The sequence below is a fragment of the Notechis scutatus genome, chromosome 5 (assembly GCF_049901735.1).
Source record: "Notechis scutatus isolate UNSWTSFEM ecotype Mainland chromosome 5, rNotScu1.2, whole genome shotgun sequence".
NCBI classification, from domain to species: domain Eukaryota; kingdom Metazoa; phylum Chordata; class Lepidosauria; order Squamata; family Elapidae; genus Notechis; species Notechis scutatus.
The window spans coordinates 31,904,998-32,137,820 of record NC_142013.1 but is presented as its reverse complement, the minus strand read 5'-3'; the positions used below and the strand labels follow the sequence as shown (position 1 = coordinate 32,137,820).

General features: G+C 35.2%; 6 protein-coding genes, 2 long non-coding RNA genes and 1 pseudogene across 16 annotated transcripts in view; 6 read left to right on the top strand and 3 right to left on the bottom strand.

Moving 5' to 3' along the window:
• Positions 1-3,098: 3,098 nt before the first annotated feature.
• Positions 3,099-10,430, bottom strand: PCNP (PEST proteolytic signal containing nuclear protein). Its single transcript, XM_087966487.1, has 5 exons — positions 10,361-10,430; positions 7,654-7,874; positions 5,951-6,025; positions 5,184-5,239; positions 3,099-4,797 (listed from the first exon to the last, which is right to left on the bottom strand). The coding sequence occupies exons 1-5, from the start codon at positions 10,413-10,415 to the stop codon at positions 4,671-4,673; spliced, it is 534 nt and encodes a 177-aa protein (XP_087822613.1). The 5' UTR covers positions 10,416-10,430; the 3' UTR covers positions 3,099-4,670.
• An 11,270-nt stretch (positions 10,431-21,700) lies between these two features.
• Positions 21,701-25,764, bottom strand: TRMT10C (tRNA methyltransferase 10C, mitochondrial RNase P subunit). 2 transcript variants are annotated; one of them, XM_026663943.2, is made up of 2 exons: positions 25,530-25,764; positions 21,701-23,597 (listed from the first exon to the last, which is right to left on the bottom strand). In XM_026663943.2, exon 2 carries the CDS (start codon positions 23,551-23,553, stop codon positions 22,306-22,308), a length of 1,248 nt encoding a protein of 415 aa, XP_026519728.1. In that variant the 5' UTR covers positions 23,554-23,597; positions 25,530-25,764; the 3' UTR covers positions 21,701-22,305. The 2 variants fall into 2 exon arrangements, with proteins under 2 accessions (XP_026519728.1, XP_087822612.1); XM_087966486.1 differs by lacking the exon at positions 25,530-25,764 and having other exon boundaries at positions 21,701-23,634.
• Positions 25,631-28,152, top strand: TXNL4B (thioredoxin like 4B). The gene is made up of 3 exons (XM_026663944.2): positions 25,631-25,924; positions 26,525-26,676; positions 27,702-28,152. Exons 1-3 carry the CDS (start codon positions 25,793-25,795, stop codon positions 27,865-27,867), a joined length of 450 nt encoding a protein of 149 aa, XP_026519729.1. The 5' UTR covers positions 25,631-25,792; the 3' UTR covers positions 27,868-28,152.
• A 4,269-nt stretch (positions 28,153-32,421) lies between these two features.
• LOC113409735 (putative protein ARB2BP) lies at positions 32,422-36,033 on the bottom strand (annotated as a pseudogene).
• Positions 36,034-36,728: 695 nt separating this feature from the next.
• SENP7 (SUMO specific peptidase 7) lies at positions 36,729-78,478 on the top strand. 5 transcript variants are annotated; one of them, XM_087966482.1, is made up of 25 exons: positions 36,729-36,786; positions 41,975-42,021; positions 42,324-42,431; positions 44,553-44,632; positions 50,530-50,727; positions 51,841-52,038; positions 56,198-56,301; positions 57,564-57,733; positions 58,799-59,147; positions 59,597-59,760; positions 62,775-62,912; positions 64,606-64,639; positions 65,218-65,397; positions 66,152-66,210; positions 66,289-66,405; positions 66,941-67,074; positions 68,546-68,662; positions 69,069-69,188; positions 70,006-70,098; positions 70,639-70,856; positions 71,841-71,890; positions 74,161-74,201; positions 74,617-74,685; positions 77,337-77,487; positions 78,200-78,478. In XM_087966482.1, exons 2-25 carry the CDS (start codon positions 41,983-41,985, stop codon positions 78,335-78,337), a joined length of 3,069 nt encoding a protein of 1,022 aa, XP_087822608.1. In that variant the 5' UTR covers positions 36,729-36,786; positions 41,975-41,982; the 3' UTR covers positions 78,338-78,478. The 5 variants fall into 5 exon arrangements, with proteins under 5 accessions (XP_087822608.1, XP_026519722.2, XP_087822611.1 ...); XM_026663937.2 differs by having other exon boundaries at positions 66,152-66,405; XM_087966481.1 differs by lacking the exon at positions 36,729-36,786 and adding an exon at positions 37,133-37,155 and having other exon boundaries at positions 66,152-66,405.
• Positions 78,479-81,016: 2,538 nt separating this feature from the next.
• LOC148130436 (uncharacterized) lies at positions 81,017-83,701 on the top strand. Its single transcript, XR_015749795.1, has 2 exons — positions 81,017-81,379; positions 82,287-83,701. It is a non-coding gene; the product is annotated as an uncharacterized LOC148130436 (long non-coding RNA).
• A 2,433-nt stretch (positions 83,702-86,134) lies between these two features.
• Positions 86,135-161,142, top strand: IMPG2 (interphotoreceptor matrix proteoglycan 2). 4 transcript variants are annotated; one of them, XM_087966479.1, is made up of 19 exons: positions 86,135-86,528; positions 88,067-88,306; positions 95,279-95,445; positions 101,326-101,357; positions 108,313-108,362; positions 108,714-108,796; positions 110,436-110,597; positions 112,851-112,909; positions 117,138-117,155; positions 117,784-118,022; positions 119,799-119,863; positions 120,992-121,292; positions 122,366-123,324; positions 124,811-125,030; positions 125,911-126,121; positions 126,885-127,073; positions 127,818-128,016; positions 128,268-128,356; positions 160,757-161,142. In XM_087966479.1, the coding sequence occupies exons 1-18, from the start codon at positions 86,450-86,452 to the stop codon at positions 128,349-128,351; spliced, it is 3,357 nt and encodes a 1,118-aa protein (XP_087822605.1). In that variant the 5' UTR covers positions 86,135-86,449; the 3' UTR covers positions 128,352-128,356; positions 160,757-161,142. The 4 variants fall into 4 exon arrangements, with proteins under 4 accessions (XP_087822605.1, XP_087822604.1, XP_087822606.1 ...); XM_087966478.1 differs by lacking the exon at positions 160,757-161,142 and adding an exon at positions 133,165-133,495; XM_087966480.1 differs by lacking the exon at positions 128,268-128,356.
• Positions 161,143-161,153: 11 nt separating this feature from the next.
• Positions 161,154-163,559, top strand: LOC148130435 (uncharacterized). The gene is made up of 2 exons (XR_015749794.1): positions 161,154-163,336; positions 163,397-163,559. It is a non-coding gene; the product is annotated as an uncharacterized LOC148130435 (long non-coding RNA).
• Positions 163,560-212,699: 49,140 nt separating this feature from the next.
• The window catches only part of ABI3BP (ABI family member 3 binding protein), a 173,107-nt gene continuing 152,983 nt past the window's right edge, over positions 212,700-232,823 (top strand). Inside the window, exon 1 of the mRNA XM_087966474.1 lies at positions 212,700-212,890. Within this exon, the coding sequence (XP_087822600.1) occupies positions 212,812-212,890 (79 nt within the window). The 5' untranslated portion in view covers positions 212,700-212,811. The remainder of the gene's footprint in view (positions 212,891-232,823) is intronic.

Below are 232,823 nucleotides of genomic sequence, written 5' to 3'. Positions count from 1 at the left end.
CTTTTGAAATTTGAAGCACCATTGGGCCAAATTAGGTAACATCATCAGTGCTAGTTTCCCTTATCGGAATCTTGCCTTAATTTATTTGCTTTATGAAAATTTGGGAACTGGTCACAGAGTTTCCATACTGAGGTTTCTTATTAAAGAGAAATATGTTTAGACAGTCTGTATGATATGAAAGAAGAGGCCACTTTATTTTGGGAATATTGTGGAAAAGATCAAATGATTGAGGCTTACAAAAAACATAGTTTTCAGTTGAAATTGACATATATGGCAATAGAAGCCTTGAACAAAGGAACCTATAGCTTCAAGAAGCAAGTATCAGAATTACTTTATTCCCAACTCACTATGTATGGTGAAGCAGATGTAAGACTTTATACTTATTAACATGGGTTACACAACTACGCTGAACTATACTGGATTAGACATGCCACTTCAGCTGGAACTTGTAAAAGAATCTTAACCTTTTATTCATACAAGAAATGTACTATAGGGAAACCATCTCCAACAACTGGAGAATCTGCAATTTAAACATTTGTACTGATGCTATATTACTACATGTATCAAGATTTCATTTCAGGAAAAAGAACAGGGTTATATTGTCTTTGTTGTTTATGCAAGTCATGATATGGCATTGCTGGTTCTAAGGTTCAATACTACTGAAGATTTCTGGGGAAAAGAAAGTTACAATAAAGTTGTACATAAATATTGGGTGTCTACTTGGTCTTGATAGTGTGATTTCTAAGATCAGCTGATGGCAGCCCTCAGTACTGAGGGAATCCTTCAAGGCAATAACTTTGGTTCAGATTTGGATAAATCAGACCAAATCTGTTACTGATATGCCATGTTAGACAGCAGTGAAAACCATTAAAGAGGCTAGGTGATTGATAATTAAGATTAATAATTAGGATTAAACATCAAAATGTGAAATCCTCAGATTTAGGATAACAGCACATAGTAGTGTCATCATAACTGCTATCTTTGTGGTTTGACGTGTTAGAAAATGCTTTTAACACATATTTTTCAAAATATAAACCCAAAAATTTTACTATAGTGACCTCTACATATTGAATAATTGAAGGCTGATTGATAAAGGTTCACAGGAGACCATTCTCTATAAACCTGTAAAGTATGCTATGTTGAATTTTTCTTGCAGAGAAATTGATTGAATGAATCTGAAATACAAATCAAATGAACCGATTTCTGGGCTCTTTGAATTCAAAGAGGTAATATTTTTGAGGATGAACTGAGCTTCAAATGGAGAAATTTATAATTAAATGTAAGTACAGGATCCTAATGGAGCTACAGTTTTATTAGTGAGGACGAAAGGGATGGTTTTCTACATAATAGTAGTAGTACAAAGAACCTCATAAGCTCAACACTGTAGCTTTCTTAATTATCAGTGATCAGCTGCAAAGGAGAAATGTTGAAGCTTTACTCCCATTAGGAGGTCTATGGCATAAGGTTTGCAGAGGGAATTTTTGGTACCGAAGGAGGGAAACCAGTTGCCTAATCTAGAGCTGCACCATATCCATAAGTCAAATTTAAACAATGACCGCTGATATGGCCACCACTACCGTGCTCTCTCTAAATTTAACTCCAAATTCAATCAGCATGTCCTGAAAAACATGATCTCTATGTGACAATATTTTAATGGGAACAGAGACCTAACAGGAACGAAAACAAACCATATCCTAGTCTATCAATTACATTTTAAACAGGAGATATAGAATACAGAGTAAGCACATCCAGAAATACGAGAAAATTTTGTTGATCTAAGAAAATCCATTTGACTGTTTGTTCATTCATTGTTCCATGCACCAACAACATACAATGGGGAATGTCTCATTCAATCATTTATCAGTCAGGTTATTATTTCTCCCAGTTTCCATAAACAAAACTTTCCATAAAGGAAACTTTATTCTTTTTCCACCGGAGCAAGAATAAAATGAAAGTGTCACGCTGTTGTGATCAGACATTACTACAGAAAAGGGAGACCCAGAAAGACCCTATTTTGAGATGCCTCTCTAAAACCATCTTGATTGTGAAAAGCATCGGTCAACATTTCAGGCAACCCTTCATATGACCAAATGAAAATGCAACAGGCCGCTTAACTACAAATCTACAACTACAAATGGGGTACAGGTAGTCCTCAACGTATGATTACAATTGAACCCAAAATTTATGTTGCTAACTGAAACTTTTATTAAATGAGTTTTAACCCATTTTATAACCTTTCTTGTCACAACTGTTAAGTGAACCACTGCAGTTGTTAATTTAGTAACATGGTTGTTAAGTTAATCTGGTTTCCCCATAGACTTTGCTTGTCAGAAGGTTGCCAAAGGGGATCACATGACTTTGGGACACAGCAACAGTCATAAATATGAACCAGTTGCTGAGCATTTGAATTTTGATGATGTGACTACACGGTTATCAGAAGACCCTTTTTTCAGCACCACTATAACTTTGAGAAGTCACTAAATGAACTTTTGTAAGTTGAGGACTACCTGTATCAGAATGCCATCAGATTTACTTCCGCTTAGGGTAAACTGGATGTATAAACTGATCTGTTTTTCTGTTTGTATAACATTCTAAAATTTATATTAACTCTTTCATAAATCAATAAATGTAAAACTTCGGGGGTGAGGGAACAGAGCTCAATGTTAGCAGGAATCTGTGCTGGGCAAGTGACTCAGGAGGGACCCTCCCTGGTGTCTGGGGCTGTAAATGGTTCAAAGAAGGGGAAAACATATTTTAAAATTTGCAATATTCTGTTTATGCTATCTTACAATAAAGAAGAATTAGCTCATCTGGCTGTACATGCTCATGCCTGGGCTGCCTCACAAGGCTGACATAAGTACACTTATTCAATCATTTCCATCTTCTTGCTGATGTTGTCTTTAAATAAGTTAGAAAATAAGTGAATGGAGAAAATGTCTTCCCAGTTTTTGTATTAGTTCCTTTTATGACCCAGCTTGTTAACAATATTGGTAATTAGCTACTTTAAAAAATAAAGAGGGATAAGAAAAATGCGGCAAAATTGAAGACCACAGCCTAGGAAAGTCTTTCCTAATCAAAGAATATGGAAAAGACTTCTTTGTAGAATGAAACTTCCTTTATTCATAGTTCTTTCTGTCATTTTGAAAGCTGCATCCATTATATTTTGCCATTACTGGTGGTTTTCCAGAACAATGCTTCTTATTTTCTATGTCTATTTAATAGCTACATCACTGCATTCAAGCTGGTGACATCTTAGAAGGATGCTTTTAATTTCCTATGACTAAACAAAAATACAAACAGGAAGTTGGAAATATTCAAGCATAAGTATTGCCATTTCCCCAGTCCATGGCTTTAATGAAACAGTGACTATACTGAAGCTTTATTCTAAGCAAAGACCTCCAATCCAACTGAAGCTCTGGCTCCAGATGTTGACCTACATACATATTCTGCAAAGGGACAGCCTTGGACGACGCTATGCCAAGCAGGATCAAGCTAAGCAAATCTTAAAAGTTATATATCATCCAGAAATATGGTTCTCTTTTTTATTTAAGAAATTAAAAAGTTCTTTAAAAAATGAAGGAAATGATATTTCCTTGAAGAAATGAAGTCTGAACAAGAAAAGCTAAAAAAGGGGGGGGGGGGGTTGCATCTGCTTAAATGTGGGGATTTGCATCTGCTTCAATGTGAATGCAAAATAAACCCCCAAAACAAACAACAACAAAAACCAAATCACGATTCCTTGTCTTCACAGTAAATATGAGTTCACTTCTGGTACCAAAGTTCTATCATAATATACCATCAAAACATGGAAGAAAATTTCTGCTTGCTAGTAAGCAATTGCTAATTTAAATATGTGTAATTCCTATTCCTATAGGATTTTAAAAAAAGACCTTGGTATTTAAAACACAATAAAGCATAGTCTCCTTTGGAAAATTCCTTTTTCTTTGATAGCCTATTAATCAATCTACTCAAACTGACAAACACTGACAAGCACTGGTCAAGGCTCAAGAGATGAAAAGTTAAAAAATATTGATTTACCTTTGTTATGAATGTTTGTTATACTTTCCTATTATGTATATACATGCAAACCCATTTCTTAAGTGGAAACAGGCTAAAGGGATTACACAATGTTCGAGAACAGGATTATACTACTAGTCTACCACAGTCAAAAATCTTAGATTGAAATGTAGTAAAATTATTTTGCAATAGTTTATTTTACAGAATTATGTGGATTAAAACAGTCTAGCAAGACTTGGATGTACTCTATAAAAGTAGCCTAAAGGAATAAACAACGAAAATCTATCACAGAACAGAATCTGGATTTTTTTTTAATACAGCAGCATTTAACTTAAAACTGATTAAAGACAGAGTGATTTTTCTATCTTCATATAAGAATAATTGTAAAAAGAAAATTCCTTTAAAAATGTACCACTTCCAATGCCTTTATTTTCCATAACCTTGTGAAATTAAATGCATGAAGCTACAAAATTAGCAATTGGTTTGAAATTTGTATACAAAACATAAGTTACCTCTACTTTTAAACTCATTTTTGTACCACTACAAACTTTTAAAAGTGGCACCCAAAATAGCTGTATACCGTTCTAAAAAAGGGCACTATTCCTTTAATATTGTACTCTCCCATTTCCCAACACCCAGATCAAAATAGACAACTAGTCATCCTGTTCACGAACATTTCCAAGGTGAGATTTCATATTACGTTCCCATAACTTCTGGTTGTCAGAAAACCCGTGTTTTCCTTTGTTGAAAGAATTTGGTCCTGCTGAAGTTGGAGTATCCCTGTAAATGAACAAAAGTAATTGGGTTACCTTTACTAATGTAGTACTTTAGATAAAAATATTTCAAGAGGCTAATATTAGAAAGTGAGAATGCCATATTTATATGCAGTTGGCAGCAGTAACTTTATAATCCTCAAATCCAAAACTATTATATTTGGACACACTTTCTTATGGCAGAAGGTAAACACACACAAAAATGTTCAATTGCTGAAAGCTAGAAAGGATAAATCACAAACATGGTATGTATAAATTCCAATTTATAGTCCCTGACTTATTTGAAAATAACTCTAGAAGAGCTACTTAGGGTTTAGCTTCAACACATAGCCAATAAACTAATATAATGAATATTGTTCTAGCATTTTCCAACAATGTTACTTTGAATGTTACCTTCCAATGTTCTTCATACGCATTTTAGCTTCTGGAGGCATCTCTTCAGGCTCACTCTAAGTGAAAAGACAACATAAGCATAATTATTTAGTTTATATTTTAGATTGTTTTTGAAGGGCCTATTTGTTATTTTATGCTGATCTTGAATGTCAGCCGCCAGCATATAATCAATGATACATTTTGTTCCATTCAAACTTAATAATTTGTTAAAAATGTCATCCAACCTAAAATTTGTGGTTTAAAATCTTGTATTAACATTAGAAAGACACAATACAGCTCTTGTAGCTAAGGCAGCATACTGCCCCTAACCTACACAATCATTGACATTTAGAGCTATGTGGCAATTCATACTGAAATGCAAATAGATGCTTTGCACTGCTAAAGCTGCACTTCTTTAAAAGCCTTTAAACCAGACATATTTTCCTTAGGATCGATTGGCAACTATGTGATCATGGATAAAGGCATAGTTTTTTTTGTTTGTTTACTATATTCTTACAATTAAATGTGTACATGACTCAACTATCAACTACTGCAAGTAGTTCCCAAATTTTTAAAAAACTTCCAAAAAATATAATACAATAGTAAAAACAAGGAACATAAGATCACAAAACATACTCAAGAATAAGAAACAGACCCACACTACCCAGAAGGCCTCTTCAATCACCCTCTAGATTTTCAAGGTCTCCAAAACAAACAGCAAATATAATATTTAACAGGCTATAAATCTGTACTACATTCACATTCCTCCATATTTCTCAGTTACTTACGTCTTCATCTTCATTGAATACTGCTGCTACAGAGAGTGTTTTAGGAGCTAAAGTTGGAGCAGGTTCTTTAGGTTTCTGAAAGGCAGAATTTTATTGATGCAAAAAATCAATAGAATAGAAATTAGTAATTAAAAGCATGCTACAAACTTTAAGTAAACTAAGTTACTAAACACAAACTCACATTTTACTAGAGCTCTACATTTCCCTACCCCATAGTACATGGGAAATTATTTCCTAAACAAGACAGTTCAATTTATATACAACTAAAACTCTCATTCCTGTAATTTTTAACAGGGCGAAAGAGTGCATCATAGGACAACAATTTTTGAACCAAGATTTACCTCAAACGGACTAACTTAGTGTGTGCAACATCAGGGACCCATGACTCCCACAGGACTGAAATTTGGCAAACCTTATGAAACAGTTTATGGTATAAATATTATAAAAGAGTTTTCTGATATAATGCAAATGTCATAAAACATTTCCTATACTGATGTTTGAAAGTGCTATTTTTAAAGACAAATATATATCTAAATGTATCCCAACTAGTAAAGGCAGTACATGATAAGTTTTGTCACTGTTGAAGGGATTGAGGAATCTGGTATGGAAATATCTCTCAAAAGATTTGATGGGCCGTGAATTGTCTCCACTGCACTAAATTCAGCTACTGAAAGAACATAAATAAGAACATATGACTCTATATACTTTATCAAAAACAAATATATTTTTAATTATTTTTCCTGATTTGCTGCAGCACCAAGGTCTATATATGATGTTTTTCTACTACTATACATCACCAGAATGTGGCTATTGGAGCTTGACTATGGCACCTTTATTGCTCTCTGAGACAGATTCCTCCTCTGCTTACTTTACTGTTAATTTGGTGACTTGGTCAAGTAACTTTTCCAATGTTTACTTTAAAAAAAAACTTTATAAAGTTTAAATGGTTTTGAACTTCTGTAAATATTTTTATTGACAATGTATGTAAGCAAATGAATACTTATGCATTGATTATACTTCTAATCCACACAATAACTCAAATAACTTTTGGTAAGCTTTCCTAGAAAAGATGACTGCCACTAAAGTGAAAAGTATTTGATTTCTACAAGGTTTTTGTAATTATAAAAAACAATAAAGATAATAGGACAGCCTCTTGAGTAAGGCTCATTTGCTTTTTTTTCTTCCAGTCAGCACTGTCTTCTAGCGAATGCTTAGGCATTTTTTTGCTACTGCTTTCATCTGACTATGAGTGTGTGACTGGCAAAAGGTTATTTAGCTGACTTCATGCTTAAGACAGCACTAGAACTCATGGCCTCCTAGTTTCTAGCCTGGTGCCTTAACCAATATACCACACTGGCTCTCTAAGCTACTACTTTATATTCTTATAAATGAATTTATATATCTTTAATTAAAGCTAAAGTATTAAAAATTAGTATTTATTTTTGTCATTATATAATATTGCTAAGTTATGCACTCACTACAATACTACAGCAAACACTAGAATAAAAATTATCAAATTATCATTCCTAATTCCATGTTTCATAAATCTTACAATTGTTCATAAAAATGAAAATAAAAATCATTTATAATACACATAACTGAATTAAGATTAAATCAACTTTAAGACTACTTTTAAGGTCAAAATAATATTGATCCACTGAAATACTAAACATTACAAATTCAAAACATTTCTAACAACTTACATTTGCTCCAAGTTTGATGGATATTGCAGGTGGTTTTTTTGAAAGCTGTGAGCCAATGGCAAACCCAAACTTGGACATTTTGGCAGGAGCAGGCTTTGTTGAGAAGTCTTCAGCATCTTCATCAGCTGCACGTTTTTCCACACTACGACTCGAACTTTCCCCTCCATTACTGGAAGAAACAGTCTTAGTTTTCACAGGTTTTTCTGCCTCTTCTTCAGGTCCTGGTGAAGTCGAAACAACTTACCAAGATGAGCTATTTTTACTGAGTGGACTGATGGGAGCAGCAACCTCATAAAGCACTGTTATTCAGAGGCGACTTTTGCACTTACAGTGTCAGCACCTCCACAACTGTTTATACAGAGCACACTGTAAGGACATAGACATATAGTGAAGGGAGCTCCTATCACTTGGCTAATGCAGAAAAAAAAATTAATTATATATGTAAATGTATTTTAAAAATCATGCATCTGCATGACATCCCTACAAAAATTGTGTTATTTCAAATCAAGACAGAATAAACCCATGGAAATAACTGAAATATATAACTTTTAAAATATAAATTTATGCTGTCTTGAATTACAGAATGATAAAAAGATAATAAAACTGAAAATTCTAACATTTAAACCACAAATATTTATGCCACAATATAATTATTAGAACTAGAAATTGTCACAAAGTTTACGGTTGACTTATTGCCACAAAAAACAAAGTTTGTGTTGGCTAGGTGAAATTTAGTAATGGGAGATGTTATTTAGCTAGGTTTTAAACATTGTAGTTGTTGGCTGGAGTTTAGATGATTTCCCAAAAACTAAGCAAAGCTGGACTAGATACTGTTGGCATGGAAAGGCACTGGCAAATTCTAGAGACTATACAAGAAGCTGAAATAACCTTCTGAAGTAAAGAAATAACAAATTATGTTGATAATTTGGCAAGAAAACAATATGGATATGTATGTAAAGGCATTACGAACCAAGACCAACATGACAATGCATCTCCTTTTTATCAACCAAGAATTTGCCCAAGATTTGCATGCACTCCAAATAAAGTAATCATTTTGTTCATCTGGATAACTGCTGTTGGTAAGTTTTGATTTTTTTTACATTCCTTAAAATATTCCAGTGCATTCAGAAAGTATTCAGACCCCCTTCCCTTTTATCAATTTGTTATGCTGTAGCTGGATTCTACAGTTGTTGAAATTCCTTTTTTTCCTTATAATCTTAATGACAAAGTGAAAGCAAAATTTTAGAAATGTGTGTAAATTTATTTAAAAAAGAACTGCATTGGCATAAATATTCAGACCTTTCACCCAATACTTTGTTAAAGCACCTTTGGCAGCAATTTCAGCCTCAAGTCTTTTTGGGTAGGACTCAACAAACTTTGCACATCTGGATTGGGGGATTTTCTGCTATTATTCTTTGCAAATCCTCTCAAGCTCAGTCAGGTTGGACCATCAATGGACAGCCATTTTCAGGTCCCTCCAGAGATGTTCAATAGGATTCAAAGGGTTCTTTCTGGTTGGGCCACTTTAAGACATTCACAGAGTTGTCCCTAAGTCACTTCTGTGTTGTCTTGGCTATGTGCTTAGAATGGTTGTTGTGTTGGAAAGTGAATCTTTGGCCTAATCTGAGGTCCTGAGCTCAGTGGCACTTAGCATGAATCTAATTGATTCATCTCTGCATCCCTTAGTGCTACTACAGAATTACAGGATTGAAACAGATCAGTGAAAATGAAACATTATAACATTACATAATCATATGCTCCAATATAATTTTTCTCTAGAATGTTATTTACATGTAGATAATGTATGTTATCTACATATAACGTAAGGCTAGCAAACGTGTTTCTTTGCAGATCAGGCATAGTTTTATGGATGTTGTAGGTCAACACAACTTGAATCACTAAATTCAAAAAGGTTGTTCCTGAAGGAAACAAATCATTATCAATCATGCATCAGATGTGTGTGTCGGGTATTTTCCCCGTCATTATAGTTGTTCTTTTAAAGTTGTAGCAACATTTAGGCAGAATCTCATCTGCCATCATCAGGCTTCATTAGGAAGATGAAGACAGCAGATGAGATTTTGCCGAAACGTTGCTACAACATACAGTCTAATATTTATATGTTATGAGACTAATGCCCAGATAAGCATCCACTGAGTTCCTGGGGAGCTATTTTATGGACCTTTTACCTCATAACAACTATAAAAGAATGCTGATCACATTCACAGACTTGTGTTTATTGCTAGAGCGAGTAACTTGCAGTGACTGCATTCTGTAGTTGCTGAAAAGAGCAATATCCACGCCAAGCTTCACCTGCAACCCTCTTGTACGAGAGTGACGGTCAGATATTCTTCCGATCGCGCAATACAGGAAAGGAGCTACTTAATCTACAAAGGTGTCAGCTAGCCTGTCTACAAGGGGTCTGGGCGAACCCACAGAAAACACTGCGGGGCTCTGACGTGGAAAAGATCCTCACAAACTGCCCGGAGCTTTTTCCACGAGCTTCTTCGTCCGAAGCCGAGGAAGCCGAGGAACGGACATTACGAGAGCCAGGCTTCGCACGGACTCTTGAGAAAGGAAAAAAAAAGAGGTCCACGGACGACTACCCCTCGACCTCCAGGCCTAAGATAATTTTCATGTCTTAAATTAAAACCTTGGATGGAGAGGGGGGGGAACGGTTGCGGAAGAGGAATGAGCGCAGTATGTTTACCTCCGTCAAGCTGCGGCCGCTTCAGCTTCACATCGCCTCCTTTCTCGTCCGCCATTTTTTCTCCTCCTCCCTGCCCCGCCGCTACTGCGCCGTGAGTATGCGCAGTAAATAAGTCCTCCCACGATCTATCCGGGAAAGTCAAGAGGGGGCAAAAAGGAGCTTGTTTTCCTAATACTGAGCTGGTTGTTAGGGCTTTCCCCGCTTCTGCTACTTTTCTTTGGGAAACCCGCTGTTTTTGGTTGTAAAGGTGGCCGTTAAAGAGCTGCGGCAAACATTTGATTTGCTCGACGGCCCTTTTGATTGGACACGACATCACCGTGTAGTTTCTGTCTCAAGCACATAACAGACAAACCGGTTAGGTTCAAGAAATGTATTATTTGTAATTATCGTCGAAAAAAAATCTGTTTCATAATACAAGAAATTATCGGAAAGGAAGTGTGGTACTACAAACCTGATATTGCTGATCAAACTATATCCCTGTTTGTGCGCACACACACACACACAAAATCCAAGACCCATGACTCCCATGGAATTGAAACTTGGCAAATGTTATAAAACATGACATACACATTATAAAACATTTTGACATAAAAATTAATAAAATATTTCCTGTGATCAACTCCTGATGTTTGACTATGCTACATGGGCTATTTAAAAAAACGATATCTCAACATATTTTTCTGGTGAAGACAAGACATTAAAAGTTCTGTCATTGTTGAATCTGGTAAGGCAAAGATGACCAATCATGGGTTGAGTGTAAAATATCAATTTGTAAACTTGAAGTATGAATTACTGGATTGTAGCACAAAGTCAGCAGCTAAAACTATTTTATTTCAGCAAACAATATATCTGGTCAAAAACCTGGTGTTAGGGTTTTGGAATTAACCCCTAGAAGAGTATTGCAGCAGTAGTCAAGCCAGGCAACCAAAGGAGAGCGGAAGGGCCCCAGAGTATACACACACTGAACACAAACACTGTTTGTAGTTTAAATAGTTTTTAATCCAGTTAGAGTTTAAGCATTGTCATTCAGTCCATTAAGTCATTCACAGTATTTCCATCCAGTAAGACTCACTAGTATAGTCCAAGTTAAGAGTCTTGCAATATCTTTATCAGCCGATAAAGATATCTTCTCCTCCTCCGGTTTCACTCTCCAGAGAAACAAACGCTGGATATTCAGTAGAATTACGCAGTAAATCAGCAAACAGTAGCAAACAATAACAGTTCAGTCACAGGCACTCACAGTCAGTAATCACAGTTAGTCGCACACAGTAAGTCGCAGCAACACACAGTTACATTTACAGTAGCACACAGTTACAGCCAGCTTTCCAGCTTCTAATGCTTCCTTATATTGTAACTTCTAACCGCACCCTTAATCGGCTAATTGCCTGCTGCATTGTGCTTAAAGTGATAAGCACTTAAACCATGATATCTAAGTTTTATATATTTATTCACCCAAACCATATTTGGTATCAATGTTATACCTAACATACTCCCTTTTGGGTGAAATAAATATATAATACCTTTACAATCTAATCCCATATTTTTCACAACTCTCCTGGTGCTTACTGGCACCTTGGGCTTTAGTAAAATTATCAGCTAAATTGTCCTCCGACATACAGTACTCTAGCTGAATCATCTTACTTCTTACAGATTGTCTCACGTTTAGGTATCTTAGATCTGTATGCTTGCTCCTTGTTTTTACTCCAATATTTGTGGCCATTTGAATTGCTGCCTGATTATCTTCATGTATAATTATAGGATAATCTACAGTTATACCTATATCAATTAACATTTGTTTATACATTATTAATTCTGTACATAACAATGATAAACAGGAGAATTCTGCCTCCATAGTAGACAAACTTATATGCTGTTGTCTTATTGACTTCCAGCCTATTAATGTCTTACCCAGCATTATGGCTGTTCCTGAAGTCGACTTTCTAGTGTCTCTTTCTGATGCAAAACTAGCATCTGCATAAGCACTCAAAATTAAATCACCCTTTGGTTCTAAATACAATGAATAATTCATTGTCTTTTTAAGATATCTTAATATCCTCTTAGCTGCAATCCAGTGTCTTTCACATGGTGCAGAATTGAATCTAGCCAACTGATTCACGCAGTACGATATATCTGGCCTAGACCAATTACTAATATAACTCAAACTACCAATTAAAGATTGATAAATCACCTTATCAAACTCAGGGCTTTGTACATCAGTGTTGCTAAACTCCTGACTCATTGGAGTCTTAGCCGCTTACAAAGCTCCATTTTGTAATCTTTTAACAATTTGCTTATCTTATCTTCCTGAGATATCTTAAAACCTTTCCGTGTTTTCTTTATATTCAAACCGAGATACTTCTTTATCTCCCTAATTGCTTGATCTTTATTCTCTTTCCTAATGATGCTATTATTTTATTTGCTTCATCATTAGTTTCAGTCATCAATGCAATATCATCTGTGAATAGTAATAATAATGATACTTTCCCATTTGTCTCCCTCTTAAACAGACATGGATCGGCTAAACCAGCTTTAAATCCTATATTGTCTAGTTCCTTTACAATATACTGGTTCCATTCATAGCCTGATTGTTTTAGACCATAGAGACTTTTCTTTAACAACCAACAATCATTATTATCCTTATTTTCACTTTTAATACCAACAGGTTTTTTCATATAAATAATATGTTTTAATGGGGCGTGCAAGTAAGCAGTTTCCACATCTAGATGGTTAACTATATAGTTTTTACTAGCTGCCCACACTAAAGCTGCTCTCAAGGTTGCTGCCTTAAGACTAGGTGCAAACACCTCATCGTAGTCATTAGCATTCTGCCTAAAACCTTGGGCTACTAACCTTGCCTTATGGATTAAATTACCATCCTTATCTGTTTTTACCTTAAATATCCATTTGCAGCCAATGGATTTCTTTCCTACAGGTAATTTGGCATTCTCATACACCTTCATATCATTTAATGAATTCAGTTCCTTATTCATTGCTGCATACCATTTTTCTTTTTCCTTATTAGGATACTTTTTAATTTCTTCTACAGAATTAGGAACTTCATTAATCTGGCACACTGTGTTAGCCTGGTACCTATCAGGCGGTCTAGATATACGTGTAGTTCTTCTGGGAATTACTGGGCTTACAGGAGGACTTTGTTGAACTACTACCTGTTCATCTTCCTCATCCTGTTCAGCTATTGAATCTGTTTCTTCCTTTATGGGCACTATTTCATCCTGTATTTGTCTCTTTACTTTATTTTTAAAGTTACAGGGATAACTAATGGGATTTCTATAGGATTCAATAATTACATCTTTATTGGCATCCTGTTCTAATTTCTCCCATCCTTCATGTTCTAGAAATTGGGCACTAGCACTACATAACACTTTAGATGTGCCTTTCTCCCAAAATCTATATGCCCTATGGTTTGCCTGATAACCAACGAAGAAAAATCTTTTAGCTCTATGTTGCCCTTTTTTTCTGAGTTGTGCAGGAATATGCACCCATGCTGGTGCACCAAATGTGTGCAGGTAACTTAGGTCAGGTTTCCTGCCATGCCATCTGGTAAATGGTATTTCACCTGTTGTTGTATTAACAACGTTGTTCAATATGTTATTAGCACACATTGTAGCCTCCCCACAAAGAATCAGGTAACCCAGAATCATTTAACATTGTTCTAACCATTGCCTGTAGTGTTTGGCCTCTTCTTTCAATAAAAGCGTTATGTTCTGGCCTGTATGGAGCAGACTTCTTATGCTCTATTCCAGCTACCTTAAGTCTGTTCTGGAATTTGTTATTAATAAATTCCGTGCCATTATCTGTCACCAGGGTTATCAATTGTCGCTTAGACTTTCTTTCAGCAAACCTAAGCCAATTGAAAAAATGTTGATATGTTTCAGTTTTGCTTTTCATTAAATAGCAAAACCCATATCTAGAATAATGGTCCATAATGCTCAGTATAAATCTAGCACCCCCATACTGGGTTTCTTTGGACCTATTATGTCTGCAAATACTACTTCTAAAGGTTCTTTTGTTTTGAAACCATTTAGCCTATTTGCAGGCAATACTTTGCTCTTATCTTCACAGCAAACATTACAACGCAAATATTTATCACAAGGTTTCAACCTTATTCCTTCAGATAACTCAACTGTACGTTTTAGCATTTTAAAATTTACATGCCCCAAACGCCTATGCAATAAATGGATACATTCTTCATGAGGCTTTATATTATTAAATACAGTTTGTGCCTCCCCTTTCTTACTATTATCTAATACATATAATGTTCCATTTAAAGCTGCAGTTACCCTTTTGTTATCTTTTTCAATTATGCAATTATTATCTTTAAAAGTAATTACATAACCTAATTTATCTAATACCCTTACTGAAAGCAAATTAAACTTTAGTTGCGGTACATACAACATTTTTATATCCTGGTTTATGTACGGACAACGTGCAAAACCTTGACCTTTCGCTTTCAGGTTCCAGCCATTGGCAAGAGATATATGTTGAGAACTTGTAGACATTTTTATAAATTTTGTCTTATCTCTTGTGATGCAGTGGGATGCACCACTGTCAACCACCCATAAATTATTCTTCACATCAGAGTTGCTAAACGTGGCTAGTTCAAATGCTTTCTTTGGCTTTTTTACATTCTGGCTTTTTCTCTTTTTGCAGAATCTTGCCAATGTCCTCTGCCTCCACAATTAAAACACTTTTTAATTGTGTATGCCGTTGAAGATAAATTCTTCTTTCAGGTGCTTTACTTTGCTTTGCTGGTTTCTTTCAAGCTTTGAAGATAATTTCTCTTCTTTCTTATCTTCTCTCAGCTCGTCACGCTCACGCCTTCTTCTGGCTTCTTCTAGTAGCCTGCCTGTAATCTCGGTTAATGAGAGGCTTTCTTTTGGCAATACTTCTAACGAAGTCACATAGTCATCATAGCTTTGATCTAATGAAGATAATATTATGTAGACTTGTTGCAGTTCATTAAATATAAGCTCTTTTTCTTGCAATTCTTGAAAAATGCTCTTCATACAGTTTAAATGAACTAACATATCTCCATTCCTCTGAAGATGCTGCTCGAAAAGCTTCCGTGTAAGATTTATATGTGCTCCTACACTGTCCCGAACATAAATCTTCCTGAGGTTCTCCCAGCATTTTGCAGCATTTTCTTCTCCACGAATATGGACAAGCTGCTGATCACAGAGAGTCAGTCCTATGATGCATAAAGCTTGCTCATTCTTCAGTTTAAAGTCTTGTAACTTTTCTTTATCATCATCATCAGCAGGATCCCAGCTACTCACATCTGGTGGGTTTGCTATAATGTCCCACAAACCTTCTCTGCGTAGAAGTAAACTACATTTCATTGACCATGAAACATAGTTTGTTCCATCCAGCCTGGATATCATGGACAGTTGTGACAAATTTACTTGTGCCATTACTCTTCAGATATTTTGACTATTTTAAACTAATTAAAACAGTTTGTTTTTACAGTAATGTGCAACTCACACCAACTCTCTCTGCTATATCCTGGTTAGTTAGACTATGCTGCTGGGCCCATAACCAATGTTAAGGTTTGGGGATTAACCCCTAGAAGAGTATTGCAGCAGTAGTCAAGCCAGGCAACCAAAGGAGAGCGGAAGGGCCCCAGAGTATACACACACTGAACACAAACACTGTTTGTAGTTTAAATAGTTTTTAATCCAGTTAGAGTTTAAGCATTGTCATTCAGTCCATTAAGTCATTCACAGTATTTCCATCCAGTAAGACTCACTAGTATAGTCCAAGTTAAGAGTCCTTGCAATATCTTTATCAGCCGATAAAGATATCTTCTCCTCCTCCGGTTTCACTCTCCAGAGAAACAAACGCTGGATATTCAGTAGAATTACGCAGTAAATCAGCAAACAGTAGCAAACAATAACAGTTCAGTCACAGGCACTCACAGTCAGTAATCACAGTTAGTCGCACACAGTAAGTCGCAGCAACACACAGTTACATTTACAGTAGCACACAGTTACAGCCAGCTTTCCAGCTTCTAATGCTTCCTTATATTGTAACTTCTAACCGCACCCTTAATCGGCTAATTGCCTGCTGCATTGTGCTTAAAGTGATAAGCACTTAAACCATGATATCTAAGTTTTATATATTTATTCACCCAAACCATATTTGGTATCAATGTTATACCTAACACCTGGCATAGGCACAGCTTCCATCAATGTCATAGAAAGCTATGATTCTGTGTGGCAAAGCTTTAGTTTGACTTGAGCTCCACTGTATACCAGTAGTTGACAGTTCATTTAGTGACTGTTGAAAGTTACCACAAAAAAGTGGCATGACCGTTTTTCACATTTATGGCCATTACAGTGTGGGAAGCCCTCTCCCTGAAGAATGAAATATTTTGAGGAATATTAAAAAGGCAAGATATTATATTTCCCTAAAGGACAAGTGGACAAACATGCTCTTAAAGACAGAAAGCAGACTTAGACTTTTTTAGTAGCCCCCAGAAGATATTTTGTGCCCTTAAGAAAGATTGGGCCAGCTTATTCAGAAACCAGCCCCAAGCAGAAACTGAGGAGGCTAGCTTTTAAAAATGCAGATTTGGTAATCAATTCAAAAAGACTGGGTCAAGACAGAAACTCAGAAAAGCAACAAGCAAAAGGTTGACAAAATTAGCTCAAACACCTAAGATTTGCATTTCCTGTTTTGCTTATAGAGCCAGCTATGACCCTTGTGTCTGACAACACTTAATAGAATATTAAAGGACATGTTCTTGCATTGAAACAGGAAGTTCAAAAACAAAGCCCAAAGAAAGTATAACCCCCCTCAACTCCATTTTATCAGCTGTTCAGAAACATATGTGGTTCTGCTTCATCAATAAACCATCTTTCAAATCAGCCTCTTATTATTAATTAAACTTAACTGCCTATCTCCCTCATAGAGGGGCTCTGGGTGGGATAAAAGCAGTAACATTCCAAGACAATTCAATTATAGGTCACTTATTTTAAAATGTATCAGGCTCATTCTACTTCAGGTTGACTCTTGGTTAAGTGATGAACATGTTCATGAAATTAATTTGTCACTGAATTCTATATTTTTTAACTTTCCATTTTCACCTCAGTCCCTGTATTTCTCAATAAATTCCTACATGACCCAGCTTTTTTTGTGATTAGCCCAGGCCAGGTACATATTACTACAATAAGGCCAATAAAGGAATAAAATGTTAAGCACATCAGAATACTAGATATTCAATTTTCAAACTGTTCTGCAGAATTCTAGGGTTGTGTGAGGAAATTGATGGGATTCTGTGGAAAGCAAACAGGATAAAAGTGTTCAGCCAAATGCAGCCACACACATATTTTTTTCAAAGATAACAACAGAAAGAGTGGGACATGCCACCCAACATTTACAAGTCCTGTCCCCCAGGAAGTAATTTAAACTCATCACAACTCATTGCTTTGCCTCTTGATCAAGGATACTAGGTGGTTTTTTTTTAATTAGCAGGTTTTGTAACTTGAAGTGTGACATACATACACACCCAACAGTTGCCAAGCAGTGCTAAAACTCAGCAGAGGTACCATGTAAGCATGTTAGGACAGACAGAACAAGACAAAGAGGATCTGACTTCTCTTAAATGTGTTCACTAATATAATGATATATTACTAAAATATTATGCCAACAGCAGAACATTTTTAAAGACAAGAACTTTGCATGGAAAATTATTTTGTGCATGAAACAAATGTATTTTAGCTCAAAAGTTCAACTGAACCATTCTGAACAGTGACAGTTCAGCCAACTGGTTGCAACTCTCAGGAGAGACAAACTCAGAGGTATCACATGGAATAATGGGGCAAAGCTGGTGGGATTTTTTTTCCCCACTCCATTTTCTCTGCATGATTTATGCATCATTCACCATCGGATCTTCCTAGTTCTGTATAAAAAAATATAAGCACTATTAGAAAATAGGCCCAATACAATTATCCTTAAGTAAACTAGACACATAGACACAAAGAACAAATAGGTGATAAATATGGAAAATCAGTGTGTACAACTTGGATTTCTAACTTTTTAAGATTCTGTATTCCATGTAATGTGAACAATTTAGCCAAACAATATACATAATACTGTAAATTTGTTTGTATTACACATGAATAAAAGTTAATATTTATAGCATTGGCATATGATCTTAGCAACAGCCATTAAAAAGCTAAAACAAACATATTCCTGCTTGTCAATGTATTTTCACTGGATTAAAGGAATCAATTTTCCACACTATCAGCACCTTTCTTCCAAATAAGTGCTGCCACTGCCACTGCACTTGAAACATGGCACATTCTACCAGCCTCCTGATCTTTCTTCTGATATTCTTCACATTTTCCTTTCCCTTAGCTGCAATGGGGCCCTGTGGTGATCTGTAAATATGAACATATGTTGGATCAAATATAGATAATCCCAAACTGGTGGTTTTGTGTAAAGAAGGGGCGTTGGTAGACTGTGAATGCCCCTTCTAAACACGCTGCAAGAGTCCATCACTGGATATGACTCCACCCTCTGATGTCATCAAGCTGAGTCTGCCACTATAAAAAGCTAGCCTCTGCTGAGAGCCCCAGTTTTTCTGGCAAAGAAGTTTCCAGAGTGTCTCTGGAAAACAAAAACAAAACAGTGAGAATAACCCGCCCCTCAAAGGAGACTAGACGGCACAGGGTGGGGCTGGGTTGTCTTGCAGTGTGTTTAGAAAGGGTGTTCACTGGTAAGTCTACCAACGCCCCTTCTCCACCATGCTGCTTCGAGAGTGCAGCACTGGACATACCAAAGCCTAAATGGCCCAGGGAGGGCCTCTGTCTGGCCCCATCAATCCGACACTGGAAGCATCCTCTGAAGTACCCTTCGTCCAAATGCTGCTTCTGCAGAGGCAAAGGAATCCAGCCAATAGTGCTGGATAAATGGAGAAGGTGAATTCCAGGTAGCTGCCTTACAAATCTCGATAGGTGCCTGGGTAGCCCAGGCCGCCAAAGTCACTGCACTCCAAGTAGAGTGTGCTGTCAGTTTCTTGGGAACTGGCAGGCCCAAGGTCTCCCCAGTAAGGGATAGAGGAAAATCGGGGGGCTTAGAGATCTCCCCCTGCATAGGGGTTTTTCCCTGGGCGAAACCCAGCCATGGTGGGGGTGAAGGACGTCTCTGCCCTGGGCCTATGTCCCCCTTGGAGCAAAAATCCCTGAGGATTGTAAACACAAGTATCCCAATTAACTGGCCTGAAGCAAGGCCCAGACCTGATCAGGTCTTGGGGAAGGGAGATGTCATGCCCTTGTTAGAGTGAGACTCTGAGGGACATGAGGAACAGCCGACAGGGAGTGGAGGTGTGGCTCCAGAGGTTGTGGAGGCTGGGGAAAGGCAGAGGCCGGCTGGGCAGTCAGAGGAAGAACCACATCCATCCCCTCTTCATCATAGGACATGCAGGGAGGAGCGGAGAAGGAAACAATTTTGCTTATGAGAGAGGAAGCGGCCATGATCCCCCTCATTGGTTGCAGCTGGGGAAAATAGTATATAAAAGAGATGGTTAAAACACAGCGTTGCCAGAAGCAAAGTGTGTGTTATTTTGGGCTGAAGTTATCTTGGTTGGCGTCCTTCCAACAGACTGTGCCTTGTTATCTCCTTGAAGTTGGTAATTACTTATCCTGTTCTGTTGTGGAAATTGCTTCATTGTAGTTTTAGTTTATTTCACCCATCTGCTCATTAAGTTCAGACTGTTTTGCTTTCTTTTGAAGACTATTTTTGAATATATTTTATCTCCAACTGAGAATTATTGAACAGTGGAGCCAAGTTGGAGGCATTAAAGGATATTTATTTACGTTTTGGACTTTGTTACGTTTGTGTTACACTTCGGGTCATCAGAGAGGCCTCATCAGGCCTCTCTGGGGACCATGCCTGAAGATGACTTGCTAAACTACCTTCTGATGCACCTAATATGGGGACCTAATCTGTATAGGCCTGAGGCTCCCCTGAGAAAGGCCCTGTTCCTTTAATTGTTGGGAGTTTTTGGCAAACTGTTTTTCTAGTGCAGCATGCCTCCTCCTTTCAGCTCTAAGTTCTGATTTTGAAGTTTTCTAGGGGCCAAACCTTTGGCCCTGATCTTCGTTGCTGCCTCCCTATTGGCTGAAAGGACTCTTGAGAGGCCTTCTTGATACCTCAGAGCCTAGAGTGGCCTCCATGTTTGATGTTCCAGGTTGGGCCCAGTCGCTCTCCATTTCTCTAGGAAGAACACTGGAGGTGCTGTCAGCTCCTCACAAGGGGTATCTTCCGAGATGTGGGCCAGACAGATCAGATCCCTGCTTTGAGGCCTCAATAAAATGGCGCCCAAAAGAACTCAATAAAATGGCTGCCAGCCACAAGGCTGGAGGTTTTCTGAAGAAACCTGGTTAGGCGGCCTAAAGTCCTGGTACCTCACTCTAAGGAGTATTTTATTGTCTTTGTCTGGCTAATTAGCTGAGAAGGCTGTGGTAACACTGCATCTGAACAGGGGAAGGCCTTGCGCTAGGCCCCAAACACCAGCTGGGAGGCATGATCGATATTGGGACTAGCTCTGCTGGGGGGCTGTGTGGGAGGCCAGCCGTTTTACTTATAGTCTGAGGGCTAAAAATTAGCGTGCGGGAAGACATGCGCCACAGAAAACCACGTAGGTCTTCCAGTCCAAATGCTCTTAAATGAGCTCGCCCCAAGGAAATGGTGTGGGAGGCTCCACGGCTCTCTCCCAGGCTGCACTTATGATTTGTCAGCGCCTTGCTGGGACAGCTGATTGGCGCAGGAGAGCAGACCTCTGCTCTCCCTGCAGATGCAGGGAGCCCCGAGAGCTGTGCTGATGGTATATTTTCTCTTTTTAATGTTTTTGATCGATGATTAGTAGAACGTTGCTGTAAGCAAGCCGTAAAGACTTCCAGAGACACTAGCTCTTAATGTCAAAGAGCTGAGTCAAAAAGCTGGGGCTCTCAGCAGAGGCTGGCTTTTTATAGTGGCAGACTCAGCTCGATGACATCAGAGGGTGGAGTCATATCCAGTGCTGGACTCTCGAAGCAGCGTGGTGGAGAATGGTCCACTCGTTGAATGTTTTGCATTTCTCCCTTTTGCACAGACCCTTTTTATCTCTGGTCAATACAGAAACATCAAAGGAAGCTTAACTTTTGCAGATGGGAAGCTTGGATGGAATATTCACAATCTTACTATATATGAAACATTGTTAATATTTTTGCACTGTATATTTGATGTGTTTAAAACAGTGGCAAATCACCTTTTCCTTTTAGATCATTTGATCAAAAGACAAGGTATATAAAATTATAAAATAATTAGATCAAAAACAACATTTAAAACATGTTTTAGTAAGTAGCCCTTTATATTTAACAAATACAACTTTTTAAATAATACCTTAACAACTGAAACAATTGAGTATTATTCAACTTTTTTCCTGTAAAATAAAAAGATAAGACACACAATTCAATTTTTTTTAATAGTTACATTCCTCACATAGTATTAATTCTGCATACAATCAGAACATTTACAGTAATTTGAACTCCTTGTTGTTTAGCAAAATTCACAGTAACTACAAATTCCACTGTATCAAAATTAGGAAACTATGTTTACATAACTTTGTTGTATGAGGCAATGCAATGGGAAGCAGAGAAAAAGCATATACCATACTACATTGGGGTTAGTGACAGACATGCATTAACAATTACTGTTATTGTCTTTAACCTGTTTTTCAGCCCCATTGTTTATTATAGAACCTTTCTCAGCAGTCAGAAGTGATGCTTCCTATATATTTACAGAGTTTTCCTGTGGTAAAACTATATGTTTTATCATTATTGGATTCTTTAGTTTGTAGAAGTTGAAAGCTTTCTGAGGACAAATGTTATTTTACATGAAATTTATACCAGTCATAGTTATAGTTAGTAGTGTTTTACACACTACTCTTCCCACAATCCATTCCACAAACGTTTCTTGGAGAGCTCCTCTACCAATAGCTTTTTTTTGAAGTTTTGCTGAGAGATTTTTTTATTCTTTTGCCTATGAATAAAATGTTGCAAAGATGGATCTAAAAAACCTTCGTGCTTTCTTTTTGGAACAAACTCTAAAGCTTCCTTCCAATTTCCAGTATTTTTCAGAGTTATTAAGATCATTATCATTTGATCCAAAGTAAGAACTTTGGCTCCAGTTTTCCAATGAAAGTATCTTTCTAGAGGAAGTTGTGCTGTTGCCAACTTCAAACGCTTCGCACGAGCAAGAGAGACTCCCTTCCTTATTGACTTATCAACTAGGCATCCAATTATATAGATTTTATTATGGTCAAATGTTTCCATTACATTGGGAGAATCAGCAGTTAAGTAGACAATCTGATCTCTTGGAAATAATTCAACATAAGACTTTTCTGTCACTGACACAAACAAATTGTCCCATGTATCTCCATAACGCTTGAGGAATTCTTTGTGGTACGGACCATCTTCTTTCAAATTACAGTAATGTAAATGGAATGGTTCTACAGCTTTACGATTGAGTCCTTCACATTCCATCATCTGATTCACTGTATTCTGCATCTCTCTCTCTGACATATCATTGAAATCCATGTCAAATACCAGAGGCTGACCAAAACTCATAGCCTGAGCAGCTTTCCAATTGTAGACAACATCCATTGAGGACTCCCAGATGGCCCGAAACAATCTATTTTTTGGTATTAGCTCTTCGTTGTCTATTGTTTTCCTAAGTGCATCCCTTTCTTCCTGTTGTTTTTTCTTTTTTTCTTTTTCGGCATTCTTTTTCATTTCTTTTGAAGCCAAAAAGGCCAAATATCTATTTCTTGAAGAAACAGAAGGATATTCAATCAATCTCTTTAACTGTTCTTCAGTAATATTTTCTGGAGCAGCTTTACCTAAACGCCTAGACATGTCAATGTATTCCTTAATAGCTGCTATATTAGGCTCTTCCTCAGGCGATGCTTTTTCAAATGCTTCTTTTTCCAAGCCAGAAAGCACAACCAATTTCCATTCATCTAGATCTATGTTCTCATCAACATTTTTTGAAATATTTTTGTTCAAATAAATCATCCTCAATGTTCCACAAGTACTGATTTTTCTGGGCATTGTTAAAAATAACCCATATTTTGTTATTTTCGGTGCAATCAATTTGAAGGCAGGTCTAATCAAATTCAATAAATGCATGTTGAAAAAGATCAGAATTGAGAGTTGTGATGTCCAATAGATACCTGCAGTCACACATATACAGAAAAGAAAAGCTAGTTTAGAAAAACAAACCTGAAATTGTTTTTCATCATAATTATAACCATCAGTAATACCAACCAATTTTATTTATTACAGTTTTATTCTACCCAATTCTTATGATTCTGAATAGATTGCAAAATAGTGAAGTGACACATAAGTGCTGAAAATAAAAGTATTAAGATCAGAGAGAGATAGAAGACATTTTAAACTGAAAAAAGTAGCCTTTTTGTGATTTCAATCATATTTTTTAGAAGTTCAGGTTCCTACTGACCAAGGCAGTAATGCAAAATAGACAGTAGTCAAGCCTACTGTTTATATTCAGGAGTCATGGAATACTGGAATTTCTGGTTATCTATCTTTTTAAGGAAAAAGACAGACATAAACGATGCAAAAGAGAGTAAGAAATAGTATAGCAAGTTTAAAAGCAGTTAAAGTAGAAAAGTGAAAAATAAAATTCACAATTGATTTAATTGAATATGATACAGTGAGGGTAATAAAAGACACAAGGGCAAGGAGATATTTTGAATGTGAGACATCGTTTTTAACTGTTAAGTACATGTAAGGAAAATTATATGGAAGCTGTTAGAAACAAAGGCAAAAGAACTATGTTAAAGAAGGGTATGGACAGAAGGGTATGGAGTTACACTAAAAAGTAGTACCGTATTAAAAAGATGCTTAGTAGAATGAAAGTAAAAGAAACTGTCAATAAAAAAGGAAATATAAGAATGACTACTGCAAAACTATGGAAACAGTAGTTTTGATCTATATGTATCTTAAGATATATATGGAGTTTGCTTATGGGATGGCCGCATGAGTTGTTTAATATATAGGTTTGTTGCAAGAAATTAATATTGAAATAAACTATGTAAATATATGCTTCAGGCAACTTTGCTGTATGGCAGTATAAGCTGAGAATGTCAGGAAAAATAAAAAAGTAAAGTGAATGAAGAATGAATGGAGGTACTTGTACTATAAAACACAGAGATACAGGTACGGTAAAATGTACTTTACAAAATTATATTAACTTTTATTTTTTAAATATTTGGTCACTTGATATATTTGTATAGTAACACACCTCTGAAGTTCTAGAGAAGATAAACAGCTTTAAGAAACGTAAAACTAGTTCCTGCTTGATTTCAGTTAAAGCATTAATATCTCAGACTCTCACATCTTAATCTAGGCATTTATTTTGCTAAGGGAAGATATACAGTGTATAATTGGGTATCATCACCATAAGGATGATATCACATTCTATGGCAATAGATGAGCTGTAGGGGCCAGTAGTGGAATCTTTTCCCCAATCCCCAACTGAAATCAATCCTGGAGAAAGAAGCCAAAGCAGCACAACATCATGCAGCCCTCCCCCAATCCGAGTCAATCCAGAATAAGGGCAAAAATGTTGTTCTCCACAATTCTCTTGGCAATAGTATCTATTTGCTACCTCTTTCCTCTGTGTTTTCACTATTTCTTAGTCTAATCTACCACGCAGATATTTCTGGTGATTTCTAATCTAAATGCTAAAGCTTCACTGCTATAGTTTTCCGAGATCAGCTAAGGCTGGCTAGCTGGGTGACATAAGAAAAAATCACATTGATTTCAGTGGAACTTCCTTCTGATAGACAAACACAACTTTCACTGTAAATATGCCTAATTAGCATCAGAAATAATACAATGCGTTTCTTCATTCATTCTTCTTTTTCTATTTCATCCAGGGACAAACGCAGCAACATTACAACAGCCATCACCTCCTTCCCACATTTAAAATGAATACCATCTATTGAAGAATATTGATTTTGCAAAACCAAATCTATTATAGGAGAGAGTCCATTTTCTTAGGTGATGAAATGGACTGAATTTATGAAGCTTCACGTTGTTTTAATGAACAGTCTTACTTTGTTAGTATCTCGCATACTTACCAACACGCACACCTAAGCATGCCTGGCCGGAATGAGTCCGTCCCTAAACATTTCCCGTCGGAAACCCTAGAACTAAGACTCTGTCGGATGGTTCCGTCAGCGAAAGCAAGCTCTGTAGCGGTAGTTGCCATTGATTGGAGAAGGTCCTTGTCATTCACTGGGCCTCGTTGAAAATTTCCTCTTCCCCCCCTCCTCCAGAAAAAACAAGTTTACGCGCGTGCGTGTTTGCTATCGCGAGGCTCTATCCTGTCTTGTCAGGCGGCATGAGTTTCTTGCTGCCTCAGTTAAACAGCAAAAAGGAAGTGGATGAAGCGATTAAGATTGTGGCGGAGAAAGTCCTGGTTCTTCGCTTTGGTAGAGATGAAGATAATGTCTGCCTGCAATTGGATAACATTGTAAGCCGGCATTTGTTTTTTATTTATTTGCAGTCCCCGAATCTACGCGGCGTACGTCGCAAATCGTCTGCTGATCCTAAACTAAAGGAGAATATTTTGTAGCTCAGTTATAGCTCAGTAGCTCTTGCATAATTTTTCATTAACTAAACACGACTAGATTAGCGCTCATGATTTTACCTACTTTGGGAAATGAAACGTCTGCAAGAAAATAACCAAGGTCGGAGAGCATCAAGCACCCCGAATCTATATTTTCATTTGGTGCCAAAGGAGGTCAGATAGATTTCCTGAACTGGCATATTTCATAGTGAACAAAACTGTCACCTATACATCTGATGCTAGCAGAATCTGCAGCAAGGCCTCTCTTAATAATTTAAATGGACGGATTGTTTAATAGTATTCTTGTTATCCTTGCTATCCAAGCTACAATTATTGCTAGTATTTTGAAAAGTACGTGTAATTATAATCCAACTTTTATGTCTTTTCAATCACGAAGGATATCAGTATATTGAGGTTTAAATTATTGTTTTATTGCTATTATTAAAAGCTTTAACTCCTTTCTTCATGTATCCAGTATATCACATAAATTTGGTTTCTTGACAGCTTGCAAAAACATCTCATGATTTGAGTAAAATGGCTGCAATTTATTTAGTGGACGTGAGCAAGGTTCCAGTGTACACCCAGTATTTTGATATTAGTTATATTCCATCAACTGTCTTCTTTTTCAATGGGCAACACATAAAAGTGGATTATGGGTAAGTTGGTTTGCATGTAGCCTACGTGTGATCAATGCTTGTTGGTATTAATTTTATTATTCTGTGACTTAGTCTGTTTATTTTGCAAAGCCATTATATAGTTTGATTTTGGCTTGAATTACTGTGATTTAATTAGGTCACAGAATATGCCAAGGCAAAATCAAACAAAAATGCAGGAAACCAGGAAGTATTTTCTGACATACTTTTTGCCTATTAATTTGGATAGGTAGGATTTGTATGCAGAATGTGCAAGGAATGAGTTGAGTTGAATGTTACAGAGAAGGGTTGGCATGATTTATATCACAAGGTGTATGGGGATGGGAAGTTGGTGAAATGGCTAAATGTTCATTAAGAGTTGCCAAAATTTAATATTTTTAACCTGTATCATATAGTGATTGTGATAGCTTCGGTTTAGTTAGAAACATACAGTTCAACCAGAGGAGTCTAAACTTTTGCATGCAATTGTATTCAGCAAACTATGGCATAAGACAGTGCATTAATTCAAACATTCACATAATGTTTATTATATTGATGAATGGTATCAATCCACAAAAGTTAATCCTGAAGACTTTGTGGATTTTAGATTCCCAAGTTGGATTTTTGAAAATGGAGTCCTATTACAAATGATAAAACATATTACCAAGCATAATGAATCTGTATCTAAATAGTTCTATCATAAAATACAGTTGTGGTTAATTTTATATTGTGAAGCACATCTTGTAAATCAGCTTTATATCAGAAATAGGTATTACTTTGTCATTGATTGTTAGCCATAATGTCTAAATTGAAACCCCTGGTCATAGGTCCTGAAGCTATAAGTTTCATTACCCATTTATGATTATTCTTGAGAAATACACTAGACTGGATAAACTTAATTTGATCTTGCAAGGTTATATAAAATGCTAACAAATATATTTGTGAAAATGAGGAGCTTGGTAGATTCAGATTTTGAACTACTTGTATATTTGAATTTCAACTTTAACATTGTTTAAAATTGGCTTTATATTATTATTTTTCCTAAACAGATCTCCAGATCATACCAAATTTGTGGGAAGTTTCAAAACAAAACAAGACTTCATAGATTTGATTGAAGTGATCTATCGTGGAGCGATGCGTGGAAAACTCATTGTACGAAGCCCAATTGATCCAAAAAATATTCCCAAGTATGAACTTCTCTACAAGGACATTTAAATGCCCTTTCTGGAAATAAATGAAAGTTGGAATGGGCACATCCTAAAACTGATTATGCCATGGCTTATTTGAACACGTGTCCCAACTAAGCCAGCAAAAAGTATTCTTAATCTTTGCATGATCATATTGGTCAACATCAAAACAGACAGATTTTCTGTCATTATTTTCCTTAAAGTTTTGTATGTCAACAATTGCTGACTTTCTATTGTTATTAGCTTATAGCCTACATCTTACTCTTAAATTATTAAATAAAGGAATCTGCTCTAAAGCAAACAAGTAAATAAATGCCTTGGACTATAAACAAAAATAGAAACTTTTTCACACAAGATAGAAAGACAAAACCAAATAAATCATTTTGTAGCTTAACATGAAATAAGTTACAATTAAATAACGACTTAGCATGCGTGAACCTAGCCATAGAAATCACTTAAGAGTTTGTTTTCCCTTTCCTTTTTGACCTAGAGATAGTGAGAAAAAATGCTGTAAATATTTTTGCCTTTATCCTGCCTGTCCTGTTAAGCTTTAGCTCTAAAACCATTCTATCAGACAGAATTTGGAGCCCATGTGAGAGATGTAGTGATAAAATCTTTGACTTTTAAAGATAAAATAATGCCATGGATGCAGCTACCAGTAGATAGCCTGCCTCCTGTCCACCTCTAAACTTACTACCTGAGTTCTTTGGGGGAAGCTGTTTAATGTCTGTTTTCATGGTTTTAAACAGAGTTATAGGATGGTTGAGGGAGGAATAGCAGAATTGTTCCATAAAGTAGGAGCAGTGATTCTAGTTGTGAGGAATGGAACTGATGGCAAGATAAGAGAAGAATTTTAAATGGATAATTTAATATTTTCTGTTAGGTGCAGGTCATTTTAGAGAAAAAATAAAACTATGATTTGATTATGGTGGATAAAATTGAAACCTGGCTAGGGGAATAGATGAACTCTATCTTCTCTTTCTATTGTGAAGTGGGTTCCAGAATATTGGGAGAACAGATTATAGCTATGGTTCCTAAAAATAGGTTATTTTTACCAGGATGCCTGGAGAGAATAGATTTTTATTCCTCTTTCCTTTTCTTCAGAACTCCAGGATAAGGTAAGAATTTTATTTGTGTATGGTCCTCTGAGTAATAGATTTCATAAAATAGTATGACTGATTATGGAGTTTCTAGTTTATCTATTTGTGCAATTCCATTTTAAAATATCAATAAGAAATAGCGCACAGATCTTTTATACATAGACATATACTATAGAAACCTATAGCTCTAGAATCAATCCCCAAAAGCTACCTGAAAAACCATGCTGTTACTATCTTCCAAGGTTGCCAGAAGAAGGAACATATTCAGCTCAGTAGACAAACTATTCCATAAGTGGAGAGCTGCGGTTGAGAATACATGATATAAGGCCACACTTCTGCCACAACGATTGATAGGTCAGGATTCTTTGTAGACTGTGGTCATCTAAATAACACAGAGTATATTTGGAAAAGACAAGTGTCTTAAATACTCAGGTCACATAGGGCTTTAAAGCTGCTATGTTCACTGGGAAATGGACTCCAACCAGTACAACTATTATATTCCAGATAAGTTGCAACTGGTTTATCAGACAAAGGCCCTCCTGGTCACTCTATGTGTAGAAGCTGATTGTTCAAAAAGATCCCAGGTTTCAGATTTGCATTATAGAGAGCACAACCCAGTAAAGAGTCAAGGATGATAGAATCCTGGAATCAGAAGGATTATGATTTAACAACCATTCTGTAATACAGAATGAAGTTTGAGTGTGTTTTTCCTTGACAGCCTTCAGGCACCAACATGGGAACTTTACAGTATCTTCCACTGAGCCTGTGGCAAATCTGTATAACTGGATATTATTATATTGGTGAAACTTTACCCTTAAGCAACAAGTTATCTGTCCAAGATATTTCATGTAGATTCAAATCTTGGTGCCAAATCCTACAATACATTTCTGGTGCTATTTGATGCATTCCAGGAATTCATAGCTGCCAAAACAAATATAATGCTATCCTATTTATTCCAGTGCTGAGTCACATTGCTGTTTTCATGCTGGGTCTGATCTTTTGCTCAAAGCACAAGGATGGTCGCCATTAGAGTTTTTGTGTTTTACAGTTGCTTATGAAGGTGATTTTGTCAATCACCCTTGGAGTAGGGAACTCTTCAGAGTGAAAGACAGGATCACTCCTGAACAGCTCTCTAGTTCTCTTCAAAATTAGTTTATAGTATACAGATAAGGTAGATAATTAGAACACAGATGATTCATAAACTACTAAGGTACAGCAATCTGGTACTATGTTGCAACTATATGTACAACAAATATGCATTTTTATTCTGTGCATAAGGCACACCCAGCTTCTATCCAACAAAATTTTCCCAGGTAGTTACAGCTGTTTCAAATTTGCTCTAAGAAACTATGACTTACTGTGATATTTTTAATGGGATCTTTGCAAAAAGCCTTTGCAGTTGAGAAAACTCAAATTCTAGAGTCAGTTACGTAATTTGTAAGTTTAATATTGGATAAATTTGTGGTTTTGGGGGAATATGGGAAAGCTGCTTGGAATGGTACAGTTCACTGCCTATTTAGATTCTTGCCCAATGTGTTCACTGTGGCCTATCTGACATAATACTCAATTGAGAAAGGACAGAATGCCTTGTTTTAGACCTTAATAAATCTAATGTATCTCTTAAATTGTAGGTTAGCCTCCTGTATTTGGGAAAAGGTATAAAGAAGTTGTGGCTAACCAATTTCAAGAAAGATTATCTAGATATATTTCAAACTAATTTGAAGACAGCCTTAGTCTAATAGATGATTTATCAGTCATTTCTGTAAGACTAACAGACTGTTAGTTCTAAAGTTTGGTGCTAGACATTGAAGAAGTGTTAGTGGTACCCAAACCTTTTTCTCTATTTCAGTCACAAGAAGGGGCAATGTTTTGAAATGTATATCCATAGGGGATAATAAAGTAAGCTTGATGCAGGATAATAAAATGAAATTAAAATCAGACAAAGTGGAGGTGTTTATTTTGAAGGATCATGATCTAGATTCTAGAGGACTGGGCTATATTCTTCAGAAAAAAATAATAGTTTGAGAACCCTCCTAGATCCTGGTCACATCCTGTTTTCTCAGGTTAAAGCTTGGACCAATAGTGCTTTTTATCAACCAAAAGAACAGCTCCATCTGTTCCTTAAAAAATAAAATCACATTGTAGTGTATTATGTGGTAACTTTCAGACTACACTAGTTCAATGTATTCTATATCGGATTGCTTAATAGCAGGGCTGTCAAACTTCCAGCCTGTGGGCCAGATGCGTCACACACTGGCCATGTCCATGCCTGGTTTAGCAAAGGAGGGGGCGGATTTCCGATACATCACGTGACGCTGTGACAAGATGAGTTTGACACCCCTGCTTTATAGTAACTAGCTTAGAAACTTCTGCATGTTCAAAATGCAGAAGATTGTTCAAGGATTATTTGGAGGGTAGCATTTTGTCTGTTACTCTGGGAATTGGCTACACTGTCTGCCAGTTCCTAGAGGACATATAACGTGCTGATTGTTATCAGTAATCATAAATCATCTAGATTCAAGTTGTCTGAGTATATGCATGATTCTCACTTCTAAGATTACCAGATAGTCCATTTTTCAATATATCAGTCACCTGGTGATGATTTGGGATTCTTTCTATTCTGTCATCTCTAGGTTGTAGAATGCATTTTCTGTTGATATTCAGTCTACATTTTTTACTGTCCTGCAAAAACGCCTTAAGGTCCTATCTTTTCAATCTGGATTTTCATACTTTTTAGAAAGTTGAAATTTTAATATGAGATTTATGTTTATTTTAATCTGTTACTTTATTTTAATGTTAGTTCATGACTGAAATTGTAATTTAAATCAACCTGAACCATTTAAAAAGAACCGTATTCAAGTAAAGTGGAACTGAAAATGTAGATAATAAACTAGAGAAAAGGTATTTTTAAAAGTACAACTTTTTAAAAAAATTAGTCTTATTATTAGCTGTAAATAAGATTGATCTAATATATGTGACACTCTCAAATAAATACAATTTTAAACAGTAATTTTTGTGAAATGTTCACCATTTCTTTGCGTATTTGAATATATACTATAAATGTACTCCAAGGTTTAAAACATTCAGAATTATGCTAATGTGAAGTAGAAATAATTGACTAATATTTCAAACAAGATTTTAAACCTATTTCTAATATGTTTATCCTATTTACATTTTCATTGTTTTACTAATGGTTCAGATTAAATGACAGTTTTAAACAAGTTTTGTCAAAGAATTTATTTGTAAGACATTGAAAGAAAAAAACTCACTAAATTACAAATTTGTATGAAATATCCTTTCAACAACTAAAATAAAGCCTGACCATGGAATTCAAAATTGCACCTTACATAATATCAGCTTTAGCCAAAGGGAAAGAAAAGAAATAATATATTAAATAAAATAATTTACTTTAAGAGTGTGCCTAGGCATTTGCATCAAACACAATTTTTTTTTATGACAGAGGAAACTATGAAAAACATTTCTTAATTTTTTTTCATGGAATTTTTGCTCCTTGTTGCAACAGGTGATCAACTGAAATTGTCTTTAGTACCTTTCAGTGCATTCTTTAGATACTTGAAGATGGACTGCAGGCTAGAGGATGGAGCCATATTGTACTTTTCAGATCTGGTGGAGACTATAGGACAATCCATTTTCACAAGGTAGCCTACTGACTTATCTATAGGCTTACTATTTAATACCCACTCTTGACAGTGCTTCCAAATCCATGTTTGTGCCTCGGAATTGCCTTGTGTCTGATGCTTCATATAATGCTTAGAGTCAATAAGTGCAACAGCATACACTTTATTCATCACTTCCAAAGTTCTTTGCATGAGTAAGTTGATAAAAATCAATCCCTCATAGCCATGGGCAATAAAGGCCACATTTGTAGATGAAGTTTTTGAAATGAAGTGATCCCAAACATAGGTTGTATGTTCTTTGTGGTTACTACTGTTTCTTTTCGGGACTGCCCATGATAAATTTAGAGGGCAAATAGCATCATTCTCTAAAAGGCTTAAATATTCTGGTTCTATTTTCAAATCTACAAAATTGTCATAAGGATTTAAAACAATCACTCCCCAAGAGTACTTTAGAGCTGTTGTAATGAAAGGTATTTGAGATCCATGTTGAATCTCTGTGCCCACTGGCCTGCACAAAATGTCCTCTGATCTTGAAGGACAAGTAAAGTTGACCTATTTGTCAATGCATTCTTACTCATGAAAAAGAAACTACAAATTTTACTGTCTGCCATGCATGTTGGGATGTAAATCTTCTGCAGACTGCAAACTTTTTTAAGGAGCTCAAAAACATACTGAGTTATTAACTGTCCAAGAATTTGGTTTGTGATTATATGAATTCTGATAAATTAAAAACATTAGTATCTACATGCTTAGGCTCACCATTTTTGTTAAAGTCGTATTTAAGTTTTTCTGGGCACTCTGAATTATTTATTAGTTTCCTGAAGCTCACATCTTCACTATAAATACAGAAATTGTGTTAAGACCTATTTTACTACTTAACAGTTTTCAAGTTTCTCTAACATTTTTATAAAAAACTTACTTTTATTAAAAACACAATATTGTTTTTCATATATTGTCATAAAGCAGTGAAATTGTATTAGAATTATAAGCTCTAGGAATATGATTATGAAACATCTGAAAAGTGATACTTCAATCTTATTGACCCAAGGGGAGGAGTTAAGCAAGCAATTGTCTTTCATCTTCCACTGAAATCAGCATGACTCAGAAATACATATAATATCTTTGGCTAGACCTGCCGTTTATTTCTGCCCTTTTACTTCAAGAAACTCAATGCAGAGATACTTTCAGTTGGCCAGACCAAAATGCATTAGTTTCAGATGTCACATCAGATATTACTAGTGTTATCACACTGAAGATGTTACCTTGTGGGTAATGAAATGCCTACAAGAAAATAATCAAGCAAGGAGAGAATAATAAAATATCTAACTCTAAATTAAATCAAAAACAACATATAAACAATGTACATACTAAACAATCCAAGAAACACTAAAATTATATAACAAAGTAACATTTTAAATTTAAATACAAACCTTAAAAGTATGCAAAATAGAATATCCAATACCATCCAATATTTCTATAATCATAACAAATCTGATTATCAAATCCTAAAACTGTAGCATTAATTTTTATCTTTCTTAAGCAAGAAGTTATTATTGCTTTTGATATTAATTCAGTATTTTTAACTGTTTAGACAAATTATTATAGCATCATTTACACACGATAGGCTGCAACAATTATCACACTATGCCCAAATGATGTAAAACTATATTATGAATTAAATGTATGTAAATATAGATGGGAGATCTTTTTCAGGATGCCTGAATATAATTTGGCATGTTATTAATTTCTCATTGGCCCCTCACATGCTCTCTACTCATCACTTTATTAATATTTCACTGGAGTTTGCTTAACTACATGCATAGATGGGCTCAGGAAACATAGACTGTCTGCAGAATCAGAATGTAAAAAGATACATTGTACCAGCTAGCAATATTTCTTCAGAGTATATAAATAGCTATTATTATTTAAGGTTAGAAAATACGTTGTAGAAAATACATATATTCTGCTCCAAGACATACACAATCTGCATAAACTTGAATGTATGTGCAAATCATACTTACACCCATCTTGCTTGAATAATGCAAAGACCTCTGGATACTTTTCGTCTACTATGTTTCAGGAACTTCTTTAAATAGACCCAGGCAAAGTGATGAGTTGTGAAACTCTGTTGTTTTCCAATATTAGTTTGGCTGTAGTGACAGAAGCTATTATAGTTTTTTTACATTGGTGTTCTTTTTTAAAATCAAAATACATTTGTTAAATCTGTATATGCTTACACTTGAAAATAGTGTTACATTGAAGTACTGTAGATTTAAAACTTGTTAAAATTGTTGTATTGAGACAATTATTTTTATCTGCCTCATATTTAAAATATAATAATTATGGTGTAAATTTTTGTACCACTCCTTTGTGAACTCAACTATTGTATTTGTCAGCTTTGTTAAAATACAAACATGTACTTTAATAATTCATAAAAATGTAAACTCTTGCCTACATTTATCTATTATTTTTAATGTATTTTATGTAGATGTCTGTGGAGATTCTCAGTCATCCATGTCATGGTTGTCCCAAAGGTGCTTTTTCAAGAAGCAACAGGACTTTCTTGTTTTTCTTTGAAGATGTTTGGCTTCTGATCGAAGAAGCTTCTTCAGCTCTGATTGGATGGTAGGAAATGAAAGGATTTATATTCCTTGCAGATAGCTGGTCATTTGCATTCTTGGATGAGAAGCGAAATGTCTTTGAAGAAAAATACCTTTGGAACAACCTGGATGACTAAGAATCTCCACAGACATTTAGCTTTGGAATGAACACCCTTAAATGGTGCGGGAGTATGAACGGATTTCCAGAAAAATTGCAGACTATAGGAATTATTTGTGCTTCAGTTTGAGATGGAGACAACACAGATTCATCGCCAACAGCCTGCACCTGCGTTCAACAGTGCTTCTTTAAAAACATCTTTGGTATATTTTACATAGAGCATTTCATGGGTACTTCTGAATTAAGGGCTATAAATCTATGTCTCTAAAACATGTATCTAAACCAGGGGTCCCCAAACTTGGCAACTTTTAAGATTTGTAGTTGGCTGGAGAATTCTGGGAGTTGAAGTCCAGAAATATTAAAGTTGCCAAGTTTGGAGACCTCTGATCTAAACACATCTATCTAGGAAAGATATGGATATTATTTCAAGAATGCACATGCACAATTTAGATTTATTATAATTGCTAAGAAAATTATACCTTCCAGGACAAAGAAAGGCAGTGGGGAAAAAAAATCAGAGCCAGCCATAAGAGACTGCACAACTAGCTGAAAAGTGCAACCAAATCACTTCAGTGATAATAATAATTAAATCTGGAAAAATAACTTACAATAGTGGGATTTTAAAAGTTTGAGGAAAGTCGAGCGCTTTTATGGGTTAATTTATTTTATAATTGCTTTGGCTCACAAAGGGAAGAATGCAAACCCAAAAAGGTCGTCTTCCATTTACAGGTTTTCCATTTCTAATTTATTTCTTATATTTTTCCTTCCTGTTTTCCTTTTTCCTGTTAGCAATGATAGATACTGGGTTGAACGTGATAATTAATATTCTCAAAGGAAGAGCAATAGCTAATTCTTAGGCTCAACTATTTTGTAAGAGTAACTCAATATTTGAACTACAATTCTATACACATCTATCTCTAAAGTCTAGTGCACTAAAAATAATTTACTCGCAAGTTGACAAGCCCCTCACGACCCATTTACTAAACACCTCTTCTCCAAATTCACAACATACAAAATCACTTGGTTTTTAGACCGGCATTGCTGAGGAGTTTATTTTCCACTCCATAGCTCATGTGGGCTTTTCCAACTATTTTCCAGCTATTTTTCTAACTTCCTTTGTATGCCAGAATTGAGTTCCAGTTTTGACGAAGTGCAAAACGACGCCTTCTTTTGGAAGGCTCACATATACTTAGATGGCAGAGAGCGAGCGCGTATCCTAAGCGCTCTGAAACAAAAAAAACATCTCTGCAGCAACTCTGGCCGCAGATACCCCAGGACCCATCTGGACGAAGCCCGACTGGCCAGCAGCCTCTAGCGACGGCTTTCAAATTCTCGCCTAAGATTTTCACAGCAACATTGTTCCGAAGGGCGGTGCCTCTACCGGAAGTGGCTGCGAAATGCTACGCGAGGCGGCGCAATAATCTGCTGGTGGCGATCCGAATCAACAAAGGCGATCGCAGCTGGAGGGGTAGCGGGGCTTCATCGGATCAGGTGAGAGGAAAAAGAAACCTCGACAGGCTGGTCGATCGTAGTTAGAGCTGTTTCAGGGTTTGTTTTGCCTGGAACAAGAATCGCCTTCCTTCGGGAGGAAGGTGGATTCTGCGGGGGGAGCCTGGGAGGAAGCTCTGCGGAGGGCTTTAAAGCCTTTGGCAGAGCAATATGGTACGCCCTTAAATGGCGAGGTGGGCAGGCTAATAATGCCTGTCCCTTGGTGAACAGAGGATAACTACAGTGCGGTTACTGCCGTGTTTTGATGAGCATTAATCCGGTACTGTTCCTTCCGGATCCCACAGTTCAGATGTTTGTGCAATTTCTATATTCAGAAAGAAACGCACATCCCGAGGTTTTATTACATTATAGGTATACGTTGCTGCCGTTAGTCTTGTCCTGTTCGTTTCCTTAGGTGATTCAGGCTTTTTTATAAGGGACTTCATGTAAGTTGCTGCAGTGAAACGCAGAATTTTTAACAGGTTCTTTACTCTGTTAACAGTTGGCGTGAGTTAGACATTGTGTTTTTGATGCGTGGATATTATTATCCCCCAGCTGGCACTAGATAAAAGGGTAGACCAAAATACTGACGTTGGGCCATGGGTCATGAAATGCAGGAACTATACACTCTGGTGGTTCTGTGCAAGTTTCACATTGAGTTAAGTAGCAACTGCATGCATTTTAATGCCTGTAGAGATGCAAATATTGTGTATAGCAGATATTCATTTGTTATATGTTAAATGGTCCTCTAGCAATACTTAAGGATGGTAATTGTATTCACCAATATTAATCTTGTGTCTCAAGATTGCTTCTGTTATATGTAAGTGAATACTGTTGACAATTAAAGGAGGATATAAATCTGTATGAGTGGTTCTTTTTGGAATCATACATTTAATAAATATATTTAAATATATTTAGGGAGGCTTTCTCAGGCTCATGGCTTCTGATGACATCTGACATTTCACCTGTCATAATTTAAGCTGTTTAAGCAACTGTTTGCTCCAGTTATTCATCAGTTATAAAATATGATCTTAAGAATTAAACCATATGTCAGGAGTGATGTACTGTGTATGTGTACACATACATTACATATACATACACACGCACATATATACTAAATATATATACTATATTTTCCTACAATGTGACGACAATTGCATCTCACTTTAAACTATTTATCAACTGCTGGCCTTAGACCCTAGGTTTGTACATTATGTGTATGATTAGGTTTAGCATAACACAGAGACAGAAAATAAAGCAGTAATTCAGGCTGAATCCTCTCTTGATTCAGTTTAAAAGTATGATTTGTAAAAGTTTATTACCTTAATCATAGTTCTGTTATTCAAACCAATCGAAGAAAAGGGAAATCTCAACTTTCTTTTACACACACAAACATCCTGAGATATGCAAGGAATGAAATAAGGACATTGAGTAGTTGAAATGTTCAACACTTTCCCCATCTAATGCAAGATAGCTCTATAAATATTTTTAAATAAAATATTAGCTTATTAAATCAAATCAACAAACAATTTGCATGTATGTATAAGCTAAAGGTAAAAGGAGAGCTTAATTACTCTTTTCTTTTTCTTCAAATTGGATTCCATCTCAGCTTTAGTTCTGTCATGTATTCAGACATAGCATATTAATTAAATCTGCTAAGCTTAAAGCATGAAGTGCTCCAAAATCTCCTGGTAGATGGCTGTGTTGACCCTGGACTTAATGAAGCACAGTGGACCAACACCATCAGATGACATGGCTCCCCAGATCAATACAAGACTGTGGAAACTTCACACTGGAGTTCAAGCATCTTGCAGTATGTGCCTCTCCATTCTTCCTCCAGACTCTGGGTCCTTGGTTTCCAAATGAGATGCAAAAGTTGCTCTCATCAGAAACGAGGACTTTGGACCACTGAGCAACAGACCAGGTCTGTTTTTCTTTAGCCCAGGTAAGACGCTTCTGACATTGTTTGTTGTTCAGGAGCAGCTTGACAAGAGGAATATGACATTTGAAGCCCATGTCCAGGATCCGTCTGTGTGTGGTGGCTCTTGATGCACTGACTCCAGCCTCAGACCACTCCTTGTGAAAGTCCCCAACACTTTTGAATGGCCTTTTCCTGACAATCCTCTCCAGGCTGCGGTCATCCCTGCTGCTTGTGCACCTTTTTCTTCCACACTTTTCCCTTCCACATAACTTTCTATTAATGTGCTTTGATACAGCACTTTGGGAACATCCAACTTCTTTTGCAATTACCTTTTGAGGCTTTCCTTTCTTATGGAGGGTGTCAATGATGGTTTTCTGCACAACTGTCAGGTCAGCAGTCTTTCCCATGATTGTGATTCCTACTGAACCAGACTGAGAGACCATTTAAGGGCTCAGGAACCCTTTTCAGGTGTTATGGCTTCATTAGCTGATTAGAGTGGGACACTTTGAGCCTAGAATATTGAACCTGTTCACAATATTCTAATTTTCTGAGATTGTGGATTTGGGGTTTTCATGAGCTGTGAGCCATAATCATCTCAATTATGACACATCACAGCTTGAACTATCTTGCTTTGCATGTAATGAATCTATCTCATATATTAGTTTCACCTTTTAAGTTGCATTACTGAAATAAATGAACTTTTGCATGATATTCTAATTTTTCGAGTTTCACCTGTACATCGATAGAACAGAATCATAGGGCTGAAGGGACCTCATAAATCTTCTAGTCCAATGCTCTGCTCATGGCAGGAGCCTCATACTATCCCTGTCAAATGATTGTCCGGTCTATTTTTGTAAACCCAGTGATGGAGCACCCACAACACTGGGAGGCAAGGAATTCCATTGATTAATTGTTCTTGCTATCAGAAAATTTCTTCTTCTAAGTTGGATCTCTCTAATAACTTCCACCCATTACTTCTTCTCCTGCCCTTTGGTGCTGAGGAGAGAAAATCAACCGTCTTTTTTCTGGGACAGCCCCTCAAGTACTAGAAGACAGATATTCTGTCTTTTTAATTCTTCTGTCCTGTCCCAGTTCACATAAGTACCACTTGAGAGGATTTTAATATGTTTATTTCACAACTAACTTCTGTATAACATTGTCCAAAACCCCATGTCAATTTCCCACAATTGGTAGCAACCTCGGTGACTGGACATCTTCCTACAAGGACAAAGGAGTTTACCAATATAGTGTGGCCAATGGAGGCAACAATGAGGTGGTTGGCTGGTCACAAAGTAGCAAGGCTCAAGCATGAAGCAAAGGATGGCAAATTGACAACAAGCAAATCAAAAAGGTTGCCAACAGTTTGGCTTCACTGGTTCTGAAGGACAATGCAGCAAAGAGCAGGTCTACCCAAGAAAGTCCAAGTCGAAACATGAGTTTCAGGAACAAGGTCAAGGCAATGAAGTTTTCTTTGAATTAAATGCATGAACCATGGCACAGGAAGAAAGCACTGAGATATGAAGCAAAGGAGAAAGGCAAGAAGCTGAAGACGTGACACTGAAAAAAACAAAATAATTGTTTCTGACAACCATCCAACCTCCTCTACCTGCTTAAATCAACCCAACTGGTTCTTCTCATTAGAAGGTGTAAGGCTGCCTCCTCGTGAGTAGTTTCGTGAGTTCTGCTGTGCTTCTTGGTGTTCAGCTCTTATCGTGGATCGGGCGGGGCGGCAGTTTTCTCATCAGAGTCAACTTGAGCCTTATCAGCTGGTCTTGTCAAAGATCACTCTTCCAAGCTGATTGGTGACAGTCATGCACCTCCATTTCCGGCTTGCATGGGCGTCTGCTTGTCCAATCAGTCATTCACCCCATTTGATGTTCCCAGGAATGCCTCCCTTTCAGCACTGAGGTCCAAAACCACCTGATGCCCCACATCACCCTTCCTGATGATGCCCTACCTGGCTCATCCTTCTCATCAGAGTTGTTATCTGGCAGAGCCACCACACTTTCTCTTTGATAGGTTGGACATTCCTAACTCATATGATATAGCCTCCAGATCTTTTATCATCTTTGTTGCTGTTGTCTGCATACTTTTAAGGTTTCAACACCATTTTTTGTGTAGTGGTAATTAGAACTACATGTAGTATTTTAAGTATGGTCTCACTAGTGTGGTTGGTATATCTATCACTTCAGATGATCTTACTATGACTTATCGTGATTTTGATGCTATATACAAGTCACTCCTAACTACTACTAATTAATGTTCATTTTATCTGTGATTAAAAACTGTAAACAGTGCATGTCACTTCTTGGCACATAAAGTCATGGTCACTGAGTAACACAAGTATCACTCATTTAGTTGTCTTCTTTCTGAAAAGTCATTTGGATGACCATTTTTGTAGAATTTGTAAATAATTTTGTTTTAATTTCCAGCTTTAAAAAGTTATAAAAATATCTTATCAGAAGCAAATTTGAAGTCACAAGTTTAAAAACTGTAAAAAGCAGGTAAAATACATGATTTACAACAAATGAGTCTGAACCAGTAAAATAGCAGAAATAAGATTGATTAAAAATACAGTATCTATGGCAAGGTTAGAATCAGTTTGGTGAAATGAATAAGATATCGGGCTAGAAACTAGGAAACCCTGAGTTTTCTGGACATGGAGCCAGCTGGGTGACTTTGAGCCAGTCACTGTGTTTCAGCTATAGGAAGAGGCAATGGCATACTAGTTCTTGGAAAACCTTGCCAAAAAAACCTGCATTATCCAGGCAAAGAATCAGACACAATTGAATGGGGGGGAAAAAATAGCAAGGTTAGAGTGAGTGTTAAAATGTTCATAATATGAGACCTAGGAGAATAAAAATGCCTTTGCTTGGCATGGCATCAGAAATGTCATGCTGTAATTCACATTTGCCTTACAAGGGACAATGTAGCAGATTTAGATTGTTGGTGTTATGGCAAGTGATGATCTGAACTGGGAAACACAAGGAGAACCATTGAAGAAATTTGCTTATCAGTGCAACTTAAATAAGTATCTCTACATTATTTTTTGACACCCTTATGATCTGCAGTTACCGAGGAGCTATAAACTGTTTTAGAAAAAAAAGTAATCATTAGAGAAGGCTAGTTATTCACAAGAGATACACATCCTTTAACATAAGGGAAATAGACAATGCCTCTTAACGTTAGTGTGTGAATCTTAATTAGTTCTTTTTGGAAGTGCTAATTATGACATACATAAAGGTATTGTTTTCTGTCTATCTTATGCAGCTGTAACTATGGAAGAATCTGGAAAATCATCTTCATATCCACAAAATGTAAGTTTTCATTGAGTTTGGCAATATGATACATCACTTAGGATGGAAAATAAATGCACATAAAATAAATAAAAATCAGTGAATTATTTACTGCATTATAATGCAAGGAGAATCGTAATGTCACTGATTAAGGCAAATTAAAATTATATATATAATGAATATTCTGAAATGTGTATTGACTTTGTAAATGTTATATTACTCTATATTTAATGTTTTACAGCAAGTTTGTCCTTTAATCTTTTTTCTTCTTGTGCTGTTACATATTCTTTCAATCTACAACTGAATGCAATTTTTTTTATCAGTATCGAATACCAAAGAAAGGATCAAACACACAGCCAGATGATGAGCATATTCAATCTCCATTGTCAAGATTTGAAGTAATTAACCAATGGCAAAATCCATTTCAAGGGGTAAATAATAGCCTTTTCCTTTTCCACTGTTTTGGATAATTTAAGAACTACTCTTGGATAAGTTTATTAGCCATATTCTTAAAATTAGATATTCTATAATGACTTAAAAGGTATAATTGTATAACTGTATGAGTGCAATATTTGGTATTCAAGAACAGATCAGTTATTCAAGAGAATAACTTGAGGTGCTTATTGTCAGATAAACCTGGAACTTAAATTCATGGTTTTAGAACTGACCTTAACTTCATAGTTCTAGAACAGCATATCCAAGTAAATGCCCTTCAATCCTCATGTGAGGTTCTTATCTAATGGACCACATGGTCTCACAAATGAGGACTGCCAGAATTGCTTTTGCTAAACAGTGTGGTACTGTGGTGTGGTATCAGTGGTGGGATTCAAATTTTTTTACTACTGATCCTGTGGGCGTGGTGTGGCTTGGTGGGCATGGCAAGGAAAGGATACTGTAAAATCTACATTCCCACCCCACTCCAGGGGAAGGATACTGTAAAATATCCATTCTCTCCCCATTCTTGGGGGGAAGCTTACTTCAAAATCCCATTCCCTCCCCACCCCACTAACCTGGTTTTCCGTTCTCCTGTGCAGCACAACAAAAAAAGACCCAGCTGATCAGCTGGGACTTGGGAGGCAGAGAATAGACAGGGGCTGGGCCAGTCAGATGTGGTATTTGCCGATTTTCTGAACTACTCAAAATTTCTGCTACCGGTTCTCCAGAACTGGTCAGAACCTGCTGAATACCACCTCTGTGTGGTACACTTTATAACTGCATTGCTTGTGATGCAAATTCCAGTTCCAATTATTGTCATTAAGCAAGGACTACCTGTACTTATTAAACTCACCATTTGTCCATTCAACTGATAATCAAGAAAGTTAAGAAAATCCTGAATCCCAATGCAGACAAAACATAGGTCCTATTCCATTGAATGGTGTACCATTCTTGGAAAGATTAAATAAAACGTTAACGTGTCCTTTCCTCTTCACTGAAGTAGGGTACAACCTATAGGTGAAATGCACTGAATGTCAGCAAGTCCATCTGACAACATCAATGCTTCTCCATGCCCCACAGTAGGACTCTCAAGTAATCTATTTTGATCATACCTGTATGCATTTAACTTCTGTTGCACATAGTTTTTCATTAGGTCTGAACATCAGCATTATATTAAGATTGATTTAGAGGGAATTCTGCTGAGAGTGACAGGTGTATCTGTTTTGGTTTTGATTGATTGTGATACCTTAAGCACTCTGGTAGAAGGGGAATGGCTATATTTAATCTGAATTTGACAACTTTGTCTACTTATAGTCCCTAAGAATTAGTAACTTGCCAGTTTTATTATTGATAATTGGATGTCTTTCATTGTAAGCAAAATTCTGTCAGGTTAAATGGAGGTTAGGTAGATTTGCTTAGAGCAAGTTGTTAATTACTAGAGACATTCTTGATTAAAACTGAATAAGGGCATATTGTTATGCAAAAAAGTTCCCGCTAAACATGTACTGATGGCTTGTTGATGGATATTTACTTTGCGTTTGAATGTGATTCTACTACTGTAATTCAAACTTCCTGATTCAATGTGGGAATGAAAATACCAAATTCAGTTCTCCAAGTTTTATAGTCAGTCAACCAATCAATCAATCAGAATAGAGCGGAAAGGGACCTTGGTGGTCTTCTAGTCCAACCCTCTGCTCAAGCAGGAGACCCTATATCATTCCAAAGAAGTGACTGTCCAATCTCTTCTTAAAAGCCTCCAGTGATGAAGCACCCACAACTTCTGAAGGCACGCTGTTTCATTGGTTAATTGTCCTCACTGTTAGGAAGTTTCCCATCCATTCCTTGATTAGTTTCCATCCATTGGAAACTAATCAAGTTTTCCATCCATTGTACAACTATAATTTTCAATGGATTAGTTCCAATGGATGGAAACTAATCCATTGGAAATTATAGTTGTACAATCAAATTATTATTCAGCACTGTGTTTATTAGACAAAAATGTTGTATATCAATTTATGTTACCTGTTTGGTGATTTTTAAAAATGTATCTTGTGCTCAGTTTTCCTTAAATATTTTTACATTTTTTGAAATATTACCTCTTACCATCCCTATTTCAGTGGGCATCAGGATCAAGGAATAAAAGGATTCAATCAAACTGGAAAAGGAAAAACATTGGTGATGAAAGATCAGTATTGGGGTGAGCAGATGATTTTTCATAAATCCATGCCATAATCTGTAACTGTACATTCTCTTGGATAAGCCTATCTGCAGATAATCTGATCCTCATATTTTTAATGAAAATACTATGAAAAATGTGCTACCGTTGATAAGCCAAGCCAGACCTTGAAATTTTCATGTGTTTTAATTTTCACAGTTGGCTTATCCTTGAGTTAGTTTAGACTGTGAGATGAACCTGTGGATAAGTTTATTCACAAGTACATAGAGGTACCTTAAAAAAGTATTACCATATATACTTGTGCTGCATAAGCCCATTTGGGGGTGTATTTTACAACCTAAGATTCTCAGCTTGTTCTCCAGTATGTACATTACTTCCAGCGGATAAGTCCTATGAAGTATTGAGCCTTGTTTGTAGTATAATAGATGTATTGTAAAAAAATAACTGTCACTGACAAAAGTAGGCTGAACATCTCTGTTTTCTCTCACATTAAAAAAAGGTTGGGTAAACAATGCCTGATCTGACATGTATGCATCATCTGAAAAAATATTTTTACCTGAGCAGATTCATATTGAAGTATACTGTAAAACTATTGTTTTATTAGATTAAAATATGTATCAGATTGCAACTTAAATCGGCTGTATATATATGTCTACTTAGACAACTGTTCTATTAGTTTACCTGCTTCCTATTAAATTAGTATTACCATGAAGTCTAATCTTGTGGCGAGTTAGACGGCAAATAAATTTAATAAATAAATAAAGCATGTTGTTTTTATATATACTGAAGTGAGGTACAACAGTAGCAAAACAGATGCTGAAATCAGTAATAAAGCAGTATATTAAAATCTTATGTGTTTAGCACCTGCCAGTTTGTAGGTGATATCAGTTTTACAACATTTTCAGACAGTTCCGTGTTGGTTTAGATTATAACTCCCTGTCAATTGAGACTTTCTGAAACTTTTGAAGCAAAGATACGCAAATACTAGAAGTCTTTCCAGCTCTAAAACTTTTAAACTTTTTTTCTCCTTTTTGCAGTGCAAACTGTTCCTCATTTCTGATCTAATATCTACAAGAATAAGTAAACTACCACCTTCCACTTTGTTAATAATACAGTATTTCTAAACAATGATTTCTTTGAAATGGAGTTCAATTCCCAGAACTCCCAAAATGCTGGCTGGGGAATTCTGGGACTTAAAGTCCACATAATTTAAAGTTGCCATGGTTGCAAAATACTGCTTTAAACTGGAAACCTCCAGCAGCAAATGAGAGAAAGTGAGAGGGAAACAGAGAGCCTCAAATAAGGGAATAAATCTTTTTTCCTTCTCTTATACTTTGGAAAAATGAGCAATTTGGTCTTGCAACTATTACTAATAGCATGTACTGCAAAATAATAAAAAATTTAAACCATAGCAGGATTAACATACCATTGAAAGTCCTAAGAGAATAAAAAATAATTTTCTGTACTAATAAAATATTAAGGACATGCCAGGCACACGTTATTGGGGAAAAAATTGCAACGTTGGGGTACTATGAAAAAAACCCACTATTGGGTAGTCTCAGTAAGAGGAAGCATATGGAGCAAATCCTTGAAAGGTTCTGTGGATCAGAACATGAGAAGAAGCATTTGTTCATATATGATGGTCCCAAGCCATGAAGAGTTTTATAGGTTAAAACCAGCGCTTTGAACTGGAACCAAATCTAATTTGGAGCCAGTGAAGATTATAACAAACTAATAGGTATGCTTATCACCCAATTTCAGGCTATTCTCTTGATACAGCATTTTTTACTAACAAGTTTTTAAACTTTTAAACATCTTGCAGTAATTTAAATAGGTTACTAGGGCATGGACAACTATAACATTCTTGTATTTAAAGACAAGAATGGTTGCAGAATCAGTTTTGAGCTGTGAAACTGATCTGGCAGGGTAGAGGAAGAGTAGATGTTCCATCCAAAACACTCACCTGGACAGATGAATGAACCATTAGTAGCATCTCTGCCTCAGCTAACGTCAGTTTAGATTTGTTAAACATCATCTGATCCATTATCATGAACAGGGAGTTTAGCAATTCTACTGTTTCATCTGAATCTCATGAAAAATAAAAACTGAGTTAGCATACCAGCTGATGTTCTAAATCTCCAATTTTATTTCAGTCAGCAACTTTTCAGTTGTAGACAATATCTTCTGTCACATTTCCATTAATTTTTAGAGGAACTTGGGAACTGCATTCTAGGCTTTGAGGAACCTATATAGCCATGTGATTCAAATTATCCACCCTTTCATTAAACCACAGTTTAGCTTTGCACAGGGATACTAATGATATTTTTATTTTAGACGTTTCAATTACTGCTGAAGATAATAAGAGTAGTATTAGTATTTCATTCTTGGTTGGATGGTGTCTGCTGACAAAGGAAATATTATATACAATAGCTGGTTTTAATGGAATTACACAAAGCAGTCAAAAGAGGTAACTTGCAATGTGAAGGAACATATATGTGAATATTTCAGATTCTTAAACCAGAAACTTTTTGCAAGATTCATACAACTGCTTTGAAAGTTACACCCATCTATATCCATAGCTGAGTGCATTCAAAGCTACTTTCTGAATTTTTGCAGAGCCCTAACAGTAATCAAGGCTCTTGGAAATCTACTTTCTTCATTTTTCCCCACGATGTAGTTCTTCAATTCAGCCTGCTGGCAAGATGGACTTCACAGAGTGACAAACTACCGTGTTTCTCACATAATAAGGCCGGGCCTTATTTTTTTTTGACCCCCGAAAAACCGGCTAGGACGTCTTTTCGGGGGTGACTTAATTTCCCCCCCCCTTGCATCCTCGGGTGGGCGGGCGGCGACAGCTTGGATGTTCGGGAGACCTTCCGCCACCGTTAATTTCCCTTCTCCCTTGCTGCCGTAGCGTTACAGCAACACCGCGGTGTTTGGCGCAGCCACGTGCAGCCAGTCAGGGCTCCTCCCTGCAACCGGAGCCCTGAGGAGACACTTGGCTTCAGGCGCTCCTGTGGCCGCCTTCCCTTTGCCTTCGATGGTAAAGTGAATTATTTTAAAAACCTCCGCTCATCCTATCAGGGCCGTGCGAGCTGAGCAGAGCCGGGAAAGCAAGCCGGGGGTGTTTCCTGGTTCTGCCCAGCCCGTACGGCTCTGCCGCGGCCCTGGCGGGATGAGCGGAGGTTGTCACAGTATCGTCTCATAGCGGGGCAAGGCTGGCAAGCTGAGGTGGCCGCACCAGAGATCGTCACTGCCGACCCCTTTTCTCTAGCCGATTCTGACTGAATCTCTATCCCGCTCCTTTATCCTCACGACGGGGTCGGCAGTGACGCTCTCTGGTGCGGCCACCTCAGCTTGCCAGCCTTGCCCCGCTATGAGACGATACTGTGACAGCCACTGCTGCCGCACTTCCTCGCCTCTCCTCCCTTCGCCGGCAGGAGTGTGCGCGCCTGCTGCCACTGCCGCCGCTCCTGAGGCCATCTGGGGCGGGCAGGTAGGAAAGCAAGCAAGGTGGCTGCGCTGTCTTCTTTTTCCCTCAGCGAAGCGCCGCCGCTTGCCACAGCCACCTGCAATGGGCGAGGCGGCGGCGGAGGCACCCGAAATGTCACCAAGGCAACGAGTGCCTCCCCGTCGGGCCCTCCGCTCATCCCGCCAGGGCCGTGGCAGAGCTGCGCGCGCTGGGCAGAACCAGGAAACACCCGCGGCTTGCCTGCCACGGCCCTGGAGGCACTTCCTGTCAGCCTCGGCTAGAGAACCTTGCATTGAAGCAGCCCGGGGGGCACGTAGCCACCTCCCTCCAGCCCACCTTGAGGATTTGCCTTTTGTTGTTGGTATACTTGGCTTCAGGCGCTCCTGTGGCCGCCTTCCCTTTGCCTTAGAAGGTAAAGTGAATTATTTTAAAAACCTCCGCTCATCCCGCCAGGGCCGCGGCAGAGCCGTACGGGCTGGGCAGAACCAGGAAACACCCCCGGCTTGCTTTCCCGGCTCTGCTCAGCTCGCACGGCCCTGATAGGATGAGCGGAGGTTTTTAAAATAATTCACTTTACCATTGAAGGCAAAGGGAAGGCGGCCACAGGAGCGCCTGAAGCCAAGTGTCTCCTCAGGGCTCCGGTTACAGGGAGGAGCCCTGACTGGCTGCACGTGGCTGCGCCAAACGCCGCGGCGTTGCTGTAACGCTATGGCAGCAAGGGAGAAGGGAAATTAACGGTGGCGGAAGGTCTCCCGATATGAAGTGCTCCACCAACGCAGGCAGCACCATATCCGGGCATGCAACAAAGTACTTCCTAACGGCAAGCCCCCCCCCCGCCATTCCCCCCCCATTTCACATGTTTAATATGGGCCTTAATTTGGGGGGAGGGGCTTAATTTGATTTTATGCCAATAAATCATGCTGGGGCTTCCTATTGGTGGAGGCCGTATTGTTGGAGAAACACGGTAGAAAATATTTGGGACTAGCAGCTCCTTACTGTAGATAATACCAATAATTATATGCCCTAGTACAGTGTTAATCCTTTGAAAGAAAATATGCAGTACACAAAGCATCTTTCTAAATTATTAAGGTTGATGAATCTTTTTCCAGGCTTGCACATCTTTTTCAAAAATTACTCTTAAGAATCTTTACTATGTATTTTATGCCCAGCTTTTGCTTTCCTTTTGCCCAAATGTGTAGAATATATGAACAAAAATTTGATTTTATCACATGTAACCTTTCTCTATTTGCTGTTTTGATTTTGGTGGAATTATATCATATAACTCAGTGGCCTCCAACCTTTTTTGTGCCACGGCCCGGTACCGGCATCACAAAATGATCCGCGGCCCGGTACCAGCATCAGCACACATGACAAGACAAGGCGAGCCAAGCGACTGGCCAGCCAGCCGTCCCCCGCTTCTCCCCGCCACCTTCAACTCCTCCTTTGTACCTTTGTCGATGGGCTTCGGGACGGCTTTGGGACGGTCACTCAGCTTGCCTTGCCTTGGGTGCTGAAAGAATCCTCGTGCCTTAGTTTCGTTCGAAGCCGCCCCCCCTTCGATGGTTCCTTCAGGACCCAAACGCCGCTTTCCAACCAGAAAAGCTCACCCGGAAGCACTTTCTCATCGAAACAAGATGGCGGTGCCCAGCAAACCGGCGGCCCAGTAGAAAATGTTCCACGGACCGATACCGGTCCAGGGCCCGGTGGTTGGGGACCCCTGATATAACTAACTAGGACTTCTTAATATGCTACAATCACAATGGGCATGGATATGTCTAGTTACTGACTTGGATTTTGTTATGTCTAAAATTCATAATTTCTAGAGTTTGAAATGTATCTCTGGATTACAATTCTAAGTTGCTGAATGTATGACATTTCAACTGTATTACTAAACAGCCCTAATTAACCAACTGAATTTCTGAATGTAATTGAAAAAGACCAGAGTGAAGACTAAGCTAATGTCAGAACTGTGCCAAGAAGATGCATCTGTAATAAAGTGGAAATTCTGATTCAGATTTTGGATAGTTCCTTCTCTTTCAAGTTTTAGTTATTAGATTTTCATTGTTATTCTGTGACCATTTCTGTATTGACAACTTGTAGAGTTAGATCATGGATATTCCTACAGAAATTTCGGAATCTTTCAAACAAAACATCCAATTCTGCCATTTAGGCATAATGACAGTGACTGCATACTATCATAAAATATGTTTCTAATGCAAACCTTGGTAAAGATTTCAGTCATTACTGATGCAAAGACAAAGAAGACTACAACAGCCAAGCAAATGTATAGCAAATAAAGCTGTGTCAAAGAGGAAAATGTAGAAGCAATTTCTCTCTGCAGTGTAGAATAACTATCCTTACCTGGATTATGAAGGACACTTGGTTGAATTCATGTATCCTAATTCGACTTGCTTATTTGCTATCATTATTATTACATGTATGACAGGCAACCCAAAGTTATCTTGACGAATGTCCTGAAGACGGAATTAGGAAGAAAATATATAAAGACGCAGTTTGTAACTGATGCTCATTTATCTCATACTATCAAGTTGCAGTCAAATCAACAAACCTCATCATCTGTTGACACTCTAGAGATATGGCACATATTAAATCCTCTTCACCAATCCCCCTTTTTATCAGAAAGGTATGTCTTAAGTCTGTCTTAGACATAACACAACTTGTTATTAAAATAATTGTGTGCAATTGTGTCTCATGAATAAGCATTCCACAGTACATTTTATTCACTTTTAATATCTTCACTAAAGCTTCCGGAGGCATCCATGTAATTTCCATTTAGAATTGTTTCATTTGATAGGGAATTTGTAAAGTTACATCTCTTTGACAGTTCATATCTGGGAAGAATTGATTTAAGCTTAACATCTGGAAGAAAATTCCTTTTCTTTTCCCTCTTCCCCTTTCCGCAACTGTTTTTCCTTTAACTTTTTTCTTGAGTGTTCATAAAACTAGTTTTCAATTCTATTTCCGAAGAAGACATAGAATAGCAGCATGCTTTTTTCTTAGTAGATCCCTTGATGTTACATAGAACTTTAGCATTCCAGCAGAAGACTTTAAAAAAAAAAACATTGAAAATGCAGAATGTCTGCAAATGCCTTTTTGAGGATCAACAAATGTCTTAGTGCACATTGGCATTGTGCAACAGATCCCTTTAATACCCCAAACCTTCCCTTCCACTTTCTCCTTCCCATGGTAATTTTACCATAATATATGATTCTAAACGAAACAGTCAAATTGAAAATGAGTTCTTCTTTAGGAATAGTTTCTATAGATAATAATTCTACATACAGAGTTCAGAAAGAAATAAGTATGTGTTTGTATGTGTGTGTGTTGTTGCAAATATTTCTTGCAATTCAAAACACTAGTCAATAGCTAAACTGATGGTAATTTAATTAGGATTTTTCTATTGACCTTTTACATCCATTTAAGAGTAAGGTTTGATTGTGATGAATATTTTCCTCTATTCAAAGTGGATTTTCTCATTTTATTTACTGAATTGCAATGCATGCTGATTTTTTAATGATGCTGATGCCAGTGTCAACAGAAAGTCAGTGAAACCATCAATAGCATTTTTAACTGATCATATCTGAATTTTTCTTTTGGAATACTTCACTTACTTTTTTTTAATTTTTTGAACATTTTGGGGGGAGCTATGATGAATGAAAATTTGACATTATTTAGACAGTTACAAAATAATTCATCATTTTGATACATTGAGGATTATTAATTATTATATGTATAGCAGGCAACCTAAAGTTATCTTGACGAATATTCTGAGGACAAAAACAGGAAGAAAATACATGAAAAAGCAACTTTTATCTGATGCTAAGTTATCTGATGCTAACAAGCTGCAATCAGATGAACAACCCTCCTTATCTATTTCCAGCCTAAAATCATGTCAAACAATAAGTTCTCAACAAAGCTGTATTTTGCCTAAAAGGTATGTCATTCAAAACAGTGTTTTAATTATTGTTTTCCTCTATCACTAAAAACAGAGTTTCAAACTAATGCATGTATAAATATATATTTGAAGCTACAGTTAAACAACAAAACACAAATTATGCACGGAACAAGTTCATGTATGTTTTAAGTAGAAAATAATTTTAGTTATATTGCACCCTTTCTTCATATGTGCTTCTGAGGATATCTGTATGCTCATTGAACTCTTTTCACAGTTTATTGCTTTGATTAAGGCATGCATTGGAGTATTTGCTCTGTGGATGACATAGGAAATCATTAAAAAGATTAAAAACTTATATAGACTGAATCAGTAGTGGGATTCTCATTTTTTTACTACTGGTTCTGTGGGCGTGGCTTGGTGGGAGTGGCAGGGGAAGGATACTGTAAAATGTCCAGTCAAAGGTGGTATTTGCTGATTTTCTGAACTACTCAAAATTTCCACTACCGGTTCTCCAGAACTGGTCAGAACCTGCTGAATACCACCTCTGGACTGAATGTTCCATTATAATATATTGCTGAAAAAAATAAAGGGAACACAAAAATAAGACATCCTAGATCTGAATGAATGAAATATTCTTATTAAATATTTTGTTCATTACATAGTTGAATGTGCTGACAACAAAATCACACAAAAATTTTCAATGGAAATCAAATTTAGTAACCCATGGAGGTCTGGATTTGGAGTTACACTCAAAATTAAAGTGGAAAAAAACACTACAGGCTGATCCAACTTTGATGTAATGTCCTTAAAACAAGTCAAAATGAGGCTCAATAGTGTGTGTGGCCTCCACGTGCCTGTATGACCTCCCTACAACACCTGAGCATGCTCCTGATGAGGTAGCGGATGGTCTCCTGAGGGATCTCCTCCCACACCTGGATTAAAGCATCCCCCAACTCCTGGATAGTCTGTGGTGCAACGTGGCGTTGGTGGATGGAGCAAGACATGATGTCCCAGATGTGCTCAATTGGATTCAGGTCTGTGGAACGGACGGGCCAGTCCATAGCATCAATGCCTTCATCTTGCAGGAACTGCTGACACACTCCAGCCGCATAAGGTCTAGCATTGTCATGCATTAGGAGGAACCCAGGGCCAACCGCATCAGCATATGGTCTCACAAGGGGTCTGAGGATCTCATCTTGGTACCTAATGGCAGCCAGGCTACCTCTGGCGAGCACATGCTGTGTGGCCCCCTAAAGAAATGCCACCCCACACCATTACTGACCCACTGCCAAACCGGTCATGCTGGAGGATGTTGCAGGCAGCAGAACATTCTCCACGGCATTTCCAGACCCTGTCACGTCTATCACATGTGCTCAGTGTGAACCTGCTTTTGTCTGTGAAGAACACAGGGCACCAGTGGCGAATTTGCCAATCTTGGTGTTCTCTGGCAAATGCCAAACGTCCTGGACGGTGTTGAGCTGTAAGCACAACCCCCACCTGTGGACGTCGGGCCCTCATACCACCCTTATGGAGTCTGTTTCTGACCGTTTGAGCAGCCACATGCACATTTGTGGCCCGCTGGAGGTTATTTTGCAGGGCTCTGGCAGTGCTCCTCCTGTCCCTCCTTGCACAAAGGCAGAGGTAGCGGTCCTGATGCTGGGTTGTTGCCCTCCTATGGCCTCCTCCATGTCTCCTGATATACTGGCCTGTTTCCTGGTCGCACCTCCATGCTCTGGACACTACGCTGACAGACACAGCAAACCTTCTTGCCACATTGATGTGCCATCCTGGAAGAGCTGCACTACCTGAGCGACTTGTGTGGGTTGTAGACTCCGTCTCATGCTACCACTAGAGTGAAAGCACCGCCAGCATTCAAAAGTGACCAAAGCATCAGCCAGAAAGCATAGGAACTAAGAAGTGGTCTGTGGTCACCACCTGTAGAACCACTCCTTTATTGGGGATGTCTTGCTAACTGCCTATGCTTTCCACCTGTTGTCTACTCCATTTGCACAACAGCATGTGAAATTGATTGTCAATCAGTGTTGCTACCTAAGTGGACAGTTTGATTTTACAGAAGTGTGATTGACTTGGAGTTACATTGTGTTGTTTAAGTGTTCCCTTTATTTTTTTGAGCAGTGTATATTCTACTGGGAGAACTTCCATATTGACAAACATAATGTTCCTAATAGATGCATGTTTTAACATTGAAATACAATGGAAATCTTCAAACTTCATTCAAAAAAAATACGGCTTGAATTCAAAACATTTTTTGAAGATAAAGAACAAGTAGCTTATCTTAATATATTAAAACTATAGAATTTTAATTCTCATTTTTTCTCTATAACTTCTTTGTCTTTTAAGAAGAGGTATTGTATTTTTCATCTTATAAAAGATATATTTAGTGAGGGTTCTAAATACTGATGGATTGAATTGTTGAGGTGTTTTCAAATAAATTATTATCTGAGTAATCTACACTTGTTCAAGGATTTGAATTTAATGGAATTATTTTTAATTGTATCACTACTTTAAAAATGTCTTACTTTTCTTGGGATTAGATTTTTTAAAATTTTTGAATATAAACAAGTATATTCAATGTATATTTCAAACAGTTTTCATACTGTTTCAGTGTCTCATGTAGTTCTGATAAAATGTATGTAATAAAACAATATTGAATTGGTAAAGAGTCAGTTTTAATAAATTTATTTAAGGCTACTTTTCTAATTTTGTTTCTACAGAATTATTAATAACATCTTTATTCTCTCATTATAAGAAATAGCTCTTGTAAGTTATGTCGCTAACTTATTTCCTTAAAAGTACCTTTACTATGATGTGGATAATAAGCAAATTATAAAAATGTAATAAGTTGTTGCATTTTTATTATTTAATTAGTTTATAGGCCTAGCTTTGTGTTGCATAGAATAAATAATATGTTTCAGTATACCCAAGCATTACATTTTTTATAGTTCAATACTTATGAACTTTTTACAAAAATAATTTTATATAAAGTAGCTTACAGTAGCATGACATGGAAATAAATTAAGCTGCAATCTGATATGTTCTGCATTGGAGATTTTTTCATTTAGATATGATGGTGGTGATGATGGTAATGATGATAGGTTTTCTTCAGGTTGTTAGTCCCAAGAAATGGAAAAGTTTTCTTTATTTCCAAGTATCAGTAGTAAAGTAAAATAAATTGTTCTTCAACAAATTCATTTTTTCACTTCTAGTTTTCTGAATGGGAAGGCTTGGTGGCATCAACATAATCATAATTACCATTGCCATTTTTATTGAGCTGAGTTGATCTGAGGCTAGGATTTTCCTCCAAAGGGCTTTCAGTCCTGTGAACTATTTGTAGTCTTGAACAACTGAGATACTGGTTTATCGTTTCAGTGAGAGTTTGATTTGTGGATTTCTTTATATCAGTGGTGAGAGAAAGAAAGTGTGTATGCTTTTAAACCAAATTTTGATTGATAGAATCTAATTGTGTAATTACCAATGTAATTATAAGAGTCTATAATCCTGTGAGGCTGGGACAATTTAGAAATGGAAATTCAACTTTGGATTCTATTTATACATCTCCACTAGGCTCCAAGCTTTCTCATTTGAACACTGAGAAAACTTTATCTCAGAAAATGCCTTAAGGTTGGCATGACAGGATGATTTACTGAATCCTAGGTCTTGCATTTCCTGCTATTGTGGCAAGCCTACAAATCTACCTATGATTTGGCCAACAATGATCTAATTTCCAAATACTGTGAGCATTAGGGAAGATTTTTAAAAACAATAAGCCACAAAAAATAAACAGTGCTCTGATCAACTACAGCCAATAGAGCTGTAAGGTTTATCAAAGAGGATTGTTTTCCGTGGATATTGAATTATTATTAATATTGGCAGTTTTATTGAGATCTGGTTCAGGACTAAAGCAGAATTAAGCAGGGCCTGGCTAGTATCTGAATATATTGTTATTATTATTATTCATTTGATCTTTAGACAAAATTGGAAAGCAAAAGTCAACCCAAAGAAAGCAAGGGCAATCTATCTCAACACTGTTGCAAATAAAGCTTAAGGGGTATGACCTGACAATTACTAGGGATTAAGCCAAATTCAGAAGTTCAACTACACTTTGGAGGGTGTTGTTTACTTGTTTTTTGTTTTGTTTTTAAATAGAAAGTTAATTAATATTTTTTTTTCTTCCCAGATGTGAAAATTATCCAAAAAGATCACATGAAAAGAAACAATCTAAAGATACAGAACTTAGTAATGCTTTGCAGACATTAAAAAAATGTGATGTATTGCTAGAAGGTTTGTAAATAATATATTTTTAATCCATTGTAATATTTAGATAAAACATAACCTTGGCCAGGATAGAGTTATCTCTGATCTAAAGTCAATAAGCACAGTCACTGTGTTTTTGTATTACAGCAGTATGTTTTATACAGATTGTTTTATCATAAAATATAAATCAGTGTTGGTTTCCTTGATAATTTCATCCACAAAATCATTCTGGTCATTTACATGGCATATCACATCTCATAGATATGTGCACTACTTACCTTATAGTTCTATATGAAAGTTTTTGAAGCAATTATTTGAAAATCATGCTGCACCAAATGCTATAGAACTTAATACAAAGATCTTAATGTCAAACATCAAGACTACCTTCATTTATCATAGTATAGTTTAGGATGAAAGAGAATGGATATTTTTTCATTTTCTAATAATTGAAATGATAAATAAATAATTAAAAATACATCACATAAGCAGATTAAACACACACACACAATGAGTGAATATAGGACAGACTTCAGTGGTGGGATTCAATTTTTTTTACCACCAGTTCTATGGGCGTGGCTTGGTGGGCGCACTTTGCGCACACCCAGGTGGTTTGCTACTGACTTTCTGCAATCCTGTTCAGCAGTTGGTGCATGGCAATCCGCTGTGCCATGTGAAGCAGCTGAGCTTCAAAATCAAGAAATAAAGGTAAAAATAGAGCTGGGGCAGGCCCAGCAGCTGATAGTCAAAGCGAACCAGTTTGCTCACAGATGATCCTCAGAGCTACCGGTTTGATTGAACCGGGCTGAACTGGTAGAATACCACCACTGACAGACTTGAAATTATTAGTAATATGTAGAGGCATCAGACAGTTTCAGTAAACTTGAAAAAAAATTGCAGTCTTCTTAGATGTATCTGAAAATTGGTCACAATATTATATTTGGAATGAAATTATTTCCTGTTGTAGTAGTTGTGATCTAGAAATATCAAAACTAATTGTTTCAGATTGTTGAGTTTTTAAAATGTTATCTTTCATATATTCTTCCAACCATTAATGTAGAGATTGGCAAACTTGATATTTAGACTTCATATATCATCAGCCTAGCAGTTGAGGATTACAGTTTTGTCAAAACATCCAGCAGCTGCTGTTGCCATATTAGTTTCAGTTTCTCTTTGCATGCCATGACTAGCATGTACAAAGTGGTTGTTTTCTGGAATTAAACGGGCTTGAATGGAAGTATAAATAAAAATGTATTTCCATTTGACTCTTCAATATTTCATTATTTTTAAAGACTGCAGAATCAGTAATAAAGATGGATACAAGGCAGGGAAAAGACAAGAGGACTTCAAAAATATTTCTCCTTCTTTGAGGAAGTCAAGCTGTCAGAATAATGAAAGCAGAAAAAGAAGAGGTGTTTTCCGTAGCCACTGGAACGAAGCTTCTTCCAAAAAATCACTATTGGTAAGTATATTATATATACTTGCTATAATGGCAAGTATCTGTAGCTCAGGTGTAGGATGAGGGTAAAGATACATTCTCTGAGCTTGTGTGTTAGTTTCCGAACATTTCGTTACCAGGCTGGGTAACATCTTCAGGGAAGTTAAGGTGTGGGTGTATCAAGTGAGGGTCTTGTGACAGGTCTTGTGTGAATCATCTGTGAGTCTTGTGACAGGTCTTGTGATAAGGAGATCTTGTGATCTCAGGTCAGGGTCATTTGGAGGTGAACTTCTGTTGTGTGTGTGGGGGGCGAAATTGGATGAGATGGTTGAAAGTCGGTGCTGTTTCTGATTGGCTATACAGTTGATTGGGATTCTGAGGGGTTTGTAGGCTGGTTGTAGGTCAATGTGTCTGTTGATGGAATTGCTGGTGGAACAGGTTTGATAAACTAACAAGTATGGCATGTGGTGGCGTGGCCAATGATTTTTGCATTGCTCCAGTTGAACTGGTGCTGTTTGGTGTCAGTGTGGGTAGAGATTAAGGATTTTGGATTGTGGCATTTGACTGCTAGCTGATTTTCGTGAATACTGATCTTTAATTGATGTGATGTTTATCCCACATAGAATTGGTTTCACTGGTTACAGTTGATTTTGTAGATGACATTGTTTCTTTCATCTGCCTGTATTTTGTCTTTGGTTCTGGATAATTTCTGGCGGAGTGTGGCTGTGGGTTTGTGGGCTATTGTTATTCCCAGGGGCTGGAGGATTCTGGCTGTCATTTCCGATACTCCTTTTTTGTACAGTAGGGTTAGTTTTTGCATGGTGGTTGGCTGTGTGGTGTGTTGTGATTATAAAGTTTTGTGGATATGGAGTGAATGGAAGATTTGAGGCCAATAAAACTGGGTCGGGCAGGGGCAGGGTAGACATATTTATAAACATAGATATAGGCTGCTAATCATGTGATTGGTGACAATACTCAGATTCACAGTAGTAAACTCAGACCTCCCAGAACATAGGACTTTGTAGTCAGGATGAAAATACCTTCTATTCTAAGGCTTGAAAGAACTTTCAATTCTTAATATTGTTACAGAAAGAACACAAGACAGAATCAGTTCAATCATCTGGCAACCAAAATCCAAGTGAAAACCACCAGAATCTTACAAACAATCTACAGGAGGAAAATATTCAGCAGCCTTTGGAATCAAATTTTAATGAAACACTAAATACCACTGATTTGGGCACTGCTGGATGCTATCCAAGTAAAAATAATTCAAATACTTCTCCTGATAGAAAGCTATATTCTTTCACTAACGAGGATAAATCTATTTTGTCTGTAGTCAGCTCTTCTGTAAAGGAGAAAGTGAATACAACTTCGCCATTGAAAAATCCATTGACTAAATCTGAAATGAATAAAGAGACAGCTGAGCCAACAGAACCAAGTATGTATTTTATTGCCCCCAACAATCTGGGTTCTCATTTTACTGACTTTGGAAGGATGAGTCAACTTTGAGCCGGTGGGATTTGAACCGCTGGCAATCAGCAGTCAGCAGAAGTCGCCTGCAGTTCTGCACTCAAACCGCTGCACTACCAGGGCTATACTGTAGTGTATAATATTAGTATATTAGCTATACTAATGTCACCAGTTATACCATGGGTCCCTCACCCCCAGTCTGTGGACCGACACTGGACCATAGCATGCCCAGATCATGCAAACAAACAAAGCCCCATCTGCAGGATGCAGGCAGCACACAAAACCATGCCTCCTTCACTCTGTAGACAAGCCACTCTATGGAACCAGCCCCAGGTGCCCAAAAGACTTGGGGTTGCTGAGTTATAATGGAACATTCAGGCTTTACATCATATTTATTTTGCTTTTATTTTATTTCAGTCGTTCTTTCCAGTGATGAAGAAGAACTTGAGCTACAGGATCCTGAAACATATTTCCAGACTGAGAAAGACCGTGAAGTGGAGAAAAATGATAAAGAACAGGAAAATTTTCTACATTTAATAGAAGATCCGTCACAGTACAAGACTAAAAGCAAAGCGAAAGAAGTAATAAATGTTTGCTCTATTAATTATTGATTAGAATTCACACCAAAAATAAGCACATTAATTATAATCATATTTACTCAATCTGCTTTTAGTATGTATGGATTTGAGAGAGAGACTCAGAAAGGTACTGAATGCTTAGTGATTGTATAAATGGCTTCTTTGTGTGATTCTTGTATATTAGGTATTCAGTACATGAGTTATCCTTTGGTTCTGTTTATGGTTGCTAGCAGCGGTGGGATTCAAATTTCTTAACAATCGGTTCTGTAGGCGTGGCTTAATGGTCATGTGATTGGGTGGGCATGGCTTGGTGGTAACATGACTGGGTGGGCGTGGCTTGGTGGTCACATGACTGGGCATGGCTTGGTGGTCACATGACTGGCTGGGCATGACCAACTCAATGTCACTCACATCAAGGGGTGCTTCGCCTGGCCCCTCCCCTCCCAGCCATTCCTTGTCATACCCAACCTCAATTTATCTATAGTTCTGTAAAAATGTTGTTCACCTTTTTTTTTTGACTTTATTATCTACGTGCTATAGATATACTTTCATGGATCACTGAAAGGAGGCAATGGCTCACATACTTTGCCCAAGAGGGTGCTAGGCAACAGGCTTTAAGGGGCTGCCAGAAAGAAGGTGGGGGGGGGGAATGTATTTTCCAAAGAAGCAGAAGGCAAAACAAGAAGCAATGGATAGAAACTGAACAGAGAGAGAAGCAACCTAAAAGTAAGGAGAAACTTCATGACCGTGAGAACAATTAACCAGTGGAACTGCTTGTCTCTGGAAGTTCTGGGTGCTCCAACACTGGAAGTTTTTAAGAAAAGACTGGACAGCCATTTCTCTGAAATGGTATAGGGTTCCCCCCAAGGTCCCTTCTAAGTGTTATTCTGGCACCTTTCCCAGGACCTCCACTCAGATCCAAAATGTGGCTGTGGATAGTTGATCAGAGTTCCTCTGTTTTTTATATGCAGCAGCTTTAGCATTTAGGACAGAGGTCCCCAAACTTTGTCCACAAGTCTTAAAGTTGCCAAGTTTGAGGACCCCTGGTTTAGGATCAGAGCTAAGATAGTTACTTTTCTATTAATACATAATCCTTAAAAGGGCTCTCCTGCATGGTCTAATTCAAAAGTCCCCAACCTTTCTGGCACCAGGGACTGGTTTCATGGAAGACAATTTTACCATGCACCTGTGTGTGTGTGTGTGTGTGTGTGTGTGTGTGAGAGAGAGAGAGAGAGAGAGAGAGAGAGAGAGAGAGAGAGAGAGAGAGAGAGAGAGAGAGAGAGAGAGAGAGAGAGAAGTATACAGTTTGGGAAAGAAGCACAAACAGAAGTGGTAAATTAAATAGTGGGTGGGCCACGCATGGAGTAAAATAAGTGTGGGATTGTTACTTAAAGCCTGCTACCAGATGATTTTGCCCCAGTCCAGGGAAAATCAGAATAAACACGTAGGGAAGACTTCATTAGAAAGGGGTTTATTTTGCTCCTGGAGAATATCAGAATAAAGAACTGGAAAAGCCTTCACAGGAAGAGGCTTTTTTGATCTGCTCTGGAAGAGAATTAGAAGACACAGAGAAATCTTCACTGGAAGAGGCTCTCTGCTTTTGCTTCAGAGGAAACCCCTAGTCAAAGACCCGGGAAAGTAGAAAGAGGGTAAATGACCACTATCTGCACTTTTCAATGGTTCAGCACAGTGATTCTCTTCCAGATTAGACCTGTGACTTTCTTCTAAGAAATTGGGAAGAGGGGTGGGGGGGGGAGAAGAGACAATTCTTACTCACTCCTTCCAGCAAAACAAACTGAAGATCCAGCACATTGAGGAAGTGCTGAAAAAACCATTCAAAGAGAGAAGGAGGGGGAGAGACAGAGACACACACAGAGAGAGTTGGTCAGCAGTCTTGGTGCAAATGAGAGAAGGACTCCCTTGGAGACCCAGCACTTAAGGTGACACCCCCCCCCCGACCTTGTTTCCCTCCAACAAGGCTTTGGGAAAGCACTTGGTTGCAAGTTGGGCTGCTGCGTGTTTGTCTTGCAAACTTGGAGAGGTGCAGGAAGGGAATGCCAGCCCAGTTGCAATGCTGGGAGGAAGTGGGGAAGAAGGAGAGGAAGGAAGAAGAGGTAGCAGGAGAAACAGGAAGCAGGAAGAAGAAGAAGAGGAGGAGGAGGAGGAGGCAGAAGCAGGCATAGTAGAAGGAGCAGCAGGAGGAAGGACCTGGAACTCAGTTGTTGCAAGCCAATTGCAAGCCTAGCTGCTGAAGAACCTTTGCACTTTGCCTTACTGTTTGAGGGCAGGAACAAACTTACATGCCAGCCAGTGGGAGGAAGAGCAGGCAGCCTTCGTGTGAGAGAGGCAAACTAACCACCTAATTGAGCAGCCCTTTCTCTGCCCTAATCACCGGCTGGGTGGCTGTGGCCGTGTGTGTGTGTGTGACAGGCAGCACTCCTGCACCTCCCCCAAGCAAAAAAAGGCCGTTTTTAGCATAGCAAGCCTCCCTGGAGTCTCAGGAGACCCAAACAGCATGTGGGGGGAAGGGGAGGGGGGCAGTTTCCCCCCACATCCCCCCGCACTCCACTTTGGGTCTCCTGAGGCTCTAGGGAGGCTTGCTATGCTAAAAACAGGCTGCTCAAATAGGTGTTAGTTTGCCTCTCCCTGGAGCCTTAGAAGGCCCAAAACAGTGCGGAGGGGCACCCCCCACCCCCTGCCCCGCCCTGTTTTTGGCTTTGCAAGCCTCCCTACACTTACCTGGGAGCCAGAACCAGGTGCACTGCAACTTCTGGGAGGGGAGTGGCGGGGTGGGCGGGGCCAGCTGGTCTTGGGAACCATCGCTTTGCCAAACTGGATGTACAATTAACATCCAGTTCGCCCGAACTGGCCAGAACCGGTAGAATCCCACCCCTGGTTGCTAGTAAAAATTCTGAAATCACAATAAGCATTTGGAATTTGGAGAAGCTATTTTAAAAGAGCTAGCTAAATGGTTTGTTAGAATGCTTAATTAATTTGTGCATATTTTTTTTCCATAGGTATCAGCTGATGCACTTGTTCTTCATTCCTCTGCAGATCACAGCCCCATCAGTGAACATGTGCCCCTTACCTTAGATATAAAATTTGAAAGGCTGTATTTTGGAAAATATAAAAGAGCAGCAGCAGGATGTGCTAGAGTAAGTTTATGTTATTAATTGAAACTAGGCATCTTCCTTTGCAGAAATCTACTTTTAAAAATGGAATTTAAAAAAATCTAAATACATTTGTGATTGTAACACTGGAAGTATAGTTCGGCTCTGCAGAGATTCAGATTAAAACAGATGATGATTCACGGTGATTCACAGTGAAGGTAGGGGTGCACAGAGCCATTAAACCTGATAATATGTTTTCAAGGACTATGCATCATCTGCAGAGAACAACCAGACAGGTGCTAAGTGTATGCCTACATTCACTCATAATTAGTTTGGCCTTTGAGTCTAGATTTCCCCTGCACAATCCCAAGATTAATCTATTTTGTTTTAGGGCCATAATCTTACTCGTAACTTCAAATTACTGAAATAACTGACATGTAGGCACAGTTAAAGTACGCAGGATTTTGGCATGGGTTTGTTATGTGCAGCTGAATGTTCAAGGAATTGTTAAAATAAAAGAAATAATTTAGAAGAATTGGTAAACATGAAAGAATGGTATCAATTATTAGTTTTGGATTGGATTTCCTTCAGAAAACCCATCCTCCTAATGTATTCTTCGATTAACAGAATAGAAATGCTCTTTCAAACAAAGGATCCATCTTTCTTCTTTCTCTAGAGAACTAGAAAAAGAGGAAAATAAACTTCAAATGTAGTCTTCAAAGAAGTAGTTGTCAATTCGTAAAACATTCCTATGCCTGTTTCCGAGTTGCTATAAGCAAGAGGGGAGAAAAAACCTGAAGGAGCAGTACAGCAATTAAAAACAGAAGTACATCCCGTGCTTATCTTACAAAGATTGTAGCCTAGGCACCGGATCTTCTGCCCATGAAAATCCTTCATTGGAGAATGTGATTGATGACACCCAGCCTGTGAACGTGCTTCCTTGAAGAATAATTAACTACACACCCGGGGTGAGGGGGTAATAGCATCACAGGTGACTGTAAATTACGTGTGGCAGAGTTGGCTTCATATAGGTCAATGCCGACATGTTGCTCCTAATAAATCTGTTGGATTCATTTGAAGCTTTTCTCAAGGGTCATGATTTAATTTGGGCAATCTCCGGAAATCTTAACAGTAACATTTAAAAAAATAACATGTGAACAGTTTGAAAACTATTACTACTTTTTAAAAACTTTATTTTATATCTATTCTATTAAAACTTTCTACTATATGTAATATTGTTATCCATTTGAATGAATTTGAATGAATCAGTTTGTTCCTCGTTATACTGTTACCCCTTTAACAATAAAGTGTTATTCAACAGTTTTCACCAAATTCTCCTAAATCCTCCATTTAGTTCCTACCAGTATGCTCTCCACCCTCCTTTGTTTGTTATTTATAAAATAAATTTGCCACTTAACAATCATATATTAAGTAGTTAGCCATATAAACGAATAAATAAACTTGATTTCCATTTACATAAATTTATTTTAAAGTCTCTTTGGAACTTTAGGAAAGGAAAATTGACATGAATTTAAACAAAGAATGTAAGTCATAAAATTCTTAGGTGAATGTAGCATTTTAAAGTTTTAAAACTGCAATAGACTTCCTGGAAACACACTAGATAAAGTACTGTTTGAAATATTGTGATCTATTTTTTTACCATACAAATTCTATTCTAAGACTATATTTCTAATACCTTGTACTAAGAAAGTCTAATTTTCTATTTTTTTATTTGAAGTTTACCATCAATTGCTTTACAATCCCATTTGAAGGTAAGATTCTATATTGCTTTCTCATATTTTCTAAGCAAGGTGATTAAACTTTACAAGAACCTTACACAAATTTGACTTCATAACTAAATTAGTACCCACTTAATTTCTTCCTTTTTTGTATTATTACTCTCCTATCCAATAAAAAGAGCTGTTTGATCAGTTCTAAAAATGTATATATGTATACCTTTTCATTGAAATCATGGTTTTGATCCTATTATCAGAATAGTTCTAAAATATTACATTACTGAAGTAACAGATAACCTGAGATTTTAAAAAAACCTTCTGACTTCAGTTGACCAAATATGAAGCAGAATAATTATTACCTTGCCAGTGCTGTTTTCATTTTAAAACAGTTATAAACATGATTGTCAAAAAGTATATGAGTTAAGTATAAATAATGAGTTAAATATATCTTTCAGAGACGCAACAGCCTATTGCATCTCTCAATATAAAGCCTGCCTCTGTCCCTTTCTAGAGAAACTGTTTTGAGACTGTTAAGGTTACTACTGCATATTTTTTCCATAGGTCCAGACAGATCAGCTATCTCATTGATGTGTGTTCAATTATTTTCTCCACAGTTGCAATGAACAAGAAAATTGTACTCTCAATAGATTCCCTGCACTTAAAAAGATTTGGACTTTGGACAAATAAAGATTCATCAGATTTTGGGAATAGTGCTATCATTTTTCTTTGGCTGTCATTAGATTATATGGAACAAGTTGAAAATCAACTAGGAAGAATTATATTAAATAAGCAAGGTATGTGTAGATATGGGTTGCTATATAAATGTGATTAATAAAATAAATATGGCTTGGAAATTCTAAGGAATGCAGTTGTTTGAGAGTGTGGGCATGGTTTATTATTTATTTTAGAATTATTGCATTGTCTTTTCTGTTCTGATTGCCCAGAATTACTTTGAAGTTGGGCAGTAATTGAATGCATTAAATTTAATTTATAAAAATATTTGCATTCCCGATCCTTCTGGATACTGCTCTGTCACAAGAGCCATTTCTGATCAATTCTGAAAACTGCTGATTAGCATTTTACATACGTTTGTAGTCTTGAATTTTTGGTTTTCATGCAGCTTTGGAAGATGTAAATATTTTAATTCCCTGGTATGTAAAACTTGTAAACCAGAAATTCAAGAAAATATAGGGAAGTCATAAAACAAGTGCAATCTGTGTTGTCATTTATCTTAACTTAGATTCAGGCATAATGAATGGATCCGCCTTATGGATTTCTGAGTAGCAAAAATGTAGGCATACAGGAAATACTCTTTCCTGCCATCTACCTCTTGTCCTGATTTATGCAGTTTTTTAAAATGATTTTTTTTTCATCAGCTGGTGCTATTGTAATTTTCATATTCTTAATTTTTTTGATATTTCAGTAAATTTTTAATATTGCAATCTAAATTATTAATTCAGTTTTTAAAGTTAGAATTAATTTGGGGGTGGGGGTTGCTGCTGCTAATTTTGTTGTCCAAACAGTTTTTCCCCCCATTATTTCTTACAGTTGAAGGAAGCAAATTCATTTTTATTCAGCTATCTCAGATGCTCACAGAAAAAGAGCAGGTAATGCTGAATAGGATAATTGCAGAAATAAGTACAAAGATTCATTCTGCAGATCTTACCAACTTTTTACCTTGGCAGCAAGCCATTGAAGAAATCTCATGTGAAGAAAATTCTTTCATGCACTATTGCTATGAAACATTTCAGAAGCACTTAGAAAGGAACAGAACTTCAGTTTCAACAGAGCAAGCCCTTGAGGTAAAATACATTGCTCAGAAACAAATAATTTGTAGAATTTGAATTCCTCTGTAAATTTTAAAGCAAAACAATTTTTTTTCTGAAGGTCATAAAATTGGAGGTGCCTAAACCAATATAGAATATTGCAATATTTATTATTGCTACAGTACTTTCATAATTTTGCTACAGTATGTATATAATTTCAACATGGAAATATAAGTGCAGAATAAACATATATTTTCTTGTCAGAACTTATTTTAAATGAAGTTGTTTCCTCCTACTTGCAATACTTAAATTGACACATCCCTGATCAGATGAAAATGTATAAAATAAAGTTTAAATGATCTATCATTATCTAAGAACAGCTGAATGGTAAACATGATTTTGTCATATTTTATTGCTGTCCAAGTGATAGATTTAGTGAGGAACATGAAAAGGCTTTTAATTCTGAAAGCAATACTATGTGCTATTTTTTTTGCAGCCATTTTAAATGTTTGGGTATTGCTTTCCCATCATACATTTAATCTGCTCTAATATAGAATTTTCTTTTTGTCAGGAATGCAAATCAAATCTCATCAAGCCCAATTACACCTTGCTGCAGAAACAACATAGTGGGCAATACTCCTTTTCTGTTTCTTCTGGGAAAGGAAATGGATGGAAGGAGTTGCAGGAGACCAGACCTATAAAGAAGTGTGTATGACAGCTTTATGTAATAGTGAAACATCCTACTGATACAGCCATCTACTTACTGTACTAACAACTTTGTTTTTTGTGTAGTAGATTAATAAATGAATATATCATGACATGTAAAAATAAAATTACAGTTTAAAATGTGTTATTTCATTCGTAGGTGTCTACCTTTCAGACCCGTAAAGCTATTTTTATTGTTCAAAGAAGTCAAAGTAGGAATAAATTTTGGTCCATTTGTTTCAATTTGTTTCCCTCTAGGAACATACTGCATTTATATGGTACTTATTTTCTGGCTATCATCCTTCACAATAGGATCATTTTGCTTAACATTTTATTCTCAATAGTATTCCAGCCAAAATGGAAACTTATATCCAAAGTATGAAAAATGAAGTTATTCTTGCAAAATCAGGATTTATCAGTTTTCCATCCATTGCAGCCTTTTCCTTGAAGTTGCTTGTCAAGATCAAATGATCATCCAGAATAATGCAATATGGCATTGGGTTAAGCCATTAGCAACAATTTGAGATATTCCTTACTTACCTTGTATCATTTACTGCCTTTCCTTCCTCAAAGTGGAAATGCCTCATCAGGCAATTCAGTATCAGATGAGCTTTCTACAACCTGGGAAAAGGATATGAGTAATTCTTATATGAATAAAAGCCATCTATTCTGGTTCAGAAATCTTAGTCGTTACAGTATTTTCTATCTCATTGAGCTTTAAATTATCTTCCTCAATTAGGGGAAGGACAACAGTTGACTTCAGTTCTACTAACATAGGCCATCCACATGGTCATGCAACATATTTGCTCGGCAGAACTGGGTCAGGACTGGAAATTTGGAGATAATGTTAAATAATTGTGTATCACATAATGTAGTCATATCTTCCTGAAATATGATCACATTTAATAGAAAAGTCTTAACACCAATTGGAATTAAAATGTTTAATAAGCATACCTTTTTCAAGTTTTCACAGTGTTTCCCATTTTTCATTTTTCTTTTAGTCAAGTTTTTTTAATTTATATATTAGTCTTTTGAATAGTGTATTGTCCAAGCATACCATTTTACAAAGAAAAAAGGAAAAAATAGTAACATATATACTGATAGCAATAGTAATAGTACAACAAAATGATTCTAACCATATTTATAATTATATTAGCTTATTTGTAATCCTATTTATTATATTAGCATACTTATAAACAACGTTGGTCCATGTTTTACTTGAACATCATAATGCTCTTTCTTCATCTATCTACCTCTTGTCGTTACCGGTGTTTCCTATTTTTCAATAATTACATATGTATATGCATATACGTTGTACTCTTCTTTCAAACTAAGATTCCAAAGATAGAATAAAATTTGGATTTTATGTTTATAAAAATGAACTACTTTTAGCAAGAAATAAAAATCAAATTGTTAAATTCTAACAGTAGTAACTTCACAATAATTATTTCATTTTGTTTTTGTTTCTCAGCTTGATTGTTTATCCTCCTTCACCTGCAAAAGGAGGACTTGGTGTCACAAAAGAGGATTTGGAGTGTTTAGAATATGGAGAATTCCTTAATGATGTGATCATTGATTTTTATCTTAAGTAAGTAAAATTGATGATAAGTTCCTTTGCAGTTGACAGAGTTATTGCTTCATAAGAGGCAATTTGGAAGGCTGAAGGTAGTTTCCCCTTCCTCTATCAACCTGTAAGTGATTTTTCTGCATTTGTATTGATTAAATATCAGCTTGTTTTGTTGGAAATTAAATTATTTAAACTTACTCCTAATTATTTTAGAATGTCAAAAACATGACTTTCGAATGTTTTGTGTTCAAGAAATCAGTTGTATAAATAGCCAATCACTTTATTGCTTTTGATATTTTCTCCAGGCAAACTGAAGAACAAAAATCACAAGCATTACATGTTGCTAAAATGCATATAAATAAATAACAAAAAACATTTTCATATAAGAAATAGAACAGCATTGTTTTTCCTTTTGTCTGTTTGGTAGATATCTCCACTTAGAAAAAGCTCCCAAGGAACTTGCAGATCGGTCACACATATTTAGCAGCTTCTTCTACAAATGTTTGACCAGGATGGAAAAGAACTCAGAAGAAAATCCAAAACTGTCGTAAGCTGATTTTAAATAAGTAACATTTGTATTTCTTAAAACAAAGGAAATAGAACTATTTCAAAAAATTATTCCTGATCTAGAGTTATGGATTTTGATAAAAATGTGGCACTTTTCCATAGGAAGGTTTAGTTGATTTACCAGTGTATCTTTTTTAGAGTTAGGCTTGAACAGCTACAGCTAAACTCTTGCATTCTAAATATGATCAAGAGAATTTGGAAACATATTACAAATTTGTAAATTTGTAAGGAACTGTAATCCAGAAAGTTATATTAGTATCACAAGATTGCAATAATTTTGGGGAGTGCATTTTAATAAAAAATCATAAATATATATATATGTAAATAAAATCTACAATATTTCTCCAAAAACCTTAAATGAATTGGGGTTTTTTGTTGTTGATGATGCTCTTTCTACCATGATACCTTTTCCTAACACAGATCCTTTACATTTTAGAATAATAATAGTAATAACTATTGTAATTTATAATTCCCACCATTCTTATGAAGATTTTAGGCCTCAATTTTTTATATGCATAGCACAGAATGGAGAAGGAAGCTATAGTTTCGTTGGTCACTCTGTCAGTTCAGACTCCTATATAGAAGGAGATAGGGACTTGAATAATTGTACTGATGGGTATTGCTACATAATAGTGATGGGCCAACTAGTCTTGGCCAGCTGATTCACAAAAAGTGAATTGCTCTATTGTCAGGTGAAGATTAATATAGAGTAGTTTATAGGTTTTTTCCAGATAGGAAAATCAATATTTATTATTATTCTGATTAACAGTATTAATTATTATTTTATATTCACGCAGAATAGCACAAAGAAGACACCGAAGAGTAAAAAGATGGACTCGATATATAAACATTTTTAATAAAGATTACATTTTTGTACCCGTAAATGAAGAGTAAGTTTGCTATATATTTTGGAACGCAATTAATGCTTTCTGCTATAATATTGACCTCTGTGTCAGCTTGTATTCAGTATGACCGTTTTGGTATATGTAGAGTTCATATATTCTTGAAAAGGACATGAAGTCATCATTAATAAATGCGAGAAATAAAATTAGAAATTTATATGAAACTTATAGTCATAACTTGGTAATTTAGATACTATCTAAAGAAACAAAGATTAATAGAGAAAAATGGCGTAGTAATTGTTTTATTTCAAATACTTTGCCTTAGAGCAGGGATATCAAACTTGCGTAGTCTCAGCATCATGTAACATATTGCAACTGTTTTTCTCTTTGCTAAACTGGGTGTGGGTATGGCCAGCATGTGACACATCTGGACCATGGGCCACGAGTTTGATAGCCTTGCTATCAAATAAAAATATAAAGAGAAAAATAATAATAAAAATAAAAGAGAAAGGCAGTCATATTCCAAAAATTTTTGTTCATTCCTCTTAGAAAAGCGGATATGATTTTCCTCTGCCTTTTCTTGTTCAGGTCTCATTGGTATATTGCAGTAATTTGCTTCCCTTGGTTAGAAAACGTTACATATAAGGATTGTGAACGTCAACATTTGCCACAATCTGACTTCCAGCAATTTCCACATCAGTCAGAAAGTAACAGTGGAACCATTAGAAAAGAAAGTGTTTTGCTCCTTAGTGATATCTGGTGTGATTCTGAAGAGCAAGATATAAAGAGCAACCTGCACAATGAAGGTAATGATTTAAGAATTACGTACTGGATTTTTTAAAAAGGAAAAGAAGACCTATATATAAAACTCTTGCAGATCAATGAATGAAAACTGTTCTTATATATCTTTCTGGTATGCTTTTCCCTCTGTGGCCTGCTTAACCAGCTAGAAGGTTTAGTGATGTTTGCTATCTCCTCATTATAATCCAAGCATCTTATTGGGAATGATCTAGTGGCAACCAAAAGTTTCATAGCTCCTGTTTATTTTTCTATCCATTTTGTTTTATGTTTCACACTGATAGTCTAGTTCCATATTCATGCACAGTTGATCCCTGCATACAAGCCTAAATTGTCCCAGTATTAGTCAGTGTCTCAACATACGTAAGCTTCTTCATAAACTACAACTCACAAATCTACCCTTTGCCTTTTCAGTTGAGACTTTTTCCTGTAGTAGATAACATTGCAGAAAAATATACTGGAAAAAGTCCTGGATTATCCTATTGCAAAAATTAATGGTGATTTCCAGGATTTAATGGATTATATATCACTACGTCACCAGTGCCAGTGTACCCCATAAGCAATGATTCTGTCAAAGTGCTATCTGTAGGGGTATATAGCATAGGCAACCTTTTGTTAACTCTGGGCCTTATTTCACATTTTTATATGATTTATTTCCAACTTTCTGTTGGTGGAAAAGAAGAAAAATAGGAAGGTAATGGCACCCTGGGATCTTAGGTTGTCATCTTTGAACTGTTAATGTGACTGTAACTTTATGTTCAGCCAGGCCTATATCCCTAAAATGTGCCTGTCCTGGTCTCTAATTGAAGTGCTATTCATTATGACAAACATTGAAAGCATGGTGTGTGTGTGTGTGTGTGTGTGTGTGTGTACTTGAACCTTATTGAAAAGACTATAGATAAAATCAATACAAAGTATAAATATCCCTTTTCAATACAAAGCCATCTTCCATCAATATTATTTTTCTTTAAACCTATTTTGTTTTATCTTAGATATTCAACCAGATACCATAGCTTCAGAATTCAGTTCCAAAGTTTCCAAAGTAAGTATTTTGATTGCATTCGTATAATTGTATCTCTGCTTGTAGGTTTTGCAGTTGAAAGACGGTTTTTATATGTGTAGGCTCCTTCTCCTTGGAATTAGTTTCTCTGTGCATGAGAAACTGATTTAGAAGATGCCAAGATATTAACTAATTTCAAAATGTTAATATCCTAACTTATTCCAAAACAGCTACTTATAGTGTTTTATCCAAATGAAAAAAAAATTATTTACTGTCGAGTCACCTTATCAGGGAGATGGGTTGCATACAAAGTTAAAGAAATAAAAAAAATAAAAAATAAAAACCACCGTTCAAAGTTGTGACAATACTAAACAAGTGGTATTACTGGTCCTCCAAAGTTCTGTCCATCACAACACCCTTGTGTTCACATGGTTGCAATTTGGGCACTTGGAAATTGGCTTGCACTTAATGATGGTGGCAGCATCCCACGATCACATGGTCACCATTTGCAATATTCCCTGCCAACTTCCCATAAGCAAAATTAATGCCAGCAGGGAAGGTCGCAAGTCAGTATGGTAAATCCCTCTGGCTTTCTTGTGCTTCTGCCCCACCACATCATCCACCCCAGAGCCTACCTGGTTGGTAACACACAGAGCCATCCATCTTCTCTTTCCTGTGCTTGCACCATGCCATTTACTCTCTGGCCTTCCTGTGCTCACATCACATTGCACATCACATGTGGTCATCTTGTGCTCATAGCCTGCACCAGACCTCCCAAATTCTCCCAGAACGTCCCTTGCACCCCCCACTATCCTTACCTAGGATTGTCTGCTTTCCACTTAACAATCCATGTGTCTTGGTGTTATGATGGCAATTGGGACTCTTGGGGTTGCTGTCATCAAGCAATGAGGTCACATACATTATACTTTACAACTGTCCCGTATTCCATCAAAAAAGAGGAGAGTATATTTGACCTTAATCAATCTTATTCCTATCAAACTCTGATTATGTACTAATAAAAAAATGTGATATGTTAGAAAACATATGAATACGAATTGTAATTACTTTTCTATATACAATCCATATACAGTAAGATTCTGAAAAATACACATAGAAATTAAGATAAATACAATTCCATACAATAATAAATAAATATTGATACATTCTAGAGAGCCAGTGTGGTCTAGTATTTAAGATATCATACTAGAAATCAAAAGACCATGAGTTTCAGCCCCACCATAGCACAAAGCCATCTGGGCGGCTTTAAGCCAGTCACTTTCTCTTAGTCCTAGGAAGCAGTCAATAGCAAACCATTTCTGAAAACCTTGCCAAGAAAATTGTAGGGACTTTTCTAGGGAGTCTCAAGAATCAGACATGATTAAAGAAAGAAAATCATACATTCTAGGCTTTTCTTTGTATTTTTGTAATATAATTGTAATAATGGGAAGTAAATTTGTTTTTGACTTGGATTAACAATTTTTTAAAAAAACAATTACATTAAAGCAGAAAGGAATTTCTTGCTATTAAAACAGTATATCACAAAGTCATAAAAATTGTATATTTGCCAATTCTGGATGAGTAATAACAAAGTTGAATATATTGGTAGATTAATTTTGAATTGAATGACAAAATCTACAACAAATATGTACCATCCAAGATTGGTAGCAGTCTTGTTTATGATAAAATGGGAATCCTGGCAAATAAAAAGTTACACTTACTGAGAAGGGGTGGGATGCTACTGGTACTGCTCGGCTCAGTAGAACCGGTAGCTCTGAAGAGCAGCAGACACTGAGCCGGTTCTGTTTTTGCTGCTGTTTGGCCCACCCACCCGCCCAGGCTCTTCCTTGTCCTTTATTTCTGGCTTTTTCAAGCTCAGCTGCTTTGCGCGGTACAGCTGAGCTTAAAAAAGCAGTAAAAAAGTGTCTTTTCAAATGCTGCGCACCTGTGCATAGCACTTATCAGCTGTCCGGATGGCACAGCTGAAGGTTTATTACATGCATGCAAAACGTCATCACTGAACTGGTAGTAATACCAGTTGAATCCCACCCCTGATACTGAGCCAGGATTTAAAATGGTAACATCTATATTTTTGTTAGCCAAGGTTTGTAAATAAGTTATTTAAAAAATCTCAGAATATCAATTATATATTAATTAAACGACTTTAAATTTAGTCTTAAGCATTTGGCCAAGTTATTGAACTGTTCCAAGTTAATGACTAAAATTCATTGTATAAATCCAGGTTTATTTCACAGTTTATAACATGGTTTATCTTTTCTGGTTTATCTTTTTCTGATATTGTGAATGTCTTTCAGAAATTCTCAGACACTTTAAAAATGAAGAAAATTTGTAAAAGGTAGGCAAGTGCATTTATTTTCATTCTTTAAAAATATATACACATACATGCACACACATATATACATACATATGTGTATTTTGTGTGTTTGCAAGGCAGTGAACATACCTAATACTGCTTTCACCTCCTGTTTTTCTCACACTAACAACTTTGTAAGGTGAGTTGAACTGAGATAGATTGAGTGGCCCAAAGTACCCAGCTGGCTTTTATGTCTAAGATGGACTAGAATTCACAGTCTCCTAGTTATTATCCTGGTGGCTTAACCGCTAGAATAAAACATACCTTAATGTATAATTTAGCTATTATCCTGTCTCACAGTCATAAGTTAAGTATAAAGTTATTTCATTGAATTTTACCCTGAAATGCTCAAAATCAAGACGTGTTTTATATAATACCTTTTTTTTCTTTTACACAGGCCATGTATCCTTATCTTAGATTCTCTGAAGGCAAGTTCAGTACAAAATACTGTTCAGGTCCTGAGAGAGTAAGTACCACTGCAGTTCAATTCTATTTTTACATTTATATATTACATCATAATATATAAATCAAAAGATACACACATCAAACTTAAATATTAGATTTGTTTGGTTTTTGTACGGTTTAAAATTCAGTGAGGCAATCGATATCACTGCCAGATTTTCCTCTCATCCTATATTTATTTTGCTAAATCTGCAAACATCTATATTTAATAATATGAATGAAATGTAACATAAAATAAAAATAAGGTTATATAGGAGCAAGGTTGTATCCTTATGTATATGAATTCATATCTAATATGCTATTCCTGTTTGAAATATGCAAAGCACAGAAAAGAAGTAATAAATGGTAAATCTAAGAAATTCAATAAATAAGAATTTTAAAAAAGAAATATATGTACATCTATTTTATCTAGAGTAATAAATTAAAATAGTGCATCTATGCACTACCCTAATTTTCAAACCATCCCTTGCTTCCACAATGCCCATTCATGTCTTCCACTGTTTTTAAATAGCTTTCTGTTCTTCTCACCACTCTTTTTGAGGAACTTGCCAGCTCTGTCTAATTGTGACTTTCTTCATCTTCATCTTCTTTTGTATCAACTCATTCACTGCCTTCATACAATTCAATTCAATTCAATTCTCATTCAGTGGTTTTCTGAGATTAAATTAATTTAACATACTTCATTAATATAAGTTGCTTCCTTGTGTATTCAATGCAAATTCATTGAGCCTATTTATTCTTGAGCCTATCTCTTATTGACATATGATTTTCCATTCCAATCATTTAGTTCACCTAATTTAATTTATACCAGAATTTGGTATAAAGGTATTTATACCTTTTCAGCTTTGCGGACTGGCGGGAGGGGGAAAGGGCATGGTTCTGTGTGCACAGTAGGCAATTGGGCCTGCTACTCATGCAAATGGAGTGCACACACATGTACTCTCGGGCTGCTTGAGTGAGTGGGAATATGCATGCATGCACATGCTCACCCCGCCAGTTTTGCAGCCCGGTTCCAGAAGGCTCAAAGCTCAGTAATGGGCCATGGCGTAGGGATTGGGGACCCCGGATTTATACAACTTTTATTTCCATATAATTAGAGTATCAAGGCTTCATACCAAGTCTAAACTATTTTCATTTCACATCCCCAACAAGGTTCAAGAAGTTTATGTACTATAAATCATGCAGAGACTTAGGAAACAATAAATATACAGTATATACCCTTTAACCATTCTAATTTCCAAGTTAAAATTCTGAGCATTTTCTTCCTGCCTTTCCAAGGCAGCTGCTAGTTTCCCATGTGATACATTGCTTACATCCATACTGCCTCATTTTGTCTTTGTAACATTGATGAAATATGATTCAAGCATCTTCATGTCCTGAACCAGCTGATATCTAAAAGAAGGCAGGAGTAATGTCTATATTTTCCACCCTGAGTTGCTTATAAAAATAATAAAGGTGGAATGTAAACAAAATTAAATAAATACATGTCACCACAAGCATTTCTTATATATTTAGCCATAAATACCGTACATTAAACAGCTGAAGTGACATGATGCCTCCCTAACTTTTTTTCTGCTCAGTGATTAACAATTCACCAAGCATTCCATTTATTCTCATGCATATTATACTTTCATGAGATATCTCTTTTATTGCCTTCACCAATCAGCTTTAAATTCATATTCTCACAAATAATTCCATAATAAGAGCCTAGTTGCTTTTCCTGTATTTCAGCTAAACAATATATCAGTGACCAGCTGAAGAGCAAAATCTGATTTGTATACACTTACCTTATCTGCTCTATATTATGGGTGCCATAATAGCATTGTTCCATTTGTCATATACCAAACAATGAGTACCTAAATCTAACCCTAACAATTAATAAATGTTTCCACTGTTCCCATTTTGGCTAAACCATGTTCGATATTGTGAAAGATGGTACACACAGAGGGGGAGCTGGAGTAATAAACTAGAGTGAAATGGCAGTTTCCCAAGAAGGAGGAAGCACATTCCCAAAAGGGAAGGGAGACAAAGACAGCACAGCCCACATCTGGATAGAAGATAGAAGAAGAAAGAGAAGATAGAAATTCTATAGAACTCTATAGAATTTCCCAGGGTATATCTGTAGGCTGGAAGCAGTAAGGGTTTAGTCTGCCAAGTTTCTTTTGTTACAGTCCATGTAAACAAATATAGAACTGAACTGTGGTTAAATAGTTCTAGATCATTCTTGGACTTAGCTTGACAAAGAGAAAAAAATGGGATTCAGCTGAACCTCAGTTACTTCTCACCTTGCTAGAAACATACTTTAACTGCTTTATATATATCAGTTTTCTCTGTCAGAGGCTTTACTGTATACATCTATGCTGTATACAAATCAAGTCAAAAGCAGCTGAAATATTTGAGGGAGAAGTGTAGAAAATTTTCTCTTCACATATTATACCAAGTGTACAATAATCACTTTAATATTGATTATTTGTTTTCATATATCCACAGAGGGTTGGTTTGGATTCAAACCATGTAAATCAGTGGTAGGTTATTGAGACTTAAGTAAACAATAATTAATTTTTCAGTTTATCACATTGGAAAGCAAATATCACATTGGAAAGCAAATCACGTAGTTTGAACTCATCTTAATATACTTCTCTTTTTCAATTTTAGATATCTAGAAGTAGAATGGGAAGCTAAACGCAAAACTTGTCGTGAGTTCAGCAAATCTACTATGGTAGATTTTTATCCAAGGGTCCCCAAACAAAATAATAACAGTGATTGTGGGATATACTTATTGCAGTATGTGGAAACTTTTTTTCAGGTAAAAATAATTTCAATGCACTTTGTACTTGTCCTTTTATTTGTTTCTGGATAAACTTTGAGATTGTTTCCAATGCATGGTTAATGACTAGAAATAGCCTTTGTCAATCACGCCCCATCCTTATGTATGGATTTCAATTCTCAGAACTCTCAAAAACAACTAGACTGGCTCAGAAATTCAGGGGAATGATGTTCACGTGTCTTGAGAGTGCCCAAGTTGAGGTAGTAAATGCTCTTTCAGATCTTCAATTTCATGAAAAGTCGTTTAACAACCAAATAGGGGTTTATCATATAACATATTGTAAGATGCTCTGATCTTCCAAAGCTGATCCAAGATTTAGTTATTTATTTAGCTAACGTAGTTCATTAGTTAGTTATTTTTGTGCCTTTGAGTCAGTGTTGAGTCCTGCAGTTTTCTTGCTGCTTTTTCAGATGTGGTTTACTAATAATTCCTTCCTAGAGTTGAGAGAAAATGACTGGCCCAGGGTTAACCGCTGGCTTTGTGCCTGTCTCCTGGTTTCTAGCCTAAATAGAATACATGTTTGGATTTGTGCTTATGTTTTTGGGTATATACTGTAACTCATTGATAGGATGTCATTATATGAATTACATACTTATTTTATTAACACTAGTAGCAAAAATATTTCTAGCAAGATAAACAATACTGTTTTAAAAATTTACTTACACAGAATCCTTTTTCTTTAAATCATCAGAATCCTATTATTAACTTTGAGCTTCCGGTACACTTGGAGCAATGGTTCCCTCCTCACCTGGTGAGAAGAAAGCGAGAACAGATTAGAGACTTGATCTTGCAACTACATTTTCAACAGCAGAGTGGCAGCAAAAGCTAGCAGATTTTTCTTCTGGATCTTGAAAATTAAAAAGCATAGATCCAGAAGTATGAGAAATCTAGTCTGTTCTTTTAATGTTGTCAAGAGCTGCATTTCTGTATTTATTTTAAGGGTTACATTTGAACTACCGTATTTGCCGGGGTATAAGGCGACTGGGCGTATAAGACGACCCCCAACATTTCCACTCAAAATATAGAGTTTGTTATATACTCGCCGTATAAGACTACCCCCTCTTCCACACACCTTCCACTTTTGCACTTTTTTTTTTTTTTGACGCACTTTTCTGCTTTGGACAATTTTGAAATGAGCTAATCCAATTTTGAACCAAGAATATGCAAATAGCTATGGAGTTTAGAAATGAGTTTTAAAAATATTTTTCATTGCTTACCATTAAGCGTAAAATATGTTGTAAATAAAATGAGAACACAGGAAACGTTCTCTTCTCAATACAGCTGATCTCTCTCTCTCTCTCTCTCTCTCTCTCACACACACACACACACACACACACACCAAAACCCGGACACTGAAAAGGCTGCCAAGGAACAGTATATTCAATGCCTTCTCTTTAATCAAGAAACAAGGAATTCCTTAGAATCTTTTTTTTCCCCAAGTGGCCCTCTTTAAAAAAAAAAAAATGGAGGTAACACTTTCATTCAAAAAGTCTTCCAGTATCTGGAGTCGCTCAGACATATTGAAGTGAGGCAGGAGAGTAAGTGAAATTTGAAATGATCCAGCTACCGTTTTCTTCCCCTCCCGCCCGAAGGCCATTATCTCCACGTCAAAACGAAGGAGGGGAGGCAAAGAAGCCAAACACGCTAAAAAGGATCTCTTTATTTTCCTACACAAGGTCACACCTACTTTTCCGCATTCAAAGGACAACCTCTCCTCACCACCACCACACACACACACACACCCCAATACCCGCAAACAATGTTCTGGGCATTAATCACCATTGCTACATTAACCTGGTAAATTTATACCCTGCCTCCCCCAGTGTTGCTTTGACGGCAGGATTTCACACAGCGGGCGCTCGCTCGCTCTCTTCTCCGCTCTCCCACCGTTCGCACATGTTGGAAGCACCGTAAAACCTGATAACCCACCCGGGGCTCCCCATCCTTAACCTACAGCCGCCCGCATGCAAAACCTGCGTGCAAAAAGAAAAAAAGAAAAAGAAAGTACGCCGCACGTGAGGATCTTGAATCCTCTCCTCCCCACACCGCTAAGGAAGGAAGAGGGGAAAGGTTGCGCAGCGCGTGGCGAGTGACACACACACACACACACACACACACCGCTCCCCCAGCCTCCCTCCCGGCTGCAACTCAAGCTCGAAGTGGGAGTCGGATCCTCCCGGCGTATAAGACGACCCCCACTTGGAGGCATGTTTTTCAGGGCAAAAAAGTCGTCTTATACGCCGGCAAATACGGTATATTTGCAGAAAAGGAAAGCACATAAATTATAATTATGTAATTTAAAGTAAATGTCACTACATCACCTAATTTTGTTTCAATGGGGAAAATAGAAGCAAAATTGCAAACAGCAAAGATGGAAGAATACTTTAATCCTAAGAAATGTAAATAATTTTCATTTCAAAAGCTGGAAAGTAAGTCTTCACAAAATGGATACATTTTAAAAGGCATATTTAATATTTCTAAAAATAGCATTTCAATATTTAAACAAAATACTGAATATATATAGCTGCTTTTGAATATACTAGATATGGTATTGTTCCATTGAATTTTAGCTATATTTTGGGTTTTCTTATTCATATGCACAATCACTTTCTACATTGTATTTTTAAAATGCTAGAACACAATGTAAAGTCATGCTTCAAAGTTATAAAATGGAAGTGTCATTTGTTTTCCATGTTAATTTGGTTACATAGCCCAGATTAAAACCTAATCTGTTTCTGTTGCTCAGAAATTGTATATGAATACTATGTATTTAAAAGACACTTAACACAAGACTATATGGTTTTCACTGTACTGGGTACAGCTGGAGCTTATATCTGGCAAAGTATCACCCTGGTGGGATTTTATTAATATTTCAATTATTTATTGGTGGTGGAGTCAGTGGAAGTGTTTAATAAGCATTTTTATTGAAATCCTATATTAACATCTAGGAGTAAGCCTCATTAAATTCTATCACCAAGTAAACTACTTCACAATTTTTCAAAGTGACATAAAACAAACTTTTCTTAGCCAAAAGAGATATGCTTTTGAAAATACATATTGAAAAATTGAATATATATGATTCTCCCATTTGAGATTGAAGCTGTTAATAGAAGAATTTCTACTGGACTAAAGGACCCTAAAGAATAAGGGAGCTGTTAAATGTTAAAGAAGGAATTTTACTATTGAATAAATTATTATTTTATTACAATGTTTGATGAATTCTTTTTCTTTAATAAAATTCTCATGATTACTCTGTTGAAATAAGGTTTGACTTGACAGTTGTTTGCAACAGATCGGTGCTGTTTCTTGGAAAGATGCTGGAATCCTTTTACCAAGGATTATTTTAAATATTCAATTCAAATGAAAATTTTCTTACAAGAAATAAATACTGCACTGAGAAGAAACAAATGCTATTTATTTGACTAGTTGGTAACTAATATATATTTTAATTACATATTTTTGTGATTCTAATTACATAAAAATATATATAATGTTACCTGGCTATATACTTTCCTTTTGCATATAAGTTATGTGTAGGAAAATTGATACAGTCATGTGAAAAAGAAAGTGTACTCTCTTTCCCCAGATAGATACTGGAAGCCGGCTATTGCCGGAATGTGCTACAGCAGCTCCTCTTGGTTTTATTTTATTTTGTCAACTTTTAGTTCACCCATTGGATCCTTTTTATTTAAATAATATGTTTTGGAGAAGATAACAGTGTTAGACCACAACACAGACAAAAGTTTTTTATTTTGGGGGACTAATAAGGCATGGGAAAAAGAAGTGCCATGGCACCAGCCCAGGATCTCTTCCACAAGTGAAGACTGCAAAAACAACCAGAATTGAGGAGCACTTTGATGACAAGACATCTGTAAGTAAAACTTACCCCTCTCCACAGGACCTGAAAAGGGATCTGACAAAACAGCAGATACTAGACTTTCCCGATCTAGTGGGGGAGGAGCAAAATGACAGCCAGAATTTTTCACAAACAACTAGGCCAGCTACAGCTGATATGTTAAACTTTTCACTGAAAAGTGAAACTTTGATAAAATAAAATAGAGACCATGGAAAATGAAAGTGGAAAACTGATCATTTAAGAAAGAAGTAGGAAGAGAATATCTTGGGATTGTTTGGTGATCTTGGGATAAATTTTAACTTATGGCAGTGGTGGTATTTGACCAATTTGGCCCGGTTCTGGCGAGCCAGTAGGAGTGATGAGCAGCAGAGACCGAACCGGTTCTCTCTGCCGCTCTGCTGTTGGGCCCACCCACCCACCCGGGCTCCCATACTCACTTTTAACTGCTGAATTTGAAGCGCAGCTGCTTTGCGCGGCACAGAATAGTGCCGTGCGGCAGCTGCTGAAGCAACCGGGATCGTGCAGGCTTGCAGGATGTGAGTTAGAACGCCTCTGCACCTGCGCAAACACCTCTGCACCTGCACAAAGTGCACGTTTGGTGTGTGTGTGCATGCAAAGTATATGCATGCGCACAAAGTGCGCCCACCAAGCCATGCCCACCGAACTGGTGGCAAAAATATTTGAATCCCACTACTCATTTATGGACATTGGACTATCTGAGCAATCTGGAAAACTTAAAGGGGAACTAATAAAAGCTGATCGTTGGAAAGAAACTTTATAGACATTGACTGAATTAAAATTACTGGACAAAAGTGTTTAAAAATGACAGAATCTCTTTTGGAACTAAAAATGGAACTTAGAAATATGAAAGAAATCTTACAAGAAAAAGGTAAATTGTTTGGCTTTGCTCTAAAATTTTTAGAAATGGCGATTTCTGAGTATGAAGAACAACAAGCAGAGCCAGAAGAGGAGGAGCTGATTAAAGAAGAGGCTATTTTTAATGGACAATTGGAACAATGGATTTTAAAGCGAACGAGGGAAAGAATAGGAATTAAAAATTGGAGATTTGAAAAAGTAACTAGAAAAGGGACTATTCTGAAAACCACAGTAAAAGGAAACAGCAGAAAAGAGAATTGCAGAAGGTAGCTTTAAAGAGGGAGGGGGATAAAAATTGGAGTAAGAAAGGGAAGGGACAAATGAAGGGGAAAAGAAACAATAAGAAACAGGACCAGGAAATAAAGAAATATGGAAATCGAATAAAGATGAAAAGAAATTGTTTATTTAAAAGAATAGAGATAATGGTTAATTAAGAATTAAGAAAGATTCTGCAAGGTAATGAGGTGTAGTGTAAATGTACTAGAAGCATTAAACTATCTAGAAAGTAGGGAAATATAGATTATTAAAATTAATGACTGGAACTGATATTTTTCTGCTATTTGAAGGTTTGCTTTTTATTAAATTATATACAGAGATAAATGGAATAAATTTTTTAAAAGAAAAAATATAAGCTTAATAACTGTTTAATGAATTTAAAGAATATAGTTGAAATGAAATGTGAGGATTGTTGTAATGAGACTGATATCAGTTTTTATGATGGATTTAATAGAGTAATTCTTTTTTTGGGGGGGGGGGAATTATAAATAATTTCTATGTAATTGAAAGGGAAAATGCCATGCGGAATCTGACCTAAACAATATATATGTAATGTAGTTGTTAGGAGATTACTGTTACTAATTTTTTAGGCTATAATTTAAGTTAAATGATTATCGGGACTTAAAGGAGGAACAATTAAATGATATATAAGATATAGGGGTGGTACACTCTAATTGGTAATTGTGGAGGAAATTTTATCTTTTTTGAAATGTTTGAATTGAGATGGAATTTTTGAAATGATGAAATAAGTATATGCAATGAAATTACAAACCTGACAGATAAAAATCTAAAATACATGGAATTTGAAGATATGAGATCTATTTAAAGTTTAAGGACTAGGTTAAGAAATGAATTGAAAATTGATAAAATAGGCTGGAGAAAAGTATTTGAGAAAAATGATAGAAAATATGTAAGATAATGATAAGATATGAAATGAAATGCGAAACATGGGTATGTAATTAAAGTCATGTTTGTATGTAAATGGGATAATCTGGAACTATGCTATTCACTAAAAAAAAATATTTTTGAAATGTGGAAAACTGAATAAAACTTTATTTAAAAAAAGTTTTTGAAGATCAAATTAAGATACAGATTGGCAACAACCTCTAGCAACATGTATTTGTCTCAGATGTCCATGGTGTTCCAACATTGTATTTGAAAAATAAAATGTCCCAAATATTGGAATATGGGTATGTTGACTTTTTAAAGAAATATTTTCACTTCGACAATCTTACTGGAGATCCCAACTAGGCCATATCCTGGTGATCACAAACCAGAAATCATGAAGTTGGATATATAACCTATGCCTGGTCAAATTTGAATAACTGTCTTATGTTTCTTAAACTGCATAAAGCTTGTTACTTCTTTGAAATTTCTTTAAAGTAATTTTGAATTATGTTTTTTTAAAGTCATAGATTCTTTGCATAATGCACAAATGACTTAGATGGAGAACTCACAGCCTTTTTACTCCATCCAATTTTTTTTTCACGTTTCAACCAGAAGAGAGGGAAAAAAACTCTCATTTGCAGTGGGTTGCATTGTGCCCATGATAATTAAACTACTTCAGCGCACATTTTCATTTTAATGGATCAGACAGAAGTATATATATTTGACCATAGAAACTGATCATACTTATCTCTTCATCTTTCATGGGATTGAATCAGGGCAAAGAGGAACTACTAGGCCATTTCACAGAACAAAGGTTTACATATTTCTATTACGTATACTCATTCGCAGTAGCTGTCCAAATAGCCTTACTTGGTGATCCTCTTGATTTAATTGTGTTTGGCACTTTTTGTATTCCTCAAACATTCCAGCTTTCTAAAGGTTGTAAGCTGATGATTAGCTTACACAAACTGTGGTTTAAGCTGCTTTGTGGTCAGTACTCTCAAATTCAGGCACAAAACAGCCTGCTCTTTGTTAGTCTGCTATCCAATGGCTTTCACTACACAGCAGTAGCAAACTCCACTTTCATGGCTCATTGTGGAAGGAAAGAGTCTGACTTGATAGAAGAGAAATGTTTTCAAGCCTCCCCCCTCATTTGTATGACTTCACCTGTTTATACTGATAGAGATAAGCAAGTAAAAGTAGGAATTTACAATATTGGTATGTACTGTATATCTCTCTGTGTGTACATATGTAGGTGTATATAGGTAGATATAGAAAGTATATGTAACTAGGTAGGTAGGTGTAGATATGTATATGTCCATATGTGTGTGTGAGTTTTTATATTCATGCGTGTATGAAACTTGTGGGAGTGGTGACTAGAGTTTGAAGCTGCTGAAGGACACATTTATATTTCTCAAGAAAAGGCTTTTTCCTCTGGGCTGAATAGCTACAGCCAGAAGGACTGGAACAGAAACATGTCTGCCCCAGTCCTTCTATCATCAAGATGTGGAAGACACCAAGTGTGTTCTGATGGAAAAGACTTGAGGTAAACTATCCACAGGAATACTTTGAAGAGGTTCATCAATGGACTTAACTTGGAAGACCATAAATAATTTAGCAGGCAAAACCTAAAAAGAGGTCCTGGAACTGTAAATGGGACAGTGTTTGAGGCTTCTGAAAAAGCCATGTAGAAGGCCATGCAAGGAGCATCTGGCCTACCAAAAGGCCCTGTGGGTGAGGTTTACCAGAAAGGTTGAGATAGCTTCTTGCAGATGATAATATGATGGCAATCAGCCCTTGTGGGATGATGTGTCCCAGAATAAAGTTCCAATAGATATTTAGATCTATTTAGCTTTTAATCACTACTTGTCCAGTACTGTTATTGTGCCATTTTTATTGATGCATTTATTTGATTGTATAACAGCCCATCTTACATTCATGACTTTGGGCAGCTCACCTAGTTAAAACAACCACACTAAAAAAAAACCACCACAGATATCAATAAAACTCCATTAAAACCAGATTCAAATATAATAAGCAGGCAAATGCAAGCCACATATTTATTATGTATCATTGATGATACTTTATTCCTTATTCCAGTTATGCAAAACACCTCTTTGGGTAAATAAAAGATTGGCCTCTTTGGGGAAATATTTTTCAGTTCTAGTCAGAAATCGTAGGATTACCTATCAACTCACATCCAGATATTAACTAGTTCTGAAACTTTAACTTTTTGGGATCAACTTTTGAATCAAGGTCAAAGATTACATTAATGTGAACTGGTTTTTCAGGTATGTCAATTTTAAAATTATTTTCATGTATATGTCATTGTGTATGTATAAAAGCCCATATTTTTTGTTTGTTTGTTTATTTTTGTAAATGGGATAGCAATACCATTATACAAACTATAAAACTATAAATAAAGGTTGTTCAACAACATTGTTCTTGCTCTGTTGTCCTAAATATTTCTGCTTTAACCTTGTCTGGAGAATCAGTGATAAATGAAATCATGCACGTGTTGTTGTTACCATCCAGAGTTGCAGCAAAATCACCCAAGGATGAAAATCTCTTATCTTGTTAACATAAGAGATATTGCTTAAATAGTACTTTTCCCCCAAGAAGTTAATTAAAATTGTATTTTGTTAAGTGAGAATGGTGCTGCCCTTGTATGGAATGCCAGTTAAGGGCATGATAAGCTCCTTTAAAGCTGGCTCAGCTGACCAGCTTAATTAAAAAAAAAAACCTGTCTGCATTGGAATGACTAATATCAAGAAGCTTCTCCTTTAGCACTTCTGTAACTCCCAAAATGAAAAATGAAATAATTTATTTTAGAGAAAATAATCTTAGATATTTTGCTGGGCTTTTGTTAAAGAAACTATAGTATTTTTTTTTTAATGACCAGAAGGAATAATAGACGACACCAGTGCTTTTCCTGGAAGAGAATCTTATTGGATGCTTAGTACGTTGAAGATTGCTAGTTCGGTGGAAACGGGACTTGATTATTTCCTTTTTCACTTTAAATATAAAACAGAATAAAAGATAAATATGTGTGACTTTCCTTGGAAAATATATTTAGGAATATGCGTATTTGTTTTGGCTAAAAGGGATTTTCCAACATTTGCAGGTAAGAAAGTATACCTAATAATTTGTGAGTTTGTGTTAATATTCATTTTACTAGTTATCCCATACTTTTGTATTTAATAAAAAATCATTTAATCATAATGAGAGGGAATAGGTTATATTTATATGGAGTCAGAATCAGTCTTTATGTACTAGAATCCAATGTGATTATCTGCAACTATCTTAAAATTGACAGGAGAAATTAGTTATAGGATACAATGTCTATCCCTAACATAAGAATAAGCATTACCTAAGGTTTGCTTTTACTGAAACATGCATATCATGAGAATAAATACTAAGCATATGTCTAAGCATATGTCTATACTCAGTAGTAGTTTTTCCCAGAAAACAAAATCTTAATATTGTTAATATTTGTCCTCAAGCCAGTAGCAAGTATATCTTGTAACTCTTCTTGTAATGTTTATATTTATTTTTTTCATTTCAAATAACATTTTTAAACATTGCTAATACTTTATCATTCATATAGTCAGTGAATTGTTCAGCATTATCATTATTCTCCTTGTTAGTTTTTACAGTATATAAATGGAAAATGTGTGAACTGATTAGTTTCCATATTAAAAAGGATAATTTCATGTCCATCTTTAAAACATAGCAATCCTTAAGGGATTTAGATTAGCCCATTCATATTGATGCATAAATGGTGCTTGAAAGTTTTATGTTGTTTGTCAAAGTAATGATGATACAAATAGAAAATGTTTAAGAAGTTTAAAATATGTAAGCTATTTGATCTGTTAGAAAAATATGGTAAGATGTGTGCAGAACACATGAGAAACTCTTTATAGTCTTTGTATATTATTCAGACTATATAGAAATTAGTCTCATCACCTGGGCAGAAATATGTTTTAACAATAGTGTAGCAGTTTCTTGACATTATGGAAACAGAAATGCTAGCTCTTCTTGTTCAATTGTAAAACAAGTTTAATTTTCTTATTTTGGAGCACAAAATTTATATAATAAACATTTTTCCTTTGAAATCTTTATTATTATCTACCTTAATCGCACAAACAAACAAACAAAAATCCCATGATGACTTTTCTAAAATAAAAAAGATGTATATTTAAGACATTATTTGCAATACTATAACAACAAAGAAGGTATAATTATCTAGTGGAAAAGGTATTATAATTATTATGATACACTGTTTTTATTAGAGTTATATTGGCCTTTTGGTTCAGGAACTGAAGGCAGTGTAAATAGGACTTGCTTTCCTTATTTTTCTTCATATCAACAACTCTCTTATTTGGGTTGGATTGAAAGAAAATGACTGGCCCAAAGTCACCTAGTGACCTTTGGTGATTAATGGTGGACTAGGATATTGATTTCCTTAGGATCAGTCCAACGTTTTAACTCCTACACTGCTTAGTTAACATCCATTTTACCAGATGAATATAAGAAAAGTAGACTGGAAACATCTGAAAGATTATATTTCTTAAAGAAGCTTATAAGATAGTGCAGTACTATAGCATTACATCTATAGCTCCTTAAAGGTATCTCTTTGTAATGAAATCTATTTACCAACAGAGGTCACAGCACCTAAGGATATTTCATTGGATTTTTCATCTGATACTTGGCAAACAAATAGAAATCATTCTCAGTTTCTTGATTCGAAGCCTCTTCTTGACTTCAAAGAATCACAGAAGTTCAGCAGACATTTATTTCGAATGAAGAGATCCGTTTTCTTTCCTACTGGAATTAAAGTATGCCCAGAAGAGTCTATTGAACGGGCTACTGCCAATCATCTTAAATATTTCAAACTTAGAGGTAAGTGAGCAGTCTAGGGCAACTGCTGTTTCTTGAGAGAGTTAACATCTAGATTTATGTGAATGTTGAAAACTCTCAGAAAAGCAACACTGTTGGGCTGATGTTGGGTATATTGCCATTGCCTTTTCCTTGACTTCCTGTTACTCATCAGAAAGTTGTAACAATGAAGGATATAGGTTGAGCAGAGATGACTCCAACCGAAGTAAAAATTACAGGAAATAATAGGACAATGGACAGCTGTCTATTTGAGATGCTTGCTTTGTTTCACTTGTTTATTACATTAAATCATGAATTTCCTGCAATAACTTAAGACAATATGCATAGTACTCCTACAGACCTATCTGATATGCTAACTAAATTACAGCAATATTGGCTTAAAGCTTCAAAGCTGCATGGATACCAGAACCTAGATTTTCCCATGATAATCCACTATTTTAATTATTGTGCTACTTTTTCACTAAATATTAGCAAAGCAAATTCTCTTCTCACTGTATTAGGGCTAGTACTTAGGTTATTTGTTTTACCTCAAATAATAGCCTCTAACATAAGAAATGGAAGAAGGCAGTGTAATTACTTGAAGAAGTTATGTTGCCTCTCAGTGCAGGCAGGCTTAGAAAATTATGTGATATATGAAAAAATATGTCAGTTCAGTCAGATTAGAGGTTTGAGGTAAACACATATACCAACGTATCATTTACTTGACTATGTGGATATTACAAATGAGAATAACATAAGGCTTGTAATGCTCCAAATTCAATTCCATAAAGGCATAAATTTTCCAGAGATCGTGAAGTTTATGCAAGATCAGAAAAAGGCATGCTTGCCATAAGAAGATGCAGAGAGGTAGCTTCAAAGCAGAGGTTGTATTCAGCGGGTTCTAACCAGTTCTGGAGAACCAGTAATGGAAATTTTAAGTAGTTCGGAGAACCAGCAAATACCACCCCTGACTGGCCCCGCCCCCATCTATTCTCTGCCTCCTGAGTCCCACCTGATCAGCTGGGTCTTCTTTTGTTGCCCTGCACAGGAGAATGGAGCTGGAAAGCAGGTTTTTATTATTTATTTATTTATTTATTTATTTTGATTTGTCAATCGCTTACAAGATAATAGGTATAAGTATATACATAGTTATGAATACATGAAATGGGTACATATAAGAAAAATAAAAGAAACAATAGGACAGGGACGGTAGGCACATTGGTGCGCTTATGCACACCCCCTACAGACCTCTTAGGAACGGGGTGAGGTCAATAGTAGACAGTCTAAGGTTAAAGTTTTTGGGGTTTGGAGAAGAAACCACAGTCAGGTAGAGTATTCCAGACATTGACCACTCTGTTGCTGAAGTCGTATTTCCTGCAATCAAGTTTGGTGCGGTTAACCTTGAGTTTGCATCTATTGTGTGCTCTTGTGTTGTTATGGTTGAAGCTAAAGTATTCATTGACAGGTAAGTCATTGCAATGTATGATTTTATATACCATACTTAGATCAGACCGAAGGCAGCGTAATTCAAGGTTTTCTAGGTCTAGAATTTCAAGTCTGGTGGCATAAGGTATTCTACAACAAGTAGAAGAGTGGAGAACTCTTCTTGTGAAATATTTCTGGACTTTCTCAAGTGTGTTAATATCAGATACGTAATGTGGGTTCCAGACTGATGAGCTGTATTCGAGTATTGGTCTAGCAAATGTTTTGTATGCTCTAGTTAGTAGTTATATTACCAGAGAAAAATCTACATAGGATTAGGTTAACAACTCTTAATGCCTTTTTGGCTATGTAGTTACAGTGGGCTCTAGCACTTAGATCATTAGAGGTGAGTATTCCAAGGTCCTTGACAGAGTTTGGATCATAAAAAAGGTCTTGACTATTCAGCTTGTATTTTATTTTCTGATTTTTTTTTTGCCAATATGTAAGACAGAGCATTTATTTGTTGAGATTTGAAGTTGCCATTTGTTTGACCATTCTAATACATAGTCAAGATCTTTTTGAAGGGTAGCAGTATTGTCTGTGGTATTGAACAGCTTTACATCATCAGCGAAGAGAACGCAGTTGCTCTTAATATGATCACAGAGGTCATTTATGTAGAGTATGAAGAGAGTTGGTCCTAGAACACTGCCTTGGGGGACACCACTATTGACAGTTACAGAATTTGATAGGACACTCCCAATTTTGACCATTTGTTGTCCGTTTGACAGGAATGCTTCTGTCCAGTTGTCCAGAGATACCATAAGATTTTAGTTTTAGGAGTAGTTTGTCGTGTACCACTGAATCAAAGGCTTTACAGAAGTCTATGTAGATTGCGTCTATTGCTTTGCCCTGATCGAGTTGTGTAGTCCATATGTTTTTGCAGTGTAAGAGTTGCAGATTACAGGATAGTTTTTTTCTGAAATCAAAGGTTAGTGGGGTGGGAAGGGAATGGAGATTTTGCAGTAACCTTCCCCTGCCAGCCGACCAAGCCACACTCACCAAGCCACATCACACCCACCAAGCCACGCCCACAGAACCGGTAGTAAAAAATTTTGAATCCCACCACTACTTCAAAGCATCTTCTTTGGAATCAGATCATTTTCCTACAATGGGCAGTATCTCTAGACTTCTAAGTATAGTCTTTTAAAATGCTTGTGATTCTGAGATAAAGAAGAAAAAGCTTCATTCCTTCTCTTCCATTTATGTCCATTTCCATTATACATTTGCCTCTATAATTTATGTAATTTGACCATAGTTTCCATGTCTCAACATCCAAACAGGTTGGTTAGATTCCTAAGAACTTGTACAGCCCTTTTTCTATGCATAGAGTCACTGCTTCTCTCTAAATTTCTTGACACTTATAATCAATTAATTATATTTGCCATGCTCTTGTTAAGAATTGCAAGCTTAATAAAAGAGATTTGTGGGTGCTATATTTAGGACATTTAAATGCTGTCTTAAAATAAATTAGAAACCAGTACATTCCTGCAAAGGGTTGAAGTGGTAGATGTACATGTTGATTGAAGTTAGGTAATATTTTAACATCACATCTGATATTAAAGGTCTTACACAAATTAACACCACAGAAACCTAAACAAATATCTCCTACATTGTACCAATTTACCATTCACCAATATCATATCCTCCCATTAAATTTCCTTCTCTTTCTCTGGGTTATGTTTCATCTCTTCTGTTTCATTTGAGTAACTTGCCATTTCTGCAACATACATTCTCACATACTCATGTCTCTTTCTTTCTTGTGTTGTCATCTCTTCATTTCTTTCTTCAACTCCAAATAGCAGTTTACTATATAATTAAATCTATACTAATATTTCATTTTTCGACTGTCCCTATTTCTTATCCATTTGATGTGATCCTGCATTTTTCAGAACTGCTCCATTCTAATCAGGAAGACCTACAACAGATGGTTGTTTGATCCCCTGATAAGGGCTGTCACACACAAAGACTTCTGTGAGGATGGACAAGGATTCTCTAGCCCAGATGGTCAAAGTAGCTGTGAACTGGCATGACATTTCTCTTACTCTCTTCCTAGGCTGTCTAACAACAGGAGAATGAATTGATATCTAGAACTAGGTTGAGCTTTCTTGACTAAAAGTGCTTCTTTAGCCATATACTTAGTAATAATACTGTTAGTGGTATAAAATTCTCAGAGAGAGAGGCTTCTTTGAGGCAGTAACTCATTCATTTTTTCATATTGAGTAACAAATTGTTGGATATTTGGGAGTTCAGTTTAAAAGGTTTAGTTTTCCTGAGCCAATATACTGTACATGGTTCAATGTTTAAGAAACACAAATGGGTTTATAATTGGATTAAGCTGAAGAACTGCTCATTTACATAAATGACTGAGCAAGCTCTCCAACCTCCAAGCAAATAAGCAGGACTAGTCAGGCGCTGATCCCCAGCAAATCCCTGTCTGTAGAATGACAAGTAATAGACTAAACCATCTTACTGTATGTAATGATAAAAAGGCATTGGACAATAATAGTAATGTTAACTGGCACTTCCTGAAAAGACTAAAGCTTTTTGTGAAGAAATTGGAGGATTGGAGGATTCATACAATATGTTACTGATTAAATGGATCATACAATTCCCAAAGAAAACTGTTCTAACATTGAATCCTCATAAGACACAAATTAATTTTAATTTTATTGTTGTAAACCCCCTAGACTAGATAAGTGGGACATAAATTTAACAAACAAATAAATAATGATGGAGGCTACCCTTATGGGACTGAACTCATACTGAATGTTATTGTCAAGTGTCAGTGATACTGTACAAACCAATAACTCAGCCTTTACCAATTTGATCATCTAAGCTGTAAAAATTAGGAATAATGTAAATTGTGAAATGTAAATCTGGAAGATAATACATTGCAGAAGGCTGTAATGGGGAAGCTCTTTGTAGAATATTGTGAGTTTCTCAGGTATTATTTTAGATTATTTATGTTTGTAATTATTCATTGAATTTTTATTATTTTTTAGAAATCATCTATATGAGATGGGTGGACATTTTAAACAAAAAAACAAACAATCCAATTATGCAATATTCTGGAGAATTACACAAGTTTCAAGTGTTAGCATTTGAAAAATTCATGGTGATTAATTGTTTAGGAATTCTGATTTCTAGGATAGACCAGATTTATCTTACATTCTCTTCAGATACATTTGCTACATGAGCTCGAACAATTTGTTATAGAAAAAAATGCCTACTTGGAGTAGACTGTAATATAATTTTTTATGTTTTAAACTTATTTAATACATTTTTAAAGCTATTTTATCATTTGGAAAGAGGAAGGAAAACATGGTGTATGTAATTATACACAAAATGAGGTTTTTCTAAGTGGAATGTTAAAAGTTTATACCACAAAGCTTTAGATGATTTCTAGACACTTATTTCAGACAAAAATCTAACAAAAACAATGTTCTCCAGCTGACCGAAGAAAATAATGTTCCTATCATGCCTTTTAATCTCTGCATTCAATTTTAGTCAATCTGCTCTTGGCGTAACTTCTGTGAGATTCCTCTGAACAAGATCATTGCCTACATTTTGACAAAATTTTGACAAAATTATCTTGTGATACATCCATGGAGATGCTAATAGAAATATATATATGTGTGTGTGTGTATACACATACATACATACATACATACATACATACATACATACATACATACATATATATGGTATTCAGCTTTGTTTGGGTATTTTCCCACGTCATTATAGTTGTGCTTTTAAAGTTGTAGCAACGTTTTGGCAGAATCTCATCTGCCATCATCAGGCTTCTGTATAGTGTTCATCTGTGAGACAGACTTTCACAGCCATTTCTGTTTTATATTTGGTGCTAGCCTATGCTGTGCCAGAATGGTTTTTTCTTCATCCTGATTGGTTGGGAGTCTTGGTCTGAGTTTATTGGTCTTGGAGTTTGCTGTGTTCTGCTTGATTGGTGTTTCTAATTAGCCACACTAAAAGCCTCCAATACAGGAAACACAATGTTGCCAGCCAATCAAGACAAAAAAAGCTACAAAACAGACAGAAGATATTAGAAGATATATATGTTTTCTTAAGTTTTCGTGGTTATTTATATGTATGGTATTCAGCTTTGTTTGGGTATTTTCCCACGTCATTATAGTTGTGCTTTTAAAGTTGTAGTGACGTTTCGGCAGAATCTCATCTGCCATCATCAGGCTTGTGTATTGTGTTCATCTCTGAGTCACGCTTTCACAGCCATTTCTGTTTTAAATTTGGTGCTAGCCTACTGCTGTGTTAGAATGGCAGATGTGATTGGCAGATAGTGGCAGATAGTGGCAGATGCCACTACAACTTTAAAAGCACAACTATAATGATGTGGGAAAATACCCAAACAAAGCTCTCCCTGTGTGTGTGTGTGTATGTGTGTGTGTGTGTACACATACACATACATACATACATACATACATACATACATACATACACACCTCTGTAGAACCGGTAGCTCTGAAGAGCAGCAGACATAGAACCGGTTCTATGTCTGCTGATATTTTTGCCCACCTGCCCACCCGGACTCTTACCTGACCTTTATTTCCTGCTTTTTCAACTTCAGCTGCTGTGCAAAGCACAGCTGCAGTTAAAAAAGCAGGAAAAAAGGGCTTTTTCAAAGGCTGCTTCTCTGCACGCCGCGTGCTGATGACGATTTACAGGCTCGCCCGTGCAGCGTGCAGGGAAGCACATAGTAAATCACCGAACCTCGTAAATCATTGAACCGGTAGTTAACCCTGTCAGATCCCACCCCTGTATATACACACACTCAATATATATATACACTCAATAAACTTAGTGCAATTTAAGCCACTTTTAGATTAACAATTGCCACATAGAATAATTTGAAATAATTTGAAATAATTAGTAATTTTTTATTTCCCTATTGCTCTTTTCTTACTATTCTTTTAGACTTTTCTTTAGAAAATTGTACCTACTTTCAACATTCTTCTGTCATTGTTTTTTAACTTTTAATCTTGATAGCTTTTTATATAATATTAACATATGAATTTGTCTCTACATTTCTTCTGATGTCCACTTTCAGAAACTGTATACTCACAAAGAGTTGTGCCTTTTTTCACTCTTAAGTAAAGCCACTCTCTTCACTGCCATGTGATGACCATCCAGACTTTTGTAGACTAGATAACCCTCTACCTGGATGTCTAGAAATTTTGTACATTTCAACATTCAGTTGAATATAGTATTTCTTTTTAAATTCTAATCCAGCATGATTGTTCACGTACAGTAGCAACAACAGTATCTATCTATGTGTTTGTGCATCTCTCTCTTTATGTCCTAATACAACAGGATAGTTTTTACATAATAGTGATACTTGTACTTTCACAGTAATGGATCTTTCTTTCTTTCTTTCTTTCTTTCTTTCTTTCTTTCTTTCTTTCTTTCTTTCTTTCTTTCTTTCTTTCTTTCTTTCTTTCTTTCTTTCTTTCTTTCTTTCTTTCTTTCTTTCTTTCTTTCAAGTCTGCCAAGAAGCTATTTGGGAAGCCTTCAAAATTTTCTTCGACAGACTCCCAGGACAAGAAGAATACCAAAAGTGGCTAAATGAATGTGAAGCAGGAACTGTGAATATATTTGAAATGGGCACCAATTTTAGTCAATCTGAAGAATATCAAAGCCTCATAGCAAAGGTAAGAGATATGGAGTTTAAGAGAATATCAGTTGCACATAGTTTCAATTATAGTGAAGATAAGACTATTGCTATATGATGGGAAAAGGATGTGCATTTTTGAAATGGCTTTTTCAATTATTCTGTTATTTTATTCTATTTTTTAAATTTTAATTGATTATTCTATTAAGCCAATTACCTTTTACTATGTCATAATGGACATGATGAAAATAATTTCAGAGTTGTCGGGCACTGGGAAATTAGCACCTTACATCTAATTTGAAATATCTCTTAAAATTTATTCTTTTTCATTTTTATATTTTTAGTATTTATTTGATGTACCCAAAATTACTTTGGATGTCATCTTGCAAATATCAAGTAACAAATGTTGGAAAATAGATTGTGAAGAAAAAAAGTTTTAAATATATTTCAGCTTTGATCGCAAGAAAGTTGAGAAATCTGTATTAATTTTTATTATAGTCATTAAAAAACACAAAGCAAATATAACTATAAACAAAGAGAGAGTTTTTAGTGCTTTTCTGAGCTTGGTTATTTGCAGATATTTCATTATCCAATAAGGTAACATCATCAGTGTGAGTATATATATATTCTTATGTTTTCGCGGGTATTTATATGTACGGTATTTAGGTTTCTTCGGGGATTTTCCCATGTCTTAATATTTGTGCTTTTAAAATTATAGCTACGTTTCGGCAGAATCTCATCTGCCATCCTCAGGCTTGTGTATTGGGTTCATTTTAATTGTGTGTCAGGCTTGGCAGCCATTTTTTGTTTGAATTTGGTGCTGTCTTTCTGCTTTATTTGAATGTTTTTTTCCTCATCCTGATTGGCTGGGAGTCTAGGTCTGTGTTTATTGGTCTTTGAGTTGCTGTATTCTTGATTAGTTGGCAACATTGTGTTTTGTGCATTAGAGTTTCTTAGTGCAGCTTGGTTTCTTGTGAATGGCCTATAATTATTTATTAGGAAGCTAGGCTTTATTTGGGTAGCTGTCTGGGGCATGTTTGGGCGGGAGGTATTGGGGGGGGGGTCTGTTTGTGTCCAGGTGCTTGCTGAAAAAGCTCTAAAATCTCTATACCACAATCCAGGCAAGCACCTGGACACAAGATAAGTATGAAACAAAGCCCACATTCCACTTAAAAGAACAAGAGGAATTTTTTAAAAAATGTAATGCTAAGAATAAATCATACCTGTTAATCATATTCAACTGGGGTGTCAGACTCACAGTATCTCTTTTTCATCACGTGATGTATCACAACTTTTTTCCCCTTTGCTAAAATGGGGGTGGACGTGGTCAGCACATGATGCATCTGGCTCACGGGCCTCGAGTTTGATACCCCTGACCGACATGTTTACCTTCTGTCTTATTTTATGTGCTGCTCTACAGAACCTGGCTACAGAGTATGTAATCTCTGGATTCATGTTAGAAAGCCGAAATTGCACATGTTTTTATTAGTAAATCTTATGTTATTCAAATGATGAAAAACTAAACACTGCATGTTTCTACATAGTAATTGTGCTAACTAGAGGCAAAACAATGCAATAGCTGCAGCATATATTGACACACACACCTAGAATAGTAGAATAAGTGCTGCACTCTTACTCATATTTTATCTAATGGATAGAATGAATTCTTTTGATTCCATCAGCTGTAGGACCATGCCCAGGTATTTAAAGCATAATACTAGCTTAATAACATTGTTGTTGATAGATCAAGGCAAACATTTGGGCCAATTTAGTTTATGGCAAATCAGGTTTATAAGTAGGTCTAATTGATTGACTATGTACTTTCAGGTCAGTGTCTATTCAAACAGATTTTGCTTCATAATGGTCTGTTCCTACCCAGGTCCTTTGAGTCTTCCAATATTTTACCTGTTACCTTTGTAACTAAGCTCATCTACCTTGCTGCTAGATATTTGAATATTTTAAAATGGCTATGGTACCAAGTGCTTGTCTGTAGTGTATTTCTTGGTGGCTTACTCCTTTACAGTGGATGATTGAGCCTAAAAGTCAGAACCTATCTAACACTTCAATATTTTCATTTCATAAGGCTGGCTATTGTGTCTGCTGTCATTATTTTGGTCTTTGTACTTAATGGTAGTCCCATTTTTTCCTCCACCATGCTGCTAGATTTTTATTACTGGTACATGCAGACCTTTTAAATTTTTGCTATCAAAAGAAATATCATTAGCATAGGGCAGGATATTGATGTTTCTTCCTCCAGTTGTAAAGAAAACACTCTCATCTTCTTCCAATCCAGATTTCCATGGAATAAATATATTCAACCAAAAGATTGAATAAATAATGGAAGAGTATAAGTCCTTGTCTAATTCCTTTGCCAACTGCAGAATGTTTGTTTGCCTACGTTGTCCATAATATGCCTTCTTGACCTGAGACTTTGAATAACTTTATCACTTTAAATGTACACTAATGAACAATTTAAATGTACACTACTTTCATTTTAATGTATGCCGATTAGAATCCTCTCAAAGGGTCACCACCTCCAATATACATTACATAAACTTAACTAAACAAACAAATGTCCATATAACCAGGGGTGGGATTCAATTTTTTAACAACTGGTTCTGTGGCCGTGGCTTAGGTGGTGGCCGTGGCTTGGTGGTCATGTGACTGGGTGGCTTGGTGGCTTGGTGGCCATATTGGCTGGGTGTGGCCAACTCAATATCACTCACATCAAGGCACGCATCTCCTTGCCTGGCCTCTCATGACTGTGGGGATGCTGCAACAGTCATAAATGTGAAAAATGGTTATAAGTCACTTTTTTCAGTGCCATTGTAACTTTGAATGGTCACTCCACACAAGCAAAATACCAGCAAAGGAGGAGAAAAAAACTCCAGAGATGTTCCTGAGACAGGAAGTCTAGTCCTGCCAAGAATGTAATAAGGGCTAACGGAGAGGCAGTTTCTGTAAGCAACACCAGAATGTTTCCTTCCTGCCTTCCTTACAGGATTAGGCCAGTAATTTCTTCTAACAACCGGTTCTCCGAACTGCTTAGAATGTTAACAACTGGTTCTAGCAAACAGGTGTGAACAGGTAGAATCCCACCCCTGCATATAACCACATAACCACATATATTATATGACCTGTTCATTAGTTTTGCATAAAACTAAATACAGCTTGTCTGCCATATCATTTTTATTGAAATTGAATCAAAGAGGTGCTCATATATTCAGACTTGTTGTATACCCTTAGCAATTGATTGTCAACCAAGCTAGAATTATTCTTGATTTAGCTGTATATTCAGAAAGAATAAATAATTGAAGTTAGCTTGGCATCATCTAATGTTATGTAGCTTTTTAATTACTGTAGTTTTTAATAATAAATCTGCTGTGAGGTTCTGGTATATTTGATTTAATCAATGGGCAATTGGGGCTAAGTGAATTATGGATTGCTGATTCTAGCCTTTGAATTGAGTGTTGTATTCTAATGTTATTTTCTGCATTTTCCAAAACCGATTCAATGCCCTGATATTGACATTCCTTTTATTTATTTTCTTGTTCATAAATATTAGAGTCATTTTTTCTTACTCCTCTGTGGCAAAAAATGTACAAAAGGTGGAACTCAATAAATTAATTACTCTTATCATGAATTGTATGATATCAAATGAAATCACTACATTTGTAAAGTGATGTTAAATATATACCTATGTAAACTTTTTTTCCCAAATGTTATACAAACCTAAAAACCTAATTAAGGAATTAGTTATTTTAAGCAACTTCATATAACTATATAGAAACATTTATGATAACCTTCTGTGAAGGCTGCAGTGATAGCTACAAGTAAAATAGTTCTTTTTAAACAAAAAGTTTGGAAAAATTTAATATCTTTGCTAAGGCACATATAATGACTGTATAATATATGCTTCTAATACAGGGGTATCAAAGTCCGGCCTGCGGGCTGCTTAGATCTGGCACGCAGGGCCACCCTGGAAACAGCAAAGGATTGGCCTGTGGTGCCTCTGCCAGCAAAAATGGATCTCGGGAAGGCCGCATGTGGCTCCTGAGCTCCATTTTTGCTGGCAGAGTGTTGCAGGAGGCCATTGCAGCTGGAAACGGAGTTTGGGAGCCAGTTTTAGCTGGCAGACCGCACAGGCCATAACAGAGCCCCTCGACATGTGTGATGTCGAGCTAGCCATGGCCATCCTGGCCATGCCCACCTCAACCCCCGAAGTCAAACACAACCCTGATGCGACCCTCAATGAAATCGAGTTTGACTACCCCTGTTCTAGTAGCATCTGACTTTAAAAAAATAAAGACAGTCTTAATAAAGGCTTCTAAATGAGTTTTTAGATTATATTTTAATGAAATCAGAAAAAAATAAACCATTTAAATAGTGTCCTTTAAAGTTTTTGTTTAGAAGCATGTGGGAGAATTTAATCAACACATACCTATTGAATGAAGCCAACTACTTTAGTTTTTTTTTTTATTCCATCCACCCACACATTAACCCCCCCCCCACAAAGGTATGACATACTACAAATGTTATAAATTACAATCCATTTCTGCAATCTGAATTTGTTAAGATGGAATGGTTTCAACATATCAGAACCATAACAGGCTGTTAAAGATAATGTTATATTTTTCTGCCATAATAAACTACATTTGCATTTAGTCTTACAGTCTTATTATGCAATAGTAAAACTTCCAAGCCCAGAATAGAGTATCAATATTGCTTTGAGTTGTTTTGTGGTCTCTGTAAAAGTCATCTGCTCAAATCCTGAAACCAGACACTAGGGGTGAGTGCTTAATCCCATGGTATCCAAGGTGATATCATGCTTATATTTACCATATAACCCAAACACTTCCAGTAAGTGTTATTTTAAACGTGCTGGTTTTCATCGGACCAGCTGCCTAAGTGATTTAGAGTTAAAGATGTGCCCTGGGCTAACTGAGTTCTCCCGGCCCTGCCCCACCCCACTATTTTCAAGTTTACATCTGTAATCCAATATTTCTCAACTTTGGCAAATTCAAGAGGTGAAGACTTCAACATGGCTGTTTGCGTAATTAAGACCACACCTCTTAAAGTTGTCAAGAAAAATGCTGTTATAATCCAAAGAAGTGCAGGCCATAGATAATCACTGCTGCAAAACAAGTGGATATTTAATATTTGGTGAATAGGAATTCAGTAGTTAGCTTACAAAATGATAAACACACAAAATGATAAACACAAAGGATTGTATTGTGATGACCACCTGGGCTTCCTTATGAACAAATGTTCCCAGCTGAATATTTGGGAACACTTCTAAGTTTTTGCATTTTACATATTTGTTTATTTAAAATGTGAAATAAATAGGCAACGTATTTCTGACATTGACTATTCTCACTGCAATTTTTGTGATGTTTGTATACTATCCCTTAAATGTGTATTTACATCCCATTGTCTGAATCTACCTTAAGAAACCCCATTAGGGTTTCTGTAATAAACATCTCTCCGAAACTTTTTAACTTTTAAAAAACAAATATTAGTTGATGGGAATGAAGTTTGAATCCTGGTGACTGGACATCTGTGAATGAGGGGGCATGTCAACACAAGTCAAGATCTTGTCATGATAATTCAATTGAAGCCCCACCCCTTTTTATGTGTTAAGAGTTGGACCTTTCATCTGAAGTCTTACATAACCTATTCCCCAATAATGTGGCTATTAAATGTAAGCATCTATTGAACTGATGTATTTATTTCTGTAAACATATATGCCTTCCACTGGGGGCTTTCCTTTGAATGTTTTTATGAATAAATAAGAATGAACGGGTTTGACTATTTGAAATGCTTGGGACACATAATAGAGGCACATATATAAAACATAAAATATAACATAAATTTACAAAATGCAGTTCCACATTAAAAATATGGTTTTCTATTTTTCTAGAAATTGTCCTATACTAAAGAAGCGATGGATGGGTGAGTATGTGTATTGTTCGAGATTTTACAGTACAGGTTGCCCTCAAATTACAATTACAATTGGGAACCACAATTTCCATTGCTAAGCAAAGCAATTGTTTAGGGTATTCCGGATTTTATGACCTCTTTTGCTGTATTAAGTGAATTACTGCAGTTGTTAAGTGAATCACGTCATTAAGCAAATCCAGTTTCCTCCATTGATTTTGTTGGAGGGAAGACATGATGTTGCAACCGCTGGAAATACATGCTAGTTGCCAAGCACCTGAATTTTGAACATGTGACCATCGGGATGCTGCAACAGTCATAAATGCAAGGACCAGTCACAAGTCACTTTTCTCAGTGCTGTCGTCATTTTGAACAGTTGCTCAACATACGGTTGTAAATTGAGGATTACCAGTATGTTCAGAAGTAAGACACTGTTGTAACTTTGAACAGTTGCTTGCATGATTTATTTTTATTCCACTATTTTGATTTCTTGCCAGTTTTTGTTGTGATTTATCCAGTGGGTAAGTTAAAGTTTCACAGCATCCTTCCTTCCTAACTATTTCAGTTAGAATTCAAGATTTTTAAGAATTTAAGAATTAAGAATTTAATGCATATTTTATAAGCATAATATTGGTCAAACATGCAAAGTTCAAAGCATTTTCACCTATCTCAAGGTTTGGAAAAGTCCTTGGCTACTTCATGGTTATGCATTAAGTTTTTTAATTAAAAAATTCACAATTAAAGTCTAGCTCGTCATTTTGGAGCCAAAAAGAAAAAGTTAAGCTGCAGATTCCAGGTGTGAACATTAATTAAGCTTCCCTAGGCTTGATATTATTATTAAGTGATTTTCATAGTCTAGGGAAAACAAACTTGTCATAAATACCAACAGCCATAATTTCATCATTTTTTTTTAAGCAAATTTTATTGATTTTAAAGACAAACAAATCATCATTAACCATTACATACTTGAACCTTTTTCCATTATAAATTTTACAAGTCAAATAAAACCTTATTTTATACAATATAATTCTATTTTAAACCATTTCCATATGAGCATACAAATACCTCTTTTCCAGTTTCTCTTTACTTCTCTTTACTCTTATTCAATTTCACTATTATTATTTCATCTATTTCTTTCTGACTTGGTTACCATTATTCTTATTCTATATTTCTGCAAGGTTTTATTAATTCTCCCAGAAACATAAACACACAACACACAAACATATAAAAATCTTTTAGGAAAGTAACTTGGCCCCAGGTACCTCTCTCTACATGGACTTCAATTATATTCATGCTCATCTTACACGTCATTACCTATTTTATTTACCATTCTATGTCTTCTATATTGGCTTCTCCACACATTTCACTCTTCTTAATTCTATCTTATTTAATCCATCTTAATTTGAGTCATTATATTTGTATCTTTTGTCCATTCTTTATTATCCCTTTGTCTCATTCCTTATAATAATAATAAAAAAAGAATTTCTCCTGAAATCACTAAACAGAGTATGATGCCTTTCTATCTCCCCTAAAATAATTAGATTAACATTTAAAATAACACCTAATACCCAATCTGATTCTGCTTGGTACATTCTATCTACTAATTTTTTTTTAATAAAAGAAAAATAATAAATCAAAATGATTAAATACATAGTTAAATAATAGATCTAAATATTGAATCTTATAACATTCCCATTGCCTTTTCCAAAGACAAATGCTACAATAATAATTTTATAATAACATCAATACCATAGTCATATTAAACTCTTTAATTAAAACTCAATATTCTAAACATTCCCTTTAATATTTTATTAGATTTTAAAGTCAATCATTACTAAACATTTCAACATTTTAATCTCTTATTAACTCTTAAACCATTCTAATTTTCTATTTCTAATACAAATGCTACAATACCATCTTATGTACCTTGCAAAATCTTTTTAAAGAAATTATACTTTACCCTTTGTCCCTAAAAAAGATTCCCCTTTTCCCATCTGATTTCAAAACTTTGTGGCTTTTCTCCACTTTTTCCCTTTCTTTCTTCTCCCACCAGACCTTTCTACCCCCTTCTCCTAGCCTCTGCCTTACTGGCTTCCCTTCTCTGTTGTGTTCCTTTTTCTTTTGTTTACTATCATCATATTGATTTTGCACCTTATTTTTCTCTTTCTTAAGTGTTTTTTTAAATCTTAAGTCCTTCATTTTCCTTCCTTTCTTTCTTCCTTCTTTCTTAGTTAAATTTTGAAATTCATTAAAGATGGCTTCTTCTTCTTCTTCTGCTGCTGCTGCCTCCATCTGTTGTAGTGTTTGTTGATAAGTAACAAGCGCCATTTCTAAAAAAGGAAGGCTTCTTTCACATCATCTTCACCATCTTTTTTTGTTTGCTCATATTCTTTTCTCAGTTCCTCAACAGAAAAAGCCATTATAAATCTTTTCTTTTCTCCCCCCCTCTTTCTTCTTGCAACAACCAAGATATTTCAAAAAATAGAACAATCCCAAAGTCATCAATCAATCCAAGCCAAGGCAAAGTTCTCACTTTCTCTTCCTGGGGTAGTATCAATCAAAAAAAGAAAGTCCAAATCTGTATCTTAAAGCCTCATTGCAATACATTTCAGTCTTCAAATCCTTAAGGCATCTCCTCCAACAAAATCTTAACATATAAATTGTCCTCTCCCTTCCCACTTATCACATAAAGCCAGTTTTTACCTAAAAAAGACAGGTTTCTCAGTATCCACTTGTTATTTCCGTAGGGAAGGAGAGTAAACTTTCCTTTCAGCACCTCAAAATTGCCGCTTATTTTTTTCTTCTGGAAAGTATCATTCAAAAAGCCATAATTTCCAGGAATTGTGTTAAATATGTCTTAGAGTCCTGGGTCAACCAAGAAAAACTTTCACTCTCGAAGGCTTTCTCCTCTTCCTCCTGCGCATTCTTACCCAGCTGCCGGCTTCTTTGTGGCGGCCATTACAGACCGCTGAATAATTTCATCTTTTCTAAATCATTGAGATAGAAATTTGCAGCATTTATTACATTTTTAATCATCTTTTAATAAATCCTCCAAAAGCTAAAATAAAAGATGTAACAATTACAGTATGTTGCTTTGGTAATCTTTATACAGTATCATTAATAACTTAAGGAGAACCCATATTTATAATGCCAATCAAATATTTCTACATGCTTTCAATGCTAAAAAATGTAATAGAGATTCTACTATATTTAGAACAAAGCACTTGTCATGTTATCACAGGTATCACATAATAACTATCCAACTGGACCCATAATATTACATAATCAAAATCGCTTTCATTTCATGACAATTATCAAATGTACAATGATATTTTTGAAAATAAGTGAAATTAACTCCTTACATTCATATGGAACTCATAACTGTGAAAGGGAGACATTACCATCAACTGATTTTTTTTAGGTTTCTGTTTTTATTGTAATTCTTTCAAGTGTTTTCATAACTTCTTCCATCTCATCTTACTCTGTAAAATCCATGGAGAAATTAAAAAAAATATTTTCAATGTTTAAGCTTTGGGAGATTCCTGCTTTAGTTTACACATATATAAACAGTTTTTGTAGTGATTTGTCAAGTGGGTAAGATTCACAGCATCCTTGGGGAAAATTTGTAAAATATACTTTGTATATTAATGATATGAGCTAAACTTAAATTAATTGGGAAAATATTGTTCAATTACAATTCTGAGAATGTGCAGGGCCAGGCCTATAATATAAATGACACGCAAAATAACAATTGTAATCTAACTAAAGTTTAAATAAGACAAGTTTCACATTTCAAAATGCAAATATTTGCAAAATCATTTCAGTTTTACTCTAGCATTTATTATTTTAAAACCAATTCACTATTTTTTGGCATCATTTTACTTAACAATTCTGCAGTGTTTTAAGTCTTGATCATAAAAATTGGAGCTAATTGGAGCCTGTCTCTTAAGTATAAGATCATTTCAAAGGTTTATTGAAAATGATCACTGTTCATTTGCCACAAACAATTTCAAGTAATTTCATAATAGGTTTTTATAAAGTTTTTTGAAGCATGAAATATATATCCCCAAGTCCTGAAATTGAATGCTACCTTCCCAGAGAAATAGAAGAATGGCAGGGGTTCTTTCCAAGTTGAAACATACTGAGAAACAGTGAACTGGAATAGTAATTAGGGAACTCAGAATGTATTTATATGTCAAGGTACTATATTACTTTCTATTAAACATGACAGGAAAAGCTGTTCTTTTTTCCCAAAGAGCAGTTATAAAATGTAAACAGTAAAAGAAAATAACTATTATGCCATTTGTTCCCATTTCTACATCCTTTTTTCTCGTTTAGATATATGGGATAGCAGCTTATTTACACTGAACCAAGATTGTTTCATAGTATCTATATGTACACAGTAAAAAATAGATGCAGCTACTAATATATGCAGCTACTATGTCAACTACTATTTTAGTGCACAGGCTAAAACATGCCTTTGTAAAGACTTTGTAAACAATGGTGCTGTAGCACCTATATATAATAAAAGTTATTAGCCAACAGACATGGCATTATGTGTTAATGCTAACTTAACCATTATAATTCCTAAAGCCTAGAACTGCCTCTTAAAATGTCACATAGTTATATTTGTTTCAGAGAAAATGATAAAGGATCTTTTCAGCTCATTTCACACTCATTTTTAAAACCGACTTTGTTTTTTTTTTGTTTTTTTTTTGAACAAAATGAACTGGGATGGTAAATAGGGAAATTACTAAAAAGAAAACCAGTATACAAAGGAAATATAAAATGGCAGGTTTTCTTTATAGGTTCTTCTTCCTCCAGTGATTTCAGTTCCTTCCTCTTCAGTCAAAGAATATATTCCAATCCCAGGTTTACAGTATCTTACATATACTATTTGTCACACTTGATCTTTCAGTTATGATGAATATTAGAGTTGTATTTTATTCCACTTGGTTTTCTTAGACTTAAACCTTGACTGAATTAATTAATCTTAGTCTCCTGAAACTTTTTTCTCCTCCGAAATCACTTGCTTTCACACATGTCTATCTTGGACATCATGTCTTGAACATCATGTCTATCATTCCGCAGAAGGTTTTTGTTGTTGCTGCTGTTGTTAAATTGTGGATAAATGGTTAAGATCAAAGGTCAAATAGATTGAAACAAACAGAGATATTTCTGCGTAATGTATTTATGCATGGATACTATTGGGAATATTCAAGTCTCAATGTTTTGACTTGGGTTTCATAAAAATATCCATTCTGCACAAAAGTTAAAGGTTTCTCAGTTTCAAAGGTGATTTTTCAAAGGCAATTGTTTTTATCTGAGGAGGAAGAAGAAAAGATCATCTTCTTGTTCCTCAGGGGAAAAACAGTCTAGTTGCCTTTTGAAAAAGCACCTTTGAGACAACTATGGGTAACTGATAATCACCATAAACAAAGGTTTCTCAGGTTTATAATTGTAATGTGTATTAAATCGTAAAGGAAAAAATGAGGTAGTTAAATAATTCAGCTTTTGTTTTGAGGTACCATCATGATTTTAGAATAAATCATCTATTTATATATATATATATAGCATTTAGTTATCTCAATTTCTCTAAGATTTCTTCTAAGAATTTTGACGTTAAATACAACAAATTGCTAAATAGTATCAAATACTGGCTATGTAAGGTCTTGCCTCAAGAATGCAGAACTCTTGAATGCTGGCAGAATTTCAAAGGGAACTTTTATTGAGAAATAATGGTAGCAGAGAAGCTAGGCAGGATCTAAATTCCCTGCACATAACAGTTAGGTTAAAATGTTGTTCTGTGGAAACCCCTCCCACCTGTCCGGGGTGGCACTGGCCCAGTGGTGGGATTCAAATTTTTTTACTACTGGTTCTGTGGGCATGGCTCAGTGAGCATGGCTTGGTGGGCATAGCAGGGGAAGGATACTGTAAAATGCCCATTCCCACTCCAGGGGAAGGATATTGTAAAATCCCATTCCCTCCCCACCCCACTAACCTGATTTCTAGCTCCGTTCTCCTGTGCAGGGCAACAAAAGAAGACCCAGCTGATCAGCTGGGACTCAGGAGGCAGAGAATAGATAGGGGCGGAGCCGGTCAGAGGTGGTATTTGCCAGTTCTCCGAACTACTCAAAATTCCCGCTACCGGTTCTCCAGAACTGGTCAGAACCTGCTGAATACCACCTCTGCGCTGGCCAGTCTCAAAGTGCAAGGATGTTGTGAGAACCTCGAGCTGAGAAGGTAATAAGATCTTGTTCCTCTGGAGATCAGATGGCCGCAGGCTCATCCCTCCCTTTCCCCTTATTCCCATGCAGGTACATCAAAGTTGCTTTAAGTTTAAAATGATGCTAAGATGTTTTTGGATTGCACTTAAAATTCCTTTAATTATTAATACTATCTTTGTTTTTTCTTCTTTTTGCTTCTGTTTACACTTCTTTGCATTTTATTATCCTCAGTTCTTACTCTTCTATTCTGCTGTTATTATTCTTATTCTTATTATTGGAAAATGATATACATTTTAAACTAGTTGCAAATCATGATAGAAATGTTCTATTAAGGATTTGGGGGTGGATGGAAATGTTATTTTAAGGACCATGTACAGTATATAAACTAAGAAGAAGCTAGTCATATCCGGAAAATATAAAGCATCATCTTGGCTAGATTTGAGACAGAAAATACAAACAATTGCTTTCAATTGTAATAAAAATATAATTGATAATTTTCTGGATTTAATGATCTCCACATGATCAAGTTTTTCCCATTAATAGTGAGATTATCACAGTAAAAACACTCATGAACTATTGTAAAAGCATTCTACAAATAGCATTGGATTATTTATCCGTTTTCCTCTGTTTTCTAAAAGATCCATGGGAATAAGGACTGTTAATTTTGAAAGAAAATATTTAATCAATTTCTTTGTCGCTCACACACAGACACACTTCATCCTTTTGTTTTTCTTATTTTTCAGTTTTAGGATGTCAACTCCATCTCCAGTTGGTGATACTACAACTCTGAGAGGTCTGTTCTCCTTAATTGTCTAATTTATGAATTAGTGAAAAAGATGGAGCAAGATGATTATGATTTTGCATGGAAACATATGGTTTTGCATGGAAATAGCTCAGGGTCCCTAGCTCTAGACAGGAATGACATTTTTTATTCCCAGAAATGCTGCAGCTATGATGGGCCAAGTCAACATTTGTTTTTCTGCAATAATTTAGATTCCAATTTTTCAAAGGGTCAATGTTAAATGGGATAAAACTTTAGTCAGATTTATTTTGTTTTGACTTGATAATCTTTTTATACTTGGATTGTTCTTATTTAACAAAATAGTTAATTTAAAAAAAAGATAACATTTATTATTTTATGTAGATATTGTTGCCAGTATTCCTGCTCCTGATATGGTCTCAACTGATAGTCATTTGGACAGAACTGAAAAGACAGAAGATCATGAAGTAAGCTAAAGTGCTTTATAAAGTTGTTTTAATCTTTATACATGTTGCCTGATAGACACTGGAGGTATTGGAGCAATAATAACTTCATCCAAGTTTTTTAAAAAATGGTTCTTTATTTTTCTTACTTCAAAGACTAACCAAGATTAGAAGAATATTGAATATCTCTGCCTATAGTTCAACATTTCTTTATTCAAAAGTTTTGTTTAAAATGAATTTATTTCTGCTGCATTTAATAGTAAGCTAGAAAATTCTTAAAAGGAATTGAAAATCCAACTTTATATACAATGGTATAAAATAAACCCATTAATAAAAACAAAACATGGTTCTCTTCTCTGGTCACTATCTACTTCCATGATTTCAGCTATATCCATAACCAACTGTTTCCTTCCTTTTTATTTTGGATGTTGGGTGAGATGTCCCTTCCTCCATAGAACTCACCAATTAATTTTCTTCTTCCTTTCCTGCTGAGAACCCACATGCTCACACAACTTTACAATCTATCTTTCTCCCCAGCCATTTCCTTCCACAATAGTTTTTCTGCTACATTCTCGACTTATGACCACAATTTAGGCTGAAATTTCTATAAATAATGCAATCATAAAAAATGTAATTTGACTGCATCACTTAGCAACAGCAATCTCAGCAGGAGAAGGAAGCTGCAGCTAGCCCAGTCCCAGCTGCACCTTGCATCCCAAGAGTCCTCTCCTGACCTGCACTCTCCTGCTGCAACTGACCTTCCCCATCTTCTTGCTCCCAAAACTGATGGGGCAAGCTGAGGCTGTCCTTCAAAATAAAAGAGAGAGACAGACAGACAGACAGAGAGAGACAGAGAGAGAGAGACAGAGAGAGAGAGAGACAGAGACAGAGACAAAGACAGAGTGGGGGGAAGGAGAGAGAGAGAGGGAGGGAGAGGGAGAAATAGTCTCGTAGCTGCTGTGCATCTTGCTCTTCCTTCCTTCCTTCCTTCCTTCCTTCCTTCCTTCCTTCCTTCCTTCCTTCCTTCCTTCCTTCCTTCCTTCCTTTCTTTTTTCTTCCTTTCCTTTCTCTTTCTTTCTTTCTTTCTTTCTTTCTTTCTTTCTTTCTTTCTTTCTTTCTTTCTTTCTTTCTTTCTTTCTTTCTTTCTTTCTTTCTTTCTTTCTTTCTTCAGTGTGAAGCCTAGCAACGAGTTACCTAGGATCAGTGATGGGATTCAATTTTTTTTACTGGTTCTGTGGGCGTGGCTTGGTGGGCACGGCATACTGTAAAATCTCCTGTCAGAGGTGGTATTTGCCGGTTTCCCCAAACTACTCAAAATTTCCGCTACCAGTTCTCCAGAACTGGTCAGAACCTGCTGAATACCTCCTCTGCCTAAGATCATCATACAAACAGTCCCTGGGTTTTCTTTTCCTTTTAATGCAGCAAAAAGTATGCGATTGACTGAACCGGTTATTTATACTGGTGGAATCCCACCCCTGGAGAAGACACTTAATTTAGGAGAAAAATTAATTATGCCCAATAACCAGCAGAGAACTTCAGTATCATGTGTAATACATGAAGGAAACTACCATACAAATTTATTTGGCATAGAAATATAGTTCTGGGATGTTTGTGACTAGAATTCATTAAATCAAATTATTCTTTTGCTTGTTTGCTTTTCCAGGTCAGTAATGAGATAACAAGAGATTATACAAAACTAATGACGCCTGCTCATGAGCAGTTGGTTGTATTCAGTATTCTTCTTCCTGAAGAGAAATACATCAATGAGCTAAGTGACCCTTCCACTGAGGAATACCAACAACTGTCTCAACAACTTATTTCTGAAGTAATTATACTACCTATACATTTTTGCTCTATACTTTAAGAGTTGCTTTTGCAGGTTGGAGATCAGGAAAGATGAACATTAGGAAAGGAGCCAAGATGCTTAACATTAATAAAGATTTATTAAAATGGTCCCTATACTTACAGGATCAAAAATTCATCCTCCTCTGAGGACAACAATTACTCTGGATTGTGGTGAGGTAGGCAATCCTTGGACATGAGGCCCTTCAAACTCTCCCACTTAACTCGAGAATTGCTTAGTTTAGGCAAAAGCAAGAAAAGTTTATATATTAGTGCAGATTAAGGTACTGGGCCCTTGCTAAGACAAACATTGGAAATCATTGTCTAATTGGTATTAGAGCAGGAAATTTGTTATCTCATAATATGCAAGAGTAAATGGCTTGTCTAAGCAATCTTTTTACCAGGTCTTAATAAAAAAATGATAACTCAATTGAAGTTAGCTAATAGTTGAACACTGAAAATGGCAGCCCAATGTATCTAAGAATATCAGTCAATTAATGCTCCTTGTTGCTGCTCAAGCTCCATTATATCTGCTTCAAGTGCTCTGTGAAATATGCCTTGGAAAAGAAAGGATTCCTGTTTTATTCCTATCCAGAACAAGCATGCTAAATGCCAACAGAGAAATGCAGGGTAACCAATCGTATTTATCATATTTTGGTTTTTAAAAAGTAAAAAGAGAAACATTAACTGTATGTTTTATCCAGCTTTTCCAGCATTCCTAAACCAGATTTGAATTAATAATGGTCACACGTGCTTAGCACAGTTATTTGAGAAGAGAGCATTTGCCCCCTCTATGTGTTATTCTTGCTGTAACTATAAACAATCCTTGACTCTTCATATTTTCTGGCCTTGGTCATAATGCTGCAACTATTTATATTATAATCTGCTTAAGGGGAAGGCAGTGCTTTTAAATCTTGCTTTTCCTCTTTTACAAAATTGATCTAAACAGATTTTTATACCAGGCCTGAATCTGAATGTCAGATATACTTTTTAATCTGGGTTTATTTATATATGCCATTGTTCAACTTAATAGAACATGGGTTGAGTAATCTATGGAATAATGGTTACAATATTTTTACAAGCTCATGAATATACATATTTAGTATTCCAACAGCATTTCATATGGAGAAGAATTTCTATAGTGTAGTCACAAAAAATCATTGCAACTGTTATAGGGCTCAATTAAGCTAGCCAGTATCATTTTTCTAACTGTACAGCCAAGTAGCCATGCCATAATATAAATGCCTGATCAGATCGGCAACTTGGCTACAGTTTTATTCCCTTCATCTCTTGCCATGTCCTCACAGTACTTAGATAATCTTTCCCTACTGCAGAATGTTTTGATTATGGCTAGAGTATAAGTACATCAAAGATTTTTATTGAGAAAAAAGGAATATTGAGATAGTCAAATTATTTTTCTGCCAATGAAGCATTCTTGATGTGCGATGTGGATTACATAATTCCTTCATTATAATTTATTTAACTTAATGAGCACTGGATTCATAGTAAAAATAACCATATGGTAGTTAAACAAGTGATTTAGACAAGGAGGAAACAGTAGTTTTCATCTTAAAAATATAAATTTTAAATAAAACATGCAAAAAATTAATGAAAGTTGTGGAATTTTAGAAAGCGGAAAAGATTGGATTTGTCATCTTTGGAAGGAAAAAAAAAAGAAGTATTTATTGAGAAATATTTAGTAAGTACAAATGGCCAGCCTTCAAATCACAGTCTAATGATTTTCAAAAATTTGCAAATTGTGTATGCATGGGGGGACAAGTTATGTGACTTTATAATTATGTGACCAGTGAACCCATTTCACTATATTAATTTATTATATTTCTATGGTGCTTCTCATTGCAAAGAATCCAAAATTGTTTGCCTTATTATTTTATCCAGTTCTTCCTCCATAAATCTTCCTCTAACTTCTTGCTACATTGACAGATTCCAGATTTGGATTTTCTACTGCTAAAATTAATGTTCTACCAATTATGTTAAACCAGTGTTTATGGTGTTTTCATAACTGCACTTCATGCTACATTTGCATGTTGAGTGCATAAATTCCATTCCTCCAGGAGTTTGATCAAGGAAAAGCAATGACAAAGCATTCCTATATGGAATACAACTGGAACCTGCACAACAATTGAGTAAACTGAATTATGATGAGAGAGAAAGAGAGAGAGTTAGTTCTGAAAATAAAAGGTTTTGAGAATTTGTGTCTCTATCTTTCATGTAGATTCAGAATGCATATGAAGGACTGCCTGGATACAAGAATATCCATGTAAATGAATTCAGGTATAATTTTTTAAGCATTGAAAATTAACCATCTTATTCTTAACATTGTCAATATGAAAATTCATATTTTGCCTCCTTGCTTAAAAAACATCCGTCTCCTCTCTTTGTGTTGCAAAATTCATTATAATTAATGAATACAATATAGTTGATAAACTTAAAATGTGTTATGAATACTAAATAACAGTATCTTTGCTCCATACTTACATTAATCATATAGCTATGATTATGAGTAATGAAATATAAATATATCAAAGAAGCAAAATTGGTTTAGTTTGCTCCTCTAAAGGCTATTTTATAGGTTGGACAGTATTCTTTTGTTTTATTTAAATACTGGTTTCCCACATATGTTTTCAAATAATTACATGGACCACAAAAAAATTATATGCATAATTTGGTCCCATAATTTATGCCTATTTAAATATATTAAAAACATTTCATATTGTAAAAATATGAAAATTGCTATGGAGAAAGCCAGCCTGATCTAAATGTGCAATTTCTTTTGTTCTGTTAAAATATTCTGCTAGCTATCAAACTGAAAGGATAGTAAGAAAGTATTTTTACAATAAGATATTTTAACAAAAGTTCTAAGGCTAAGAAATCATCATTGGTTGCAATATAAAAGCCTTTTATGCATGGGATGGTTGTGGCTTGCTTAAAGCCAAGGAAGGTTGAAGCCATGCTGTAGATTCCTGTGCACAAATTCCTAAGAGCAGGAGTATAATCTGGGCAAGGATTAATCAAGCAAGGTTATAATTTTAGCAGATTTATTTATGAAAATACAGAATATGCAAAACTAGAACCTAGCAGGCTACATTATATTAGGAGAGAGAACAAGATTTTGTTGCAAGATTCTGAGACTAGAAGCCTCCTAGATAAAGACCAGGCAGAATGAAAACTATGAGGACACCCAGAATAAATCCCCAAATCTCAATCTACATCACACTGCTCCTTGCACAAGTGGAATTGGTTTTGATAAAAGGAAAGCTTAAGCCCAACAGAAAAGCTATATCTATATTTCTTCCCTAGAATAGTTACATTATATACAGGTATGGACGAATAACTAGTAACCAACAACACTAGACTTAACAACTGCCTCGATCTCATTTTCTGCAATAGTTTGAATTCAATTTATGGAATACAAATTAAAGAACCCTTTTCCAACAGTGACCACAACATGATTGACTTTTGTCTCAACATATGTCCACACAAAAATTATCACAACAATGGAATCCCCAATTATAACTTCAAAAAAGGCAACTATGGTCTTATAAACAACAATCTCTCATCCCTTGATTGGCAATTTCTATTCACTTTATGCAATACTGTAGAAGACCATTACAACATATTTTTACTTGAAGTCAAAAGAGTCATCAAACTATATGTACCAATAACAACTCCCAAAACCAGAAAAAACAAATTACCCATAACAATAAGGAAGCTTCAGTCCAAAAAGAAATCACTATGGTGGAAAAACAAATCTGGTCACATTGCCAACTTCAAAAGCCGATACAAATTTATGTCACCAGATAAAGACTGAATGCACCAATTATCACATTAAACAAGAGGAAAAACTTCTACGCACCAATTCTACCCACGCTTTCTACAATTTTGTAAACAACAAACTAAAAGCCTCAAGGTCCATCCCACCCCTGAAAGGACCTAATGGTAAAAACTGCAACGACGACACCATTAAAGCCAACATCTTTAATACATTCTTTGGCTCAGTATTTCTAAACAGCAATGCATCATGCCCAGTATTTCCTAGTCGAACCACAGACAACTACAATGATCTAATACATATCAATTTTACAGAAGACAATGTTGAAAAAGCACTACGCAATCTAAAACCATCTCTATCTATTGGACCGGATGGAATATGTGCCTATTTCTTAAAAAAGCTATCCACTGCCATAGCAGAACCTCTAAGCATAATCTTTGAAAAATCTTTCAGGACCAGCTCCTTGCCAAAACTATGGTCACAAGCCATGGTCATCCCCATCTTCAAAAAGGGAGAACCCAGCCTAGTTGAAAATCACCTGTAAAGTCATGGAATCAATTATTAACCAATCCATTATCCTCCACTTAGAGACAAACACCCTACTCTCTAATAAACAATTTGGTTTCAGAAAAAAACTATCCTGTAATCTGCAACTCTTACACTGCAAAAACATATGGACTACACAACTCGATCAGGGAAAAGCAATAGATGCAATCTACATAGACTTCTGTAAAGCCTTTGATTCAGTGGTACATGACAAACTACTCCTAAAACTAAAATCTTACGGGATCTCTGGACACCTGCATAACTGGATAGAAGCATTCCTGTCAAACAGACAATAAATGGTCAAAATTGGGAGTGTCCTATTAAATTCTGTACCTGTCAACAGTGGTGTCCCCCAAGGCAGTGTTCTAGGACCAACTCTTTTCATACTCTACATAAATGACCTCTGTGATCATATTAAGAGCAACTGCGTTCTCTTCGCTGATGATGTAAAGCTATTCAACACCACAGACAATACTGCTACCCTTCAAAAAGACCACGACTATGTATCAGAATGGTCAAACAAATGGCAACTTCAAATATCAACCAATAAATGCTCTGTCTTACATATTGGCAAAAAAAATCAGAAAATAAAATACAGGCTGAATAGTCAAGACCTTGTTGATGATCCAAACTCTGTCAAGGATCTTGGAGTACTCATCTCTAATGATCTAAGTGCTAGAGCCCACTGTAACTACATAGCCAAAAAGGTGTTAAGAGTTGTTAACCTAATCTTACGTAGCTTTTTCTCTGGTAATATTACACTAATAACTAGAGCATTCAAAAAATTTGCTAGACCAATACTTAAATACAACTCATCAGTCTGGAACCCACATTACGTATCTGATATTAACACAGTTGAGAAAGTCCAGAAATATTTCACAAGAAGAGTTCTCCACTCCTCTACTTGTTGCAGAATACTTTATGCCACCAGACTCGAAATTCTAGACCTAGAAAACCTAGAACTATGCCGCCTTTAGTCTGATCTACGTATAGTGTATAAAATCATACATTGCAATGTCCTACCTGTCAATGAATACTTCAGCTTCAACCATAACAATACAAGAGCAAATAATAGATACAAACTCAAGGTTAATCGCACCAAACTTAATTGCAGGAAATACGACTTCAGCAACAGAGTGGTCAATATCTGGAATACTCTACCTGACTGGTTTCTTCCCCAAACCCCAAAAACTTTAACCCTAGACTGTCTACTATTGACCTCACCCCTTTCCTAAGAGGTCTGTAGGAGGCGTGCATAAGTGCACCAACATGCCTACTGTCCCTGTCCTATTGTTTCTTTTTTTCCTCTTTCTTATATGTATCCATGTATTCACAATGATGTTTTTACTTATACCTATTATCTTGTATGCAATTGACAAACCAAATAAATCAATAAATGAATAAATAAATAAATAAATAAATGAACTTGCTTTTGGCCACAGCTGGAAGCCACAGGGAGCAAGATCAAAGCAGTAGAAAAACAAGCAACTCATACTTTCCTATGTTGCAAAGATGTAGTTTACATCTGATTTAGTTTTGAAGAGCCAGCATAGTAGATCTCTCTATTTTAGAAGCCAAACCAACCTTGAAATGAGCCAACTACATGGGAACAGCCAAGTCAGAGCTGATATGTGAACAGGCAAAAAAAAGAAAAGAAAAAAAAGATCTAAGGGGCTCCTAAACTCAAACCTTTCTAAGCTTATCATAGAGCAAGGAAATCATGTTTGGGCTTTATTTATTAATGTTTTTTAAAAAGTGTATTGAATAATATAGTACTTACATTTTTTTCAAACCTTCAGCGAGCATGAAATCAGAATCATTATTAAAAAGGGTTTCCAATGGTTTCATTCATACCATTTTGAATTTAAAACGCTCTGATTTTGAATTTGAATGAGTTATTTCAAGTTCAAAGCTGCTGTTATGTGTTTGAAATGAACTGTTTCAATCTTTACTTCCAAAATGATTGAAACAGTCAATATTGATTATAAAGCATTGTTTCCAACTCAAAAGACCTGTTTTGAATTCAGAATAATACACTAAACTTTAAGTTCTAAGCAATGTATGTGCCATTTCAAGCTCAATTTCTCTTTTCTTGTTTATGGGAGGATTTGATTTATAAATTTTAGTTGGGGAGCATTATTTCTAACTTATAAGAGGTATTCTCTATCTTACCTTTACATTTAGGTCAACTCAGGATAACAGGTAAAGAAAAAATTTAAATACTTTTTTTTCATAATGATAGTTACTTGTTTCTTTTTTATCAGATGTGGTCCATATCTGGGGAAATTTATAGGATTTATAGGAAAATTTCCTATATCTTGAATCAGCAAAAAGCTGTTTCAATAAATTTTAGCATTCTATAATAAATTCAATGTTATGGTAGATGTTGTGAGATAGAATTTAACTAATCAACCAAGGATTTGTAAATAGTTCTTTAAAAATATGTTCCTCATACTTGAAGTTAACAGAAATCCTGACACTAGAACAGTTTATACTACTAAATACATTGAAATAACCCATTAATAATTATTGATGTCAATTGGACTTTTTTCTGAATCTAATTGCAAATTAGAAAGGGTTATTTTCAGAGAAATTATAGTTAATATAAATAATCTGTGCATGTGTAAAAACCATCTTACGTCAAGCAATATAATCGATATAACTGCTGTCCATAGACAATAAGAATAGTATTTAGATTGATGCTTAAATTACATAAAATTAGTCATTATCAGAAGGGATGCAAAGAAATATATTGCATGACTTGTAAACAAAACATAAACTGTAAAGGTTTAAATGACAATATTCATCTTTCTAATTCTCCCTTTAACAGGGTAGAAGTCCTGTATGCTGTGGTTTTTGACAGGAAAGCTATGAGCAATGTTATCTGGGATTGGGTTAACCTCCAGCCGAACAAAGTGGAACAGAACTCCTTTTCAGAAATTGAAGACAACTCAACAGTTTATACAGATAGTGACTTCAGACATTACATTGCTGAGATCCTCCATAAGAACATTCTATTTGAAAATGCTTCATTGCCCTTGGACCCTAGTTCTCTCCAACTTATTAATGGTATATAAATATTGTTTCATTTCACTCAAATGATTTCAGTCTTAAAATAAGCAAAAACATTTTTCTCTTAAGAATTTGATAGATGATAGTACCAAAAATACCCTCATTTCTCTTTCTAAAAGTATATTTTATTTTAATGGTTGGCTATCTGGTTCTTATCATTGCATCTGTGTTATAGAGCTTATGGATTTAGATGATATTTGAACCTCCACTGTAAGACTATAAAAGAAAGATTTAAAGGAATTAATTCAGGATTTATAACTTTAAAAAAACTGGGTTGCACTATTTTTGCCTTTCAGGGATGCAACATTAAGCAAAAAGCAGACAAGGAGAAAAAGATTAAGCAAAATATAAAAACATGAGATTGGGAAAAAGGGAAATATAGCTGAAACAACTTCATATCAACACTGTAATTTTACCTGCAACTACCATTTTCATATACCACTTGCCTGGTGTTCTTAAAACTTCTTTTTATTTGGATGTGTTTATCAACCACAACTTTCTTAGTATTTCCCCTGCTTTTATTTATTTACCAAAAAGTGCCTGATTATTCAACCTATTATAGTACAAGCAGCACAAGGTCTGAAAAGCATCGGCATACATCAAAAACACCTCAGACACAACCAACAGACTATCATTATTTTATCTGTATCTGACCTTTATTATTTTTACAAATAACTCAAGGCAGCAAACACATCTACTACACTTTCTTTCTCCTATTTTCTGTACAACAACTCTGTGAGGTCGGTTGTGTTAAGAGAGAATAAGAAAAGTAGGTACAGCATTGTTTTAGTGTTTTGTTTGGTCTAGTGCGGGGCTGTCAAACTCCCTGCCTACAGGTCGGATGTGTCATTTACTGGGCATGCCCACACCTGGTTTAGCAAAGGGTAAAAAAATCCTGATACCTCACTTGATGCCGTCGTGATGACATGAGTTACACACCCCTGATTTAGTGATTAAGGCACCAGATTAGAAAGCAGGAGAGTCTTACTTGTTGGGCAATAAGACTGGCCCAAGGTCATCCAGCTGGCTTTCATGGCTAAGACAGGACTTGAATTGATGTTTCCTGCTTTTTAGTCTGGTACCTTAACCACTAAACCAACTTTGAAAACATAATAAAAATACATACAAACAATGCTATATCTACTTTTCTTATTCTTTTTATATTGATTGTTACACCTATTCTTTTTGTTCTCAGCTTATTCTGCCAGTATTTGTAAACCTCTTTGTGTTTGAGTTCTTTATGTGCATGCTTAAGAAATAGCAATAGCACTTAGACTTATATACTGCTTCATAGTGCTTTCCAGCCCTCTGTAAGTGGTTTACAGAGTCAGCATATTGTCCCCACACTCTGTGACCTCATTTTACCCACCTTGGAAGGATAGAAGGCAGGCAACAGTCAGTAGAAGTAGCCTGCAGTACTGCGCTCTAACCCCTGTGTCACTGAGGCTCAATTATAAATGCTGTACAATTCTTATGTTCTATAGTTTCTAAGAGGAACATGTGAAATTCTAAATAACATGCACAAAAAAGAAAAACTATGTATTCAATTTTTAGTGGCTCTATTTGTTCTGATCATAGGTATAATATACTCAATACATCCTTTGTGTTCTATGAAGCACTGAATTTTATATATGTTTGTTCTAGATCTATAAATTTTTATTGGCAGTGTTAAATTGTATATGCTCCCTTAATGAGTTAGGATTAGAAATAGGACTGCAAACAATTTAAAAACCAACATGTTTCATAATTACTATTTAATATTTTCCTTCTTAGTAAAGGAAGTGGCCACTTCTATGATTGAAATCCCATCATGGATTACTGCTAAACCAATTGATGATGTAAGTTGATTTTTCTGTATTTCCATTTTATTCCAGCACAATGTTCCCCAATTGGATGCTCAATGGACTATTGGATTACAATTTACATAATTTAGAAAATTTCATATCTCAATAGTTTTTTAAAAAAATACTCTAGAAGTTCTTACTATTATATACATTTACCCAATCATCCAAACTGTTTCAATGTAAGATAAGATAAAATTCAACAATATTCCAAAGATTCTCAAGCGCTTTTTTAATCTGCAGGTTTAATTATTTAAAGTAGATTTTATGTTTAATTCTTTTGTTTATTTATTTGACACAAATTCAGTATAAAGATTACTGAATTTGCTGCATTACTGGCAAAAGATTTTGTGAAATATTTTGTTTTTTTCAGAATAGCCTTTTAAATATATATATTTAACATGTATGTGTGTGTGTGTGTGTGTGTGTGTAAAGAATAGTGGTGCTATTCTACTGGTTAGACCTGGTTCTGGCGTACCAGTAGCGCCGAAGATCAGCGGAGACCGAATAGGTTCTCTTTGAGGAGCTGCTTTTGGGCCCAAACCGCCATCCCGGGCTCCCATACTAACCTTTATTCCCTGCTTTTGAAGCACAGCTGCTTTGCGCAGCACAGTAGATTGCCCGGTGTCAAACTATAGGGAGAGTGCAGGATTGCAGGAGATGAGTAGGAAAGCCTCTCTGTGCAAAGTGTGCATTTGGTGCACACGTGCGCAATGTGTGTGCGTGCATGCAAAGCGCGCCCACCAAGCCACGCCCACCAAACCTACTTCGCAACCCACCACTGATAAAGAATCTAGAATATGCCCAAAATATTATATTTTTGTAAAGATTTGAAAATCTTTGACTAATTCTGATTTACATAGCACTGGTTTCTTAGTCTAGTCTACTCTGTAAGACTGTCACTTCAGTGTGATACTGCTTTTGTCATTTGCCACCACTATTCCTGCAGATGCCTTGGATGAAATATTTCAGCAGTCACAACCTATGATATATTTAGAGTTCTGAATTTGCCCATAGGTTTGTTGGAAATTGTACAAATAATGGGATGTGGGAGTGAACCAAAAGGTAATTTGAGGCATTATTATTACCATCATTGTTTGTAACCATTATGGCTCTATATTTTAGGATCATGCCATAGTATCTGAGTGGCCTTCTGCTGATAAGTCAACTGCAAGCAACATCTTGCCCTTTGACTTGCCAGGGACAGATCTTATCTTTGATAGTGACAATAATGTGTGGATAAAACCAGATGGATTCATGGACTCTGAAAGTATTTTCAATTCAAAAACTGATATTACCATTTCTCCAGAAGATTTGCTTTTTATGGATGAAAAACAAAAAATACAACCTGGAACACCATTGTTCTTTGAAACTGATTCCCATATAGACTTGGAAAGTCATTCTAATTTGTCTTTGTTAGAAATTGGTAAGTTATTTTGACTTGTTGTTTGTATAAATTATAAGACTTAGGATAATATATATTTTCAGATGTGTATATGGACAGAGCATTTTTTGCCAGAGTTCTTGTTTGGCTACTTCAGAATTGATCCTCAAGAATTAATTGAAATGAAAACTTTTCACAATCAGACATTGCCAAATGTTGGCACCATGATGGAAAATATTTTAATTGCATTGACAGAGGAGTCACATTTATAATTGAGGAATTGTGCAGGAAGATTTTATTTATTTATTTTTCATATTGTCCACTGCCCATCTTTCTTGAATATATACAGTAATACAGTATAATATATTTTCTTAAGAATTGCACAAATCCCCTTGCTTTAATCTTGATATCTCAGAACATAATAGAAACTGTGATGTTAGGAAATCCACCACTGAATCCTGACATTTATTTATTTAGATGTTTAAAGCTGCTCAGAATAACTCTTCTGCAGTCATCCAAGTTCTAAATTCCAACAAGTAGATTAGTGTAATGTACTCCATAGGTCTGTCTTGAGGGGAGGGGAATCCCTACTGAAGTTTGCAAATGTAATTGTTAGGATTTACAAGATGTATTATAGAAATTTTGATTGATCTGCATAGGTTACTAGCTTGTTTCTAGCTAAATTAAAATTAACTTGGTTAACAGATTTGCAATTCTTTTGTCATATAAGTTTTGCTTTTGCTCTTTTATTATTACAATTTCAATTGCTTTTTCATTGTCCCCCCACTCTGTTTTACGTCAATGACGTGTTATTGATTGCTGCTTTTAGAATTAATTGAGATATCTGTATATTTCCTATTTTATTCTTAAAATTAAATTGGAAGCATTTTTTAAATGAAAGGGATATACACTTTTAAAATCATTGCATTTACTTTGATCTGGTTTTAATGCAACTAGAGAAGAATTTCTGTCATTGATACAGAGTGAATATGTCCTAAAGACATTGTAGTATTTGCTGAGAAACAAAGGATAACCTCAGGTTTCTTAAGAAGCAAAATCCAATAAGGTGCATTCACAAAATGCAGCCTTAACTATTCATTGATTTTTTTTTCCAGGACTTGAAAAAGAGAAAGAGTTGGAAGGTTTGCTTGTGCCTTCAACTGTTTTTCCTCACATTGTGCCAAAAGAAATTCTACCTACAATTGATTCTGCAATTCCTCTCAGTCTTACATCACCAGCAGCTTCTGTTTTAGCAATAGAGCCTAGCACTGATGAAGGATTACCTACAACTTTTTTAAAAGAAGAAACTCAGCAATCTTCTATAAATAAAGAAAAGGATACTACTGATTATTATGGTTCTGGTTCAGGACAACAGCCACAAGCCAACTTAGAGACCTGGTTGAAAACTGAGGGATCTGGTATGCACGACTATAATGAAACATACTTTACACCAGATTCTCCAAAGGATGATATAAAGGATATACAAGTTGTAACTATTTCCCAATCATCTATTGACACAGAAGTCACCTTAGATGAAAGAGTTATGACATCTATTGAAACATACAGCACAATAAAATTAGAGCATTCCACTCAGAAGCATAAAATCATTTCTGAAGTAACAGAAATCTATGACTTAATATTAACAGAACAGTCATCAAAAAATCAGTCACATACAACCATTACAATAAAAGAATTAGAAAAGCCGGAAATAATTTTATCAGCATATTCTACTGTGGAAAGCCCAGTGATTCAATCGCCTGAACTTGAAAAAGAATTGGTCACAAAAGAACTGGAAGTTACAGATCGAGCCTATGAAGTCACAACTTATTATTCCCATGAAATGAACCAGGAAGAAGGAATTGACAGTCATGTAGAATTACCAACCCATGCCCATTCTACTGAAATGGTAGGGATATTTGGGATTACTCCTGAAAATCCCAACAATGTAACTATCCCTGCACGTGCTTTAGTTGTATTCTTTAGTCTTCGAGTTACTAACATGATTTTTTCAGAGGATTTGTTTAACAAAAATTCTCCTGAATATAAAGCCCTGGAGCAAAGATTTCTAGAACTGGTAAGAAATCATCATTATTTTTGCTGGTTACTATTGTTTTTAGCATATGTGATCACTGGAGGAGCATACTTGATTCTGTTTTTAAAGGAGAGTTTATAAAACAGTAACATTTAATTTAATGATATGCAATGACTAATTTGCACTTTGACTTCCTATGCTCATTTCAGTTCACAGACAATTCACAGACAGTTATGAAGTAAAAGGAAAAATGCAAACAATCAGATTTATCTTCTTCATATGCAACTTAATATTGTCTATAGCAATTCAATGAACTAAAATTAACTGAAATTACAGACATATTCTTATTTTAATTGTTGTATTAGTTAACTCAAGCTTTGGAATGTGCTTTATTGTTTAGTATCAACATACATTGCCCATCATGTGCATTGTATAACAATGAGTAAAAAGGGTTAGCAGATAAAGGAAAAAGTTTATTCAGCAAAAATTGTTGTATCTATCTGTAGAAGCAGATACTAAGGTTGGAATGGTTATGATATTTATAAACATACATAGCAGCAGTGTATATATTTCTTATCAGTTTAATGTATGCTTTTGCCTTATATGGTTTAATGTTACTTTTTTGCCCACTTTCTTAAAAAAATATTATATTTTGTTCCTTTTGAGGTCTGCTGGTTGATCAGTTCCCTTTCCTAGAATATCCTGATCTGTCTTATTTAGAAATAATGGAAAAGTACCTTATATTTGTCACTATATCTGCCACTAGTAAAAATTAATTCATATGCACGATTATAACATTAAATAGCTTTTTCCACAACTGGCACAGTTATTGATACTACTATTTTTAAAATATATATATAACCAGGAATATACCTTATTTTTCACTCTATAAGATGCACTTCTCCCCATCCCAAAGTCATGGAGCCAGTCCTTTGGTGAATAGTAGCCAGTCCTTTGGTGAATAGCAGCCAGGCCACCATGGTGGGGTCCTTTTACAGTGCTGAACCCCGCCTCTTCTGTCTTTGTCATTGCCCACCTCTTCTGTCTCTTTTCCGCAGTGCAGGAGTCAATAGGCAGGAGTTGGCACATGGGAGAACACCTATATGTGGTCCTCTCAGACTCCGGTTCAGATTTTTTTTTTCTCATTTTCCTCCTCTAAATCTAAGTGTGTCTTATGGTCAGATGTGTCTTATGGAACAAAATATATGGTACATACATACATTATCATGTAGAGTTCATGGATTAATCTCACATTGTATTAAGTCAGTGTTTGCTGATTTGTTGACCAACCTGTTTGTTGAGCAGCCTATTTCACACATGATACTAAATAAAAACATAATTTATAATGTACAATCAAGATAAGATAAGCTCATGCATCATATTAAGGCAGATCTAATTAACCCCGTTATAGTTTAGAGCAATGGGTTAGAATGAATGGGTAGATATATGAATTATATTTATATTTAATTTATATTTGTAGATATGTTTAATTATATTTCATTTATATATTGTTTTTCCTGCTTTAAAGCTGGTTCCTTATTTACAATCAAACCTAACTGGCTTCCAGAATTTGGAAATTCTGAACTTCAGGAATGGTAGTATTGTGGTCAACAGCCGAATGAAATTTGCACGACCTGTGCCTCGCAATGTCACTAATTCTGTGTACATGATTCTGGAAGATTTTTGCAACACAGCCTATCAGACTATGAACTTGGCTATTGATAAGTACTCTCTTGATGTTGAATCAGGTATTAAAATAATTTTTGTTTCATTAGCTTATTTTCAGTGAGGCAGAAGACTTTTGCCAAACAGACTTTAAGATCACAAGAACAACACAACAGCATTCAAATAACTGAATGCTATCAAAACCCTTTTATCTCACTCCATTTGTATGCAAGTATCATTCCATGTCAATTTTTTCAGATCTCAGACTTTTCATGATACAAAATAAGATCAGGACTAGAGATCTGCTGTTGTGCAGATTTTATTCTGTTCCATTTAACAAGAATAAATAATGGCTTGATATACAGAACCAATGTAGCAATGAAGCTTTGATTATTGGTTCTACATCAAAGCACAGGAGAGTCTACTTCTATATATTTGATGCATGGAATCTACAGTGACAAAGGAGGCCTTGTTTATAGACCTCTTGTGTGTATCTCAGGGGTATCAAACTCACATCGTCACGTCATCATGTGACACATCACAACTTTTTTCCTTCATTAAACCAGGGGTGGGCATGGCCAATGCGTGATGTATCCAGCCCATGGGCCATAAGTTTGACACAACTGGTGTACCTTATGAGCCTCTTAGGAGAATGCTGACTAACTTGCATACTTGCCTCCCCCACAGTTTTTTCTCATGTTCCCAATGTTTTAAATGTGTCAGTTCCCTTGAGGTAATAACTATATTTTAAAGATTGATTTTTGGTTTTTAAAATTATAAAATTATAATTAATTTCTTAAATCTCATTTTCACTTTGGATAAAGTTGTTCGTCCCAAAATAGAACAGTGGAATATAAATATATTTATAAAATATATATCTTTATATTTTTTTAAAAAATCTACTTCTACAGGGAAAGTTGTGTACTCTTCTGCTATTCATTCATTTTCTCTCATCATTTTCAGGAGTCCAGGCTGACCCTTGCAAATTCCAGGCATGCAATGAGTTTTCAGAGTGTTTGGTAAACCAGTGGAGTGGAGAAGCTGAGTGTGTTTGTTATCCTGGTTATCTAAGCATTAATGGATTGCCATGTAATAGCATTTGTCTCCTGCAACGTAATTTTTGTCAAAATGATGGCAAATGTGACATAATCCCAGGGCAAGGAGCAATATGTAGGTAAGTGCATAGTCATTCCATTGGCTTTCAAATGAATAAAATCACAGCTATTATACTCTTTTTAATTTTATTGATTTTTATCTCATATTTATTATTTTTATAAATAACTGAAGGTGGCAAACAGACCTAATACTCCTTCCTTCTGCTATTTTGACTATAATAACCATGTAAGAGGGTTTGAGCTATGAGAGAAAGACTAAACCAAAGTGACCCAGCCAGTTTTCATGCCTGAGGCAGGACTATAACTCACAGTTTTCTGATTTCTAATCTGGTGCCTCAACCACTAGCCCAAACTGGCTCTCAATACTTTAGTTATGATTGTATAATTGTATAACATATGAACAATTGCTCTGTTTGTTCTGTATTTGCATTCTTGTAAACCTGTGTTCTGATTGGCTAGGACGCACAGCACTCGGATTGGTCGAGTGTGCAGCACTGATTGGCCGTTACAAAGCAACCGCGATTGGCCGAGCCGATCGCGGGAGATTTGAACGGCTGTCATTGACTGCGGCACCCTGTGCAAGACCGATATAAGCCGCCACTGCTCCAAGCCAAGAAAGCTGATCTACCTTACAATAAAAGAGCTTTTAAAAGTTACTCGCCTCGCGTCTCTACTTGGGACCGATCTACCAATACAACACTGTTGTTATCCTGCATTATCTCAGACTAGCATTTGACATTCTGTCATTTATGGTGATGGTAGAACAACTAACTCATCACTGTTTTTCTTTTTCTTTATCCTGTTGGCATGAACAAATGATAGATGCCGTGTAGGTGAAAACTGGTGGTATAGAGGAGAGCGCTGTGAAGAGTATGTCTCAGAGCCACTTGTTGTGGGAATTGCAATAGCATCAGTAGCTGTCTTTCTTCTCATAGCCTGTACTGTAACTTTCTTCCTGGCCAGAACCCTTCGAGACCAGAATACAAAAAGTGAGATTGAAGACTCCTTTGTGTAAGTATCAACTGAAAGTTATTTTGTGTTATTTACTCACTGGTGCTGAAGAGAAGACAGGCAAACACACAGTACACTGAGCATAAATGTTGCATAAATTTGTGAACCAGTGCCTTTTTAAGATCGGATCTTACTGTTCCTCTGGACAAAATTATATAGTATCAAAAGCTTAAAAATAAGTTTGTTTATAAATAGTGGGTTCATAAATGAAGGAGAAAACATGTATTCCAGTTGGGCAGCTTTATGTCTCTACTACTGGATATGCTGAAAATCCTGAACAATACTGGGGGCACTGTTTTATTCTTTTTTGCTTTGTTATGAAGTTCTAATTTGTAGAACCCTCTCCAGCACAGATACTGATTATTTATTGCTCAGAATGATAGATAACTCATTTCAGGTGGTGTTTAAAAAACACAGAAGAACTCTGCACTGTCCCATGTCCCTGACCCTCAAGTCTTTCAGTATTGATGCAACAAGTTTATCAAATGAATTAAAACAGACTTCCATGGGAAATTTATTTATGAGATGGAAAATGGAATGTAGCTCATTCAAATTCAGCTATACTTTGTTTTCAGATTTTCCAGTCAACATATGGAAATTGGGGTGAAGAACAGAAGCATCATTTCTGTTCTCCTCACTCATTTTTTTCTGATTGCCTAAGAATAACTATTGTCAACTGTTTGGGGAAATATTATACTGTACAAACAGTGTCATTTGACACTTGTTCCATTTGTTTTCTTATAGGCAAGGAGATAGTCTTTCATCCATTGAATATGCAGTGAAATACAACCCAATGTATGAAAGTGATACCACTGGATATAGCCACTATTATCGGAGATGTCCACAGCTAACTTCATACAGCTCCACAAGCAATGAGACATCCACTGAATATAGCAGCGAAGAGATCAAACATATTTATGATAACAGAGAATTAAGTAAGGAGGTATGTAACTACTTATCAACTTATATTTGTTTCATTTTTCACTTCGTGCATCCCAAGGATTTAATAATCCTGGTTGAATACACATTTTCTGGTCAAAATGTGGGGTTCAAATTTGATGAAACAATTTTAAAAGGACATCATATAGCATTTTCTATTTTGTGATTTTATATTGAAATAGGTACAGAACACTTCTACTCTGAACCATAGGGCTTTATTTATAGTTGATATAATTTTCCCCCCTACTTTTTCAGGAGATTCAGGACCGAATAAGGATTATAGAACTTTATGCCAAGGATCATCAGTTTGCAGACTTTGTAAAACGACATCAAATGTGACTTAGGTATTTCCCCCCCACACACAATTTTCTTTATTTGAACCTGCTTATTATGCAGCATGATTGATTCAGAAGAAAGCATGTAAAATATAATTTTATTTCTTTACATAGTGAAATGGGTATCATTCTGCTTGAAGTTGGTTGGCTACTTTATTAACAACTAAGACATCCTATTATGTTGTACATACTCTCTGTTGGTCTACTGCACGGGTGTCAAACTTGCGGAGTCACGTTGTCGTCATGTGATGTTTCACTATGATTTTTCCCATTCGCGGAGCTTTGGTGGATATGGCCTGTATGTGACACATCTGGCCCGTGGGCCGCCAGTTTGACACTCTGGTCTACTGCATGTACTGATGTTGAATTTCACTGTGGCCTTTTGATGGTTTAAATTTATATTATGCTTCTGGTCTTGTTTCATTTAGTTTCTGTGTTACTTATAGAACTGAATTGTCCAAAGCATTTAGGGAAGGGCAGAAAATTAGCAAGTTATATAAAATTAATAATAACAATTTAATAAAGACAAACTATCATCTTTAAATAAACGAAAGCCAAGTGTCTTGTATCTAAATATGATGCAGTCGCTTCTTCTCTAGTCCAGCACTAATTTATGATTCTAGAGATAGTTCAGCTTTTCAGTGCTTTGATTATATAGAATTCAGTGCTTTATTGAATTGTAATTGTTAAAAGTAAAAAAAAAATATTCAGTACTTCATATGTGACCATATTACCTGCATCTAATTATTTTCATTCAATTATTATTCTGTTTTTGCTTAAATTAAACCCTTTACAGTTTAGAATGCTTTACATTTTTTAGAATGTGACCTAGTGCATCCTATTAAAAGCCGACAGAAAGCATGGTATAAAAATGGTTGTTGATATCTGTGTTATGATATCATAATCATAAGGCTATGAAATAATGAGATATAGGTTCAGGTTTTCTTGAGAAGAAACAGGAGGTTTGGGATTTATAGATATCTATGTCTTCTCTAGTGTAGTAGTTCTACCAAAAGATAATGATCAAGGACATTATACAAACAATGCCCAGAGAAGTCAAATTATTTGAATTTCTGAAAGACAATTCAAATGTATATAGATGATGCAGGGGATACTTATGTCTATTGTATTGTAATTATGAGTTATAAATGGACTTTTAGCAACAAGGAGAAAAAACCAAAAGAAAACAGAGAAAGGAAAGAGGGCCAAAAAACCAGATCCTGTATGTTGGATTGACAAAAAAGCTGCTAGCAGGAAGATTTTAAATCTCGAGTTGTGTGATACAAATATATTCTAGCAGCTACCAATATTTTAAATTTAAAAATTAACATTTTTGAGAAATGGGCAGCCTGGGGATTTCCCATCACTAAATAACATCTAACCTTAGTTCAAGTGGATTATTTAGACCCCTTTTTGTCAGAATTTGGTCTTGACTGCACTTTTAGATGATTTCTAGCAGGCATGGGGTGATGGTTGTCCATCCATCCTAGCTCTGCTTGATTTCTCAGCAGCCTTTGATACCATCAATCCTGATATCTTTTCTGAATAGGCTCTGGGAATTGGAATAGGTAGCATTGTATTGTGCTGGTTGTCTTTCTTTCTCTGGGGTCAATACCAGTTGGGTGGGGTGAAGGAAAGATCCTGCCTTTGATCCCTACTCTGTGGGGAGCTGAGGGTATGGTTTTCTCTCTTTAATACATGAAGCATTTTGGTGTGCTCAATATAAGGTGAGGAATCATTGGTGTTATATATGCCCCTGGTAAATTAAGTGATGCCATTGATGTTTTATTGATGCCTCAAGATGGTGAGAATCTGGATGGGGAACAAAAAGCTTCAATCCTGGAAGGACTGAATTGCTCTGGGTTTTTGGCCCTGCCAATTTTGGACTCTGCCATCTTTGATACTGGATGGAGTTGCACTGCTCCAAATAGACCCAAAGTGCATATCAGAGAACAGGTTACCATCATGACTAGAAGGCCCTTTGCCCAGATTTGTATTATGCACCAATTGTGCCCATTCCTGAATTAGGAAGCTCTGCTCATGATGATTCATGGACTACTGTAATGTCCTCTGCCCTTGAAGAATATTTAAAAGCTTCAGATGATACAGGATGTGCCACAGAATAGCACATGTTATACCTCTGTTTTGCAAGTTGCAGTGATTGCCAGTTTGCTTCTTTGTCCAATTCAAGGTGCTATTTTTAACCTTTAAAGCCCTTTATAGCATGAGGCTGGATTATTTGAGGGACTACCTCTTTGTGATTACATCCACTTGTTCCATGATGGTTGGCATAAAAAATGTATGTTGCGCCTACATTCCTGAGGAACTTGATGATTCAAAACCCAAAACCCAGGTAGGTATATTCCAAACAGTGAACCTTCCTCAGGATCCCCCAAGGCACATGCATAGCAGGCCAACACTCATCCATTGTTAGATAATGGCCAGATTTACTACATACCAACTTTGCATTCAGAAGCAGCAGCCAAAGATCCATTAAACTGGTCCTAACAGTAAATAGTGAGAGCAGGATATTGGGATTTCTCTCCAAGAATATTCCTGGCATCCTTGAGGGCGGCCATCCTCATGTTTCCTATCATAGCCACTCCTGCTCATCAGTGTACAAATAATGTCTCCAGTCCTCATGTCCTCCAGTCCTTATAACTGCAGTGTGACCCTCCCCTGGGATCTCTGCCTCAGGCCAACCCATCTTTATCTCCAACCCCATTTACCTATAACAACAATCACCCCAAAATAAATAATATAATAAATATCCAGCTTTAACCACCACTCCTGTATTCAAGGCTAGATAGAATAAGATATCAAACAGACTGTTCAGTTTGCTTATTTACAACTAGCAGTTTCCCCCTTAAAATAGGAATTTGAAAGCTGTCAGAAATAAATCCTATGAATTAGTCCTCTATCTAGGTAACAAATAAATAACTTTCAGTCAATAATCAAAATATGACAACTAGTATTGTGAGCACTGGAAATTGTATACAAATCATTCCAGTGGGTTGTTTCAAGTGCCAATAGCCAACTATTTAGTATCCTTGATAGAAATTTATTAAAACAATTCAGATTAATTTAATATATTGGTCTAGAACTAGTGTACAAGTTTTGGCTATAATTTAATTCATTCCAAGTTAGTTCTCATGTTAAATACAAATTCAGTTAAATATTTCTCTTATGAAATATGATGAATATTAAAATGCAATATCCTTTAAAAATAAGGCCATTCTTAATTGCCCATTCAGAATGGAGTTATCAAATGATTAATGAAAACCTTTATGATGGCTATTGATTCATCCAATACGTCAAATTGAAGTGACATGGAAGATGCATTTATCTTGAACAAAATACAACTGTATGGTTCATTGTAATATGTTTGGTATTTTAAATATGCATTGCAGAAAATATTTTCAGCTTTATTTATAAGAATTTCTTGGAATAAGAGTTAAGAGATTAATGTTGCATAACTAACCAAAGAGTATTTTCTTTTGTTACCAAATTTCAGTACAATGATTCACAACAGGCTTCATTTAACTTGATACTCTATCCCAGAATGTGGTTTTACGCCAAAACTATACAACATTGAAACAATTTCCAGAAGAATATCCAAGTTATATTCAATGTTGTATAGTCTGGCATAAAACTACATTTTGGTATAGAGTATCAAGATAAAGAAAACCTGTTGTGAATCATTGTACTGAAATATATGGTAACAAAAGAAGATATCCTTTAGTTGGTTATAGAACATAAACATGAATTTTCTTTCAATAGAAAAACAACTGAAACATTACAGTATTTAAAAGACAAGCAGCATAGGAATGAGTTGCTAAACACAATGTCAAAGTGGTGGTGACACTTTTCTTGTAATCCAGTTCTATGCTTTTCTACTTCCATTGTGATTTTATTGACATTATTAGACTAACGTGGGGCTTTATATTCATTACTTGACAGTATCCAGTTTATGTTGTTGTCAAATTTTCAATATAATTGTGGATTTCTTTTCGGTGAAGTTTTGTAGTTATTCCAACAACCTAATGTAGTTATTACATTTGCTTTTGTATTCTTCACTTTTTTATGTTTAGTTTTGTCCAATTCCAATAGTATTGTGTTTTTGAATTTTAAATAATCTGTGTTTTAGTGAACTATGCAGAATGTATGGTTTTTATATGATTTTTTAAATTTGAGTGAAATTAGTTTTGTGTTCCCATTTTAACAACACTACTTCTTGCCAGTTCATGATGCCTTCTTATTCTCAGTATTTTGTTCAGTTTCTTGTTTGTGAGACTTGGAACATATATTCTCATTCCATATTATTATTATTTTCACTTTTTACATTTTTAAATTTAGGCTTTATTTGGGGGGGGGGCAGTTTACATATTTTTTTTCTTTTAGTGCAAGAATCAAGTAGCACTTAGTCTGTCATCATGAATTTGTTTGCAACATAGAATCTCACTTTGCTTGACAATATCCATTTGTTTATCATTCATTTAATGCTGTCTTGTGTAGCTATCCCATTCCCATTTCTCACTCTATATTTTCTTTGTACATAATTCTCACTTATTTAAATTATTTAATTTGTATTGTATCTGTGTTCTATTCATCCCTATAATCCTGTATGTTTAATGTATTGAAACTATGCTTTTTATATATATTTCTGTCTTCTGACAAAGATACACTATATCCTTCAACATATATTTGGATTCAGTTTTAATAAAGTTTCCTTTATATCAAATTTTCTCCTTTTCCTTCTTTTGATTATGGCACAGTGTTGCCAAGGATTTAAACAATTAATGCTTTATTTTTTTCAGGAAATTGCTTTAAAAGCTGGATCCAGTACAATGGACATAGGAGATAAAACTGAACACTGTTGCTACAGTGATGGCATAGGTGTGGTTGTAAACTTTCTTTTGGTATTTTCAGTGATGTGTATGGATCTTAATGTGCCTGGATTGATTCCATTGTCCTGAATTCTTTTGAATGGAAAAATTAGAAATGGCTATTATTATTTGATGTAACTGTCCCAAATTTACAGTCCCATAGCCCATAGTGTTTATTCTGGGATTACGTTCCACAAGTACAGTGTTACTTCATTTTGCATTTATATGAATATACTGTAATATAATAAAGAATATTGATCACTTTCCTCATTTTCCACTAGATAGTGTTATTATTGGTTTCCAAGGTATTTATAGAAATAGAACTAAATATCTGAGAAGTTATGTTTTTTTTTGTCAGTTGGGTGTGCACCAGTTTTCTACATGTGTAATAGAAAAAATGACCTTAGATAGAAATAAAATATTCTTACACTTAAATTTTTCTTTAAAAAAGAGTAAATGACAACAATTAAGCTGTCAGTACTTTTGATATAGCTTTAATAAATATACTTTTTTCTTGTTCTTTTTATAACAATTTTATGTCATAATTAAAATTCAAATATTTTATTTATTTGATTCAGTAGATGGATACTATCCAAGTTCAAATTATCTGAAATTACTTTTGTGATTCTTTCCTTTCCTCATCCCTCAAATTTGTACATTTCTAGCCAGAGAGATCACTTGGACCTCCAATAAAAGTGATATGTCTAGGAGCAGCCAACTCAGAACATGCCTGATTTTTGTTTTTTTCCTGAGACAAGTTCATTTCATTTAAAATGAGTATACTCCTCAATACCCATCTCAGAGAATTATTACTCACAACATTTCCATCTTGTCAGGATTAAATTACAATTAATTAACCTTCATCCGTTCCAACACCACATTTAGATACTGATGTTAGAGACATAACTAAGCGTGATCAATGATGGCATCTAGTTTCAAAACTCCTAATGTCCATCTTTAGCAAATTCATATCAAGTTTAAATAATATCAAGGATAGAAATTGCTTTGTAGCACTGCCAGAGGTACACTCACCCAACTTAAACTATCCCTGCAAAAAAGAATAGAATTAATATAGAATATTAATATTAACAAGGAATAGAGTAACATGGTGCTCCCAACTGAAAGAGTACTGAAAGATCCATGCAAGCTTAGTAAAATCAGCTTTTCTTTGTGTCTTTACAGCTGAGCAAGATAATCCATCAGAATGATCATGCAGCTTGATTCTGTCCCAGAAACAGGCCTGACCGAAGCTAACAGTGTTGAAATAATTGTTATCTTTTAAGAACATATATAGCTGTAGAGGCACCACTCTGCCAAGCATATTGTCCCCCAAAGGGATATTTGTGACTGGATAATAGTTGGCAAAAGGCAGGCAGCCCAAATCCATTACACATACGGTAGATGGATTCATCACTTCCCAAACACACCCAATTAATCCCCCAGGATTATCTCAAATTTGCCAAGATGGACAGAAATCAAGAAAACCTGTTGTAGATCGGATATGCCCAAGAGCACATATCATCAATTCTCATAATCTGAGTGATCTCATATTAGATGATGCACTGGTTTTATCAATCAATAACAAATCGACAGCAGCCTTATAACAGCACAAACATTCAATTTTATCCTCAAAAGGCATTGCAAATCTGTCATACCAGGTCTTTGAAAAGTCTGAAATTGTTTTTTGTGGAACAGATGATTTTAAGACCTTCATGTCTCCAAAGAACTCTACTGATTGACTCTTCGAGGATCCAATGGAAACAACAAGGTACATTTGCAATGTTCACCGCTACACAGTAGCATGATTATAAGCACTAATTATATTCATTTAGCTCCTTGGCTGGGGTTACACCATTTATGTTAAGCAAAACACAAAATCTGAATAACAATTTTGGCAATCTTAACTATAAATATATATTCAGTGATTAAAAAACTCAATGAGTTTTGTCATGTTCTGGAATAACGTACATATATCATTCATTATAAGGGATGATTCTTGATAATATCAGAATATTAGTTTAGTCTTTTAAGCTATAACAGTGAAGCCAATCCTATCACTGAGGTAAAACAATAAAACCAGAGGTGGTATTCAGCAGGTTCTGACCAGTTGAGAACCAGTAGCGGAAATTTTGAGTAGTTCAGAGAACCAGCAAATACCACCTCTGACTGGAGATTTTACAGTATCCTTCCCCTGCCACACCCACCAAGCCATGCTCACAGAACTGGTAATAAACAAAATTGAATCCCATCACTGAATAAAACATCAGTCTTGACAGTGACCACTATAAACTATTGGATAATACAATTCTATTTGTTAAAAGCAGATATAATTTACTAATGTTAACTCACACTGATTTTGGTTTTCAGGATAGGCATGACAAATATGCAGTTTTGCATTTTATGAAACATATCATTTCATTGAATTTTGTTCTTTCAGACTGAAACAAGTTATTTCATTCTTGTCCTTCAAATATATATTTTTAATTTTGAGGCTGACTGAGGTTTAATATAAGGGAGGCTGAGAATGAGGTTGCTTCTTTCTTTCTTTTTTAAAATAAATTTTATTGGTTTTTAAAAACAAACATAAACAAACAAAACATAAAAACATCAAGCTATCTTCCATAGGTGTACATACAGTGTGCCAGTTGGTTTACAAATTGTTTTGTGCTTCCATTTCATAGTCTTCAATTACAATTACATTGCATATGATATCATATTGTCAATCAAAAATTAAATACCTTAGTATCATTATTAATCAATCATTTGACTATACTTTTATTCATTCATGTTTTACAGGATAGTCATAATTTACTTAGTTTATTTTATAACAGTTCATATTATCATCCCAAATCTATCCTAAAATAATTTTGTAGATATAATAAGAAAAAAGTACATCTTTATATATTTATTATTTTCTAAAAGTCTACGTATTTCATTACTGTATTTTATTGTCTAACCATTGATAGAAAAGATCCCAAATTTTATAAAATTGTTTATCCTCTTGTATTCTAATTTCAAATGTCAATCTACTCATTTCAGCACATTCCAATATTTTCTTAATGATTTCCTCCTGTGATGGTATTTTCTCATTTTTCCAGTTTTTAGCAAATACAATCCTAGCCCTTGTTAATACATTTACAATCAAGTATTTCAAGTCTTTACTATATATTTCAGGTAAAATTCCCAATAAAAATATCTCTGGTTTCAAGTCTATATGTTTTTTTGTCATTTTTTCCAACCACATGTGGATTTTAGTCCAGTATTTTTTAGCATCCTCACAAGTCCACCACATATGGTAATATGAGCCAGGTGTCTGATGACATTTCCAACATTTTTCAGATTTATTCTTGAACATTCTTGCTATTCATGTCGGGGGAAATGCCACCTGTAAAACATCTTATACAAATTTTCTTTATATGCTGTTGACATTGTCATTTTATAATTTTGAGACCACAATTTTTGCCATTTCTCTAAATCGATCTCATATCCAAAATTCTTCCGCCAAGCAATCATAGTTTCTTTAACTTGTTCTTCTTCTAGTTTAATTTCTAATAAATATCCATACAATTTTTTAATCATCTTTTCATCAGTACCTGTCAAAATCTTATCTAAGTCAGTCAGTTTATCATAGAAACCTTCTGTTTTAGAATCTTTATCATACCTTGAATGTATTTGCGCATATGAAAACCAATTCATCTTTATACCTTGTTCCTCTTGTTTTTGCATAGATTTAAGTTCACCCTTTTCATTCAATATTTCACCATATCTAACTGTTTGTTCCTTTTTGTATATTATAGGATAAGAAAATGCTTCAATGGTCAATAACCAGACTGGAATTTTCAGATAACATTGTCTTTTAATCTTCTCCCAGTTTAACCACAGAGACTCCCGTATATGTCTTCTAAAATACCCCTGTGTTTTAGTTCCTTTATACCATAAAAAAGCATGCCACCCCAACAACAAATCATGTCCCTCTAATGTCAACAATCTAATATTTCTTAGTGTTATCCATTCCCTAACCCACATCAGATTTGTAGCTTGGTAGTACAACTCCCAAATCCTTTGCTGAACCAAATCCTCCTCTAATTCTAGCATCTTGCAAAAGTTTTAACTTTATTCTTGCTTTCTTACCTTGCCATATATATTTCAACACAATTTTATTTAAATCTTCAAAGTAGTCTTTTCCAAGCCTAATTGGAATTGTTTGAAACAAATATAAGATTCTGGGTAATATATTCATCTTGATTGTTGAAATTCTCCCTATTAGTGACAGTTGTAAATTTTCCCATTTCACCAAATCTAGCACTATCTGCTGTTTAAGTTTGATATAATTATTCTCTTTTAATGTACTACATCTTGCTGTCAAATATATCCCCAAGTACTTAATCTTATTTGTGACCTGAATTTTCAATAGGTCTGCCAGTTCTTTCTTTTGTCTTAATAGCATATTCTTTGTCAAGATCTTTGTCTTATCTTTATTTATTTTCAAACCAGCCACCTTTCCATATGTCTCTATCTTTTCTATAAATTTTGATGCTGTTTCTAAAGGGTCTTCTAAGATGAAAAGCAGATCATCTGCAAATGCTTGCAGCTTAAATTCTTCCTTTTTTATTTTCATTCCTTTTATATTCTTTTCATCTCTAATATTTCTGTTTAGCACTTCCAAAGTTAACACAAACAACAAAGGTAATAGTGGGCACCCTTGTCTTGTTCCTTTTCTTATATTGTTAGAGTCCGTCAGTTCTCCCTCTATCATTACCTTTGCCATTTGCTTATAGTATATAGCTTCTATTGCTTGAATAAATTTTCAAGCAAAACCCATCTGTTCCAACAGTAATAACATGAATCACCAATTCACATTATCAAATGCCTTCTGTGCATCTAGAAATATCAGAGCCATTTGTTTTTCAGGATGTGCCTCGTAGTATTCCAACGTGTCCAAGATTACTCTCATATTGTCTTTAATTTGTCTCTTTGGCAGAAATCCATTTTGATCAGGATGGATAAAATTATTTAAATATTTTGTTAAGTCTTTCTGCCAATATTGAAGCAAATATTTTATAATCTGCATTTAGTAGAGAAATGGGTCTATAGTTCTTAATTTGTAATGGGTCGGCCTCCTCTTTTGGAATAAGTGTAATATAGGCTTCTGACCATGATTTAGGTATCTTCTTCATTCATAGCTTCTAGCAATGGAAGATTCAATGATTCTTGTAATGTTTTATAAAATTCTGCCAGAAGTCCATCTGGGCCTGGTGCCTTTCCATTATTTTGCTTCTTGAGTGCTTCAGTTAACTCCATCATCGTTATATTGCTTTCTAACATTTTTTCAGTCTCTTTAGGTATCTGAGGTAAATTAGCATTCTGTAAGTACTGTTTAACTCTTTCCTCATCAATATTCTCTTGCATGTATAATTTCCCATAGAAGTCTCAAATGATTTCCTTCTTCTCTTTGCTACCATGGAAAACATGGCCTTGGTCATCTATCAATTGCAATATTTTCCTTGATTCTTTCTCCTTTCTCAATTTGTATGTTAACCATCTACCTGGTTTGTTTGTGTCTTCAAAGTAGTTCTGTTTAGCACCTCTAATTTTTTGTGCTAATTCTTCTTTTTCTATTTGACCCATTTTGTGTTTAATTATATCCATTTTTAACTTGATGTCCTTTTTCTGTGGCATTTTCTGTAGCTCTTTTTCAAGTCTTTTATGCTCATACTCTAGGGCCTTAGAGGCTAGTCTTTTCATAGTATTCCTTTTCCTTGTATAGTCTATTATCAAGCCTCTAACATATGCCTTCATTGTATCCCATACATTCTGAATTGATGTATCTTCTTTTTTGTTTTCTCTAAAGAAAAAAGCCAATTCTTTCTCCATCCACTGTGTGAAGTCTTTTTCCTTTAATATAGTATTATTTAATGTCCATCTAGATCTTTTTTGTCCTTTCCATTTAATTGTCATTGGATTGTGATCTGCCCAAGTACTTGTTTCAATATTTATTTCTTGAATGTTAGTTATTAATTCTGTTGACATCCATATCATATTTATTCTGGACCATGATAAGTGTCTATTTGAATAGAAGGTGTATTGTTTAGTTTTAGCATTTCTTTCTCTCCATGTATCTTTTAAGTTTATTTCATCTACCATTTTAAAAAAAGATTTAGGGAGAGTCTTTCTGTTTTGCTTTATTGTTTTCTGTGCTGTATAGTCCAATTTATTGTCTACAATTCCATTAAAATCTCCCATCATAACTATATTAGCATAGTCCAGTTCGATTATTTTCATATGTAATTTTTTGTAGAATTCTTTTTGTTTGTCATTCGGAGCATAAATTGCAATCAGGAGTGTTTTCATATTATTGTCCATTATTTCCACCATTAGTATTCTTCCATCATCATTGGTATAGATCAATTTTGCTGGGGTGGTCTCTTTAATATATAAAACCACTCCTCTTTTCTTACATTGTGTCAAGGAAGTAAATATTTTCCCTAATTTTGGCTGTACCAACAATTGTTCATATTGTTTTTTAATATGTACTTCTTGTAGACAAATTATATCAAATTTTAATTTCTCTAATTTATGAAAGCTTTTCCTTCTTGTAACGGCTGAGTTAAGTCCATTTATATTAATTGTAATCAATTTTTTCTCTTCCATGGTTATATTTTATAGTTAGGTTTAGCAGCTCTCGTAGATCTTAGTTCACATTGCTCTTTGGCTTCCACCTTTCCACCTAGTGCACCTTCTTCTTTTTCAGTCACCATTTGGCAGTCCTCTTGGAATTCAATTAGTGAGATCTCTTTTTTTGCCTCTTCCTTTTTCCCTCCAAAAAATTCTGTATAAAATAATTCCGCTTTCTCAATTGAGTCAATTCTATGTCTCTGTTCTTGCCATGTGAACATTAAACCTTCTGGAATCAGCCATCTATAATTCACCTCTTTTTTATGTAGCATTTTAGTCAGGAATCGGTATTCTCTTCTCATCTCTCTCACTCTTCTGGGTATTTGTTTCAAGACCACAATCTCCTTGTCTTTGTATTTCAATGTTTTCTCTTTTGCCACTTGCAATATTTGCGTTTTAATGGCTTTCTTTGTAAATCTAATGTGAACTTCTCTTGGTAAGCTATTTCTCATCGCATATCTTGTGAAAACTCGATAAACCTCATCTATTCCATCCATCATCTTCTCTTGAGTTATTTCCAAAGCTTCAGCCAGTATTTCTATCATTATCTCAGCTAAGTTTTGTCCTTTTTCTTCCTCTACATTTTGGAATCTTAGATAGAATTCTTATCTATCCATCTCCCATCTCAACATACCACTTTTATCTTGTTCAACAACCATTAATCTATTATCAATATCTCCAATCTTCTTGTCTCTTTGTTTATCTTCTTCTTCAATTTTTTGGAATCTCTCATCATACTTCAACATCATTTGTTGGATGTTCTCCACTTTTTCATCAGTTTTCCCTGTTCTTTGTTCAATGTTCTCTGTTCTTTGTTTGATATTCTCTATTCTCTTTTCAATATTCTCTGATCTTGCTTGAATATTTTGAATTCCTTGCATAATAATCTGCAGAGTCACTTTTTCTTGTTCTTTTTCTTGCTGTAACATTGTCTGTATTGAACGTTGTCCTCCAGATGGTGGAGAGGAAGAAGTAGAAGTTGAAGAACCAGGAGCTGTAAATTTCCTACTCATTTTAAGCAATTCAAAATCTTCAGGTTCTTCTAAACCTTAATCCAATTGTGAAGTAACCAATTATAGTTCAAAATAAAAATAGTAGAAAAAAGAAGCCCAATAATAATAATAATAAAAAAGAAAAAAGAAGGGAGGACAAAATTTCTTCAGGTTCTTGTATACCTTAATCCAATCAATAGTTAGATGAAAAAAAAGGCTTAAGAAAAAAAAGAAAAAAAGGGAAAAGGAAAAATTCTTCAGGTTCTTCAACACCTTAATCCAATTGAAAGGTCTCAAATAGAAAAAAGTACATAAGAATAAACCAGAAAGGTAGATGAAAAAACAAAAATACCAGGAAAGGAAGAAAAAAAAGGCTTTTAAGGCTTTCCCTTTAAAATAAAAAGCAAACATAGAGATTGGACTTCCAAAGAAAAACAAAGAAAAACAAAGACAAGCTCCAACAAAGCCAAAAACCCATATAGTTATTACAAAAAAAAAAAAAAGATAAAAAGAAATACAATAAAGCTGGTGAGGAGGGATAGCACAACTTAGAAAAAGTAAAAAGGACACACTGCACTTTGTTTAATTATCCAAGGCTCTTATTGTAGCTGTCTTCTCCAAAGGCTTATCACCTTTTTCCCCCCTAAGTTTCAACACCAGACTCCAGCTGTTGATAAAAACCAGAAGAGCACCTGCAATAATACTCTCCCATGCTCTTCCCTCTATCTTATCAAATAGCAATGTCCTTGAAAAAGAGTCTCAGTTCTTTCTTTCTCAGCTTTGTCTCATCACAGGGAAATAGAATATTTTCAAGCCTCTAGTTGGCAGTGTTACAAAGTTTCTTTGCTCTCACTTTCCCCCTCCTTTTCCAAGCAGGATATAATAAGAATTAATAAAAAAAAGAAAAAGATATTTTAAAAAATGAAATAACTAAAGGGAGCCTCTAGCCTAAAATATCACAAAATCAAAAAGGAGAAGAAAAAAATAGATATAAATGAAAAAAACAGTCCAGTTTCAAAATACAAGATCATATATAGAAAATCCAGCAATGTGAAAAACAAAACAAAACATTACTTTGACATTCCTGTTTAAAATCGCCACTTAATCACTTCTGTCAAAACTTTTACAGATTCTTTCTTTTCCTTAGGGTGTCCTTTCAGATCTTAGAATAAAAAAAAAGTTCTCACCAAACCGGCATACTCTCTCTTTCTGTTCTCTTCCGTTTCGGAGCTGTCCCAACTTCAGCAGCTTTAATGACTGCCTCTTTGCCGCTGGCAAGAAGAGCTTCTCCCGGATCTACCAGGGACTTTGTGGTATCCCTGGGATCGACAGGATGTGCTCTTCACTTTCACCATCTCTCCGGGACAGTTTAGATCCGATAGGACCGTCCAGGAGCAAAGATATCGTCAGCGATCTCAGACCTCCAAGATCGCATGCTGTATCGTCGCAACGCTAGCTCCGTCCTCTCAGGTTGCTTCTTTCTTAAAGATGCCAAACCAAACTGTCTCTAAAAGTTTAGTATATTTATAATAAGAATGCATCATTCCAGTCTATCCGAACTGAAATATAGGACATAATTGAGTAAATAATAATAGTGAATAAAAATAAAATATAAAGCAATAAGACAGATAAAAACAGGATAAGAAAAAAGATAAAATCAACAGGAAAATGTAATGCAACATATTAATCTAAAGTAAAATGAGCAGGCATGTAGAAAAGATCAAAACCTGTTAACATATTACTTCTGACACTAGATTTCCAGAATTTCAATTGTCAGCAAATACACATACACACACACAGATTCATATATACATTACATATACTTGCATACACATTTTCTTGATGGTAGTTTCAACAAATTATAAGATTAATATGGATTAATATGAAATATTATAAGATATTATATAGGGATTAACTAATTATAAAGAATAGGTACTATTAGATGCTGCAAATTCCAGGGATTAATATTAGCGTACAGACCTCTTTTTCTTCAAATTACTGGCTCAGATCCACTTATGCCAATACAGAGTCTACAGCTGTTTATCGATTAAGTAAAAACACAAGACTGGAGGTAAGAGTTGTAAACTGAAGGCACTTTTTCATCCAGTTTAGAATGGTTAGACAGCTATAACAGCATTATGTATGTCAAGTTTAAACAGTTCAAACTGCTAGGAGAGATTTTCATTAATTGCATGTTTGTTGTTCTGGAGAACAATTATTCAATATATTTTCCCAATCTCAACAGATATTTTCCATTAAAGAAAAATAGTGTTCTAGAGGTCTATAGAACTTTGATCCTTGTTTCAGTTTAGCATTGTTAATGCTGTCATTATCTGTATTTACTTTATTCTCCAACTGATTTGAAGGATACTCTAATTGGATAGTTTATTGATATTTGTTTTTCAGAAGAACTACACATAGGCACATAATTTGACAGTGGCCTTGAAACTGAATAATGCAAGCTGTAAATCTGATTAATTACCATTAAGGTTGGGTTGTGTTAAAAGGGCAAGGGGTCAGAGGTGAATAATCACATCCTAGTTTCTGTATGCAGGTTGGTGTATATATGCCCATATCTGTACTTGGTTTTCCCCATCTGTTTTTCTGTCCCCTATCAGATAATATGGGGCTAGTAGACAAAAGTCTAATGTCAGATTAGAAATGCTGACTTTGTTTTGACTAACTCATCACTGATATATAAATTTTAATTTCATCATCTCTTTCATTAAAGTGTTTGCTGATATGAAAAGGAATAAAATATGGAATAATCTATTATTTTTAAAACAAATGTGAAGTAAAGTACGCCCAACTGAGAGTAGTGATGTGGGTACAAATAAAAACAGTTTTCTAATATAATGCAATGCGGATGTAATTTGATACAAATTGTCCTTGAGTTACAACAGTAATTGACACTGGAATAATTGTAAAGCATGAGATCATATGGCTGCATCACTCAGCAACAACAATCCTTTCCATCAATCCCACTGGTCATTAGATGAGGACCAGAGGTAGTATTCAGCAGGTTCTGACCAGTTCTGGAGAACCGGTAGCAGAAATTTTGAGTAGTTGGAGAACCAGAAAATACCACCTCTGACTGGCCTCGCCCCCATCTATTGTCTGCTGATCAGATGGGTCTTCTTTTGTTGCCCTGCACAGGAGAACAGAGCTGGAAAGCAGGTTAGTGGGGCGGGGAGGGAATGGGAATTTGCAGTAAACTTCCCTTGCCATGCCCACCAAATCACGCCACATCCACCAAGCCATGTCCACCGAACCGGTAGTAAAAAATTTTGAACTGATGATGAGGACCCACCCTGATCCAAGCCATTCACATCTTGGTCCCTACCAGTCTCATGACTTGATAAAGTAACTGTTGATCTCGCCCCAGCCTATCTCCCCCATCTTTTCCTGTAGTTTTGGCTGCCCTGCACAATGGCAGTCTTGGCAGTGGCAGCAGCTCTGGGTCTGAAGGAGGAGGAGAGCAGCTTTGGTTGAGTGAGAGTGCTGAAGGCCCTGAGCCTCTATTGTAGCCTCAAAATCACTTCCACGGACTGCCATTATGCAAGATGTCCAAAAGGGCAGAGATTGGGTGGTGGAAGGTTAAACTGACTCTGCAGTAGTATCAGAAAATTGCCAAATGTATGACAGCAGTGTTTCTGCAACGTCCAGCACCCAACTTGGCAGACAAATTACCTTAGATGTCAAACATTTTAGTACTTTTGGTTATCATTGCAAGCTTTTTCATCTAAAAGATCCCAGTTTAGTCCTGAAATTAGTAAATACCATGAAGGAATATTGTAATGTTTCTTAAAATAACATATCTATATTTTGCTCAGATGGTTTTAAATTGAGTGGCATATTGTGGTATGGAATAATAGACTTCATTAAATACTTGTAAAAGGATTTGCCGCTCACCTTCTTACCCAGTCGTTTTACATCAACGGTATGTTACTAAGAGTAGTTTCAAACCAAGTATCCTGAACAATTAGGTCATTCGGGATCTTTGGCTTAAACAGATTAAGCTCTTATTAAGTGACTATTAAAACAGTGAGCATAATAGAGTGAAGATCAAGGGACAGAGATTCTGCTTCTCTTTCAGTTTAAAAGAAACAAAGAAGATATTGAAGAATTATCAAGTTGTGGATTAAATCAAACATATATTTGTTACTTAGGATTTCTAAGTCTCTTCTCCAAGCCTTCTGTTCTATATCTGTGAAAAAATATGTTATAAGGTTTCCAAAGTCAGATGAAACTCTTTATCCTCTTTGATGAGCAACAGCAGGTTAAAAATAGGCTGCTTCTACAGTATGTCAGCAGCCACTTCACGAATCCAGTCTGATTCTATTGGGGTTTGTCAGAAATAGAAATAATAATAATAATAATAATAATAATAATAATAATAATAATAATAATAATAATAATAATAATAATAATAATAATAATAAATAATAATAATAATAATAATAATAATAATAATAATAATAATAATAATAATAATAATAATAATAATAATAATAATAATAATAATAATAGACATTCAGCCATATCAATAACATCATTAAACAGCAACAACAAATGCCATTATGGGAATCCCAAGTCAGGATTTCATATTTAATCTTAAACAATATTTGAGCAGTTTAATCTTTAAGGATGTAAAAGATAGGCAAAGGTAGGGAAAAGAGAAGAAATATGTAATTTTATATCAGGACACAAATTATGTGAGTTACATCCTTCCTTGTGATTGACAATGTGAAAAAGTTGCATGCTGTAATCATGATAATTTTAATAAGATTTGTAATTTGAGTTTTGATAAATTTGGGCTTGAGAGTGCTTTTAAAATAAAATGTAATGGTCTCTAGGTGGCAGAAGAGGCTCACAATATGCCTACTTAAGCTCCATTCCTTCAGTAAGATTGTAAAACTAAACAGGTGATTCAAACAAATTAGAATAAATTAACTTCTAATCTCAGTCTTCTTCCATAAGGCCATTTATTTTACCTCAGAGAAAACAAGCAGTCACAATGAATAAAGGAATCTGGATAGGAAATACAGACTATCTATTCTTCTTTTCCTTCTTGTGGATTCTTTTCTATTTCATTTTCCTTTGCCATAGGCCTGACAGTTATGGTACAGAGATCTCATGGTCAATTTCCATATGTTCCATTGTCAAGTTCCATAAAGCATATTTTTTATATAGGAGCTTACTTTGTCGCTTCATTCTTTCCATCCTCTTTCGTGACGTGTTGATGTGTGGGAGGCTTGTATGTGGTGATCCTAAGGTACGAGGGTGCGTGGGGCAGCTCCATCCCCCCACCCCCCCGCCCTAACTTGATTTTTACACCTGGGCCTTGCCCCACCTTGTGCAACCAGATGGAGGGTGGGGCTTAACTAGGGCTTTTTTTGGACTAGGATTTATATTAGGCACAGGCGTGTAAATCAGGCTAAGGCTTGTTTTGGAGGTAGGTCGTATATTTGGAGAAACACAGTATGTACACATGACATAACCATCCTTTTACATTATTGGTTCTTGGTCTTTGCAAAAGATAACACTACGAGTCTACACCACCAATTATTACCCATTCTTTAGTTTAAAAATAATGTTTTAATTGTTTGGAACTACCATTAATTTATAAGAATATATTTATAAATATAAATGATTACTTTTAGCTTTCCAGAAAGAAAAATAGATTTCTGTGAGAAATTTTTATAGCCTTACTTGGACTTAGTGCTAGAAGCAGATCTTTTTTTCAGCGTCACATCATCTTTTTTTACGAAAGCAGATAAATAAATTGAACATCCATTTTTCTCTTTCAAAATAATAAAAGTGTATGTTTTTTTCTTTGTCCTCTAAAGAAAGTTTCTAGTTGCTGTCATTAAAATGCTTGTTATCAATCTCTATCAAATGCATATTCCATAATTAACTTTTAATAGACAATGCTAGTTCATAACCAGAATCCTGATATTACCAATCTATTACATCTATCTATCTGTCTGTCTGTCTATCTATCTAATCTATTTTCTATCATCTATGTTATATATTGCACCACATTATAAACAATAAGCATTTCATGGATTTGAGATATAGAATGGAAAATTCTTGTGTTGTCAAACCTTTTAACTCAAATTTCTTTTTACTGTTTTGCAGTAAGTAACATGAGTACATGATTGCAAAGGGGACTTAAGGACATATTACTTTGTCTTAACTTGTGCTAAATAAGAATGTGGTTATTCTTTTTTATGTAATCATACAATTATTATAATGTTAACTTAAATCATCCCAAGCTCAAAAACAAAGAGGGAAACTGTTCTAGATTCCTTACTGTTATGCAATCTTTCTTCTCCGTCTACGTGCACTTAAGGTTAGTAAATAAATGATTAAAAAAACCTCTCAGTCAAGTTTATTTTGATCATAGCAAGTTCTTTAGTTGTTCCCATATAATTAGGCAATGATTTTTTACAATCTGACACTATAATAAGCTTTTTCAAATTTTTATTGTAAGCTGCCCAGAGTCACTTAGATGAGATGAGAGGTATAGAAATGTGATGAATAAATAAAGAAATTTATAAAAACAAACATAAATTTTCTAGATATCAGTTGATAATATCTACAAGTATATACATTACAATATTTAAACCTATCATCTTTTAGAAATATTTATTTACCCATTTATTAAATTTGTCGCCTATCTCACTGTGGGACTATTTCAGATGGCTTCAACCATAAAAAGGAAAAAAAATACATAAAAAGAGTTTAAACCGAATGTAAGTAAAATAGAACAATGAAATAAACAATGAAAAACAAAACAGCAAAAATACAACATTATAACTAAGAAGATAGATGGGTGGAGAATAGTAAGCAAAGTGAGTTGGGGGAGAGTTGAAGTCTGGAATCAATCCAGCACCAAGCTCCAGCATGGAACTCCCCCGTTTGGTCCCCAGGTCGATTGGTAGAGCCAAGTTTTCAGAAGAGTGGGGGCAGATCTTACCCTAGAAAGTAGGTTGTTCCAAAGGATAGATGTTGCAGGAGAGAAGACTCTTCTCCCAGATCCTGATAATTGGAGTTCTGATGGGATTCATAGTAGGACCACTCTGCCAGCCTGAGTAGGATAGGCTTGTCCTAGACCAACAAGCAAGTTTATCAGGTAGCCTGGACCTATGCTATTAAGGGCTTTAAAGATCATAACCAACACCTTGAACTGCTCTCAGATAGCCAATGAAGTTTGAGGAAAAGAGGCATAATAGGAGCCATCTAGGGGCCTCAACAACTGGTATTACTGTCACGCTTTGCACCAGCGGAAGCTTCTGAATGGATTTCAAGGGTAGTCCCAAGTAGAGTGCATTGTAGTAATCCAGACAAGAGATGACCAGAGTTGAGAATGTGAGAAAAATAATAATCTTATGGAATATAAGATAGCCACTAACCTGTAGCAAAAGATAATGGGAAAATACCTGGAGAAAAAGAGAGGAAAAAGGAAACTAGATGGAGAATATTAACTAAAGATGATATAATCACTAGTGCGTAATTTAATGACCAGGAAAAAAGGAAAAACATACCACTTATATATGAGGAGATTGCAAATTAGATTTTTTTGACCTGAAACACTATTGTTCCAATCTACAGAGACCATCAAAAGTATAGAAAGTGAATATAAAATCAAATGTCATTTAGTTTAGGCTATGATGTAGAAATATTTTCCTGAGCCCTGGTAGTGCTGTGATTAGAATGCAGTATTGCATGCTAACTCTGCTCACAGCCAGGAGTTTGATCCTGATGGAATTCAAGGTTGACTCAGCCTTCTGGGGTTGGTAAAATGAGGATCCAGATTGTTGGTGGAAATATGCTGAAATTGTAAATCACCCAGTGAGTGCTATAAAGCACTATGGGGTGGTATATAAGTCTGATTGCTAAGTGCTTGTATTATTTTTTACAAAGGTGGTGAATATATCAAACACACCTTCCTCTTCCTATTTTCCCCACAATAATAACCTTGTGAGGTGAGTTGGGCTGAGAGAGAGTGAGAGGCCCAAAGTCACCAAGCTGGCTTTCATGGCTAAGGCAGAACTTGAACTCTCTGTCTTTTGCTTTCTAACCTGATGGCCAAACTGGTTCTGCAGATGAAATAATGTTTTTATTAAAGAAAATTTTAACAGGTTAAAAACAATACACCTTTTAGAGAAGAAATAAGGAAAATAAATAAAAATTCTGAATAGATATAAAAAATTTAAAAAGGGGGGGAAAGAAAAGACAAATTATAAAGAAGCAACTTTTGATCTTCTTAACAGTAGCATTTCTATTCTATCTTCTCTATAATATTACATTGTATTTTCCTTATTTCCATAGTATATCAAGCATCAAACTTATAAACCAAAATTTTATTTTTCTTTCTTCAACAAAAGGTCCATAAGGCCTTTACAGCCACTAATGAGTGAGTTTCTTGTTTTGTCCCTAATCAGACAAGTCAATTTTACCATCTTCTTCACCAACTATTTCTCCATTGTGCATAACAGCAGATGAAACAATGGAAGAACTAATCCTATTTGTGGGAACTACTAACTTGTACAATATAAATTTCAGTTTGTGAAGAACTGCTTATGTCATTTTGTCTAGAACTGCTTATAAATAAAACATACTACATTTAATTAATACATAGGCATATGCTATTGTGTGCTTCTCTATACTCTCAGACATATCCATAGAGAATAAAATAGGCAATATAGGATTTTGTTTTAAAAAAATAAAACAAATGACAGGAAGCCATGCCTGTCTATCTATGCCAGTTTCCTTCACTTATTTAGCACATCTTTAATCTTCATTAAAGAGTAGTACAAGCCATCACTAACAAATACCATTTGATGTTTCTTTCCAAAAGATCATCCAAAGTTTAGGACTTTGTCATGTGCTAATGGATTGTGCACATTTGTCTTTTCAGTTATAGTTCAGATTCAGTTATTCTGACTATGGCACGAATAGCGCACAAGGGAAAACATCTGCCCATGTGGCTGTTCCAGTGAGAAATTACTCCAATATTAAGAAGAATAGATATAAAAATGTCATAAAAACTCTTAATGTTATTTTTATGATGAAGCAATATTACTGCAATGATTTTTTTTACTTAGAAAAGTTGACCATAAAGAAGAGATGCGGTCTTTTTTGCAGAAAGCCTTCAGGCATAAATTTGGCAGACATACTTTGGCAAATATACTTTAATCTGGAATTTGTTCACTGGATATGATACTGCATTTGATGCTTTGAATGGTCAGAATTCTAACTATAGAATAGAATAGAATTTTATATCAATTATTCAATCAAAAACTCATGATTCTATTGCAGATAATTGTTGGTTCCCGGTAAGCTATTATATGCAGTTTTCAGCCTTTATTTCAATAATGAGCATCACGTTATATTCCTCCTTTATTCTATTCCTAATAGCAAATAAATTTGGATAAGAATAATCTGCATGAGTTAATGCTGATATAACTAGCAAGGAGAAGGGGATAACTTTATAATATTTTCTCAATAATAAAATAGCTGAAGTAAATGGAGGTTGGGAATTTCCAGCAGTGATATTTCAATGCCAGTAACAAGCAAAGAAAAACTACTGAATGTGCTGTAATTGGAAGACAGGTATTGAACCTATCCTATTCATCTTACTTAATATTGTATTACCATCATCAAGAATAATATGTAAGTATGTTTTTCATCACCTTTTATCAAGACTAACCAACATAAAGCTCAGAATTTCATGCAGCCATAAAGAGTTGAATGTGTTGCCCTGCATCAAAAGTTGCTGCTAAATAGAAAATTTTAATGTGGCAAGTTATACATGAGAAAAGTATACAACACACACACATACATGCACAAAACCCAAGAGAGAAAGAGAGAGAGAAAGAGATCCCTGTATTCTAAAGTTCAGCAACCCTCTTGTTTCTAAGGCTGCATTTTAAAAATAGATTTGTTTAACAAGAATTCCAGGAAATTTAGAGCTGTTGCAATGGTGAGGTATCATGCACATTTCTGAAATTTGGCGGAAGTTTTGGATGGGTTGCATACAATCTTTGTATTATATATCGCCAAAATAAAAACTGAAACATTTTGCCATATAATTTTAGTGGGATTTTTGAAAATGAATTTTGATGGTTTAGGATATTTTGTGAGGGTATGGAGATATAAAAGGAATAAAAATAGTAGCCATTATTATTATTATTATTATTATTATTATTATTATTATTATTATTATTATTATTATTATTATTATTATTATTATTATTATTATTATTATTATTATTATTTCTCCAAAAGACAAAATAGTGTGTCCCTTTACATTCATTTTTTAAAATATTTTACTTACAGTAATTCATATATCACACTGTCAATTATACAATGTAAAAGCAAAATAAAACAACTCCATAAATATTGACTAAACTTCCTTCTTTGCCTTACAGTATATCAGTATACAGTATACTCCTCCTCAGGTAGATATTGACAGGTAACATATATCAACAATCTACTATTTCAATCAATAAATATACCAGTTCTCTATAACAAATTGTGGCATGAACCCATGTGTGAAAAGTTGATAGTCCTTAATATCCATATTGATTCCAAATAGTGGGAATGTTAGACAAAAAGTGTATTTGTGTTATTAATCTTAGAAATACGGTAGCTTAAGATGGAATCACATTTCATATATAATTACTATTTTTATGCACTGAAATAGTGAAGATTTTAGGTCAATTAGACAGAGACCAATTAGGCCAATTTTCTGAGATTGAATAGAAAAAAATTAATATACAGAAGTATATAAATCAACCCTAATACTCTGTTCAGTACTGTACTGAACTGTGATGAAATCCATATAATGTTTTGAACCAATTTCTTAAGTTGAATTGGTTTAATTTAGATAATTGAATCTAAACTTCACCAAATTCAAAATTTGTCCCCTTATTTGGGTTTTTTAAATGGGTATAAGTAATATTTTTTTTAGTGTGCGTTAAAGGTCCCAGCTGTGTAATCAAACCCAAATGGTTTGAAACACCCTTTTCTTTATGATTAAATGTGTGTGTTTGGATCAACATTGAATGAGTGATAATTGCTATTGCTTGGAGAAGCAAATGAATGTGACATTCATTTGACATTTTGTTAACATTTTCTAGCATAAATATTATTTCAATTTTTGTCTTTCATTAGACCATGTAATACTATAGATGATTTGGGATTTGGAAGAACAAAGCCAATTTTTTAAACTAGGAATGAGGCATTAGCTGTGAAGCTTGTCAGGACAGGTGTTGTAAATTAAATTATTTCTACTCTACATAATGGCTGTGAACTATGCCCCAGACATGAAATATAAAATATTATAATTATTACCACATTATATTCAACAAGATTTAGGGAAGAGGATTGTCTGGAAATAAAAATCCTAACAGCCAGAAGCACAGATTGGAACATGCACAGTGTGTAACAAAGCAAGTGACATATATTAATATACTGATCACTTGTGAAAATATTTCAATTATGTTAACAAAATGGAAAGTAAAAGTAAACACCATTCTAGAGTGATGATAGTGATGTAGACATTTAAATATTCTGAATAATAATATATAGATCTACCAGTGAGGAAAAATGATAAATAATAGATCAAGTAATTAATTCTTGATTCTGGCATTTTAAAAGTTACTTTTAAGTCAGACATATTGAACTATATAATTCCAACATTTAACAGGTTTGGAAACATCCAGAGTTAAAAAAAAATAGTTGCTACTTTGTGTGAAAAGGCAGTCTTTGGAAAAGTTAATCCCTATGTCAACAGCTAATGTTTTACAATTTTCAAGAGAACATGTTGAACATGTACTAGATTTTTTCCAAACCAGAGTGAAACTAAATTTACAGAGTTATTGTAATACTTACTGAATCGTTATTGTTCAGAAAAGACTTGGTTTTGGTTTTGCAATAAGGTATTGAGAAGATAGCAGTGGATTTCAACATATTTATTTATCAGATTTATATAACCACACAGTTCTGAGTTGTATATTTGCAACTCAGTATGCAAAATGTTTGAATTTTTATAAATGTTCTTTTACATGTACACCAAACATGATAAAATATACGTTTATAAATTCCAAATAATTTGTCTAGTACAGATTTGTTTCTTCTTTCACTTGTTCGTCTATCTCATATTTCAGATTTTAGCAATAACATGCTGATTATTAGCACATAATACTATTTCAAATGTAGACTTATTTTGTTCAAACTATAAAGTCTTTTATCCATTTTAAACCTTTCTATCAATTGTACATAAGAAAACCATTGGCAAGAATATCTTTACATTATCAAATGTTTTCCAGATTTCACTTCACAATCCCCTCGAGAAAATTCTAATACATCTTAATAGGTTAACCGTCATTTCTCACCTATAAAATTGTGCTGAAAGCCATAAAGCAAAAACTGAATCGATATTTATCTCACATAATTGTTTTTAAAGTCTACATTTATCTTAGCTTTATCATACCATAGGTATCCATGCCACACAAATATCAAATCTTTACCTTCTGGATCCAAGAACTTTCTATTTCTAAGCAACACCCACTCTTTCATCCAAATTAAACAGCAAGCAGCAAATCTTCAGTCATTTCCAAAACAATTTTTATTGTATACATTTTTAATCTTGCTTTAATCCACAAAATTCTTTTCTCTTCCTTTCACTGTTTACTTTCCACTATTTTCCCCTGAATATGCAATATATAAAAGTTTTTCTCATTATCCTTTTTACATTTATTTTTTACAGGCAATTTTCTCATCTAGATCTTTTTGCTTTGTCATTCCATTAAGTGTATGTTTACATATTTCCCATTAGTGTAATTTTATGTACTTCTCTGGAAGTTAATAATGTAATTATTTTTATACGCAGTTTCCATATGCTCTTTCTGAAGTCTACTTTCCATTTATTGTCTTGGGAGATTAAATCATCTTTAATGCTATTCAAGTGTAGGATTCATGCTTTCTCTACTTTTATTTTTGTTTCTTTCTCATCTGTCCTTTCCCTCCACCCCATCTCTATTTTTGCCAAGATCTACTTCTGACACTGTCAAGATCCTCTTTACCACATTCAGAACCTCTTTCATCTTAAACAATCAAATCAGCTATGGTTTAAGATTATATTTGCCATAAGAATAGACATGCGTTAATATTTGATGTAATTTTTCATTTTATCAGTCACTCACTAATCTCAATATTATCTGCTTTTTATTGTTCCATTCCATTGGTATATCATCACATCAATAACAACTGTCTTCTACACCAGGGGTCCTCAACCACCGGGCCGCGGACCGGTACCGGTCCGTGGAGCACTCTGTACCGGTCCGCAAAGAAAAATAAATTTAAAAAATGGCGGCTTTCTTCGCCTTCGGTGAATGCTGCTGGGATCGGGGATCAAGGACACAAATGAAAGAAGGGGAGGGAGGAAGCAACCGAAGCCTGTCCTGCTCTCTGGCTCAGCAGCTTCGGTTTCCTCCCGCCTCGTTCTCTCTCAGTCGCTCTCTCGCTGCTCCACCAGCCCAGGAAGAAACTGCTTCAAAGAAGCCGGGGGTGTGTGGCTTTTCCTGTCGCCGCAGCTCCTCCGAAGCGCTCGGTCACCCCCACCCCGCCCGCCCGCGCGCGGTTCAATTCAGTGCTCCGTTCTGCCTGCCTGGCTGTCTGGTTGTTTCGGAGTAGCTTCGGCTGAGAATAATAACTATTCGCCTCTTTTTATCAGCCGAAGCTGTTCCGAAACGAAGGCAGGCAGGCAGGCAGGCAGGCAGAACGGAGCACTGTGGATTGAACCGCGCGCGGGTGGGTGGGGTGGGGGTGACCGAGCGCTTTGGAGGAGCTGCGGCGACAGGAAAAGCCACCCCTCCCGGTTTCTTTGAAGCAGTTTCTTCCTGGGCTGGTGGAGCAGCGAGAGAGCGACTGAGAGAGGAACGAGGCAGACACCTGAGGGAGGGAGGGAGACACCTGAGGGATGGGGCTGAGGGAGGCAGGGCCAAGGCGCTCCCTGAACTTGGTGGTTTGCTGGCAGACGTTTTATTACCCGACTAAGTAACAACATCAGATGTTACCTAGTCAGGTAATGAAACGTCTGCAAGCAAACCACCAAACTCGGATTCTTCTCCCCCCCTTCTCCCCCCCAGTCCTTGAGAAAGTGTTTGTGCTTGAAACTGGTCCCTGGTACAAAAAAGGTTGGGGACCACTGTTCTACACAATAGACAACGATCTCTCATCCCTTGATTGGCAATTTCTATTCACTGGATGCAATACTGTAGAAGACCATTACAACATATTTTCACTTGAAGTCAAAAGAGTCATCAAACTATATGTACCAATAACAACTCCCAAAACCAGAAAAAACAAATTACCCATAACAATAAGGAAGCTTCAATCCAAAAAAAATCACTTTGGTGGAAAAACTATTCTGGTCACATTGCCAACTTCAAAAGCTGATACAAAAATTTATGCCACCAGATAAAGACTGAATGCACCAATTATCACATTAAACAAGAAGAAAACCTTCTACGCACCAATTCCACCTGCGCTTTCTACAATTTTGTAAACAACAAACTAAAAGACTCAAGGTCCATCCCACCCCTGAAAGGACCTAATGGTAAAGACTGCAACGATGACACCATTAAAGCCAACCTCTTTAACACATTCTCTGGCTCAGTATTTCTAAACAGCAATGGATCATGCCCAATATTTCCTAGTCTAACCACAGACAACTACAATGATCTAATACATATCGATTTTACAGAAGACAATGTTGAAAAAGCACTATGCAATCTAAAACCATCTCTATCTATTGGACTGGACGGAATATGTGCCTACTTCTTAAAAAAGCTACCCACTGCCATAGCCTAACCTCTAAGCATAATCTTTGAAAAATCTTTCAGGACCAGCTCCTTGCCAAAACTATGGTCACAAGCCATGGTCATCCCAATCTTCAAAAAGGGAGACCCCTTTTTGTCTGGAACCCACATTATGTTTCTGATATTAACACAGTTGAGAAAGTCCAGAAATATTTCAAAAGAAGAGTTCTCCACTCCTCTACTCGTTGCAGAATACCTTATGCTACGAGACTTGAAATTCTAGACCTAGAAAACCTACAACTATGCTGCCTTCAGTCCATTCTAAGTATAGTATATAAAATCATACATTGCAATGTCCTACCTGTCAATGAATACTTCAGCTTCAACCATAACAACACAAGAGCAAACAATAGATACAAACTCAAGGTTAATCGCACCAAACTTGATTGCAGGAAATACGACTTCAGCAACAGAGTGGTCAATGTCTGGAATACTCTACCTGACTCTGTGGTTTCTTCCCCAAACCCCAAAAACTTTAACCTTAGACTGTTTACTATTGACCTCACCCCTTTCCTAAGAGGTCTGTAGGGGGCGTGCATAAGCGCACCAACGTGCCTACTGTCCCTGTCCTATTGTTTCTTTTATATATATTTTTCTTATATGTATCCATGTATTCATAACTATGTTTTTACTTATACCTATTATCTTTAAGCAATTGAGCAATAAAAAAAATAGTTTACCAGCATTAGTTGTATCTGTGTCACATATTAAAGAAGGGAAATGCCAGTCCTTTTTGGCATATTTTTGCTAATAAGACACATGTGCAGCCAATATCTAGTGTGATCATTCTCTTCTAGGGAAACTCAGAACTTTAATCTACAAAATACATAATAATATAGTACAATAATATAATATAATAATAGACAAGATAACTCCTTCTTGCTTAAAAGTCTTTGTTGGCCAATTGGCCCCCATCTTCACCCGAATCTTCAATAGATCACTGGAGATGTGCTATGTTCCTTCCTGCTTCAAACGTTCTACCATCATCCCAGTGCCAAAGAAGCCCTCCATCAAGGAACTGAATGACTACAGACCAATTGCTCTAACATCTGTAGTTATGAAAATCTTTGAAAGGCTTGTGGTGTCCCACCTGAAAACCATCATGGATCCGCTGTTAGATCCCATGCAGTTTGCATACCAAGAAAATAGATCGACAGATGATGCTGTTAACATGGCTCTGCATTACATCCTACAACACCTTGAATCTCCAAATACTTATGCAAGGGTCCTCTTTGTAGGCTTCAGTTCAACATTCAATACCATCATTCCAGACACTCTTCTAAGTAAATTAAACCAACTAGTGGTACCTGAACATACTTGTAAGTGGATCATAAGCTTCCTAACAGACAGGAAGCAGCAGGTGAAGCTAGGCAGAATCACATCCGATACCTGTACAATCAGCACAGGGCCCCCCCAAGGCTGTGTGCTATCTCCACTTCTCTTCTCCCTATATACCAATGACTGCATCTCAAACAATCCATCTGTTAAAATACTGAAGTTTGCTGATGACACAACAGTGATTGGTCTCATTCTAGACAACGATGAATCTGCATACAGACAGGAGGTTATACAACTTGCCTCATGGTGTAACCAGAACAATCTGGAACTGAACACACTCAAAACTGTAGAAATGGTGGTAGACTTTAGAAGAAACCCTCCCATACTACCATCTCTTACAATACTAGACAACACAGTATCAACAGTAGAGACCTTCAAATTTCTAGGTTCTACTTTATCACATAACCTAAAATGGACACCTAACACCAAAAACATCATCAAAAAAGCACAACAAAGAATGTTCTTTCTGTGCCAACTCAGAAAGCTCAAACTGCCCAAGGAGCTGCTGATACAGTTTTACAGAGGAATTATTGTGTCTATCATCTGCACCTCTATAACTGCCTGGTTTGGTTCTGCAACCCAACCGGACAGACACAGACTTCAGAGGATAATTAGGACTGCAGAAAAAACAATTCTACCCACCTGCCTTCAATTGAGGACCTGTATACTGCAAGAGTCAAAAAGAGGGCTGTGAAAATATTTACAGATCCGTCACATCCCAGACATAAACTGTTTCAACTTCTTCCCTCAAAATGACGCTATAGAGCACTGCACACCAGAGCTAGACACAAGAACAAATTTTCCCCGAAAGCCATCATTCTGCTAAAGAAATAACTCCCTCAACACTGTTCAACTATTTACAAAGTGTAGCTACTATTACTGTTAATCTTCTCATCACTCCTTATCACCCACCCTTCCCACTTGTGGATGTAGGACTGCAACTTTGTTGCTTGTATCCTTACGATTTATATTGACTGTTTCCTAGTATGATTTGATTGTTGATTGTACCCTATGACTATCATTAAATGTTGTACATTATGATTATTGATTCTTAACAAATGTATCTTTTCTTTATGTATACTGAGAGTATTTACACCAAGACAAATTCCTTGTGTGTCCAATCACACTTGGCCAATAAAGTATTCTATTCTATTCTATTCTATCCCACTAATTAGGATGATTATGTAATTTACTGACACATCCTCAAGATTGCTCCATTATGTTCTTTATATATATAAATAGTTGTAGTCTGCCTTGGAAAGTTGTTGCTTTTAGCCAGAATAAAATAAAAGAATATATTTAAAAAAATAAAAGTTTTCATTTTATATAAGGCGGAAATAACACTATAAATTAAACAGCGTATGTCACAATAATCTATCAGCAAAATACATTTTTAAGCATGCATACATCACATATGGATAAAAGAAACCTCTTCTGATAACTATTTTAAAGATAGAAATAGTCTGTTTTGTGAACATTATGAATCCTCCATAGTTTATATGATATCAGAAGAAAATTCCACTTATTTGACATCCAAACCCCTTTCACTATTATGAAGTGACTAAATTAATCAGTCATTTCAAGCCCTTTCTAACAGATATTCATGGGCAATGGAGATAGTTCCCTGGAATTCTACTAGGGTAATGACAAAGAGTGGTTGAAATATGACATTTGACATTAATAGGAGCAATATTGCTGGAAAAAAATTGGTTAGATTGATTCTCAAGAGAAAAGCTGACATAAATATAATTTTTCCCTGAATCAAAATTTTTATATTCTGCAATTTTAATGGCTGGATATAAGCTTTTTGACACATCGGTTTTACTACAGTTGATCAAAAGAAAGAAGAATATTTACAAAAAAATTGCTCTTCCATGTTCAAGTTAATTGAAATAGTCATACCCCATTGTAACAATTGCAGTTAGTAGTGATAACTTAGCTGATATAGATTTTAAAATCCAGAGTATTTATCTATACAACAAAATATGTATCGGGTCATAAATAAATTCTGGTTTATGAACTGTCTTGTATTCAACTGTATTGAACTAATTGTACGAACTAACATTTTTTGAAAAAATGTATATTATAAATGAACTTTTAAGAGATTGGCAGTAATTAAAGCATGATTAAAGAGTTGATCAGGAAAAAATATATTCAGATAAATATAAGAGAAAAATCTCACATATAATATATATTATATCTCGCACATATAATTTTTAGAGATGTGAATTTGAAGAGTTAAAAGAAGAGAAGACATAAAGAAAAAATGAGAAAACAGAAGAAAAATGTTATTATAGTTTAATAGAGACATGTTGATTATATAGCAAGCTAGTAGTATAATACCGGGGGAAACATTGGGCAACAAGAATGTACAACAGCTGAACTCAGTTGTCAAGCAAGAAAGTACAAGGAACAATTTTTAAAATAAAAACAACAACAAATAAAAAAAAACCAAGAAGGGGAAGTGAGAAATGCTTTTAGAGCTTCAGAGAAATCACAAAAAAGTTTATAGTTAACATTGGGATGATAAAGAATAATCATGGAGGAGAACTCATAGAGGCAAATAAGGTTAAAGAAGATGAAAAGATTATCCTGTTACCATATGTAAGTAGATTTATAAATTAACAGACACATTTGCAGACAGAAACTCACTGAGGAAGTGAGAGCCAATAGACAGTAGACCATTGCCAAATAGGCTCAGAAATATCCATTCAATTTTTTTAAAGGGAGTTAAATTAAAGCTGAAGTAATATCATTAGTCTCAGGATTGTGGGAGACAAGCAGTCTTGACAATTTTTATGTTACACTTTTCAGACATGTAAAGATATGTAGGGCTTGCTAACATTGTCTAGCAATGACATTCTTAGTTGGTGAATGTTAAGCATACATTTATTTTAAATTTTATTTTTATGGGAATAATATGTTTTTGTTGAAAAATCTAGGAAACTTTTTTATCTATGAAAAAAAGATCTTTTGAAAGGCAGAATAATTTGCAGGACTGTCAAACAAAAGAAGACTAAACTTAAGCAGACAGTCATTTCAGAGAAAACACTCACCCTCTATATTCTTTTTAAAATATCAAGCTTGTACCTAAATTACAGCATAATGATCTAAAGAGTTGTGTGGAATATTTTCCATTATAAATTTGCTAATTTTTCCTTATAGAAAAGCAAGAGGAGGGAATTGCAAATTAATATTGCTTCAGAAACAAGCAAATTAACACTATCAAGGCTTCAGTTTATAGGATGCTTTCCAGAGCTGGACTGCTAGAAGAATGGGGTTTTTTTTAGCATCAGGATTTTTCTAAATCATGGACAGCAACATTTGGCCCTGCAGGTGTGCTGTACTTCAATCTGAATAAGGTTTAATCATTACTAGAACCACTTTAATATATTTCAGAGACATTTCCTTACCTAAACTGAATAATCACTGGTGTGTAAAAAAGCAGCAGGAGCTATTTCCAACTTCCTGGCTTTTCCACTGAGTTTCCTTGTGGGAAGCTGCCAAATCCATTGTAAATATATCATCTCTTTAGGGGTTACCTATTGCATGTTCAGAAATACAGATATCTTGCAATGAAAAAGATCAAGTATGTATTTTTCTAAGCTTTAATTATTTTTGTAGGTAAAGTACAAGGAATAAAGGTACTATGGAACAAATCCACATGAAACAGCTGAAACAACATAGACTGGGAACAGGATGAAAGACACCAAAACTGCTGGGTTTTCAAAAAGCCATAAAAAACCTGAATTGTTCAACATGTCTTGTGGGTGCTGCTGCTGCTCCTTCCTGTAATCTGGAGATTCATGAATACGGAGTTTTATTCATCTCCGGTATTATCTCCTGTATCGTTATTCATCCTGTATACCTAGAATATATAAGCTATTCAAGAGCCTGTAAGTAAGCAAATAAACAACACGAAATATGTCAACCTATAATATGGTTTTACATATGTCTATTGCAAAGATAAGTTTTTTTCTAATAAAGCCTTCAAGATTTGGTAAACTTATCAAAATTGTTTTTTGCACTGATGTGTAACATAAATTTCTAACAATTACCCTCCCAATGCAGAAGAAATAGAATTCAGAAGAAATAGAATTCAGTATAAGAATCTCTTGCTACTTTACATCAGCCCTTTAGATTAATTACAAAGATATTTGGTCCACTTGACCAGGTTATCTAGCCTACCATCCCAAGACATATTCTCATCCTACTATTCTCAACTGTTCAAAGAGCTAGTCCCCAACTCTACCTGATTAAAAGATTGTGCCTTGTATAGAAGAACTTTTCCTTATCAATGAATGTACAGTATATTGTCAGAGGAGGATACTCAGGAAAGACATGGAACTATGCTGTCCCTTGCTTTTTTGTTCAGTGGGGAAAATTTGAAGAAACTAAGATACAGGTTTATTTTTCAGTGGTTCCAAATTAAATATCTCTAGACATGTTTCTGTCCCACCTTGGTTGCTTCACATTTGCACAGGGCAGCAAGGGAAGTTTATTTAGATGTCCACACTGGGCCAGAGTTCACTCATCCCTATTTGCTGACACCTGACATAAATGTGCTTTCAGATTTTACAGTACAAAATATATCAGATTTTTTAAAACAAAGATTATTATTGATAAAAGATAGATGAAAGGCAAATTGCAAACAGATAAGATGTAGGTTTAGGTTTATGACTGGTATCATTTGGACTAGAAGCAGCCCCGCCACACATATTGTGTTATCATACTGATTACCAGCATATTTTCTTTCTTCTGTCACTGCACTATCCAGCATTTATATTTTTGGCTGCTTACATAAATGAAAGGAATCCAGCAGGATGACAGGAATTTACAACTATATTTTCATGCTTTTCTCCTTCTCTTCACATGCTTCATCCACAGTGTTACATGGATTAAAAAAAAAGAAGCACAAACATCACTTTTTCTCTCTACAAGGTATTTAAAAATGCTTAATAATTTTAGTGTACAGAAAAAACAAGGTTTATTTATTAATTAAATTTTTATGGCCTCAGTTTCACTATCCAAATTGATAGTAAATTGAGCAGTTTACAATAAATAATAAACATGTAAATTAACATTAACAACACGATTAACAAAAATTAAGATAATTGAATATGAACAGGTCAGCTATTGTGTTTTCACAAAACTCTTAAGCAAAACTTTATATGGTTACACTTATATGATGAAATACTGCTAATATATGACTAATCTCTAATCTTTCCTTTCTTGATCAGAATATTAAAGCTTTTAAACAGTTATTGAAATTGATTTCAATAATTCAATAAGATACTAAAGAAGGAGGTTAGGATTCCAATTTTAGAGCATCCTAGAAGAGGAAATGATACCTTCTAGTTGAAATTTGGTCCTAGGTTCAGAACAGAAACAGCATTAGTTGCTCTAGTACATAACCTCTGATAGCAACATAGAGCCTCCTGCTTCTATGTGATATCTTGATGTGATCCTTCTGAACCACTTGAAAAGATTTTATATTGAAAGTACCATTTTGCAATGTTTATCCTTTTTCTGAAATGGATGGTTCTAACTAATGTATGTGAGGGAGGGATGACTGAGTTCCAGTATATATGTCTACAGATACCAGCCATTTTTCTTATGTGAATCCACAGGGGAAGGTTATCCATCCTACCAGTCAATGACTACTTCAGCTTCAACCACAACAATACAATAGCACATAACAGATGCAAACTCAATGTAAACCACTTCAAACTTGATTGCAGAAAGTAGGACTTCAGCAACAGAGTGGTCAATGCCTGGAATGCACTACCTGACTCTGTTGTTATATCCTCTAACCCTCACTCCTTTAACCTCAAACTAACCATGACTGACCTCACCCCATTCCTTAGAGGTCTATAAGGGGCATGCATAAGTGCACCATCGTCCCTGCCTACCGTCCCTGTCCTATTGTCCCCATTTATTCGTACCTATTTCCTGTATTCTTACTCATGTTTATACCTATATCTATTATCTTGTAAATTAAATAAATAAAATAAAATAAATAAATAAATTTGGAGTAAGGCATAATCAATGTGTTGACAATCAACTGACACCCCAAGCTATTCTAAAGATGCTATGGGGTTTCTGACACATGTCTAGAGTCTGTGAGTCTGTGAGGAGTCATTAAGTTGTAATGTAACAAGCTCAGAAAAAAATCCAAGCAAGATAGAGTTTATACCCGACTCTGTAGTAAACAATTATGACAAATCAAATAAATAAATAAAATAAATAAATATAATGATTTAGAAGAGAATAGAACAACAAAGTTGGAAGGGATCTTGGAGGTCTTCTAGTTACTTTGATGTGCTCTACATGAACTGTATTATTTATTTATACCCCTGAATCCATGAAAATGGGCAGGATACAAATAAATATAAATATGCATAAATAAATACATTTCCTTAAATTATTGGTGTTTATGTTCTTTATGTTATTGATGACTCATGGGAGTTATAGTATAATTCTGGAAAACTAGTCAGTGTTTTTTTTAATGTCAATCTAACATGATTACTACACATAAAGAGAACAGAATTATTATGGAAAGAACTTTAAATGTCATCAACCAAAACTGAAGTGATGCGAAGAAAACATTTATATAAAGAATCGAAAGGCACATCAAAAAGAAGGCACAGAGAGAAATGATTCATTTAACAGAAAAATAGTGATGACTATAAATTACACACATTTTTATTTAGTGAGAAGAATGTTCATTATTTTTTTTTAATTTTCAGAAATAAAGGATTCCAAAAATCCTATTGTTTTCCTTCAAGTGATGTTTGTTTCTTCATAATAGTCTTTCATGTTCATTTCTCTAGAAAAGGAAAAAAGCTCTCGTGTTTTTATTAGAGTGTAATAGGTTTGTAACAAAAGCCAGACATTTCAAAATTGTATTCATCCATGTCTTTGACACAGCAACACAGAATGTCCTTTATGCAGGGAACAAACAGATCAGAACCTTTACCTTACCTAGTCATCTGAGGAAATGTGCTGTTTCAATTAGATTTGGATAATCTGTGTTACATGTAAAAATCTCATAAGAGTTTATAGTATTTTAGAAATAAAGTTTACTTAATGTTTTTGATTAATCATAATGTTAAGATTTGTTTCTTATATCAGCTAAAAGCAGTAAAATAACTATATTTTGAAACAGCCACTTTAAAAGAGAAATACTGTAAGTCAGTTAAAAAAAAACGGCTATGAACAAAACAATGCTGAAAAAGTTCTGTTTAGTATATTTACACCCCATCTTTATTTCAATATAATAAGATAACTTTTATTGTCATTTAGTTTTACTGCAAGCACATTGGCCCACATTGGCCCACATTAAAAATGAAATTTTGTTGCCTGTTTTCAAGATAAAGTGTATATCTATCAAACACATACATAACACACGTATACATATGCTCTGCTCAAGATCACTTATGTGTTATGTCCTGGATAGAAGGAAGTGAATTGCCAATGATCTTTTCTGCAATCCTCACCACTCTCAGTACTGCCTTCCTGTCTGAAGCAGTAATGTTTCCAAAACAAATAGTAATGCAATATGACAGGATACTTTCGATCATCCCTCTATAGTAAATGTTAAGGACAGGGGAAGGAAGATTAATTTCCTTTCCCTGTCCTTATGACACAGAAAATATAGGCTTCACAATATCCCTGTGAATTGGGGACTAGATAAAAATGTTGTTGCTAAATAAGAACATACATTAAAAACTGGAAACAATTTATGACAATCAATATGATGTAGTGCTAAAATATAAGACTAGACTTAGTTTGAGTTCACCCTCAGCCATGGATGCTCATTGGGTGATTTTTGGTCATTATTCTCTCAACGCAACCTATGTCACATTGTTGCTGCTTGGACTAAAATGGGATTAGGAAGCACACTACAATGAGCTCCTGAATGAATTGTAGTATAGAAATCTAACAAATAAATACACAATCCAATGCCCACTATCAGTAGGGGAATGACAGTCTACAGGCAGGAATCTTAGGAAAAGAGTTGGAGGAATGCTGCTTTCTTCAATTCACTTTAAGCTGATCTAGGAATTGCTTTGGAAGGCTTTAAGGATTCTGTTACCTTTGCCTATTGACAATGAAATTCATTCTATAAATCCCATGGTTCTTGCTTTTTGAGTTTGCCAGCCTTAAAAGGACAAGAAAGACATCTGGCTTTGTGGTATCCTTTCAGTGGAAGACAAAAAATAGTACCACCTTATTAACTGTACAAGAGGCAGTAAGGTTAGCAAGAAAGCTGAATGAGAGGCTTTCTTTTGCTAATTTCAAATACTGCATGTAACCTATGGATGCCAGACCAAAAATAAAACAGAACTAAGATAACTACAGTAGAACCAGTCTTTAAAACTAACTAACAACTAACTAAATAATCAAAGAGCCATTTGTTAAGGAAGAAGTAATTTACAGATTTCCAAGTGGAATTTGGTAAAAAAAAAAAAAAAAAAAAAAGCAATAGCACTTTTGAGTTATCAAGATACAATATTTCTTTCTGAGGCCTGGGAGAAAAATTAGGTGAACCATTATCCCATTCCTGAACAGTAATCCCAAATTTATTAAAATGATTTTATATCTTCGCTGGGAAAAAACCCTACAGAAGGGAAGTAGATGCATTTAGTTTCCAATACTAAGGATTTACTATAGCAAACCGGCTTCTCAGCTATGAATTACCAAGTGGCTAGGTTGGTGCTTATTATGGACTATAGCCATTGTAGACCATGACTGGTGATTCCCTTGTTTCTTACCCTTCACCTCTCTTGGCTGTTTCTTGTGTGGGCTGATCTCCACGTTCCTGTCTTCTGATTCTAAAATGGACCATCTGGTTCAGATGCTAGAATAATCAAAGCAAAAACAAAAAACAAAACCACACACAGCTTGTTCTTCTGCTTCATTGCAGAGTCAAAGAAATTATGTAGAAAGGAAAGCCAATAGTTTATGATATTCACTAAAACTTTGTTCTAATATTACTATATTGCAACTTACAAGTTTAGGGGGAAAATAAAACTTTTGTAGTAATACATTGGTGGGAAAGCAAAGGGAACATGATTCATCTGGTATGGACAGAAACTGAAAGTATGACAGTGGGAAATGTAAGGGTTGGATGAACTGTGGAGCTTTTTGAGGGATAGGAAATCATGGATTGAAGAAATAGGCTATTATTGGAATAACTGCTAGATATAATAGTATCTATTATATATAATAACAAAAAGAACAACAATTCCAGCTGCTTACCAACAGAATCAATAGCAGCTAGGTAATTTAGAAAGGAACAGCTGTATATGCTCTGGTGGACCTACACTCTGAAGGGGCAAAGTCACTGACTGGAGCTAAGCTTTCACTATATCATTGTGTCTAATTCCCATGGAAGGACTAAAGATAGTCCAGGATGGAAAATTTCCTTTTCCCTTTTCAGTGGGGATATATTTACAATGGGCAGTGAGTGGCAGGAGGGTACTGTCATCTGCTCTTGCACTCAAGAAATAATGAGTGGCCTGTAGTGGTGGGTCAAACATAAAGTGCCCTAAAGTACATTCACTCCTAGTCTAATTTAAAGCAAGGATGGACAGTGTATCATCACCAAGTTCCTTCTGTGTAGCCCTCAAAATCCCATTTGTTTGTTTTCAAATAACACAAGCACTTCACAGTTAAAAATCAAGGAATCTCCAAACTCCCCCCAACCTTTTCTTTAATATATTTGGCATAGTCCATACGGAGGCCTTAGGCCCATCCTCAACTGTTGTGCAGACTTGGCTATCAGAAGAGTCCCTTCTACTAAATAAAATCTAACTGTATGATGCTCTTTATATGAATGGATGTTTGTGGAATAACATAGAAACCACATGAAATAAAAAATCGTTCTACTTTCAATTGATGTATTGCAAAGAGAGCTCATTATGAGTGTTCCAGAACTCTAGAAGTTATGGAGCCAAAATAAACAGGTCATTTAAAAATGTTTTGAATAAGTAGAGACTGTTTCTAAATAGTTTGCCAAAAATCTTAGTGTCACTGTGTGCTGCCAAAAGTTGACAGTGAACTACACCATTAAATCAAAATGGCCAAAGTGAAGACTCTGGAGTCCATGTTGAAGTTTCAGGAGGCTATTACCTGCAGACCATGTTATCTTTTCCTGGTGCATAAAGGAGCATCTATTACACAATGCTTCTGTCTCTCTTTCATTGTTTCTTCCATCATTACACACACACACACACACACACCATCACCACCACCACCACCACCATTACATACCTGAAAATGTAGAACACCATAATCTTTTCTTTAGGCAACATAGTTTTCCAATATGTATTGAATTCCTTCACTCTATCTTTATTACTTTATTTCACCGATTACTGGCAAACAGATTCTTACTTGTCCTTGAGTAAAGCTTTTAATTGCCCTATATTGATTTCAGTATAACAGGTTGCTTTGCATTGATGTTTTTCCTTTCTTTTGTTTAAAATAACAAAACCAGAACATAAAAAATATGGGCTTATCCCCATTACCTCACTGCCCCATGATTAAAGTAGGCAGACAAACTTTTCGGAAGCCAGGAAAAGATATCTCTAGCCTTCTCACTCTGCATACAGAAATATGTCTGCCCATTAGACCTGCCCACAGAAAGTAAAACAATTGGTAAACAGAGTCTTGAAATAGGCATAGCAGTCTCAGCTGAAAATCTTGCAAACTATCATCAAAGTGTATCCAGTTAGACAGGATTTTCCTAAGCCAGTTAAGAACTGATCTGCCACGAGTACAAAATACAGTAAGAACGCTTTAAGGGAACAATGTGAATATGACATAATATTGTAAGATGTTCTGAATAGCATTCCGTGGAAAAGAATCATAGTGCAAAATCAATAAGGGAAAATGAGATCAATTTGTCCTCCTATACTACAAAGGAGGAAAATAATAAAATTCCTACACAGATATCTTACCTAACACGTAATTTGGCCCTGAACATCAAGATTCCTGCTTGCTCCTGCCTCAAAGCAATGCAAAAAAAAAAAAAAAGTCTATAATTTCTCTAGAACATCTGCAGGTACCATAGGATTCAGCAAATCAGGATGTCCACAAAAATGACATCAAGGGCAGCCATTCAAATTTTGTAGATCCCTTTTGATCTCAACACTTTTCAGACTCTATCTTGTGACACTTACTTAAACAAACATATTCTATAAATGTCTGGATTTATGAACTTGAAATAAATTTATCATTTATTTTGTTGACCTGCTTTTTTTCACCATATTCAGCACTTTCCTACCCAAGCAAGGAACTATCAGTAATAAATCTGAAGTGTGTGGGAGGCTATGAACAAACCTGTCACACCATAAAAATGGTTCTTTTAAAATATTTCAGTGCTTACAAACAACAGTTTTTGCTAGTTCGTTCCAAATTCTGACAAAGTGGTGCCAAACTTAAATGTTTATCATCTGCTGTTTGTAGAATACTACATGTCAAATGAAGTAAGATGGCAAAATGCTAAGCCTCTGGTAGGATAGCCAGAGGGGGTGGGAGGCTGTGGTGACTTAGTGGCCAAACATATGCATTACAGATCAAAACCCAGATTTAATTTCTTTCATTTCCAGCTACATGGATCTGAAATTTGTCTGGTTAATTCCAGTAATGAACAATTCTGCTATGCAACTATTTATGTGATTTTCCACCGCATTATCTACAAAGCTTGCTTTTATTTAAACCTGTTTTTAATTTTAAATCTCTGTTTCTTCTACTACTATGATGCATGTTATACTTCTCTTTTTTCTATGAAATATTTCTAGCTCAAACCTAGAAGTCAGTGGATATGTTTTAAACAACTAAATAAGACTGAATGAAGTAGACTTATCTACTGAATTATTCTTTGTTTAGATTTTCCACACATAAGGCTGAAAAATCTAAAAGTTTAATTGGTCTTTATAGCCATGATCCTCTGCAAAATTGCCTATTGCTATATCATTCCACAAACTGATTGTAGTTCATTATACATACATTCTCCTTCCAATTATTATTCAGGATAATAATTGTCATTGAATGATCTTTACCTAAATTGTTCTGAGATTGTGGAATGATTTCCTTCACATTAGGTCTTAGTACTTCTTTATACTGTCATTTAGAATTTTTTTCAGTGTGTTATCTTGGCTAGTTAAAAAGAATGTTGAAACTATGCTAAGCTATGTTATAAGGTTATATTTATTGTACGTGCTTTGTTAATGCCTTGAGCTTTGGAAAGGGGAAGCTTTCTCAATTTGTAACATATTGTTATGACCTAAGTCAGATGTTGGCAACCCATGGCTCTAGAGCCTCATGTGGCTCTTTGACCCTTCTCCTGTGGCTCCCTGCTGACCTGGTCACACGACCCTAGTGTTTTTTCCGTATTGCTTGCAACTGACTGCATTTTGCGATTCCACATCCTTCGCAGATAGTTCAGATTTGTCTGTGTTGGAATCTCAGTGTGGTAATGAAAATAAACATAAATAAGACCCTGCATCTCACCCCACCACCCACTAAAGTCACTAGAGACATTTTAATTCTATATGCAATTTGGTAAAAAAATGTAGGAATGTCAGCATGGTCCTCATATGGGGAAAACTGTTACAGATGCTTTAACTCTACATACATTTTATGAAGGACCTGTCAAATGGCATAGGCCAAGGGACTGGTACCTTAAATACTCAAAGAGTCATTTGGACCCATTTCCCACAGAAAAGAAAACACTGGGAGCCACAAAACCTGGGTGGCATAGTCAACCCACATCACTCCCACCTAGCCACATGACCTCCCAGACATGCCTAGCCAGGTTTTGTGGCTCCTGGTGTTTTCTGTGGGAAATGGGTCTCTCTCTCTCTCTCTCTCTCTCCCTCTCTCTCCCCCTCTTCTCTCCCTCCCTCCCTCCCTCTCATTTCTGTTTTTCTCTCTTTTTCCTCTTGTTGAGGTAATTCCCCATTAGGAGAATGAGCACACACAGGGAGACGTTGTGAGAACGGTGAAGAATAACACACACACAGCACACAGCTACTCTGTATAGTAAAATGTAGGTTTTTACTTCAGAACAGAACAGAACTAAACAACCCAGGTTTCCGTTTGAGGAACCACACCCAATTACACTTTTAGCATTCCCCTAAAGAGACAGTATTAAAATGTCTATCCTGGTTTATATATTTCCAACCCAACTATTAGGTGACTTACATTCCTAACATTTTCCCCTTTGGGTAGGACAATATATACAACCTTACATTCTAAGTCCATAATCCTCACAGCAAGCCTTATGCTTTACAGAGCCTTGGGCTTTTGTAAAATGATCTGCGATGTTATTTTCTGACATACATTATTCCAGCTTAATCATCTTACTTTGCACACATTGTCTCACATTTAAATATCTTAAATCTGTGTGTTTTGTTCTTGTCTTAACAGCAATATTTGAAGCCATCTGTATTGCTGATTGGTTATCTTGATAAACAACAATAGAATCTGTTACATCAATTCCCATATCAATTAATAGTTGCTTATAAAAAACTAAATCTGTACATAATAAAGACAAACATGAGAATTCAGCCTCCATTGTTGACAAACTTAAATGTTTCTGTCTAATAGACCTCCATCCAATCAACACCTTTCCCAATAATACTACAGTACCCGATATAGATTTATGTGTATTTATGTCTGTAGCAAAACTGCATCAGCATATGCAGTTAAATTCAGTTTATCTTTAGGCTCCAAATACAATGCATAATGCATTGTTTGTTTCAGATATCTTAACACATGCTTAGCAGCTTGCCAGTGCCTTTCAGTCGGCTCAATATTAAAATCTGGCTAATTGGTTAATACAGTATGCTATATCTGGCCTTGATCAATTACTGAGATAAGATAAACTACCAATCAAGGACTGATAAATGTTCTTATCAAAAACAGGACTTTGAAAATCACTGTGGCTAAACTCCTGGCTCATCGGTGTTTTAGCTGGTTTACAAAGTTCCATTTTAAAACTTTTTAGTAATTGGTTAATTTTATCTGCCTGTGAGATTTTGTATCATCCCCTAGTTCTATCTATCTTTAAACCAAGATATTGTTTTATTTCTCCTAACTGTTTTATCTTAAATTTCTTCTCTAACGGTGAAATTTTAGTAGCTTCTTGTTCAGTTTTGGTGATTAATGCTATGTCATCAGTAAACAATAGCAACAATGAAATTACACCATTACTTTCTTTTTTAAACAAACATGGATCAGCCATGCCAGCTTCATTCTTTAACTATACACTGGTTCCACTCATATCCTGATTGCTTTAAGCCATAAAGACTCATTTTCAATCTCCAGCAATCAGTTGTATTATCATTTTTGATACCTAAAGGTTTCTTTAAATATATAGTGTGTTGCAACGGTGCATGCAGATATGCCGTCTCTATATCTAAATTGTTTACAATGTATTTCTCCTTAGCTGCCCACACTAATGCTGCTCGTAATGTTGTAGCACTAGGTGCAAACACCTCAGCGTAGTCATTTGCTGTCTGGTTGAACCTGTGTGCTACTAACCTGGCTTTATGGGTGACAGTCCCATCTAGTCTTAATCTTATAAATCCATTTACATCCTATGGCATGTTTACCTAGTGGTAACCTGACATTTTCATATACCTCCAGTTTTTGTAAGGATTTCAGTTCCTCATCCATTGCTTCCTGCCAAGCAGCCTGATCCTTAGCAGGATACAGTTTTAGTTCACTATAATTACTTGGAACTGTATTCACTTGGCATACAACACTAGCCTGATATCTATCAGGTGGTCGTGTTACACAGGTTGAACGTCTTGGTAATACAGGGCTTACTGGTGGACTCACCTGTGCCACCTGCTCCTGTTCTTCTACCTCCTCTTGTGCCTGTTCTCCTACTCCCTCCTGTGCCTGTCCTTCCTCTTTAATGGCTATTCGTAGTTTACTTAATTCATCTTTAGGGACTATTTGGGTGTCAATAATAATATCATTGCTGGATTTCTGTTCCAGTTTATCTCACCCAACGTGCTCAAGAAATTTTGCACTAGCGCTACAATAAACACGAGCTGTGCCTTGATCCCAAAATCTAAATGATCTATGGTTGGCCTCGTAACCTACGAAAAGTAACTTCCTAACTCTATGTTGCCCTTTCATTCTTATTTGTGAGGGAATATGCACCCATGCTGGAGCTCCAAATGTGTGTAGATAACTTAAATTTGGTTTTCTGCCATGCCAATGAGTGAATGACAATTCTCCAGTTGTTGTGTTAACTACATTGTTTAAAACATGATTACTACACATTATGGCAGTGTTTCAGGTAAACCTGAATCAGATAACATAGTACGAGCCATGGCTTGTAACGTTTGCCCTCTTTGTTCTACAAACGAGTTATGTTGTGGTCTGTAAGGTGCAGAACGTTTATGCTCGACACCAGCCAATTTCAACATAGTTTGGAATCTCTTATTAACAAATTCAGTCCCATTATCAGTAACTAAAGTAATTACTTTACTCCTCATTTTTCTCTCTGCCAACCTTAGCCAATTAAAGAAATGTTGGAATGTTTTTGTTTTGTTTTTCATGAGATAGCAGAAACTGTACCGTAAGTAATGGTCCATTATACTCAAAACATAACAGGCACCTCCTAAACTAGGTTTCTTAGGACCAATTATGTCAGCAAACACAGCCTCTAAAGGTTCTTTGGTCTTAAAACCATTAATTCTTTTTGCAGGAGTAACCTTGCTTTTCTCTTGGCTACAGGCATTACAGTTTAAATACTTGCTACAGTTTCAATTTTACTCCCTCTGACAATTCAACAGTTTTTTTTTTTGAGCATTTTGAAATTAATATGCCCTAGACGTCTATTCAGTAAATGTATACATTCATCATGTGGCTTAACATTGTTATAAACTGAGTTAGCCATCTGCACCTGATCATCATGTATCACATATAAATCATTCTCTAAAGTAGCAGTAACACTTTTACCCTCTTTCTCTATTATACAGTTATCTCCCCTAAAGGTTACTACATAACCATGATTAACTAAAGCCCTTACTGATAACAAATTAAATTTCAGTTTAGGTACATATAACATAGTTAAATGCTTGTTTATACAAGAACAATATGCAGTACCTTCACCAAAAGCTTTCATCTTCCATCCATTTGCCAATGATACATGTTGCTTACTTGTAGACGTCATTACAAACCTCTCTCTATCTTTAGTAATGCACTGCGATGCTCCACTATCAACAACCCACAAATCATGGTTTACAGTTCAATTGCTAGACAAAGCTAAACTAACATTCTTCTTAGCCTTCTGGTGATTACCAGTATTCTGTTGTTTTCCTTTCTTACAGAATCTAGCTATATGTCCCCTAGCCCCACAAGAAAAACATTTCCTAACAGTATAGGCAGTTGAAGACAAATCCTCTTCTTGTGGTTGTTCCTTCCTCAGTTGGTCGCTATCCAGCCGTCTTCTTGCCTCTTCTTACAACCTTCTGGTTATGTCAGTCAATGTCAGTTTATCTCTGGGCAGGACTTCCAGTGAAGATATGTAATCATCATAACTTTCATCCAATGAAGAAAGAATGATGTAAACTTGATGCAGCTCTGAAAATATCAGTTCCTCTTCATGTAGCTTTTGAAAAGTTCTTTTCATGAAGTTCAGATGAACTAACATATCTCCACCTTTCAGAAGACGTGCTCTAAACAGTTTACGTGTAAGATGTATGTGCACCTACACTGTCACAAACATAAATCCTCTTCAAATTCTCCCAACACTTAGCAGTAGACTCTTCTCCACGAATATGGACTAGCTGCTGGTCACTCAGTATTAGTCCAATTATACAAAGAGCTCATTCATTGTTCTGTTTAAAGTCAGAAAGCTTCTTGGCATCGTGCTCATTTTCTGGATCCCAAGCATTTACATCCGGTGGGTCTTGAACTACATTCCATAACCCTTCTCTACGCAGAAGTAGACTGCACTTCATAGACTAGGAAACATAGTTTGTTCCATCCGACCAGGTTATCAGTGATAGACTTTTTGAAGGGTCTTGTGCCATCTTTACCAGGATAGTAACCCACAATTAAACAGTAAACAGCTGTCTGTATACAGTACTGTGTATTCACACCAACTCTCAGTTATCTGAGCCTGGTATGGCCTGGGCCCATAACCAGTGTTTAGGTAATTCCCTGTTAGGAGAATGAGCGCACACAGGGAGACATAGTGAGAGTGGTGAAGAATAACACACACACACCACACAGCTACACTGTATAGTAAAATGTAGGTTTTTACTTCCAATAAACGTTTAAGCAAAGTCCAAACAAGCAGTCCAAGTCATTCACAGTTAAAGCAGTCAGTTTTCAGTCCAGGAATAATCCAAATAACAAAGTCTAGTATCAAAAACAGTTCAGTAACAGACTTACATCAACTCCAAGAATAACAGTCAATAGGGATGGCAACACTCTCCAGAGCAGAACAGAACAAAACTAAACAACCCAGGTTTCTGACTCCATCTTATGGCCGTTTGAGGAATCACACCCAATTACACTTTTAGCATTCCCTTAAAGAGACAGTGTTAAAATGTCTATCCTGGTTTATATATTTTCCAACCCAACTATTAGGTGGCTTACATTCCTAACATCTCTCCCTCTCGCTCTCTTCTTTCTTTCTTTCTTTCTTTCTTTCTTTCTTTCTTTCTTTCTTTCTTTCTTTCTTTCTTTCTTTCTTTCTTTCTTTCTTTCTTTCTTTCTTCCTTCCTTCCTTCCTTCCTTCCTTCCTTCCTTCCTTCCTTCCTTCCCTTTCCCTCTTTCTTTTTCTTTCATTCTCATTGAATACAATAACAAATCCAAAATAAAGTAATTAATTGTGGAAAATTGCTTCTCCATAATATTCTAAGTTGATAGAAGCTGGTGAGATTGAACTAACAGCAATAACACACACACACACACACACATTTCTTTTGAGTTTGATAATATAATACATTATCCAAAATTATAAATAATCTTATTTTCAGATGCATTTTTGCCACTTTTGTTATTTCCTTAAAAAAAAATCAGACTTGCTTCCAATTTGTGCCTTCTGGCAAACTGCAGTTTTCTTGGCAAGAGATCTAGCTTGCCACTGCTTTCATCGTAGGTCTGAGAGAGTGCTGTTTCTTTCTCTTTCTTCTTTTCTTTCCCCTTGTTTCTCTCTCTCTCATTTGTTTCCCCCTTTCTCTCCCCTCTCCTCCTTCTCTCTCTCTTTTATTTCTCTCTTTCCTCTCTCTCATTATCTCCCTCCATAACTTCCTCATTTCTCTCTCTCTCTCTCTTCTTCCCTTTACTCTCTCTCATCTCTCTCTCTCATGCATGCATGTGCTTGTGCACACAAGTGCGATACCCACCTGGACCGGATCCCAGCAGCGGTGATGACTCCTCTTCCCACTGCCGCCACTGCATGCTCAGGTGAGTAGATAGTCGCACTGCACATGAGAGCCAGGGCTCTTCCCTCCCTGCATCGAGTGGCAATGGTGGCTGCTCCTCCCATTCCCCTTCTTCCTGAGCCAACACGAAGGGAACCATGGTTGGCGCTGAGATGTTCATGAAGAACGCAGAATTGCAAAATGCAGCCAGTTGCAGGTAGTGTGGAGAAAATGCTAGGGTCACATGACCGGGTCAACAGGGAGCTGGAGCCATGGGTTGCCAACACCTGGCATAGGCCATAAAAATGGCATATTCCACCAATGGGGATATAGTGATAGTAATCTAGAAACTATGAATTATAGGCCCAAACTGAAAAGTTGAGCTGCCTAGGTTTGAGATGATTATCCCAAGCATAAATAACTGGAATGATAGAAAAGAGAGGGAATTCTTTGCAGTTGGCTTGAATGGATGAGCTATCTTTATCCATCAGAATATCTCTAGGTGAAGACCTGTCAGAGCCTTGATTTTAGATTTGGGATTCAGCCAGGATTCAAGTCAGCCAAGAACAAGTTTCTAAAGAGACTTTAGAATTGGCAGCCACACAAGTAATTCTGTGGTGTTTACTTACTGTTAACAACACAATTCAAGCTCCACACATAAAGCTGATTACTTAACAAGTAATTGGAAAACTTTTTAATTCTGGCCTTTACAAGGCTTTTCCCAGTTCAAGGAAAAGAGAACTGCAGTTACATAAAGCATCTAAATAAGAGTAATTGCAAGGATCTCAGATACTTCATTTGGGAACCTGCAAAATCAAGAATAAATTATCTGCCACCACATTTCAGACACCAAAAAATTTCAGGTCTCAAGGGAATATTTATATGCTGCATATTATATTATCTATATGGTATGTACACGTGTTTTAGATCTCTTTCATGGATGCTTTTTATCATGGGATCCATTCTATGACTGCCATATTCTACATGCCATCAGTTCTTGCTATGTAACCAGCCCATTTCCATTTCAATGTTTTTACTCTCTTGATGATATTGTATACAAGATGGATAGATGACATCAGCAAGTATTGCAGGCACAATTGGCAAAAGAAAGCTCAGGACTGTATTGGTTGGAAACATGCAGAAGAAGCCTTCATCTTGCAGTGGACAGACAATGGCGATGATGATGATGATGGTGGTGATGGTGATGATGATATACATGTGTATGAGTGGATATCTGAATGGATAGATAGATAGATAGATAGATAGATAGATAGATAGATAGATAGATAGACAGACAGACAGATACAGACAGACAGACAGACAGACAGACAGACAGACAGACAGACAGACAGACAGACAGATAGATAGATAGATAGATAGATAGATAGATAGATAGATAGATAGATGGAAAATGGATAGAGGGATAGAACGATAAATAGAGATAGACAGAATGCCACCCAGAGTAAAGGCTCATATTGGTTATATATTTTGGAAATCAAAAGTAAAATTAGCTACAGAAGGAAGGGAGAGTTTTAAAGAACAGAAAGTGTGGAAGGTACTATGAAGTGCTATACAAAGGAAAAACAATCAATCCTATAAGAGCTCTGAAAGAAAATGTTTTAATAAAGTATGCTGTTTAGCACAAAATAAATTAAAGTACTGTATGCTCCTTTATTTATCCAAGCAGACTAATGTGAAACAGTGGTCAGTTCAAATAATTATTGAAAGTGGTGGTCATTCAGCTCTGTGATAGTAGTATTGTACTGTATTTTTACTGCATTTAAAGATGTTCGATTAATTTTATTATTTATGCTCAGGTAATCACAGAAAACCAAAACATCTTCTAACAGTATTGTCAATACTTAGATTTTATTTGGCAATGCTCTTGGTATAGGGTTGCTGAAGAAGACAATTGGAAACTTTAGTTAATTCATATTTCTGCAGGATTTCTAAAAAGAATTAAATTAAAAAAAAGATGTGCTTGTACTATTACAATTTTACTGATAAACTACTAATTTTCCAAAATCAACCTATGCTTTCTTCATATGTCAGAGATACAAATATTGATGGACTGTTTCATTCTTACTGTAATCTACATGAATAGTTTGGTAATAATCTGATTTTTAAATCTGAAGACTATCTGAAATATACTGGGACTACATAATTGAGGGACTATTTGCAGTGACACTCCTTGCAAATAGCTTGTGGCAGGTGCAAGTTGTGAGTGCTGGTATCTGCCACAAGCATGAATGGGGCTGCATGAACCACAGGTAGGGAACCCCTGCTCTAGATAAGAGTAATGATGACTTTGATTGGGCCTATTGAGAGGACATTTCAAAGACAAGGAGTGTCCACTACCCTCTTCCCCCCTCCCCCCACGCCAGTCTACCAACTTGGAAAGATTGGTGAATGCTGATCTAGAAAACATATTTTTAAGAATGGCTAATGATGACATTTTAACTTAGCACAGCTAAAATGAATGTTTTTACTTACGTTTATGTCATCTTGGTTTTATTAAGCAACAGGAGATTAAGAACAGATAGACAGTGCTTAAAATGCCCATGATTATGTTAATACTAGGTTTTTAAACATTTGAACTAAGGGGGGAAATAGGATCTTGGCCTTTTAAGATGTTTTGCATTCAATAGTTTGACATTATACTGGTTGCATATTTTCTTTGTGACATCTTATGTCATCACCTCAAAGAGTTAAAAGTTATCATTGAGAACAATACAACAATCATGGTATGCTTAGTTTTCTCATGCGTTTACAGAGAATTAAGTAAGGTCTTGCTTTAGACATACCTTTGACAAAAATCAAAGTCAAGCTGGATTTAGTGTGGTGTAAAACATAATGCTTACCTAATTCTTAACAATTCCTTAAAATTAGGAATTGTTCTAAAATGAACTGTGGTTATTTACTAATAAGTGAAAGCACTTTCTTTTTTGTTTGAAATATTTCTTCATTATCATTATTTTCTCAAAACCTTGGAATGAAGTTCTAGAACTAAGTCATAGTGAGCTGTGGCTCACATACATCTATTTAATAAACCTTCCCAAGTATTTTCTTTCTTAAATCTTTTTAAAAATAATGTGTCAGGAATTATTACAAGTGATAGACACTAGTCAGCTGTTTGATTTGTCTTTTCTTTTCTTGAACAGCTGTTCCTGCATTAGCAGTGTGGCTCCTGCTTTGTTACCCAGTAGAACTGAGCCATTTTATAATCTGACACCATTACTAACCCTAGCTCTGTGAGATTTTGCCAGGCAGATAGCAAATCACTTTTATAGCACTATGAAAAATCTCTATGTTAGGTAGTTTACAAATATTGTATGGAACCTAGGTAGTGCTAGCTTCTTTAATTTCTTTCCACACTTTCTCATTTTCCTAGATTATATTTTTAATTCTTTGGAGTTATATTTGTTCATGAAAGAAACCACTTGTTTAGTTCTGTTTATAGTTGAGATCTATTATTAGCTAGGAATTTTTTAAATATTCCTTGGACTAACTCTAATAGTATCTAATATCTGAAGGCTATTACATACAGGATTCAAAATTCTTCTACATCTGAATCCTGATCTTATATGCTTTAAACAGGGACCCTCCAGAAAACGCCATTTTTAAAGTTTTAAAATATTTCCCTCCATCCATTCAGAACATTGCTATAGTTATAGTAGCATTAAAACCTCACTCTTCCTGGACTAATCAATTTATTTCCAGATAATCTCAAGATCAAGTCATTAAATGTCTTCAGACCAATTGCATCTCATCAGACAGTTTGTAAGACGTTATATATGCTATTTAGCTGGAAAGGAAACTGAACAGGGCCCAAAAGCAATGATGAATGAGTGAAACCATGTGTAGAAATGATGATAATTGCTTGATATTTTAGTAAGCAAGTTGCACTAGGAATATTACAATTTGTTTAAAAGAAAATAGGATATATATATATATATATGTCTAAGATAAGGAAGAGATTTCTTGTGGTGAGTTGGGCAAAAAATAAATTTAATAAATAAATACATTTAATTAATCAAATTTATATAGCCTCCCATCTCACCAAAGGTGACTGTGGAGCATAGGCAACTGTAGAAAACTGTAGAAAACAGTTGCAATGCTTTGCTTTGTTCAAATGCCAACATAGTATTTTCTTTTACTGTATTCTTAAATTACTTTTTAAGGTAAAAATGAAATAAATATTGTTTTTTATAAAATTTGAATGGGTGTGATCTTCATTTAGTTGTATGTCGAGTGGGTTGATGTAAAATTCTCTAATTATGTTTTATTTATTTATTTGATTTGTCAATCACTTACAAGATAATAGGTATAAGTATATACAGAGTTATGAATACATGAAATGGATACATATAAGAAAAATAAAAGAAACAATAGGACAGGGACGGTAGGCACGTTGGTGCGCTTATGCACGCCCCCTACAGACCTCTTAGGAAAGGGGTGAGGTCAACAGTAGACAGTCTAAGGTTAAAGTTTTGGGGTTTGGAGAAGAAACCACAGAGTCAGGTAGAGTGTTCCAGACATTGACCACTCTGTTTCTGAAGTCGTATTTCCTGCAATCAAGTTTGGTGCGGTTAACCTTGACTTTGTATCTTTTGTTTGCTCTTGTGTTGTTATGGTTGAAACTGAAGTATTCATTGACTGGTAAGTCATTGCAATGGTAAGTTGCAATGTATGATTTTTACCAAGGAAATAATTCAAAGCAGATGAATTCTGTGAAAACCATTTCATAAGCATTGAGTTTGTTTCAGCAGACCAAATATTTTAGAGTTTTCTGTTGAAGAACCAAAACATTGTAAGAGAAATCATTTCATTTTATTTAAGAGCTGTACAAGACATGAGAGAACATCAGTATTCCACTGACATCATTCTCCTATTTTATTAAAGAGACAATACCACATTTAGATAGAGTTGCCTTTTCATAACATTTTCTTAATAAGGGCATCAGCATTAGCCTGAATTTTATGCTTATTTTTAACGCATGGCATTTATCTATCATCACATCCTCTATAGTTATGTCACATCTAATAAATATTATGCCATGACATCCTGACTTTTTAATGTAAGCTTACTTGTATGTTTGTGTATGGAATTCAATCAACAGATTGGATAAGCATTTGCATTACATCTGCTGTTGGGGTGTTTTGAGGTTATTATTTGGCTTATAACTTGAAAGCATTTCCAGGTTGTCTTGATTCCTTACTTTTATTTTTAATTTAATAAGACTAACAGTGATCTATCATATATTGTCAAGCAAATTATAATTGGCTTCTTGGGTATGTATGATTTAAAATAGTAACACATAACATCTGGTTAGTGTCTTTTTTGAAAATAAGTATAAACTATTCTACTGGCACAGACTTTTGAAAGCTAACTGGAGCCTTAAGATCTGGCCAAGCAAAATCTATGCACTAGTAGATAAGGCTAAACTATTGATGTCTGTATCTTTTCTTATTGTGAAAAAAGGTATGTTTAAAAACTTGTAGTATCCATAAATAATGGTATAAAAGCTTTTCTCTGTTTTGTCCTACATTGCCATTGATAACAAATTTGTGATAGAATAATATACAGTGTTAAAGGCCAGCCATGAAGCTAATTTGAGTAAGAATTTTGTACGGCAGCTTCTCTTTTAACTGAAATACCACTGAATTGAAATATATCTTCTGGCTTCTACTTAAGCTGAAGTTGATATTCAATATTTTTTTAAAAACTATTATTTTTAACTTTTAGAAAGAATAGGTACTCAGCTGAGAAATAGTGAAAAAAAGGAGTGAAGGAAAGAAAAAATATTTAAATAAATAACTAATTTAACAAGTTTGGAAATAAACTTCTCCATTTGCAGATTGACAGGACTATATAGTTAATTCACTGTGCATTCTCCTTTGCTGATGAAACTTAAGAGGGCTTTAATTAAATAAATTAGATAGATAGATTAGATAGATAGATAAATAGATAGATAGATAGATAGATAGATAGATAGATAGATAGATAGATAGATAGATAGATAGATAGATAATCCAATATATATTCTGGATGATCTAGAAAAAATATTGCTTCAGACTGTAATGAAGTTTTTTGCATCACTGTACATAGTTCTGTAAATTTACAGCAGGTGATCAATCCAGTCTAAAAATTAATACTTTAGTAATACCTTACTAGATATTAACCTAGTAAGCATAATCACTTACTAGAAAATAAGAAGGTTCAAAGTTCTTTGATAATAAGAAACATTGAGCAAAACTCTGTCAACCTCTCATCATTATCTCTGAGCATTCTTGCAAAAAGAAAGGAACCAAGAGCTGGGCTACCAAGTTTTGTTTGCCAACTAAACTTCCCAAGATTCACTGCCTCCTTGCCCTCTGGAGTACTATTCTGACCTCCTGGGAATCCAGATTACATTCCACCACAATACCTTAAATGGGCTAACTACAGAATACACCAACATCCAGGAACCATGTCTTCCATGGAATTGAAATTTGGCAAATTATATAATCTTAGCAGAATTTATGATGAGATGCCTAGTTATATTGCCTAGTTGAATGGAAGAGGAAAATTATTCAAGATGGGGAAACTAGGAGCTGTTAATACAGGTGGGGAGGCAGCTTCTCTGGGGCCAACCACCCCATGGCTCTGTAGGCTTCTATGTCTCCCATACAAGGTTACACAACCAAGTTTTGACCCTTTTGTGGCACATGATTTAAATCAATTGTCCTTTTTTTCAATCCATTTCCATTAATTTTCAGAGAGGAGGTGTCTCTCTTTCGTCCCATAAAATCTTCTCTCAAACTTATTTTAAATAGTTATGTAGTTGTCAACCAATACAAAAAAAGTATGCTACAGGATTTTATTATTTTATTTTATTTGGTTTGTCAATTGCTTACAAGATAATAGGTATAAGTAAAAACATAGTTGTGAATACATGGATACATATAAGAAAAATAAAAGAAACAATAGGACAGGGATGGTAGACATGCTGATGCGCTTATGCATGCCCCCTACATACCTCTTAGGAAAGGGGTGAGGTCAATAGTAGAAAGTCTAAGGTTAAAGTTTTTGGAGTTTGGGGAAAAACCACAGAGTCAGGTAGAGTATTCCAGACATTGACCACTCTGTTGCTGAAGTCGTATTTCCTGCAATCAAGTTTGGTGCGATTAATCTTGAGTTTGTATCTATTATTTGCTCTTGTATTGTTATGGTTGAAGCTGAAGTATTCATTGACAGGTAGGACACTGCAATGTATGATTTTATATACTATACTTAGATCAGACCGAAGACGGCGTAGTTCTAGGTTTTCTAGGTCTAGAATTTCAAGTCTGGTGGCATAAGGTATTCTGCAATGAGTACAGGAGTGGAGAACTCTTCTTATGAAATATCTCTGGACTTTCTCAACTGTGTTAATATCAGATACGTAATGTGGGTACCAGACTGATGAGCTGTATTCGAGTATTGGTCTAGCAAATGTTTTGTATGCTCTAGCTAGTAGTGTAATATTACCACAGAAAAAGCCACGCAAGATTAGGTTAACAACTCTTAATGCCTTTTTGGCTATGTAGCTACAGTGGGCTCTAGCACTTAGATCATTAGAGATGAGTACTCCAAAATCCTTGACAGAGTTTGGATCATCAACAAGGTCTTGACTATTCAGTCTGTATTTTATTTTCTGATTTTTTTTGCCAATATGTAGGACAGAGCATTTATTGGTTGAGATTTGAAGTTGCCATTTGTTTGACCATTCTGATACATAGTCGAGGTCTTTTTGAAGGGTAGCAGTATTATCTGTGGTGTTGAATAGCTTTACATTGTCAGCGAAGAGAACGCAGTTGCTCTTAATATGATCACAGAGGTGATTTATGTAGAGTATGAAGAGAGTTGGTCCTAGAACACTGCCTTGGGGGACACCACTATTGACAGGTACAGAATTTGATAGGACACTCCCAATTTTGACCATTTGTTGTCTGTTTGACAGGAATGCTTCTATCCAGTTATGGAGGTGTCCAGAGATACCATAAGTTTTTAGTTTTAGGAGTAGTTTGTCATGTACCACTGAATTAAAGGCTTTACAGAAGTCTATGTAGATTGCATCTATTGCTTTGCCCGGATTGAGTTGTGTAGTCCATATGTTTTTGCAGTGTAAGAGTTGCAGATTGCAACTGTTTTTTTCTTTTCCGTTACCACCAGCATAGCACAAACATGCACAGATTTTAATTGTTTTTCTCAATAAACCTCTGTAATAACATAATTTACTGTGCTTCTACTGTTGTACACATTCTTGATTATTTACTGATATTGACAATGTATCAATTAGAAAATGCTACAAGAACCTTTTCTCTTGAATTTCCTTGCATTTTCCCCAAAGTTTCCTTTGACTGTGAATGAAATTCAATTCCAGGAAGTCATTAATTATTTTTGGGCATTTTCTTTCTCAATGGACAAACTTTTTATGTTTATTTTTTATTTTGCTCAGCCATGAATGTGTAAAAATCCTGAATCGTTGCAGTATTGGTTTGTTAGTACTAAGTTTTACTAGAAGAACTTGACACTACACACTACTACAAAAACCTATTAGAAGAATATCATGCTGAATTAGGACTTTCCATTATTTTCTTTTTCTTCCCAAAGTACTGTAAACTACATGAGGGTGGGAAGTAAACTAATTGAATGCCAATTGTGAAGCAACCATTGGCTATTTTGGGATAAAGTGCTTCTTGAAAATTATACATCATGTTAAACAATGGATCATTCAATGGTGAGAACAAATTGGACACACTGCAGAATGGGAATATAAAATTTAGGGAATTATTTACAAATGGAAAGACCAATGGTGTGGAACAATTAATAGTTTATGACATAAATATGATAACAAAGTTATTAGAATAGGCATGGGTGAAGTTTGAACTCTCAACTAATTCAATGTAGTATTAATAAGAATTTGTGGAGCTTATTTTACTCTTTTAATCATGTTTTACAATGTCTTTTTTATTAATTATATAGCAGGATGAGTCCTGGTATGCTTTTACAATCAAAACTAACTTTTTGAAAGAAATAAATTTTTGTACCTCAAAGGCCAAAAGAACTAACCCTCTTCAAGGGAGTTAGGAATGAAAAAAAAAGATTATGTTTGTTATCCAAAAATGTAAGGAATTCATGAAATAAGTTTATTTCACTCAATGTCAATGGCAATATGTTTGGGGCAAATTAATTCCTGAAGAGTGATACAAAAATAGTATCTTAAATGATTAAATAAATAATTTCCCATAATTCTGAGGTTCTGTGGTGACCCAAGGTATGGCACAAGGGCAACACAGTCAGATAATCAATAGGAGTCCCTTTATTAGCTTCAACTTTGCCCCCAATGTCCTGGTTACAGGAACTGTCCCAGGAACAGCCTTTGACTGCAGAGAATCAAGTCCAAAACATAGTCAACAAAAACTGTAATTACAGGTCCAATCAAGGCAAAATGAGGTAATTAGTCCGACAGGGCAGGAGCAAGAATTCCAGACATGAAGACACAGCAATAACTCAACATGGTTGGGAAGATGCCAGGAACACAGATAAGCAAAGTCAACATAAGATAAACTCATGTTGCTCCCAGCAGCTGACGCACTCAGCATGCATTTCTTTTAAACCCAGCTGTGGCTAATGAAGAGAATCAGGGCCCTTTCCTCCCCCTAAGCCACGTTGCTCTCTTCTCTATTCCTCTCTGCATGCCCTATGATGAAGAGGGGGTGGACCTAGGTCTTCCTCTGAACTCCCTCTCCCTTGTACTATATCTCCCCTGCTCTGCCCAGCCGGACTTTGCCCTTCCCCGGTTTCCTTCACAGCCAATGGAGCCATGCTCCACTCCCTGTCAGCTGTTCCTCAGATTCAGACTCCAGCAAGGGCATGACAGGTTCTATTTATTTCTGTTTCTAGCATGGCTATAATGTTTTATGCAAACTTTGAAATTTAATAATTTGCTTTTAAAGTTATTTATTTTTTATTTATGTTGGGACGATTTTGGTATAAAGTAACTAGACTAATTACTGGTAATACACATTAACACACAATCTTAGACTTTAAGATTTTGAGAAAGAAAGGAAAATATCTATTTTTCCATTTCTTTTATTTTTTACTCTTTAGTTTCTATATTAGAATGTAAAGAATCTCAATAATCTTCGTGCATCAAAGTATACTGTTAGTACTTATTGTTTTAATATTCATATTTTATATATTAGGGATTGGCATTACAGATGAGAACAACTTTAGGACTTCTGCTGAATATTTGTAGATGTATATAGCTTTGGATTTTTGTAGCCATGCCAGTTCTAAATACAAGCCATGTGTAATGTGAAACCTCTTGGCATTCTTTGTTTAACATACTTTCCAGTTGAAGTTAAGCAGGTGAAAAATAACAGTGTAGAGTTTAAAATGCTCGAACAAATTCCTGCATGATAAACATCAAGTCTGAATGCTCAATATTATCTGCTTTTTATTGTTCCATTCCATTGGTATATCATCACATCAATAACAACTGTCTTCTACACAGTAGACAACGATCTCTCTCATCCCTTGATTGGCAATCTCTATTCACTGGATGCAATACTGTTGAAGACCATTACAACATATTTTTACTTGAAGTCAAAAGAGTCATCAAACTATATGTACCAATAACAACTCCAAAAACCAGAAAAAACAGATTACCCATAACAATAAGGAAACTTCAATCCAAAAAGAGATCACTCTGGTGGAAAAACAAATCTGGTCACGTTGCCAACTTCAAAAGCTGATACAAAAATTTATGCAACTAGATAAAGACTGAATGCACCAATTATCACATTAAACAAGAGGAAAAACTTCTATGCACCAATTCCACCCACGCTTTTTACAATTTTGTAAACAACAAACTAAAAGACTCAAGGTCCATTCCACCCCTGATAGGACCTAATGGTAAAGACTGCAACAATGACACCATTAAAGCCAACCTCTTTAACACATTCTCTGGCTCAGTATTTCTAAACAGCAATGGATCATGCCCAGTATTTCCTAGACGAACCACAGAAAACTACAATGATCTAATACATATCGATTTTACAGAAGACAATATTGAAAAAGCACTACGCAATCTAAAACCATCTCTATCTATTGGACGGGATGGAATATGTGCCTATTTCTTTAAAAAGCTATCCACTGCCATAGCAGTACCTCTAAGCATAATCTTTGAAAAATCTTTCAGGACCAGCTTCTTGCCTAACTTATGGTCAAAAGCCACGGTCATCCCCATCTTCAAAAAGGGAGACCCCAGGAGGGCGGAGCTGGCGTTGCGATGATACGGCAGGTGATCTTGGAGGTCTGAGATCGCTGCTGATATCTTTGCTCCTGGACAGTCCTATTGGATCTAAACCGTCCCAAAGAGATAAGATTTTGACAGGTACTGATGAAAAGGCGCTTAAAAAATTGTATGGATATTTATTAGAAATTAAACTAGAAGAAGAACAAGTTAAAGAAACTATGATTGCCTGGGGGAAGAATTTTGGATATGGGATCGATTTAGAGAAATGGCAAAAATTGTGGTCTCAAAATTATAAAATGACAATGTCAACAGCATATAAAGAAGATTTGTATAAGATGTTTTACAGGTGGCATTTCCCCCCAACAAGAATAGCAAAAATGTTCAAGAATAAATCTGGAAAATGTTGGAAATGTCATCAGACACTTGGCTCATATTACCATATATGGTGGACGTGTGCGGATGCTAAAAAATACTGGACTAAAATCCACATGTGGTTGGAAAAAATGACAAAAAACATATAGACTTGAAACCAGAGATATTTTTATTGGGAATTTTACCTGAAATATATAGTAAAGACTTGAAATACCTGATTGTAAATGTATTAACAGTGGCTAGGATTGTATTTGCTAAAAACTGGAAAAATGAGAAAATACTATCACAGGAGGAAATCATTAAGAAAATATTGGAATGTGCTGAAATGAGTAGATTGACATTTGAAATTAGAGTACAAGAGGATAAACAATTTTATAAAATTTGGGATCTTTTCTATCAATGGTTAGACAATAAAATACAGTAATGAAATACGTAGACTTTTAGAAAATAATAAATATATAAAGATGTACTTTTTTCTTATTATATCTACAAAATGATTTTAGGATAGATTTGGGATGATAATATGAACTGTTATAAAATAAACTAAGTAAATTATGATTATCCTGTAAAACATGAATGAATAAAAGTATAGTCAAATGATTGATTAATAATGATACTAAGGTATTTAATTTTTGATTGACAATATGAGATCATATGCAATGTAATTGTAATTGAAGACTATGAAATGGAAGCACAAAACAATTTGTAAACCAACTGGCACACTGTATCTACACCTATGGAAGATAGCTTGATGTTTTTATGTTTTTATGTTTTGTTTGTTTATGTTTGTTTTTAAAAACCAATAAAATTTATATATATATATATATGTATATGTATATGTATATGTATATGTATATGTATATGTTTTCTTAAGTTTTCGGGTACTTACATGTATGGCATTCAGCTTTGTTCTGGTATTTTCCCACGTCATAGTAGTTGTGCTTTTAAAGTTGTAGCAGCGTTTGGGCAGAATCTCATCTGCCATCATCAGGCTTCTGTATAGTGTTGATGAGATTCTGCCGAAACGTTGCTACAACTTTAAAAGCACAACTACTATGACGTGGGAAAAATTACAGACCAATTTCTTTATGCTGTGTCACCTGTAAAGTCATGGAATCAATTATTAACCAATCCATTATCTTCCACTTAGAGACAAACAACCTACTCTCCAATAAACAATTTGGTTTCAGAAAAAAACTATCCTGTAATCTGCAACTCTTACACTGCAAAAACATATTTACTACACAACTCGACCAGGGCAAAGCAATAGATGCAATCTACATAGACTTCTGTAAAGCCTTTGATTCAGTGGTACATGACAAACTACTCCTAAAACCAAAATCTTACAGTATCTCTGGACAACTGCAAAAATAGATAAAAGCATTCCTGTCAAACAGACAACAAATGGTCAAAATTGGAAGTGTCCTATCAAATTCTGTACCTGTCAATAGTGGTGTCCCCCAAGGCAGTGTTCTAGGACCAACTCTCTTCATACTCTACACAAATGACCTCTGTGATCATATTAAGAGCAACTGCGTTCTCTTCACTGATGATGTAAAGCTGTTCAATACCACAGACAATACTGCTACCCTTCAAAAAGATCTTGACTATGTATCAGAATGGTCAAACAAATGGCAACTTCAAATCTCAACAAATAAATGCTCTGTCTTTCATATTGGCAAAAAATAATAATCAGAAAATAAAATACAAGCTGAATAGTCAAGACCTTGTTGATGATCCAAGCTCTGTAAAGGACCTTGGAATACTCATCTCTAATGATCTAAGTGCTAGAGCCCACTGTAACTACATAGCCAAAAAGGCATGAAGAGTTGTTAACCTAATCCTACATAGCTTTTTCTCTGGTAATATCACACTACTAACTAGAGCATACAAAACATTTGCTAGACCAATACTCGAATACAGCTCATCAGTCTGGTACCCACATTACGTATCTGATATTAATACAGTTGAGAAAGTCCAGAAATGTTTCACAAGAAGAATTCTCCACTCCTCTACTCGTTGCAGAATACCTTATGCCACCAGACTTGAAATTCTAGACCTAGAATACCTTGAATTACGCTGTCTTCGGTCTGATCTAAGTATGGTATATAAAATCATACATTGCAATGACTTACCAATCAATGAATACTTCAGCTTCAACAATAACAACACGAGAACAAACAATAGATACAAACTCAAGGTTAACCGCACCAAACTTGATTGCAGGAAATACAACTTCAGCAACAGAGTGGTCAAAGTCTGGAATACTCTATCTGACTCTGTGGTTTTTCCCCAAACTCCAAAAACTTTAACCTTAGACTGTCTACTATTGACCTCACCCCTTTCCTAAGAGGTCTGTAGAGGGCGTGCATAAGCGCACCAATGTGCCTACCGTCCCTGTCCTATTGTTTCTTTTATTTTTCTTATATGTACCCATTTCATGTATTCATAACTATTTCATGTTTTCATAATTATCTTGTAAGCGATTGACAAAATAAATAAATAAATAAATAAATAAATAAATAAATAAATAAATAAATAAATAAATAAATAAATAAATAAATAAATAAATACCTATATCGACTTTTTGAGAGCACGGGGAAACTTTTGAAGAAAGGACTGTTCCCCCATGAATATGTTGATTGATATAAGTACATACATATTAATTGTTGTATAATCATTCGTTACTTCTGACTCTGTGATTCAGTGGTATTGGAGAAAACAAGAGCAATAAAGCAAGAAAATAGTAAAGCCAAGGATTGTCCCTCTTACTTTGGAAAAAAATTAATTAAAAAAAAAGACTAGAAGTAATCTAAAAGCAGATGTTATTTTTTATTTTATTTATTTATTTTTATTTATTTATTTTTATTTATTTATTTATTTATTTTATTTTTTATTTATTTGATTTGCCAATTGTTTACAAGATAATAAGTATAAGTGTATACATAGTTGTGAATACATGAAATGGGTACATATAAGAAAAATAAAAGAAGAATAAGAGAAACAATAGGACAGGGACGGTAGGCACGTTGGTGCGCTTATGCACGCCCCACAAGATGTGGGGAGAAACATTTAAGAAAGATACTGAGAATAAGTGTTGGATGTGTTTGCACATGGTAAAGTCATGATAAACACTTAATAAAATGATAATCAAGTGATTAATCAGCTTATCAACCAATTAGAAAGCTGATCTGCACTTCCTATTTGATGCAGCATAAAACTATCCAACTGTTATTTCTGAATGACAGGAACAGATTACATTGTTTTCAGCCTGTCTCTACCCTACTTGGGTTATGACCTCTGCGCGCATACATTTGTTTTATAAAAACAATTTTTCCCACCTATGTATTTAATCTGCTAATCAGCAATATTTATGATACACATTTAAATGCAGATATCTTCATATTTTTTGTTAATTCTGTTAATTAATCTCATTTTGGATTTGGATCTGATGACTATTTTGTCTATTTCCACTGCAAAGTTGTGGTTGTGTTGGAATATGACATATCTGTTGGCCTTTGATCTTTTTTCCTTCGAAAGTCTGTGAGTTATCCTCTGCCCTTTTACTTGTATTAAATTTAAAATTCCTTTAATATCTTTGTAAACACAATTATTTCTACCCCCAGGACATTTGATGCAAATATGTATGTTGTATCCAGCTCTTCCTTGAAGTATCTTGAGTTCAATTCTAATTCTATTTGCCCTGTTCTGTGCACTTCTGTGGTAGTCTTATAAACTCCTGCCCTTTTCATCTTCATTGTCTTATCCATTTCAGCTGGCAATAGATTACATGATACTCCGTGAATCACCAGCTGTTCCAGATTATGTCCAGTTGTGTAACTCCCATCATGATCATTAAAGTGTTTACTGTACGTTGTTTTGCCAGAGCTCTTTCTTTTGATAATGCACATGTTATTGAGTGGTTTATTCTGCACTAGTTGGGCTTCTTCCCAGCTCCATTCTTTCTATCCACTCACTGTCCTTTGCCAGGTTGTTATGTTAGTATCCTCCACTTGTGGTATGAAGAAAAACTGTATTTAAAATTTAAAATGTTTAAATAAATCATGTGGAATCAATATAGGTATCTTTCTCCAAATATGTATCGATATATGTATCAATATTGATGCATAATTATTTTTCTTAATACTAATTATTTCCAAAAATATAGAGGTATTTGCATCCTTCTCAATATCCCCAATCTTGTATTTCATAAGAATAATCAAGAATCAAATTTAATCTTTAACATTAACAATTATATTTTTCCAGAAATTGAGAAATATAGTGTTTTAGTAAACTAACATTAAACATAGATTCATTCATTTATTTATTATTTAATTTTATTATAGCTGCTCAACTCCAATGAAATCCCATGAATTAAATAATATAATCAAATGCACCTATGCATTCATATTGCATAGGTGCATTTGATTATACACTAAAAATAATAAAAAAAGGTGAAATGAAGCAGAAATACTAATATTTCTCTTGTTAATTTGATGCTCCTTTTTTTTCTACTGAAATTAGAATATTAAGTTGTTTGGTTCATTAATGGCTTAGTTCGCCAGCTGAAGCCAATTATACAGGTGATAAAATATTTTGATGTTTTCTAACTTCAGGGTGTGATTATTCTTATGTCTACTTCCACTAAGGGCTTTTTGAAGCAGCTACTGACCATTTGCAAATAAAGATAATTCACTTTTTAAAGCAAGGGATAGCTTTAAACAAAAATCTAAACCCATTTACCTAGCAATTTCAGTTATGAACAAAAGGTTGATTTAAAAAAAGGAAGTAATGTTAAAATTTCAGACCTGGAAAGCCAACAAAACTCTCTACTATTATTTCCCAAAACCAAAGCCATGGATCACCAAAAACCATGTGCTGAAAAGATTAGTTGATATAGAAGTAACAGTTCCACATATTTATGCAACACTGATGTACATGGGAGAATAATGTAACATACTTAATACAACATCCCAGCACAAAAAAGATGGGGAAATATTGATTTAATTGACACATGTGTACTAGAAGTCTCTTCTGTTTCCTAGGGCTCCAATTATGTAACTATAGTTACCAGTTGCACATTTGAAAAAAGCCAGACGTATTGCATCTGTGAGCTTGATCTCTGCAGAATACATTGTTTGATTGTTTTATTTTGGTTCAGCTCCCAACTTGCTTGGAGTTGTGAATTCATTTAAGCTTTGCATATTGCTTTGCAGACTTGGTATTTCCTGTCTTGGTTTTTCCTGTAGAAAATAATCAATAGTCTTTTGCTTACAAGCATTCTTTCTCATCTTAGAGATATATAAGTACAAAGATCTCTTTTTTAATGTCCTTGTGGTGATCATTAAAACTGTGATGATTAGATTTAATTTAGTATCCATGAACTTTAACAGTTTAAATATTAGACCTCTTAAATTGGCATGTCCATCTGAAAATAAAACCAGTTATAATTATAACTGGTATTTGCATTATAAATTAAGATTCTTAAATTAAATATTTTCTATGATGACTATTTGTTATGTCAAGTTCCAACTGAATTTTATCATCTTTGATTTTCCCCCCGTTAGCTATGTGCAAAGAGAACCAAATTGCACTCCTTAGCCAATAACTTTGTTACTTAAGTTATTGAAACACAATCTTTCTTTTACATGTCAAGCGTGATCTTTCTTACGTCAATGCACATGATAAGTGTAATTGGGAAAAAGCATGCTAAAGAAGCAACTTCTAAGCATATGTCTTAAAACTGCTGATGTGAGATAAAAGGGGAATCAATTAATGTCAACCAAGCTTTCTCTTTTTTTAAAAAAAAGGTTTTCCTATAAGCCAAGTAGATTTTGATGCTTTTTTAGGAAGCCCTGTACCCCCGCCTCCTAAAAGAATGAAATATTTTGAGAAATATTAAAAAGGCAGGATAAAGGAAATATTTTATCCTTTATTTATAAGGGAGAAATAAAAAAAATCTTAAAGGAGGCAGACACTAGTCCCAGGTTCCCTGCCCCAAGCAGAAACTGAGGAGGCCAGCTTTTAGAAATGCAGATTTGGCAATCCATTAAGAAAGACTGAATCAAGACAGAAACTCAGATAAGCAACAAGCAAAAGGTTGACAAAACATCCAGGATTTGCATTTTCCCTTTTGTCTATAGAGCCAGCCATGACCCCATAGGAATCTAACACCAGTCATAAAATATTAAATGACATGTTCTTGCACAAGAACAGGAAGTTCAAATTCAAAGCCCAAAGAAAAAAGCCAACCATTCTCACCTCCATTTTGTCAGTTGCAACAGAATCACAAACCTTAGTGTTCTATTCATCATTAAACTTTCTTTCCAATCAGCCTTCATTTTACTTTATTCCTGGATTGACCTGAACCAGATAGATTTTCCATCCAACACTTTCATTTCAAATGATTCCATATGCAGTATTATTTGTTGGAAAGAATATTTTTTCTCATTTCTGAATTTTTATTTGTTTCTCCTGACTGTATGCTTTTGAGATAGATAAAATAGCAGTGAAAGTTAATTATTGTGGCCTTAATCAATGTGATTTGAATAGTTTATCATTTATCTTCATCTCTGTGCATTAGGAGAGCAGGAAATGTATGTAAGACTTACTCCTATATTATAAAGTTGGAGTCTCTGTACAAAAGCCACAACTAATAGTAGTAAATTAAATTTCATACATTTGGAGTTGCCAATTTGCCACATTAATATTCTACTAAAAAGTGTTCAAAATAAGAATAAATTTTAAAAATGCCTTTTGCCCTGTATAGTATTTTAAGATGTATAAGAACAGTAGGCTTTTAACAGTGCAAAATAACAAACAAACAAAAGAAAAAACTAAATGTGAATTAACTTTGTTATAGATAGCAGAAACAAAGAATGTTTTTATGTATATTTAGAAAATTGCCATGGTAAGAAGAATTAAATCAGAGATGTTAAACAGTGTTTGAAATATTATAGCAGCAAAGCTCCTGAACTAAATTGCCTCAGAGTCTGCTATGGCCTTTTGAAAGAACCAAATCCTTTTCATCTCTCCGTTGAATGATGGCCCAATAGCATAAATCATAAGGCTGCTAAAAGTATTGATTCACAATATTTGTCATGTCTCTGGGATATATTACAAAGCAAGCCAAAACTTGATATTTTCACTCATTGGCTTGTTGGTGACACCACATTTTACTTAGATAATTCTGAGGTTACTATTATTAATCCAAAAGTACCATAGCAGAAGCAGGTATAATTGAACTTTTTCTTCACAGTGGCCAGACACAAAAAGTTTAGAAAAACTTCCACCACCACCACAACAACAATAACAACAACAACAAAACCTGGACTATAAATAACAAAACTTGAAGGAAATAGGGAGATGTCACTGTTTTATTTAGAAAATAAACTTATCACTATGGTATCAGAATTGAATCTAGATGAGCTTGGAACTATCCTTTACTTGTCTTCTGTTGAACAAATCACTGGGAAGAGCTCCAAGCATAACATGTGGTACAATTCAACTGAGACTGTTTTAAGGATAAAACATAAAATAATATGTAAAAAACCCCAAACCACATGATGAAATGTTCACATTGGAAATTCCCCAGTTTTCTGCTTGAAGATTCCTTCTGATTTCATTGCTGGGCAGAATACCAAGGTGAATATCACATCAGCTTAGTAACAATGAAAGCTAAAAGTTTGAATTATCAGCCAAATTCCAAAGATATATAGTATTTTCATGTGTCATTTCTGCATTTCTGAAATTGATGCGATCTTGTGTCAAGTAATGATTTGAAAACAACAAAAACTATATTGTATGGCTTTTGTGAAGTGCTATTGGGTAATGACAAGTACACATTACATCTTTCTACTTTCTAATGACATGCAGATATGACATCCCAGGATACTTGATTATTTCATGAAGTTCTAATAATAAGTGATGTTATTTTGTTATAAATCTAATTTTCAGGCTCTACGGAATTAAAGAGGGACTCATTCTTGCACATGATACTTTGCTTTTGACATTTATCTTGCAACTTCATTAAACAACAAAAGCAGCACGAGGTTAAATGAGTGTGAAAAAATGACTGCGAAATAAAATTCTAACCCTAACCCTATTACAAAATGTATGAGCACTTAGAACTAAAAAAACTTAGTTATTAGGTGACTATACAAATTGGTTGCTGCATTTTGGATTCATTTTAACCAGGATTTTGGGTTAATTTTGGTACCAAAATAAGTCTTATTTAACTTAATGATTGGGTTGGGGGAAAGGACATTGAACCTTAATCATTCTCTATAGCCGCTTTGGACCAAGTTAAATTTTTAGAAAGCTGTCCAAGGTGAAAATTAGAGGCACATTTCTCCTGAATTTCTTGGTTTCTTCCAATACTATTCAGTTGAATTTTTAATTTACTCAGATCATGCTTTTATCAGGAGTATTTTTTTCATCCATTGCAGTTCTAAGCATATTTGCTTCAATGTATTCAACAGAACTTTCTGCATTGTATGTATGCTCAGCATGCAGTGGAATAGTCTATTGTAGACCTTTTGGGAGTAGGATTATAGCCTTACACCACAAATATACACACACACTAATTTCTACAGAGATTCATTATAGTGCACCATGTGAAAATGTTTTATATTGAAAGAAAAGTACCAGAATTTACCATCAAATTATTTGGTGTCTTTGGTCCCACCCAAGTTACATAGGGTAGTAAAGAGAATTATTGAGTACCACTTTGTCTTCTGGCAAATTAATGTTTCAGGCCTGGGCCCTGGCAATGCTCATTAGGGTAGCATTTTGTAGGTAGGAATAACTTCTATGGCAAGAATTTTGTCCATTTACAAATCATATGGTTTCAAAATTCTAAAAAGCTTCTGATCCCAAATAGATGCCTCCTCTACTAGAACACATTTGTCTGTGTTATTTAACATGAAATGGTTTGTTTTGATACAAGCAAATAAGCACGTTCTGTTAAACATTTAAATGAAAACATTTGTGAAACATACATGAAAACATTTGTGAAAGTTTCTTGACAAAAAGTATGGAAACAGAAACATTAGGAAGATCTACCAAAGTAATCATAAACCTATTGGCTATATATATTTAATATAAAGTCAGTAATCAACCTTAGGATTAGGTTGATTAGGATGGCTAGGATGGCTATTTGAAGAAAAATAGAATATACATCTCTCTCTCTCTCTCTCTCTCTCTCACACACACACACACACACACACACACAAAATGTTATATTTTGTACTATTACAATGTTGTGCCAAAATCTAAAATATCTGCACAAGATATTTTCTAAGTTGTTATAATTCATAATGGGGTGGAGAGGCACGTATGAGTAATTTATCCATATCTTTGCACATATTCATCATGTCTACAAAGCACTGAGAACAAAATATTTTTGTGCAGTGAAGTTTGGTGCAGTAGTCAAATCACTAGCCAAAATAAGACCCTTTCAAGTACAGAAAGTTCTAGCTCATTTAATATTGGAATAAAATATACAGTACACTGAGGTCACTTTTAGCTATGTGGCTGTAGTTATTATAACTAAAAATAATACTCTGCATGTATGTTCTATGTTCACAATTGAAATATTGGCATTAAGTTTCAGGAGTAAGATGTGCTTGATTGTCATGGGATTTTCACTGTTTATGTGAGTTTAGTTTATTGATTAGCCCATAGGCCATATCAAAGTGCAAAGTTTCAAACACAAATTATTACTAAAATCCGATAAAAAACAAATTAAATCAATCAGCAATGCAAAGTAAAGAATTAAGGGGTATCTGTCTATAGTCTTTAGTTAGAGAAGGTTATTCTTGGATCCCTTAATTCTTTGTGGTTATTGGAATTGCTATAAACTTATTGAGGAGACCCTCCTTTACTTCAGATCAAGATCACATATGCCTTTTAGAGTCTTTCTAGTATGCAAGAGCATTGATTTTACTGCAGAAAGGAATTGTTCCTTATAATAGTAATTATTTGTCTGTTGGCTTGACCCTAGTAGTAAAGTTGTACAAAGGTGAGTCAAATTGAGTTTGTAGGGTATAATAGCAGAGAAATCAATTAGGGGTTTTGTTTTTGTTTGCCGTTCAATACTGGTGGGGTTTTTTTTTTTTGTCACTTGTAACAGTATTATATATTACTACTACTGCTAATAGACATGGTAAATATTATGTAAATAAATTCTTATAGCTTAATTGCCTAATTTATCGTTTTAGTAAAAATTATTTCCTTCTATAAATTAATTCATGCACTCGGACACAAAGACACAGACATAGAGACACACACAAACAATACATGGACAATTTATTTTATAGCATAGGATTAAGGTTTACTGTTTATAGTATTGCAAGATTATATTAATGAAAGTTACTAAAAGTTACTAACTAACTAAAAGTTACTTTGATTATGTTCTTTTATTTCAAAAAATGTTTCTAATCACTGTAAAGGTGAATGAGTTGTAAATGTAATACCTAGAAATTGTGATAATATCATGAGAATTAATTTTGTCCAGGAAATCAGTGTTAGGAACATAACTCAGTAATCACTTTCTTGGAAATGACATCATAATTGGCTGGCAGACACCTTTTTTACATGTGTACTCATCAGCATGGTTTTTAATTTGCTACAGCTAATGCATGACTTTCAAAACCTTTGGCACTGTTTTTTATGCAATATGTTGAAGATTTCCTACAATAGTCATAGGAGCATGTCAGCACCTCATATCACTTTGTTTGCCAAGAATATAGCCACACATTACTCATATGTTATCAACAGGATAATCATTGCCAATTAAACCTTATGAATGAGTAAATTCTTTCCTCTTACAGTTGACTTGTCCTACGATATTCTGGCTAATGGGTGTGTGCAGTTAACTCAACAAATACAATACACACTATACATGTTTGCCAATGTCAATTGACTCCAACAGGAGAAGTGTTTCATAGTTTGTGTAAATTGCATGGTGAATAGGAGCAAATCCATGAGTTATTTAAATCTCACATTTGTATCTGTTGTCAATAAAGTAGTTTACAAACATGGAAAAACAAAATTTATATAAAAATAAAACCAAACTAATTAAAAGTGACTCATTTAGCTTTCTCAGCTGGAAGAACCACACCCAATTTTCAGATATAACACTCAGGGTTTTCTTTTCAGTCTTGGGTAGAAACAAAACAGATTTTTTTATTCCATATCTCCAGAGGCACTTAATTTTTTTTTCTTGGTTAATCCTTTTTACAAATCAGTGCTCCAAACTTCACTATAGAAAACCAACCCCAGCAAACTCTAAAATTAGTTTATACTATTACTCTCCAAAGTCATGAAGCCTAGTCCTTTAAGAGACAATTGTGCATGACATATATACTATTTTTCCCTAAATAAATGCAATAGAAATGATCGTAGAAAATAACAGTACTAATGGGGGATTAAGTTTTTTTTAATTCGGACTGCATATGCTTTCTGCCTGCAGAATAAATACAAAGATGAAATTATAATAATTTGCAATTAGGGAGCTGGACCTCTGCCTGTTCCATACGCCTTTGTTGAACATGACATGGTGGTAGAGTAAATAAACTTAGGAAACAAGATAGAGTTTGCACCCTTCTCTTCTCTTTTAAATACAACCAGAAACAAAACTCTTTTTCCTAATCCTATCAGAGCCAAACTGACCCTTCTTGCATCCAGACAAAGTCTCCTTGCAATCTCTTCTAAACCAAAGAATAGAAATACCCTCCAAAGCTTACAGTTTAGCCCAAGGACAGACTAAGAAAATCATAACCTACAATCAATCTTTCATTGGCTATTAGCTGACATTCCATTTCCTTTAACAATGGACTTCTCCAGATCTGCTGCCCTCTTGAAAGGCTAATTTTGTCTAGCAAGTGAACTATCCCCAAATATACTGACAAGGACTTGCCTATCTTCCCAAACTTGCCGGCAAATCAAATCCCTGAGATTTCCCATCTTGCAGCTCTCTATTTCTATAAAGATTGTTGTCCAGGCCCCTCCTTCTTATAAAGCAGGTAGCTAACAATTATTGCAATATAACATGGCTACTTTCCCCAGCATTGTGCTCTTTCTTCATACTGAATCTGCAAAATATACATTACATAGTCAGTGATAACCCAGCGTAACTGCCGATGCGTGTTATCTGCATAAATTAAAAAATGTGATTTGAAAGTACACTTTTGCAGCTTGTTATCAAAAAGAAGGCTTGAGAAGCTTTAAATTATGCAGATGTTTTTGGGAAATTGGACTGTTTCTACATTTTAAAGTATATTTTGATATCTATTGTTCTCCAGCCTTCATATATTTGAGGACAGTGAAACATTGTAATGCTTTTGCTGTACAATCATGCAAAAGCTGTTAAAGGTGTTTTCTTCTCTTCTGGAAGTTTGGAATAGAACATTTATCATTAGCACTCAAATAAAATGCAAACACAGGACAGATCCCTAAATGATTAATAATATCAACACTACTACTTTTTTCATCGCAAAATCAGTGATGTGATTCTACACTAATCTAAATAGTGTGGTAAAATTTTCATATTTTCATAACATTTTATTGATAATAATAAAATTTGAATTAAAATTTGGTGTTCTGACATTTTCTGATCTAGTAGTGCAGCAGCACAGCATTAAACTTATTTCCGATGCCCAGAAACAGATAAAAGTCATGTTGAGATGCTAAGGAAATGCTCTGTAGGAGCATTGTATAAATATATCCAGGATTTAATGTCATTTTGCATGCATTGAATATTGTTAGCAGTGTAGGTCAAATATTTTAAATGAAAATTGTGTCTTTTGTTTTTTAGCTGAAAACCTGTTCGACCGATATATAAAGTACCTATCTATTAATATGTAAAAGTCCTACGTTCTTATCTTTCAGCTTTTAGTTCTGCAGAAAATTGAAGTGATACATACCTACTATCAACCAATTTGAAATATTATTTGGAAAGCGTTTATTTTAGATTTGTAATATTTATGAATTAAAAGATAGAAGGAAATTCAAGAAGCAAATTCCAAGTATATATCTTTATGACAACAATCTGAATAAGCATTCTAATCCCTCCCCCTTACTTCATTTAGGACATCTTTTAAAAAATGTTGTATGCATTATGTTGTAACCAATGAAATTCAGTACAGCAGAATGTCATGACATTTTCTAGTAAAACTGGCTGGATACTTTTAATTACAATGATGTAGACATTTTTGGAGCCTTACAAATTGCAGGAATCCATGTTTCAGATGGTTTAATTATGTTACACACTCATAAAGGATAAGTTATTTCAAAAAATAAGGCAAGAACAACTTAAATATTTTATAAGGATTATGCTAAGAAATATGTAGAATAGGCTATCATAAATCATTACTGTGTGCTTTTACACAAAAGATTTTGCATGCCTATGCTTTCTTTTGTGAAAAATAAAAAAAATCTAAATGAATTTTCTAAGTAAGAAACTTTGTATGCACCCAAAGATAAGACATGTGGAAAATAGAAATAAAGAACAGATCTTTACCAAAATAAATGGCAATTCCAAATGTGAATATAATAGAAATAATACTACATACAACTGCAGTTGCCAAAAAGCCAAGGTATTGGGATCATTAGACCAAATATATGACAAAACATCAGGATCTTACCAAAAGATATACAAAAATTCACAGTAATCATCAGTTTTATTAGTACAAAAAGCTGCATTTTAGTTAAGGAATCTGTAAATCAGATCAGTTGAATTCTTGAAACTCAGTTTCAAACCTACTTTCCAGACCTTACAGAATATCATTATTCATATTACTACCTTGTAATGTAATTTAATCTAAAACCGTCCTACTCTTTGTTGTCTTAACTAAATAGTTTTGCTTATTTCCTTCTATTATGTATGAAGCAACTGTGCCTTCCCAAGTAAATCCAGAACCACAGAATTACAATGATAAAAGACTACTTAGAATATTGAATTCAGTTCAGAGTTCAGTGAAAGAATCCAAATTGAAGTACAGTTAGTTGTTGACTTACAACCAGAATTGAGCCCAAAATTTATGTTGTTAAGGGAAGCATTTGTTAAGTGAGTTTTGCCCCATTTTAAGTTTTTTCTTGCCATAATTGTTAAGTGTATCATTGCAGTTGATAAGTTAGTAAGCTGGTTGTTAAGTGAATCTGACTCCCCATTGACTTTGCTTGTCAAAAAGTTGCAAAAGGTGATCACATGACATGGGACACAGCAATGGTCATAAGTATGAACCAGTTGCCAAGCATCTGAATTTTGATCACATGATTATGGGGATGCTACAAAGGTTGCAACTGTGAAAAATGGTCATAAATCACTTTTTTCAGTTCTGTTATAACTTTGAACTATTGTAAGTTGAGGACTATCTGTATCCCCAATAGTTTTTTGTGGTCTCCTCCGTATAAACACATCAAGTGAAGAAGAGCCTACAACTTTTCTATTGAATTGCTCTGTTTTTTATAATGTTTTTCTATTTTTTCTGTTTTTTTTCTAAAGACTTTTCTTACATTCAGTAATCTTTTCAGTCCTCCTTCATGGACTGGAATAATCGATAAGAATAATACTAGAGTTTCAACTTCTTGACCAACCAATTCATATCTTTAACATATATAATTCATTTACTGTATTTCTATCCTGTCTTCGTTCTGTCAGGAAATTCAAAGCAGTGTGTTTGATTTCTATATAGTGTAATTAGTCACTCTCTCAACACTAGGTATAAAACAATTGCAAAGTGAAGGAGGATGGCTTTGTGCCTCAGGCCAGACTAGAAACCATGGCCTTGCAATTTCTAACTTACAGTGGTGCTTATAATCACTACACAAAACTAATTCAATTTGTAACTACAGCATAATAGCATCTTTGTAATTCCATGAATGACAGGCTCCAATCTTTGTTATGACAGAAGAATAAAAACATGGGTTCTAGTCGAACATTCCAGTCATCCTAGTCCCTGTGGTATTGCCACATGAAAATATGGATTCTGAAGGGAGTCACTGGGTCAAGTATGTGTTATAAAAAAGGTCCATTAAATGTTTTTTATAATTTTTTGTTGTTGTTCTTTAGCCTTTAAATCAGACCTGAGTCCTAGAAACTATGTAGATATGTCATTTGATTCCCAACTTCTGCCATTGTTACTTTCTCGTTGTGGAAGAAAATAAACCAACCAACCAGTCTATCAACCATTCTCTGAAGGCATGATCTAGATCTGCAAAGATACATGGCCCCCTCACAGGTGAATGTGTCATGCCCCTGGTGGAGACTGACTCTGAGGAAGAGGAGGAATAGCCAACAGGGAGTGGGAGTGTGGCTCCAGAGGTGGTGGAGGAGGCTGGGGAAGGGCAGAGGCCGGCTGAGCAGTCAGAGGAGGATCCAGGCCCATCCCCTATCCATCCTAGGTCACGCAGGGAGGAGAGGATCAGGGAAAAGTGAGGTCTACTCAAGAGAAGGTCTACTCATGATCCTCCTCGTGGCTTGCAGCTGGGAGCTATGTATATAAGTTTGTAACTACACAGTTAGAATTGCTGGAGTTTTCTTTGAAAGAGGTTTATCTTTGCTGGCGTTCTTCCCATGGACTCTCCTCGGTTATTTTCCTGGAGTTTATGATTAGTTATCTTGGCTTGCTTCGGAACTCTCATCAATGCGGTTTGTTTTGGTTTTCTTTTTGCCTCATTATTTACTTTTGTGACTTTAAACTGTGCCTAATAAAATAGTGAAGTTTAAGTTGAAGACATTACCGGACTTTAATGTAAGTTTGGGGTTTGGGGTTATTTTGAGAGACTACAGGTCATCACAAAATGTCTATTTTCCTTCTTCCCATTATTCGTAGTATATCATGAGATTTAAAGTAAACAAATCCAAGAGGAAAGTGACTCATATTTCCCATAAAAAGTTTTAAAAATTTGAGATTTGTGCCAAAATAAGAAACAGCGGAATTGTTGATTAAATATGTATCAGTGATACAGAATGACAGTAAAGAGATTCATCATTTCCTTGAAATTAGCCTAACTTAATTTTAGAACTATAGGTTTACTCTATTCTTCTCTTTTAACTTGCTTTTCACTGCTCCTCCCATTGCCAGCAATTCAATCATACTGAAAGAAAAATATGGTGCTTCACATTCTAAGTGTTGCAATAGGGAAAGTGGACATATAAACTGAGTCCTCTGTTTCTTCTTCCATGAAGAAATAGGCAAGAAGAGCTGGGAAATGGAAACCCCTTCATAATCTAGGTAAGACATTGTCCACTCACATGTTTGAGTGAAAGTTGCCAGGGAGATTTCAGGTGAGGGAGATATAACCTACATTTTGGAAATGAAGAAGTGCTAATACAATCAATTAAATGTTAATTGCCCAAGAACTGCCTTTGTACACTGAAGATTGCAGTAATTAGCACTTATAGTGACCACTTTCCTTTCACCCAGGGGTAGGGAATATATAAATGTAGGACATATAAAGAATAAGTCCTACATTTGTATATTAAAGAGTCCCATTCAAGTCAAAAATTGATTTCTCCCACAACTGAAAAACCAGTAGGCCAAGGATGGGGAACTTTTTTTTTTTAAAGACAAATTTTATTAGTTTTACGAAACAATACACAAACAATCAAGGCATAAAAAGATCTTTTCTAAAAGATCTTTTCTAAGAAAACCAATAGAACATACAAAATAGTTCCAAATTGTAATATATATATTTACGTTATCTGTTCAACTTCGTATCTTATCCCAACTTCTCCTTTTCATTCTATTATCCAAATTATATTTCTTGCTAATTAGAATTTTATTGCCTTTCAAAAACAATACACAAACATACAAAACATAAAACATAAAAAAACATAAAACATCTTTTCTGAAAGCTGCTTGATCCTAGGTTAAAACTCTTTGCACAGACACAAATTCAAAAATCATATTTACTTTATATATCATTCCATATCTTATTACCAGTTTCAATTTTCTATATAGCTTCTTTCCTCTTTTATCTTTCTTATTTTTATTTTATTTATCTTATCTCAATTCAATTCATAATACTTATCATTCTTTGTCTGTTCTATTTCCAGCTATCCATTCATCTTTTCTTTTTAAATATACTTCTCCTGTACACTGATTGGAGTGACGCCTTTGACTCTTTCCCCTAACTTAATAATACTTAATATAACATTTAATTTATATTGGGATTCTGTTTAGTACATTCTAAATTTTATGAGAAAAACAAAAAACAAAATAAAAGCATATAAAACCACTATCAATACCATTAAAAAGCTAATCATATATATTGATACTCATTTATATCTTAAACATTTTACTCTAAATACACATATAAAAACACAATCTTATGTACCTTCCAGAATCCCTTTTTCAATTAGATTTACCCATTGTCTCTAAATAACTTTTGTTTCTTTAAATCTTGCTTCCCACCATTAAGGCTTCTCATCCCCTCCTTTCTCTCTTGCTTATTTTTCTCCTTGCCCTTTTTACCCCTTTGTCTCTCCTCCTCCCTTTTCTTCTTCTGCTTACCCCCTTTCTTTGTTTTCTAACCTTGTATCCACCTTTCATCTCATTTTTCTCTTTTTGATTGTTTTTTCAAACCTTAAAATCCCCTTTTTCTTTTCCTCTTTCTCCTCCTCCCCAAAAGGAACCCATTGTTCATCAAAGATGGCTTCTTCTTCTTCTTTGTCCCAGTCATCCTGCTGCGTAGTCAATTTTTCATAAGTGCATACCGCCATTTCTAGAAATTGAAAGAGTGCCCAAAGTATCTTTTCCATCCTGTTCTTCTTTTTTATATTTTTGATATTCAATTTTTAGTTCATCCACAAGCAATGCCATCCTGAAGATAAAAACTTTTTCCAAAACAACCACCCAAGTATTTTTAATCAAGAATAATTCCAAAAAGTTCCAAAGTCACCAAAGAATCCAAATAAACTATTTCTTTTAATACTTTCTTTCTTTCTTTCTTGTATTTCTCTTTCTGGGGTTACTGTTTAATCAAAAAGTTCCAATTAAGATATATCTTTCTTTAAAGTTCTAGGCAATCTCCTCCTTTTTCAAATTCTGCTCCAATTTTTTTTTTCCTCTCCCTTCCCACTTACAACAACAATTTTCCTTTAATTGTTCAGGAATCCATACCTCCAATACAATAATTTCTCTTATTCTTCTTTTATTTTTCTTATATGTACCCATTTCATGTATTCACAACTATGTATACACTTATACTTATTATCTTGTAAACAATTGGCAAATCAAATAAATAAATAAAAAATAAATACAGGTTTTCCGATTTTTTAAGTTGTTAAATCCAATGTCCAGGAATCCTTTATCCCTTGGCTTTATATGGGGTGGGAGAGTGAAGAAAAAAAACAAAAACTTTCTCTTGACAGCTTTCTCCACCGCTTTCCAACCTTCTTGGGGATACAATGTATCTTTCAGGCAATTCAAGCAATTCAGTTTCCAGGGTATTTAAAAGTTGTTATTCTCCCGGCTCAGCCAGCACTTTCACTTCTCCTGTTTCTTCTTTCTCCTTCTTCCTCCAGCACAATCTTATCCAGCTGCCGGCTTCTTTGTGGCGGCCATTGCTGACCGCCGCTCCACCGCCTTGAGAAAAGGAGGTTATGCTGGGTGGGGAGGGGGTCTGCGATACCCCCAAACCCCTCTCCGGATCCTCCCTATCTTCGGCTGCCTCTACGGGGCAGCCTTATCCTCCAGACCCGTCAGGATCGGAGGCACCAAGACGGCTAGCGCAACAGGGATCGCGCAGGATCGCGAATCACCGCCGCCGCCGAAGCCTGGCAAACCGGAAGTCAAGGATGGGGAACTTTTTATGGCTCACTCAGGAATTCTGGGAGTTGAAGTCCATAAGTGATAGAAGAGCCAAGTTTCCCTACCCCTGCTTTAACCGATCATTTTATCTTCTCCTTGGAGATTGGCAAGCTTTCATGAAATGCCCAGAAAGATGGATCACACAAGAAATTCCCCCATAAAATTTTTAATGATTGAGCAAATGCATGCTCCCAATTTTTAACTATACCCAAAGCTTTCCAAAAACAAAAGATTTTATGAAATATGCAAGGGAAATACAGTATTTATCAAAATATCATCAGTTCATTTTAAAACTGTTTAAAATTTACTCCTTGGGTTCCCTCCATATTTTCACATTATATCTTCCAAATCTAATTTTGACAAGAAATGTATTCCAGGCCAAAGTCTTTGTTATCTGTACACAAAGCTTTAAAATCCTAGTATTCCCAGGAAACATTGTTTTTACAGAAAAAAGAGCATAATGGTCTTCTCTGAAAAAAAATGTAGTGCCAACTGCTGAATAAGACAATCCAAACCCAAAAAATAAAAAAAAGATTCTTTGCTCTGGCGCCTTTTTCCTCTGCTTCTTCAGAGACTGAACTCAAAGAGAGACACTTAATACCACCTAAACTTTAGGATGTACCATTCTGTACTTTATTTTATAGGAACCTGTGTCTACCTACCCCTTTTCTGTGTGTGTGTGTGTGTGTGTGTGTGTGTGAGAGAGAGAGAGAGAGAGAGAGAGAGAGAGAGAGAGAGAGAGGAAATCCTAATCTGTAAATTAGACATCATCTAATCCTGTTGTTCAATAGTATTGCATGGATTCTCTCTCTTTTAAGGAAAATCTTTTACTATAGCTCCTTGAGAGAGATTATGATAAAATTACCAGATTTTTCTATCAATTATTACCCTGTTTACATATTTTATATCTATATTATTGCAAGGACATTTGCTAAATTTAAATTCCACCCTCCATCCTTAGTTCATAATCTTATCTCCATATTATTATACTCTGATGATGCTGACATTTTCTCTGTTTCCCAAGTGGGATTGTGGGTGGGATTGACAAAGTCTGCACATTGCATTGTTCTGCCAGACTGAAATAAAAAATTAAGGCTATAATTTTTATAAGGGTTTAAGCTTGCTTGCATGTGAAAAGTTAATAGCATTTCAGACAAAGGCCTACAAATCTCTTGGCATTCATCTCCAATCTCTTGGAAACTACAGCTCTCTAATCTTATGCTGCAGGCAAAGCTATGCAAATCAAAGGGAAATTAATTAAATTAAATAGAAATTAATTGTGTCTGATGCAATTACATTTAAGTCCAAAGTCTTAAGCTGTTTCCTTCACTGTGCAGTGTTATGTGTACAAAGATGCCTCGGCACTAGACTCAATGCAATTCAGATGCCTAAAATCTGAGCTTGGATTCCAGGTTCAGTTACCCATTTTCTTTTTCAATTAGAGACAGGGTATATTTTTGTTGAGGCCCGCCTAAGGTTGTAACAATTAAAATATAGACTGAAACAAATTTTGGAAGTCTCTGTACCTCTAGAAATCTACATTTTCCATGAAATAACAGAAAAAAATGCCACTGGTATACTGATCACTCACTGTCTGTCTGTCTGTCTGTCTGTCTGTCTGTCTGTCTGTCTGTCTGTCTGTCTATCTATCTATCTATCTATCTATCTATCTATCTATCTATCCCACCTTTATTATTATTTCAAATAACTCAAGGTGGTGAACTATCCAACATATCTTCCTCCTTCTATTTTCCCTACAACAACAACCCTATGAATGTGGGTTGGACTGAGATAGAGTGACTAATCCGAAGTCTCTCACCTGGATTTCATGGTTAAGTCAAGACTTGAACTCATAGTCTCCCACTTTCTAGCCTGGTATCTATCTTAACTTCTAGACCAAATTTGCCTTATATTCCAAAGTCTATACAAATTCAGTCAGTAAAAAGCTTAAAAGCAAAGTTAATATGCAAATGGACAGAACTACATTTCATGCCACCTCTATCTTGATCTCATACACCACCACCCTTTCAGTATCCCTAAATATATAGCAACAGCAGTAGAGTTAAATACCGCCCATAGTGTTTTACAGCACTATATATGTTCTAAATTTCTATATAATCAAGGGAAAAACTGTATACCCCCTGTTAATTTGGAAAATCTAGACACTCTTTCTGGTACTGAAAGTGATACTCACCTACTTCAGGTTCCCTCCAGATTATTAATCCTGGCAGGTAGAATACTCAACCTGGCAGCAATAGAGAGAAGTATATATTTTATTACATATTGGAGTTTCCAGGAAAGTGACTAAATTTTGCAATACAGTCAAAATTGAATTGAATTGGAATTCACCTACTGTAAAATTTGAAATTTATTGCCTTCTTCAGTTAATGTCCTTAACCAGTATAACCAATTTATATTAATGGGTGTTTTTATTTTGTTCCATATTCCTACCTGGACATTTTGTCCCCATATATTATTTTAAGCTCTTGGACTTTGGCTGAAATAAAGCATATTTATCTATCTATTCTTCCACATAGAAACCATTCTGACAATTAGTCTGTGAGAGATACCAACATAGCAACTGTTTTGTTACTCCTTGAGCTGTAATAGTAGGAGTTCAAATGGCTGCATGTTACAGCTCCATAAATCATTAAGAATTGTTGCCCAAATTATTTTCTTTTCCTTTTCTTTTCCAACCTGTTTTTCTACTGTAACTATAAAGAGTGTCAAGTCTTTTATTATGTGATAAGCTGCTGTGGGACTTTCCAAGGAGAACTAATGCCTTTCAGAACAATGGAGTATAAGAATTAATAATAGCAGAATAGTAGGTTATTCAATTCATTTTGACAATAAAGAGAATTTAAGTCCATCTGTATCTTCTTACTTATGAAACACTCTTTTCTGCACAAGTTGCTGTTTGCCCCATTAGAAACAACATAGGACTGAATGTTTACTGTATTACCTTTTGACCAGGAACCATATCTTTGCCTAATAGAATCTTATATTATGGAACAGACTTTACTATTTAACACTAATAAGATTTACTTATTACTATGGAAGCATAACAAATCCATGAATTCTACAACTGCATTAAAAAGAACTAGGTCCTGCTGTACAATTGCTTGAAATAAGAAAATCAAATATTAAATCATGGGTTATATTGTAAATTCTTCAAAAATCCCCCTTTCTCAGTATAGCATATGTTATGTAACGTTCTTTGCTTTTGGGATTGCATAAACACTAAATGGTAAAAGACTTCTATAATATGTGCTTGTTTATTGGATTGCTTAGTTTTGCCAAAAGATTACAAAATATAGGATTTGTTATGAATACAGAGCAGGAAGTTCAGTTAAATGGATCAGTGGAACTAAGATGATAGACATCATAGTCAGTAAACTATAGAATTCTGAACAAAGAAAATATCCTGAATATGTTGAAAATAAAGAGAAATAAATGTAATATGAAATGGATGATAGAATTAAATTGTCAACTCTTCAAATATAAAATAGTGAAACCTTTAGGGGAGCTCAAATATCATATTCATATAAAATGTAGAACCATTTCATAAATTTATTAAAATTGATCTTGGAGCTTCCTCTGCAAGCAACTCTATTGGCACCAAATAGGATTCTTGATCTACAGTGTTTGCTAAACTAATAGAAACCTAAGTGATTTTGGTTTTTTGCCCCTTTTTTGGAAATGTACTATCTTAATTTCTGACTATGCGTATTTCATATGCTTAAGGTCTATTTTTCCTGTCTCAACAACTCATACAATTTTCTTTGTTTGGCACCTGTTTCTGGATGGACAATATCAGATATTTAGTTAAGATTCTGTTCACTGTGTCTATATCTGAAAGAGACATTCGTGACAAAAAGTCATCAAAATAGAGTGATAGAATAGAACAGTGGTGGCTAAACTTTTTGGGCTCTCGTGCTGAAAATTGCGCTCATGCTTGAGTGTGCACACTTGCGTGCCAGCACCCAAAAGGCAATGCACATTCCTTCCCACGCCTCCTGTGCATGCATGCACAACTCCCTTGCATGCTGCACATCTCTGCGCATGCACATGCAATTCCCCCCACACGCCATGTGTCTCTGCACATGCATGTGTGTATCCTGAGCTCCCTGCCCCTGAGCATTTGCACCAGATACCTGACAATCAGATTTTGGGCAGGCAGCGCCTACGCATGCACAGTGGGGCTCTTCTGGGTGACCTCTCACATGCCGGCAGAAGTGCTTTGGTTCACCATCACGGGAATAGAATTTTCTATTATAATAGAAATATAATTTTCACCTAAAAGTAGATTCCTCTTCATAATGTAGTCATTCACTTATATGTTTGTTACATCTTGATCATAACACCATATTTGACTTTTGGCTCTCCTACACTGCAGCCTTCAACTATATATTTCCTCTATTTATTTATTTATTTACTTACTTATTTATTTGTTTGTTTATTTGTTTGTTTGTTTATTTATTTATTTGATTTGTCAATTGCTTACAAGATAATAGGTATAAGTATAAACATAGTTATGAATACATGAAATGGATACATATAAGAAAAATAAAAGAAACAATAGGACAGGGACGGTAGGCATGTTGATGCGCTTATGCACGCCCCCTACAGACCTCTTAGGAAAGGGGTGAGGTCAATAGTAGACAGTCTAAGGTTAAAGTTTTTGGGGTTTGGGGGAAGAAACCACAGAGTCAGGTAGAGTATTCCACTCTGTTGCTGAAGTCGTATTTCCTGAAATCACATGCCATAGGTTCGCCATCACGGGCCTATAAGGTGATCCTTGGTTAACCTATCTATTGTGTGCTCTTGTATTGTTATGGTTGAAGCTGAAGTATTCATTGACAGGTAGGACATTGCAATGTATGATTTTATATACTATACTTAGATCGGACCGAAGGTAGCGTAGTTCTAGGTTTTCTAGGTCTAGAATTTCAAGTCTGGTGGCATAAGGTATTCTGCAACGAGTAGAGGAGTGGAGAACTCTTCTTGTGAAATATTTCTGGACTTTCTCAACTGTGCTAATATCAGATACGTAATGTGGGTTCCAGACTAATGAGCTGTATTTGAGTATTGGTCTAGCAGATGTTTTGTATGCTCTAGTTATTAGTGTGATATTACCAGAGAAAAGGCTATGTAGGATTAGGTTAACAATTCTTCATGCCTTTTTGGCTATGTAGTTACAGTGGGCTGTAGCACTTAGATCATTAGAGATGAGTACTCCAGAGTTTGGATCATCAACAAGGTCTTGAGTATTCAGCTTGTGTTTTATTTTCTGATATTTTTTTGCCAATATGTAAGACAGAGCATTTATTTGCTGAGATTTGAAGTTGCCATTTGTCTGACCATTCTCATACATAGTTGAGGTCCTTTTGAAGGGTAGCTAGAAATAAGACTAGTTAAAGAACTTCCACTATGAATTTCAAAGCCTTCCTTAGGTTTGATCATAGCAATTTCTTGATGTTCTGTCCAGACCCTACTTACCCAGAGCCCCTGATTGCTATTTCCCCAGCATGTCACCTTAGCTGGAAGCAGTGGTGGGAGTCAAATTTTTTTACTACTGGTTCTGTGAGCGTGGCTTGGTGGGCATGGCTTGGTGGGTGTAGCAGGGGAAGGATATTGCAAGATCCCATTTTCTCTACACTTCACTAACCTGCTTTCCAGCTCCATTCTCTTGTGCAGAGCAACAAAAGAAGACTCAGCCATTCAGCTGAGACTTGGAAGGCATAGAATAGATGGGGGCGGGGCCAGTTAGAGGTGGTATTTGCCGGTTCTTCAAACTACTCAAAATTTCCGTTACCGATTCTCCAGAACTGGTCAGAGCCTGCTGAATACCACTCCTGGCTGGAAGGGTCTATCCTTGCATTATTCTATCAATCAATATATAAAGAAATCTGTGGATTCACTTACATTAACACTTGTTAGAAAAAAAATTCAATGTTTTACTGGAGAACTCATAAAAACAACTATAACAGTGGAAAGCAGTGTCCAGTCACTGGGGGAAAGATTCAATCTTTCCCACCAATTTCTCAATTAACAGAATTATTAGTTTTTTTAAATTTGTCAATTGCTTACAAGATAATAGGTATAAGTAAAAACATAGTTATGAATACATGGATACATATAAGAAAAATAAAAGAAACAATAGGACAGGGACGGTAGGCACATTGGTGCGCTTATGCATGCCCTCTACAGACCTCTTAGGAAAGGGGTGAGGTCAATAGTAGACAGTCTAAGGTTAAAGTTTTTGGGGTTTGGGGAAAAACCAGAGTCAGGTCGAGTATTCCAGACATCGACCACTCTGTTGCTGAAGTCGTATTTCCTGCAATCAAGTTTGGTGTGATTAACCTTGAGTTTGTATCTATTGTTTGCTCTTGTGTTGTTATGGTTAAAGCTGAAGTATTCATTTAAAAGTTCAAGCTTTTAATATCTTTTATGTGTTTCAAGACTGTTTTTATTCCAGTTCATACAAATTATGTTATCTTGGGATTTATGCAAACTGTTAGAGTCATGCAAGTAATTAAACTTCTACACATTTTATAGAAGGAATCTCACATCAGAGCTCCAAGTGCTGTGTTTCAAGCAAGAGATTGGTAATACCATTATATTTAAATTATCTTTCCAGAGAGTTGCTATGATGTCATCCTGTCTCCTCCCACAGTGTAAACTAAACTGTCAAAGTTTAGCTGTCTCTGTGACAGAGAGAACCGCACAGTTCATTGCAGCTGCATTACCTTGTATCACACCCTTCAGCATCTTTAACAGTGGATTTTTTTGTTTGGAAGTATGATATCAAGATTGGTCTTTCTCCTTTTCTGTGGACATTTTGCACAAATCCTTGGAAATGCTGGGAAATTGCCAAGAGGCAAGTAGAAATGGTTCTCATACTTCGTAGGGAAGAAATGCTTAGCCTTAATAACAAAATCTTGTTTTCAGAAAATATGAAAGATTAAGAATGCAGTGAAGGAGAAATGAAATAGTAAAAATTGCAAAAACACATATAAGAGAGACAGAGACAGATGGAGTAATTTAAAACTCTTTGTATAAACAAAGGAAAGGATAAAACATACTTTTTAATTTCTTGACCTAAACAAGGAACACTGTAACCAGATGAAAAACTAGTTTTGTTTATTTTTTTAAACATTTCCTTCTTAGGATAGTATGTAATATGATCTCTGAATTCTGTGGATTCAGTTCTTTCAACTTCACTGTAAAAACTTTAAAACTGATTTGATTTATTGTATATCATCAATACTAGTTTTCCTCAATTACTTATCTTTAGGATTTATTAAAATGTATGCTTGCATGCCTATAAAATGCAGTGTTAAGGATTATTGCACTGGACCCAATTTTTTATAATGTGAAAGAAATTATGCAAAAATTAAATTTTTTTAAATATATGTTAATTTGACATTTTAAACTTCTTACTGAAAAACAATCTGTGCTGTAACATTAATATCATATTTATAAATCTTGATTGAACTGCCCAATACATTGGTACTTTTTAACCCTATGGTACTTCCCATTCTATTACTGACTTTGCTGAAATGCTTTTTAATAGAGTGTATGCTTCACAGATGTGCCCATTCTAGAAATTCCTTAAGTAGCATTTTATTTTTTATTCAGTGGGTGGAGGAAAGTTAAGTTAGAAAAGATTTTCCTAGATTATGCATGTATGACATATTTCATGTCAGGTGAATAATGACCTTTTCCCACAAAATAATGTGTTTTTTCTTATTTGTAATTTGAAAAGTTTATACCCTTCCTGCACAAAATGTAGTCTTTATCAAATGCATATATATTGTAATGTATTTATCAAAGGAACTATAGCAACATGTTTACCTTCTGAGTTAAATAGTATAGTACTTTCATTACAACATGTGGATAATTCTATATATCTTCCTTATCCTCTTTTATGGGATAATAATCATAACTATCTGAATGCAGAATTCTGAAACAATATTTTATTTTGTGTCAATGCTTTTTGGCCCAATGCATTAAGGCAGATGTTTTCTCAAATTAAATGGCAAGTGAAAATACTAATTACTATTTTTCATTTTTCCAATTATTCTTGATTTTGGAAAGAAATAACCATCTACATATTCTAGTTTTCCAAATATGTACAGCTGTAGTCTGAGGCTCTTTCTAATATACTGCACTTATTGCAATCTGAGATATTCCAAAGATTTATTTTTCGGTATTTTAAATGTTTTAGGTATTTTAAACATTTAATGACATTTGTTTCTTTGAACTCTTGTATTATTAAATTTTTAAAAAATAAAGAACACACTAAAGTTACTTTTTCCAGTGTAGCATTTCTATTCACAGTCTTCATAAAATAGTACAAAGATTCCAGCTAACAGCAGTGCTTTGAATTCAGTTCACAATGCTAAGAGTGCCAAAGTTATTTTTGGGTAGACTTAATCATTTCAGTGAATTTTATTCCTGGCATTAAGTGATGAATGTAGATGTCCTTTTCCCAGTACAAAAAAGGAAGGGAAGGGAAGGGAAGAATTCCTTGGTACAAGAAGAGGAAAAAAAAAATCCCCCCCTTTTTTTTTACCAAGCAAAAGAAATGTAATAGAAATAGAAAACCAATAAGATGTTTGGATGTTAATTACTTGGATTTAGTATAAAAACTGTTTATAACAAATGTGCTATTCTTAAACCATCAATACAAAGGCTTTACCTTTTGAAATGCTGCCATTTTTTCATATTACATTTCACTCCAAAGAAATTTCAACTTGAAAATTTTAGTAGGGAAATACTATTTTCTGTAGTGGTTACCTAAAATTGGTTTGGTACTTATAGAATCGGTCAAAAGAGATTAAACAGTTATATCAAATCACCACCTGAAGAACAAATGTGACTAGAAATATAAGGCTCTCATCATGGTAATAATTTGTGATGTCATAAAATGATCGATCACACACTGACCCAACTTTATGACCTTCTTGTAGCAGTCATCAAGTGAACGTAGTGGTCATTACATAAATGTGGCAGTCATTAAGCAAACCAAAAGTTCACACACACACAAAAACCAGAAATAAATATCGGTTTTCAGCAAACCCATCATAAAATGCGGTTCATAACTGAAAGATGTTGTACATGGCCATAAATGCAACCTGGCTGCTCAACAACTGTAGTGCAGTCATGTGACCATGGTGGGCAATATCAGAACTTTGAATCCAGGCCATAAGTAACCCTCAGGAACTGTAGGTCTATTGAAATTTTGAACAGTCTCTAAATGACTGGTTGTAAGTTGAGGACTACCTGTAATGCCACAAATAGGATTTTTGATACATCTATAGTAGAAGTATGTAAATACAGTTTCTTATATCCTTATTTTAAAGATAAGTGTATTAATCTGAAACACCTTGCTATTTCTGCCTTTGACATTTTATGGTTTCTTAACTAGCAAGACCCTGTCCAGATCCTCATCTCTAATTAAACTGACATATATGAAATATTAATTTGAATATGCCAAAAATAAAAACAGAGGTAAATGTAGCATGATTGCCCAAATGAGTGGATCAAACAAAATCTACTCCATTTACTGTATGCACTTTAGAATTTCAGATCAAACTCAAAAGTCGCTTGCCTTATTTTCTATATTATATCTTTCTTTAAGTGTTTAAAAACATGACATTTTTACACAGGTCAACAGGTCTTTTTAAGGCCATAGGCTTCTTTCCAAACAATCTCTGGAATACCTGTGTATCTATACAATATTGATTGTTCATGTGGATATTCCAGGAAGAGTTAGGAAACAGCTTTCTATACTTTGAGCATGGTGCTAGCTTCAGTCCTTCAAATATTTTAGGAAATGATTGCTGTATATGTAAACTTATTTCAGATAAACATTGACAGACAAGTAATGCCAGAAGCATCCTGCAATAGCTGCAGATATTTAAAAATTAAGCTGCCTATTATATGAAATGGAGTGTATACATAGATGTGCCTGTGTAGCTGCAGACAAGGAATAACAATACTGTCAGTAATATTTATTTTAATTTCCATTTCACATGAAATATTAATGGCTGGGCACAAGTAAATGTGGCTAGATGATGTACATATCTGTAAGACATTTAAAATGGGAACAGAGCTGCATTGTCTAATGTTTGTGGTATGCATTTACTATTCCATTTTTTAGTTGTTGACATTTTTAAGCGTTTCTCAAGTTTAGCAAAACCGCAATTTAGTTCTCATCTATTCAGAAGTTTTATTGATTCTCATGTTCCTAAGGAATAAATCCCTAAGAATACCAAAAGACACATTAGTATATCAAATACTATGCAATATTATATGGAATTGTATTAGGTAAAAGTAAATGCTGGATTGAACATTGTTTATTAACTGATTCATTTTATGACTCAAAATTACATACAATTAAGTTTAAAATATGAATACATTTATTTTTCTTTAAAAAATGCAACTTACAGGTAGTTCTTGAATCATGACCACAACTGAGACCAAAATTTCTGTTGTTAAGTGAATTTTTCCCCATTTTATGATCTTTGCATCATTGCAGTTCTTATGTTAGTAAAGTAATTGTTAAGTGAATCCAGCTTCCTTATTGACTTTGCTTGTCAGAAGTTGCAAAAGGTGATCATATGATTCCAGGACATTGCAAGTATCATAAATATGAATTAGTTGCCAAGTGTCTGAATTTGGGTCATGTGACCATGGGGTTGTAAAAAATGGTTGTAAGGGTGAAAAACAGTCATAAGTCACTTTTTTCAGTGTCGTTGAACTGAATTGTAAGTTGAGCACTACCTGTATAAAATTGAATGTTGTGAGATAAATTATAAATCCACAGCAGCATAGCAAATAAACAAAAATAATTTCAGTAGTTAGTAAAAAAATAAGTAAACTATCTTAATTATGCATTTAACTAAATGAAAAGGCCACATGTTATATTGAACAATGAATCCATATTGTGATCAAATTAGGAAAAGAAAAAGCATTGTTATATAAAAAATAGATTTTCTATTGTGAATAAATAAACTCAAATCAGGACTTCAGAATTGAGATCAAATCATATATACCTAATTGTTTAAGTCATCAGCCATACATTTTCTTCTGCCTGTGTCAAGAGGTGTCTTCAATACATAGGTATCAGCTATTTGTTAAATAGCCTCATAGATTAAATAGCTACATAGATACTAGCTATTTGTTAAATATTTCTTCTCAACAGGCCTTTAAATTGGTGATACCTGCTTAGGTTCTATTAAAGCAATTTCACATAAAATAATGTTTTCCATCAGAAATTCAACACCATCTTCACTAAAAAAAATGGAATTAACATAGAAATGTCAGAAATTGGTGGCTTCCAGCATTCCAACTGTCTCTTTGAAGGAAAGGCTCTCAATAGCTCATTGCTGCTGAACAGAACAGGACAGGACAGAACAGGACAAACCATAACTCATAAAACAGTTTTATTTTTTAAGACTTATGAAGGAATAGCAATTCATTTCTTCTATTAACTTTCGTTGTCACTTCACTTAAGACAACTTCTGTTGCCCCACCCCCTTTTTAATCAATGAACATTTTTCCCATTTGCAATAAGTGTGGAACTTTTCTAAAAAGAAAAACAGCATGATTTTCCAACAGCTATCCTTACTTGCCAGAACAGGGTTCTTTTGCCCTTCCATTTTCCTCTCTTATTGCTGCATCTGACTTACCTCTGTGCTTTCCCTACAGCAACCTCCAAAGTGATAGATTCCACCTTCCTGTAAAGGCAGCAATTTTGTTTATCTAGTTTTGTGAGTATAGCCCTGTGATGGCGAACCTATGCTATGTGTGCCAGAATGACACAAAAAGCCATCTCTCCTGACACGCCAGCTGTTGCCTGTTGCTCTTCTGGGTTATGGCATGCGCATGCATGCTGGCCAGCTGGTCTATGCACATGCATGTGCGTTAGAAACTGGAAGACCAGGTGGCCGGCATGCATGAGCATGCCGAGAAACTAAGCTTCCAGTTTCCGGTGCTACCACACAAGTGCATCGGGGAGCTGCTTTTCTGGTTTTCAGTGCACGAACATGCACGCGCACTCCCATTTCAACAATCAATGCCAAAAAGATTAGCCACCACTGGTATAGCCTATATAATAAAGGCTTGATGGACTGAAACCAGCAAGTGTTTATGAATTTCTATATATGTGCAGAGTGAACAATCCACAAGAACTCCTGCAGTCTGTCAATTATGCTGCTTATACAATGTGATCTTATGGATAATTATGCAAAAATCATTCCCAAGTGTTCATAGATGCTTATCTATAAACAGATTCAGGATTGCAGTATCCAATTGTTCTAAAATATACAATACTAATAGTAAGCTTACTTGGTGTATGTGTTCCTATCCATTAGTAGTTTGTGTGATTATCAATAACAGTTTATACTTCATTCATTCAACAACAACAGCAAAAAGAATTCACAATAATTTGCAGAAATCTGGAGACCTTTTATTTAGTTTCTTCACTGGATTATGTGAACTATGAGCATGTTGTCTATATAAATATTACCTATGGGCTATTTCAAATATATATTTTATTAACAACTTGGACCCTACAGACATCCAAATCTTCTTTGAATCAAGCTCAGCTTCTGGGTATAGATTTATGGAGCTGATTTGCTATTGCCTTCTTCCAGGATGTTGTCCATGCCACTCCCCTCACTCCCTCAGTCTAAATTATTTCTCTGAGATTTCCTACTGGTTTTGTCTGCTTAGCTTTGAGTTCAACCAAATTGCCCAGGTACACCTGTTAAATAGCAATTTAAAAAGTTAATCATGAATTCCATACTTTTATTAGAATGGTACCTGTAAATGCTGACATTTTTGTATGCTTACTTGCTTTTTAACAGAGGCTAATGTACGTAATAGATACTTTGGAGTATGTTATGAATGCTTTAGTATGGAACCAGGCATGGAAGACAGAGTAAATGGCATAAATGATATTTTAAATATGACAGTCTGAACTCCCCTTTAGCAATGGTGCAACATTTACCATGTAGTGTTCATGAGGCATGATGGAATACTAATTGGAGTCTTAGTGAACAACCAGCTAAATATGAGCCAGCAGTGTGCAGTAGCCACAAAAAAAGCTAATGCAATCCTAAATTGCATTAACAGAGGGATACAATCAAGATCAAGTGAGGTACTAATACCACTCTATAAAGCCTTAATAAGACCACACCTAGACTACTGCATCCAGTTTTGGTCACCACATTATAAAAAAGATGTTGAGACTCTAGAAAAAGTACAGAGAAGAGCAACCAGGATGATTAGGGGACTGAAGACTAAAACATATGAAGAACAGTTACAGGATGGCTACTCTAGTAAAGAGAAGGACCAGGGGAGACATGATGCCAGTCTTCCAATATTTGAGGGGCTGCCACAGAGAGGAAGGGGCAAGCTATTTTCTAAAGCACCTGTAGGCCAGACAAGGAATAATGGATGGAAACTGAACAAGGAGAGATTTCGCCTGGAAATAAGGAGAAACTTTCTGAAAGTGAGAACAATCAACCAATGGAACAGCTTGCCCCGGAAGTTGTGGGAGCGTCATCATTTTAGACTTTCAAGAAGTGATTGGACTGCCATTTGTCAGAAATGCTGTAGGTCTCCCGCTTGGATGGAGGGGTTGGACTAGATGACCTACAAGTTCCCTTCCAACTCTGATTATCTGTTAAATCTGTTAAATCTGAGTTATATTTATTTTTAACTACCACATAGATAATTTAATCATGATAAAATCAATCAATCAGAAATTCAGATAATCCAAAGAAAGAAGCATTAATGATATGATGTAACTTTCTCTAAAGTTGTTTTGATATACAATACAATAGATGACATTTTTTCAAATTAAGAAGCTACGTTCATCAAAGTTTTTAGAATGTTATAACAATACACTAATTGAAAGGAATGTCACAGTAATTCACTGTGATCAAAATAGATTTCTTGGACAATAGGAAACATTAAGAAATATAAAAAAAGAATGTTTGCAAATTAAGAGGTTGAAGCTGCTAGGTCAATAATAGCTGCAAAGGAGAATTAAACCAAATGCTTTTTGTCTTGGTAGGGTCATGGGATGAATAAGGAGGCATAGATTTTTTTTCCCCCAGAAAGCAAAAATTAATTGAAATATGGATGATATAGCATAAACTGATGATATAGTTTAATCTGGATGATTTGGATAAATAATTGGAAACTGATGATGATAAAACTTGTACTTAACATGCTTGGTATAGTCATATTCTATATTGACGGATTATGTGCCATTAGTCAGGGTTAATCTTTAGCAACCACACAGGTAGAACTTCTCTAGGGTGATCTGTCCTCAGCTTGGCTTTCAGTCTTCCCACAGCACATATATCACTGTTCTGAATCCATACATCTTGCTGCTGTTTGTCTTCTCTATCACTCCACCTTTCCTATTATAGATTTTTCAAGAAAGCTAGGTTATTGCATGGTATATCTAAACTATAATAATCTGAGTCAAGTCATAGTGTCTTGAATGAGAACTCAATTTTTTTCTGTGATCCATTTGTTTGTTTTCATGGCTATTCATGAAATCCTCAGGAGTCTTGCATAACCAAAGCACTTCCATGTAATTTGGACTGGATCGTCTTAAGGATTATGTTGCTAATATGTAAATTAAAGATATTGTATAACAGTTCGCACATTCTGTTAAATCTTTTTTCTTTGATGTTGGCATTATAGATAGGGACAAGTCTCTTCCAGGCTGGTAGGCACTGTGTTCTTCTCAGATCAGCTGGCACAGTATGATTCTTCATCTATTGCTTTTTCCATTGCTTGCCATATTTCTGATATTTCATTACCATTAATGTAATGACAATAGTATTGATTTAACTTCATCTGTAAGTACTATTTGTTTATATATTTATTTCAAAAGGTTAAAAATTCCAAGATAGGCATTTAGAATTAATAAAGCGTGGGTTCCTATGGGGCCAGTCAGCTACATGGTCCTCTATGCGCCCCCCTGCAAGGCTGCAGAGTCATGTTTTGACCATTTTGTGAAAGGCCAGGAGGGGGGGGGTTCATTTATAGGTCCTTACAGGTAAGAAATATCTTTAATGTATCTTGGAATGGGACACTCCTACTGTAGTCGATGTGATATCTCTACTACAGAGAATATTTCCAACTTTTAAAATCTTTGAATCAATTATTATTTGCTCACTGGTGATGTTTTGCATACCAACTCAAGGCTAGAATTTCCATCTCAGTTTGGAGTTCTTTTGGAAGACTTTCCCTGTTCTTCTATACATGTTTCCATCTTCATTGTCTTTACTGATGTTGTAGTGCTGTCTCCAGTCTCATCTAACAATGTTCTGAATTTTTTAAAAAAATTCTTCCTGTGATCTTTGTCCTTTTTGGCCTTAGGTTCTGTCTTGGCTATTTCCACATTTTTCTGACATCCAGATTTCTACTTTTACTGTTTCTTGATTTTTTCACATTCATGCTTAAAAATTCTTTGATTTTACTCAAAAATTACTCTTGTTTTCTATCACTAATGTAATGTTCAGGATTTCAAGCTTGTCCCTTATGTTTTCCTTGAAAATGATGGGTATGTTCTCAAAATAATATTATGGAAATTGATTGTGAAAACTTGCCTGGTAACCATATTTGTGCAATAGATCTTGAAGAGTAGTTGATTCAATTTTAAAAAGTATAGTTTTGAAATCACTGGAAGTAATCATTTCATATGATTCTGTTCTAATAAGACTATCCACCCTGGAATAATGTATCCAGTTCTCAGAACTACAAAAGGATAAATCAAGAAGAGAATAAGTGATGCTCAGGCACTATCAAGTCCTCTAAAAGAAAATTTGAAGGAACTCCAGTGGACTGAGGAAGAATATAATAATATTTAAATATCTGAAAGTACAGTACAAAGCATAGAAAAAAGTAAAGGGAATATTTTTGTTCAGAGTGCAGAACACAAAATAATGCATTGATGTTGTAGGAAGGAAGATTCCAACTGAATGTAATCTACCATATAAAAATTTAGTTCCATTCTGATCAATTTTGGAATGAACTGAATGAATAGTGAGAGCAATTGCCTATGGAAATTCTCAGTCATCCATGGTTGTCCTAAAGTTCTTTTTCAAAAGCAACTAGGTTTTCTTTGTTTTTTTCCTTGAAGGCATTTCACTTCTTCAGTCAGCACTGAAGAAACTTCTTGGATGAGAAGCAAAAAGTTCTCCAAGAAAAAACAAAGAAAGTCCAGTTGCTTTTTGAAAAAGCACATTTGGAATAGTGAGAACACTTCAATAATAACACCAATTACCAAAGGAAGGGGTGAGCTTCCTTACACAGGATTGAACAAGAGAGATCTCTGTTTCTGAGCACTTTTCTTCAAAATATTTTTTCTTAATGTATCTGCATATGTTTATTTAGTATTTCCTTCTGCAAAATCTGTACTGACAAGCAAGTGCTCCTCTGCTAGCATGGAATTCTCCAATTATGAACAGCTAGAATTTTTGAAGTTCTAATGTAATCATAATATTACTCACATTGCTCATAGTGAAAAGTAAAGGTTGTCTAAATGTTTTATAAAAACATACTTTAGAAATCAGGAAAAGCCAACCACTTTTTAAAAGTATGTACAGCGTGTGCATTTTGGAAATAGCTCTTTTATAGCAGTTTTATATAAAAGATATTAATTTTATGTAAAATTATCTAAGGGAGTTTGGAATTCTATTTTTCCATGTGCAGGGTAGACCTGCAAAAACTGGTTGGAATGGGACTAAATTTTATATGGTGGAAGAAACTGGTAGAAAAAAGAACAAATTGAAAAATGGGCCATAGCTGGTTTGGTGCTCTGGAGAAAAGAATTCCAGAAACAAAAATATTCCAGTATATTGTATACCAAAGAGACAAGCAATTGGGTGGTAGTTTCTGAATGATCCACTGCAAATTCCTTTTTATTTTTCTAAAAGTCATGTGATACAGACCATATGTTGCATGTACGTATTTACACAAATATTGAGGCACACCACATGACAGGAGACCAGAAATACCAGCAAAGAAGGTTGCAAATGAAGATTACATGATTGTAAGATCCTGCAACTATTGTAAGCACAAACTACTGAAGTTCCCAGATGCTCAGATTGTGAATATGTGACTGGGGGTGGGGGAGGAGTTACCAGGAGAGTCAGAACTTTGAAAACTAGTCATAAGTACCACTTGTTCAGTGGCATCAAACTTCAAATGGTCACTGAACAAGTGATTGTTAATCAAGTACTACCTGTAGACAAAGATAAAGATGCAACACAAGAGCAGAAAAACATACATACATATTCAGAGGCTACATATGTACACCTCTTCTGGTTAAACCTTTCCATACACATATTTGCATAGAAACAGTCACATATAGTAATAGCAATAGCACTTAGACTTATATACCACTTTATAGTGCTTTAGAGCCCTCTCAAAGTGGTTTACAGAGTCAGCATATTGCCCCCAACAATCTGAGTCCTCATTTTACCCATCTAGGAAGGATGGAAGGCTGAGTCAACCTTGAGCCTGGTGGGATTCGATCTGCCAAATGGCGGTAGGAGTAGCTTGCAGTACTGCACTCTAACCACTGCTCCACTGAGGCTCCTGATATATGCACACAATACTCAGAGAAAGGTAACATGTATGGTTAGTCTGTAAAAAGAAGTTGCACACATAGGGACATATTAGCTCATCACACAAAAGACTACATAGATATGCCCTTTGGACATTGTTATTTACTTCATAGTGTTGGGGGTTTTTGAGGGAAGGCTATCTCTTTTTAGAATTTCTAATTCTTAGGTAATATCTTCCGACTGAGTTTGTAATTGCCCACTTGAATGTGAGTTTGTTTTTCTGCAACATTTGTTTTTCCTGAGTCATCCTTCTCTACTCAAGTGAAAAGACCCTTGCCTTTCTTGAATTGCTTGAATGTCATCATCATCTTTACCAATTTTCCCCAGTAAAACATACCTGACGGCTAATCATTCTTTCTCTTGAAATATCTTTTATTTTTCTTTTCTTAAATTCATCTGAGGTTCTCCTTATCACTTCTGTCTTTTCAAAAGCCAAAAACCTAACACAAAGTTAAATATTTTATTCAACATCTTATTTTCTTCTTTATGAAAGCCTTTCATAATTGGTAATACATGGGTCATTGTTAGATATTTTCCAAGCAAATGCTTGGGTGGAATTGTCTAACTTCATTTTTAATTTGTATCCATTATTTTTTATTATTGTTCTTATATTTAAAGACTGCCTGACTCCAAATGATTTATTGTGACCATTCCCACCTAGATTAAATAACATGATCATTGTGTACTGCTTCCTGTTTCCTGTATTTTAGTACCAAAAGTTATTTTTGCTAATTATTATTGAACTGAAAAGCCTACCGTTCTGTGGAATAAAATCAGGGTTATAAGTGGAAAGTATTCTTCTAGTACAAAAATGAACAACTTGAGGCCCTAGTCTTCATGAGGCCTCAAAGACCTTTATGTTGGAACATCATCTGACCTCAATTGCTAAAGTTTGGAGCATTCTTTCCCACAATTTTGAGATTGGAAGAAACATATAAATACCAATATTCAAAGACGTTTTGGAATTATATAAAGTCTATATTTAACATAATGAAAAAATAGCTATCTAAATCTCCCCACCTCCAATTAAAAAGTGTCTATGACAATAGCATGACCATACCAACTGTGACATTTGCCTGTGTTAAACTGTTAAGTGCAGGTTCTTGTCCATTCCTTCTCTAGAACAATTCTTGAATTATTTTTACATTTTTTTCTAACCAGAATAGGTATATGACACATGTCCTAACCAGATAATGTTAGACTAAGTATATAAGGTATATAAATATTATTTCATACTATTAGGTGCCCAGAACTCAAGTTTCTAAGGCTAGCAGAAGTATTCTAGATAATGAGCAACCACAGAAAGAAAAATGTTGACCTTTTAACCTGAATGATAGAAGGTGGAACTCATCCTTTCCCTGTTCCCAATGTGAATTTCGTCTGAGTGAGCTTGAAATAGAAGTACCCTTTAGACCTCTTGGTGACATTTCTGTAAATACAGTGTTTACAGGAACCTGCTGGCAAAAGTAAAGTCAAGGACATGTGACTCAATACTGCAAGGGTCCCTTTGCCACTATTATTATCAGGGTACAAATCAGAGTTCACTCTACTTTTGTGTTATCATCCGAATATATTAGCTTTAAATAAAAGTGTACATCTTTAACTGCTTTCCCATTTTGTGGTATCATGATTTTTGAAGTAGTTGTTATTTTCAGTTTTTAGAACCATGAAACTCTTAAAAACGCTGTGCAGTTTTATCGAGTCACTATTATTAAAACACCTGTTAGATTTACATTTGTTCACAAAACTAAGAAACTAGATCACTATTTGAATTAAATTGTTATTTAGGCAGATGGTTTGGGGTTGCTTATTCTTAGGGCATTTCTTCATGATAGCCTAATATCAGCCTGTTCTTGCACTCTGGAATAGTGGTGATGGGCTAAGTGATACTTGTGAATATGCCCTTGTTTGCATTCCATTTAAAATACTCTCTAAATCAGACAAAAAGGACAATGCAGTGGTGAGGCCAAAATGTAATATAAAGAAACACTGTTATTACAAGTATTGAATAGTATAATAAGAATAAAAACAAGTGCCACATTTTAGATAATGTCTTATATTTTATTAACCTTCCAGCTGTCTTACAAGGTTATCTCATTGAATACTTTCCAACGATGCAGTATTACTAATACCTCTGATTTAAAATGGTTTCTCTGAGGGGATTAGAAATGTGGATCAGATGGCAAGCTAAGGTTTTATCTGACAAAGAGGACAAGAGCTAAGATACCTGAATTAAACTTGGAACAGAATGAAACAAATATACATGACTCAACTTGCCAATGTTACAGAATAAGTACAATAAAATCCTATCTATGAAAACAAGATTAAACAAGTTGGATTTTAGAAGACTGCAGATGTTTTATGCTTATGGAACAGCATACTATTATTTTCCTTACCATCAGTGCTATTAAAGGAAATGTAATCCTTCTGTTTGTAGTGAATGAGCTTAAAGATATTTATCTGTGGTGTATTATGCTCATTTCTGACAGTACAGTGTAAGACTATTATGTTAAAACTGTTCCACAAGCAACAAATGTAGTTCAACTCTTTCTTACACTTTCCCAACTCATTTTAGGTAATGTTTCATATCTTATAACCAGTCAGAACTTTATATTAACTTATTTAACCAGTCAGAACTTTAAATTAATCACAGAATATCTGTACTCTTTATTATCTTCTTTCTTCATTTTCATTTTCATTATAATCACATCTTATGCTGTTTAAATGATCTTTTGTAATAGAAATTTTAAAAATAGAATGAAATCTATTGTGCCTTTGAATAAATTATCTTAACAATCTGACTATGTAAACAATGGTGACCATGGTATAGAGCAGGGGTGTCAAACTCACGTCGTCACATTGTTGTCACATGATGTATGGGACTTTTTTCCCCTCTGCAGGGGTGGGGCCAGCGCATGATGCATCTGGCCCGCGCTCCGTGAGTTTGACACTAGAGCAATGTTTCTCAATCTTGTCAACTAGAAGATGTGTGGACTCAACACCTACAATTCCCCCAGCCAGTCACACATGTTCAAGCTACCAAGGTTGAGAAACACAGATTTTCTTATGTTTCACTGACAGCTGTGGCTGATATCTTCAGAGACTAAATGATCTGCTACACATACCACAAGAATATGAGGGACTGACTGGACTTCTTTCTTTATAGCCAGGTTTCCTGACTATGTGCATTGCTTACACCTTCCTTCCCTTTATTCACACTTTCCTCTTCCACTGCTTACAATGACTTTTTAGTGCAGATTGAGCCCTATATTACCAAACCTACAACCAGAAGGTATATTTTTATTGCAGGATCCAATCTGGATCAGTCACCAGGATCAGAGGTTTAGACTTCCAAGCTTTCTGACTCCTCCTGGAGCCCAACCTTCAACACAAGTCTGAAAACTCAAAAGACTAGATGTCTAGTCTCGGGGACCGAACCAGTCTGAATCCTGCAACATTATCCCGGAACATGTATATTTGCCCTGTATATTTTTATTTGTTTCTATCTGACTTTATTATTTTTACAAATAATTCAAGACAGGGAGCATATCCAACATACCTTCCTCCTCTTATTTTTCTCACAACAACAGGTCTGTGAGGAAAATTGAACTGAGAGAGGAAAATTGAACTGAGAGAGAGTAACTGGCCCAAGGTCACCCATCTGGCTTTCATGGCTAAGGCAGGAGTAAAACTCATGCTCTTCTACTTTCTATCCTGATGTCTTAATCACTAGACCAAACTGGCTCTATGTACAGCTTTAGAACTATACTGCCATATAGTCCTGACACTACTGCAGTTATTTTTTATAATTTTTATAAACAATCTTCCTTTATCAAACAGCTTTTCAGAAGATAATCACAACCAAATGGATTTATTAAGATATTCTTATTTTAGGAGGTTGTGATTTGATCTTGTTGCAAGATACCTTATTGTATGAAGGGAAAAAGGGGGAGTCTACACATGGCAGAGAGAATTATCAAGAATAGCAGAAGCAGCCATTACTGCTTGGTTAAACCAGATAGCAAGCAATGACAGGAAAAAATTCACATATGGAAGTATTAAATGTTAACTTTCAAGAGCTAGTCTTCTGCAGACATTGAATGCCTTCAGGGCAGCTTGCTACTCCTTTTATGGACTTAGGCAAAACAGGTGCAATATTTCACTGTTCATGACTTAGTCCATTCTCTCAAATGTCTTTAACTGCAATTTTACTAATCTCATTTTGTTTGGTGCAATTTAAATTCTGTCTTAGTATTAATTCATCTCTTATAATGTAATTAAGACAAATGGATACTTCTCAGAAAGGCATTTTTCTTTCACGAACTGTTTACAATATGACTTAAAATTTATTTGGTCTCATTTTAAACATACACACTAGTAACTTATTCTTACAGTAAATTATATTGAAATAGCAGTTCTCATCATTTTAGCTTTATTTGAGCTAGTATGGTTTGTTTGTTTGTTTATATGCCACATATCTAACTGTCAAGTGACCCTGGGTAGCTTACAACATCCAGGGTAGCTTACAACATTTATATAGCTTACATAAAACCAGACACAAAAATCTTAACAATAAATATTAAAATGAACAAAAATAAAATTAGTTTAAAATCATGGGCTGGAGGTGGGATTTTCTTTCTAGTCTATTAATTATGTCCAATGCAGAAAGGCACCTACTGGACCTCCAGGCCAATTGGCAGAGCCAAGTTTGAAGCTCTTCTGCAAGGCCAAGAGGGTGAGAGCAGATCTCACCTTGAGGAAGCCAATACTTCAGAGGGTGAGGGCCACATCAGAAAAGGCCCTTCTCCTGAACTTTACCAGCTGGAATTCTTGGACCCTCCACAGTATTCCTCTTCTGCCAGAAGAAGTGGAATGGGTCAATCTCATTGGGACGAGAGTGTTCCTCAGATAACCTAGTTATGATTAATCATATGCTCAGAAATGGTTGCTTTTTGAGAGTTGTATCCAAGGTTTCAGGTTATTAATGAGCATGTATAGTGGAAGCTAAAAAAAAGTTATTACAAGCACATAAGAACATTCCAGTGCTTTATCCCTATGCAAATTTGTATGCAACACTGTGACACAAGCATGAATGGACAAAGCTTGCATCCTGAAGTCACAATGTACACTTCGTTCTTTTGGCATTATGGCTAACTACACATACCTGTGAACTAATCTTTGGGTATATTAATATGATAATATGAAATGTTCACACATTAACACTAACAACTGAGAAAAGTTGTTCAGTTATGGAAATGTGACAATAAACACAGCTGCTTAAAAGAAGCAGAAAGAAAGTTGGCAAGAGAGAAATTGATATATGGCCTAAATAAAAATAGGTGACCTTAGAGAATAAGGTATGTTCAAGTTAAGAGCACAGCTTTAGATTCAGTATTTCCACATAACTCTATTTATGCCTGTTTTATATCTCTTTTGCCTGAATGGCAAAATACCATTGTGCCATACTTCTATATACAGTATGGCACTTTCCATCAAATCTAGAAAGGTATAATACCGTTCACTGAAAATCACAGTTCATAGGCACTGTTATTACATAAGAAGTAAAAGTAGAAGAGTTTGGGTTTATATTTTAATATCAAATTGAATACCTCAACATGTCAAACCTGAAAAATAATGAAGAGGAAATAGTCTTTTCATGATTTTAAAAAATATATATATTAGCATATGCAGATTTATAAGAGTTGTCTTGTGGAAAGAGAGCATGGTCCTTGAAAAAATTGCAAGGCAAAAACTTTCCCTTTAAGTGGGCAACAAAAGTTGAGGGGGAAAAAAGACTGTTCTCTCAACAGCTTTTGATAATTAGAACTAGCCACAGTCTTGCTAGCTTGGTCAACATTGTCTTCTAGTGGGCTCTTGCAGTAAGGTTAAGGGTAAATGTTTGTCTTCTTTGTCTTTCAGTTGTCTTTATTATTGTTTATGGTTAGATTATACATTTGTCAGGGTAGAAAACATGTTTTCATTAGATAACTTTAAAATAATGACAATCACCCAACAACAATTTATCTTGCTACTTGTTCTTTTAGTATTGACTAAAAGCTGAACTATCGGATTTAATTATTGTATCAAGATTTATTCATATTCAATGAATTCCTATCACCAAGCATAATCTAATATGTCATAACGTATGATTATAAAACTGTCTTGATCTTAAAATTTTAAATGTGGAGGGAGGGAATATTACATGATCTGAGATTAGATACTTTTGATATAAATATAAAGGAAGAAGGAGAGAGGGAGAGAAGGAAGAAAGGAAGGAGTTTCCAATTTCCTTTGCAGCAAAAATGAGTACATTTACAAAATTCTTTCTTATTTTATGATTGCTAAATTCCCTCACTATTTTCTGTTATCCAAATCCAGTTCATTCTATTCAGGACTTGCGTGGCTATCCTTGGTGCATTGAAGGAAGAAAAGTAGGTTAGACCAGCTGACTAGCCATGCTAGTCTTGCTGGCTCTTCCAGGCTCCTGCTCCGGTCTTACCTTGCCTTGTTTTGCCTCATGTTGCTTTGCCTCATCTCTGGCCAAGTCCAATGCCGACTTCTGGTCTCCACACGTATGAATGCAGATAGGTTTTCCCACTGAAGTGGTACCCATTTATCTCCTTGTATATTGCATGCTTTTGAACTGTTGGGTGGGCAGGAGCCAAGGAGTAAGTGGTGGGAGCTTACCTTGTCTGGGCTCAAACTGCTGGACTGCAGATCATTTCTGGCTGGCAGTTCCAGCGTCATGAAGCCATTGTGTACCACGTCCCCTTATGATTCTGGTATAAGTCTGGTTTAAATCTAGACCTCCATGTAGACAATATTTTATGATTCTCAGTTATTAGAAGTATTTGCTACTTAAACACATTTGCCTTTACAACTATCTAAATATTTAAATAATACCATAAAAATCATTAATAGCACAAACTTTCCATCAAGGTTGTTCTTCAATAGAAACATTGGTGAACTGAAGGACTAAGAGCTAGTGTATTTTCAATCCAATAATGCTGTTACTTCTTTATTATGGTCACTGATTAGCATTACACAAGCTAAAAAATAAAATAAACAGATTCTCTGCTTTAAGTAAAATTCCAACACAAAATTCTAACTGCATCATTGAGGCAATCAATAGTATGAGTCATTTCAGACAGACTGATATGATAATCTAGGTAGATACTTGTCTTCCAGCACAATGTACAGATTCAGATTAGAAATAAGGAGGTCTGTTTGTTAAGATTTTGCATTTTGAGACTGAAGAGAGTCTTGAACAAAGACATTGCCAACCTCACCTACAGTATGATACAATTTGTGAAACACATTTAAAATAATAACCATATTTCTTGTAAAATACAGATTTTTTTAAAAAAATGTACCATTTTAGGCCATTTAAATTCTGCTTCAAATAGCTCCAGATTTTTTCTTGATAATGGCCTCATTTTCCAATTAAACACCAATTTCTGACATGGTGCCCTGCCATGTGGCATTTGTTTCACACACTAGACAATGCATGACTTGAATCTCAGTGTATAATGTTGTTCTTTTTTGTTACATAACACCAGTGTCACAGTTTCCAACATTACAAACATGTATTAAAAATGTGCCAGAACATACTTTCTCATAAGTAAATGGAACAAATTGCAATGTGCCAGAAAACAGTTGTGTTTTGGATGAGGAATTACACAAGAATTAGCCAAAATATTTGTTGTATCATTTAATGAAATTCAAAGAAGCTTGTAAATAAATTCACTTTAGTTGAAATTATGAACTAAATTCATTCCTCTAAATTATATCAGATTTGTTTATAATATATGGCCTACTATTAGAATCTTGCATTGTTGGTAAGGCTGTTTTCTCAGGCATTAGATGCTACAGGTAGTCAATGACAGATAATTATAGCTACTGTAGGAGAACATCTAACATTTGGGAGCAGGATTGGAGATGACAGTGGAGCCAGATCAAAGTTAGTCTGTACATGCCTAATCCAGTAGGGAAAGAGAAATCCTTGTTTTCAAAGGAACAAGAGTTGAGTATAGTTTTCTGTATGATCATATGATTGTCTTAATTTGAGGATAGATTTTCTTTTTGTATGGCTGTGACAGTAGGATCATACAGAAGGTTGAATGCCAAAGAGTTGGTGCCTTTGAATTGTGGTGTTGGAGAAGACTTAAGAGTCCTGTGGACTGCAAGGAGAGGAAATTAGTCAATCCTAAAAGAAATCAACCTTGACTGCTCTTTGGAAGTACAGATACTGAAGCTGAAACTCAAATATTCTGGACTCCAAATAGTAATAGCAATAGCACTTAGACTTATATACCGCTTCATAGTGCTTTACAGCATATTGACAGAGTCAGCATATTGCCCCCAATGATGAGAAAATGACAAAAGACGAATCAATGGAAATCCTGATGTTGGGAAAGATTGAAAGCAAAAGGAGACAGGGACAGCAGAGGATGAGATAGTTAGTTTCATCAACACAATGAACATTAATTTGGAAAAACTCTGGAAGGCACTGGACATCAGAAGAGCCTGGTATAGCATGATCATGGAGTTGTAAAGAATGAGACAGGTCTTAGTAACTGAATAACAGAAACAGTTTCTTCCCACAATGATTTTTTTTTTTTTTTGCAAATAACTTTTCTTTATAGTGTAGCTACGCTGCTTTTTACAGTGGACTATAATTTTCAAGAAATAGATTTGAACCAGAGTTTTTTAGATGATTTTAATTCCTACCTGATCCAGTATTAAATAAGCAACTGTGACTTTTGAATATATTATCCAGTTATATATTAACAGTGCTGTATCTCATTCCTTCAGTTGTTGATCATACTATCAATCATTATTGCAGCAATAAATGCAACCAATAAACTTTTTTTATTTTGCAGCATTTATATTGGACTTGAACTTTTAGTGAGCAACATTTTAATAGTTTTTAACCCATTTGCACGGAACCCTGGATAATGATTCTTTTTCAGAAATACTTTTTCTTCTTCCTCTTCTTTTTTCTCTTCTTTTTTCTCTTCTTCCTCTCCTTGAATATTTATTATCATAGCATCTGGCTGCTTCCCTAGTAAAATATGAAAACTGTGCATAATAAAACTGGCAAACTCAAAAGCAATTTGTCATAAGTTTCCCAACTAAGTAGGCACT

Coding starts and splice junctions, on each gene's coding strand:
- PCNP (XM_087966487.1), bottom strand. CDS start 10,415: ATGGCGGACGAGAAAGGAGGCGATGTGAAGCTGAAGCGGCCGCAGCTT. Junction 7,875..10,360: donor GCGGCCGCAGCTTGACGGAG/GTAAACATACTG, acceptor CGACTTCACCAG/GACCTGAAGAAGAGGCAGAA. Junction 5,240..5,950: donor TATTCAATGAAGATGAAGAC/GTAAGTAACTGA, acceptor CTTTTCACTTAG/AGTGAGCCTGAAGAGATGCC.
- TRMT10C (XM_026663943.2), bottom strand. CDS start 23,553: ATGCATTTATTGAATTTGATTAGACCTGCCTTCAAATTGATTGCACCG.
- TXNL4B (XM_026663944.2), top strand. CDS start 25,793: ATGAGTTTCTTGCTGCCTCAGTTAAACAGCAAAAAGGAAGTGGATGAA. Junction 25,925..26,524: donor GCCTGCAATTGGATAACATT/GTAAGCCGGCAT, acceptor GTTTCTTGACAG/CTTGCAAAAACATCTCATGA. Junction 26,677..27,701: donor CACATAAAAGTGGATTATGG/GTAAGTTGGTTT, acceptor TTTCCTAAACAG/ATCTCCAGATCATACCAAAT.
- SENP7 (XM_026663937.2), top strand. CDS start 41,983: ATGGAAGAATCTGGAAAATCATCTTCATATCCACAAAAT. Junction 66,406..66,940: donor CAACAGAGCAAGCCCTTGAG/GTAAAATACATT, acceptor TCTTTTTGTCAG/GAATGCAAATCAAATCTCAT. Junction 69,189..70,005: donor GAAGAAAATCCAAAACTGTC/GTAAGCTGATTT, acceptor ATATTCACGCAG/AATAGCACAAAGAAGACACC.
- IMPG2 (XM_087966479.1), top strand. CDS start 86,450: ATGTGTGACTTTCCTTGGAAAATATATTTAGGAATATGCGTATTTGTT. Junction 108,797..110,435: donor AAAAGACAGAAGATCATGAA/GTAAGCTAAAGT, acceptor TTGCTTTTCCAG/GTCAGTAATGAGATAACAAG. Junction 128,017..128,267: donor ACAGAGAATTAAGTAAGGAG/GTATGTAACTAC, acceptor CTACTTTTTCAG/GAGATTCAGGACCGAATAAG.